Source organism: Amblyomma maculatum, chromosome 9 (assembly GCF_055883805.1).
Source record: "Amblyomma maculatum isolate TAMU_Amacu chromosome 9, ASM5588380v1, whole genome shotgun sequence".
NCBI classification, from domain to species: Eukaryota; Metazoa; Arthropoda; class Arachnida; order Ixodida; family Ixodidae; genus Amblyomma; species Amblyomma maculatum.
Genome location: NC_139352.1, coordinates 5,574,809 through 5,838,371, shown reverse-complemented (window position 1 = coordinate 5,838,371; position 263,563 = coordinate 5,574,809). Strand labels below are relative to the sequence as shown.

General features: G+C 46.5%; 5 protein-coding genes, 1 non-coding gene and 1 pseudogene across 11 annotated transcripts; 5 read left to right on the top strand and 2 right to left on the bottom strand.

The window, feature by feature from the left end:
- The first annotated feature begins 7,249 nt into the window (after positions 1–7,249).
- LOC146178160 (U4 spliceosomal RNA) lies at positions 7,250–7,391 on the top strand. Its single transcript, XR_014701004.1, has one exon. It is a non-coding gene; the product is annotated as a U4 spliceosomal RNA (small nuclear RNA).
- A 13,634-nt stretch (positions 7,392–21,025) lies between these two features.
- On the top strand, positions 21,026–25,155 carry LOC146178159 (NADH dehydrogenase [ubiquinone] iron-sulfur protein 5-like). Of its 3 annotated transcripts, none has more exons than XM_084577981.1 (3): positions 21,026–21,166; positions 21,283–21,500; positions 24,977–25,155. In XM_084577981.1, the coding sequence occupies exons 2-3, from the start codon at positions 21,318–21,320 to the stop codon at positions 25,097–25,099; spliced, it is 306 nt and encodes a 101-aa protein (XP_084434107.1). In that variant the 5' UTR covers positions 21,026–21,166; positions 21,283–21,317; the 3' UTR covers positions 25,100–25,155. The 3 variants fall into 3 exon arrangements, with proteins under 3 accessions (XP_084434107.1, XP_084434106.1, XP_084434108.1); XM_084577982.1 differs by having other exon boundaries at positions 21,118–21,185; XM_084577980.1 differs by having other exon boundaries at positions 21,112–21,500.
- Positions 25,156–32,983: 7,828 nt separating this feature from the next.
- LOC146178158 (tRNA selenocysteine 1-associated protein 1-like) lies at positions 32,984–60,656 on the bottom strand. Of its 2 annotated transcripts, none has more exons than XM_084577979.1 (7): positions 60,401–60,656; positions 59,866–59,963; positions 58,153–58,252; positions 46,059–46,174; positions 37,821–37,927; positions 37,608–37,755; positions 32,984–33,775 (listed from the first exon to the last, which is right to left on the bottom strand). In XM_084577979.1, the coding sequence occupies exons 1-7, from the start codon at positions 60,434–60,436 to the stop codon at positions 33,706–33,708; spliced, it is 675 nt and encodes a 224-aa protein (XP_084434105.1). In that variant the 5' UTR covers positions 60,437–60,656; the 3' UTR covers positions 32,984–33,705. The 2 variants fall into 2 exon arrangements, with proteins under 2 accessions (XP_084434105.1, XP_084434104.1); XM_084577978.1 differs by having other exon boundaries at positions 46,047–46,174; positions 60,401–60,655.
- Positions 60,657–62,153: 1,497 nt separating this feature from the next.
- On the top strand, positions 62,154–188,530 carry LOC146178157 (histone-lysine N-methyltransferase SUV39H2-like). Of its 2 annotated transcripts, XM_084577973.1 has the most exons (12): positions 62,154–62,270; positions 120,032–120,213; positions 120,414–120,545; positions 137,263–137,303; positions 139,970–140,094; positions 142,570–142,717; positions 153,548–153,790; positions 156,325–156,558; positions 159,517–159,618; positions 176,583–176,753; positions 180,266–180,401; positions 187,046–188,530. In XM_084577973.1, the coding sequence occupies exons 2-12, from the start codon at positions 120,042–120,044 to the stop codon at positions 187,141–187,143; spliced, it is 1,602 nt and encodes a 533-aa protein (XP_084434099.1). In that variant the 5' UTR covers positions 62,154–62,270; positions 120,032–120,041; the 3' UTR covers positions 187,144–188,530. The 2 variants fall into 2 exon arrangements, with proteins under 2 accessions (XP_084434099.1, XP_084434100.1); XM_084577974.1 differs by lacking the exons at positions 62,154–62,270; positions 120,414–120,545 and having other exon boundaries at positions 119,908–120,213.
- A 1,420-nt stretch (positions 188,531–189,950) lies between these two features.
- On the bottom strand, positions 189,951–208,056 carry LOC146178156 (uncharacterized). 2 transcript variants are annotated; one of them, XM_084577976.1, is made up of 11 exons: positions 207,641–208,056; positions 207,397–207,574; positions 204,107–204,214; positions 203,950–204,042; positions 203,527–203,654; positions 202,869–203,061; positions 202,082–202,270; positions 197,005–197,190; positions 193,270–193,367; positions 192,783–192,877; positions 189,951–190,209 (listed from the first exon to the last, which is right to left on the bottom strand). In XM_084577976.1, exons 2-11 carry the CDS (start codon positions 207,547–207,549, stop codon positions 190,142–190,144), a joined length of 1,311 nt encoding a protein of 436 aa, XP_084434102.1. In that variant the 5' UTR covers positions 207,550–207,574; positions 207,641–208,056; the 3' UTR covers positions 189,951–190,141. The 2 variants fall into 2 exon arrangements, with proteins under 2 accessions (XP_084434102.1, XP_084434101.1); XM_084577975.1 differs by having other exon boundaries at positions 207,397–207,551; positions 207,641–208,055.
- Positions 208,057–208,173: 117 nt separating this feature from the next.
- mRpL16 (mitochondrial ribosomal protein L16) lies at positions 208,174–224,351 on the top strand. The gene is made up of 6 exons (XM_084577977.1): positions 208,174–208,296; positions 208,826–208,891; positions 209,955–210,112; positions 212,642–212,773; positions 216,037–216,168; positions 224,058–224,351. Exons 1-6 carry the CDS (start codon positions 208,230–208,232, stop codon positions 224,250–224,252), a joined length of 750 nt encoding a protein of 249 aa, XP_084434103.1. The 5' UTR covers positions 208,174–208,229; the 3' UTR covers positions 224,253–224,351.
- Positions 224,352–257,941: 33,590 nt separating this feature from the next.
- On the top strand, positions 257,942–261,490 carry LOC146178154 (putative phosphorylase b kinase regulatory subunit alpha pseudogene; annotated as a pseudogene).
- The last annotated feature ends 2,073 nt before the right edge of the window (positions 261,491–263,563 follow it).

The window sequence follows — 263,563 nt, the reverse complement described above, 5'->3', positions numbered from 1 at the left end:
CAGTCGAGTGCAAGCTGCGAGGGTACTGAAAATTGGAAGGAGATAGAAATGGCTTCGAATATTATTTGTACCTACTTTTACCTTTAACAGAGACATTTCAAAAGGTAATTTTTACCAGGCTTTCAGAATTCATATGCAAAGCCATTGCCTCATCACCACTTTGATGAACTTGTCATATTAAGTCAGAGAGAGTTTGTTTTACTAGAGACAAAAAAGAAAGAAAAAACACTTATGCTTACGTTTATAGACTACAACACTGATTTTGATTTCTTGTCACAAGCTAGGCAGTATGAAAAATCGTAAGCTTACAGATATGAAGGCCATGCACAATGTAGCACGTATGCTGGTGAGGTCCCACCGGAGAGAATGTCATCAATGTGCCCACATTAATCACAATTCATCACTGACTAGGCGTAGAATCATGAGTACCATTACAGTGCTAGCTTCATTTTTTAAATGTACTACATATATTAAAGCAGTAATTAAGGCAACAGCTTGAAAATTTTATTACATAGAGAGACAAGACTAACTGTTCATTGGGTGCAACTGCGAAAGTCTAATAGCTACAGATAAAACTGTGAAACTTCATAAAGACATTCACAAGCTCAGTGACACAATGTGTATCTACTTTCAAAAGTGTTCATCCAATGAGTATAGCATGGTCCATAGCATTATATATGTTTCAGTGCAAAAGCACGAATCTAGGTGTCCTACCCCGAGCAAGAAAACTGGCAGTGATCTTGTGGTTCAGCCTAGTTTTGTAGTAACAGTTTTCCTGGCATGCACGGCCAGCACCTAATAAAAAATATACAAGCCTTCAGAATGCAGTGGATTCAAAACCTGAAATTCCTCGTGGGCAGCAAGTACAGAAAGTTGTAGCTATCATTGTATTTTTTTTTCTTTATTGTCAGCTTGGCGAGAACAGTATGTGTTAAAAAATGTTTCCACTCCTATTTAGTGGAGCATTGCGTAAAACCGTTTGAAATTTGCAAGGCCATCCATTATACAGATCCGCTCGGTGGGGGGGGGGGGGGGTCACTTTTTCTTCTGAGAACATCTCTGATATAAACAATACTCTCAATAAAGCATTGACTCGCAGGGTGAATATCCACATTCGCAAGGCAAACTGCCATTCACACCTTCCACAGATTGTGCATTGCCAATAGCATGACCATATCCAAGGGCACACGGGATTCTTATTCAAACAAGGTAAGAACGGAATGCTATGCGACGACAACACGAAACCTTTCTTTAAAGTTTGTTAGAGGATGTCTCCCAGCATTTAAGGTGTCTCCGATTTTTCCACAGAGAAGACAATTTACAGACCAAGGAACAAAAATGCCCTTTTCTTCCAGCCAGGGCTTAACCGGCAACGTGTTAGTGTGAAGCTGGAAGAAGATTTTTGCTGAAGACCAAAATGGCATTTTCTTAACCCTCTTTAAAACATCACCTCCTGAAATGCACAAGTACTATATGGAACGACTGAGCACTGATAACAGCACGTCATATACATCTTTGTAATGTTTTCTTGTAACTCTATACCGGTATTCCAGAGAAAATCTAGCTTTAAAACATTGGAAAGTTGACACAACCTTGCCACAAGAAACCGTGAATACTTTTAGTCCTTATATTGTACATTGACACAAAAAGGTCAGGTAAAACTTTGTGTAGCCTGACTTCTACTACAGCTTGCAAAAAAATACTAATCACCTTGGTTGCGTAAAAACAGTATCCTAGACACCACCTGCCAGAAAAACAAATGAACCAGCCCAAGACCCCCTTCTCTCACAGAGCGAAATAAATTGGTCTAAGTAGTTCGCTCCCACATAGATCCCTATACAAAGACTGTGAAAACTTTTGCACACAAATGTAAGTTGACGACGATAGCAACGTGCAATAAAACTATTGCACCATAACTATCACAGCAGCTGATTACCCCATGTGTTAAGGTACAACACACACTTGTACTGTGCATTGTATGTTGCCATCTTCATCAACTTCCATCTGCGTGCAAAAGCTTTCGCACAACCTACTCGGCTTTTTATTTATCTCCTTTTCGATGTGGATCACAGTAACCTGCTGTTGCATGGTCTGTTTGTTTTGCTATTACTTGCAGCACAATGAGTGGTTGACGGCCAGTCAAGCAAACCTGGTCAGCTGCTCTGCACAAATCTACCCACCTGTTTACATACCTTGAACCTGTAGCCTACAATGAACTGTTTGAAGCATTTGCATGCTCAGTGACACTTGTGCCCACAGCAGCAAGAAATGCAAGTTGTGTGCAGTGCTATCAGCCAACCTATATTTCAGTTAGTATAAGTAATTTGTGTCCAGTTGCGTACAGGACTGCCATGACCTCACCACATCCACATCCTTTAATCTGCTTAGACATCATATGCATCTTAAACAGCAAATAGAACGTCTCGGCATGTACTGTCCTTGCCAAAAGTGACCAGACCGTACAGTCGAGTGCTGACAGTATCCTATAAACACTGAAAAGTATCAAAAAAGTGAGGACAGCAGTTCTATCCTTACCAGGTTTTCACTACATTCCTAACAAACCCTGCTGCCTGTACCTGGTCTACGTATTTTAAATTGCTAAGAATGTATACACAGCATATAAACTTTATTTCTGTCTCCAACAAAAAGAAGATAAGATTCTCATCAATTCATACCCTACAGCTTACTTTCGCTTCCAGATCCATTAAATTATTAATGAGTGCTTAGTGCACATCACAAATGACTTGAATTAGGTACTTAGGCAGCCATTTGTATATCAAAAGTACTCTGAACTCGAAAAACACTAAAGAAGCTGCAGAGTGCCAAAGTAAATGCCCCCAGAAATCTATGGCATCAGGATCCTGGGTCACGAGTCCCTGGCGGGGACTAGAGACCCGGGCTGAGTAGGGTAGAAACAGTCACCTTCCGGCAACTGCGCACAAAGTATTTTACCGACACCACCATACTCAACAAAATGTACCCCATGGACTACGAACGCAACTGCGAGTACTGCAATGTGCCAGAAACCCTGTGCCATATGATGTGCAGGAGTGACCTGGCATCGAGGTGCTATAGACACAGAAATCATCCAAAGAGAAGCGAGGCCCTGATAACCAGCCCAGACTCGCGACTTGCTCATGCTGGTGGACAAGGTGCAGCAAAATGCATATGGCCTATGGCCTCCAGGACTCAAGATGCTGCCCATCTAGGGTGAATACTCTTGCCTGCTAATTTAAAAATAAACTTTATTACTGCAACTACTACAACATGATATTCCAACTTATCTGTGACTACCTTGCCAAGACTAATGACAGATGAATTTTGGTGAAAAATGAATAACTGGAAGGCAGTTAAATGACCAGATTTACTCCTAATAAGAATTAAAAGATACCTTTTATTCAGGGGGGAAAAAAAAAGAAAACTGTCGTTGCTGCATCACTTCTATTCGAAATCACACACTGCAGAATTAGGTAGGAGGTATAGAAGGGGAAGAGGAGTAAAAAAGGAGAAACGAATTTTTTGTTAAGACACTGTATAAGTTGATATCAGCAAGAGTGTAACAAGGCTTCAAAGTCGGGCAGGTGGGTCAGATGTTGCTTGTCGAGAAAAATGGTTTTGAGGCTGTGCTTTTGTCAACTGTTGGACTAAAATATAGACCTGCTATCTCTGATGCACCCTAAACTACCTTGAGCACCACTGATGGAGTTAATGTCATGATAATGGGATAAGTTCTTCGGAAAGTCAAAAGAATGAGACAGTCACATGGAACAACCCTACATAAAGATTTGTTCGAACTTCGAGTGCAAATGTGTCCTTTGATTTACAGTTGTCAGCCCAATGTATATAAACCAATAAAATGACAATGAACAACAAAGAGGATAGCTAAGCCGGCGAGTTGGTGATACATTTTCCAAAAAACAGCGCAAACAAACGGGGACGAAAGGGGGACGCCACTACCAAAATTGCATGACGCCCTTCTTCGGATGGGCCCGAAATTCTGTGTTGAGCCGCACCTGCGTAGGGAAGAAAAGGTGACCCTGGCGTAATCGATTTCTCACCTGGCACCGGATGAGTCTCGACCCAGGTGCGTAGAGGAGTGTACAGCGGGTTTAGCCAGGACTTCTACAGCGGTCAAGACAGGAAGGGATTCGGGTCACTGATCAACTTCCTTGTCTCGAATAACTTGCGACTGGTAACTGCGGATAAAGAGGGTTGTTTTGTAGTCTTACTTGAATCGTTGTTTTCGGATAAAGCGTTAGTAGCCATCGAGAGGAACTTTCAGCCGGTCTCGGCTAAGTTACAGAAGGTAAATAGCAGGGCTGTGCAACTGCTTGAACAATTGAATCTGGAGCGTCTTAAAGGCAATGTGATTAAGGCAAAAAGCAACTGTTTAAAGATTTTCTTCTCTGCCAAGACACATAAAACGGGATTACCATTTAGGGCCATTGTGACAGAGAAGAGTACCTGGCAACATGAAATTTCTGGCAGCTTTATCTATTAATGATCCTTTTAAGGTACCAAACACTGAGTGTGTCGTTAAGTTCCTACAGGAGCAAAACCCAGGTTCATGCTCAGCTTTCAGCATAGATGTGGTAGATTTGTTCTACTCTCTGCCGCACAAGGTAATGATGACCGCTGTTTTTTATTGCATCGCTCCGGACAATGATGAAGAACAATTCATAAGTGTTTGTGGTATTTCAGTGTCTGGGTTCCTTGAGCTATTGTCTTTTTATGTTAAATCTACCTTTGTTGAATGGGAAGGCACACCCTATACCCAGAAAGCGGGCATTTGTATTGGGTCTAGAGTAGCGCCTGCGCTTAGTGATATTTTTCTGTCATTCGTGGATCAAGGTATCCAGAAAGATTTGGTTAAGTTGCTGTCCTGAATTTTCAGATACGTCGATGATTTTTTGATTCTCATTGAAAAAACGGACTTTGCTAGGCACATGTCTAGTGTTAGAAGTATTCAAAGCTAATGCATGGGGCTTGCAGTTCACCACTGAGGTACCAGTTGATAACCAGATACAATTCTTAGATTTGTGTTTGACTGAAGGGAAGGGACACGTGTTGGAATTACGCACCGCGGGCCAATAAACCGCTGCTGAACTATAAGCTGCATCATTCTAAGGTAGTGAAATGTGGAATTGTTGTTTCATTCTTGTCATCTGCGTTGTCAAAAATCCTGTCACCATGCTATGAAACAAAGCTTTGATAATCAGACTAACAGACTTAGGGAAGCAGGTTATCCAGCTGAGCTTATCACTTTGGGTTGCAATAAAATAATTAAAACACTTAAATTGCCGGCATTGTTGCTGTCTTCACAGAAAGAACAGAAGCAAAAAAAATTCGCAGTCCTTCCCTATGTACATCGCCTTTCTCATGGTCTTAAAAATGTGGCCCGTAGGTATGAAGTTGATGTTTTTTTGGCCCCTAATAAGCTCAATAAAATTTGTTTAGTGGTAGAAAATAAGTCCCGCAATCCTAATAAATATGTAGCATCTTGTGGTGTTAAGCACGATAGATTTGTGCCGTGCTCCAAAGGGGTAGTTTATAAAATCCCCTTGTCCTGTGGTCAGATATACATTGGGCAAACATGTATTAACACACGACTCAGAGAACATCTCAACTTGTTAGAATCTAATCGCTCCATTAATTTAGTTGATCATTGCCAAGAGTGTCAATCCTGTTTTCCGTCCTTGCATTTTACTGACATTTTGTACAAACACCCCGACCAGTTGACCAGGGAAATCATCGAGGCGAATAATACGGCAAAGAAAGCAAGATAGTATGTCAGCAAACCATCCCTGCTTCTGCATGACTGTGAGGTTGCATATCTGGATATCATATAGTAGCACGTGCGTTTTGGTTTTGGTGTTTTATTGTTACCTCTTTCCTTATATAAGCGTGTTTCCTGTGATTAAACTTTAGTTGAGAGTCAGCGCTTGTTCCTGTTTTCTTCCTTTCGTCCCCGTTTGTTTGCGCTGTTTTTGTTTGGAAAACAACAAATAAACCAGCTCTTCTTGAATATGTAAAATTACAATGATGTAGAAAACTGTGTTCACTGTAGGCATACTATCGACTTATGATACAAATGCCATAGACTGTCAATGGCAAGAAAAAACAGCACAGTGTAGTGCATGAGAATAAGCAGTCCATTTCCAGCTGATGGTGTGGGGCTTTCTGTAATCTTTCAAAGGGCAAAAATATGGACCATACTGAAAGTGACACAGAGAATCAGTATCTAGCGTGATCTTTAAATTGAAGCATCTAAACACGGTTAATAGTTATACCACTGTTAATGGCTAGAAGTCATTACAAAGAACTATAAGCAAATAACAGTGTTCATCATAGCAAACCAAAAGGGTTTTTGAGTGCATTAACGTCGCACAGTGCACGGGAGCCTTGAGGTACGCCTCCATCGAAGCGCGGCCGCCGCGGCATAAAGCCAAATGTGCCTTGAGCAAACTGACATGCCCATTTGTTGTGGCCTGAAACGGTCTCATAATAAACCACGAATTTTAAGAGTTAACAACGACTTGATTCAACCCAATGAAATTTCAAACAAGCAAACGAAATGCAGCATTCGTGACGCGAGGCAAGCTGCAAAATGCAGGACTTCGAACTGACGTGAAGACCGATGCTACAGTGCTCTACCGATGCCGTATCTTTTTCGGTCTTGAATGAATAGTGGCCAGCATTTTCCTTCCTCCATGGTGGCCAGTGTAGTGGCTAGATGGTTGGAAACGCTCGTCTTCTGCTGTCCGTCTTGCCTTCTCCTTCTTCTTTTTCTCCCTCGTTATGTCAGCATTACAGTAGTCAGCACGTCTTTGAGTCGATTTTTCGGTCTTCAGCTAGCGGTATCAGCGGACACAGGCATTCACACAAGGCCGCACGACAGCTGCGACAGCTGAGCGCCCATTACCTCTCTATAGAGATGGCGCTGCATGTCGCCCAACTCGTCATACTAATGTAGCAACGACGGTGGTAGCATGACCTTGGTGGTAGCAACCTTTTGTAAGCGTCTCATGTCACGTATCGCACAATAAAGCTCAGTTCTGGTTCAGAAACGCAAGTTTTTTAAATTATAAACATACAGCTCAATGTGAAGTAACAAGTCGTGCATTCAAACAAAATATCATTTGCCTTGCTTGCAGCTGTGAAAAGTAAACTTTAAAAATCTGACTGCAGTAACTGGAACCAAATGGCGAGTCGGTGTAATAGGGGTCAGTTAGACAGCATCGATCAGGTTAGCTTTGCGCAGAGGCGGTGTCGTACCCAATGGAGTGAAAACTGAGGGGCGACTATTGCTAGTTGAAAACTTTTCCCAATACCCCGCCGAGACGACGTGAAATACCGTCGGCTATGGCAATTTTTGGCAGGCCCTACGGGGCTTCATTGCGAAATCAAAATTAAGAATTACTCATCCTGGCGGACAAGCGTGCTAGCATGCCTAGTAATAGGTTCGTTCTAGGATTCAGTTAGCCGGCACTTAAAAGAACGAAGTGTAGAAGGTACGGCGGACGTATCCATGATTCTCGAAAAGATACAGCGGACGTCGATGTGGACGTCGAACGCGTATATCTGCACCCCGCATTCCGCTTGCTACGCTATCAGTTAGCCGCGACTCTCGATGAGGTGCTACGCAGAGTTCATCCATTCTAACATAGATCACGGTCTTCACTCAGGATTGTGTACGGAAAGCATCGCTTGTCACGCACATAGCTGCAGGCGATGCGACGTACTCCACCAGCTGGCATCAAGATACGCACATTCACGAGCAGCTTTCGCTTCGCACAGAACTATCACCTCGATCTGCCCGTAATGCAAGCGAGCTATTCCTAGCATTTACGCTGTCTTAGGTACGTCCTTCATGGAGCGCCGGCACAACACACACACCTCGCCGTGCAGAACATTCGGCCGTCCAAAGTATGTATATACGCTGTATGTGAAATGGATATATGCTCGTTCCTCAAATGCAGACAGAGTAAACAGGACGTTTCTAGTTAAATTCTTCGTTTAAATCCTACCTCTCGTTCCTCAAATGCAGACAGAGTAAACAGGACGTTTCTAGTTAAATTCTTCGTTTAAATCCTACCTCAGATCCGTGGCAAAAGACATGCCGAATCTACTAGAGGCCTACGCTGCTACTGCGGCGAGCTGCACATCGACTCGTCGAGGCGAATCACAATACGTGAGTGCACAACCGGAAAGCCGGAAGCGCAAATGATCCGAATTCCCTACGAACATCAATGTTGTTTGGCATTTAGGGGAAGACTAGACAAGTGCTCAGCCTGCATCTTTTTCTCGTCGTTGAATTTTGCGTACATGTTGTTTAAACCCCAGCATGCTCAAGGTTAGCGTGACCCGATCGAACAGCCGCAGCTTTTAAACGAGCCGAAGATATGGATGCGTCGCCGGACTTAGATACACGGTACAAAATGTGCGCTACACATTTCGTTGCAGAAGCTGACTCTTAGAATTTTGCAGAGTGTGCCATGCAAGTGATCGTTGCTACAACCACGCATCCATGTTCCCACGGCTGGCCTACCACGAGGAGCATCAACCGTGGACGTATTAATGATCGAAGAGAAGAGGACGGATTTTCATAATATTGGGCGCGAAATCGATAGCTACCAGTGTTCAGTGTTAGAGAAATTCTGCCTTGACCACGCGCAATTCAGTGTTTCAGGTGTGGTCAGTAGCTATAAGTTTGAACAGTTCGCCTTCCAAGTCAGCGGCGCCAGCGATGAACCGGCGGAGCGATTTTTCACGCTACACCGCTGTCCTGCTAGAAAGCCTACCTAGGCGGCGTTTGACATTCAGCTGCCTTTTAAGCAACGCCTTCAGAAACGCGTTAAATGTTCAAAAATGTATTCTCTTTAACAGTTTCACTCCAGTCTGTCAAAGCAGGCGGAAGTTGATAAAACAGTTGAGCACTCCAGTCGAAACCAAACACCCGCGCGTCTTTAGAGATCTGTAGAATCGCCTTCAGTTTTTAAAATTATTGGAATAGGTCACTTTCCGATCGCTGGGTCATAGACCCTCATGACAACGCTGTCACATGAATAAGGACCACACCAGACCGAAAGCTTATCTCATATAACTTAGCTAACCAAGGTATACCTTACAGCGTTGTGTTGATTTTTATGGTGCATAAGCGACTAATGCTGCCATGCACCAAGAACAAGGTTTAATGTATTTATTTTTTGTGTAATGACTAAATGTTCTTTAGGATGTAGCTTGTTTAGGAACATTTTAGGAAACCAAAGATGCAGGGAATTTGCACGTCTCTCCTAGGATCATGCTGGGACGGAAAGGGATCTGTTGCAAAAGTGTACAAAATGTTTCCTCTTATTTTCTCGAGTCTGGCGCACGTGTAAGATATGGTTTATTATTAGTTCATCTCCACACTCTTTGCATATTGATTTCTCCTCTTTCATAAGTATGAAGCTGTGTGTCAGGTGTAGGTGTGTCTTTTGTGAAAATGACCTAAAATATCCTCCATGTTGTGTTTTTGATGACTGCATGATTTCCATTCTCGATGACAGGTTTGACAAAGTGTAGTTTGTTGTTTATTTCAATGTTTCTTTGTACAAGCTTCTTTGTATCTTCATGCAGCATATTCACCCTCTGTAATTTAGCGGCAAGCCCTGGTTATTTCTTTTCATCACCTTTCAAGACAGCAGTCCCGATTTTATAAAGTGCAGGGTTTCTGACGACAGGAACTCCTTGGAAGTCATAAAAATAGATGATATCCACAAGGTATGCATATACATTCCTGTCGCTCAGGAGAATGGTGTCAGCATGCTGTTAAAATCAGGTCTTGTGGTAACAACAACCATTGTCTGAGGTGGTCCTTTAATGGGCATTGAAGTGCCATTAACTGCAGGTACTGACAGAACTCTTGATCATGTTATGTGATGATGGCACCCTTGCACGCATATAGGTATACATTTCAGAATCTGCAGTGCGCCACTTGACCATTTGTTACCAGTTTGCGTGAAAATATATTTTTTATGCATGTTAACCAGTATGATTAACAGATGGACCCTGTGCACAAGCCAAAAGTGCCACGAGCCAAATGTCACGAGGCCACACGATATGGCAGGAGCTGTTAACTCAAGCTTACAAAATTATATTTGAAATATGTTTCGGGACGTTTCAGCTCCGAGTAAGAAAGGTTACTCCTAGGCCATGGAGGCATGTTTGTTCAGTTTGGTTAACGCGAGGCTTACAGAGGTTTATGCCAAGTTGTCTATCACATTAACAGAGCAGCCTACGACCGTATGCTAATGAGTATGTCTGAGATAACATAGACATGAATTAAGGAATTAGTATTAAGTTTGTAGCAAAGGGCATGCAAATTAACGGGAATCCACAATGGGATTTGCAGACAAGAGCCATATTAACGCTGGCGCATCATACCCTTACAGGTGTAGATTAGGAGTCTCCCTAATCTTTTGTCTGCTCAAGGCTTGTCATTTTCTTCGTTCTTCCAGGTGAGGAAGATGTGAAAATGATAGCACCGAGAATGCCAGAGACCACTGTTAACAAAGAACAGCGTATAAAGAAATTTCAGAAAAGTTGGAATGCTCAGTACCAGAAAAGATGGGATGCTACCTGCAATGTTGACGGCCTTGCCACCCCATCGCGACCCGTTGTCTGGGCCACGGCCACGTTATCCCGGACTCGAGCCAGCTCGCCGCTCTCGTTCGGCTTGTAGAGGCAGTCGACCAGAAGTTTCTGTGTGGCAGCATATGGCGACGAATACGAGTGCGAAGATACCCCAATAGCCGCCGTGGAGCACGCAATAAGGCAGGCTGACGATTAACATGCCCTGCAAGCGAGTAAATTGCGATAGAAAACGCACACGTTCTTAAAGTCGTCAGACATTTCCTCGCTGTTCGTCTCGTGGAGAGGAAACTGCCGCAAAAATGGCATGCCTCGGCTTCTGGGGAATGGGGAAGAAACCCCTCATCGTTAACGGTAGCTAGGTCATTGATTTCGGATGGCAGCGCCGCAGCAGTGAACTTCCCCTGGCCGGTGTCGGCAGGAACCGAAGGGTAAGGCGGCATGCTTTGTGCCTTTGTAGGGAACGCATCCTAAACGCGCCGAAAACAGGCCCCACAGCGCCGGCAGCACTGCCTAAAACGTTTGTCCCCAAAGAGCTGAATAGGCCCCTTTCAAGTGACCAGTCACAAAGGGAAAAGAAGGAGCACTCGAAGGCTGGACCCTTCATTCTGTGAAAATAGACAGAGGCATCAAGAGGTGCCGCCTCAAGTCCTTCAAGATACCTGTCGTTTGCCTCCCGCCTTCAAGCAGCGAATTCGCGTTCATTTTTTTTTATGTATGTCTGAGCCTGCCAACAAGCGCTCTTTGAAAACAATGTCCGGCGATCAATTAAGCATAATTTCTTGCTTTCAAAAGCACCGATAAAAAACATGCCTCCAGCCAGCCTCTATGTCAGCCGGGGCACAGAAAAAAGCAAAATTAAGAAATCCCACTGGCAAAGAGCGCCGGCTTTGTGCGCGAGAACGCGCCACCAACCCCCCTCGTCCTCACTCTCCTTCTCCCGCTCCGCGTGCACGCGCGGCTGAACGTAGCACGCGCTCCCGAGCGAGCGGGCTGCGCAGACTCCCCAGACAGCCACGCGCAGCGCGGGCGCGGATGCGCGTAGGTTTTGTAGTTCCTCTCCGCTCCGCTGGAAACCGAGCGCTGGCGTCGCGGAGCAAACTCCAGCTTTGGTTCCCTATCTCCGGTACCTGATCGAAACACTGGGCTCCTTTGCTTAAAAGGGCCTTTCCTGAACAGTTGCCCTGGAAAGAATTATTTTTTGCTTGTGCGGCCATATTTGATCGCGGGTACGGCGGCTGCTTTTCGATGGAGGCGAAAAGCAAGGCGCCCGTGTGCTGTGCGATGTCAGTGCACGTTAAAGAACCCCAGGTGATCGAAATTTCCGGAGCCCTCCATTACGACGTCTCTCATAGCCTGAGTCGTTTGGGGACGTTAAAGCGCATAACCTATACTAAACAAAAATATTCCATTGGTGAGATGGTCGTCAGCTGGCCTGAAACTTTTATTAAGACGTATGCTACGAGCAAGGAAAAATAGTATACCTCTTGAAAGGCTACGAAAGAGCACTGAACAAAGCTAGAATGGGGAAGCCTCGTTCAGTGCTCTTCCATGCCGTGTAGCCATCTTCTTTTCTCTCATTGTTCTCTGGATCCTCCTGAAAGGCTGTATGACAGACGGTTCTGCCACAAGTTTATACGAATCTCGTGAAGTGCTCAAAATTTTCATAACTGGATGTACTTATGTCGTCAGCTCTAATGCCTGTCGCAGATAAACGTCTAACTTTACTGACAGATGTATGCTACTCAAAATCAAAAGTGAAATTGTATAGCCCACCCGAAACGCTAAAGAACACAAGTAACTGACATGAAAATTCTCAAATCCGGCGCCACATTGGAGTCTGCCAGGATGACATCGATTGTTACACGACGCCTATTGTAACGCCCTCGTTGTGTGTTATCAAGTTTCTAAAAGTGCGCACACAGAAACAAATGCTGGCCAGTAAGTTTCCCCCTAAAAAATGGGACGTCAGTTCGTGTAAAATCTTCTGCAAACCCGAAAGCAAGGGGCATGAAAACAGGGATTGGAACTTTTGTTAACATTAGCATTTTTGCTTCTTGTTAATTGTAAAAATGCTTGATGCAATTTAATTTCTTTCACAGCATTGATATTTATATACCTGGAGCATTTTTCGTATATATTTTTTCCAGTTTCGAAAAGTGATCCTATTTTTGGAGCATTTTGACCGTATTGGAACAACGCTAGAAATTAATCTTTCTGCTGGTATCAGAATGGATCATGAGTGAATTACTATTGCTTCAAAGGTATAGTGTCCCTATGCTGGGGGAACTCCTTTAATGGCTTCATAATAATTAGAAATGACTTAAGCGCGTTTTTAATGGGTCAAAAATGTATAGTAAGCGGACAAAAATTGCGTTTTTAGCATATTTGTAGAAAGGCTCATAGTTTTACTCCTAGTGAATTCAGAACGCATTGATTCTGGTATTTAAGTATAAAGACAATTAAATAGCACAAAATCAATTTAAAATTAATACAATATGCTTGGAATGCATTTTTAGCACAGCCATCTTACTAATTCATAAGCCTTTGTGCACAATAATTGCTCCTCACCTGATAGTTCGACCTTTCAATGTCATTCCCCTCCTCAGTAAAGTGTAGCTGCTCTTCTAAGTTGTCTTCGCGACAACTCCCTGGCAGGTATGACCGAGATGTTTGTATGAAATTAGTTCGCCCATTGTCCGATTAGTCATGTCCACGGCTTGTCGAATCACACACAAATAAGCACACCAGAGTCTTGTTACGGGTGACTTTCGCTTTCATTTCAATGACCCGCGATGAAGGACGTTTGTTCCAGAGCGCATCTTGCAATCTGTCAGCGTTCCGATGTAAACCAAGAAGAGCAAAATTTGCTCTTATGGCTGTTTGACAAAATGTCGGGACGCCAGTGCTGCGATTCTTAAAGGCCCACTGTCCACCCTTCGGTCGAAAATATTTTTTTCCCCGGTGACTGTGAGACTTCGCCCCCAGAACGCAAGGCCGCAAAATGTTTTTGAAAAGAGTAGCTAATAACGCAGTTACAGCCACCCCAATCACCCGATTCTGTCGAGTTTCTCTCCTTCCGTTCCCTCGCAAAGATTTTCCACTCTCCTAGACAAATTCCCCTTCCTCCGCGTTTGGCGGGAGGTGGGGACTCCACCTGCGCAAAAAAAAAAAAAAAAAAAAAAAAGAAAACGGGCGAGGGAGCGCGCGCCTCTGGATTCAGTCGGGCCGTGGCGAGGGAAAAGCGCGCAGCGAGCGGTAGACACTCATCCTTCACCGTCAGACAGCGAGACGGACCAATGGACGTCGTTCGCGGGAACTACGTCATTACTGTGGCTCGACGGGCCGGCGCAGGAAACGGGGAAGCTGGCTTCCCGAAGGAGAGCATGAGAGAGCTTTGATTTGTATTTTCGTTGCTTTGCGCAAAGCAACGAAACTATAGTCAACCGCTTCTATTTTTAGTAATGTGTTTACTGTTTGGTATTTTCTGCTGTGTCACTTGATCTAATGAACCGCTTCTATTTTTAGTCACATGTTCTGTTTGGTATTGTAATTGCAAATAAAAAAAAACTTAGTATCAGTTTCCGGTGGCTCATGTTGGCTACATTTTGGCTACTAAATGTCTTGGCCTGGTTGCATGGTTGGCTATTTTTGGGCTACAATTTTTCTATACTCTGGCTATGTGACTCTGCGCCATCTTGCAACGCTGCCTCCGAGGTGAGGTGTGCGGATGTTACACTCACACCAAATCAGTCTAGGGGCGGGGCCTCCGCTTTTCACGTGATCAATGACGTCATGGCATTGGCAAAAAATACATACAATAAAAAAGCGCGCTCCGCGTGTTCTTTTCGGCCGTCGATCCGCGCGCGCGCTCCTAGATCTTCTCTCAATTCCAACGTTTCCTAGCGACCATGAGTGGCGCTCCTGAGCAGCTATATTATAGTGTGAAACTGAACGAGATTCGCGCGCTCTTTAGGCGAAGATTTGCAAAAACAAAGTGAATAAATAGTTGGAAAGACTGCTTATGCTAGCATACGGAATTTTAGGTTCCCGCTGCTGGCTTGCCGCAACGAGTGCAGGGTACACAAGCGGCCGTTATGGCTCAAAAGTTGAAGCAGGCGACTTACCTCGGCGACGCTTTCCACGCAGCCGCCGCGCCGGAGCAAAGCTCTTTTTTATGTGTCTTTTTTTTTTTGCCGACGCCATGACGTCATTGGTCACGTGAAAAGCAGAGGCCCCGCCCCTAGACCGATTTGGTGTGAATGTAGCATCACCCGAGCTACAGTGCTTTCCCGAGCTTCTGACGTTCAGGAGCGTCTCATGGTCGCTAGGAAACAGTGTATGTATTTTTTGCCAATGCCATGACGTTATTGATCACGTGAAAAGCGGAGGCCCCGCCCCTAGACTGATTTGGTGTGAATGTAGCATCACCCTTCCCATAGAGTTAATGACCCTTCCCAATGCATTGGAGAAAGTGTGGCGGAAGTGACGTCAAAATTTAGGGTTAGCCAAGTCGGGCCATTAGCAACGGCGACGCTGTTGCTATGAAAACTCGGGCCACTAGCAACAGCGTTGCTAAGGGCCCCAGGTTTGCCCTAGGTAGCCACTGTACCCTAGGTACTTGAGCGTCGCGGAGAAAGGGTAAAGGAGGAGAAGAGACGCTGCAGCGTCCGGTCGCGGCGTGGCCATGGCGCGGCCGCGCCGGTTGGTTGGTTGTTGGTTGTACAACTTTTAATTCCATCGGAAATGGGCTTCAAAAAAATGACGTCAGGGCCTCTCCTAAGCTTTCCTTCCTCCATGGGCCCAGCCTTCGCCACCATTCTACTTCCGCCGTGCGCGTTGTTTTCGTCTCGGTGATGATGATGATGATGTGGCTATCCCTTTACATCGGGGGGGGGGGGGGGCACACGATGTGCACCCTAGCTATTCCCTAGCCGTTTACATGCCACAAGTCATAGCGTACACACACACACAGCAGCACACAGACCACTTAAACACAGTCGGGGGGTGCCTTCGCTGGAGTCACCGAGTCCGCGGCTTCGGCTTGCGCTGCAGAGTCGACTCCCACCACTGGCGAAGTCTGCTTTTTGTTGCCGCCACCGCCGCGTGCGGAGTGTCACCGGAGGTGGCAAAGCCCAGCGCTTGCAGTAGGGTGGTGCCCTACCAGGGTGTCGCGGTGCCAGTTGCGGGCAGTGGAGGACCAGATGCACCATGTTCTCCTGCTCCTCACCGCACGTTTGGCAGCGTCCCGCCTGAACCACAATTCCTTTCTCTATGCCTGAACCACCGGAGATTTGTCGAACCTCTGCCGGTACAACCGTACAACAGGGTGCGCAGCGCGCCAGCACGCGCCTCGAGGAGAAGTGCGCTCCCACTGCCGTTGTCATACAGCTTCTCCGGGGCCGGGGCGGTCTTGTGTGTGCGGTAGAGAAGCAGTGTTGACTTCGCGCACATTGCTGCGCACCACTGCTCCGTCTCCTATTTTCGTACGCGCTCCTGTACTTCCCTGGACCACTTCCGCTCGCTTGTTTCCTGCACTGGCTGCCTCAGGATGCCAAACTTGCGGCTCAGCGTGTGTAGGCGCGCCGTCCAAGTTGTGCGGATATCTTTGAGATACAGGTAGCGGAATAGTCGGCGTGCTCACCTGCTGTCGGGCATAATCTTCAGGCGGCCCTCCTAGGCAAGCTTACTGCGCGTCTCGCGTGCCTCAAACGAAGACCAGCCGAATTCGCCCTGTATGGCCTCGACTGCAACCCGGCCATGGCAGGCCACTCTGCCCACTTCACGCTGGCCGCGTTCCAACCATGATCAGGTTTTGGCCGATATGCAGAGAACAGGATTTGCAAAAGTTAATGCGGGCACGTGAATTGTTTTCCATAGTTCTCGAACCAGCATATACCTGTTGCAGCCCCACAGGCAGCGTCGGCGCAACATGCTGCCAGCCCTGCGGCTGGACTGCCGAACGTACGTGATCTTCGTGGGCATCCAAAGGCACAGGCGCAGATCCGATGAGTGCACCTAGGTGCCGGTACTCGGTTGCCCGGGGTGTCGCCGTTGGGCAGGGTCACCTCAGCCCCACTGGGCGGGCTCGAGAATTGCAGCACTGCGGACTTTCTAGAGTTGAATTGCAGACCCAGTCGATGCACACAGGTGGCGGCCAGGGCGGCCAGCTGCTGGAGGGTGTCCACATTCTCTGCCAGCAGCACCAGGTTGTTGGCGTATGCATAGCGTAGGCAGAACCCACACTTCCGGCATTTCCTCATACACATGGGGAAGCGGGAAGCCCAGCCCTGACTCAAGTAGAGTTTGAGCGGTGAGAGTGGGCAGCCCTGTTTGAGGCCCCTCGTAACGGGCACGGGCTCCGAGCGGGCGCCACTAAAGCAGGCCACAACTGTGTTCTCGGAGTACAGCCGGCGCAGTAGGTTTATCCACACAGGTGGCATTTCCAGCTCCCACAGACGATGGAACAATAGAGAGATAAAATCAAATTTTGAGCTGTTCCTTGCTGCTTCGAGGCAAGGAACAGGTTTGCCACGGCAGTCTTGATATGATGCTGATGGAGGAATTAAATAATTTTATGAGTACGTGGCCCCTCATTGACTTCGCGTGTGGTTAAAAGACAGCAGGGTACACTGGGAGAAGTGGTGGGCCCTATTGCCGATACACTGAAGTTCTGGGGCAAGCATGCTGTGGTCTCATGCGCTGTGTAAAAGAGCTTGATTTCATTGAACGCAACAATCAAATAAAAAAATTACAAGGTGCACATAGGTCTTCAACGTGCGTAAATGAGAAAGCATATAACTGCCAATTCATTAACTATCGCTATCCTATCACTATATCTACTAATGCCAGAGACCTATCGTAACTGTCACTATCCGCAACGAACACTATCACTTCACTATCCGGGCCTATTACTATAATTTACTATTATTATCCGTAACAGTCACCATCATTACCTATCACTATTCATAACCATCACTATTTAATCTGATGCCGTCCCATGACCCATTGATATACTTCAATTTTCATTGACTTACGTTGTCAGTCATATCTCTTATCTCATAATATCTGACGAGACAACTATACATTGACTTTTAATTCTTATACTTTCTTGTTTTCTCATAAATGGAGGTGGGAAAAGAGCAAGCCACAGAAATAACTGACTACTATCAGCGCGAGGTTCATGTCTCTGTCGAGGAGGCTTCCTTTACTCCAGGACAGGTCGGTGAGAGAAAATTGATGGAGCTGCGTTTGGTCTGTTTTTTTTTTCGAGTTCGTGTAATATTGGCGGCTCAAACTGGTCTTCAGTGAAATGTAGCTAGAACATAGAGCGATGAGATAATTACTCAGGCTAGGCGAAAAAAAAAATCTTGCATACAATTAAAATGAGTAATATGTTGCAGTGTTAAGAATTGTTGCTCGCAAAATGTTCCCCTATTTTTACATAATAACTATAATCATCATTGATTGTTTAAGTTTCGTAAATACAGAAAACTGATGCAATGATTCCGGCTGATTTGACATCGATGGGATAACTTTTCTCGCAATAAATGAATACGCGGAATCGCGCTTTTAGAGCTCCAGCTTTCAAAGCGAAAATAACCTGCCAACGCCTAGTAGTCATGGTCAAAGTGAAGCGTGTGTGATCATATGAACACCTCCTGCACATTGGCCGTATCCCTGATAAAACGAACGCATATTTTTTAACCCACGCGTGCGTCGAAGCATGGCAAGACACATTCAAGAATTGAAAAAAAAAAATGCCATACGACCTAACTAGTGCAGATTACCCGCAATACCTCGGGTTTACTTGCCAAAGAGTTTTTCAGGGCCAGCATTCATTGCTCCCGAGTAACCGACGCACACTACAAGTAAAAGCTGGAAAGGCTAGCTCCTCTACAAGCACGAATTTTGATTTTTAATGAAGGAGGCCAGAGATCCTAGCATAATCGCGACAAATGCAATCGAGAGACTAATTTTCCAGTTATTTCTGACAGCAAAAAGCAGATTATAGCGCCCTGTTTCTGACTGTACAGAAGTCGAAGCGTGTTAAATGATGGAGCCTTGGAGCCTCGCAGAATATTCAGCATGCTGCAGAGGACAACCTTATTTTTATACAATGAACATGCTGCCGCCGCAAAAATATTGAGCAGCAAGCAGGAATAAAAAACGCAGCGTCAGGTGACGCGTTATTACGGGGAGTGAGAAAGGCACTCGACGTCGCAAACAACTCTGTTGTTTCTAGGAATAAACGTCTTTCGACTAATCTTGTGAATCCATTGACTCGTGCGCAAGCCGTCACGCTTGCCTTGAGATATCATGAATACCGCATAACCATCTTCAGGTCGCTTGCTGCAGTTGTACGCGCAACAGCATGGCATAGAGCTTGCACGCTGCAATAAAAGCACAGCGCGCAATATTCGCTCGCCAAGACTAGGAGAAAAATGGCGCGAAGGAAAAAGAAAACACAAGGAAAACGCCGGACGCGCGTCGGTTTCCAATGGCAACGGCAGGGAGACCAATCGTCGCTCAGGAAATCGGGCGGAGAGCCGGCCTTCGGCGAAGGGGCGCGCAAGGGGCGAGGAGGAGGCGAGGAGGTAGCGCGGCGGCGGCAAAGTTCTATCGTTGGCGTAACTTTCAAAGTATCATGTGGTTTTACCGACATCCAGTATGTGGCGCCATCTATTGGCGTCAAGGTGGGTCTGGGCATGCGCAGTGGAACGCGCGGTATCGGATCACGGTGGCGGATCGCGGATCACGGTGAGCTAAAACTCTCTAATGGCTCATGGGGGACGCTATCGTACGCCTTGGCGACGTCTAGGAAGCAGCCCACCAGACCCCGAGCTTCTTTTCGAGCAATCTCCATCGGCTGGCTATAAGCACAGAGGTTGTCCTCTAGGCGTCGTCCTGGGCGGAATCCATTCTGAAGTTCAGTGAGCACCCGCGTTCTCTGCCCATCCACTCATCCACCCTTTCATAATGTGGGCGAACAGCTGGTAAAGTACGCTCGTTACGATGAGCGGCCGATAGTCCCGCAAGAGCCCCGCATCGCCTCCTACGAGGCTAACCCTGCCACACTGCCAACCCGACGGGATCGGGTCGCCATCTATTATTCCGGTGAAGATAGATGCCAGAATATCCCGCGCAGCACCGCCGAGACTCTTCACCACACCTGCCGTGATGGCCGTCGAGTCCCTGCGCGGTGTGTGCTCCAATGCGCGGTCTAGCCGCTAGCGTGACCTTCCAGCCAGGATCGGATCCTCCTTTGGACTAGCTGCAGGTTGAGCATTCGTGGCGTGCCATAGGGTCCATAGGCAGGGGGGATTCGTATGTCTGCGACATGTGTCGTGTGAGGTGCTGTGACATGTCGTTGACAGGTTGGCCAGTATTTTCGTCCTTGATTGTCGGGGCAGTGTCTCTCTTGTTGAGTGATGCGCCACGTAAAACCAGAACTTCCTGGTACCACTGCGACCTGCGCTTGTGATGGCTCTGATCTGCTTGTGGCCATATTGGGCTATCTTGCGCTGGACCATCCTCTGCATGGCATGCTTGCACTGCAGGTACACACTCCATGTTCGTTGGCACTCTTCATCCGAGGCGCCTTTCACAGCATGACGGTGTAGTCGGTTTGCCTCGCGACGCGTCTTCAGCGCCGCCTGCGTACCTCACAGTCCCAGCCTTTGCGTCGCACGCCTCGCCGAGAATTTGTCCGAACTTCGTGCTTCTGCATCAGACGGCGCAGCTCCCCGACGAACTCCTCGTAACTATTGGTCTGACTGCACTGCAGGCTGCGCTCGAATTCCGCCGCGACGAACTCGATCGTACGCTTTCATAGGCAGGTATTGCCGAACCGGTTCCCGATTCTCTCTACGTGCACCTCGCCAGACGGAGTATGTGAGTGTGATCTTCAGGCGGTTGTGGTCGCTGCATGCCTGCACTGAAGATGCCTTCCTCGTCAATGTGGATTCGGTGTACGCGTCGGGACAGGTCGCCGGACGCGAGCGCATAATCGATGCAACTGCGGCTGCTCCTTGCACACCGTGTGAACTCCCCTTCACAGTCAGGGTGGAGGTTTAACACCTCAAGGGAGAGTGCATTGGCTGTTTGCAGCAGGAGCTCGCCGTTGAAATCTTAGTAGCCGTCTAGCAGCTGGATGTGTCCATTGAAGTCGCGCCAGCACTTCCTTTGAGCCCGCCCAGCGGTTCACCTCGGTCGCGACGCATTGCATGACACTGGCATTGCCTTCGTGGTAGCTGCCTGTCACTGTCAGATAGACGACGCCCACAACGAGTGGCACACCCATGAAGACTCCGCTGATCCAGAGATGCTCAGTACACGCACAGTGTATTTCATTCCATGATGTGCCTTGCCGTCATTGGAAGCCGATTCTGCCACCTTTGCTCGCGTTGCGGCACTAAGATGCGGCACGCGTTGTTAGCGCCCCGTCGCGGCAACCGCTTCGAGAGCCTCACGTGGAGTGCACCGCTTTTCCCACTGCAAAGCCTGCAGCTGGAGTGTTCGAAGTACTGCCAAGGTACTGCAAGGTCGAACTGGTGCAGGGTTTTGTTAACTCTTTGAGTGCCTTCGATTTTAGCCGTGGCTTGTAACGCGCTGGCTTGAGCGGCAGCGTCGGTCAATTCGACTGTGCAGGTTTTTGTTGAGCCGGGCTACAAGCAGCCGCCGCGATGTTCCGCACGCCATTCACGGACTTGGTGTCCCCCTCTTGTGAGACGGAGGGCTTCCGTAAATGCCACAAGTTGTCCATGCAACTAGCCCTCTGCAAAGAAGCCTACGGTTTGAACAGGGCTCCCGAAATGTGCAAGGCAGAGGACGAAGACTTCAGAGAGTGCATGTTCGGTTTCAAGCAGGTGAGTGCCATAGCAATTCGAAGCCCATCCATCTTCCGCAAGTGCTTGGCAGTGCGAAATAAGCTTCAGCTGGACTCGCAAACATTTTCTGGTCGCAAATCACGACTTCGTGCGTAGAGGTTGTCAGTCGAGTACTGTTGGTGCTAGCGTCTGCATATCTTCTTCTTCTTCTTCCTTGATATTTGGCACATACCCACGAAGGGGGATTGGCCAGGGTTCAGTGTGGACTGCCAAATGTCCTACACAAACTGAATTAGTGTAATAAAGTAATTGACAACTAAACAAAAACAAAATATTTAAGATCACAATAGTTATTGAATGAAAAAATATGAAGCAAAAATTTTGAGTTTTGTAAATTTGGAATGCAATTAGCAAGGGAATCTGTCCGTGGCTGTGATGTAGTTATGTAAGTACTGACAAATTTGAGGCAACGCAAATCCTTTCGCACTCGCACCGAAGGAGAGTAGAAGCGGGACCGATAACGTAATTGACAACTAAACAAAAACAAAATATTTAAGATCACAATAGTTATTGAATGAAAAAATATGAAGCAAAAATTTTGAGTTTTGTAAATTTGGAATGCAATTAGCAAGGGAATCTGTCCGTGGCTGTGATGTAGTTATGTAAGTACTGACAAATTTGAGGCAACGCAAATCCTTTCGCACTCGCACCGAAGGAGAGTAGAAGCGGGACCGATAACGTAAATTCCAAGAGTGCAATTGGAGTTTCTAAATGCACCCTCCTCTGATGTGAAAACCTTCGGCCAAGCGAGAAGGAAGTGATCAATATTTTCAATTTCACCGCAAGCCTCACAAAGGTTTGTGGGGCTGATCCCGCATCTACATAAATAAAGATTTAAGCGAGGAATCCTGCATCTCAGGAGAGTCATCGTAACCTCACACTGCCGTGATTTACATGCTCGAACTTTCCATGAGTATATGAGATGCTGGTATTCGGCTGTAGATAGCAAAGAATCATTGCATGTAGCGGCGAGAAAGCTGTGTGTAGGTTTTTTTTTTCTTCATTTCAGTTTTAGAAGGGTACTTAGTCCTGCTTGCAAATATTACAGAGAATTATTTGCCTGTCGCGTAAACTTGACTGCGAAGTAAAATACCTTGTACATTGTTTCTTTTCTCGTTTTCAGACAGCGAAGTGCAAACAGCTGATTTGAACAGAATAATACAGTCAACGTTTAAAAACGTTGTAATACAGTATCATGATGAACAACGGCTCATTGCCTATCAAGGCAAATGAGGCGAAAAGCAGATTGATTGCTTGACGCTTTCCAGTAGACATACTTATTAGGGCGACAGAGCTTTTAATGAGTGCCTTAGATATAAGGCAGTCGTCAAACGCTCTGCTGCGACTTATCACTACTGGTCGCGAGCTCCATGGAGCCTTGCATTTATGGGAGTGAATGCAGGTAACAGTTTTGTGGAGGCTGTTTGGTGTCCCCGCGCTACTTTTGGACATAAAGCAAACACATGCACATCAAAACGCATACTACAGCATAAACAAGCAACCATTTCAAACATGGCAGACATGGCGAGGGATGACGTTCAAAAATGGGTAAAGCATCTAGACATGCTTGACGCTGGAATCAGCTAGCAAACCCGATGTGGTGAACGTTTTGTGCTACCTTTCATCTTACATGGTGTGGCCTAGAACTCGTTCCGAGAGGCGTCTCCTGATCGAAGAAAGGAAGTTCATTCCTTACACAACTGGCGTTACTTACTAATCCACTCTTACAAGGGGAATTGTGGCAACCAGAATGGAAGCACATACTGTTGCAGGGGCTGGGAAATCTGGGTTATCATTTTAAACGATGCCAGCGCCATCACTAAAGAAATTAAATGCTCATTCTGACTTTCTGGAAAGGCCTTAATCCTAGAATTGTGCAGACTGAAATCTTGAAAACTTGGTGCACAGATGCAATTACACCATCTATTGTGCATAGTGCTATGCGTAAGCTGTAAACTTCTTGGCAGCACTTATACCTAACAAAGACGAGGACACAAGGAAGATGATGTTTCCACTTTACATAGCTTTACAAGTTAATTTCATTTTATATTAAGCCGACAGTGAGGACGAATTCAAGTTGTTTATCGGTTGACCTTGTAGCTATCCATCAATAGGTGTGACCATTCCCAGAGCTTCTGCAAGAAAACTGGCAGTAGAAACAGACAAGTTTTGTGTGCTCTGTTCATGTACTTTTTTTTTTTTTTGCAGTGTGTTCTGGAAGAACTGACTAGACTGCAACCTGTGTTGGACCAACTTTTTTTCTGTAATTTTTAGTTACATTGCACTGCAGGAGCATGAACATACAGTTGCGGGCAAAGCTTATGAGATAAGGATTCACAATAATTTGTTCCTTCATTGCCTCACTAAGTAGGCAGTTTGTATTTGTTCCAATGGGTGGAGCACGCACATTCACTCATAATTACTGTTCTGTGAACTTAGATTACTCACACTTATGCCCAGGGCTCCTAATAGAAAAGACTAAATATACAAACACATTTAATTTTCTTTTACTTTCAGCTCTGATTGGGGTATGCACACTGGTGCATGTACACATGTTCTGTGTTCGTGACACTGTGGGTGAAAAACGTTTATGCATCAGCTGGTTGATGCTGTGCACTGTACTGGAGAGCTATGCCTCATGTTGAAACTTTCATATATCTTTGAGTTGGTTCAGTGTTATGGAAACTTCCATAGATGAAGCGGGCTTGTAATAACAGATTAATTATTAACATCCACTCAGGTGTAGCCACATGGCAGCAGAGGAAAGGTATGCAGCTTCTGCAGAAACTTCTGTAGTTAAAAGAATTCGTTCTGGTCCAGAGTTCAAAACATGGATGACCAATTTTTCTTCAACTAAGAAGTTTCTGTAGAAGCTGTATAGCTTTTCATCTTAACAGTTTGGCCGTGCTTATGCTAATGAGCAATTTATTCATATTCGTGACCTTTCTGGGCTATTTTATGAGAACCAGGCTGAATAGGATTGAACTTAACGGAGCTTAAGTTGTGCCACATTAATATTCGTTACTTTGGTCCTAGTGCTTAAGTCTTCTTTTGCATTGTTTTGAAAAGAACTATGTCAGCTAGTAGCTCACATGGAGATGCTTTTACGCACTGCCTAAGATCAAGTCCCGGGTTGTCATTTTCTGCCTGCAGTGTTCTTCCTTTGTGCAATACCTTCTTTGGTTTGGGCTCTGTATGCTAGGGGCGTACCACTCAGCCAGCTTGAGCAATGTTACTTTTTTCGCAGCCAACATATTTTAGTGGCAACACTGCTTGCTCGATGCCTTTTAATGTCATGTTGGCCAAGCGACCGCTGCTTCAAATGCAGGTTGCCAAAGTAGGCAGTATTTGATAGCAATCCCAGATTGGGCTGTGGAAAGGCGCACTTTTTCACATGCTACTGTGTGCAAAACTTTGCCACACTACCTCACCTCACTGTTTGATGCATCTCGTAGCGGGTGCGAGTGCAACTGATGCAGAAGGAACGGGAAAAACAGTTCAAGAATGGCGAGCGTGAGCAGAAGTATGCCGAGCCTGCTACCATGGATGGCTTCAACATGCGGAACCCATTCAACTGAGTCCCTGGTGTGCACCATAGAAATAAATGAATGAAGACTGATTATCACTGCTAGAATCGGCTGTGCTGTTATTTTTTTGTTTTCTGTTTTGCAGCAGGTTTCTAGGGGGGTGTCCAGCAGAGGCATAAGCAAAACTGGTGAAAATTCACTGTCCTCATCTTTCACCGCTGGCCACACTAGGTGACCACTGAAAAATGTAATTGGGCTTTGAGGAAAGGCTCAGCCTCACCACGGTGGTGCAGTGGTAAGATGCTTGACTACTTTGCCCGAGTACCCGGGTTCGATCCTGACCGCCGGTGGCTGCGTTTTGATGGAGGCGTAACGAAGTGGCATCCGTGTGCTGTGCAATGTCGGTGCACAAAGATCCCCAGGTGATCGAAATTACTCCGGAGACCTCCACTATGGCACCCCTTTTTTCCCGCTTTTACTCCCACCTTTCTCCCTTCCGTTAGGGTGCTGTTCAAGTGTCCACAGAATAATTATGACAGATACTGCGCCTTTCCTTTCCTGTGAACCAATTATTATTAAGAAAGATGCAGTAACTGCCTCATTTCCCCGTGGACATTGCAATTATGCCATGGGGTAAGGGATGAAGGAAAAGAGGAAGAGCAGCAGATGGGTGCGGTTCGTAGCATAAACATGCGACACCGTCACACAGCATATGGGCACTGAATTTAGTCTGTGACATGGCCAGAATCTGGTTCTGCGTCCTCGGGTAGAACAGCCAAATGCTCAAATATTGATTAGAGTACAGACACCAAATTGGATATGTGTATCTCGGTAACGATGCACAAGGCACTACTGTACATGGACCACCACGTGGCATTTAGCTATAGCTGCTAAATACTTTATTGCAGCATCTTGTTGCCTTGCTTGTTTTGGTCTCAACAGCCAGCAGACAGCCATGACGCCAGTGTTCCATATATATAGGTCATGTGAGGCATGAAGAAAAAGTACATAATCGCTGCTTTCTCACTCATTGCAATTTCAGCCCTTTAGTGAGGCTGGCTTTAGTGTTGTAGTGAACGAAAACTAGAGTGATTATTATTTTTTTTTTTTTTTTCAATTTCTTACTTGACCTATACGGAACTTTGTTGTCATAGCCAATGCTGGGCTGCAGAGACCAAAACTGAAAGGAATTTCCTCCCCCTCATTTTCCTTGTGGTGATATCACTTTCAAAAATGATAGCGGCAGTGGTGGTCGGGAGGCCGAACTTCACCTTTTTGGTCAGTCACTTCATGCATTGAGGAATGCAGAGCTTTGTGCCACACATATGCACATGCAGTTTTCAGCTTGCTGTTCAGTCTCAATAGACAGAAAAGAAACAATAAACAGCGATTGAAACGCTAAACAGGGCCAAGATAAAGAAGTAAACGGGGTGACGTGCGGCTTCCGAAAGCGCCCCACCCTTTCCCAACAGCGGCAAAGAACGGTATTATCGGCGCTACTGTCCAACCATAGAGTGTGCTCGGCCACGCGCTCGGGCGGTGTAGCTCATACTGAGCGTGATAGTACTCACCGGTGCACAGATCGCATAATGTTGTGCAAACTCCTGCCTCCACCTTCTCGGAGCTGTTTTACAAATGCTTCTCTCACAGCTTCTACAATGCCATCACCCTTGTCATGTAAAAGCTGCTGATATTATTTTTAGCCATTTGCACACCACCTATACATGCCTGGGAAGTGCAGACAGCCGGATGCAAAAAGTTTACAATTTTCATCCATTTTCGTGGTTCCCAGTACCGAAGAGATTGCCTCGCATGCAAGAGGACCGGAGTTCAAATCCCGATGCCGCGCAATTCTCCACCGGATGAAAAAAAAAAAAAAAATCCGCGTGTCGATGGAATTGCATATACAGGTTTAGGGTGTGACCTCCGGCAACGCACTCCCTCACCAGAACAGGAGTTGGCCACCCTGGTGCAGTAATTGGCCACAACCTCCTATGATAAGCTCCATAAAACCCCGGCCCTCAGTCACCAGCGGCTGCGGAACAACTGACCACGGCGGCGGTCAGACCTGTGACGCAGCAGGGGGTGCTAAGAAAGCCTGGCTCCGCTGGACAGGCCGCCATTGGAAACTGACCCTGGCAACGTTTAATGCTAGAACCCTAGCTAGTGAAGCTAGTTTAGCAGTGCTGTTAGAGGAACTAGAGGGCATGAAATGGGATGTCATAGGGCTTAGTGAGGTTAGGAGGCCGAATGAGGCATATACTGTACTGAAGGATGGGCATGTACTGTGTTATCGAGGTTTACCAGAGAGGCGATAACTAGGAGTAGGTTTCCTTGTCGATAAGTATATAGCGGGTAATATAGATGAATTCTATAGTATTAATGAGAGGGTTGCAGGCATCGTAATTAGGCTTAATAAGCGGTATAAACTGAAGGTTGGACAGGCCTATGCACCTACATGTAGTTATGATGACCAGGCAGTTGAAAGCTTCTATGAAGATGTAGAATCGGCAATGCGAAAAGTAAAGACGCAGTATACTGTACTAATGGGCGACTTTAATGCCAAGGTAGGGAAAAAACAGGCAGGAGACAAGGCAGTAGGTGACTATGGCATTGGTTCTAGGAATAGCAGGGGGGAGTTACTAGCGGAGTTTGCAGAGCCAATAACTTACGAATCATGAATACCTTCTTCAGCAAACGGAAGAACCGAAAATGGACATGGAAAAGTCCTAACGGAGAGACTAAAAATGAAATCGACTTCATAATGTGTTCAACCCCCGCCATTGTGCAGGATGTAGAGGTAATCGGGAAAGTTCGATGTAGTGACCACAGGATGGTGAGGTCCCGAATTAGCCTAAATCTGAAGAAGGAACGCAATAGATTAGTAAGAAAGAAACCCATCAACGAATTAGCGGTGAGGGGGAGGGCAGAAGAGTTCAGGATCTCGCTACAGAATAGGTATTCAGCTCTAACTGAGGATGGCGACATTACCCTAGAGGCAAGGAACAATAATTTCATAGATATCATTACTGAGTGCGCGGTAGAAGTAGGCGGTAGGATAGTCGGAGGATACCGGCAAGCTGTCTAAGGAGACGAAAGATTTGATTAAGAAACGGCAGAGTATGAAAGCGTCCAATCCAACAGACCAGATCGAATTGGCCGAGATATCAAAGCTAATCAATAAGCGCAAGGTGGCCGATATAAGGAAGTATAATATGGAGAAAATTGAGCATGCTGTAAAGAACGGGGGAAGCCTTAAAGCGGTAAAGAAGAAATTGGACATAGGCAAAAACCAGATGTATGCGATAAGGGACAGGGCGGGCAACGTCATCACTAATATGGACAAGATAGTCAAAGTAGCCGAGGAGTTCTATACAGATCTCTACAGTAGCCAAAGTAGTCAGGACCGTAATGAGATTGGCTGTAGGGAAAAACAGTCAGACATTCCACCAGTGACGAAGGACGAGGTCAAGAAAGCACTAGAAACTATGAAAAGGGGGAAATCAGCTGGAGAGGATCAGATAACTACAGATTTGCTGAAGGACGGGGAGGGGGGATATCGTGCTAGAAAAACTGGCCACCCTGTATACGCAGTGCCTGGTGTCATCGACGGTACTGGAAGCATGGAAGAATGCAAACATTATCCTCATTCACAAGAAAGGAGACTCTTAGGACCTTAAAAATTACAGACCAATCAGCTTACTGTCTGTTACGTATAAGGTATTTACTAAGGTAATCGCTAATAGAATCAGTAGGATCAAAAGGACAACCTTAGACTGCAATCAAGCAAAGGATCAAGCAGGGTTTCGGAAACGGTACTCTACTATCGATCATATCCATACCATCAATCAGGTGATAGGTTTGGTTTGGTTTGGTTTGTGGGGTTTAACGTCCCAAAGCGACTCAGGCTATGAGAGACGCCGTAGTGGAGGACTCCGGAAATTTCGACCACCTGGGGTTCTTTAACGTGCACTGACATCGCACAGCACACGGGCGCCGTGCTTTTCGCCGCCATCGAAAAGCGGCCGCCGAGGCCGGGATTCGATCCCGCACCCTTGGGAACAGTAGTCGAGCGCCGTAACCACTGCGCCACCCCGGCGGGGTCAATCAGGTGATAGAAAAATGCTCGGAATATAACCAGCCCTTATACATAGCATTCATTGATTACGAAAAAGCATTTGACTCAATTGAAACCTCGGCGGTGATGCAGGCATTGCGAAATCAGGGGGTAGACGAGCCGTACGTGAAAGTGCTGGAAGATATATATAGTGGCTGCACAGCAACCATAGTTCTACATAAAGAAAGCAACAAAATTCCCATAAAGAAAGGTGTTAGGCAAGGAGACACAATCTCCCCAGTACTATTCACAGCTTGTTTAGAGGAAGTATTCAGAGACTTGGAATGGGAGCAGTTAGGGATAAGGGTAGATGGAGAATACCTCAGTAATCTGCGATTTGCTGATGACATTGCCTTGCTAAGCAACTTGGGAGATGAACTGCAAATAATGATTGATGACCTAGACAGGAAAAGTAGAAAGGTAGGCTTGAAAATCAATATGCAGAAGACTAAGGTAATGTTCAACAGCCTCGGGAAGGAACAGGAGTTTACATTAGGTAGCGAAATACTGGAAGTAGTAGGCGAATATATCTACTTAGGACAGGTAGTAACCGCAGATCCGGACCATGAAAAGGAAATAAGAAGAATAAGATTGGGATGGAGCGCATTTGGCAAGCACTCGCAGGTTATGACTAGCAGCTTACCGGTATCGCTCAAGAGGAAAGTATACAACAGTTGCATCTTGCCTGTACTCACCTATGGGGCTGAAACGTGGAGGCTAACCAAGAGAATTCTACTAAGTTGAGGACAACCCAGAGGGCTATGGAACGAAAAATGGTAGGGGTAACATTAAAAGATAGAAAGCGTGCAGAGTGGGTCAGAGAAATAACTCAAGTTAACGACATTCTAGTGGAAATTAAGAGGAAGAAATGGGCATGGGCAGGACATGTAGTGCGAAGAGAGGATAATCAATGGTCGCTGAGGGTAACAAACTGGATTCCAAGGGAAGGAAAGCGTAGCAGGGGGCGGCAGAAAGTTAGGTGGGCGGATGAGATTAAGAAGTTCGCAGGGGTCAAGTGGATGCAGCTAGCACAGAACCGGGTTAAGTGGAGAAATATGGGAGAGGCCTTCGCCCTGCAGTGGGTATAATCAGGCTGATGATGATGATGATTGTGGGCAGCTTTGCAGGATGAACAGTAGAGTCAAATACAAGGAAGAATTGGAACACATTTGAGTCCTTGCACTTCCTGCTGGGACATATTATGGACGGACACAATACAGATCATGATCACACATATTCAGTGGTCACTGCAGCACACTTTTCACGGTGTACACCTAGCAGTAGTACTGTGAGTAAACGATGCACAGCAGTAGTCCCAGCAATAAATTGCTAGATGTCCGGTATTAATTGCAAGGAGGTTATACAACTTGACTCCTTATATTCCAGATGCGCAGTGGAGAATAATGCTTTTGCTGGCTTATGCCTAGCCCAGTTTTGCACATTATTCAAAGTATGAACAAAGTGGAAAGCCAACTAGTCCACATATTTACCGATTTCACGAATACTGAAGCAATCACAAGTTGGTTAACTGAACAAAGCACTGTTTAGAAAGGATGGCCTGCAACTCGTTGGGGGGAATATAGTTGTGTAGGAGGATGGTTATTATATTCAGAGGGCATTGCCATCGGCGGGCCAAGATGTTTGCTCCACTTGTCGACGTGTTGATCCCAGCAGGCCTTGTGGTTACCAGAGAAAGCATTATATGTCACTTGGTATCTGGTTGCTTTGTTTTCATGTTTTTAACACCCCAACCAATAAATGTTGCTGCTTTATTTTATTTATTACAGCCTCAAAGGTTTCCAGGTGGGACATTACATGAGGTGGGCACTTGAACAGTGGTTAACAGTGACTGTTGTATGATAGTTACAAAGATGTAGATTCTTAGATGGCATAATAAATTATTTTTAGCACAACGGGGTACAACACAAGAAAGAGGATAACACGAAACTTCGATGGCAGTCTTGAAATGAGCAGGATCAAATATTGGCACAAGGATGCTGTCAAGGTCATTCCAGTCACAAGCTGTGCGCGCGCGCGCGCACACACACACACACACACACACACACACACACACACACACACACACACACACACACACACACACACACACACACACACACACACACACACACACACACACACACACACACACACACACACACACACAAAAAAGGATTTCTGGAATGCAGTAGTGCGAGCTCAATGGGGGATGACGCTGTTAGAATGGCCTGTGCAGGATGTTCGACATACTAGTTGGATGAGCTGGCTGTCACGGGGGTAAAATTTGGCGACAAAGTGTGAGGGAAGGAAGTTGAAGTTTTAAGGTGGATATGCTAGAGTATCACGAGTAGTTTGAAAGGACGAAGCGACTAGCACGTTTCTGTACAGATTTAAGAACTGTGATACGGTTAATTTGGGGCGGATCAAAGATTGCGCTAACCTAGCAAGTTTAGGTCGCACAAGTGTTTTGCAAGTTAATTTAAAGGAAGGAGCCATGCGCAGATTACGACCAAGGTAGGTAATTATTCGATAAGCTGAATTTATTACATGGCTAACGTGGTAGGTCCATGATAAATCGAGGTTAAAGGGCCACTGTCCACCTTCCTGTCAAAAATATTTTCTTCCCCGGTGACTGCGAGACTTCGCCCCAGAACTCAAGACCGCAAAATGTTTTTTGAAAAGAGTAATTAATACCGCAGTTACAGTCACCCGATTCGGTTGCGTTTCTCTCTTCCCGGTTGCGTTTCTCTCTTCCCGTTCCCTCGCAACGGTTTTTCACTCTCCTGCCCGGTCGTCTAGCCTCCTCAAGCCAAATTCCCCTTCCTCCTCCGCGTTTGGCGGCAGGTAAGGCGCAGCACTCTGCGTGCGCGAAAAAAAAAAAAAAAAAGTGAGGGACCGCGTGCCATTGCATTCAGTCGGCAGCTAGTGGTGGACACAATTAGTGGTGTATGCCCATCCTTCACCCGTCAGTCAGCAAGACGGACCAATAGATGTTTGCTACCCTGACATCAGCCTAAAAATGGGGAAGCTGGTTTCCCAAAGGGGAGGAGCTTTGATTTGTATTTTTGCTGCTTTGCAGCACACATATTGCTGTAGCATTTTGTACAGACCATTTCCAGTAGCCGATTGAAGCACTGGGCTCCTTTGCTTAAAAGGTCATACCCTGGACAGTGGCCCTTTAATACAAAGATATTTAAGAGTTAGTGGAAGTAATGGCAGTAGTTTTGTAAGTAGGCAGAGTACAATTTTGGCGGTGGTAGAAAGTAGTAATCTTTGTAGTAGACATCGTGTAGACATTAGCCACGTTGAGCACCACTGTTGTAAGAGGTAAGCCTGCCTTTGTGCGCCAGTACTTGCGCTGTCTAGGGCAACTATTAACGTGATGGTGGTGCCAGCACCATTTTTCAAACTTGCTGTAATTATCCAGTTCTTGGCGTTTGAAAGCAGATTACCTCCTGCTACATGAAATAAAATCAGCCATACCATAATGGAATGAAATACAAGGCCTCCTCTCTGGAGCTCGCCATGAACAAGAAATAATGGCAGAAATTCATTACCAGCACTTTTGTTCTGCTCGGCCATGACCCCATGCTGGCATAACTGTGCAGCTGCAAGCAGCAGCTCCCTTATTATCATGCAATTTACACATTAGGTACAGTTGCTGACTTATTTATCAAACTTCATATTGTTTCGCAAAGCCATATGTAGCACTACACCACCAATAGCACAGCTCCACTATCAGATTTTTTTTCCTCCTTTTTTTTCCTGGTAAAAAATCCAGTTGGCCCTTGTACGACTCAGAGCAAGACTGCTGAATACAAAGTGAGCTGAACAGGGTAGCTTTATTCAAGTGCCAAAAAAAAAAGCAACATTGTAAAGGAAGATACAAATGGTCAGAGAGTGTAGAGGTCAGTATGTCCATTCCAGCATTTAAAACAGAGTACACAATGGTAACACTTGCATCAACGATCGGAAAAAGAAGCAACAAACTATGCGGTAAGTTTTTGTACTATACAACTAAACCTAGTAGTAGACACATTTAAAAGACTCCATACATTATTAAATACAGGGCTTCCTTTCCATTAAAATCACCAGATACCCACAATCATAACCTAGCCAGCTCTCGCAAATGAGCTCCCACACAATGCATGCAATTAATTGAAGCAAACATTGTTTCTAGAAGTCTTGGACAACTTGGCCAGATACCATGTGCAGTGGATTCTTGTTCCTCCAACTCACTTAATTGATACTAACGCTCTGGTCTTGTAAACTTGAAAAATATTAAGAATTCTAACTGGAACAACTCTCTGGCTCCATTCAAATTTCAGTCTGCTGTATCTGTTAGCATAGAAATGTGAAAATATGCACATGATAAACTTTTTATGATCTAAATGTTCCTCTTGAAATGCTCATATGTACAGCTACAATATGGCTCCCAAAAACAATTATTAAAAGCACACATCCAATGCACTCAAGATTGTTGACACTTTTGTGCAGGGGGTCTGCAATCCTGACAGCCAGCAGAACGCTCCTCCACATCCTAGTAGTAGTTAGAAGACTGACTGCGATAATAGACTTGCTGGCCACCACCGCTGCCACCGGTAGTAGCCCTGAAGGGAGACAATAAGCGTCAAATGATGGCATGTCCACGGTTTTCACATATTTCAGGGGGTTACGAAACAGCTTTCGTTAAAGCTACAGTCAAATGTCGTCATAGCAAACACATACACTGAACTGTCAAAACAAACCAAGAGCGAGGGTCGTCTGGCTTATCTTCCATTTCAATTGAAGATTACTAAAGTGAAAAGCAGGATTTAACATATTGGTTATAGCAAAACGTTTTTGCATTCTTGTGTTTCAAAAGAAGTAAACGAGCAGGGGAAATCTGAATGAAATACAATATACCTTGTCATTTGAATTACTTGGCTTGTTGCACACTCTGGTGCCACCTAAAACTGCCATCTGACAAGCATATGAATGAACACAAAGGGGCAGATGAAATCCACACTTTTAGTTCTCATCAACTCAAAAGAACACACTTTCGTCAGAAGTGCACTGCACACGTACTACATCACCGCTCCTTAGGTTTGGTGCACTTTTTTGTACACTGCAAGCTACAGCCTCACAGGCTTATTAACAAGCTTCGGTATCAAGAATAGCACTTTACAATTTTGTGTTCTCTGTGTATGAGCGCCGGCTGCTCGGACCCTAACGCAGAGTTTACATGCATAAAGTAAGAAACAAATAAAATGAATGTGTTTCGCTCAATCACTGTATCAAGGTTCCACTTGCTTTCTGGGGTTAAATGTACTGATCATGTGCAACTCTGGCATATGCTGGTTTTCTCTGTGCACCGCACTTTCACTATCATAGCTGTTTGTGAATACCGTATTTGCATTATTCTAACACGCCCCCGATTGTAACGCTGAGTAATATTTAAGGCTCAGAAGCCACAAAATAACTTGGCGCTAATTCTACCACGCACACTGAATAACGCAGCCAGCAAGCGTCTGAAAGTTGTCTAAAACATTTAATCGAACTCAACACAAATCGGAACACACGAACACAACCACGAGATGGGAACATCATAGTCTAATCGCCGTCAGAGTCGGAAGGCAGCTCTTTTTCACTGTCCACCGACCACAAATGGCCGTAGCGAATGCATGTCTCCGGGACATCTAATGCACGGTACGCTGCCCGGTTCCCCTCTTTTTCTGCTAACAGAATTACTTTCTGCTTAAACGACGCCTCATAATGAAAGCGTCGTTGCCTTTCTATCTTGTCACTGTGCTGTGGGTGAATGCATGAATCCAATGCAGCTTCTGGGTACACCAGCGAAATGTAACGTTTGCAAAAAATGGCAATCAACACGCTGGATCCGCTCATAGATAGATCCGGCTCAAAACAGCTTGCTGATAACGATGGTAATGCGGCTGGATATCGTTCATTGAGCTGCCTCGTTGAATCCGATTGTAATGTACATGTATTTTTGAACGCTTATTTTCAGAAAAAAAGGTGTGCGTTAGAATCGTGCAAATACGGTAGTTCGAACAGTGAAAAAGCAGTTTGTGAACCTACTAATGTCACGAAATTGCGAATTTCTAGGCGATCTAACTGGCAGCCAATAATCACGACATTTCCAAACGGCAGTATCATGCGTCTATGACACGACTTAGCTCCCTCTTTTTTCAAAGAAACAACTGCTAGCACATGACAAATGCCCGCACGGTAATGCACTGACAGCCTTCCAGAGCCGCCACCACGTGACCACTACGAGCTGGCTGGTCGGAAAATGAAATGCAGCACCATGGGGCATGTCTAGCCACGACGCAGTGGATAGCTGGCTGTGAAAGAGCCTGACTGGTAGCTATTACAGTCGACGACAGATTTTTCAGACTCTCAACGGACCACGAAAATGCCTGAAAAAAACAAAAAGCTTCATTTATTGCCTATTCTTCACTTTCAGGCCGGAAAAAGTCATGACTGCTTTTCTGCATCATGCTCCGCTTCCGTGCTATCAGGTCCGCCTGAATTACGCTTGCATCAGCTCAGCTTGCGTCGGTTGCGCTGCTGCAGATGAGTCATCGTCGTCGTCGCTCTCAGACTCCACAAGCACTTAGCGAATAATTTCTGCATCTGTGAGCCCGGCGCACAGTTCCAACTCATGGTCCACGGTTGTGAACTCCAAAAACGAGTGCGAAGGTCGTGAATGAGCTGCTCAATGCTTGACAGCTGCTCGACGACGCTCTCCTCGTCCAAGGCAGCCGAATCGTCATTGAGCACAAATCCCGCGTGGCGGAAGCAATTGCGCAGCGTTGTGGGTGCCATCGACTTCCACGCATCAGCGAGCATACTAAGTGCTCCAAGTAAATCGACAGAGTAGGTTTTCCCACTGTCGAGGCACACCACCACCCCTACCTATCACTAGATCACAACACGACTCCGTTGAGCGCCTTCTCGCTGCCGCGTTGCAGGCAAAAAAGAAAACACTCCTTATAAAATCCGGAAACAGCTCCTTGAAGAACTGAAGCCGATTCAATTAAATGCGAGCCACAGTAGCGACAGAACGTAGTTCTCGCATCAGCACGACCGCGGCTAGGCCTACTCGCTACGCTCAGCAAACACACAGAGGAACAGGCAGTCAAAGCGATCACACTAAGAGAGAGAGAGAGAGAAAAAAAAGCACTCCAGGGCGAGCAGCGACGTCTCGGAAACGGAAGCTGCTAGGGAAATAATATAGCCTCGATCCAGCGTCAGTTTAGCTGAGGAGCGGCGTGCAAGACTGGCACCGGTTTCGAGAAAAAGTAAACAAACAAGATGGCTGCGACACCGCTCAAAATGTGTGGCAGTTGGCCCGGCTGACGCTTGGAATGTCCGAAAAATCGAATAGCCCTCTTTAGAGTGTCCGAAATTTTGAGCAGCGTTATAAGGTATGTCCTAGGGCCAGGAAAATGTCCGAATGATCAAGCATGTCCGAAAAATTGGGTGTCCGAAAAATCGGTCGTCGACTTATCTCGTTTAAAGCCCACATGTGCTGCTTCGATTGTTTCGTGGCAGCGGCCTTAATTGCTACGCTTTGGACGGAATTCTACATCTGACACTGTCTTCAGACATCGCAATGGAGCACGAATAGGATGGTTCCACTCATGCTGTTACTTGGGTTGCTGCTCTTGCCCGTTTATGGGTGGGTGGGAGGGGGGGCATGGGTCTTATTTATCTCTGTCACACGAACACTCTCGGTCCTCATTGAACTCTATCTGCATTGAGGTTTTCAAAAAGAATTGAAGCAGAAGCATCCGGTGCTACAAGGGCATTTTGAACGACTACTGAGAAGTTTCCTTCTTGTGCATTAGGTGGCGCCAAGCAGTGCCGGGATTATAAAAATACCTTCATATAAACAAGAAGAATGAATGTTCTAACAATGTTCTATTAGCCTTTTAATACATTTCTGTGTTAATATTTGAGGTTTTATTGGATTCATTTGCATTTATTTTTTAAACTCTGTGATGAAGAGGGTGTTGACGCTCACTGTCGAATGTGCTTGATAACTTAAGAGCATTTGATGAAGCGGCTTCGATTGCACTTCAAAGTTTTGCCGTGTGACGTCAATCCGCATTGAGCTGAATGCAGATCGAGTCCAATAGAAGCGAAAGTGTTTATGTGACAGAGCTATTGTATTGAATTAAAGCATTTTAATTAACGATGCCTTTTTATTCATGAAAGATGCTCTATGACTGATTGTCCCCATTGCAAAGCATTCCGAGTTGCATTCGAGGCCACTGAAAGACCACACAACTTTACACTTGAAAACGGCAGTGCATTGGTCCTGAAGTCGTAGCAACAGCAAGAGGTAGCGTACATTGCTCAACGGTGACTTCAGAGCAAGAACAGAAAGCGTATATCGTTTGTGGTTCACGTGAGTGAATACCTGCACAAACTTACCTGCGGGGGTTGGCGACGCCTACACGGATGGGCTTGGATCCCACCAACATGGACTGCTGCATGTCCACCAGGGCCTCCTGGTACTCGGCCTCGTCCGAGAAGCGGACAAAGCCAAAGCCCTTGCTCAGGCCTGTGGGGTCCAGCACCACTGCACAATCACACCCAAGGGATGTCAACAACTAACCCCATTCCCACACTCGAAGCAGCACGTACCTTTGGCAGCTCTGACTGATGGGTAGCGCTGTGAGAACACCTGGTAGAGCAGCGTGTCATCGACGTCTGACGAGAGGTCACCCACAAACATGGACAACTCATTCGACCTGCAGGCAAAAAGGGCGTGACAAGGCAGCCACAAATCCAGCACCATCCATGACCGGCAGCTAAACACACGCATGATTTATTCTAGTGTAAGTGTAACTTTTCCCTTGATCCTAGCATACAACAGTAGCCTCCAAAAAATGAACAACATCCGCAACAATGCATAGCAAAATGCATCATGCAATTTTATAAAAGACATTTGAAATTATTTCTAAAATTCTTAACACTAGGCTGATGCACCTCCCTAGACAATTCCTATTCTTGAAAAGCTCAACTCGTCAGTGAGCATGCATCATTCAGGCTGTGCACCGGTAAGAATGCTTAAAAATGCTTTCATCACATAAGCGTGCCTCAGCTAAGTGTTGGCCATTAGTGGTCACGGCATTTGCGATATGCAGGTAGTGTGCTGCTGCAGAATATTCAGAAGGGTGTACTGCCAGTGCCTCCCTTGTAGCATATTCTTGGTGCCCAGCAAGGCCACCTTTCTGGTGGCCTTTAGGCAACAGAACGAGAACCACACATAAAAATTAGCATGTGCAAATACAGTCGAAACCTTGGTATAACAAACACAGATACAGCAATTTATCAAATAATATGAAGCAAAGGCAAAGTTAAGTTGGTCTAAGCTTCGCTTTTATGGGAGGCCTATGAGTAAAAAAATTTTTACAAGTTGATGCTCAAGTTTTTTTATTTTTTTTATTTATATTCTAAAGATGAGTAAAGACGCCAAAGGGAACTTAAAAATTTTTATCACTCGAAGTGACCACTGCAAAACTTTGTTTAAACCTGCCCACGTTTCCATGACATGCCATCTAAGGGCAGCAACAAAAACTAGCATCAACAACCAACAGGCATGTGATCGAACCCTTTTTGCAGCAAGCTTACCCACGTTTTCACACCCATAAGTGAAATCCATGTCTTCGAGAGTAATGTGCAAACACTCCAATGGGAAGCGATTTATTTTTTCAATGGTTTTGCTTTTGCCGACTGACTGCTTGGGAAACTTCTCTGTGTAAGTTAGCTCAAAACAAGTTCCATTCTGGTGCCCTATCACCATCAGCAGACTTTCGAGCATTTTCTCACACACAGATGAGTGGAACTCAGAGTTTTGTTCACAGTAATGAATATTCTTTCGCATTCAGCACTGCTGTGGGGAATAGACAGGATGCCCAGCATAACCATTGAAATCATGTGGAACCTGAGCGATTCGTCGACACTTCGAACATTTCTTAATTTTGACCACTGCACGTCACACCTCGACTCATTCAATGTGTCCGCTGGGATATGGTAAGCTTGCAAGTTGGCGAACTCAACTTCCAGTGTGTCAATTCCATCTTCGCTTGATTCCCGCTCTGCTGGGGTAGAATAGTAGGGAACGCCATAATAAAATGACGTACGCAGCTGAATGAAGCAGTCTCGAGACCTTGCACTTGAGCAACTTCAGCAATCTTGAAGTTGACGTCCTCCAGTGGGGGTTTGTGGTGAATGTAATCGCACGCTAGAGTAGGTTGTAATGCCAATACAACCATAGTCCAATACTAGGCCATAGGCCAATACCATAGTCCATAGTCAACTTCCAGCAATGAATGACATCCCTTGATAACACTTGGGCGCACAAATCTAGTAAGAAAATCCTCGACAAGGTGGTTCAAGAGGCCCCTCAGGACATGAATCTGAGGAGCCTGTGACTGAAGAAGAGAGTTTGCCTTTCCAAAAATCGGTACAACATTCTGGAGAAAAAGGCAGCATGCCCTGCTTAGCTCAGATGACAAAAAATAAAATAGGCGCTATTCACGGGTCACGTGGCTGGCTTCTCTGGATTCCTCGGGATGAAGTTTTTCCGCTTGAGGTCTAAAATGGGCTCCTTTTCTCTTTAGCGAGTGTTATCACCGTCTGTTCTTTTCTTTCCGAGGTCTGCAGCAGTCTTGAAAAGGTGAGTAGCAGGCTTTGGGGTTGGTCCAGGGTTCTTAGGTGTTTGTGAGAACGTTCTTGGAATCTCCTACGACTCCAAAAACAAGCTCCTCTTGTTGCACTGCTTTTTTCTGATAAAAAAGCTAAGTAGCGATTTCCACTGGTCTAGCAGCCTCTTAAAACACTTCCCCAACGACAGCCAAAGTGTTGGCGAATATTTCAACATCCTTCTGACCTCAACGCCATGCATCGTTTGAAGCTCTAAGTCTATCTTTTCACTTCGAGCTTTTTTCTAGGTAGAAAAAGATGTCAATCAATGCATCATCAACCTTTACAGGAAGACATGAAGCTCCTTTTTGGGCGACCAAGTTGATCAGATGGCACAGGCAACCAACCCTTATCAAACCTTGTTGAGCCTCTATCAATACAGTAGAACACTTTTTCTTGCCGATCATGACATTGGCATTGTCCGAACAGATAGCCAGCAGGTTCCCAAGAGGCAAATCAGGGAACTCATATCGTCCAAAACCAGACTTCCAATCTTGTGACCTGTCGCTTCCCCCTGGATTGTTCATAGGCAAAGATGGCGGCTTTCGACTCTATTCATCTCTTCAATGAAATATGTCACAACAATAGGGTAGAGCTGCGTATCTATTATTACTGCCATTCACAGCAATCGAAAATATTTGCTGTTTTAGGGCATCCAGCAAAGGAGTCTCCACATCGGCGGTCATTTTCCAAACAATCCGCCTTCTGCGCAAGTTTTCTGCGAATGCGCGAAGTCGTAGCAGCGACCAATGGAAACACGTTGGACGGCGTCGACGGCGTTTCTCGGCGCCGCCAGTGCACGGGGGTTGGCGGCACCAGGCGGCACAGTGACCATCACAAGCTCTGCCGCGTACGGTTGCCACTCTCTAGGCATGCCGGGATGCAAGACGCGGTTTTTCAGGTTTCGTTCGGTGAGCCGCGACCAACAACGACGTGAAGCTTGAATTAGGGCCACCAAGCGTCAAGATGTGAATCGCCGACCTTAGCAACCGACTGCTTACTCTCGACTGTGCGAAAAACACTTCGTTATAGGTATGTATGCATCTAAGGAAATGTGCATGATGAAAGTATCTACTGGAGTTTGCACCAAGCCTGTAACTCATCAGTGATAGCCGCAATGAGCATTTGTTTGGCACGTGTTTGCTTTATGTGCGATGGAGCCGGGTAGCGCAGATATCACAGGTGGATGTGTGCGCTAGACCGTAATATTTACCATGTTTTATCGCGACTGCCGCCTGACTAAAAAGAAAAAAAATTGGACGTTTGTTGTGATGCACCGCAGTTCGCAAGCCGAGTGGTTGAGCTGGTCATGAGGCTCGCGAACAGCAGTGCATCACAACAAACGCTGTATTTGTTTTCTTGTTAGTCAAGTGGCAGTTACGATAAAACATCCTAAATATTACGACCTAGCACACACAGCTGCTGTGACATTTAAGCTACCCAGCCCGTTCGCACATAAAGAAAAGAAACGACAAAATACATCGCCATCAGGCCTCGGCGCAACTAAAGCAAACACACACTTTAGAAATCCTCATTGCAGCTATCACCGGTGTGTTAAAGACTGGGTGCAAACTCCAGTAGGTACTTTTCATCATGCATATTTCCTTTAGATGCATACATACCTGTAGTATCTGTGTTTTTGCCACTCGGAGCATACGACGCACTTGACACTTTTGCACGACGCACAGTATTTTTTTTTACCCCTCAGGCTCGCCTTCGTGCTCGCCAATGCATTCGGATTTTGTTCCCTCAGTGTACGCAATCAGATGCACTTCGTTAGGGAGCCAGGTAATCGTCGTCTTCGTCCAACCGTTTGCAACGGCAAGGAAACTGCCTGGCACGAATGAGTCTCCTGGAGGGTTCATGCTCGTTCACTTGCAGAGTGGATCGCTCTGGACGTAGAACAGCGTTGGTTCCAGACCGAGATGCGCATCCAACATGTAGGAGATGTGCATGTGTCACCAAGTCGTTGATTCCGCAGAAATCGCGGCGGAGGCAGAAAGATTGTGGATCCTTTCACAACAGAATGACCATTCTCTGTTCACAGAGAACCTTTTCACCACTGCGACCACATGCGCTTTGAGGGCAGAAACCGGCTACAGTGCTGAATCATCTGTTGCCAGAAAAATGCTGCGCGTTTCCTGGAGGATTCTGGCCGGGATAATGCTCTGTTCAGGGGGTGTGGACAAGTGCCTCTCTGCCGAGCTTCGTAGATGAAATTCTATAGCTGCACGCTTGTAGATGACGTGAGGAGGAAGCGACGCCCATTGCATCGTGCCGGCGCCGCAGTGACCGCATTGTGCTCGGTAACTCAAGACACCCCGTGCATATGCGCCGCTTGTAAGTCACAGGAGACGATTCCACCTAGCTCTGCAGCATCAACAAACCCCTGGCTACTTTGTCCTTTGAGATCCCTCTCTCTCTGCCTCCGTGCTCTCCTGTCTGTCGTGAACCTACACGCTGTCACGTTGAACACGGCCCACGAAGACAGGATATGCATGCGTTATGAGTGTATTGTGAAAACGCTGTAACATTCCCCCATACTGCGTGAATATGATATACTGCAATCACTGTCACTATTTTCCGCCCTGCGGCCAAAAAAGGGGGGGAGCTTTCACTTTGTACCTGCATTGGCCTGGACATTTCGTATGGTGCGCTTTCGCGTCGTCTGCTACACTGCCGTCCAATGTGTTTCTCGCCCGCTCCCGCATGATGGCGCCACATCCTCCCACAAAAGGCGGATTGAAGTCGTCCTTGTTTGTCCACAGGCGTAGCATTTCGGCATGATCGCTGACACTCAGTGGGATGTTGTGCTCAACTAAAAATGCCGTGAATAGGCATTCTGCACGAATCACACCGAGATCGTTATCGCTGCATACAGAACTTTCTAGGCTTGACTGGCTGTCCGCGGTTCGCGAGTATCGTACCCCTGATTCATTTTAGAATTGATGTGGACCTTGATGTCATAATTGCCACCATGCGAAATGTTCACGTCACATGCGCACGAGGTGCAAAATCCAAACTTCTCCCCTTTCTTTGACGGCATAAAGCATGGAAATTGTGCCGTATAAGATTTCAAAAATACTTGGAAATACCGGGGCTTCGAGCCCGCCATTGCACTGCGAAGCCGCTACAGTTAAAACATCAAGTCGCACATAGCAGCTAGTCGCACAAAGGCAACAGGTATGGCAACAGGTTTGCAGAGGTGATATCAAGCTTTGGATATGGAGCTGTGGCCCCCCTAGTAGACGACAGAAATCACCACAACCTTGCCGCTGCTGATACTATGAATACAAGCTATCCTCTCATGGCAGCGCAAGATACCAGGGTGTAGATTTAACAGATTTTCAAGTTTTTTTTTCCCACAAATACAATATTTTCTGTAAATTTTCAAGCAAGATTCGTAAAATCTTAAAACTGGTCAAAATCCGTACATTTTACGGAAAATTTTGGAAAATTGGCAAATATGAAATACAGTTGAATCCCGCTATAACGAAATTCACGGTGCACGAAAAAAAATTCGTTCTCGCGGAACTTCGTTATCGCAAAAATTTGACGTGAAACGCAGAAAGAATTGCCCAAGCAGCAGCAAAGGCGTTTAATGCCAAAAATCTGTAAGCTTGGTTTGCTTACGCTTCACGGCGAGCAACGCCGTCACGCGATTTTCGCACTCGGTCAGCAAACCCATTGCAACATCGTCGTCTCGGACAGCAAAGAAATTCCTGATGACATCAAAAGCGTCCATCACCTGTACGGCGGTTGCCGCAGCCGGCGCTTCCTGTACGTCGTCGTCTTCTTCATCGGAAGAGTCCTTATCATTCCGGGCAGCTTTTATGATCTGCTCATCACTCACATCTTCGTGAACAACAACACAAGCGTCAGCGCCGATGTATTCGTCGAGCTCGAGATTAGGCGGCACGGTTCCTATTTCTCCCAGCGTTTGCCAGGCGGCCGCGATCCCCGGAGCCGGTGACGCCTCTTCGTCGTCGTCTGTAACGCCTGGTGTTAGGCCAGCAGAGTGTACGGGTCGACCTTCGGCAAATCCGGCGTGCCTGAAACAGTTCACAATTACTGAGCGCCCCAGTGTGCTCCAGGCAGCAGACATAATCTGCAGTGCCACGTACAAGTCCACCTTTGTGTCTCGGCCGGTTTCAGTGTTAAAAAGCAGCCGCTGAATTAACCTCCAGCGGTAAGCGCGCTTCAGGCTAAGAATCACGCCCTGATCGAGAGGCTGTAAGACAGACGTGCAATTGGGAGGGAAAAACCTCAGCTCCGTGTTAGTGAGCTTGACTTCGTCGGAGTGATGAGCTGAACAATTGTCCAAAAGCAAGCAAACTTTACGGCCCTGCCGCTTCATGTCGCGGTCGAATGCCATCATCCACTCGGTGAAAATAGCGCGGGTCATCCATGACTTGTTGTTCGCCTTGTACTGCACAGGTAGGCTACGAGTTCCCTTAAAACAGCGCGGCTTGGCACTTTTGCCTATGACTAACGGCGGACGCTTGTCCGAGCCATCCATGTTTGTGCAAAGCAGCACTGTGATGCGTTTTTTGCTGTGTTTGCCGCCGTGACAGCGCTGCCCCTTGAAGTCGAGCGTCCTAGCCGGCAACATCTCGTAGAATAGCCCGGTCTCGTCGGCGTTGTAAATGTCTGCAGGCGCGAAGTTGCTTAAAATTCCGGCCATGTTACTCGCCTTCCAAGCAGCTGCTCCGTCCACGTCTGCTGACATTGACTCGCCGCACAACACTTTTCCAACGATGTTATGGCGGGCCTTGAAACGGTTTAGCCAGCCAATGCTGGCTTTAAAATCATCAATGCCAAGTAGGCATGCATAGTTCAAGGCTTTCTGCTGGACGATGCTTCCGGACAGGGGGACGTTGCTGGCTCGTGCTTCCACAAACCACGCATGCACTGCTTTGTCCAACTCTTCATGGAGGGGCCGCGTCACCTTTTTGTGCTTCGAGGATGTGCCTGAAGCAAGTGCCATTCTCACGCTGTCCTTATTGCCTAGAATCGTTGACAGCGAACTTGCAGGAATTCCGAAGTCTTCAGCAATTGCCGCTTTCTTCCTTCCGCTTTCTGCTTGGGCGATTATTTGAGCTTTTTGCTCAAGGGAAAGAGTTTTGCGTTTTTTCACTTGCGTTGCCATCGTGTCCTGCGGATGAAAACTCGTCGTTGTCGAAGAGAAAGGCAGCGAGTGAACAACGCGACCACGACACAAAGCCAAAATGGCAGAACTGCAATCACGTGATTTCATGCTTAATGTGGCTTTGGATTTGACTTGGACTTCTCGCCAATAAAACTAGTTTCGGTTTCGATTTTGAACGCGAAAATTTCGTTGAAGCGGAAACGCTCTGCAAAAATGGTTCGTTGTGCAGAGAAATTTAGGCCATTAATTCTTATAGGATACTCGCGGGGAATAAAAAATTATTCGTTGTCGCGGAAATTTCGTTGTGGCGGTATTCGTTGTGGCGGGATTCAACTGTACAAATAAGTACTGCCGGCACGGTACAAGACAATCTCCATGAAAGGCTACGACTTCGTAGGGGCGCTATGGATTACGCTGGTGACGCGGAAACTTTTCTTTTCCTTTTTTTCCTGAAGTGTCTATCCTTTCACCCATCAGTCAACAGAAGCACACAAATGTGTGAATAAAAGGTTAAGGGAGCACTTGCATAAAACACTAAAGTACACTGTACTTTGATGGAACCACCGTCTTAGCATGTTCAAAAGAGAGAAAGGAAAGAGAAATAACAGAAGCTTTTGAGATATCAGAGGCTGGAAAAGACAAACACATCAGCACTGCATCTGTATGCACTGCACAGAAGTGCCAGTGCATACAGATGCGACACTAGTTTGCACGGCGACCTTGAACACAGTCAGTGCATGGGCTGTTTTTAAATGTGCCCCTTGTGTGAAAGAACCAGTTGCCAATGTGCGCTTGTCCTATGTATACATTGGTTGCCCAGTTTTTCCTCGTTTGTCTAGTCTTTCCTACTGCAGTGCACAATTTCCATCAAAATGTTTAACTAACTAGCCCCCATCAGTGCTTTGATGTGGTCTTCAAGAATAAAAATGCTGACAGCCCCTGTGCGCTTTCAGCTTAGGCTGTAATACGAACTTTAATAATGATATAAAAGCCGACAGGCTCAGTGCCCTTACGAAGATCCGTACTGTGAATGGCCGCCGCTGGAGTAGCCACCACCACCAGAGTAACCCTGCTGGTAGCCTCCGCCTCCACCACCATTTCCAGAGTTGCTGTTGGCATGGTTCAGCCGGAACATCTTTGGCTATGAAAAAAAAAAAAAGGACAACGACCCATCACTCAGCTGTGCATTTCCTTTGCATGACTCTTTTGATGCCAAGAATATCTTCACTGCCTCTTACCCACCCTTGGTCTCAAGCACTGCAAAGTCAGTAAAGTAAGACCTTGTCATACCACTGGTCATATTGTATGGCACATAACCATCTACCAAGCCCTAATTGTATCCCAGTAAATTATTCGCTGAAGGAACTATGGCCATTCCTGGTGATAGCTTAACAAGCTCAAATGCGAGGCTCAACTATTTCTTGCCCTTGCAGTGACAGTGTCCCAAGTACTTTCATGCCTCCGACTGTGCATACAACAGAGGAGTGCAGGCAACGACTTTTTGTCTCATAAAAGAAATGTCACTTGCCCTGCTAGTCAAAGCTTTACACTGTCACCCTGAGGCAGATATTTTAATTAGCCCCAGCAGCATTCAAGTCTCAAGGTCAATCTTTATTTCATAACATAGTGGTGTTAAGGGGCAAACTCAGAAAGCCAAGGCACTGAGGTTATAGCTGTGGGAAGCAATAAAAAAAGGCAAGAAAGTGTGCATTCCACAATTGGGGGAATAAAATAAAAATGATGTAAGCACTTTTCAAGTACAGTGAAACCTCATTATAACGAACAGTTAAAAAATCGGGAAATAGTTCACTGTATGCATAATTCGTAGCATAAAATTTCGTAGAAAATACATGCAAGAGCAGCAAAATTCAATCAGAGAAGGCACAGCAACTCAGAGGGTGCTTACTTCGGTGATGTCCATTTATTTATGCGCAAAGAACTGCATTATTACGGCCTGCTATTTTTGTGTTGATCGCGTTCCGTATCACGCCCTGTTCTACAGTTTGCAAACACTCAACAAGGGCAAACCCACTGCCCTCAATAGCACTAAAGTGGCGGTGCAGTAAATCCAATGCAGCAAGTGCTTCTTGTGAAGTTGGAATGTTATCATCTGCAGGGTCAGCCTGAGCTTCATCTGCGGGATGTTCAAAACCTTCCGCAGTGATTTCAGCATCCGTCAGTACAGCCGTGGTGGCTGCGATGTCGCCGCCGCCTACAAAGTCTTCTACAGTTATTGTTGCGGGCATGTCACCAACAAGACGCGAAAAATCGTTCCAGGCCTCATTGAGCTCGCGGAGCTCTGTTTCTGCTTCGTCGGGATCGTCCCCATCGTCACCTGATGCACGGGCCTCTGCTGGAACAAAACCTGCGTGCCGAAAGCAGTTGACAATCGTTTTGCCCTTCACACTGTCCCATGCCGCTTTAATGCTCCCAGCAGGTTGATCTTCAAGTCCGGCTTCATACGAAGCTTCACGAGAAGAGTGTGAGTCTCCTGTTGTAAACTGCCTTGAAGGCCCTGATTTTATCTCCAGCTTGGTCTTTAATGTCAGTGCTGCTCTTTTTCACGTTCACCGCCATCACAGCACTACGCACACCTGCGCACCACACTCGACACGACCACCGCCGCAGCCTCCACCGAACGCACGCTATGACGGCCACGCCGTGACGCCACTGCTAACACTAAAATGCAAATAGGCAAAAGCAACATCCGATTGTGCCGCTGCCGCTGCTACTGAAGTGGTATTGTCAGCGCCTGCGAGCTAGTCCTGAACGTTTGCTGCGCCGCACAACACACTTGTATTGCAATCAAGCCTACCTCCTGCTATTATAATGAGGTAGTGCTTGGTGTCGCGAAGTTCGATATATCCGTTTTATGCCGAACCATGTTCGCTATGGGAAGTTAAAAATACATGTGTTTGACAAAAATATGGTTGGTTGGTTTGTGGGGTTTAATGTCCCAATGCAACTCAGGCTATGAGAGACGCCGTAGTGGAGAACTCCGGAAATTTCGATCACCTGGGGTTCTTTTCGGAAGAGTTCGATATATTCAATAATTCGTTATATGCGTGTTCGTTATATCGAGGTTTGACTGTACAAAGCTGTAAAGAAAGTATATATGTGCACAGATCAATGGGCAGAATAAAAGAAAAAAAATTGAATGACAATGTTATTTTTTCAAATTCTAGTCCTTTCAGAGGAGACACAGCTCTTTGAGATGAAAAAAAAAAAAAAAAATCGCAATGAAGTAATTTTTCTTAAACAATTTTTTCCAAATCTACAGGTAATATTTCTTTAGTTCGGCAAGTTTCCCATTTCAGGAATCTATTTTGGCTGAGGGATCAATTCATAACATCAATCTGCGCTGAATTCCGTGCAAAAACGCTTTTTTTTTTCATGCCACGTAGCTAATTTTTTACACTCGCGATTATGGCCACCTTGATCTTGGTGGAAAGAGTGGCTTTTTTAATTTCCCGCCACAAATGCCTCCGCTGACGCACTGCTGACATTGGAATTCATGCAAAAAAAAGTTCTTGCGCGCAGCCCTGCTAGTGCGCGTGACTAAAAAGCATGCTGCGACTGGCTGTGCGAGGCTCCCATCATCTGCTCAACTCCGCAGGGCAATGCGACAACGCATCTCATTGTTCTCAGTCCGGTCAATATGGAAGCTCGTCCCGAGGCACAAGTTTGGCAAAAGGTTAACTGTCTAAAGCATCCAGAAACATTCCATTCCTTCAGACTGCATCGGGAATAGTCCGCAGCCAGCGGCAAATGGTACTGAAGCCGCAGATCATAGTCACGGCATGCCAAAGTAGGCCTAAAGATGCCTCCGATGAGTGTTTCTGACTATGGCTGCGTTCGACGTGACACTGCAGTCTCGCAGCATGCGGATTTGGGGCAGAGGAAGAACGTTCCAAAAAAACACTACAAATTCCTTCAATACGAAAGCTAGATGTTCTTCCTCGTGCTGACGACGCTGCAGCTGCGCCCTTCGACATTGAGACGCTTCGCTTTTACTGACTCCATGAATGTACTGATGTGCGTCAAGTGCACTGTGTGCGATGGTACAGTCACTATAGATGAAGGCAAATGTGAATGTGGCCTTGCCATGAACCACGTAACATTGTTATCACATGTGCGTGCCGCAGTGATGCTCTGTGAATGTGGTGCTCAACGCGTGTGAACTGTAGCCAGAGAAGCCCATCCCATTGTTGTGAATGGTGCTCAATGCAAGCCACTGGAAATCGACAAATGGCTCTAAACAATGTTTTTTATCGCGATGAACATTTCCTACTTCGTACCAAAACGTGGAAGAGGTATGTGAAGACGAAGTTCACACTCGCAGCGGCTCTTGCTGCCGAAAAGCAGATGACTCTGCATGCAATCAGTCCAGTTCACAAACTCAAGCTTGGGAATCTCAAAAGCAGTGCCGCCTCATATGACAGTCTTGACATTAGATTGAAAACGTTCCTTAGTCACTTGGGCTTTAACATGTTGGTAATTTTCTTCTGCATTCTATGATTAAAACCAACTTTATTATCTTTTCTTTTTATAATTTTTTCAAAATGCCATTTCTTGTATTCTTGCTAACTTGCTGAAGTGTCTCTGCCTCCAAGGCAGGTGGAAACAATTTTTGCTGTGGCGTGTTGCTAAGAGTGTAAAGCACACAATGTTAGCAAAAGATTTTGGAATTTATACTTCAAAATTTTTCAGTTTTGCTCTAGATTGGACGACAGTATATCTACATTTGGAACAGTGCAATTGGAATTGCTCCAGCTTTGCTAATCGGTACGTAAAAAAAGTGCTAACATTGTGCTCCTCATGCTCTTCAGTACTTGAATTTCTGCACAGCATGAATTTCTGTCCGAGATTATTTTTTCACTGGTTACGCAAATTATGAACACTTTCATTTATCTTGGGAACTAACTGGCCCACTAGAAAACAAATGACATAATTGAACTCTGTGCAAGAAGCCAAATTAGAATACCATAAATTTCATAAAATTTGGTCAAAACTAAGAAATAGCATTAAAAGCCTTGGCCCCAAAACATTAAGGTTGTGCATACTGTTAAGCATTGGGAAACCTGAACTGGAAGCATTCCAAGATGATGGTTAGTGCGAGAACGCCTAACACCACAAACTTGCACAGTCCGCATAACATTTAACTTGCCAAGCCTTCTTGCTGGGAACAGCACTAACACAGGACGGAGAGAAAACACAACACAGTGCCTGTGTTGTGTTCATGCTTTGTCCTGTGTTAGCGCTGTTCCCAACATGATCGTTAACCAACAAGCCCAACTCTCCATTCTTTTGATTGCCAAGCCTATGGCTGGCTCAACATTAATTGCATGACTGAGCAAAGGCCTGCAGGTGGCATTAATATAACGACTAATAGCTTGGCACCACTTATTACAATGAGTGACTAGACGACAAATGTTGGCACAAGCAAAAAGCAACGAAGAAAGAACATTGCACACGCACATCACACAGTAACGTTGATCACAACAAAGAGACACGTATGCCGATGCGGCTGCTGAAAACATTTTTTATACCACATAATACATTCATACTTATTTGAAGGAGTCTCAAAACTTATTTCCGTTTTAAAAGCGCAAAGTTTGCGGCTGAAAGCAGTTTCATGTCTTTCCTTCAACAGACAGAAAGATACAGTAAGCCGTTCTGTCTGTTGAAGGAAAGACATGAAACTGCTTTCAGCCGCAAACTTTGTGCTTTTAAAACGAAAATAAGTTTTGAGACGCCTTCGAATAGTATGAATGTATTATGTGGTATAAAAATACAGCAAGTCTTCTAACAACAGAGATTTTTAAACTTATTGAAATGCAAATTTAACGCCTAAATAGAATCATTTAGGCTTAAATATAATAATAAAAGTTATATTTGTGACAATGTTTTTGTTGTTTTTTTTTTAGCCCGCTCGGTGGCGCTCAGGTTTGGGCTGCTCCTTTGCGCAGCTGAAGGCCGCCGCCGACCGCCTTTCCCGCTGCGGGCCTTTATCGCAAAGGGCTCGCGACTTTGCGATGTAGCTGAGCGTCAACTGCCCTTAAAGCAAAGAACCTTCATTCTCAAGGCCTTGCAAGTGCCCGTGTGACAGGGGCATTATTAAAGCTGCCTATGTGCCATGAAGCACAACACGGACACGTTTCTTGTGGTATTTGCATGACCTACACTTTAATTTTGTAATCAGTTGGAAAAGTTTGGTAATGATTAAGCATGGCTGGAGCCAGCCATGTGTAACCATGGAAAGGAAAAAAAAACTTTTGTTACTAAACACCCGCTTCAAACCCTCAGAATCTTTCTTTAGTATGAGTTGGTTACTTTTCTTCACATAAACAAAGGCAGTCTTGTTCCATTATCACTTAAGCCGAAAGATGTCGCCCTCTTCAATTTTGATACCTATTACTAGCGCCACTTCAAGCACAGCGGTTGATAGCCGTTGTGATTGCCATTAGACAGATGGCGCTCACGGGGAATACCCGAATTATCATCTATCTCCTTTGCATTTGCCGTGTAGCTGCGCTGCTTCTTTTTTAGTTTCGCTCCTTTAATGTAATAAACCTTTTTGCAGTAAAGATGTGCCGTGTGACTGGGGTATACGGCTATCAAAATACAAGCATGGGGTTAAAAAAGGCTATTTCGCTGTATATGATGGACTAAGTTTTCAAATCTACGATTTGCTTAAGATATTTCCATATTTAAAAAATTTTAAAATGCAGGAGAAAGCTATCCAACAGAGGATTCTCATGATGGACAAGGGGCTGCGTTCACTGTAAAACAGTGCAAAATGTTTCATTATAGTGTTTGAATTTTTACACGAGTATAAGACACGGGGTGAGGCCATCTCCACATGCATCACATAGCAGTTGGTTTTGTCAGCATGAAGTTACATGTAAGGAGAGTAGTCCTATGTGAAAACGGCACAAAATTGCTTCCTTAAAATGTTTCTGGTGAGTGCACGACTTCTATTCTCCTGACACAAGCTTTACCACATTGTTCATTTACTTCGTTATTCCATACAGTTCACCAATGATCCCTTAGTTAACAATGTACTAACTTTGTGCAGTGTTCAATTCAAAGGGCATATTCACTTTCGTGATTTGCTTGCCCTGAGCTTGAGCAGCGTACACACCCGCCCATCACTGCTTTTTATTACAATATGACTCGGGACCTTGAACATGACCTTGAGCAGTGATTGTGGCTACACCGTGTATGATGTCCCCAAGCATTGATGCATTACTGGGCTTTGAAGGGTTGTGACTACACTAAGGGAATCCGTGAAAGCAATTCTCTTTGAAAAGTTCTCGTTTACTATTCTTTCTCCAGCAACAGAGTCTGTTGCAACGTTCAGCAGTGAAGATGGATGGGGACTGTGTAAGTCGTGAGACTTCCTTCTCATTCCCTCAGACCACTGGACTTCCAACTAAGGAGGAGCCATTCTCGAACCATCAGCATAAAAGTCTGTGAAGGTACTGTACCTTTCCTCAAGTGCAACGAATTCTTGAATGATGTGCTGCTATGGAGTTTGTGCTTTATGGAACCGTGTGAGTGAGGCCTCAGGCTGCAGGAAAATTATACCATGGAAGTAGTGGGTTATGTCTTTGAGCAATGCAAGGTATATCATCCAGTATTCCAAGAGTTTGGCATATCAGTTCTTGAGGTTTTGTTGAATACTGTTCTGAAAGTGGAATTTTTAAAGCGTGGATAAAATATGTATTTTGGCAGAGACTGGACTTTAAAATATAGATGTTCAGTAAACTACACATGAATAGCGTAGGTCTCAGTTACGTACTGGGTCTAGTTTAACCATTTTGCTGTCACAAACATACCAGTACACCCCCCCCCCTCCCCACACACACACAGTGTCAGCAACGTATCGGTACATTCTGTATTGTGCGTTCATAACTTCACGCCTGAGCGCGAAGCTAGTGCACCTGGACTGGCTGTACCATCTGTCAAGTCTTTCTACGAGTTCGTATTTTTGCCCCACGCTGTGTTGGTAAATATATATTGAAGAGTATGGAGCAACCCTGCCCTCCCCGCACCACCTTCATTACTGGGGGACGCGGTCACTCTGCATGAGCTGCTCTTTCGCGCTAAGCGATCATGCGGCACGAGCGTGGTTACGGTAGTTACGGGTTCAAGGGTTGTTCTGCCATCTGCTGCAGGTTTGCAGGTTTTTATTTTTATTCTGTTGGTGTGTCTGCTATGATGCATTAAGTTAAGGGCCACGCGCCGTTGCCTCTCCAATAGGCCAACACGACTCAATTGCTGCTTTCGCTGTCTTGCCGCGCCATTCCTTGCAGCTAGTAGCAGCAAATGTTTTAGCCTCTTTACATATCCCTCTGTCATCTTGATTTCACACATGCCATTTCTCTCCTTTGTGCAGGCGCCCGAAAGTGCGCCCGTCATGACACGGTTACTTTTGCATGGCTGACCGCGCGGGTACCTTCAACTGCGGACTGGAGCGATGGCTCTTTTGATTATGAATACTGTATTTACTCGCATAATGCTCGCACTTTTTTCGTAGGAAACTGATGCCAAGTTGGGGGGGGGGGGGGGTGCAATAATTATGCGGGGAAAATTTTCGAGCAAATGTTTTGGAGCACTAAAAACAAATATAAATAGGTGAGAATAGAGATTCTTATGCCAGCTATTGTAAATATAACTAAAACATTACTTTCAAGCAGAACTTGTTGTTATAAAAGCACAGGGTCGCAAAAAGTACAAATAGCTAAAGCACTTTATTTGCCCCAAGCAGCCTCATCACTCCATGCGTTTCTTGATATAATGCTCACAGCAGTCCATACAGTTCTACTCTTGATCAGAGACTTGACCAGAGTCGTGTTGACACTGCTGTCGCCATCTCCAAAGCGTACTACGCCGCTGACGCCGAAGTGCCTGCTGGCAGCGCAGTTGCCATGCTGTAGCGTGCACTTGAAAGCTTTCAGCTTAAAAACAGCTGTATAACTTGCGTACCGCCTCATCGCGATGTGGCACCAAGAACACGGTAGACAGCGGAACAAAGCAAGGAACACTGACGGAACGAAGGAATAATGACGAGACACAGACACACCTCGCAAAATGGCGACGACCACGAGCATCATGGGGAAAAAAAAAAAGAGAGAGAGAAGAAGAAAAAGACGAGCATAACCTATGATGAAGATAATCTACCCAAGCACGCTATCGCCGCCTGGTAACGCGTGCACACAACGAGGCTAGCTAGGTTCAGTAGCGCTCCAAAAATGGCGCTTGTTACTACTAGCAGACGACTCTCGCGGTGGCAATACCGTATTTACTCGCATAATCCTCGCACTTTTTTTCGCAGAAAATCGGTGCGAAGTTAGGGGGTGCGATAATTACGCGGGGAAAATTTTTGAACAATGCTTTGGAGTGCTGAAAGCAAATGCAAATAGGCTGTGAACCGGGGTTCTCAAGCCAGCTATTGTAAATTTAACCAAAACTTCAATTGCAAGCAGGACTTACGTTTGTAATAAAACACAGAGACGACAAACACTACCTGCAGAAACACTTTATTTGCGAAGGCTGGCCGCCCGCAACATCACCATCACTCAGAGTCCGCGGAGTCCACGTCGACATTGCCATCGCTATCGCTGGTCGCTGCTTCGTCGGCTTCCTCAGCTTCACCCTCTTCATCTTCGTCCCACACCAAGTGGTCTTCTGTCGCGTCCAGGGCGTTGGAAATGCCAGTTTTCTTGAAACTCTTCACGACCACGTCAGCACCAATCATGCTCAATGCATCTGCTACCCAGCTGCACAGCAGCTCCACAGATGGCCTCTTTATCTTGCCACCCGGCGTAAGAGCGTGTTGGCCTTCGGCCATCCATTCTGCATACAGCCTCCGAACGTTATCTTTGAACGGCTTGTTCAAAGACACGTCCAGAGGCTGCAGCATCGATGTGAGGCCACCTGGTATTACTGCGATGTCCGTATGCAATTCCGTCAACTTCGCGCGAACAGAGTCCATGAGGTGACAGCGGAAGCTATCAAGAACGAGAAGCGACGGACAAAGAAGTGCTCCCGGTCGCCGTGCCCACACCGTCTTCAACCAGTTTCTGCCGTCATCCAACCTTTCTCTTGCACCCGCACGTGTATTCCGGAGGGCAGCTTTCCTTTTGGCAGGGTTTTCCGCTTAAAAATCGCATATGGTGGCAGCTTCCGCCCGTCCGCAGTCACGCCTAGCATGACCGTGCATCATTGTTTTTCGGCACCAGTCGTCCTTATGTGCACAGACCGCACACCTGTCTGCTCCACTGTAGTGCTGCTCGGCATATCAAAATTGAGGGGCGTTTGGTCCGCGTTTCCGATCTGGGAGAGCAAGAAGTTTATTTCCTGCCGAATTCGTATCACGAAGCGATAGAAGTCCACAATCTTGTCTTCATAGGCTGCAGGTAGCCGCTGGCAAAGCGTCGTCTGCCTCCTGAGCGAAAGTCCATTGCGCCGCATGAACCGCGTGGCCCACCCGTTACTTGCCCGGAAATCTTGCGCCGAGATGCCTTCTTTCCTTGCAATTATGCGCGCCTGGTTCCGCATCAGCTCTATTGACACGGCGCAACCATCCGCCCGTAGAGCCTTAATGTAGTCCAGGAGTGCAGTTTCAACCCCAGGAAATTTTCCCGTCTTCGGACCACGGAAGGCACGCCAAGTCCTTGCTGGTTGCCTTGAGCTTGTCGTGCTGCCGTCTCCAGTAGCGGACACAAAACTCGTTGACTCCGAAGTGTCTGCTGGCAGCGCGGTTGCCGTGCTCCAAAGCGTACTCGACAGCTTTTAGCTTAAAGGCAGCGGTGTAGCTTGCATATCGTCCCATGGCGAAGCGGCACCGAGAGCACGGGTGACAAAAGTAGCACGCACTGAGCGAGGCCTACGAAAGTCTTCGCAAAAATGGCAGAACTATGCGCGGAACTCGGGAGAACGTGCGGCTGGTACCAGCGGAACAAAACTGACGAAACACCTCGACGTTTCCTTCTCGAGGCGCTCGGAGTGGTCGGAGCTGGTGATGATGATCGTCGGTTGGGTCGGGTAGCGCCTCCTGGTAGCGCACGCACCTAACGGGGCCAGCTAGTTTCAGTAGCACTAGAAAGATGGCGCTCGCTACGCGTAGTCGACTGCCGCAGTGCAACATGTCGACTCTCGCGGCAGTGATGTTGGGGATGCGATGATTATGCGAGGAAAAAAAAAAATTCCAATTTTCGATAGGCAATGTGGGGGGTGCGAGCATTATGCGAGTAAATACGTATTGGTGGTGCAATGATTATGCACGGGGAAAAAAATTCAAAATTTTGACGCCCCATGTTAAGGGTGCGAGCATTATGCGAGTAAATATGGTACGAGCAGAATTCGGGCTCTCAAGAAGTATTGAGCAACATTTTTCCCCCCTCATATTATCCTCATTTATCTCAGTTATAGCAGCTGATGATGATTATGTTAGTTAACATGTGCAGGACACTGAAATGTGCATATTACTTTGACTATGTTATTTGTATAGCAATCATAATAAAAAATAAATCGCTATAATAAATCTGATAGGCTCGCTCCCTGAAAGCAAGCCGACACTGGGGGTGCGTCACGGCCAAAAACACCTGACAGCGAAAGGGTTAAGGTAAGACTGTCTCATGGAATAGTCACCACACTCAATCACATAATTAACTTGCTTCAAGACCTCTTCAGCCAATTATGAGAGTGCATTAAGCACGTTTTTCCACACCACATCATCTACATGTTGTCTGCTCCGGGTGTATGCAGATGTTTGCAAAGAAGTATAAATAGACACTGTCTACGTACCACACACTCAAAAAACATTTGGAAGGCTTAACATTTTGTGCTTGTCAGATCTACATATTTAGTTCAGCGCGTGCAAACAAGGCCACAACTACAATTTCAGCGTAGTGGTGCAATCTAGTCATTCGAACTGAAACCATTTTTTTTTTTCAAAGGAAAGGCAAAATCATCATTTGAAATAAAAATTAAAAGATGTTTTGCACTAATGGATATTACTGTTGGCGAGATGAGGCCAAATGAAACCTCAAGCGCTGTTCCAAGACTTACCTAATTGGGTCATGCCACGGTCATCCAATATATTAGTCTTTTAGTTTAGCAGACACTACTGGACCTTATTATTCTATTTCTGAAATTTGAGTGCCCTAGACACATTCCTTATTTCGAAGTAAGTGTTTGAATTTGATGCTGTGAAGCTCCTCTCATCCCAGAGCGCAGTCATACTTCGCAATCGCGGGCGGAGCCATTGCTGTAAGCTTGCGGCATCCGGTGCTGTAAGCCTCGTCAGCTTACCATCTACTTTCATAATGCGGCTAGGGCCAGACTTGGGCCTGAAAACGAGCAGATTAAACAATGTTTGCTATGACGGGACGGCCGGGGTATCGGGCGCCTCGATGTAATGTGCCGTGCCCTATACATATGCTGCTGCGCCGTCTGGCTGTGCACCGAAGATTGTACAAAGGCACCGCCGGACAGCACTATATACATTGCGCATATTATGCGTTGCTTTTGAGTACGCTGTTTGAGCGGGTCAGCTCGTGCGCCTTTCGTACTCTGGCGCCAACGTGCACCTGAATCCCGCCCACAGATGCCGCTATTCCCTGGGTCAAAAGTGGTAACAGAGGTCTACGAAAAGCTCAGTTTGCGGTAATTTCGGTAAGCGGCATGACTGCTGTTTGGTCTACAGTCGCGGCTTCGTGTAACCGTGGTTGACACTGCTTGTGCACAGAACATGCAGCAGACGACGCGGCGTCTCAGATACAGACTAAGATACAGAAATGAGGAAGTGCAACAGCCACAGTAAAGGCTGCAGGTGAAGTTTCACTACAAAGTTCATTTCAGTTTCCAAAATTTTGCTACTTGAAGATGGTGCAGCACCCATTCCAAACATTTAACGTTTAAAACGACAGTACGACGACATTTATACCTATGTGTACAAGCTCAAAATGATATCTAGGCAGTACGGGACACTAGCACAATGCAGTCCACTACTGAACAGCACTTGCTCGGTGCAAACAAAAACAACAAGGCTGTCAAAATTCTTATTCAGCCCGACTAGCCCATTTCCTTGAAAAAGCCAGCTGTACGCACCTGCATTGCGTTGGGAATGGGCTTCCCATTGCAGCGTAGCAGCGCCCTCTCTGCAGCTGCTTCATCACCAAAGTCCAGGAATCCATAGCCTCGAGGCAACCTGCTCAACAGTGAGACAGCAGCGCGATTACATGTGCCCTCTGTTGCAAGGAAGGAAGGAAGGTGTCTTTTGAATATGGGAGGCACACCTTTAAGGCAAAAGACCAACCGCCCCACAAGCTGCCATAGGGCTGTTCTTTCCTCATCCTCTATCTGTGCCCCCTTATTTTAATGCAATGACTCACAAGGAAAAAAAACTTGCCCAGCTTGTCACTCTAACGCCAACCTGACACAAAGCAGTAACCAGAAGAGTATGTATACAGTTAGCATATTATAAACACACACGGAAGGTAATTCATGGATATGTAATTCATGCTGCAATTTGTGTGCACTACACTCAATTTAATGGCATTAGCATGACCAGCAGTGCAAGTGTCAATGTGGCCATAAGAATAAGACCACTTTAACCGCAGCATTAGCACGTTCGAATGGACAAATAATCTAACTTATTTTCAAAAAAACTTCCCAAGAAAATAACTGACATTTATTAAAGTGTGGGATTACACAAACTAAATGTTGCTAAACACAGCGAAAAACTTCACTGCAGTATATTCAAGCTAGTCTAGGCTCAGCTTGGCTCACAGAGTGCTAATCAAGACTGCAGCAATGTCAACATTAGTTGTTCTTTGACTACATAATTTTTCAGGAAGCTGTGTTTTGTTTTTGTTCGCAAGCAGCTTAAGTACCACTGCACGAATCTGTCTGTGAATAACACCAGCCAAAACGAACCTTTGCCGATACTTTACACTGCAATTTAACAAAAAAAACCTTGCATGCAACACGGCTTACATACACTGACATTCACCACTCAAACCATAATTTTTAACCAGGCAACAGCACAAGTAACGCTGCATTCTTACCTGAGGCGCCCTGCGGGGCTGAACCGTCGAAACTAAGTGCCTGTTTGGCACTCCCACAAATTTTGGTTTGGTTCAACCCTTTAGCGCCTAACTGGCTCGAAATTTACCCCATCCTGCAAGGGAAAAACCGGTAACACTAAACTTAGTGATGCCTTGCCCTGACAGCAGATGTGTAGGCAGTGTTTTACGCACATCCTAGGAAAAAGCTCAGACTGCTCTGCAACTCTAACGAAATATATTAAAGTATACCAATGCAACATTTTTTTTTTAAACGCTTCCCCTTAAGGGCTGAATGACCCAAGTGGCTGACCTGTACTTGAGGGTCATGAATGGAAGGATAGCAAGAAAGCACTAAGGCAGTGTTCAGAAGCCATGCATATGTGTAGTACATTAAACATTGTGAAGCTGCAGCAGCAAGCAAACATCTTACAGCTGGAGACAGCGCGTTCACTGTTCCCTTGCCCTACGATACCTAGTCAAAATGGCTGTCAGCATGTGAACGGTTGTAGAACACCACCGGCATTTGGTTTCGCGGGTTGCGAGCTCGAAAGTTGCTAAGCCTACTACCACCACCGCGACGGCACATAATTCGGCGCCACAACAAATAGTCAAAATAAACTTTAAACAGCGCGCATGAACGTATATCTTTAAAAGTGGTTAAATATTGGCCACAGGACGAAAAAAAAGAAAGAGCTAGGCACTGCCACTCTCCGCGTTGACAGCGTCTGTGTTGCAGCCACGAAACAGGGCTCACCCTGTAAGCCGGTTCCGAATGATCTTGACGTGAACCGGGTTTTCGCCCATCATGCTAAATGCTTGCTGCAGAAAGTACTCGTCCATGGTGGGCTCCAACTGCGAGTTCGACATAAAACATGAACAATGCATCAAAACTCTCCAAGAGCTGGCTAAGGAACTGCTCAAAAGTATCAACTTAAATATACTTAGACCGCCCGTAACTGCAAAGTGCCCGAACACAGTACAAGACCGCGAACAACGCAGTAAGACACCGCAAGCGACACAAACCTCAAAGGTCAGATACAGAATGTGAGCATTTGGCGGGCTTGGCAAGCTCGAACATATCACTACTGTCCTCGCTCGCGTTACCGAAAGGTATGCGAACTTGTTCCAGTTATGTAAAACACCCGTTTTTATTCCCCTTACTGTTCACATGCATACAAAAAAAAAAAAAAGAAAAAAAGACAGCTCTGCATGACCTCGGAAGTTGTCCGAGCTTCGCAAACCGTCGACGAACAGCATTTCGTGTTACCATTGCGTGGTATGATACTCACGTCCCCCATCCAAAGCGTCGACGTTGCGCCGGCCATTACGATTTTTGGGTTGAACACACGGAGGGCAGCCGCGCAGTAGGTTGTGGCTCGTGACAGTCTACGGAGAAGGATGGCGTAATACGGATAATGCTAGGGATTGATCACGTTACAGAAGCACAAAATAGGGTGATATGGCCCCGAGAACAACACGACGACGAGACGACGTTCACGATGTCTCACCACAAAGCGCCAAAGTAGAAAATAAAACCTACCGCTATCCGAACATGCACGTCACCGGAGTACTAGTATAGTATACACGAATGATACTGATGATACTCCGGCAATGTTTTCGGACCAAAACCCGAGGATAAGGCGATCGTAGCGATTTTTGTAGTAAAAAAAAAAAAAAAAAAAAAACCTTCGCTAAAATTACTATTTCAAAATAAATCCCACTGATACAGGCTTTGAGCACTAACCATGCACTCTAGTCTAGGCAGTCTAGGCAGGCCGCGGAAACTCAGGGGCACTTCCGTCCCGTCTAATTCTCCCAAGCGGGGGCGAAAGGAGGAAAGAAAAAGCTGGGAGGAGGACTTCTCCCTCGCGCCTAAATTTTCCCCTCGCACTGACGGCGCCGCCGACTGCGCTGCGTGGCTTCGTCCTCGCGTGAACCGCTGCAACCGTTACGACTCCGCTCGTTTTGAATTGGAACCGTTGTCTGCGTAGCCTGGCGCTGTGAATTCTCTGTGTGTTGGCTTATCGGCCAAAGTCGCGATTTTTCGTCGCGGTTCTTTTACTCTGTGCATCTCATTCTTGCTGGCTCTTCGCCCCTTCGTGAGACGAGAGACTTATCTGCGTGCACCTCCCGTTGCGTGGACCCATCTCGTCTGCTGATTGTGCTGGCCATTACAGCCGGCGATATCTGCTGTGTTTCGTGTTGTTGAACTTGTTACCTTCATTTACTGTGGAGAGACGTGCGTTTCGAAGAAGACGGTTCTTCCAGGAAGGGTAGTGTAAATTTTTAATCATGCATTTTGGTTATGTATAGCACAGTGACATGTGATTACTTGCATCAAATACCAACCACTATAGTAACTAGAACGCAGCTATTTGCTCATGTTTCTACATTGCTTTGATGGTATGGAATGCGTAGAATGAATATGTTGCATCATTTATTTAATTTCATATCAACTGTACACATGCTGACAGAAGCATTGCCGGCAAACCCGGTTCTTTTGTAGTGATAAAGCAAGCATGCAAGATTACAATGTTAGCGCAGAACACATAACACTACTGTAAACTGTTAGCTATGTAAAGTGCGTGTGTGTGAGGGATACCTTGTCGCATCTTTTCATTTTCTGTTTCACGTGCAGTTAATAAAAAAGAGAAACAATATCTGCTGTTCTATGTGCTATTTCTTGCTGTGGTCGGGTACGCTGGCTCGCGAGCGCCTGTGCCCTCGAGAGCGCTATGCTTGTGGTTTTTCTTTCCATCACACTGTTCCTGCCGCGAGCCGGTCGCGCCGCGGCAGAACGATGATGCGGTAGAAAATCCACGGGCAGAGCGTTTTCCCGGGCGCGGGCGCACGCGAGCGCGCGATCCGCGCTGCTTGAAGCAACCTACCGACACCCCCTTCAGCGCACCGTTTTTTTGGACCAGTCCGCTATACGGCCTCCCCCGTCATGTCCATTTTTTACGCGCCCCCGCCCGCTATAATCCTATAATGGGGAGTTTGGCGCTAGCGTCTGTAATTCGTGGCCGCTGGGAGGTATAGGGAGTAGGGTCTAGGGCTTCAAGTTTTTGGCGCCATCGAGACACTGTTCGAGTCTTCAAGCTGTCCTCTTTCAAGCATGGAAAATGCATTTGTACGCGGATGATTAATAGCCGAGAACAGGTAAGATTTACAGGGATTGTGGGACAGATAAGGCGGTAACTTGGTAACACTACTTGGTAGGTCTCACATTTTTACTTTCATGTAGCATTCACCACGGTGGTCCCACCTTGTTCAACACTATAACCAAAAGGGTCAGTTGGTGATACATAATGAAATTAAAATAGCGCGAAAGACAAAGACAGGAGCAGAAGAACCGCAGGACAGCGCTTGTCTCGTGGTTTCGTTGTATCGTAAAACAAGACAGCAACGCAGCCGTTTTGTATTCTTTCACTCCGTTCTCTCTTTCGCGTGCGCGCGTGCATAGTTCCGGCGCATACTTAAAAAAAAAAAAAAAAAAAAAAAAAAAAACAATGCTGGCGTATGTTGTTTTTTCACGTGTGCTTCTGCTGTTCAGAAGTGCCGAGTGACAAGGCAAGCGACGACTGTCCGCAACATGGGAAGCCCAAAGGAAGTATGTGTGCCTCGATGTGCGCGCCATCTCGCACGGTGGAGTCACTTTTTGAAGGGGACAGTGCTGCCAACGACCGGCGGCCGTCATTGCGCTGCCCACGCTTCATCGCGGGTCGTTGAGAGAGACACGGTCACGGCGTTTTCTGGGGCAAAATTTCACTTTTCACTTCATTCACTTCACTTTAATACCTTAGAGACCCTCATTACAGAGTATTACATAAGGGGTGGGGCACACAGAAATGAAAAGCAATAGGTAACAGGTAGATAAGTAGTAGTAAGTTATACAAATATAATATTTTCACTAAGCAAGTAAACGCACGATTCTTTCATAAAACAAAGATGGGCATGTGATAGCAGCAAGTTTTCGGGAAAGACCGTTCCAGTCGTTGGCAGTCCGGGGGAGAATTGTAGAAAATTCCCGGGTATTAATTGCGTGCCCCAGTGCACAAACCAGTCACGATATGACTGAAAGATATTCAGATTTTCGAAAAAACCGCGAAGGCCACTTCTCAGGCTGGTGAAAATCAAGCTCAACAAATAGCAACCCACGAACCGTTAGTGTGTGTGCACATCATATGCGATTCTGCATTCGTAAAGTTAGTCATTCATATGCGTGCTTTTTCCAGGAGTGCTTGTCCGTGTTGTATCCTTGATATCTGGCACGTATGCTTGCGTGCTTAACTCGTTTATTTCTGGATAACACAAAATGCTTAGTTCTTTAAAAAGATGTGCGTGCATGTTGCGCGCTTTCTGCTACCAGCACCTTGTGCAATTTGTTTTTGTGGGCTGTGGAATGAGTACGTGCAAGGCACAAAAAAACGTAAGGTAAGCTCTAAGCCTGCCACAACTGAGAGTTTCCCGGCATTTTATTCTTGTGCCGATGTTCAGCTTGGACGGTGTGCGTGTGCTTGTAAACGAGATGAGGTGTATGACCAAGCATGACGCATGTGTGGCTATGACAAGCATGTAATGTCAGGACTCATCATGACTGATATAGTGATGGTAAATTGGTAGTTACTGCTATGTATAAAAGCCATATAATTAGGTACTGGATATGAGCCATGTGATCACACATTGTCTATGTGTTCACTTTTCTTTCCTCACTCGAACATCTAACAAAAGACGAGTGACGAGGTTTTCATGGCTATATGGCCATTCAAAAACAGAAAATTCTTAATGTTGATGACAGGATTAGATGAGGAAGAAAGGTGTTAAGAATCAAATAATCCTATATGTATTAAAAAAAACTTGTTTACCCCCATCTGCATATTTACAGTACGGTAAAAAAAGCAAAACAAAATCCAAATTAGCTATAGAAACAGTTTGCTTAGCAGAAAGCGTCCATAAAATACAATAATGGGCAACGTAAAATGAAAATGCTATATAATCAAGCTAAGCAAAAATATGCTAGAGGTAGTTAATATCGTAGGATTAGTATATAAACACTGCAGAAAAAAAGATATGTTACATTTGCAACTACATTAAAATACAAGAAGTCACCCGGGTGTTTGACTCAGTAATAATGGCGCTTCACCGCCGAGGTGAAAAACAAGGTGTCGTGTGCCAGTTCGATGTCGGTGCAGGTTGATAAAACTTCAGGTTGTTTAAATTCCTGATACCCTAAATCACGGCTTCATCACAGCCGATGTCGCAAAATTGCAAAGGGCCGTAACTGTGACATTGGTTAAAATAGTGATGGTAAAGATTCAAATCTGAGCAGTGCAGACTAAGTACCAAGTAGAGCTAAAAGAGAAAGCAAGAAAAGTAAGGTGTGTTTGCAACCTGCCTCATGCCTGAAGTTCACTAATAAGCTATTCAAAATCAGTTTTTGCATTTAAAAATCAGCATAATATGCAAGTAACGCAGCCTCGAATGAAAAAGTTGGTATATTAATTGCAGTTTCTGTGACCCCAGGAACAACCATTCAATACTCCTAGAACGGCACTTACACACGGCCCACTAAATCTTATCAAAAAGTTATTATTTTACTATCACAGCCATAGCTTTCTAGTCAGAGTTGCAGCAGTCAGTAAATGGGCTAGTTGATGACTGATTCGAAAACAATATTTGAAGGTAAGGTGTGGGATGACAGTTTTTTTTTGTCTCGTGGCGGCACGCGGTTAAATGAAATTCATGGCAGAAACAGCGCTAACACAGAACGGAGCGAGACCACGCAGCGCCTGTGTTTTGTTCTCGCTCCATCCTGTGTTAGCACTGTTTCTACAGTGATCGTAAGCCAACAAGTTCAACTCTCCACTCTTCTGAATGAAATCCGTCTTTCAGCCGGAAGCCAGACGGTCTTTACACACTTTTGATTAAACGCGGGGAAACACAGGCACAACAAAAGAGGATGGGGCTCGTGTCTCCATGTTTTGCAAATTTAACCAAGCCCAATAAAACTTTCTTTTAATGCATTTATGCTGCTAGCTTGCACGATAGTTTTCTTCTGCAGGAAGTCTAGTCGAAATTGTGCTTTAAAAACGAAGATTACAGAATAATAATCTGGTGCCTTCGCACTGCCAATCTGAAAATTTTGTATTCTCACCATATTAACATGCATTTTATTGTTATGATCTCTGCATGTCACTGCCCAATATCTATCGGTATTGGTAGGGTGCCTCAATGCGTGTATTGATGCACGTACAACCCTCTGCTGCCTACGGAGCAGGCATCATAATGGCAGATGTCGTAATGGACGATGCGGTTGTCTTCACCCTGCAATGGCGGCAGGGGAAGCGCGCTCATCGAGGCACCCTATCCAGGAAGTGAGGTTAGCGTCACCTAGTAACGAGGAATGAAACACAGGAGGCGACCACTACTGGCCGTGCAGTTCAAGAACTTCTCGGCACCTTCGCTCATGAGGGTTACCCTCAAGGGATTGTGTCGGATCACAGACTACAATTTTCATCCTCGTATCTGCAAATTTTTCTTCACGAATGCGGTATATGCCACTGCTACTCCTCTGTTTATCACGCTCAAGCTAATGAACTTGTAGAACGAATTAATAGGATTTTCAATGCATATGTTCAGCTGGCTCAGGCTCAGCGCTGTGACCTGCACACAGCTACTACTCACTACCTAGGTGTCTACCACTGTACGCCACAAGCCATGGCAGGAATCGCCCCAGCCATCCGTCTTAATGGCCAGATGCTTCGCTCAAGACTTAATGTCGTGGGTCTGCTCCTGCCGGGGGCAGGAAGAGGAGCAGAAGTTGCTGCTGTTGCAGCACACGTGGATTGAGGATAGTCTGTCGGTTCTGTGTTGGGCGAAGCTGGACACGAGGGAGTGTCCTGGCTAACTAGCGGTACTGGTGTTATGCGAGGTTGGACTCTGTGAGGTTGTAGAGGTTGGACTCTGGTCATGTTTCTGGGATGTGAGCTGGTCAACACTCAGGTGCAGTCAGTGGGTGGCAAAATGTCCGCCGCTGCAGCTGAGGATGGAAGTTGGTGCTGAATGACTGCTTGGCTAACAGCTGAAAATTTGGATAAGTGCCACAAACGCCCATCAATCATCTAGCAGGTATAAGGCTGGGCCACGTCGCTACACAACTCTTCGAGGCTCCGAAAACCAAGCAGCCAGCTTGCCTCATACAGTTGGCTTACGAACTCACACCTAGTCGCCAATCTGAAAGTCATGGTGCTTGGCTCCACTCCACTGGTCTGTATAAAGCTCATACATGGATTGCTTCTGCTCTAGCCACTGACGTAAGAGCTTAAGTATTTTTGTAGGATCTCTTGAAAAGCACTGATCCGGCAGGTCCACGACATTCAGTCTTGTGCGAGGCATCCGGCCATGAAGCAGGATGGCTGGGGCGATTTCTGCCGTGGAATGTGGCATACAGTGATAGACATCGAAGTACTCAGTGATAGCTGTACATAGACCATGTCGCTTGCACAGAGCCAGCTGAACATACGCCTTGAAAACCCTATTTAATCGTTCTACAAGTCCATTGGCTTGAGGGTGGTAAATCGAAGAGTAGCAGTGGTGTATTTTTCGTTCGTGAAGGAAAGTTTGCAGATCTCAGGATGAGAATTGTGATCCGTGATCCGACACAGTCTTTTGAGCGTAACCCTCACGAGCAAAGGTGCCAAGAAGAAATTCTTGAGCTATTGCAGTTGAGATGGAATTTGTGAAAGAAACCTCCCGCAACCTAATGTATTAGTCAGTGAGTGTTATCTCAAAGCGACAGCCACTAGGAGCTTGATCAAAAGGCCCTACTATGTCAGTCGCAAGTTTATCCCAAGGCTTAGCCGGAAAGGCAACAGGCTGCTGAGGAGCTGCAACCGGACGAGCTGACTTGTCACATAACTGACAGACAGAGCGTGACCATACCAACTGTTCAATGTGCTCATTCATTTGTGGCCACCGGTAAAGCTCTCGCAATCAGATTTTCAGGCGACTAATTCCGGGATGTGAATCATGTGCAATGTCCAGGAGGTAACGTCGCAAACTTTCAGGCACGATCACTTTATCACCTTGGTACAGGACATCCTGCAGGATGGACAAGTCCGCGCGTAGAGTATGGCTTGAGGTTTTTCCTCAGGGATTTCTTGTCAGGCCTTGTCGAAGAAGTATATTGCATGGCTTGTGCAATAGTTGAGTTGTCGTTGATTACCTCTTGCAGTTCTTGTACAGTGACGGCTGGGGATAGCGAGCAGACAAAATCGTCATCAGCAGTGTTGAGCTCACATGACCCACTGCATGATTGTGTTGGTAAAAGCAGGTGAGACAGAGTGTTTGTAACAGCATTTTAACGCGGTAGCGTTAAGGAGCTCGTGTCGCAGAAAAGCCGGTGTCGTCATCGGCGTTGGCCGTGAGCGATAAATCCTGGCATGCACTTCATAAATAAAAAGCAACTTCCAAGATGGGCTGGGTGGGCATCTAACCAGGGTCTCCGGAGTGTGAGACGGAGACACTACCACTCAGCCACAAGATTTTTATTTTTTTTTTCTTTATTGCCTGTTTTGAGTTCACATCAATTCAAAAAAGATCCACAATAATGGTAAAACTCGCAACAACCAGACTTCGGCTGTCACGAAAGGTTTAAAATTTCTTGAGGACAGCCAGTTCATCGAGCACACTGATCTAGTCAGGTGGATCAGAAAGCACCCGGTACGTTTCTCTAAGGAGCAGCACACTCTGGATATAGTTCTCGCGTACAGAACGCGTGTTGACATCTGCATGTTGCACTTGCATCCTTGTTTTCCACAGGCTGTGGAGGCCCAAGACCATGACTAAATCCAAAGGAATACCCTCACTCTCAACTGGAAGGAACCGTATGCCATACGGATCTATCGGAAGGTCTTTCTTTAGTGTTCTCTGGAGAACATCCCAGTGAAAGACTGGGTCCCAGCAATCCAGAAAGACGTGCTCGATTGTCTCTGTTTTTTTGCAAAGGAGACAGTCTGTTGTCCAGGGAACGAATAAGCCTCCTTCATGTAACCAGGTTTTATGTGTTGGAATGTAGCTTAAAGAAAAACGTTTTAACTGAAGGCCTAACTGGCATCTTTTTCACACGCTTTAAGACATCCTGTCCGGGGCCTCCACAGTGTGGTGCACGGTAAATCGGCAACGGTATCGTCACATCCAGAAGATCTTTGTACAGCTTCTCCTTACACACTTTGCTCAAGCATTCCATTGAAAAACGCGCATGCAACATTCTGAAAGACAAGACAACTTCGCGCATGTACCCTTTTAAAGCGCCACTCATATTCTCACCAGAACAGACAACGTACTCTGGAAGCATTTTACACAGTCGTACTTGCATGACCGTCCTCAAGAATTTGTCGTTTTGATCACGAAGGAAAAAAAAAACGCGAGACAACCTGTCGCAAAAAGAGATGCACAAGGCCCAAGCCCCCCGCCTTAACAGGAAGAAAGAGGTTGGTTCTGCTGCACTTTTCCCATGTTGATGCCCACATGAAAACGGCAAAGACACGATGAATTTTTTTAATGCTAACACGCGTCGCCGAAAGCACATTCATTACGTACCATATCTTTGCCACAAGGAAAACATTGCACACATAAGCGCGTGAGAACATTGACAACGGCTTGCCCTGCCATGAATCAGCTTTCTCTCTCGCCCTCTCTGCTTGGCCAGCCCAGAAAGGGGTGGGATCTTGGTACGATTCAAGCAGCACGCCTAAATACTGGGTCGGCAATTTTGACCATTGCAAACGAGAAAAGTATTCAGGCGTAAAATCCCAGTCTCCATGCCAGAAACCGGCACTTTTTTCCCAATTTACTTCACAGCCTGTCTGTCGGCAGAATTTTTCAGCAAGGACAGTAACTTCTTGAATGCTTTCTCTGCTTGAACAGAATACAGCGATGTCTCTGCATATGCCAGCATTTTGACCTGTACTGACTGTAGCATAAAACCAGTTATACGTTCATTGTTTATGATAGACCGGCAGAGAGGCTCGAGGTAGGCCGCAAACAGCAGGGATGACAGGGGGCAGCCTTGCCTCACTGACGACAGCACACGAATGCTGTTAGTGAGCAGTGAGCGGGAGGTGGTCAGTTCGAAACCCGCCGCCGGACACCCACCGTTAAAATTGGGTACAAGCGTCCCCCGGCCCGGCGCCCGGCTCTTTTAGGGGTGTGCGTTTGGAAGAGGCTCTGCTAACCCTGCTGTGCCCCCTCGGGGGCTTAGTTTCGAACAACCATGGCCTGCAAAGGCCGTGCTGAAAAAAAAAAAATCCGTGCACAATTATCCGTGCCGTGCAGTTCGCATACACCATTTGAACACCTTCCTCAATCACTCGCCCTATGTTTGAGTGTACCAATACTTCGAACAAGGCATCATGCGAAACGTGATCGAATGCTTTGGCGAGATCCAGCTGTATCATTGCCACTCGAGATCCAACCGCGTCAAAACACTCCAAAACAGTTCGTACCACGTGCACATTAGTTGCGATGCTTCGACCTTTAATGCCACATGTCTGGTGTGGCCCAACCAGACTCGGTATTACACTTTGAAGCCTTTTCGCCAGCACTTTCATGTATATTTTGTAATCCACGTTGGTGAGGCTTATCGGCCGATAAGAACCCACCAACAGGCGTTTTCCTGGCTCATCATACTTCGGAATCAAAACAATGTGCGAGGTAGAAAACGAAGGTGGAACCTACTTACGCTCGTATGACTCGTCTAGCACTTTAAGCAAAATCTGGGCTGTGTAATCTTTAAATGCTTTGTAGAAAGCAGCGCCAAGCCCGTCAGGTCCTGGCAACTTTACCATTGGAAGCTCGTCTATCGCACTTTCTATTTCTGTCAAACTTATGGGTCGTTCTAGACGCGTTTTAACATCATCATCGAGTTTTGGCATTTGGCGCAAAAATTCTGCCTGAAAGCCATTTTTGACTTCGCGTTTACGGCCAAGCAATTCATTGTAGTGTTCTATAAAGGTATTTTTGATAGTAGCAGGGTCACTAGTTACAGCACCTCGGTTGTCAATTTGCCGTATTTCCTTTTGATACGCGTGCCGTTTCTCATCTGACAGCGCTCGCTTAGTTGGCGTCTCCCCCGCCCAAAATTTTTCAGACCTTGCTCTTATCACTGCTGCCTTATACTTTTCAGTGTCAATGTTTTCAAGTTGTCGTTTCAAGGCTTTTATTTCTTGTGCATATCATCCCGGCTGGATGCCATCCATGCTAAGCAAAAACTCAAGCTCCTCGCGCATTTCTTTCTCTTTTCTTTTTTCGTCATATCGAATTGCGCTTGCAGTTTTGATAGCTAAAAGCTTTACTCTCTGCTTTAGCTCCTCCCACTCAACTATATAGCTTTTGGCCTGCGTCGAAAGTAATTTATCGAGTTCTTTCGTTGTCTCTCTTACAAAACTGTCGTCCTCTAAAAGCTGCATGTTAAATTTCCACAGGTGCCAGTTAAATTGTGACCTCCGCTGTTTCCTGCCAAATGTTCCAATTACTAAGCAATGGTCACTGAAGCTTACGGGCTTAACGTCATACTCTGTGCACAATGAAGCCAGTTCAACAGAGACATAAATTCGATCTAATCTGGCATGGCTATCCCTTTGAAAATGCGTGTATTTAGGGTGTGCGTCGTAAGAGAACAAATAGCCAACGTCTTCGAGATTACATTCATTAATTAAAGAGTGAAGCAGCTGAGCACTCTTATCCCTCACTGGCAAATTTTTTGCGCGGTCCTGAGCGAAACAAACACAGTTGAAGTCTCCTATCAATATTACTACCTTGTCGCACCTAAGATACATTTCGAGACTTTCGAAAAATGTTTTGCGCTCGCTCACCGCGTTCGGAGCATAAACACAGACAACACGATAACTGTAATTCGAAAACGAAAAGTCAACAACAAGAAGGCGACCGCATTGCAGGGGTGGAAGTGCTGCTCCATTTGCTCCATTCTGCTCCAAACTGCTTTTCCTGCTCCATCCTGCTCCAAATTGCAATATTGCTCCAAAACTGCTCCAAACTGGCTGTCTCGAGGTTCTGCCATTAAATTTAGCAGAACACTAGAGCAAATTAAATTTTTGTAATGGAGGGAAGCATGGAGCATATAATAAATATTTGTTCTCAAGTAAATTTAGTATTCGAGAAAAAATGCACTGTGCTTGTGGTGTAGCAGCACCTCCCCACCTTTTGAACCGCTAGTGGAGAGAGAAACGACATCAGCAAGCAAAGCAGATAGTGCAAACTACTGTGAGCCTTTAGGAAACTTGTCAGACTGCAAAAACTGCACGAGTTATTCTAATGGTTCTGCTGTGAAAACAAGACTTCCTCATTAAGCCTCTTTATCAATGGCAATCTTGTCAGGCCTACGGCAGACAAAATACTTGAAGCATTCTGCATTGGTATGCCAAATATGTCAATCACTAGGAAGGTTCTCGGGAGTGTTGGAAAACCATACAGGGCCTATGCCAAGATGTTAAAAATGAGCCCCAGCATTGCTGAAGCAAAGAATGATGAACTATTGGCAGGAGACAGTGAAGTAATAAAGCTGAAGGATGAAAAGGCTACCCTTCAGTGCCATCTATCGTTCCTGAAGGCACCGCTGACCGGTAGTCAGGAATTTATCAGCACGGGCATAGGATCGAAAAGGATATGCATAAGATATAGAGAACGCAAATGTTGTGCCCATTAATCTGACCCTAAATTAGTGGCACTACTTGAGAGCATAAAAGTGGTAGTCTCGACATACCATGTGAAAATAGGCAAATGCTTCAGGTCAGAGTGAGTGAGTGTTCAGTTAGGAAGCGCACCAGCAAGTGTTCTGTTTGCTGCTAGTCTGTTCCAAGTTGTTGCTAAGGTCAGCCTGTGTTATATATATATTTACATTCTTTGGCTGCTTGTGTTGTCAGAGAAGAGTGCAAAGTTGGTAAGGCATTGAACTGGCATAAAAAGAAATCGGATTTGATATTTTGTATTTCAAAAAGAGAAATCTGCATTAATCAAAGGCGCTTGACCTTAGAAACTTGCTCCAAATCAAAATTCAAATGCTCCAAAATTCTCATTTCGTTGCTCCAAAGCTGCTCCAAAATGGCTTTATTACTGCTCCCAAAGCTGCTCCAAAATGCTCGAGCCTGCTTCCACCCCTGGCATTGGGAAGCCACAGCGGAAGCAACGTTGATGCCTAAACTTTTACGAATAAATAAAACGCAGCCACCCGACGCGCCGACGGAATGGCAGACGCATACGTCATACAAATAAGAAACGGACGACGCCATACGATCAGTTAGCTCTTCGCTTTCAATCTTAGTTTCTTGGATAGCGATTAGGTCAAGGTCGTTTTCAAGAATTAGGCGTCGCAGCTGGCTTTGTCGTCTTCTTGCTTCCAAACCCCGGACATTTAAAGATGCTAGACGAAGTGTTACATTGAGATTAACCGTCATGTTTAGTAACAAAAGCCCCGCTAATAAGAGTTCGTAGCGGGTAACAAAACACTAAACTCACAGTGCATAAAGCCTCCATGCAGCGTTCCCCAATCCAGTCTTTCGCAGGCGCCGTACAGATCACAGCCAGCACCGTCTTTACTGAGTCCACCTGGCCACACAGGCCAAAGGATTATGGAGGCGGTTTCACCGCCCGCCTTGGCTCGGACCGGACGTTCGGGTTCGGCCGCGGTTTGACAGGCGGCCGTCTCCTCCCGGTTGTTTTTGGTGGCGGCTCCCCGCTGCCACTGCCGTCCAGTTGCTCACTCTTGGTATCTTTCTGGTCACGCGGCCGCTTTCCGGGAAGTATACCGGCACCGACGCCAGCTGCTCCCTGAGTAACGTCCATTGCGGTTGCTTCGGGGCTTTCGATGTTCGATTCGTCGTCGTTCGTCGCGTTATCCAACGCAGATTCCTCTTGGTCGGTAACTATTGGTTTGCTCGGTGGGCTAGCGTGAACACTAGGCTTCTGCGGCACAAGGACTTGAAGATTAGGTTGCAATACTTCCTTGACCGCTGGTCCTTTTCCTGCTTTCGAAGTCTCCTCAGCGTCCGCCTCATCCATGTACAGCTCGGACGCTTTTGCCGGGACCGGTGACGCTTGCGTATGTGCGAGTGCACTGACTCTCTTCGTGTCCGAACCGACGGCAAGAGCTGCATCGCGGAATGCGGCACTCACGCCGTTTGTGACCTGTACCTTGGCAGCGCAGGCAAAGCGGGGCCCTGCCAGGCACTACCACTAGAGCCAATTCGCCACTGACGCTCACCTGATGCGGAAGGTCGTCGAGCTTGACGCCTGGATTCAACTTGAGTGTCACAAGTCTTGTTGTTGAACCCTTATCCGACACGCCTTGTGCTCTCCACTTCTCCTTTGCAACATCTGTCACCTTCCCGAAAGCAGCAAAGGCGAGCCGCACGTCTTCGTCTGGTACACTGTGCAGCAACCAGTGTACCTTCATTTGGACGTCTCGGTTAGCAGGATCGATGACGAGACACCGAGCACCTTTAACCTGCAGGTCTGCAAAGCGAAGTATCCTCTTCATCTTGTCAGCGTCCTTGAAGGTCACGGCCCAGACGTGGTTCATGCGGTACGCCCCCAGGGCGATAACATCCGGCATGAGCGAAAGCGGAGCAAGCGCATCATGAAAGTCTTCCACCCGGTATGGGCGGGCCCTGATGTCACCGTGCAAAAAAACAGTATTTTCAACAAATCGCCCTGTAGGCAAACTTGGCAGTACAACCTGATAATCACTGTCCGAAACAAAAAGCCTGTTTCCGCGGCCAGACATGACCGCTGTACCCGCTCCAACGGAGCCCAACATAACACGTCCGTTCGCTACGGCGGCCGGAAGTCACTCCACTCAGCCACGAGTTCGATGCTTGAAAGCAGTACAAAAGCGCTTCTAGTGAATGCGGTGTTGCCTTAGAAACGTGCCGTAGAACGTTATACTGCGGTGTATATCGGTAATTATGAGCATGTTACTTACAGAAGTCGCAGTTACACGAGTAGCGAAGTACGTTTCCGCTACATTTCTTCTGCGCTCTGCGCACATGCAGAGCCATCTTGCGGCAAACACAGAAAAACCCCTCCTCGCAATGTGCAGCGCTGCCCCGACACGTGGCGCGCCACTCGCCCCTGACGTTTCGCCGTGCACCCTCACGGGTTGTAGAATCAAGCGTCTTTCCTTTCTTTAGATCACTATCTTCGCTCATGTAGATTGTGAGAAGCACTTGTTTGAACAAATAATTAGAAAAAAGTTGTACAGTGCACTTAGAAGTGTTGAGTATGAAAATTATGTCTTTGTGTGACTCAAGAGCATACCGAGCGAATGAGTGGGCGGTGCGAACGAGGTGCAATAACGCTATCGCGTTCCACTCTTGAAGGTGAAGCTTAAGCGTCCTCCAAATTTTTCATTGCCTTTGTGATATTAGACAGTGTAGTTATAACACAACAGGCGAGCCGACCAATGTGAAATTTGCAACAGACAGTGTCCCGCTCCTTTCGTCGACATCAAAGTGACAAGAGCACTGTGATCAGTTCGCAGAACAAAAGGCCGGCCCCAAAAATACATGTGCCAGCGTTCACATGCCCAAAAGCAAGCTAAGGCCTCATGTTCGCCAACATAGTACTTCCGTTTTTGTGGAGTTAAGGTACGGGAGGCAAATGCAACAGTTTTCAGGGAATGGCCATTGTCATGCTGTAGTACCGCTCCTAGGCAATATCCGGAATCATCAGTTGTGACGACAACAGTGAGAGCAGGATCAAATAAATGCAGCATGTCGCACAATGTCAGCATGGATTTCAGTCACTTGAAGCTTGAGTTTGCAGCAGTGTTCAAGTAAAGGCTGAATCGTTTCCATGAAGCAGAGTGCACATAGGCTCAATGACATTGGTGTAATGCGGAATAAACTTCGAGTAGAAACCCGCGAGTCCAAGAAGGGAGCAAAGCTCAGTGATGTTAGAGGGAGCCAGAGCTTTCATAATTGCCTCGATGGCAGAAGAAAGTGGAAACAGTCCTTCACCGCTAATAACGTGTGCTAAGAAAGTGAGCTGTTGAACATCAAAGACACATTTGTGATTAAGGTTGAGTCCGGCTTGGGACAGACGCTCGAGAATGGCACGAAGGTTGATCAGGTGTTCTTCCGGTGTGGGGCCATGAACAATGACGTCATCTATGTAGAAGATGACCCTCTTGCATCCCTTCAGTATCAAGTGCATATTCTTAAAAACTGAAGGTGCCGAAGCAAGGCCAAAGCAGACACGCTTGAAGTAATAATTGTGATTATTAAACGTCAGTGCCCGACTGTCAGGGTTGAGCGGTACTTAGTGGTAGGCTGAAACGAGGTCCAACTTCGAAAAATGCTGCGACCCAGCCAAGCTATGCAGAAGCTCTTCTGTTTGCGGCAAGAGGAAACTAGCAACCCTAATAGCCTTGTTCGGCTCACGTAAATTTACACACATGTGGATGGAGCCACCATTTTTCCGAGCGATGACTAGGAGAGATCCACTTGAAGCAGTAGCCTGAGCTTCAAGCTTCTGGAGTTTCTCAGAACTTGCTCGTGTATGGCAAATGGCAACTGTTGGAGCTTACATGCGACAGGAAGAATGGAGTCCTGCCCTCGGACTTTGTACATGTAGCCGTGGGCAACTCAAGAGTTCCTTGGTAAACAGATGTTCGAACGTCGATATAGCTCATGTGGCAATGGTGGTATCAAGTGTCATAGAAAGGCATTCTAGTGATGCACCTTTTTTCTTCATTTGTAGGGTCACGATGGCATCCAGACCCAGTATTGATGTCTCTCCCGAGATGACATATAGCAGGATAGAGGCAGAATGGTCATTGAATGTTGCTGACGCAACAAAACAGCCTTGTATGGTAATCCAATACTTAGAGTAGTCCAGAAGTTGAACCATGGTTGATTTTAGTGGGCAGGTATTGGCAAAGTATAGGTGGCAAATGTCTTCCGCAAGTATGACACTAAAGAGCCAATGTCAGTCAGGAAGAAGGATGGACTTGCTTTCAATGAGGACAGAGGCAAAGGTTCCATTTTTACGACCATTAACCTGTAGTATAGCCACCCCACTACAGTAATCCGGCATAGACAGTGTGTCTCTACTTGCTGCACTCGACCAGAGCGATCGGACGACTTGCAGATAGATTCCAAATGGTGTTGGTCAAATATTTAGGAGAATTCCCCCAGGTGGAGTAGCTTTCCTTTGTAGCCGTGTGGCTGCGCTTGGGTGGATGACAATGAGTAGTTACTCCCTTATTAGAAATCTACTCCACCTGGGGGGATTCCCCTAAATATTTGACCAACGCCATACCCACTTCGAGTTATAGATCAATCCGCCTTTTGCGCGAGTTTTCTGCACATGCGCGAAGTCCCAGCGGCAACTGCTGGAAACACATTGAACAGCATCGACGGCGTTTCTAGTCTTTGCCAGTGAACGGGTGCTGGCGGCAAGGTGACCGTCATAGGCTTGGCAAAGCGATGCCAACCACATCTGCCGCATACGGTTGCCACTCTCGAGGCTAGATGGGATGCAAGACGCCGTTTTTCAGGTTCCCTTCGGCGAGCCGCGACCAACAACAATGTGAAGCTTGAATTAGGGCTACCAAGCATCAAGATGTGAATGGGTGACCTTAGCAACCGACTGCATACTCCCGACTGTGCGAAAAACACTATGTTACAGCTATGTATGCCTTTAAAGGAAATGTGCATGATGAAAAGTACCTACTGGAGTTTTCACAAAGCAAGGCGGCTATAACTCACCAGTTATAGCCGCAATGAGGATTTGTTTGGTGCGTGTTTGGTTTATGTGCGACGGGGCCTGATCATGATATATTTTGTCGTTTGTTTTCTTTACGTGTGAAGGGACCGAATAGCGCAGGTATCACAGGCGGCTATGCGTGCTAGACCGTAATATTTAGCACGTTTTATCGTGACTACCGCCTGACTAACAAGAAAAAAAATGTGAAAATACGGCGTTTGTTGTGATGCACCGCTGTTCGCGAGCCTCATGACCAGCTCAACCACTCGGCTCACGAACGGCGGTGCATCACAACAAACGTCGTATTTTTTCTTTTCTTGTTCAGGCGGCAGTCGCGATAAAACAAGCTAAAATATTACAGTCTAGCGCACAAGCCACCTGTCATATCTGCGCTACTCGGCCCTCTCACGCATAAAGAAAACAAACGACAAAATACATCACCATCAGGCCCCGTCGCACACAAAGCAAGCACGCACTGAACAGATCCTCATTGCAACTATCACTGGTGCATTACAGGCTTGGTGCAAACTCCAGTAGGTATACTTTTCATTGTGTATATCCTTTATATGCATACACATCTGTTGTATCTATGTTTTTGCTGCTCAAAGCATACGAAGCGTTCTCTTGCGCTCTTGCATGACGCACAGTGTTTTTTTTTTTTTTTTTTTTACGGTACAGGTTCACCTTCGTTCTCGTCAAAGCATTCGGATTTTGTTCCTTTGGTGTACAAAATTAGCAGCACTTCGTTAGGGAGCCTGAAAGTCGTCGTCTTCGTCCAACCATCTGCAACGGCAAGGGAACCACCGAGCACAAAATGAGTCTCCTGGAGGGTTCATGCCCGTTCACTTGCACAGTGGAGAGCTCTGGACGTAGAACAGCATTGATTCCTGACCGACATGCGCATTTGATATGTAGGAGATGCACATGTGTCACCAGATCATTGATTCCGCAGAAATCGCTGTGCAGGCAGAACAGTTGTGGATCCTTTCACAACAGTATCACCATTCTCTGTGCATCGAGAACCTTTTCACCACTGCGACCACATCCATTCTTCTGGGGGCAGAAACCGGATACAGCGCTGAATCATAAATTGCCAGAAAAATGCCCCGCGTTTCCTGCAGGCTTCTGTTGTGCATTCCAGCCGGGACAATGCCCTGTTCAGGGGGTGTGTATAAGTGCCTCTCTGCCATGCTTCGTATAGATGAAATTCTATAGCTGCATGCTTGTAGACGACGCGAGGAGGAAGCGATGCTCATTGCATCATGCCGGCGGCGCGGTGACCACGTTGTGCTTGGTAATTAAAGACGCCCCACGCATACATGCTGCTTGTAAGTCACAGGAGACGATTCCACCTAGCTCTGCAGCATCAACAAACCCCTGGCTGCTTCGCCCTTTGAGATCCCTCTCTTTTTCTGCCTCCGTGCTCTCCTTTCGATTTTTTTTTTAAATAAATTTAAGTCTGTCGTGAATCGGCACGCTGAGAGTGTCTCAATCTGTCACGTCGAACACAGCCTGCGCAATGGCCCGCGCTACACGCTCTTACAATACGAAGACCGTATATGCATGCGTTATTGGTGAATTATGAAATTGCTGAAACATTCCCCCATACAGCGTGAACACGTTACTGCAATCACTGTCACTACTTTCCGTCCCGAAGACAAAAAATGGGGGAGCTTTCGCTTTCTGCCTGTGTTTGCGTGGTCATTTCGCATGGTGCGCTTTCGTGTCGTCTGCTACACTGCCGTCCAATGTGTTTCTCGCCACTCCCGCATGATGGTACCACATCCTCCCGCAAAAGGCGGATTCGCTCTCGCCCTACCATCTGATCTGCTGGCCGTCCTGGTTAGCTCAGTTGGTAGAGGGAACCTGCGCTGGAGTTTTCCGCGTACCGCCAGCGCCGCCTAGTGGCCGTCACGCCACTACCTTGGTAGGACGGCTAAGATTGCCGCGGCTGGAGGTGCTGAAGAGCGTCTAAATTATAGCGAAACCAAAGGCATGCTGCTGCATTTAGAAGTGCTCTGTACTCTATTTCACCGCAGCTGTACAAAACACAGCGGCGGTAGTACTCAGCTCAATTCAGGAGACTGGATGAGTATGGGGGATTGTTGATCTTCTCGTTTGAGCGCTGCTCATTGCACTTCATAACATGGCTTCTGTCGTGCCGTACTGTACCCCTGCGGACAAAAGTAAACAGAGCGCGCTTTTTCTTCTATTATTTTTCATGCGCTCGATAACTGAAATTTGCAGTCGTGGTATGTGCGATCCGGTACAAGCTTTTCACTAGGACAAATATTGTTTCCTTATCTCCAGTGTAGAAGGCGTGATTTTAATTTGAACGGAAAAGTGTGTTCCGTTTACTTATGTCCGCACCTGTACATATAAAGTTCTGTTTATTCGCGTTTATCAATTGCGCAACCTAATGAGAACGTTTTGCGAAGGGCGCCTTTTAGAACTGGGTGTGAGTGGGGCCATTGCAAGACGGATGGCAACTTAAAGTCAACAAATTGCGAACGTAAGTGGCATCCCGATATGCATATTGCAATTATCTAGATGACAAACCAAGAGAGCTTGCAACCTATCCAAACACGCAGTATTTTGTCGGAATTGCAGAGTCGCATACTACCTTAACTGGCATGCTTTCAGTCCTGCATTAAACTATCGCAACTCACCTAGGGACTGTTCAACAATTTTTCAATAGGTCAGTAAGTGAGCTGTGATTGAAAAAAGCTCCACAATTAAAGAATTCATTCGTTCGTTGTTTGCTTCAAATAAAAGACGTATTGCTTCGGAGAAAGTGCTTTTTGTTTTTAAGTTGGATGATTTAGTTCGTTGGCTGAAGTACAGCTGAAAATATTCGTGCAATATTTGTTTTACGACACCTATGAATTAATCTGTAAATATTCTTCATATTCAACCGAGAACTTGCCTATTATAAATATTGCGCTGTACGATCTAGTTGCCTCACCATGAATGATTGTTATAAGGCACGCATGCTGATAACTGACCATGATTGCTCGAGTCGTTTATTTGGGCATGAAATAGTATAGATAAGCCGATCTCCAGTAGCAGTCGGCGCACGGGGTGGGGGGAAAGGGAAGGGAGATACGACAGTGTATAACCACACACATCCCCCCGTTAGATGGTGCATCCCCCCGTTAGATGGTGCCTGCGGCAATTTTCATTCTGTGCAAGGAACAAAGCATAGCAACTTTGTTGTTTAAATTTCGTACTGATTTTTGTTTTCATTAACCGTCACCAATAATAACCCCATCCTTCGATGTATTTCATTCTTGACTTTTAAGATAGAGAGCGCGGGTTTAGAATACGCAGATTTAAAGTATGACAACTCTCTCCCACGCTCTCACATTGTACGGAACCAATAATATCCGCCTAATTTTTATGAACAGGACAATTGCAGCCACTTAACTTTTTACATTGCTAGCAGTGCGAGCCTTTTAGATGCATGCTTCGCAGCGGATCTCGGTGTTATGCGCTTAGAAGAATAAACAAAGGACAAATAAACCTATCAGTTGCTTGTCGTTCTTTTACGTAAATAGGCAAGTGCCGAAACGCGACTGCAGGCCTTTGTTTCTCTACAGATGCGTTCAACGGCATTGCCCTAACAACGGTGCATTATATTTCGTGACACACGAGGCACCAATGTAATCGACAATTTTTCTCATCACGAAGCTAGTTGAATCATTAGTGTTCCTCAAATTGGCAGTAGGTGAGTACTGCATGCATTCAATGCTCTTAACACGCGCAGTATTGCCAAATCCTACTGAATGTTATTATAGCAGTGAGGTCGTTTCATTTTGCTGTGATATATTTACCCTCCACTAGCGATGCTTCATAGCAGGAGAATATTATTTGCCAGAAAGTGTGCCCGTAATTCACCATGCAGAGACGCTGTACTTTGCAAGCGCCCAATAGCAAGAAAAACAAAAAAGACTGAACTCATAACCGTTTCAAACCTACGCGTAATGACTTTATAGCTTCCATGATGCAGCAGCGGCACGGCTCGTAGCCAAGATGGCATGCAGCTGAGGAGGTCAGGTGGCGTCATCAAGCAATTAAAAAGGAAACTCCAAGTTCTTCACAACACTAAATCTGCGATAAAAGCATTACGCACAAAATAGAAAGCTCAAAATCAGCCGATGGGCGCAGCCACCGTACGACGAGCGGTGTGCTCCATCCTACTATACGCTTGCTCATTTTGAAACCAGGTGGCGCTGGGCGTCTGACTTTAAGCGCGCCCCCTGGGCAGCGCAGGTTCCCTAGAGCGACTGCCCCGGAAAGGCGGTGGTGCCGGGTTCGATCCCCGGATCAGGACGAGTTTTTCTTTAACTACGAAGTTTCTGAAAGCTGTTAGCTTTCCTTTGTAGCCGTATGGCTGCGCTTGGGTGGATGACAATGAGTGATTACTCACTTATTAGAAATCTACTCCACCTGGGGGGATTCCCCTAAATATTTGACCAACACCATTCCCACTTCGAGTTATGGATCAATTTCCTCTCGCCCTACCATCTGATCTTCTGGCCGTCCTGGTTAGCTCAGTCGGTAGAGCGACTGCCCCGGAAAGGCGGTGGTGCCGGGTTCGATCCCCGGATCAGGACAAATTTTTCTTTAACTAAGAAGTTTCTGAGAAAGCTGTATAGCTTTCCTTTGTAGCAGTATGGCTGCGCTTGGGTGGATGACAATGAGTAATTACTCCCTTATTAGACTCCAAATGGCCCCCTTTGCTGCACCGATGGCATTTCCATTTGTGGGCTGGGCGTGCGAAGTTGTTCGCCAGGTGAATAGCAGAACCGCAGCGATAGCACAAGTGCTCCGGAAGTGCACAGGAAGATTTCGATACATGGCAACTGCATGTGCTGCAAGGGGTCTGAGGTGGCTGTTCTGATGTTTGCTTGCATCCTACGCGCTGTACTGGAGCGACCTTTTTGGATAGCTCTTTTGCTTCAAGGGAAGCTTGCTCGCACTGCCTAGCAAGGGCCACGACACACGACAGAGTCAAGGAGGAGCCTTCCATGAAAAGGCGCTCACGCAAATGGTGACTATTGGTCTTCTCCAGCAGACGGTCTCTGATCATGTCGTTCGTGATGCTCGTTCGTGACTCACAGTCGCCGACAAGGCTAGGGCAGCGATGTACTCATCAGTGGTCTCTCTGGGAGCTTGTACTCAGTGGCAAAAATAGTGGCATGCAGTGATCACAATTACGGAAGACTTGTATTGAGTCAACAGTATGCAAATCACCTATTCGAATTCGTCACGGCGAACTGCTTCGTCACCGGAGTGTGAAGCAGCAGCAGTAGGCGCTGAGGGGGACGGCGGCAATGTATAGAGAATACACTGATCTTCAAGTTCTAAGCAGTTAGCAGGATGGCGTTTCGCCAGTCCGCAGGAAGTGTGGAGGCACCAGACGCCAGCATGCAATTGCGGAACGCCCGCTCCCATTTCTGCTTTGGAAGGGCAGGATGACTGGGAGTTGGCAGGAAGGGCAGCGGCGGCTGAAGACCCGAGAAGCTCATGATGGATGGTGAGGAGTTCATGTTGAGGTCCTGATTTAAGCTGACATCTTTATCGTCAAAATATGTTGTATCGTAAAACAAGACTGCAATGCAGCAAGTCAACTGTTCTTCAGCTGTTCTGTATTCTTTCACTTCATTCTCTTCTTCACGAGCGTGCAACCACACTTTGTCTTGCTGCGTTACTGTCTTGTTTTATGATAGAACAGTTCTGCTCCTGTCTTTGTCTTTCGCACTCTTTGGCCTTCATTATGAATGAGGATGCCTTGAGAAACAAGCCAGCATGCCTTTAACATCGTGCGCGAATGACGAAATTTGAGTCCAATGAGGATAGAGGTATGGTACGTCACGAGTTTACTTATTTTGGCAGCTAAAATTCCTGTCCAGTTAAATCAGCGGTAAATTTTTATTCCAACTTACCTCAAGGCACCTGTGGTGCTTGCCGAAAGGCAATTAGGCCAACGACAATGAAGAGAGAACTGAACTGCTCGCCAAGTTGGCAAAAAATTGACAATATACCACCTATTCTCAATATATGCACAGCGCCACATCGGCAGCAGCGCTGCTAGAACTGAGGTTAAGAAAGGTCAAAGGGGGCTGTGGGCTGACTTGAAGCCCAGATATTGGTCAGTGGCAGTAGCGCTTTCGTGAAGTTTGAGAGTCGCAATTTGGAAGCCTTATTGTTACCGCACTAGGGAAAGGTATTTTTTCTGCACAAAATTAAGGTTGCTGTCTACTTGCAATTAATCGTCGCTCTTTAAAGGCACCAACTGGGCTAAGTGCAGGGTGGTGCATGGTTCATTTTTGCACCGTGAGTGTTGTGTGTCGCCGATGCTTGGCAGTCCACGCCGGTTCATCCCTGTCGTGTCAGTCTTTCATGTTAGCCTCTGTAAACACAGTGCATGTACAGTGCAGTGACCGAGTTAAACTGGCAGGTTACCGAGCTAGGTGGCAAGCTTGCATTGTCGCCCTGGCGTAAGCACAGATTTCAAGCAGTGTACAAACAGCGTACACACAAATGGAAACAAAGCGCATGTCCCAAGGGCTCATTTCAAGGTCAAAAACAGGACGAGGTCACATATTTCATACGTGCAGCTTTTGGGAAAGTGTAATTGGTGCCCCTCGTGTGCAATTTCTGGATGCACCTCATTCAAAACGTTCGCATGCAACCCCAAGGTTGAACTCTGAAGCGCTTTGTCTAGGTCACATATGCTTAAGAAATAAAAATATATAGTTCTGCACAGATATGTTGTTCAGAACAATGCAAGAGCACCGCAGACCTGCCGCAGCCATTTGGTCTCGTCTTCTTAATTCCTGTTTAGTGCGCTTGAACCACTAGCAGCTTTCCGGGTTGGTGGAAGGGCTGTTGTCACTGTTGCCCGAGCTTTCGATCCGGAACAGAGAGAAACTGAATCCACGAACAATGTTCGTCGCTGCGTCCTTCTTTGGCTCAAGCAGCGCTAATATGTGTTCGCCCGAAGTGGCGCCTGCTTATGACACACTTTCATGCAGCTATCATGTGCAACAATTACAGGCCCTATTTTCGATGCATGTGGATTTAAGCGACAGCATGAACAGGCGAGCCATCATAACATAATGAAAGTGCACTCTCGAAGCAGGGCTGGTGGGAGTTCGTCTGTTACGTGCACCGCCAGAATGGCGACCGGTGGCGTAGTTGGGCATGAAAATAGTTTTGACTGCCAAATCCACTCGTGGCGGCATCGAACAAAGTCAGTTCTTCGCTGAGTTGTCCAAACTGCATACGTTCTGCCTCCTTATTTATGTCGCCTTAGAGTGTCATAAATACAACCAAAATTACATTAAAATTTTCCCATTTGCTTATAAGAATCTCGGCTGCGGTGGCCACTTTTCGATGGAGGCGAACAAAAAGGCACCCATGTGCTGTTCTATGTCTGCATGTGCACGTTAGAGAACATCAGGTGATGGTGAACAAAATTTCTGGGGCCCTCCACTGCATATGGCTTCTATTCGTGGCTATACTGTGGAACGAATTTTTAGGCAGTCAGTCCTTTATAGTGCCCTTCTACTACAAACACTATATTAGTGATATGTTCTTAATTTGGCCCCATGGTGAATCTGGGTTCGCGACATTTATAGCTGATTTTAATATTGTGCATCCTTCTATAAAAAAAAGAACCCCAGATAATCGAAATTTCTGGAGCCCTCCACTACGGCATCTCTCATAGCCTGAGCCGCTTTGGGACGTTAAACCCCATAAACCAAACCATTTTCCCATTTGTACTTTGAAAGCGCAATCAATTTTCTTCACAGTAATCACTTTCGCTTCACGAGGATGGCTTAACAACAGCTAGTATACCAAAAGCCGACTGATCACCAGCAGCATCTGCACTTTGATAGTAGCCTGTAAAACATGTAAAAACTAGCATACCCTACAACAAAGCACTTCGTTTCAAACAGATTTGCTCAGAACAATCAGACTTCAAAAAAATAATTAACTGTGTTACACTATAGCACATTTAATTACTAAGCAAAAGTACTCACCTCAGCTAATTGATGATGCAGTTATATATGGCTAAAATGCTCTGGCAATCTAGACTGATGTTTGATTACTACTAGCCACAGACAAACAGAAAACCACCATACTTGTTCTTAGTGATTCCGCATCTGCACTGAAAATAGCCCTAAAGAAAGACCACAATATTTTTAAAGCGAACACCTAAAGAAGATATTCTCAGAGCCCTCTATAGCCATTTAGAGAAGGTCCCATAACTAATCCAATAGCCAGCCATTCTTGCAACAAGAGTTGCTGTAAAGTACATCTGCAAATGATCAAATCTTTGTGTGTTAGTAGCTAGCACTAGCTCAAACGTATCTGCTACACTGCAAACATTTGTTTACTGCAGTGTATCGTACGTAACCAGCCGCATATACGTAGGCGAAACTGGACCCCACAAGCAGCACGGCATCAATAGGCCGCCACTGACCCAATTTTAAATCAATATATTAGATTGGGTTTCCTAGCAAGACAAGTATTGGCATACTAGCTTATTTATTGGCATTCATTACCACTCAGTGGCTACCCAGTATCTTCCACCCAAGCTCACTGGCCATCCAATATCTTGCATCCAAGCTTATTTACTGGATTTTCACAACTGGCATCCAGCCAGACTTCTATTTCCCACCCAAGCTTGGCCACTGGCTTTTGCATTGTTGGCATTCAGCCATGTAATTGGCAGTCCTGCACATTATAGTGCTGAATGTTTCAATAATTAGTATCACAGCTAATTGCTTACTTGTGTTATGGTGGATAGGCAACTACAAAGCCATCATGCGTCTATAACACAGGGTGGAGTTTGCTTTGCAGCGGATGTTGTGCATGCAGCTTTTCATTTAAATACAGCATGCTGAGAATATCCATGCACAGAAAAAAATAAAGCTCAGAGGTTCATTGTATGACGATTTATTAGGAGTGCATGTGGTGGAGGGTGTGGAAAAAACTTAGGCACAACTTCAGTGCTCCTCCTGCGTTCGTGTCCCTCGGCAAGGTGTTCTCAGGTCCCAGGTTGGAGGAAAGTGCTGCGCTCATGGCAGCTTCAGGTGCCCTTCAAGCCAGTATCTCTAGCAAATGTCGGTTGCAGAGGCAGAAGCCTCCAGCAACCCTTTCAGATATGGGCTTGGGCAGCATTATAACACCACCTTTGCTTTTGAAGATGGCACCTGAAAAATAAAAGCAATAATAATCACATTCAGGCAGAAAACGTTTGAGAAGTGGAAGGACAGCTAGACCATGCAGTAAAAATTAAAAATAAAGCACCACCTTTTGGCATTCAGCCAACTTTCTTGCCTTCTGTGCTCAGGTTTAAATAAGCTGCTTGACCAGGCCGGCCATATTACCTTCATTATATTGGTTCCGACGTCTGGCAGTGTATAGTGTTCCATGTGGACGAGTTGTTGGCGTTGAAAACATAAAACAATTCACAGTGAATGGCATTTTGAAATCAAAGATAGGAAGCACTCTCTGTAAAAGATATTTACCGTTATCTGCTCCTTAAACGGTAGTCAAAGCTTGCTCCCTTCTACTTGTAGCGTGTTTGTGACTGAGTGTCTGGATAAGTAAGACTTCATCATGACTGCATGCTTCAAATCAATAGCTTTCCTCTAAATAGTTTTCGTTCGACCACAGTAACTGAAGTGAAACCGCAAAGGAAAAAAATTAAGCAAGGTCAAAAGTGGGAGTCGCACTCTGACTGCCTTTAAGACCATGGCTGCTAAAATCGGCGTATGCTGTATCATTATTGCAATCAGAACGCTTTAAAAGTTGCCAAAGCTGCAGCCACAATAACGTCCGGCACAGATGCCTTGGCATTTGAATTGAAATACATTCAACTTGAAAACAAAAGAAATTCGAAGCTAACATGCACGTTAGTCGTGGGGACAAGTTTGGTGTGGTAATGTAAGAACTACAGCAGAACTCTAAATACGGAATTCTCTTCTCAGCACTTTTATTCATAGATTGAATGGCAGACGCTCTTGCATGTAAAAGATAAGTGGGATGTTTCAGGGAAGTTCATTTTTTCTGCGCGATATAACAATCCGTACTTGTGGATAAGTACATTTTTCAACGAGAAATTATTTATTTTTGCAGATAATCAGACTTCATAAAAATAAGTGTGTTGGCAGATCTTCTTTCAATACATTTTTAGTTTTCTACAACTGATTGTAAAACAGCACCCGTTGGCTATTTTATGGCGCTCCTACTACTCAAGATTAGTGCAGGACAAAGTTCAAACACGATAATAAGCTCCACGTCGTTTAGAACATTCCCATTAACGCATCCATAACAGCAAATTATAATATTATGTACTCGCCTTGCAACTAAATGTGATGTCCAAAAAAACTAAACTTAGCGCAGAATTTTTAATATATGTAAAGGAAACTGATCACTTCAGATACATGACACACACGAGATGAAGTTGTTACCTGAAAACCACATAAAACATGCATCATGTCTTCCAGGGCCACATCTTTTTTTTTTTTTTTTAATAGAAATGGGGCGACTGTGCACCATAAATTTTGTGATTGCGACCATATTTTATGCATCCAAAATAGCACGCTGAAAATACAGTTCAAAACGGGAATATTTTCAGACTGGCACGGTGCGTTCGAAAGCGATTTTCTCTTTTGCGACTGGTACGAACAGCAGTCAACTACATTCTTGCCAGCATATCAGGTGATTGACAAGGTGATCAAGTGACTGATTAAATATCGCACCGAATGAGAAAAAAAAAAAAGGATACCTTACCGTTTGGCCAGAGCAGCTTTGCAGACCTTAGTTGCAACAATTCAAAATGAATATTGTCCTGCAAAATACATCCCAGTGATCTGCTTCTTTTCTTTACACTTGGCAAGGAAGAGTAGTGACCTGACAGGCAGACAAAGCAAGAAATGCATCTCAGAAAGCTGCTCAGCTACAAACAAACATAGCATAAAAGGCCGTTGGCACCCAAAGATATCCTTTTTCAGGCATGGACACTAAAATGGACTGGAACTTTCACAAGTAATAAGGCTTGACTTCTCAGTTCTGCTGTCCATAACTGCGCGAGCTCAAGCAGCTTGAGTAAGTGATTGTGTGGCTGGATCACGCTGAAACAGCCGGTTGTGTCGAGTTTCCAGGCACGATTGGAAGAGGCAGGAGGATTGTTATGTTTATTCTTTTTTGCTTGAGATCTGTCAAAAGAACAGGCATAAAGCTAGAACGAAGATGAGAGAAATGAAAGAAAGAGTTGCTGTACAACCCGTACAAGCCCAGAAGCCTGCTTGCCAGGGATGCTGGTGGGAAGGAAGGGAAGAGTGGGGTGCATTGTGAGTAATGCATGCCTACCTGGGAGGAAAGAAGGAATTAGGCCTTGAGCGGTGGAGGTCGCTGCCCTTCCACAAAGGCAGCTTTACCAGAAGAACAGGTTGCAAGACAAGAAGTTGAAAGTGGCTTGGTAAATTACTTTAGTCAAGGCATGGGGCGGAGAGTCCGAAAAAAAGAGAATGCAAATCATATGTTCTTCATGCAAAGCTTGTGAAGAGGAATGATGCGGAGCTTTGCCCTTCATCTCGCTAAAATAACGAGCAGTGCATTTGGATCTCTTTGGAAACTTCGACTGCTGGCCCCGATAACGTTTTTAGTGACGTGAAAATTTCGCTACATTTTTATTCCTGATACAAAATGCGTTCTATCTCAGCGTTTCAGGTAGTAACATATGTAATCATATGTAAAACAATCTGCAGTTGTCACAGAATCGTTCTTGGTTGGAACGAGTCGACAATTTTTACTAAGAATGGTAGAAAGGTCACTCTCTGCCAAGGTAATTTGGCTCACTTGTTGATGACAGTTCTCTTGAAATGTCATCACGTCCAACTGAGCGATGCAGCAGCTCGTATACTTGCTGCATTCTTGATTAAGGAAAAGAAAAGCAGAAAAGCAAAAACAAGCATGACTACCATTACTATGAGGTTGTAAACTTCCATGCTATCTTTCTTTTTGAAATCAGGGCGACGTTTAAAGCAAGAAAAAAAGAAAACTAAGCATGGGCACATAAAAGAGCTTAAAATACAAAATACGCGACGAGCTAAGATCTAAAGAACAAAACGTGACAGTAAAGAAAAATAAAAAGGAAACAAGGGTCAATATTGGAACATAAGTACGAGCTTGGGACAAGGTATAGTCCCGAGAAAGAAGCATGGTAATCATCTTTTAGTCTGCGGAAGCTGCTTGTGAAAGCGACAGAATATTTCACAAAAAAAAACCTAATTCTCAATCACGTTTAAATTCTTAGAGTCTGGTCTTCTCTAAAGGTGAGCAAAAACTGCTAAAGTAAATACTCTTGCTTGCAGGTAGTTAATGTATGAACCGCCGTTAGCTGCTTGACTGTCATGATAGGATAGAGTCAGTGTAGTTCTCTATAGTGAAACACCTTAAGTGCGGTGATAATATGGTTTGATAATAACGCCATGAAAGCCTGAAGATTATTTTCTGAACAGTGCCTAGGAGAACGCTTTCAAATGCTAGATGTTAAACCAGGTATATGCCAAATTTAGTCAAAGGCCGCTCCACGAGTTATATATTGCAGCTTTTGAACAAAAATAACTTCTGTAAAGAGCGTCATTACTTTACAATTTTAATTTTTCAACATATTTTGGTGCCAAATGAGCACGCATTTATTGCACTGTGGGTTGTTTTAAATTTTAGTTAACCTGTTTTTCTTGCCTCATGTGAAGGGCGTTAGCATGGGATCTGTGACAGAGGGTGCAGGCGGGTGTAGGATAAAGTGGATGACAGTAAGAAAGAGACTGAGGGGATGGGAAGGTGTCTGTTTGGAGACGTCTCCAGACACACACCTTCCTATCCCCTCAATCCCTTTCTTACTAATTGTCCCTTCTATCCTGCACCTACCTGGTCTCCAAAGAGTGGCATGTCTGTTGTCTAGGGATGAGTGAGGTGGAGGGTATATTGTTACGGCGCGCGCCGAGGATCGCTGCGCCAGAAAAAGAAGAGGCGCGGGACGAGCGCGCAGTGCCAGCGCGAGGGTTAGAGAACAAAAGAAGAGCGCCGGGGCAAGTGGTGTTTGCCTGGTGTCCTCCGTTCTTCTGTGTCTATCTCTAGGCGGGCACAGCGTCCCACAACATTTTGGTGTCAGAAGTGGGATCATGCCGCTCACCCGCTCCCAAAGTCAAGGACCCGACGTGCCAGACGACAGGACTCTGCCACCAGGCGATGGCGCCGACGATGCAGCGGCTGGCGCAGCTAGACCTAGACTGCCTAGACGCTCGGAGGGGCTCGGTCCTTCGCAGCAGCTAGATGGCGGTATTGAGCGCCTCCTAAATATAGTTACTCAGCGGATGGACGCATGGGAGGTCCGTTTGACTGCCCAGGCTGTGGAGATGGAAGCTCTCCGGCGCGACTTCCGTCGCCTTGTGCCAGCCGAGCCGAACACAGGTCACGAGTCTTTAGGCGTAACCGCCACCGCTGCATCCAGCCCTGCCGTCGCTGGGCCTGCTGTCGTAGCCGCCAATAACGTGGTCGGCGCGGGTACATCATTGGACGTAGTGGAATTACCCACGTTTGACGGCACTATCTCGTGGGTTGCTTACCGCATCCAACTGGAAGGTATTGCGACGGCGAGAGGCTGGGACGAGCAAATGAAGGCATGGATGCTCGTCTCCAAACTGAGAGGCCGCGCAACTGAGCTGCTGCAGAACGTGCCGCCCGACCAGCTGGGCTCTTGCACCGTCCTGGTGGGCCTCCTGTCCGACCACTACAGTGCTTCAGGTCAACCCCGTGCGCAGTGCCACCGCCTGCGAGCCCGCCTCAAGAGCCCGGGGAGACATACCAGGACCTCGCCGCCGCCATTGAGCGCCTGGTTCTGCAGTCGCTGCCGGGGGCACCTCAGAACGTCGTGGCCCTGGTCGGCACCGAGGCGTTTGTCGACGCCATCCGACTCCCTGAGGTGCAGCGCTTGGTTCGTTCTGGGCATCCTGAGTCCGTCCGCGCCGCCATGGCGCTCGCCATCGAGGTGGAATTGACTTTGTTGGCCACGCGGGGGTCGCTACCGTCTGCCGCGCGCACCGTCTCGGTGCAGACTCCGATTGGCAGTCCCTACAGTGGCCTCTAAACGACGCGGGCGTAACGACACCCACACGACCTGCTTCCGCTGCGGCCTGAGGGGGCAGTACGCGAGAGACTGTACTAGCCTTCCGACGTCGGAAAACGATTTGGCGGAACTCAGGGGGCACCGTTCCCCCACACTCCTTCGTTCTCCTTGTCCCCTCCTTTCGTCGGCTTCGATAACAACTGAAGCTCCCCTAGTACGTACTCGTCGACGTCGCTCTGCTTGGCCGGCACGTAGAGGCCTTGGTCAACACCGGGGCGGCTGTCAATGTCCTGGAAAAATCGTTTATTGTTAACGAGCCCCACCGGCTTCTTCCAGCCGCCAAAACCCGGCTCTTAGCTTTTAACGGCGCCCCGGTGGAGCAAGTCGGACGTGTCATCATCAACCTGACAGCGCTCGGAAAGACCCTCTCCACCGAGTTTGTTGTAGCAGACAGCCCTATTTGGCCAGTGGTCCTCGGGTGCGGGTGGTGCCAGCAAGTCGGTGTCGTCCTTAATTTTACCACAACAGAACCACGGGCGAGCCGAACTCGCGTGGGCCGGATTGGCTTAGCCGGACTTCCAATCTCGGTGTCGCTCTGTGGCAGTCCCTGGTGTCGGCGACCAAGCGTGCCTCAGAATCTGTGCGTTACCTCGCAACGAAGTGGCCACGTCGTTTCAAGCCGATCGACGTCACTACCGTGACTGTAGCGTCCGCCGTGACTCTGCCACCGGGTGCGACAATGTGGGTGTATGCCGAGCTTGACAGTCCGATCACAGCGGACGTGCTTTTCGAACCCATCCGGTGTTCAGCTCCAGCCCCTGAGATGACCTCCCCTCGAAGCCTTCTGCCTGTGCTCAAAGGAGAGGCCCACGTATTTATGCTTAACATCAGCCGCGCACTTCTCGTGCTGACTCCTGGCACTCAATTGGGTACAGCCTCAATCCTGAACTCCCGATCACCGGTTTCGTCTCTGCAACCTGAAGAACCGCCTCAGCACCCTCCAGCGCCGGCGGTCCTACCATGGGAAACATTTGACTTTGGCCCCACCCTCACCAACGCGGAGCTTGCCTCTCTCAAGGCCTTGCTGCTCGAACATCGCAATTGCTTTGCTCTAAGCGCCGGTGAACTCGGGTGCACTTCCTGGGCCCAACACCGGATCAGCACCGAAAACCGCGGGCCCATTCATCACCCACCTCGCCGTGTAGCGCCAGCCGAACGGAGAGTCATCCAGCAGCACTATGCGACATGCTTGACCAGGGAATCATTGGTAGCCTTTGGTTCTCCCCTGCAGACCTTGTGCGCAAGAAGGATGGAACACTCCGCTTCTGCGTTGATTATCGCAAGTTAAATGCTATTATTCACCTCGACGTGTACCCTCTTCTCCGCCTCAACTATGCACTTGATCGCCTGAAGGGGGCCCGTTATTTTTCCACCCTAGATCTGCTCTCGGGCTACTGGCAGGTGTCTGTTCACCCCGATGATGCGGAAAAGATTGCTTTCATGACTCCGGGCCGACGGCCTTTACCAGTTCAACCGTATGCCCTTCGGTCTCTCGAATACTCCAGCTACCTGTCAGCGCCTCATGGACCGCGTCTTAGGCAATATGAAGTGGACTATGGCGTTGGTCTACCTGGACAACGTGATTGTCTACGCGGTTACGTTTGAAGAACACCAAACGCGACTCAAACTCGTCCTCGAAGCCCTTACCTCTGCTGGGCTTCGCTTAAAACCAAATAAATGTTTCGTTGTGAGCCGGCATGGCATCCGTCCCGACCCTGAAAAACTAAAAGCGCTTACGGCTTACGAAGCTCCCACCACCGCCAAGGAGCTCAAAAGTTTCCTTGGATTTGCTTCGTATTTCCGTCGTTTCATTCCGGACTTTGTCAAGCGAAGCGCTCCGTTGACCGCCCTGCTGAAGAAGAATGCAGCGTGGAGTTGGACGCCGGTCCAACAGCTCGCGTTCCTTGACGTCAAGCACGCCCTCCTCAAGCCTCCCACATTGGCCCACTACAACGAATCGACCCCAATCTTCCTCCACACGGATGCCAGCCAAGATGGGCTCGGCGCTGTCCTTCTGCAGGGAGACGAGTCTGGTGACCACAAAAGTTAAATATCAGGTTCTTTCTTCTTCTTCTTTTCTTCAAATTTACATTCCTCTCCCGATTAACCTGGACCGGAATTCACTTTAATTTCAGAATACATAATTTATTTACACTATATACACCATTGCAGCACAACTTCACTTCAGTCAGGGTGCGGCCTCTCGTCACGGCACCCGAAACAAGTCTCCCGTTCGCCGCGTCGCTCGGATTCCTTCTCCCCATCTCCGGGTTCTGCTTTTCCCCCGTCGTCCGGCGTCAGCGTAGCAACCGTTGCAAGCTCTCCTCCGAATTCCTGGAAACAACTCGCTGGCACGGCTGGGGGGTGGTTGAGGGAGGATCGGGTGTCCTCTCAGGAGCGGCGCTTTTCTTCGGCCGACATCGCCGGCCGGCCGTGCGACGCCAGCCCGCAGACTCCCTCCCAAGTTCGGGTCTTTCACAGGGAGGCGTCATCCACGGCCGCTTCTCTTGCACACACGCACGCACATACACACAAACGCCAATACACATGCGTCGCAGTCTTTCTATTCGTTCGTTCTTTCTGCCCACGATCAGGGCGCGCGCACTTGACACCTCCACCGCCACTGTGATGCGTGACTTACTGGAACGCGTCACAACTCACACAACACCAGAGCGCGGCTGATGTCCGTAATCCCCCTCTGGCGCACCATGACAACAAAAGCTAAACTTAAAACTTTAAACAAAAGGGCCCGCTCCCTCTGAGAAATGGAGCTGGTGCACACGCGTCGGCAGCGCGTCAGGCCCGGCGCGGGATGACTCCGACCCCCTGCGGCGGAGGGCGGTCCGTCGGTTCCGTGTCGCCCATACGGATCGTCTCCAAGGTTGTGTCCTTTACAATTTGGTGGTTTCGTGCCCTGCTGTTTGCCCACGCACCGGACTTCTTTCGTCGCTCGCAAAAGCTCTGATCGAAGCGCTTTTTGCGCATGTTTCTTTCTGTCGAGCGGGATGCGCGTTTCTTCCTTTGATGAAAATCTCTGCCAGCCTTGTGACCGGCCCGCACGCAGTCAATCGAGGCCCGCCCCATCTTTGCCCGGCGCGACTTCCGTGCTGCCCGCGGATCGCACGATTGACTTGCGATTTTATCTCCCTGGTCAAGCAAAACTTCTGCAGCAGCCTCATCGTGAACGGGCGCACTCCAGCTGTCCTCTGTTTCGTTCGACGTACCGCTGCCAGTTAGCTTACGCATGAATCCGTTGATTTCTGCAGCCCCGTCATGCGCACAGTGCCCGTTTTCTGCACTGTCGATACTGTCTGCCTCTGCTGCGATGACCGTAACATCCGTTACATCCACATCTGCCTCAGAACATATCTCACCATCGTCGCAATCCTCCTTCCGCGCCGTCACCTCTGCGCGCACTACAGGTGTCGCTTCTAACCGCTGCGAATTTGTGACGTCTTCCAATATCGCATCTTCCTCAAATGCTAGCATGCTCTTCGGAGCACCGAGAAGCGCAGTGTCAACTGCGTCTACGCCTGTTTCCGTTGCGTCGTCAGAACGCACTTCAGACGCATTAACAATTGCCTCCTCCTTCTCAACCTCGGCCTCATCGCCGCCTCCCGAATCTGCCAGTCCGCGGTCCAAACTTTCCGCTCTGTGACCTCCTTCCAGACTCTCCGCGATGCCCGCCCCTTTGTCTGGACTCGCCGCTTGTTTCTTGCCGGCCGCCGCTGCCCCGATAGATTCCCCGTACTGCAATTTCGCTGCTGCCAATTTCATTTCTGCAATTTTTAGTTTCAATTTTAACCGCGCCATCTCGTCCGCAAATGACAACCCCGAGCCTCCGCTGACGCCCCCTACCTTTGCGCCCGCCACCAGCTCCATCTGCCCATCTCCAGCACCCCGGCCCCATCCTTCCCCGCTACGGTCCCGCAAACTATGCCCCACAGTTGTCATAGTGCGCCGCGGAAGAGGGACCTACAAGACACCAACCTGTGTCGTGCTCCGAAGATGGCTTGGCCCGCTGGTCAGCGCCCGAGGTTCATGGCTCAGCCCTGGCTCCTTTGTTGTCTTGCCTCCGTCGATCCGATGGCCGGTCCGCTTCAAATCGGAAGATCCTTGCCGACTGCGCCAGTTAAATATCAGGTTCTTTCTTCTTCTTTTCTTCAAATTTACATTCCTCTCCCGATTAACCTGGACCGGAATTCACTCTAATTTCAGAATACATAATTTATTTACACTATATACACCATTGCAGCACAACTTCACTTCAGTCAGGGTGCGGCCTCTCGTCACGGCAGCCGAAACAAGTCTCCCGTTCGCCGCGTCGCTCGGATTCCTTCTCCCCATCTCCGGGTTCTGCTTTTCCCCCGTCGTCCGGCGTCAGCGTAGCAACCGTTGCAAGCTCTCCTCCGAATTCCTGGAAACAACTCGCTGGCACGGCTGGGGGGTGGTTGAGGGAGGATCGGGTGTCCTCTCGGGAGCGGCGCTTTTCTTCGGCCGACATCGCCGGCCGGCCGTGCGGCGCCAGCCCGTAGACTCCCTCCCAAGTTCGGGTCTTTCACAGGGAGGCGTCATCCACGGCCGCTTCTCTTGCACACACGCACGCCCATACACACAAACGCCAATACACATGCGTCGCAGTCTTTCTATTCGTTCGTTCTTTCTGCCCACGATCAGGGCGCGCGCACTTGACAACAAAGTTCTAGCTTATGCCAGCCGCCAGCTTTCCGACGTAGAGCGCCGCCGCCACTCTTCGGAACTCGAGTGCCTCGCCGTTGTCTGGGCCGTCGAGAAGTTCCGTCCCTACCTGTACGGCCGTCATTTACCATAGTCACGGACAATAGCGCTCTCACTTGGCTGCAGTCTGCCAAACACTTAAATGCCAAGATTGCACGCTGGTCGCTGCAACTTCAAGAGTACAATTTCACCATAGTGCATCGGCGCGGTTCTGCCCATCACGATGCCGATTTCCTTTCTCGCCACCCTTGTCTCGTGACGGCTTTGACGTATTTCAGGACTGCACGAACGCAAGATGCCGACATTGCGGCCATAGTCCAATCCCTTGGCACCGCCGTCGGCGCAGGTCTCCGTAAACTGCGCCGGGTCTATCGGATTAAAGATAATCTCTTGTGTCATGTGAGGCGGCTCCGTGGTCGGCCACCCGTGTGATTGCCAGTGGTGCCAGCAACACTGCGGTCGCAAGTCTTGCGCGGCCTACACGACGTTCCCACAGCTGGTCACCTTGGTCGCGGCAAGACCAACGCACGAGTGTCGGAGCACTTTTGGTGGCCTAATATGTCCAGAGACGTCAAGGAACATGTTGCGTCCTGCCAGACGTGCCAATACCGGAAATCGTCCACACGAATAACCAAGCCACCCCCGCAGGCTTTTTCGCCGCCGAGTTCACCTTTCGAACTGGTTGGACTGGACCATTTGGGCCCATTCCCGAAGACGCCCGCCGGAAACAGGTATATTCTGGTTGCGATCGACTACTTTTCCAAGTGGGTCGAAGCACTGCCCGTTCCAGACACCTCTTCCGCTCATGCCGTTTTGTTTGTGGAACAGCATCTCGTTCTTCGGCATGGTGTGCCCCTACGCCTCATCACGGACCGTGGGAGCTGCTTTATGTCCCATGAATTCCACTACATCCGTCAATCATCCTCAGTGCAATGGCTTCGTGGAGCGTGTTAACCACACCCTCACGGATATACTCGCTTCCTACGTGGCTCCGTCCCACAGAAACTGGGATCGTTTTGTTTCTGCGGCAGCTTTTGCACTCAACACTGCGAGGCAAGAAACAACGCATGTCACGCTGTTCTCAGTCATCTATGGCAGAACACCCTCCATCCCTCTCGACGCGCAGTTGGGCCTTCGCCATCCGACTGCGTCACCAACTGACTCCGCCCAACGACTTCGTTACGCCCGCCTCGATGCTCAGCGCAACCTTCTCACGGCTCATGCGCGTGTGCAAGTGGCCAATGCGGCAGCACCACCACTTCCCTCCTTCCGGTCCGGTGACTTTGTCCTCGTTCGCCGCACCATCCGCGCGACTGGCCGTGCCACGAAGCTCATGCCCCGATACCGCGGCCCTTACCATGTCGTTGAACGGCTCGGCCCCGTGACATACCGCCTCGAAGACCTCCCCGAGCATCGACCATGCGGTGTGCACCACATTTTCCCGGAGCATGTGTCAAACATGAAGCGATATGTCAACGGCGCCAGCATTCACTCAGACTTAGATACCGGGTCATCACCACTACTGTCGTCGCCTGCTACCTCATTGCCTTCCCCACGAAATGCCGCCCCATAAGTGTGTGGTTGTGCATCGAGCGACGCCTACGCCAAGAACAAGGAACGTTGGGACAAAGTGTTAAAAAGTGCTTCACTACATGATCAGCTTCGGGCTCTCCAGGAGGCCCGCGCGGCGGCGGAGAGCTTCGACGAAGGAGCTGCCCTCTACACCTGGCGCCTAGCCGAGTGTCCTCCAGGACCCCTACTGTGGGATATAGTTTTACCAAACCAAACCAAGTGGAGCGCCTGCAGCAGCTCACCGACACTTTCTCCCCCCCCCTCCCCTTCTTCCCCCGGTGGGAAGATGTTACGGCGCGCGCCAGAAAAAGAAGAGGCGCGGGACGAGCGCGAGGGTTAGACAACAAAAGAACAGCGCCGGGGCAAGTGGTGTTTGCCTGGTGTCCTCCGTTCTTCTGTGTCTATCTCTAGGCGGGCACAGCGTCCCACAACAATATATAGCTGCCGAGTAGCTCTATAGGCCTCGGTCAGCTTGCTGAAAATGTGAATCTGCGGGGGTTTAAGGGGGGAACGGTCTTCCGCCCCGCTCCTACTCCGCAGGTGCAACGTTCTCGCTAGCGACCCGCGGAGGGAACAAAGGGGACAAACGACGTGGAAGACACATAGTTAATACTCGAATGCTATTTATTGCACTTGCAAATAATACAGAGCATGCCGGCTAGCTATACATCAAGGTTTCCCTTGGAAGGGCAAGGCTACGTAACAAGGGCTTTTGACTCACCGGCTGGGGAATGGGGGTGCAATTTCGGCGGCGGACATTTGAACGCGCCGTGAATATGGCGGCCGGGATCTCCCGTGCGCGCCGCATTCTTCGGACGAAGCCATACCACGGCGTTTGCCGCGGGAGGCGGCGAGAGCGTGCGGTATTTACCGGTCGCTTCGCCGTTGGGAACCAGAAGATTGGCGGTCGTGCACGACGAGTCCTCCCGTGTGCGCAGCGTACTCCGTGCCCGCTATCCCCCGGCATTTGCCGGGAGAGGCGGCGGGAGATGACCGCTCTCGTTGCCGGCTGGATCCAGAAGCTCCCTCTCGTCTTCTCGCGGGAACCCGCGTAGACGTCTTGGTGGCGCACCCATCGCTGGTCTCCTTCCCTCAAGGGGAGGTATTTACCTCCTCTCCCAGCCGGCGCTGCCATGAAGCTCGTTGGGGTGGTGGTGGTCGGTCGCGGCGAAGGGGGAGGAAACTGGTTTTTCACATCCCTCCCTCCTTAAATGTTCACCTAAGGTTGTCGAGAGCTGCTCCTTGGACGCCATCCGCGAGGTAAACACCAGGCTTCAGGGCGATCCAAACGGTGTCATCCGACGAGCAGCAAGGTGAAGGGGCCCCCCGCTGTCCATTGGCAGGTCCCAGAAACCAGCGTGACGGGAGGGTGTTGTTCCCGCTGACGCACCTTTGTTGGCAGGTAGGGGTTGGCCTCCTCTCCCGTCAAGCCGGGCTGGTTCCGTGAGACTCCGAGCTTCGGTGATTCACGGCCGCAGGGCAACAGGCAGGAACGTAAACAATGGCAGCAGGTCCAGCCGGCTTCACTTGATATCTGCACAACCCTCCGGATCTCCAAAAAGGTTGAATAAATTGAGCAAAATGACCATTTGGCGCATGATGGCCTCAGTCGCCTATGCGCCATTAAACCCAACACAAAATGACCATTTGGTAAAATGCGAGCCAATGCGAGTGCCAAACAATTTTATCCGGCACCGCACTGCGTTCCGTTAATCCGAACGAAGCACGGGCATCCGCGGTTCGTTTGCCGGTATAATAATCTGGTTCCACGAAATTTCCGATTCGCCTTCTCAGCCCAAAAATACCAAGTTCATTTGAACGAAGTTAGCTTTCTCTAATTCAGCGAGATGTTCGGCTACAGCGAGGTCAATATAAAACAAGCAAAACGCATTTGCGCATGCTGTATGCCACGGTTAGACTGTCCTCCGACGTGCGACAGGCAGCTCCCAAAAAGAGCCTTAAGCCTATTCGCTCTAGCGCTAAGGACAATAGCTAGAACGCAGCGCCGCGAGGATGTGCATCTCAGCCAAGGAACCCAGGGTGACCCTACTCGCTCGCTGCCATCCAAAGGCAACTTCTGAGCGAACGGCGCCCACCGCGTCCAGCGGTGTCGGAGCGCCCCGGTGCTTTCCGGCAATCACGGCTGCAATACCAGTCAACCGATTGCGGCACCTGGCTCCCAGAGCCAAAGAGACAGAAGAGGAAATAGTTACAACTATATACAAGAAAAGTAGGTCCACCGTCCCGGCTGAGGCACTCACTCGCTTCCGGCGTGCTGTTCTTCGTGGACGGCTCGGTCTCGTGCTCCATGTACGGACCTCGTGGCTGTACCTCTCAAAGGTCTCGGGAGTCGGCACACACATAAACAGACACACACAAATAAAAATGCTCCACACACATGCACGACCATTTGTTCTCGCTGCAACTCCTCTCACCTCGCCGTCAAGAAAGCATATTAGCCTTGCTAGCATAGGGATGTCGGGTCAGGCCTAATGTTAAAAGTCCGGGCAGGCACTCCACGCCGCGAACTGACTATCGTCCTTAGTTCCTAGGGAGGGGTAAGTAGCTCAAGTGCTTCTGCACGAGAGAACCACGTTGAGGCGCCATTGTGGGAGTATGAGGGGGGAACGGTCTTCCGCCCCGCTCCTACTCCGCAGGTGCAACGTCCTCGCTGGCGACCCGCGGAGGGGACAAAGGACGGGGGCGACACAGTGTTACTTCAATGCTATTTATTGCACTTGCAAATAATACAGAGCATGCCGGCTAGCTATACATCAAGGTTTTCCTTGGAAGGGCAAGGCTACGTAAGAAGGGCTTTTGACTCACCGGCTGGGGAATGGGGGTGCGATTTCGGCGGCGGACATTTGAACGCGCCGTGAATATGGCGGCCGGGATCTCCCGTGCGCGCCGCATTCTTTGGACGAAGCCATACCACGGCGTTTGCCGCGGGAGGCGGCGAGAGCGTGCGGTATTTACCGGTCGCTTCGCCGTTGGGAACCAGAAGATTGGCGGTCGTGCACGACGAGTCCTCCCGTGTGCGCAGCGTACTCCGTGCCCGCTATCCCCCGGCATTTGCCGGGAGAGGCGGCGGGAGATGATCGCTCTTGTTGCCGGCTGGATCCAGAAGCTCCCTCTCGTCTTCTCGCGGGAACCCGCGTAGACGTCTTGGTGGCGCACCCATCGCTGGTCTCCTTCCCCCAAGGGGAGGTATTTACCTCCTCTCCCAGCCGGCGCTGCCATGAAGCTCGTTGGGGTGGGGGTGGTCGGTCGCGGCGAAGGGGGGAGGAAACTGGTTTTCCACAAATCCCAGGTCGGAGGCTTCCTAAGCCCAGTGTATGGTACCTCGGGCTAAAAAGTTGGCAGCCTTGTTGTTGGTATTCTCAGAGTGCTCCGGCACCCAAATCAGCTTCACTTGTCAGGACAGGTTTTACGCAGCAGAGAAGCTTAGAATTTCAAAGGCTGGGCTATGGACTCTGCCTCGCACAAAATTTGGATGGCAGTTTTGGAGTTGGCGAGAACGTAATTTGCTTTTGTATACGTTATGGTGGCAGCTATCGCAGCTTCATAGGAGGTGAGGTTTGGGAGAAATGGGAGCTTGTAAAGTGGGGAGAGGGAGGAGTTTACTGCGGCATCCATGGCACTTATGCCCATCCACCCATGCGGCTTCGGAGTCAGAGCCGTGCTTTCGGTGGAGTGCCTTAGCACGGGCTATACGGCACTGTTCATGGAGATGGGGATGTATGTTACGGGGAAGGGGTTTAATAATAAGCTCCTTATGGATGTGTTTGGGGGCTGGGCCATCGGCGAGTATTCCGATTCCAAGATGAGAGAGAATGTGGCGACCCGTTGATATGCGTGCAAGTCGTATGTATGCTGTTTGTGGGATTGAATGAGCTTCTCAATGCTATTGTGAATGCCTAGGGCTGCAAAACAGTCGTTGGGCATGTTGCAGGATAGTTAGTCTTGCAGGCTTTGCGAATGAGTATATTTAGAGCATTGATGTTGTGTAGAGCACTCGACTAAGGAAAAAACGTGAACAAGGCAACATAAGTCGCATACTTTTATTCCCCTTCGCATTACTGTTATTTTTATAATAAGGTGCAATATGGTGCCAGCAATGTGTTGGAGTTTCTTGCGTGTGGTGGTGTTCTTTCCATTGGATTGGATGGGGAGGCCTAGTATCCTAAGGTTGGGAACCTCAGAGACAGGCCGGTCTCCAATTGTGACAGAAATTGAGACGCACGGAAAGTTTCTTGGACGGGTGATGTGGAGCGCTGATTTCTCTGCGGAACATGAAATCCCTATGCTGTTTGTGTAAGTTTGAGTGATGGTAGCTGCTCTTTGCAGGGCTTCTCTATTTCTCTGTTGTTGCCATGTGTGGTCCATATGGTTGTCGTCGGCGTATCGAGTGTGGCATAGGTGTGGGATGGTGTTTAATTTGCTAGCAAGGGGTATGAGTTTGATGTTGAAGAGTTTAGGGGGCCAAAATTGATTTCGGCTGTTCTATCTGATAAGCAGGCCTCAACGTATGCGTACGTGCATTCGATCACATCGAGGGAGGAAGGTGCAATAAAGATCGCTAGGTGCTGGATGCAATATAAAGCTTTGGAGAGATTCAAAGTGAGGACTGCTTTGGTGTGTCCTGATGTGAGGGGGTTGTAAATGTCTTGCATTAACTGCAGCATGGCATCCTGAGCCAACAGGTGCATACGAAAACCGACCCTGCTGTGCGGATACAACACGCTCGAAGAGCTTTCAGAGGCATGAGGCGAGGGAAATGGAGTGAATATTCTGTAGCGTGAGTGGTTTGTTTGGTTTGGGAATGGTGATTTTGGCCTGCCGCCATGATTGGGATAGGGTGCCTTATTCTAGCATTTGTTGAAGTAATTCGTAATTGGCACAACAGAATTATCGTCCAAGTTACGGAGAAGGGAATTCGTGATTTGATTTGCTCATGGAGGAGAATTTGTTCATAGGGCAAGAAGTGCCACTCGGACTTCTGCTTCCATGATTTCTTTGTGTAATGTTGGGCTCGGGCATCCGTTATAAGGTGAGATAGCGGTAGAAGTGTCTGGAGACGTGTATGTGGTTTTGAGGGTGTCGGGGAGGGTATCTGTGTCATCTTCGTTTTTATGAATGAGGCGAGTGACAAGGTGTTGCGTGGCAGACTTTGTGTTGGATCTATGAGGTGGCGAAGGAGTTGCCAGGCTCTTAGAGGATAGTTTGCCAGACATGCTGTCACAGATCTGGTTCCAAGTGAAGCGGCAGAGGTCCTCAGAGTGTTGTTGGATTTGTGCTTGAAGTGTTGAGAGATTGGAGGCGAAACGAAGAGGCGTCGTGTGCTGTGCGATGTCAGCGCACGTTAAAGATCCCCAGGTGGTCGAAATTACTCCGTAGCCCTCCACTACGGCTCCTCTCTCTCTTTCCACTTTCATTCCCACCTTCCTCCCTTCCCTTACGGCGCGGTTCGGGTGTCCACAGAGCAAGTGTGACAGTTACTGCGCCTTTCCCTTCCTGTGAACCAATTTAAAAAAAAGTGTTGAGAGATGCTTCTTTAGCTTCCTATAAAGTTTTTGGCTTTTCCATCGCTCTAACAGGCTGTGGCGAGCTTCCCAGAGGTGGGCGAGGCAGCTGTTGAGGGTAGGAATCTCCTCACTTGTCTCAATGCATCAGATGTGGAGGTCCTGTGTGAGCGAGTTTATCCAGACCTCTAAGTCGGTGATGGGCTCGGACTCATGTGATTGCCAGGTAGCCTTGAAATGGTACCAGTTGATGAGTTTGTATGTCGTGTAGGCTTTACACTTTTGCTGAAATGGAATGGAGGTGAGGATGATGTAGTGGTTGCTGTCCCATGTCACCTTTGTTAAGCAGCGGCTGAAAATGAGGTCAGGGCTGGTGTCGATGCACACGCTATTGCAGATTCACGTGGGTGTGCTGAAGTTGTGGACCGAAAAATTAAGATGTGGGGCTATTATAGCCCCAGTCTGTGTGGGGACTATTAATAAACCCCCTCTATGAGTAGAGAGATGAGTATACTGGAAGTAGTAGGCGAATATGTCTACTTAGGACAGGTAGTAACCGCAGACCCGGACCACGAAAAGGAAATAACAAGAAGAATACGATTGGGATGGAGCGCATTTGGCAAGCACTCGCAGATTATGACTAGCAGCTTACCGGTATCGCTCAAGAGGAAAGTATACAACAGTTGCATCTTGCCTGTACTCACCTATGGGGCTGAAACGTGGAGGCTAACCAAGAGAGTTCTACTTAAGTTGAGGACAACCCAGAGGGCTATGGAACGAAAAATGGTAGGGGTAACATTAAGAGATAGAAAGCGTGCAGAGTGGGTCAGAGAAATAACTCAAGTTACCGACATTCTAGTAGAAATTAAGAAGAAGAAATGGACATGGGTAGGACATGTAGTGCGAAGAGAGGATAACCGATGGTCGCTGAGGGTAACAAACTGGATTCCAAGGGAAGGAAAGCGTAGCAGGAGGCGGCAGAAAGTTAGGTGGGCGGATGAGATTAAGAAGTTCGCAGGGGTCAAGTGGATGCAGCTAGCACAGAACCGGGTTAAGTGGAGAAATATGGGAGAGGCCTTCGCCCTGCAGTGGGTATAATCAGGCTGATGATGATGATGATGAGTAGAGGGTGCTTACCCGCAAATTTATATATACTCTTTAGGACAGATTCTAGTGAGGCACTGGGTAGCGAGTGTGAATGGTATACGTTCGCGATGTAAACGGATGGAAGAGAGTGGGTGTGGTGTATGATTTCTGTAACTATGCATACGACATCTGTAGCAGTCTGGTGTGCGATGTAGGTTAGACTGGTGTATAAGTGTGGCAGCATGCGGTGCACCTGGGGAGTCAAAATATATGGGGGTGTAGCCGGGGATGTTGGATTTCATTCTGGCTTCTTGTAAGAGGAGAATTTTAGGGGTGGGGAGAAGCAGAAATGGTGCTCGCTTGCTGAGGAAGCCACGGCAGTTCCATGTCAGAATGTTCAGGGAATCAACTCTGACCCGCCCCACTATACTGAAGCGTTGGGGTTTTTACAGCCAAACAGCAGCGGCATCTGCTGGCTGTGCAGCCTCCCCTATCTGAGATTGTGGTAAGGGAACCGCATGACTACCAGTTTCTCAAACATAGCCTTCATATGGGCATCCATGCACCATTCTAAGGCAGCGGCATATTCGGCAAACTTTGTTGACAGAGTTTGATATTGACCCTCAAATTGAGAGGTAAGGGTTTGAAGCATTTTCTGTCGAAATGTTTGACTATATCCTGAATTTGTTTGTCGAGTTGTTTGGCAGGGGTGGAGTCGCTTTGAGTTTTTGGGTTGGGAGTAATACGTTGCTTTTTTGCTGAGGGGGTGAGCTGGTTTCTTTGGGGTTATCTTGCATAGGCCTTGATTCGTCTCTACTGGGGCATCAGGCGGGGTCGGTACCGAGGGAGGAGTTAGGTTTTGTGAAGTGGGTTTTGTGGGTGGGGCTGTTATGGAGTAGAGCGATTAGTCAACTTACCTCTGCCCTCAGTGCCAGGAGCTCCTCTTGTCCAGATTCGCGGGCCTGTGGATGAAATGTGGGTGGTGTTTGTTTGGCTTGGTCTCTACGTTAGTCCTTTCTGTCCTTCAGCGTTTCTGTCACTGAGTGGCGAATGGGAGTTCATCCTGGAGTGGCTGGAGTTCCGTGTTGACTGGCGGGAACGGTTTTGAGACCTGGGCTGGCAGCCTTGCACTGACTGGGCCGGGGGTCCTTGCAGTCGCACGTATCGGTGCGGGTAATGATTTTCACCACACACAATACACTTGGGTGGGCATGTAGGGGGTTCTGATGGAGGAGGAGGAGGAGGAAAAACATTTATTTTGTAAACTTCCTTTTCTTCCTGAGTGGAGCCCTCAGTCCAGGGCTCCATGTGCCGCCTCAATCCTGCAGGCCCGCCAGAACAGCTGTCGCTAGTCTTGCGGGTTGGTGCTGATGAAGCGGTCTCAGAAAGAAATAAATACACGTCAGTCCATAAGCCCATGGGCCACGGCAATCCTCTCGGCCCGCTCGATTAGCCGGCGTTGTTCGGCCAGCTCCATGCGGGACAAGGCACCTTCCCAAGATGAGAGGGTGGGGTGAGGTACAGGTGGAATGCCGCCGGGTGGCTTTGGGCAGGCCCGAACAGAATGGTATAGTGTAGGTCGGTGTTGTTGGCAGGTGGGGCATTTATCTGGGTAGCGGGTGGGGAAGAACAAATGTTTGTGGTACATATTTGTATACGTGTGAGTCTGCAGTTGTCGCCATGCCACAGCTTCGGCCTTGGTGAGTGTTGGGTGCGGCGGTGGCAGAGTTCTTCTTTGTGTGCGGTAATATAGTGTAACGTGGGTGTAAGACTGTGGAACTGTGCTGGCGTCCTCTGTGTCTACTTCCCCCTCCGCTTCCGTCGACAGCGCCCGGAAGGTTGCTGCTCGGGTGAGCGCGTGCGCACTCTCGTTGCCAGGAAGGGAGGAGTGACCAAGAGTCCAAACAATTTTAACAATGGGAAAGGTATGATAGTTTATAGGTGAGAGCACGCGTGAAGCCTCGAAAGATAATGTATTCTTCGCGAAGGCGCGACGCGCAGCTTGTGAATCTGTGATTATTGTGTATGTCGGACTGGTGGGATGTTTGTAACATATGTGCATGTGGTGTATGAAGGTGAGTGCTACCGCTATGGCAGTCTCCTCAGCCGTCGTGCTCGAGTTCCTGCCACGAACGGAGCCCGTAATCTTAATTGAGCCGTTGGCGTCCGTAACAGCTAGCGCCATAGCGTCTGTGCCCGATGGATATCTCGCCGCGTCGACATATAAAACAGTTTGGACACCTCTGTACTGGCGCAGGAGTGCCTTGACTCTAGCGGTCCTACGACCAGTGTGGAGTGTGGGGTCCATATTCTTTGGAACTGGCGCGACCCTGATCTTAGCTGCCAGTTTGGGCGAGATGGCATGGTACCTCTGTTGCAGCGGTGTTGTCGGCTCCGGGTAGCCTAGTCTACAGAGAACAGTCCGGCCCACTCTAGTGTCTCGAAGGCGCGTGAGTTGGCCATTCCTTTGGGCTTCTATCAGCTCTTCTGCGGTATTGTGGAGGCCAAGCTGAAGCAGGCGATGCGTCGAGGTGTACGGGGGAAGTCCGAGGGCTGTCCTTACTGCCGATCGTAGAAAAATGTTCAGATGATTGAGTTCAGTTCGATTGAACTTGTGATAAGGGGCGTGAAACGTCATACGGCTGATTAATAGCGCCTGCATGATTCGCATAGTATCCCTTTCCTTGAGCCCCCCACGTCTGTTGGAAATACGGCGGATCAAGTGCGCCACCCGCGCGAATTGCTTCTTCAGCAGCTGTATAGTGTAGGTCGCTCTGCAGATACAGGCCAGTACCCTTAGTCGATCCACTCTAGGGATGGGAATTCCTTCGAGATGCAAGTCGATTTCCCGGTTGACTACTTGGGTCCTCGCTCGTGCACGAATCACAAGCAGTTCTGCTGTCTCAGCCGCGCATGTAAGCCCGCGCTCAGTTGCGTACTGCTGTGTCATCTCAATTGCTTCTTGAAGGCTGTCTTGGATGTGGCCGTCAGAGCCTTTGGTGATCCATAACGTGATGTCGTCAGCATAGAGCGCATGATGCAGATCAGGAATTCTTGACAGCAGCAGAGGAAGTCCTGCCATCGCCACGTTGAACAATGTGGGCGACAACACCGAACCCTGTGGGGTGCCTCGACCAGTGAGACGTATCGGTTCAGAGCGTACGTCTCCGATACCCAGGGTGGCAGTTCCATCCATGAGGAAAGTCCTAACGTAATCATAAGTTCGTTGACCACAATGTGAACTCGCTAGTCCCTCCAAGATGGCATCGTGCGACACGTTGTCAAAGGCCCCCTTCAGGTCTAAGGCCAGGACAGCACGGTCCTGGGTCCTGCCGGGATGATCGATCACTTCCTCTTTAAGCTGAAGATGAACATCCTGAGTAGAGAGATGCGGCCGGAACCCGAACATGGTGTCAGGGAAGAAGATGTTGGTTTCCAAGTGTGGGTGCAGCCGCCGGAGCACTACATGCTCCATCAGTTTCCCAACACACGACGTCAAGGATATGGGTCGAAGATTCTGAAGGGCGAGCTGCTTGCCTGGTTTCGGAATTAAATTTATGTCAGCATGACGCCATTCTTGCGGGAGTGTACCGGTCTTCCATACGTCATTATAATAACTGGTCAAGGCAGTTATTGATTCGTCGTCAAGGTTCTGGAGCATCTTATATGTAATACCGTCCGCCCCAGGGGCAGTGCTCCTTCTCAGGCTCGCGAGTACTGCTCGAACCTCTGATTCCGTGATGTCCTCGTCCAGGGGTGAATACTCATTTTTGATGAGGGTAGTCTCTATATTGCGGTCTAGGACCCGTCAGTATATAGCGCGCCTCCAGGGCATGCAGCAGTGCAGTGCTATCTTTCGCTTCCTTATGGAGGAGCTTGGCAACCGCTTTAGAGGTTTCCTCTCTGGTTTTGGATGGGTCGAGAAGGCCTCGGAGGAGTGACCACGTTTTGGCCGTTCCGAGTGTTCCATGCAGCCTTGTGCAGAGCCTGTGCCAGTTGGAACTCGTGAGCTCTTCCGCATAGCGCTCTGCCGCAATTGTATTTTCCGCTATACGTTTCCGTAGCTTGCGATTGTGTCGCTGCTTCCGCCATCTTCGGACAAGTCCTCTTCGAGCTTCCCACAGATGGAGGAGGTGCGGGTCGATCTCAGGTGCCTTTTCTGTGGCCTTCACTACGGAGGTGGCGTTCTTTAAATCCATCTGAAGCTGTCTCACCCATTCAGCCAAAGGGAGTCGCTCGCCTTCTTTCAAAGCAATTCTTTGTTTTCGGAAGGCGTCCCAGTCCGTGAGGCGCAGCTGACAACCAGACACGCGGCCCACTCGCACTTGCATCGCCGTCTCAAGGATAAAATGGTCACTGCCCAGAGACTCTTCTAGGTTGGTCCACGTGCACGGATGTTGCGTGCGAACTAGTGTCAGGTCCGGGCTAGTGTCCCGGTTCACGCTGTTGCCCATACGGGTGGGATGGTCGGTTTCAGTCAAAAGAGTTAGTTGGACGTGCGGGCAATAGCTAGGGCCAACTTACGGCCCTTGGGAGTTTCGGTTTTGTAGCCCCACGAAGGATGGGACGCGTTGAAATCACCCATAATTAGTAAAGAATTCTCACATGGCTTCACAATCTTGAGGGCGTCATGAAAGAGCTCTTCAAATACGTCCCTCTTGCCCTTTTTGGGAGGACTGTACACATTCAACACAAATACACTGCCATGGCCTCTTTCTCTAGGCAGGAGCTCGAGCAAAACGTGTGCAATGTGTGAGTGTTGTGTCATTGAGCAATCAATCGCGGTCATATCATTGTTAACCAAAATGGCTACGCGTGGTGTTTCTTAGGGATCCAATATTTGTTGCGTGAATGTTGAATATCCTGTGAGTGTTGGTTTGCAGTTCGTTTCTTGGAGTGCGATAATATCTGGTTTGCGTCCGCGAGACTCTACGAGTTGCTGCAGACCTGCCTTTTTCTGACGAAAGCCTCTGGAATTCCACTGCCATGCAACCATGGTAGAAGCCGGCGGTGCACTTTTTGACTGTCGTTTGTGCTTAAGATGTCCCGCCATAATTGGTTCGGGCGCGAACACGGACTACCTTGTCCTTTAAAACTGAGCACGTTCCGTGGCCAGCAGGATGGTTCGAAATTTGCCCGGCTTCACGGCATGCGGCGCAACAAACAGCGGAGTCCCGCACACGTACACTGCAAGATGTGACGCGGTGAGGTCCAGCACAGCGGGTGCAGACAGCTTTTGAGAGGTCGTCCGCATGCGGGCAGCAGCTCAGCCCATGACCATACTCTGAGCAGTGCGTGCAAAGGGGAACGTGCAAATCCTCAAAGACTGCGATTGACGTCCAGCCACTTCTGGCTGCCATCAGGCGGCGAAACGCAGCCGGGTCCACTTCAAATATATGTGCAGAAGTTCCGCCTCTTTCTTTATACGAAACACGCACCTTACAAGTGGCAGGGTCCAGCTGCAGCGATTGGTTCCGGCGGTTTAGGGCAGCAATCAGGTCGTCCGTGCTAACGCCCGCGTCCACTCCGGCAAGTTTCGCATGAGGATTTCTCTGCTGCGGCACTCGAACAGCTATCGAAGTGCGGGTCACCTCAGTACGGTTGATCGCCTCCTTAATGCGTTCGAGGTCTGAGCGATCTTTGGAAACGACTGTGACCCCGCGCCGAGTGCGTCGCAAAGTGACGGCTCCGATGCCTTCAGCCTCAGGATCGATGTTAGCCTTGAGCACGGTGTCCCCATCACGGTCTGCAGAGTCGGAGGGCTGGATGGGTGACAAAAACATGACGTGATCAGGACTGGGGATCACAGAGGACAAGGTGCCAAAAGAGTCAATAGGACCAGCAGACGGAGTTACAGGGACGCAGCTGGCGGCATCCGAAGTATATCCTGAGTAGGCTGCTCGCGCACCACGGACGCAAAGGATCGAGGAGCCGCTGTTCTACTTCGGAGGGCCCGCAAATCTTCCACAGCCTCCGTGAGCCGCACTCGTTGCTCCGCAACCAATGATTTGAGGGCCTCAACTTCGCGGTCTCTTTCGCGTAAAGTGGCGAAAAGGACATCTGAACGTCCACGCTCGCCAACTGCAACAGCGAAGAACCTTGATGATTCTCGGTATAGCTCGCTGACGGCCGTGATAAGCTCTGCACGAACAGTAGCCTGTACTTTGTGCAGTGGGTTCAGGATCGTTGCTATTATACCCTCGTGGAGGGCCATGGCCTTCGCAGAACTGCCGAGTTGAATACGGTCCGGGAGAACAGACGCCGAGTCCGGAGAAGACTGATGTGTGTTACCGGCAAGTGCATCATCCGATAGAGCCCGCAGCTCAGAGTTCAGGGAAGAATGAGCGTCATGATGATGCGCCTGCAGTTGTCCAGGTGGTAGAGGTCCGTCCCGAGAGCCAGAGCTCCCCGCCAGGGCTAGGCCACCAGAGGCGTCTGCAGGGCTTGGTGACCGGCCGTGGATTTCGTTCTAGGCGGCCATGCTAGGCCTCGCTGGCAAGAGGCCCTGTGGCCTGCGGCCACCGGGGACGAGCTGCCCTTCAACGAAGCTAGGGCTGTGCCAGGGTGAGCTCTACAAAAGGTCCTTGTACAGCGACAAAAGCCGCTCAAGGCGAATAATAAGTTAAACACAGCGAATAAATCCAGTCACTGCAGGAACAGACAGCGGGCTACCTGCTTCTTCTTCCTGCTACCTGCTGCTTCTTATTGGTGTGTTGTTCGTCACAAATGTGTCATCGCCCGCTATTAGGTAGGAGACATATGTTGCATTGGTGGCCGGCTTCACGGCAGTTGTAGCAAGCCTCTATTTTCAGTTTGTGCTGACAGCAGACATGTATGCCTCCTAAATAGCAGATGCAACTGGGAATTGGTCCTTTGGCGCAAGTGATTAAAACTGATCTTTTTCGTCCGGAGGGGCGTGCATCAACAATTGGTGCACGAGGGTTGAAGGGGATAAGTCCTTCAAGTTCCAAGCGTGGTTCCCCCATCATAGGCCATATGGATAACTAACACCCTTACCACTTCATCAGGAAGTGCAATGTGCACAGTGACATTTGGAGACTCATGGGCAGTTGACACAATAAAGAGAGGCATGCAAAAGTTGCAAAAATACATGGTTCTACAATACCAGTTGTTGGTGTGCACGGTGATCCATAACAACAGCACGGCAGACGGGACATAGAAGAACGGACGACAACACAGAGCGCTGACTCACAACTGGAACATTTATTCGCCACCAGTCAGTATAAATACTGCCCTGGTGGCCAGAAAAGAAAGGCACGCTTGACTTGCGTGAGATTCAGAATCGCCAGTACGTTAGGCATGTGTCAACAGGCAAGTGTCATACTTGGGAAAAACTCTGTCAGCACCACAGCAGGCACACGTTAATATTCACAATCTAAATAACGATTTTCTTCATCTACATTTTTTAAGGCTGTTTGGCTCAACATGAGCCCGCTTGAGGAACTTTACAGGTTTTATCTACATGCTAGGATTGAATGTCAAAAATCTTCAAGTAAAATCCATTTCGAATGGCCTGCCCCCCATCTACCATTTCTCTTTCCAGGAAGTTCGTGCGGAGATTTTTTATCAAGTGGTTTGTGTCGAATGCCAAAAAAAGGGAGTCACTTCCCCTAAAAGGAAGAGGCACCGCCGCATGTACAAGTGCCCCTTCCTCTGCAAAAGCTCTTTAACAGGGCAACGTTGGCTTGGTGGCTGTCCGCAGCAATTCTTGTGATGTGAAAGCCAACTTCTTCAAGTGGCTGCATGACTTCTGTGGTCATTGAATGAAGCTTGTTCTTGAGACAACGGGTGAAAAAATAACCCAATGGTATGATGTAAGATGTTGACAGCTCTCTCAAAACAAAACAAAACATGGTTTGTCACCTGAGGGATTGTTGTTGAGAGCTCTGCAGAGCCCATGTCTACAAGAATGAAAACTTTGTCAACTTGCCGGTCATATATGACTTTTTTAGCTATAGCCATTTCATCAATGATTAATGAACAACACACTTAAGTTTTCATGCTCCACACAAAGACGTTATTTGATGAGATATGTCACTCCAACTTCTACTGTTGACTGACCAACATATTTCTGCAGGGTGGTATGGCACGGCAACTTAAAAAGACCTCTTGATCGGACGTGCTCGTAGTCTTTTCTCGAGCACGGTTTCCAAAGTATGCACTCTCTCAGAACAGGCTCGCTGTACACAGCTTTTTGCTTGCAACAGTTAACAACCTGATTTCTGATGAAGATAGCGGTTTTGTCACCTGCTTCGGCTGAATTTAGTAACTTCATGAAGTCCTGAACCGCCTTGTTTTCCTCATAACCTTGCAAGCACTCTACCATTTTGTTGTGCTCGGCTTGCAGTTTTTGCAGCGCTTTTCCTTGACGAGCGACTTTCGATTTCAACTTGTTCTCGATCTTCTTTGCATCGTCCATCACGCTCACGAGATGAAACGCAGTCTGAAAAGTCTCATCAACCAAAAAAACATTTTTGCTACAGATTTCCAACGCAGACTTGCATGCATCCTCCATCTACACGGTACTTTCGTCACATTTTGATCCTCTCTGGAGCCGTCGCACTCAGCTGGACCCCGCAGGGGCACCTTGTGTATTGAGGTGTTGGTGCTTGGTGCCACCACGGAGCCCCCATACCGAAGCTGTAATTTGTACCGTGGCAATAGGTTGAAAGGCGGAGGGAAGAAACCGTGAACGGTGGCGGTCTAGGCCATGGTCAAGCCTCGGCCATTGTCAAGCCTCGGCCGACGGGCTCCCTGCCTCTCTACCAGGTGAGGGGCTCCGGGACCGTCCTCTGCATATAAGGGTGAAACAGAGGCGACAAAATATTAGGAACCTTTAGACCGCCCATAATGCATGGAAAAACAATCATAAAAAAAAAAAACCTAATCGACCTCCAAAAAGGAGTCGCACCGAAGTCACACAAATCATGGCACCAACTGAGAACTTCCAAAAGCTTCTTGTCCTGCACTCATTACCAGAGTCTAAACCTGTAAATGAGCTATCAGTTTTTCTAATAGCCAGCTCGCTGGGGCAAACTATAAAGCCAAAAAACTAGGATCTGGTGACCTACTAATAGAGGTATCAGACAAAAGCCAGTGAAACAAACTCCTCATAAAAAAAACATTTGCTCACCCTGACGTTCAAGTATCACCGCACCGCAGTCTTAACAGCTGCCAGGGAGTGATTTCTGAACGAGACCTCCTAAACGAAACAGAATCAGATCTCTTTGAGGGCCTCCAGAACCAAAGTGTAACTGCAGTTCGAAGGATAAAAATCAGGCGAAGGAATGAGGAAATAAGAACGAAACATATTGTTCTCACTTTCAACTGGAGCACACTTCCTGAGTTCATCAATGTGGAATTCATCCGATGCAAAGTAAGCCCCTACATACCAAACCCCCGCAGGTGCTTTAAGTGCCAGCGGTATGGGCATGGTAGCCAAACAAGGACACCTTACATGTGCAAAGTACAGCGCTCACGACCATGCAACCAATAACTGCAGTGCAAATGACTTCAAATGTGTGAACCGTGAGGGCACACACCCTGCGTACTCACGGTCCTGTGTGGCCTTGCAGGCAGAAAAGGAAGTGATAAATTTGAAGGTCACTGACAATATATCATACATAGAGGCGCGAAAGAAACATAGAATTCTTTCTTCCGCTCCCTATGCTGACGCAGCCCGCAGAGGGGCCAGGCCGCGTCTAGTAACGGTGGGCACACAGTGCAATGCTGCTGACATGCTCCCACCACGGCTCCTCACTAAGCAGCCACCGGCTGCACCAATCTTTGCAATGCCGGAAGTCACTTCCTCCCAGACATCCGGGACACCAAAGACATCTGAGAGGGACTTGGCTGCTCTTGAAAGATCTCCTGCCTCCATGCCTTCACCAGAGGCGATGGAGGTGAGCGTGGACTCAGCAGCGCCAGTGGCGCCTAGGGAGTTCGCCAATGAGAGGCAGGGCCTGTTGGACCGCTTCAAATAAAAAAAACATACACCAGTTAAGCCACCTGATAAAGGCAGCGAGTCTTAAACCCACCGTCTCTTCCCCATTCCGCACTTACAAAAATGGCTACTGATAGCATTGTTTATTGGAACTGTTGAGGATAGCTAAATAATCTGGACGATGTATATGAAATCCTCGCCGAGCACCAACCAAGCATACTTTGTCTGCAAGAAACCCACTTAAAACCAGCAGACACAAGTTTCCTGAAGCAGTATCTTGAGTTCAGGAAAGATAGGCAAGGCAGAGCTCACCCCTCTGGCGGCGTTGCCATCTCAAAAATCAATCCCATGTCGAAACATCTCGCTTAATACAAACTTAGAGGCAGTGGCAATATGAACTCTCCCTACAGTGTGCTCTCTGTATATTCCTCCAGATTATAGGCTATGTGGCGAAAGTTTTGAAAAGCTGATTGACCAACTTCCAGAACCATGGGGCTGCTAGTCAGACTTTAATGCTCACCACTCACTATGGGGATGTACAAGAATGAACTCCCGAGATGTGCTAATTGAAAAATGTGCTAATTGAAAAATTCATATTGTCCTCTGGATCATGCTTACTTAACACAAAAGAGCCCACATACTACAACATAGTACATAACACATACACAGCCATAGATTTAGCTATTGGCTCCCCAATGCTCTTGGCAGCTACAGAGTGGGTTGTTATTAACGATCTATATGGAAGTGACCATTTCCCGATCTCTGTGAAGTATGCAGGCAATAAAAATTAAAAAGTATTTTACCCTAGAAAGTTTAAAGAACATGCAGCCAAGTGGGAGATGTTCAGGGAACACTCATCATTGCCATTGTTCATCAATTGCTAACTTAGGCGTTGATGAAACTCAGCACTTGATCACGCTGCACATTATAGAGGCAGCAGAAAAATACATTCCACAAACGTCAGGCAAGCCATGAAATAAACGAAGACCCTGGTGGAACGCGGAATGTAAGACTGCTCGTGAAACTCATAACAGGGCTTGGTCGAAGCTATGCCGATACCCCCACAGCCGAAAACCTAATATATTTTAAGCGTGCAAAGGCAAATAGCAAGCATATTCGACGCATCTCTAAGCGAGAAAGCTGGGCATCGTTCCTTTCCTCTGTGAACTCTTATTCCGACGCACACAAAGTCTACAACAGAATAAAAGCACTCAAAGGATATAGCACTCTCCCAACGCCCTTTGTCAGCACCAATGGTGACTCCCTTGAACATCAAGCAGGCACTCTAGGGAAGCACTTTGAATACATATTCAGCTCGGCACACTATACAGATTCCTTTTTGCGGCACAAGGCAACTGAGGAGAGGAAGCCTATGCACGATAAAAGATCACGCACAGGAGGGTACAATAGCCCATTCACCTTGTAGGAACCGAAGATTGCTCTAGGCACATGTAAGAACTCAGCAGCAGGTCCTGACAGAATCACATACGGAATGCTGCATGTGGATATGCTTCAAACCCTACTCTGCCTGTATAATAAAATATGGGCCACAGGACGCTTTCCTAAAGCATGGAAGGACGCAATCATTATTCCAATATTAAAACCCGGAAAAGAGCCCACACTTGCTGCCAGTTATCGGCCTATTGCTTTAACCAGCTGCCTATGCAAGCTTTTTGAAAAAATGGTAAATTGCCGCCTTCTTCATTTCCTTGAATATAATGGTCTTCTTGACGGAAACCAAGCTGGTTTTAGGGCTGCGAGGTCAACAGCGGATCAGCTCATTGCATTTGAGTCTTATGCAAGGGATGTTTTTGTACACAAACAACATTGTTTACCTGTCTTTTTCTACCTTGAAAAAGCATATGATACCACTTGGCGCTATGGTATCATCCGTGACCTCTTCTCTCTCGGCATCACAGGGAACATGTTGAATATGATACGAAGTTACTTGTCTGAACGGGTCTTCAAAGTTCGTATTGGCAATACATACTCAAAGCTGTATATACAGGAAAATGGTGTCCCTCAAGGTGGTGTCCTCAGCTGCACACTTTTTATAGTCAAAATGAACTATCTAAAAAGCGTGCTGCCAAGAACCATTTCTTGCTCTGTATATGGTGATGACGTCCAGATAAGCTTCAAATCTTGCAACTTGGCCATCTGTGAACATCAGAGTCAGCTAGGTGTTAACATACTGTCTAAATGGGCTGATGACGGGTTTAAATTTAACACTGGAAAGAGTGTTTGCATGCTTTTCACCAAGCAGCGTGGCATCAGACCTGACCCCAACATAACACTGAATGGTCAGAGCCTTGTCGTTCAAAAAGAACATAAATTTCTTGGCGTAGTTGTCGACGAAAAGCTTTCCTTCATTGCACACATAAAACAGCTGCGACTGAAATGTCTTAAGGCAATGAATCTACTAAAAAATCTGTCTCACCAGTCATGGGGCACAGACCGTGACTGCATCCTGAGCCTTCTCAATAACATAATTCTATCGCGCATTGACTATGGCTCGATGGTCTATGGGTCAGCATCATCCTCCGCTCTAAAATTGCTCGACCCAGTGTACCACCTTGGCTTTCGCCTCGCCCCGGTGTTTTCAGAACTAGCCCAATAGCTAGCCTCTATGTCAAGGCGAACAGGTGGTCTCTGCAAAGATGAAGACAATTTACTGGTGTAACTTATGGTACAAAGATACTATGCCAAGTGGATCATCCATGTCGACGGCTTCTGCTTAACACACCTAGTACAGAACTTTTCTCAGGAAAACCATTAATAACACCACCCTACCCAATCAGACTAGCCGCTGATATTGAACATCTGGACATTACGCTCGCCAGTCTTTATACGACTTCCATAAGACTTAATTGCTCCTTGGGAAATGCACACCGTTAATTGTGACCTATCGTTTCTTGAAGTAGGGAAACACGCATCCCCTACTGTCATACAGCAGCACTTCATGTCACTTCAGGCGAAGTACACTTGTGATGAATATTACACTGATGCTTCAAAGTCTGCTCAAGTGTCCTGTGCAGCATATGGACCGCAATTTTCACTTTCAAAAACACTGAACAGACATACAAGTATATTTACCGCTGAATGCCATGGAATCCTGCTAGCTGTGAGACACATTATTGAAAACAAAATATGTACAGCGGTAATCTACACAGACTCCCTCAGCGTTTTAACCTCTATATCTTCTTCGAAATGGTATAAGAACCCAGTCCTAAATTCTCTCTTTTACAACCTCATGTCTGCCCATAAATTAGAACTTGACATTACGCTATGTTGGGTACCAGGCCACCGTTGTATACCAGGCAGTGAGGTTGCTGATAGGCTTGCTGCGTCAGCTGCCCTTCGAAATGACACAGACATTGACAAGATAACTTATCATGACCTCAAGCCACACATAAAAAACATGATTCGGCAACAATGGCAAAAGGAATGGGACACAGCAACAGAAAATAAACTACACACATTAAAGCCAAGGATGGGCAGGTACACCACAGAAAAATGAGAAAAATTTGAAGTAGCTCTGTGCAGGCTGAGAATTGGTCACACATACACAACACATACCACATCTTTTAACAAACTCTCCTGCACCACACTGTCCGAGATGTGGTGATCGGCTTACTGTCATTCATGTTTTAATTATATGTGCACAACTCGGACCAGAAAGGAGGCGTCATTTTCCCTCATTGTACACAAACCAAATACCTGCCCACCCATCCATTTTTCTTGGTGACAACCTAATATTTCCTTTTAAACATGTGCTCAAATTCCTGGCGAAAGTAGGCTTTTTACATGAAATTTCCTATCGATGTGGGTCTAAGCCCATTCCCCTTGAGAAGACGGATGAGATCTTAAAGCATGCACATATCCTTTTTTAATTTTTGCACAGTTCATTATACATTGCAAATGAATTTATTTTAGGCCCTATACACAACTGTTTTAGTGATTTTACAGAGCGAATGAATTTTTAGGCCCTATACACCACTGTTCTTTATCCCTTCATGAAAACCCACAATCAGCGCATTACATCAACTTTAGTACACCGCTCACCTTGTGTCTGGCGCTCTTTGGCCGGAAACACCCTTGCGCCATTAAAATTCATCATCATCATCAGCACTCGGCTGGAGTTCTCCGAACTGTGCCACCAGCAGAGCGGTCTTCGTCATTTGCGAACTTGCGTGTAAAGTGGGTAGTTCGCGGGAATACGGAGGGGACGGCTGATGGCAGCAGGATCTTCAGTTTTGTGTTCTTCCTGGAGTCGTCATCTGTGAAGTACAGTGAGCATACCAGTGACTTGCCACTCGGCTCCCACCGTCTTCCTTTTCCGGCCGAGCCCTCCTGAGTTGCCAATCGCTCGGGAACTCATAGCAACCGATCTTCGGATCTTTTCTTGCGTTCGTGGTGTGTGGCACACAGCAGTTACGTGGCATAGCACCGCGTGTGCTTAGGACGCTGCTGACACATGCACCGATGACACGCACGCAGAACTAGCAGAACCACGCTGTCATGCTAAGTCACAACGGAAACACGCGTCAGAACCCCAAAACCACCAAAACAGCCAGCGCACTCGTTTCCGCGTTGTCTAACGGGCCGCAAGGCCGTGCCCAGGAGGCAGGAGCTACGAGCTGCCGTTCATCGAGGAAGGATTTCCTTGACGAGTTAAAGTTAAGTTAAATTGGTTCACAGGAAGGGAAAGGCGCAGTAACTGTCACACTTGCTCTGTGGACACCCGAACCGCGCCGTAAGGGAAGGGAGGAAGGTGGGAATGAAAGTGGAAAGAGAGAAAGAGGAGCCGTAGTGGAGGGCTACGGAGTAATTTCGACCACCTGGGGATCTTTAACGTGCGCTGACATCGCACAGCACACGACGCCACTTCGTTTCGCCTCCATCGAAACGCAGCCGCCGCGGTCGGGTTCGAACCCGGGAACTCCGGCACAGTAGTCGGGCGTCTTACCACTGCACCACCCCGGCGGGGCGACTTTCGATTTCAACCTGTTCTCGGTCTTCTTTGCATCGTCCATCACGCTCGCGAGATGAAACGCAGTCTGAAGCTTCATCAAAAAAAAAAAAAAGTTTGCTACAAATTTCCAATGTAGACTTGCATGCATCCTCCATCAACACGGTACTTTCGAGGCTCATTTGCGTGCTTACTTTAGCAGCAACATGTCATGGTAGCAATCAGAAAGGCAAAATCCACTCGCATTTGGATCCTCCCTGCAGCCGTCGCACTCAGCTGAAGTTCTCCGAACTGTGCCATCAGCAGAGCGTCTTCGTTGTTTGCGAACTTGTAGGTTGCATAGTTGCATGTAAAGTGGGTAGTTCGGGAATACGGAGAGGACGGATGATGGGAAAACTTTGAAGCAGATGGGATAAACGATGGGATGGGGGGTATCCCCGTACGCCCGTACCACGTCCCATACTAATCTATTGGATAATAAAGTTATTTCAATCAATCAAGCCTTAAAACTTTCTGGGTAGTTTGTGTATCACCCCGCATGTTTTGCAAAAGATGGTAAACATTTTTTTAGACAAGTTCAAAGTAGCGTACAGTGACACATTAGGGCCATTTTTTTACCCTACACAGGTGTAGCAAATCTCCAATATCTCACCGTGCCTCCAATGGTGTTTTGCTACACGTAGCTGGTGTAGGTTAAAAAAAAGATGACCGTATTAAACGTTTGGCATGGAATTAAACAAAAAAATACCTTCCTTTAAAAAAAACAAAAACCTTTTCCTTCATGATGGCGAAGGCCGGCTTCACGTTTAACGCCATTTTAACGCACCACCTTCAGTTTCACTCCAAAGTTCTACCTGGTAGAAAGAGTCAACGTTACTAGAACGAGTTTGTTCTAGTAACGCTGGAAAGAGTATCTTCCGGCCGGTGCTGCCACATACTTCCACCGTGCTTCGAACTGTCCGCTTGGTCGACTTGTGCAGTACCTCTAGGAGGCCGTTCATCGCCTTCGGCGCGCATTTGCACGTTCGCTTTTGCGCCTGTTGTACGCCGACTTTTTGAAATCTCTAATTACAGACTTTTGGCGATGATCTCGCCATCAAAGTCAGGAGCTCCTTGGTGCGTCACTCCCTCTGCATTTTACGCGACCACTCTGAATGGCTGCGTAAAGCGACCCCGCTCGCCGACACTGAGTCCGCTGAAACGGTCACCACCACATCCCGAGACAGCCGCCACCGGCAGCGTCACTGACGAACCAGGTAAGATTGTCTCCTGTTATTTGGATCAGTGCTACGCTTGCTGCCGTCTTGGGCGATTTTGTGAGAGGCCGCGCGCGAGGCGCGGTCAGTAACTTCGTTTCTCCGTTTGTTTACATCAATTGTTCCCAAGCCGCAAGCGCGCGCCGAGCAGGGTGCTGATTAACGATTGCGTGAACTTTGTGCTCCCCGCGATTTCATAGGTACCCCAGGTGCCGGAAGTGTAACTTTCGACAAGTCCCCACGCGTGTTACTGCAGCGGCTTACCAAGGAAGAGATTTTTACCGCAACACGTTACTACGACTCGCAGTGTAACAGGCCAGCCTCCATGCAAGGTAAGATAAACCGAGGCCCTGTCGCGGCGTTATTTTCCAACATGCCTATTGGCATCTCGCAGCTGGTAGGATCATAGTGCCTGAACCACCGGTTCGAACCGCCAAGTTTTCAGGTCAAATATTCAACAGGTGTCGAGCTGAAACCCGGCTGGGGGATCCGATACCTTCCAATAGTATTCACGGAACCACATTACTTCATCCTGTCTTACAGTCTGTGTGCGCCTTCTCCCGAGGAAGGCAGAAAAACGGCGAGAGGAGAAAGATGCGCCTAGTGTCGAGTCTTTTAAATGGGTCGCCTTTAACCTATCGAAATCTCACCAAGTGTCTCCTCTTTTTCAATTACTGCCTAAAACTTTGCAGTGCTGAGAAAGTTGCAGCTAATGTACAGAAGGGACTCTCCATTCAGAATCTACGCAAAAAGGAAAGATTATTTTATCTGCCTTTGGCTGTTCTGTGACTTGAGAATGGATATAAAAAGATTGGAGTGCAGTCTACTGATGTGTTAAACATTTGAACAAGTAGGCGAACAATAATAGGATGGTTGGAGGGCCAGAAGGGCCTCATTTTATGTCAACTACTTAGTCAGTAGCTGAAGAAATGTGAAATGGCGCTACCGTAATGTAGAACAGGATTGGGGCCATCTACGAGTAGTCATTCTAGGCAAAAAAAGGATGCTTGTAACCAGAGCTGCAATACACAGGCGGAAGAAAAATACAAGAGGGTGACAAAAGGTACAAGAAAAATAAAAGCTGGGAATTAGGCAAGGGAAATGATCGAAATGTGTGTTACAACTCTTTGAAATAGGCGACGTCTTAATCAGTGACAGATGGGGCCAGTTTTGTGGCCCATGTAGGCACTATGTTAATTAAAAGTGCTTTCATGACTTCTCATGAAATTTCAATGAATTTAGGGTTTTCAAAGAATACAAGGAGATTTGCAGCATGTAGCCATGTTGCCATCATATCCACTTTTTACCAGCACCATCTAGCTTAAACTAAAGTTTTGGTATGTCAGCGAACTGTGCTGAATCGTGTCAGTTCCCCGCTCATTGTTTGAGTGAATGCCAGTACATTGCAAAATGTTAAGAAGGCACAGATTGTGGGTGAAATTTGTATGCTGGCTAAACTGAATGCCATTGCATGTTATGTATGGTCTGCAGGTCTAGGTGGCGACGCATGCTGTAGGCAGATTTATCCACACTTACCTCAGTGATTGAAGTGTTGCACGTTCCTAGTTGCAGTGTTGTGCCAGTTCCTTTGTGTCTGTCCCTCGCTTGAATTGGAAGCTCTGTGAGCCTTTGGCTGCTCGATCCCCCACAAAACAAGGAGTTGCTTCATCTTCTGTTTCTTTATTTGTCCTCCCTTCCAATGCCAGTAGTTTACTCACAGGAAAAAGGAAAACAAAATTAACTGTACACATTTCTTTGCTCTGTGCTGCCTTCTAAGTTACACATACATATTAAGATGCCTACATGTTATGAGCGTATTTTATGCATCTAGGGTCGCATGCATGACCAGTGTTTGTGTTGGTTCACTTGAAAGGGCAGACCCATGTAGGGAGCAGTGTTTCACATTTTCTAAGTATTTGAAAGCAAATAATGATTCTATCTAACTACAGTGAAACTTCTCTTGAACAAACTTCAAGGGACCTTCAGAAAACGTTTGTTGAAGTAAAAGTTCGCTTAACTGAAGTAATTGCGTGGAAGCTTCCACTAGTTTACAGAAACATTGTGTTCAAAGCATATCTCAACCCATTTCTTTGTCTTTGCGCTCATTTGCAAGCGAAGAATGCAGCAACGTTTTGCAGCACTTTTGAACTTAGGACTGCAGTGGTCTTGGACCCAGTCACTGTGTGCAAGCTTCCGTGAACCTTCTCCGGCAAAACGGTCCACTGGGCAGTAAAGGCCTTCATTCTTTTTTTCCAAGCAGATAACTGCTTCTAGAGATCATGGTTAACCAAAGCTTATGCTTACGCCTTTCTCAGAGCTAAAAGGCCTAGTAGAGCTGAGGCTGTGGCTATGGATGGCTATGACTGTCGAGCCAATAAGCGTGAAAAGCCAGCTATGGATTCGACTGGCTACAAGCTTGTTTAGTTAGCCAATTCTGTTTAAAGATAAATGACAACCACTTTTTGTCACGCGGCAATGAAATGAGATTCTCAACGTAAAAATATGTGATAAAACGTGCGGGTTGTGCTTGTTGAAGTGCTCAGTATGACGTTGGAGATACAGGATGATGTGTCGGAAAATGTTCATAGAAGTGAAATGGATAATAACTGAATTTCGTTAAAATGAAGGGTGTTTGCATAGCATTCAATGGAGCTTCGGTGGGAGGATTTAATAAGTTCGTACAAATGAATACTTCGTTTAAATGACGTTCGTCTAAGTGGTATTCTACTGCATAAATTTCTTTGGTTGAGAGAGTAACGGTGCATGATAAACCCATTGTGGATTAAGCTGGCAACAGTGACTTAACGTTGCTTCTCTTCTAGAGTGTCAGTTTCCCTGCAGTGTCAGGTATTGACATTGTTAGTCCACTGTGGTTGGCAGAAAAGACATTTCAAATTTCATATTCTTCTTCGTGGGCTGTTAATAGCCTGTGTAGGTTGTGCACTGTAAATGGCTTGAATTCTGTGTAAAATTTCAACGCACTGTCGTATTGCGGGTCATTTTGGAACAGCCATCTTCTAGAATAACTTTCCTAATGCACTCCATTCGAATGAAGTAGTGGCAATGAATACGGTGAAGGTTCAGGTGAATAAATATTCTTTTATTTATTTATTTATTTGAACACACTGCAGTCCAATTAGGCTATTGCAGGAGTGAGTTTGGAGGGAATAGTGTTGAGAACAAAGAACAGAACATTGAAAAGGAATGAAGGCAGTATGAATAATACAAACTATATAAAATAGAATACAAAAAAAGCTCTAACTATTCAGTAGTCGTTGTAGATATTAAAAGAAAGCCAGGTCGTGACGGCAAGGCAAGGTATGCCGTGTCTAGCGTTTAATCCGATTGCGAACCCAGGTGCGTGCTAGAGCCGGCGCCACGGGACGATGACGATGGTATGTACAAATGAAAGAAGATCCATGGAAGGCTTACACAATTTGCCCGGGGGGTTGGAAGCGGCCAGCCTGGCCGCTCCTAATCAACCGATGCACCGCGGCGCACAAACAGCTTCAAACGAGAAACGTGAACAATTTCAGTTCCACGGTGGCGTCGATCGGCTGGGGGATCAACAGGCGCGACTTTGTAGTTCACTGGGGAAGTGTGGTCGATGACCTTGTAGAGACCAAGGTAGCGGTGATGAAATTTGTCACTAAGGCCTGGGGTGCGCAGTGGGGTATAAAGTATTGGCATTGGCTAAGTGGGGTATAAAGCAGTACTTCATCACCAGGAGGAAAAGAGACCGCACGATGCGTAGAATCGTAGCGACTCTTGCGGTTTTCTTGGCACGCTTCCATGTTGAGGCGGGCAAGATGACGGCATTTGGCCACACGGGATAAGAACTGGGCTGGTACTGATGAAGAGTAGTCAGGTGTAGAGAAGAGGGAAGTGTCGAGAATTGTAGTGGGGGGACGGCCAAAAACGAGGAAAAATGGAGGGTAACCGTTAGTCCGCTGTACTGCTGTAATATAGGCGAATGTGGCGAATGGTAGAATAGTGTCCCAATTTCGATGATCCGGTGTGATGTACATGGATATCATATCTGATAGGGTGCGATGGAATCACTCAGTCAGACCGTTAGTCTGGGGATGGTAGCTTGAGGTTGTCTTATGGAGGGTGGATGACACACGAAGAACTTCGGCAATGACTGTCGATAAGAAAGCCGTGCCGCGGTCATTTAGGAGCACCCGAGGAGTGCCATGACTCAATACAATTGATCGCAAAAAGAAATTAGCTACCTCCTGAGCGGAACCAGTTGGTACAGGGGCCGTCTCAGCATAGCATGTAAGGTGGTCGACAGCTGTTATAATCCAATGGTTACCCATATTGGAGAGAGGTAGGGGACCATATAAGTCGGTGCCGACTACGTTGAATGGCATGGCGGGACAGGGAAGGTTGTAGGAGGCCAGCGGGTGAAGAAGTCGGCCGTTTGCGACGTTGGCGCAGAGGGCAGGAAGTGACATATTTTTCTACGCTGGAAGATAGGCCAGTCCAAAAGATTAGTCTTTTCACGCGGTCGTAGGTTTTGTCAAAACCAAGGTGACCTGCAGTGGAGTCATCATGGAAAGCTGGCAGTATTCGTGGCCGAAGCACACGCGACACGACTGGGATCCAGTGAGTTCTGTCAGGGCAGTACACATAGCGGCATAGAATTCCATCTTCGAGCTTGAAATTGCGAAGCTGTCGGCGAAGCATAGCATTGGGCGGGTTTGAAGTGCCGATAAGGCGGCCGATGATGGGACGCCAGTAGGCATTGGCTAATTGCTGCGAGCAGAGAATGTTTTTGTTTTCAGAGTCGTCAAAAGAAAATGTTGTGATATGCGTCGGGAGAAGAGATGGTCGGCTGTGGTCAAAGGTGGAAATGCATTGCGAAGAAAAACTGCAGGCTGATTCCGAAAGTAGACAGCGAAAAACAGTGTCAGCGTCTTGGTGTTGGCGACCTGACTTATAAATGACATCGAAATGGTATTCTTGCAGGCGTAGAATCTAACTGCCAAGGCGGCCTTTCAAATTTTTCAGCGAAGACAACCAGCAAAGAGATAGTGATCGGTCACAACGGTGAAGTGCTGACTGCATAGGTAAGGGTGAAATTTTTTGACAGCCCAGACGACGGCAAGACACCCCTGCTCGGTAATGGTGTAGTTTTTCTCAGCTGGAGTCATGGCCCGACTGGTGACGGCAATCACTTTCTCACGCGAAGTTGCATCACGCTGCAGAAGTACAGCGCCAAGACCGTGACCACTGGCATCAGTGTGCAGGATGGTTGGAGCGCTGTCGCTGAAGTGTCGAAAAACAGGATCTGATGTGAGGGTGTGTGTTAGGTCGTTAAAGGCAGTGTCGCACTGTTCAGTCTACACGAAAGGGCTGCGCGTTTTAAGTAATTCATGAATTGGAGCAGCAATAGTTGCAAAATGCCTTATAAAATGCTGGAAATAGGACGCCAGACCAAAGAGACTGCGCAAATCTGCAGTTCGTTGTGGACGAGCAAAGTTTGAGACTGTGATGATTTTTTCAGGGTCTGGACGAATGCCGTCATGGCTAACCAGATGTCCGAATATTTTAATTTCCTTCTGTGCAAAATGGCACTTCTTTGTGTTGAGCTCAAGGCCCGCTAAAGCGAGACACGTGAGGACTTCATTCAGGCGCATGAGATGGTCGTTAAAAGTTGACGAAAAGATAACAATGTTGTCCAAGTAACATAAGCTGGTCCTCCATTTTAGGCCCCGAAATACAGTACCGATCATTCTTTCAAATGTTGCTGGTGTGTTACAAAGGCCAAAGGGCATAACATTAAATTCGTAAAGTCCATCGGAAGTTGCGAAAGCGTTTTTTTTCTTTGTCGTCCTCGTGCATATGTACTTGCCAGTAACCTGAGCGGAAGTCCAAGGTCGAAAAATATTCGTACCGATCATTCTTTCAAATGTTGCTGGTGTGTTACAAAGGCCAAAGGGCATAACATTAAATTCGTAAAGTCCATCGGAAGTTGCGAAAGCGTTTTTTTTCTTTGTCGTTCTCGTGCATATGTACTTGCCAATAACCTGAGCGGAAGTCCAAGGTCGAAAAATATTCGGCACCTTGGAGAGAGTCAAGGGCGTCATCGATTCGCGGCATCGGGTAGACATCTTTGCGTGTAATTTTGTTGAGTGCGCGGTAATCAACACAAAATCGTACCGATCCATCCTTGTTTTTAAACTAATACTATTGGGGAGGACCATGGGCTTGTTGATGGACGAATAATATCGCGATAGAGCATGTCATTGGCATTTTCTTGAATTACTTTTTGTTCCGAGAAAGAAACCCGATAAGGTCTTCGGCATACGATCGAGTTACCTTCAGTAATGATGCGGTGGTTTGCAACACTAGTCAGTACCAGTGGTGGGGAAGTGGCATCAAAAATGGTTTGGTGGGCTTGAAGCAATTCCAGCAATTCTTGGCGTTGGTGCAGCATGGGGTTCGAATTCATTGTCTTTGACAGAACGGGAAGAGAGTCATGCGATGAATCACGTTGCTGAGGCAGGGGGGCGATGAGCACCATCATAGACGTGGGGTTAGCATCCACTATGCATGGCAGGGAAGTTCCTTTAGTCAGCACGAGAGATTCACGGGAAGTGTTCGTGGCCACTACTATCGCTGAGCTGCTGCGGAATCGTACAAGACTTGATGGGAAGGCGGTTCCACTTGCACAATGACGATGAGATGGTGCAATCCCCGTAATCCCCGTCAGTGATGTGCTCAGAAACAAGGGTAGGAAGTTTTTCGCACTGTGGAGGTTTCAGCTGCAGCAATGAGGAAATGATGTCGTTCAGAAAAGTCAGATGAAAAATCACTGTCTGTCATATGGATAACACGGTTGCCACAAGAAATAACGCTGAAGCGGCTGACAAAAAATCCCATCCAAAAATCATCAGATGTGCGCAAGGTAAAAGCAGAGCAAACTGCACATGGCAGCGGATGCCGTCTGTAACAACTCGAACTGTACACTTTGCTGAAGGGTGCAGAGGGACGTCATTTGCTCCATGAAGTTCAGGCCGATCATATGGTGTCGTCACTTTCCGCAAATGGCGGCACAAATCAGCGGGAATAACAGAAATTGCAGCCCTTGTGTCAATCAAAGCTTCGACCGGTAATCCTTCAGCTAAAACGGAAATCATATTGTACGGTTGATGAGGAGGACCTTTGGCAAGTTCGCAAAGTGCAGTTTCACCTCCGAAAACTGCATCGCTTAGTTTTCCGAGTGACGGACAGGGAGTGTTGTTGCTGGTCAAAGTGGAGAAACAGAGCGCTGGTATGGGGAAGGGGACTGGCGTCGGTATGCATGGGCCCCACTTGGTTCAGACGAGGATATCGGTGGTGGATAAGACTGGTGAGGTGGGCTGGGAATAAGCCGGCGCTGATAATATGAAGGTATGTCGCTTTTGAAGGCGCCGTAACCACGGCGCTCATTCTGAAGGCGTCGACGAAAGAAGCAAGATATATGTCCTCGAATTCCACAGTAGTAGCACACTGGTTGAGATGGGCGCCGAGGTGCGTAATAGGGTGGCATAGGTTGAGCTGTCACCATGGCATTGATGTGATTGTGCTTGTCGGGGTGGGATAACAAAAGGAGGAGGGGATGCAGCGATGTGAGCATAAGTCGGCGCAGGGCGAGGTGCAGGAGGGTCAGGTGCGACAGGGTGGGTGATAGTTGCCAACTCTACTTTAATGATGTTGTGGAGGCCGGCGTCATTAGAAGGCGGAGAAGAATGATCGCACCCGTGGCGGCAGAGAGAACTGAGGGCTTGGAGCTCCTCGCAGATGATCGCTTGAATCGGGGCTTGTAGGTCGAGGTCAGCAGAGGTCGGGCCAGTAGAGAAGCCGGGCTCGTAGCCAGGGATGAAAGCGCTGCAGAAGGTGAAAAATCCCTATCAAATCTCCGGCATATGAAGCGAATCGCTTTCTTTTGAATGGCCTCGACTTGATTTATGTCATATTGTTTGTAGGGATTCTAGACAGGAGAAGCATATTCTAGTAGCGGCCGGATAGGTAATTTAGTAGTCTGGCATCTCTTGGAGCTGAAGTTAATGTGCGGCGAAGGTAGCCTAACTTTTCCGGTGCCTTTGATGTTATTAAATCTATATGTTTGGACCAAGACATACTGGGAGTGAAAACGAGATTAAGATATTTATATTAATTAATGCTCTCAATGGGAGTATTGTGTACTTTGTAGGTAAAAATGGAAGGCGACGTCCTGGCAGTGAAAGTCATAACGACGGTTTTACGGGTAGTAATTGTCATTTGCCAGGTATTGCACCAAGAGCTAAAGTCAGAAGATGATTTTTGAGGGCGTAAATGACCGTCAAAACAGGAAACTTTACAATATAATAATCAGTTATCAGCATGCAAACGTAAATTGGAAGTTATGTTACGAGGCAAACCATCTATAAAAGTTAAAAAAACTAACAGGGGTAACCTTGTGGTCCTCCGGAGGTTACTTCTACCACTCTAGAGTTAGTCCTGTTAAAGGACACGGATTGAGCTCGATCTGAAATAAAACAAGATATCCAGCTCGGAAGGCGGGGATGATTAAGGATGGCGTCAAGTTTGTATATCAATTTGTAGTGAATCACTGACACGTCGAGGTTAGTACAAATGTCGTGTAAATTCACTTAGTTGTGTCAAGGTGCTGAACCTGCATCTGTGCTGAACATTATTTAGCAATTGATGCGATATTCCGTAATATGTTTGTAAAAAATGTTTTCTAAAATTCTACAGGATTGAGAGGTTACAGAAATGGGCCTATAGTTAGACATATTGGGTTTGTCACCGGCATTGAATAAAGGACCAACTTGAACCATTTTCCAGGATGAGGGAACTGTTGAGGTTGCGAGGGATTTGAGAAATATGACAGTAATGTAATCACAGGTCCGTAATGAGTGCTGTACTAGAAACAAGTTTGGGATGCTGTCCGGCCTAGCAGACTTGCTTAATGTCGAGTTTCAATATTAAGTTTAAAACGCCTTCCTCGGTAATGTTAATGTTATTGATGGACACATCGCTACGACTGATGGTAACTGGCTGGATGGTATTGTTGTCACAAGTAAAAACGGAGTGGAAATACTCATTAAATGCATTCAATTAAGGAATGGATCATTAGTAGAATCATTGTTAATCACATTGAAGTAGCTGTTATGTCACTTGGTAAAACTGACAACCAAAATTTACGTGGGTCAGTTTTCAGCAGGTCTTGCAGCTGCACACAGAAGAAGAAATACTTAGTGGAGTTAATTTTGAATCTAAGCTTCTCTGGCTTTAAAGGGATAGAACACTGGCCAAAATATGTCATGGTATTATGGTGGAGATGAAAAGATCTTGCCTCATATAGTACAAATCAAGCACTACAATATCAAAGAAAAGAGGCTTTACAATTTTAATTTGCCATTGAAAATCGCATAAAAACAACTTAGGCCCTATATAGCAGAGAAACCCTATTACCTTCACTGTAGTACCCCACGGGACTACATTTCAGCAAAATATCACTGATTGTTGTAACTGCACACTGTTCTGCTTTCTTTTAGGAGTGCTTGTTATAATTTACTATATTTCGCACTCTCTCCAGTGCGTCCTTTAAATAAAAACCACCCCTCCTTTCGCACTACGAGAGGCATGTGTTTGACCAGATCCCTAGAAAATTGAAGCTGTCAAAAGTTTTACGGTGCGCCAATCAGTAAAAGAGCTGCAAAGCTTTTTAGGGCTATGCTCGTACTTCCAATGCTTTATACCGAGGTTTGCAGACATCGCTTACCCACTCACGTGTCTACTGTATAAAAATGCGCCATTCAATAGGACCAGTGAATGTGACACAGCTTTCTGTCATGTGAAATTTCTTTTGACCTCGGGCCCCATCCTGCGCCACTTCTGCCCATCAGCATCAATTGAAGTATACACTGGCGCAAGTGGTATCGGTATCGGCGCTGTACAATACAACGCCATGGCCGCAATCAGCACGTGATAGCATTAGCCAGCCACTCGTTAAGCGAGTGCGAAATAAATTACATGGGTACTAAGTAAGAATGTCTCGCTATTGTTTTCACTGTACGTAGCTTCCGCTCCTATCTGTACGAGAATGCTTTCACCGTCGTGATCGACTGCCATTCGCTTTGCTGGCTGGTGTGGACGGCTCGCTCGATGGGCTTTGCGCCTACAAGAGTTTAATTTTACTGTGGTGCATAGAAGCCGCCATAAACACTGAGATGCTGATTGGCTTTCGTGTTTGCCGCTTCAAACGACCGATGGCGATGCAGACAACTTCGATGAATACTTAGCTTCACTTTTACAAGCCTTCCCTGAGCTTCGAGTTTTCCGAACTGAGCATCGCAATGACCAAACATTAACCTCTTTGTTTGATGGGGCCAAAGATTCTACAAAGAACACTTTTTGCATTCGCAAGGGATTGCTTTACAAGAAGAATTTCGCCTCTGGTGGAGCACGCATGCTTCTTGTCGTGCCGGAAAGCTTACGCATCGCAGTTCTTGAAATGATGCACGACGCCGCCACATCTGGGCACTTGGGAGTGGCCCAAACACAACCGCACACAACGATTTTACTGGCTGAAGATGCGTTCAACTATCCAAGCGCTATATAGCCAGCTGTGTGCAATGCCAGCGTTTTAAGCTGCCGACTTCAAGCTCACTGAGGAAACTGCGCCCAGTGACACCTCCAACAGCCCCATTCGAGCAAGTTGGCATTGACCTTCTTGTACCTTCCCATTGACCTCTAAAGAAAACCGATGGATTCTTGTGTGCGTAGATTATTTAACCCGCTATTGTAAGACAGTCGCGACACTATCCGCTACTGCGTCTGAAGTATCTCATTTCCTACTTCGATACATCATTCTTCGGCACGGCCCTCCTGCAGTTCTTAATAGTGACTGTGGACGCCAATTCACAGCGGACGATGTCGAGAACTTTTCCGCCTCAGCGCCTGCAGTTTTCACTACTTCACACCATATTATCCCCAAACGAATGCTGTGGTAGAACGTGCTAATCGGACGCTCACCACTGTGCTGGGTATATACGTCGCTGCAGATCGTAAGGACTGGGTTGGCGTCCTCCCGTTCATTACCTACTCATGCATAGAACACAGCGCAACATGAGATGACTGGCTGTAGCTCCTGCCTGCTCTGCTCGCTCGCCTCGCTGCGGCCTCAATACCATACTGTCATTTTCATTTATGATGAACCTCTTGCTACCACACCCTGCAGAGCTGAAAAAGCTCGTCAGCTTGCCCGAGTTCGAATTTTGTCTTCGCAAGACCGTTTAAGAACTGCTACGGCTCCAGACACTAACAAGTTTTTTATGTTCCTGGTAACATTGTGTGGTTGTAGACACCTTTACATAAGCATGGTCTTAGAAGCTGTTGTGACACTGCACTGAACAGTTTGTTGTGCATAAACAACCTGAATTATGTTATAGCACACCTAAGTGCTAGTGTTCGATGGTCACACCAGTCTCAGGTGGTGCGTGTAGCCCGCCTCAATTGATTTCATCCTAGAAGTTCCATTTAACTCGCCCGACGGGCTTCGTCTGTGAGGAGGGAAATGTCACGCGCCTTCACAGAAAATCGACGGAAGAAGAAGGTGAACAGTCGGACATATCGGGAGAGGAAAAAGAAGAGCAAGGACAGAAGGACGTTTGTATGCTTTGCCACGATCCTGCTCGACCGATCCCTGTAAATAAACCCCCCTTGCATACTAAGCACGTAATAGTATATTCAGTTCAGTTGGATGTCATGGCTGCGTCTAAGGCATACGCTGTTCGTTAGCACCCTTCAACTTCTACAATCAATATAATTTTTGTTTTGTATACCTGCGTTTGTTTGTGTTACCACTGACACCACAAAACGAGTTGTCTACAGGTTTTATCTATTTTTCAATGGCCATACCTGGTTTTATCTTTGCTCCTCAATTTGGAGACACCGTTGCCTTGTGAATATGCTACCCTATTGCGGGGCTTTCTTTGGGCATGGGCTGGGTGCCAGGACACCCAGGCATGATGGTGCATAGTTCATCGTCCGTGTTGGAACTGAGCTTCATTTGAACTAAGGGGCTTTTACGCTACAGTGTGTGCAGCTTATTTGGTTGAAAAGCCATTGTCGTATTCTAGTTTCGGATTGGGTGAGGTCGAAAGTTGACAAAAGGGGCAAGAAAATTGTTGGCTCTCAGCATGGAGGCCCGTTGTTTAGCAGGAAGCAAACAAATAAAAAGTCTTGCCCACCTTCATAATAGAACTCTGTTCCTCCAGTTCGCGAGGTGAGCATGCAGCTACTCAGCCAAAAGACTGCCTGCGATCTTGCTGCTGGCATGCATATATGGTGTGAGGAATATAACATATGTACTAATCGTAAGGCAAAAAGCCTTTAATGCCTTATCATTGTTGACAGAAGGTTGTCAGCAGAGGTGTCATGTTTTCGAGAGCGAGAGTTAAAAATGAATTAATAAGCCTTGTCTCCACCGGGAATCGAACCTCCATCTCTTGGATCCCCAGCCCAGCACTTTTCCAACTGCGCCACGCCCCGGATCGTGAAACGCTCTTCATAATTGCCCTTGTCTACCGTGAGGATGATAGCGGGATTTCGCGAGTGACAGATACTGCGCCTTTCCTTTTCTGTAAACAAATTATAGAACACCGGTGAACTTTGATGCGTTCACTGAAATGCTGGTTGTGTTCGACAAGGGGTGCACGAAGTACCGTCACGACAGGTCATGATGTCACTAGGCAATTCATGCATATACAAAGCTGACCTTGCCGGGCGTCCGATCCAGGCGTCCCTGTGACGCCTTTCGTTTGCCACTTCACAGATGTCTAGGAGGCGTTAATACAGCAAGCACCAGCGGCGTTTGAAATTGATTTACAGGATAGAAAAGGCGCAGTATCTGTCACAATTCTCCGCGGACACATGTACCATGCTGTAAAGGAAGGGAGGAAGATGGGAGTGAAAGAAGAGAGGGAGATCAGGTGCCGTAGTGGAGGGCTACAATCCACCGCACTATAATGGCTTTGGCTTCATTGCACTTTAGTGGTCCAAAATGCCCTCTGGAATATTTTTTTTTCATGAGGCCGTGACATTTTGTGTCTCCCGTGCTGTAAAAGGCTTGGGTTGGCATATAGGGTTTGACGTCTCAAAGCAACTCGGGCTATGAGAGATGCCGTAGTGGAGGGCTCCGCAAATTTCAACCACCTGGGGTTCTTTACCGTCCACTGACATTGCACAGCACATGGGCGCCTTGCTTTTCAAAGCTCCATCGAAAAGTGGCCGCAGCACCTTTACAGCATGGCCTCGCCACGATGGTGCAGTGTTTAGGACGCTCGATTGCTGCACCCAAGGATGCGGGATCTAATCCAGGTCGTGGCGGCCTGGATTAGATCCCGCATCTTTGGGTGCAGCAGTCGATCGCCCTAAATATTGCTCCATCGTGGCGGGGCCACACTGCAAAGGAGCTGGCCACCACTTCATCATCATCATCATAATTGAAGAAACGAATAGACATGCTTCTGGAATGTGTATGCGATGGATGCAATGCTAACTACCAGTATCGGGTGCTAGGATGACTTGTTTTCTGCCGGTTGAGCGGTGCATCTACATCTGCTCCTGCTGCGGCCGGGTTGCCTACGTAAGACTGAAGCCGAGAAGGTAGAGATGAAAGCTAGGCGTGAATACGTTGAGATATGGGCCAGAGAGGCTGACACAATGCGCCAAAATGGGCCAAGGACCTGAGATCATGCGAGGCAATATGGCATAAGCGGACCGAAGACGCTGAGTTCTGACAGAGGCAGGCGGAAGCAATGTAGAGTATTATGCCATGAGAACTGCATCGTTGCGAGGCTCAAGAGCATTAGAAGTGAATGAGAAGGCGATGCGAACAAGGCTCGATAGCTCTATTGCATTCAGCTCTTGTAAGTAAATCTTAAGTGTCTTCCAAATTTTATACACAGGATTTCTATGGAGCTTGGACGGGCCGAGCAGTGCAGTTAAAATCATCCTCAAAAATTGAATTATTGAGGCACTTATTAATGGGCCTTCATTGTTTAGTGTGGGTTTCAGACTGGCTGGCTACTGAAGAAATGAAGTGACATGAATTTCTCCTTGCCACAAAGGTTTTGAGATTAAAGAAAGAAATAAAGGACCCATAGGGGGTGTTGAAGATTCGCTCATGAATCTGCAAGCGGAACGAGGTGGAAGAAGAAGAGGTTTGGGACAGGGGTGCACAGAACGAACTGAATGTCATGTTGGCATATTGACAGCCGGGGTGACAGCCTGGGTGACAGCCTGGGATTAAAGACAATTAGAGGCAGCCTTCTGCCTTCCTCCTTCTATATTTATAGTGCCGAAACCCAGGAGGCTATCTTGAGCTCAGCCATCACTCCTTTCTGGAGGTTACCAGGAACAATGCGATTGACCTTCCAGGAAGATACCAGGAGCTCTGCCAGCAAACCCCACCAAAGACGAAGAGGGATTCATTGAAGCATCAATGACCGCATAAAAAGGGAGCGCATCATCCAGCGCACTTTTCAGACCCAGCTGTGCCATGAGGCAAGTGAACGCTTGAAATGAAACAACGGAAATATTCTTGAGTTGAAGCTTTTTCACGTGAGACTTAGAACATGTAATGATGGCTTATGAGATCTCAGTGAGAAGATGCAGGTTTTTCAAGACAACGTTTTGTCTGAGGACATCACATCTGTTCTGGAGTATGAAGAAACTGCCACACGAACTTTGACGCTCCTCCGGCATCACATCGAGGCCCTTCAGGCTCCTGCTGCCAGCAGTCGTTTTATGAGGGCAGTAGTTGAGCCACCTGCTGAAGCTGCATCCCCCTCAACAGAGGCAGCCTTACCGAGAGAAGCTTTGACTGCTTTAGGAAACCAGAACATGACTGAGAGCAAAGCCCTTTCCAAAGATTTTCTGAGGTCAGCAGCCGTCAACAAAGGCCTGTTTTCCACTGGATCCCAGTGTACCATGACAGAAAAGTGCGCCTCATGCTGGGAAAGCAACACTCTTATTCAGCAGACAACGTCAACTGCTAAGAATATTTTTGATGCTGTTGACAGAACCCCTTCGAAGCTTCAACCTCTGTTCAGTGAATCACCGCTCGACCTAATGCGGAGCATGCCATCGAGCTTAAGTCAGCTTCCAAGGCATCATCACAGGAAGAAATGACAGTTTTTCAAAAAACAAAGAAAAGCTGTGCCAAATACTACGTGATATATTCCAAAGGGGAAGAAAGACCAGCCTGAATCCTATTGCCATTCTTGTTGTCCAGATGCTTATCAGATGCCTTAGGCTCAAAGTACAAAGTGAGAAAAATAGCCAATGGAAACCTATTCCTCAAACTAAGTGATGAAGAAGTGCATGCAAAACTTATTGTGTGCGTGAGCTTGTGTTCTTTGAGCATGCCTGCTACGGATGCGCCGCCTGAGGATGATCACACGGACATCCCCAAGAGACTTTGGACTTTGGAGATCACTTGTTCTACCTGGCATTTGCTGCTACCGAGCCTCAAGGGAGAAGCAGATCAGATATTGTTGAGGCAAGCTGGTGAACGCACACGCAGACGCGTACTAGAAGACATAAAGGAGATAGACTTGCGTATAAAACCAGTTCAAATCTTTACTTTAATCTTCGTGTAATCCTTCAGACATCTAGTACAACCTAGCATTGCAGACAATTAGTCTCTTGGGGATGTCCGTGTGATCATTACCGAACATCACTCTTTAAACGCTGTCTGAAGTATAATTACTGACTGACCTTCTCCCCATTATTGAAAAAGAATGCTGGTGGCCTTGTTCAAAATATTGGGAACATCCATAGAATTGTAATCCGAAACGACGACAGAGAACAATGCACCTGATCCTAACGTTCAATTCCAGCACACAGCCACAATCAACAGAACTAGCTACCTAAAGATTGAAGTTTATCCATATATACCCAATCCCCACAGATGCTTCAACTGTCAAAGATACGGCCATAGGCCACAAAGTTGCTGCGGCCACAAAATTTTTGCAAAATATGTTAAGCCTATTCACATCACAGACAAAATCACTGATTCCATTTGTGGACGGAGTACCACATTACCCAATGGCACTTCCTCCACCTCATCTGCGGGAGGCAGATGAGGTGCCAGATGAGTGGATGACGGCTTGGGTGGAAATTGCCGGAGACTGGTGCCATACCCCACAATTCTACCTCTGCAAAGGAAACTGGCCAATCCCGCCATATTGTTGACATTACTAAAGCGCCCCAACTCTTGTTGAAACTATTACGAGGAACACTTAATCTACGCTTAACGCTCCGCGATAGTGTAGGCTACCATCTGACATATAAAGCGCCTTTTTAACTAATCCGTATGAATGTTCTTGCATGACCTAGGAGTAGCATGCCTGACTTTGCATCCAAGAGGGCTGCAAGGTTGATTGTTATTCCAGCTTCTTGAGCAACCCTAGTTTGCAACTCCGTCTAACTTTCTGATATCATGTGGCCTCATTAAGTCCTACAAACCACTTAAGGATCGGTGCTTCTCAGCTGCCAGCTACCACATGCCAGCACCATGCCTGTGATTTTTCGCTCACAACGGCTATGCTAAATTTTTGACGTGATGTCCCCTTTAACGCTGTGCATTAAAAATGCACAGGCACTGAACAGCCACTGTTGCTCCACTTAAAATATGTAGTTCTGTAAAGAAGTTGACCACCCCTACATTTTGAAAGTGGAAACTACTGCTGCAGTTGACCCAGCTGAATAAGTTATTTGTGGATCACATGCTAGCCCATTGTGTCATGTGCTGGGCATTTGGCAGCAAATGAGATGAAGTCGCGGTGTTGTCAATGGAAAATACTTCCCCTGGACATGCATCATATCAAAGTCAGGGTAATTGTCTGTAGGGGTTTGGACAGGACTGCTCACTTTGGTCTCAAATTTTCAGTTATGTAATGCTGTATTTTGTATGCTAACAGGAAAAGAAATCTTGATAGCTGTTTGTGCTTTTGTGATGGTATGCTGATTAACTCTTTGTTGCAGAGTATGAGGTGGAAGAAGTCGTGGCGATAAGGAACTATAAGGTGCGTGAAACTTGCATGTTTTAGTGAATGCTGTTAATCATACTGTGAAGAATGTTTTCACATGAAAATGTTCTGTAGACTGAGCTGCTGTGTCTGCCGCTTTCGTGAGATGTAGCGCCCCCTCTGCTACATCTTGTGTGAACCGAAGGAAAAGAAGTGTGTATGGGTGTTGCTGTGCCCACCCTATGTGGTGTATCCACTGTGTATGTGAAGTGTCTGTGTAGCTGTTATTTGCACACAGTTCCAGTCTCGGGGCATATTACCTAAACTGCGTCATTGCTGTCATTTAGTTTCACAGTTGGCTGTCGACTGCATCGTGGAACAACACAGTGACATGACGCTGCATTTTGTTTACCAAGCTGCAAGTGTGCAGCGGTTGTGCCACGTTAACGCATTGAATTTCTCGCAAGGCCTAGTCGGATTTCTAAATGTTCAGGACGTTGAAATGTTTCAAATGCTAAAAAAGTAATGCAAATCGAATAAAATAGCAAATTCTGCTTCAAATCTTTCAAACATTTGCAGACCCCTTATTAAAGGGCTGTCATGGAAATGGGGTTGTGATGTGCTAACCTGGATTTGCTCGTTGAATTGCGGTGTGACGTGCAGGGTGTGTAAACTGCTTGCCAGTGGCCTTTTTTTACCTGATGGTGTGCCGAAGAGAACCTGGCGTCGTTGGTGGCAGCATGAGGGAAAAATCCCTCTGTGTGACGTCGCATAGTGGCGCCACCATGCAGTGGCCACCTGATGAAACCTCTGCGATCTGGCTTATGCTGCCACTCCAATAGACGTCATGTGGACAGTATAAAGTGTGGAACCTGCAAAATCCGATTGCTGTGTTGAGAAAATTTCTGTTACTGCGAACAGAGAACAGTGTCCATGTCTGTGTGTAAATTAAAGTGCCAGGTGGACACGTTTAAAGGCGAAGTTTAAGCCACTCCCAAATTTTTTTTTACTTCTGCTTTCTCTCTTTTTTCAAGTTTTCACAGATCAAGTCTTTGAGACATCCAAATTTTGTCACAAAAGCCTTTTGAGGCGAAAAAAATTAGAGCCCGTTGAAGTTTTTTGAAAAACATCTCAACTGATTTTATGTTTTTTGATGAGTTCAAGTCAGCTAGGATACACTGTAACAGCAGCATCAAGACATACATTGGGTAGCAATTCGAAGAGTCTGGAACTACAAATTTCCAACTTGGGTCATGTCTGTCCCGAGTGGTGTGCACTAAGTCTTTACCAGAATCAGTCATCACTCAGCAACATGGGACGAGTTCTATGACAAGCCTTACAGAGGGCAGTAGCAGCTGCTGACTGCAAACTCTTCCTGCTTTAGTGTGACATTATTCTGAGACTGCTAGGAAAATAAAAATTATGAACTCCTGTCTTAATATGGCGTCCATTTTGGGTCCAGTAGGGTTCTGCCCACTTTCTGTCTCTTGAATATATCAGTATTAACACGTAGAAGCCATACCTACGGTGGGTTTGGTATCATTGTCTACTATTGTAATGAGACTGGGGAACTCTTGAACAGCCAGAGAAAACCCGGAAAATTTGAGGATCTGAAGCTCTCATTCTGATAAACACTCTGCTGATGCCAAACACTGTCTTATTTTCAGAGACTCATCTTGGGTACTACTTTACCCATGCTAAAGTGTTCATCCGGGTCTGTCTTCCGAGTTCATGTCATTTTCAGAAGAACTATTTTTGCCCTCACCTGATTGGTGGAATTGCCGGAAGCAGATGTCAGCTCAGTTGTGACTGCAAGCAGTGACATTCGATTCTGGCATTTCCACCAGTTATGTGAGGGGGTTGTACAAACTCTGAATACAGGCCCAGGAATTTTGCATGCATGCTTAATCCTTTGACTGTCGAATATTCTGAAAAAAATTCACCCCCAGTGTAAAATTTTTTAAATGCTATGCGTTCAGCGCAGTATCCGTAGGGCAAGAACGCTGCGGGACAGAAGTGGCCTCAGTACCCGTAAGGCGAAAACAGTCAAAGGTTTAAAGGAGTACAGGCACCTAATTTTTTGTTGCATGTTTTTTTTTTTTATATATATATTGATGTGCAAGACGTTGATGTACATGGATCACAATGTGCTAGTTGCCTACGACCACGGAAGAGTCTATAACCGGATTTCATTCCTAACCTATTTTGGTTTCAGTATCTGAGCGATTGCTGTAATGTCTCAATAAAGTCTAGGTCATATGAAAGGTGCAAAAACTGCGCTGTAATTGCTCCTCCATCATTTAAATTCACTGCAATGTTAACACAGCCTGCCTCAAGAACAGGAATTTTGTGTGAAGAACCAAAGGTTATATGGTGCTTTTTTTTTTTTTTTTTAATGTATCACGTGGCCTAGATCTCACTTTGATGTCTTAGCGATTGCTCGGATGCTGATACCGAAAATGAGACATCTGAGAAAGAAAAATTCAGTTATAAGTGATTCAGCTGCAGTAGGCAAAACCATGTGGTGATCCATGTACAGTAATGAATTGTGTATTGTTAACAAGAAAAATGGATCTAAAATATGGTGTCTGTACTTCTCAGACTAGTAATATCTTCAACTAACTTTCCTCACAAAACTTGTTTCACCACGATAAATAAAATGCCTTTCTTGCTCGTGAATCTGCATGGTTTTAAAAACCTGATTGGAGTTTTTCATTTTTCAGGACAGTTCAACATTTCTCATAAAATGGAAGAACTGGAGCAGCAACTTCAACTCTTGGGAGAATGAGGAAAGCGTGCAAAATTGCATGTCTCTAGTTCTGGACTGTTGCATTCGGACAAACTCAAGGTTCGTAGTTACCTCTTCTGTAACACCTTTCGCACAATTCATTCCTTTTTAATGCGGTATCATTGCAAGGGCCATGGAAGCAAAAAACTGGCCGGTGTTGGACGGTTCTGTGTGAAGCCCTCACTTGTCACTGTGGCAGGTGGCAAAAACTTGATTTCTGCGGGAAGCCTCTTTCTGAAAGTCGTCTAAGGTGCGCAGATGATAACCGATTACAAACAGAGTTGGAACGAGAGTGGAGAATAGATGGAACTACAAGAGTCAGATTAGATGACACATTTCGCAGGCACTCCTTGTATATGAAAGCTCGGTAGTCGTGATGGGGCCATAATCAATATATGTCGGGTATTAGGTTCAGTGCCACAGCACGGTTCATTTGAGTTTGCAGCATTTGTAGTACTCATACATGGCCTCCAAAACTGGGCAGTGTAACAGGGCTCAGCCAGGTTGTCATACCCTGCTCTGCTCTCGACAGCACGTGGTTCTCAGGAAGGAACTTTTGGTCAGTGGTCCATACTAGCATGACTTTGGATAAGGTGGTGTTGTGAGGTCTGAGGATGCTCACTGAGTTTTGACATGCTGCCTGTGAGTCTGTGATGGCTTATGTAGTGTTAGCCGAGGGGCTGGAGATGATTGCCAGTTATGACTGCTTCCTTTGCTTCAAAGGTAGTGGCAGTTGTGACGGGTCATGCAGTCGCGGCTGTATCTAGTGCTTGGTCAATTGTGGTGGTAGCTTTCGAGTCAGGTTAGTGAGCTGTGTCAGTGTCGCAGACTTTAGTAATTTGCTGTCCGTGCTATCCAGTGCCTTGACTCACACTTTCCTTCATTCAGTGTGGTAGGCGGGAAATGGGGTGCATTTTGTAGACGGCCATTCATGACTGGTAAGAGTGCTGTCTGGCGTTTGTGTTGGCCTGTGGTTGGGGGCTATTTAAGCTGTTGCAGCAAGCGACGTCAGGTAGTGCCAAGAGTTGCACTCAATTGGCTTGCAAGGTAGTCTTGTATTAGTTATCCAGTTACATTTCGAAGTCCTAGGGCAAGGAGCTTCTTGGTGCACAGGATAACATTAGACCAAGTCCTTGGACCAAGGAAGCTGAATATTTTTGGGCTCTTAGTTGTAGAGATAGAGGCGCATAACATTTTTGTGGGCACTGAAAAAGTAACATTGCCGCTATATTTCAAGGCAACTTGCTTTTGACATTCTGTGAGGTTTTGGCTATGCATGGCATTATGGCAGCTCCTGCTTCCTGACACGATGCATCTTTGTTGTGAGGCATGTGCTGCAAATTAAGCTTGCTTGATAGTAATGTTCAGGGTAACCTACTCACTGCAAACCTGTTAACGGAAACTGTTTTGTAGAATATGTGGGCAGCCTCTTCGCAAGGCATTACCGAGGCAAATATTGGCCACACTCCTTGTCACCAGTTAATATATTACGAGGTACAAGGCATTGGGTCTTTCTTAGTGCGAGGAGCATATCTCCAGCAAACGTGACTATTGTCGTAAAAGATGAGAAATAAGTCTAAAAACCTGATATTGTCCAAGTGGTATCTCAAGAGTGAGGCTGAAGTCTGTGGAAGTTTCATTAAAGCATCTGAGTAGACTCTGTCATGTTTAATCATCCACATGCATAAAAATCTTGACAGCCCATGTGTTAGCACACATTTTGCCTAACTCAGCAGCCTCCTGGTGCTAATCATCTCGGAAACGTCGATGCGACTGGCAGTTCGTACGCGCAGTAAGTGAAGTTTGCTCTGAGGCAAGTGCATCTGCTTTCAGCAGACAACTTGCCAGAGGACTGCAATAATTTCACAGGTGTTTCATGAGAGGTGTTCTGCAAAGCACGTGTGGCAAGGAGCTGTGTGCAAGCTGGAACTGGATGACCATGAAATCATATAATCTGGTGATAGCGGGAGATCGTTCTGTTAACAGCATTCACGTCTGTTCTTGTACAAAAGTCGGGTCACTTGAGCAGCAGCAGTCTTTTTTCATTTTTTGAACGGCAGTGATCTATTTCTTGGCAGTAGTATGGAAGCTCTCGGTCATGTCAATAAGAGAGACTACTCTTAGCACCTGCTTGCCGCAACCTTCAGCTGATATGGGAGGGACTACTCTTGGCACCTGCTTGCCGCCACTTTGAGCTGATAGTGTTAATATTTCACTGAAGCCAAGGCTTTTTTGCACTTACTGGTACAGCATATTGCATATGCATGGGGCAACTCTTGAGACAATTACGTTTTTTGTGTGTGTGTGTGTGTAAATATCACGTACTGCCGAGACAATCCTGGCAGCATTTGAAGGCCTCTGCTGGAGTTCAGTGAAAAAGCGAGAATTTCTATCCTTCGTTGTGTCTTGAAGGTGCACCCAGAGCCCTGTTCACTGTTTTTCAACTGCCTTGTTATATAGTGACTTGCGTTAAAGAACTGATGAAATTGTTTCTTTTTTTTCTTGGTTCCCCTGTTTCACTTTTTGGTGGCGCAGTTACAGAAGCAAAATCGTCGAGAGGGCTCTTCGTATTGTCTGCAAGGCCGATGACCCAGACGTTGCAGTACTGAGCAGACTGTGTGGTTTCAAAGTGCCAGACAACGGCTTCATCAGGAAACAAGAAATTGCCGAGATGAGAAAAGAGGTGCTTTGCATGCTTTTTGCTTGCTTGCTTTCTATGAGCATCCAAATATCATCATGGTGTGCTGTAAAACAGACTAGCTCCAACCGGCGCTATCCACTCTTACACTTCATCACTCTGGTCCTTCCCTTGCGCAAGTCTACCTTTTCTTGTACTTCCCTTCACAGTCTCAACCAGCTTTGTGCGTGCTGCTCGTGCTTTGTCATGATGCAGACAATCAGAGTTGGTGCAGATTTCGGTATGCCGAAATTTTCTTGTCAAAATGCATTGTGAGTCATGGACTGCATTTGAGGTGTTGCAAACGCTCAACCATGCCACTGGAGACGACATGAACATGGAAGCTACAACAGCCAGTAGTGATGTGTTGAGGAGGTTTGGTTTGGTTTGTGGGGTTCAAAAACAACTCAGGCTATGAGAGACGCCTCTCTGAGACATGTTTAGGAGGCCACAGCAGATCAATGGCACACCTGAGATGTACAAGGTTTGTAAGATGGATGGGGTGTGACTGCAACTGTGCAGTTTGCCTGCACAGCCACTGGAGGGCTGCCCGCATGTGGCCCACACCCCTGTCGCTAGTCGTGTAGCGCAAAGACACTAAGGGGTGAAAGCGTTCTCTTTGTGGCACTTCAGCAGATTGTGCGCACTCAAGACTCTGCTTTACAGGTGTTGAGAATGTTCATTGAAATGCATCTGTCCAGCATTGCAGCTTGCCGGAAACTGCTTCAGCTGCAAGTAAATTTGCGTGCTTGCAAAGCTGTGCTTCAGCGTAGAGGTTTTGTTTGTGTTTTAGGAAATGAATTTCAGATGGTACGATCGGCGTCAAATGAAACGACGTTGTTGCCATCAAAACTATGCTGCACACGCCACGCTCTCTGGAAAGAACGAACGTGGCGCTCCAGTGGGAAAAGAAGAAAATGAATGCAAAACGAAAGCAAAACTATCGCAAACCAAATGAGCATGCCTATCTCTGACGACGACAGGCAGACTGGCTAAGCTGGACCTTTTTCCACGCGCTCCACTGTTTGCATTTCATTTGACGCCCCTAGTAATGTTTTCCAGGGCCATGGGAAATTGTTTTTATTGAAGTTTTACTGGCCCTGCATGCCACCACACAAAGTAATTTGAATACGCTGTTAACTGATGCATGCTTTCTTCTGTCATTTCTCCTGGTGTGGTGTCCAGCTTCTTTGGGTTGGAATGCCTGGGAAACGTCTTGACAATAAATACTTTGTCCTATAGTGTTCTCCAGCTGAAGGTGCCCTTGCACCATAAAAAAGGTACCTGACAATCATCACTGCAATAAGTTTTTTTTTCTGCATGAAATGGCAAGCAAAAGGCCTGTGTTTTCTTTGGCACCATTCTCAATGGGGTGACACTCCCATAGAAGCAATGGGGTTAAAAAATGGCTGGCGACACCTGCGGCCCCTATTTTTTCGGTGGTAAACACTGGGATTGCGAAAATGCATTCGTATCCACCTGAGTAGAACAAGATATGTAATGCATTAAATTGCTATATTTTGTCATTATTAGCACTGAAAAAGTTATTATCAATGTGTATGAGCGGTAAAAACCTCAGATTTTACCAGCAATTGAAATGCATTGATGTCTGCTTCGAAATTCCGCAAGCCACTCTTGCCGCAACAAGTTAATCCAATCCCTTATTGCAGCGGGTACGTTGGGAGCGCCTACCACATTTGTACTGCTGCTGCTCATTTTTGATACTTTTTGTCTTGTGTGGCTCTCACCCAGCGCTTCTGCATATTTTGTTGAACACGCACATCTCATGCGTATCGGTTCTAATCTCGTAGCACCTCAGGCATGTTAGTAAAACTAGCAAAATGCGCCTTGGCGTGCAGCGCACCCTGGAAAGCGGTCGCATGCTAGCCAGGCAGCAACACACATTATTCGGCATGAACTGCATACTTTATTCTATTCAAACAAAACATGTCTTGAGATGGCATGTACAAAAATGATGCGTTAGCGCATGAGTATCATGCCAGCGGTGGCTAAACCTATGTGCAAAGAGACCTGACGAAACTGCAGCACGACCGCATTTTTATTCTAATCGTGTTACAATTTCATTAAAGAAGCATACAAAAGAACTCGCCTAACGAAAGCACAATAAAGCACTCTTGAATGTTCCGTCGCAACGGCTTCAAGTAGCAACTGTCAACGGTCTAAGATAGCTAACAGTGTCGCTATCGGTTGTAACGGTTTCGATAACTATTTAGATGCAGTGTGATAAATATCTCTGGTAAGCAGGAACTGCAGAACTCACACAATCCTTAGTAGCCGGCTCTGTTGCACAGGTTCTTTACACAATGCTAGCCCATCAAGTTGCTTCTCTTTCACTTCTCACTTTCAAACAACTTCCTAACGGTACGCGGCAGCTTGTGGTGGCCGCCCGCGCCTGCCGCCGCGCTCTCCGCCGACGATTCAAATGGATTAGAGGAGGGGTTGTAGCGAGTCGCGTGGCACGCGTTCGGCACGTGCCGAAGAGAAGGAAGCAGCGCCGGTACGAGAGCTTAGGAACGCTCGCGACCTTCGCCTCGGCTGGACGCTGCCGTCGTCACCTCTTCAGCTTCGATGGCATATTGGCAAGGCCCGGTTTTCGACCCGCCGCTTCCGATGTTCTGGCCTGCAGGCGTCGGCGGGTGGTTCGCTCAACTGGAGGCTGCGAAGTACCAGAACTGCATCACCATTCAGCAGTTCAAGCACGCAGTCCTCTCCGAAATCTTACCACCTGACATCCTCTGCCGGCTTGCCTGCCCTGCCTCGAGTTGCTGGCCATACGATGAGCTGCGTGCTGCTGTCCTGGCGTACTTCAGCGAAAGCTACTGCCCGCTGCCGTTCTACGACGCGGTAGACCCGCTTTCGCCGCCGCCAGCATCCGCAACCTCACCAGCATCACTCTTGTCTACGGCTTCATCCTTTGGGAACAGCACGCCGCAGCTGTCTCTGGTCAGCTCCCTGCCACTCCTGCCTAGTGCATCCAGCCCGGCTACTCTCCCACACATATCTATCGTCTACGACACAGTAAGCGCAGCCTCAGCTGTTCTATCCTCCTGTGCCGTCACTTATACTCCCATTATACAAGTGGCAAGCTTTGCCGTCATTCAAGTGCTGGCATGCGAGTCGTGTGAGGCAGCAGCACCGGACTTCAGCACGTGCCTCGATTTCTCGCACCAAGCGTCCTGCTCATTGTTTCCAATCGCCCTCCATCGCGATTGCGCATCAGTGGGCTCCGCAGCCACCTCGCTCGAACACCACGCGCTATGCGACGCAACATCTCTGGTTCGTGTCACAGAGCCTATGGCCACTCATTTTGCATTTGTTGTGCACCTCCCGCTTTTCCAAGCCCCTATCAGGCAGCAACAACATGACAGCTTATGCCTACCGCAAGTGACCCGTGCGTACGTACATCGCAGCCCACAGCCACTGTCTTCATCACGGTTAATTTTGCCCTCTCGTGCTGCAAGCGTAGGACGGTACATAGCTCTTCGTCACGTTCCCTCCCCAAAACTGGCTCGCCGCTGTGCTTTGCAGCATCCATTCGGCCAGTTTGTTGTGAGCACACAGCCTGCCTTCAGCGCCGTCACATGCACCACCGACACCCTGGTGAAGTTACCACAACAAGCCCGCCCCGTTCAAAATCAGTCTTTGTCAGCCGACCTTCGCAGCAGGCAGAAGCGACTCAGCGTACCAAACTTCCATGAGAGACACAGCCTGCTCAATTGCATCAGATCTTGGATACACGCGCAGCGTCTTAACTTTTCCAGTCACAACAACAGTTCTGACAAGCGGAGGATTCAAGGTGCTGCCGCATGCTCCTCAACAGTCCTGCTTCCTCTACCGCTACGTTTTACTCAGCCGCGACCTCCTGAACAGCCATTGATGAAACCTGCTTGCCCCTTGGACTACGACTTGGACACGAACTTAACATGTACTTATGTGTATAGCCTTCTTGATAGTTTTTTTTAGAGCAGTGCCTTTTACTTAGACTGCGAGTTTCTTTTCTTTTTTTTTTTTTCGACCAATCGTCTAGGGGAGGAGCCCTGTAGCGACTCACGTGGCATGCATCCGGCACGTGCCGAAGAGAAGGAAGCAGCGCTGGCACGAGAGCTTAGGAACGCTCGCGACCTTCGCCTCGGCCGGACGCTGCCGTCGTCACCTCTTCAGCTTCTCCTCAAATAAATGTGGCCGCGGTCGCCCCTGCCTGGCAATCTCTACAGGGTATATATCACGTGGGCAGATAATTTTTTTGCAACTAAGTGCTTTTAACTGTGTGGGGCTTGTTTCAAAATTAACCTGCAAGCATAACTGTATTGTGCGCTATGCTCCTGTAGGTTAGGAAAATATATTTTTTTTAGGCCCAGTGCAACCTGCGTTTTGCCTCTGCCTCTGGTACGCTGGCATCGTTACGACGGTGGCGGCTCCTATAGTGTGGACGCGCAACATGCCACCCCACTGCCATTGTCACAGTTGCTGCTTCACACTGAATCCATCCAGAAATCCTCAATGCTGTGAAAAATGGGCATTTCTTTTTTTTTTTTTTTTTGCTTTTCATTCTTTGTGCTTCATTTGATTTGTTCACAGCAACTTCAGCGTATAAGCTGGCTTATAGTTGACTTAGTTCAGCCCTCCAAGTCGCAGCCCTCATTGTAGAAAATGAAGTTGGCACTAAATATAGGTTGATGCATATGCCTAAGTACTGCCACATCTGTGCAGTTTACTGTGGCTCATTATGCACACACAGTACTTGATCATGCTTAACCAGTTGCAATGCTAGCAGTCGTAGGCAGATGGTAGCACCTTCTATACTCAATGTGTGGCCTCGCCGACTAGCGGCGAGCCGCACCTGCCAACAATCCTGTAGTTCCGAGTTCAAGTACCACACAGGCTCTCATTCCACCTTCTGCTTATCAGGGATAAATATGCTGAATTGTTTGCTGTGTTTAGAGATGGTTCGCCGTACCTGCCTGCTCCCAGTTTGCTCGGGAGACTCCTGGTTTTTGACTGCACTTTCCGATTGTGCGAGCACTGTTGCATATCTTCAGAAAATTGCTGCTGCTTCATGAGAAAATAGTTTAAACTAAGCGCAGAACCTGCAGCTCATTACAATCGCCAGCGTTAACATCAGTGACCGCACCGTGTAGAAAGAAAATAATTTATGAGAGGCCGTTGCATCACATTTGATAAAGCTGGGTGTGAGGGTTCCCCCTCGCCCATTTGTCAGGTATCGCAGCACATTTGCGCATGCAAAGTAGTAATATTTAGGGATTATTTTATTGTCTAGAAATGCTCATTTCGAGTCTATGGTGGTAGCCAGGTGAGAGGTATCTTAAAACATGCTCCAGTTTTGCATTTTGTGTACGAAGTTCTATATTGAGCCATTGCTGTAGCTCATTGTTGAGAAAAACTATTGAAAAAAATACTTGATTTCATATCGAAATTGTCATGTAGCCGTTCCTTGTTTCGCTTTTCATCAAGCATCCATCTGCTAGTCAGGTTGGAGGCTACTATGCGATTGGGATTCAAACCGATGGCATATGTACCTGCAATATCATGCCATTCATTGTTAATTGTAAGTGTCCACTGTGAAGTGAAACAGATACTGTGCCTTCCTTTCCCTCAGAGACCAACCGAACCAAGAGTTAATGACGTTTAACACTTCACCAAACTCTGTGCGTCGGTCTCACAATTTTGAAAATTTATGGAAGGAAAAAGTGTTCTTTATGACATACAGATACTGAATCAAAGAGAATTACAGAAATCCAAGCAAATAATAAATTGCCCTCAACTTAATTTTCCTGGTCTTTTGCTTTCCCATTTCACTCGCCCAATGATGACGTGCTGCAGGACCAATCGAAGCAGCCTAAACTGTGTCACCAAAGATGGCTTCTCTGGTTTCCTGTTCACTGTAACACATTTTTGTTAAAGTTGACGACCTCTCTTCCATGGCTAAGATTATGGGTGCCTCGCAGAAGTAAAATGAGGAACAAAGAGACTGGGAGCAGGCAGGGACTCTCTCTCGTGAGCCTGATCCTTGACCACCCCTTTCTTTCTATCCACAGGCATCCTGCAATAGCGAGGAGTGACCTGCCTAACTTTGGCTGCTTAGCCACAGGTAGCTCTGATTCAGAGTACATAGTAACCATCACCTCTGTTGGTGCTTTTTGCGTCTTTGTAGTGTCTTTGTGTAAGGCAAACATGCTTAATATATTTCATTGGCTTAATAAAGATGTAAACTTGTTAATTTTTCTCAATGACGTTAGATGTAGTCGGATTGCAAACTGTGGGCTGAAGGATGTTTAGGCGAAACATGCGTTTTCGGTCATCAATCTTTCATCTTTGGCTTTCTTCTACTGTTCTCTTACGGGAGTGTAAGCATGATGGCAGCAGTATGCGAATTGGTATTTACATCTGTTAAGTATCTGCCCTAGTTGCATCAAAATAAATATGATTTCCTTACATCCCATGACACCGGCCTAAACAGATACGTGGTGCTTTAGATGCACAGAAAGTTTCTAAATAAAATATACTCGTCTTCTGGCTGCACAAGCTGTGAGAGCTGGCTTCTTTGCTAAAATTTACTCAAATTTAAAGAATGAGCAAAGCTGTATTGTGCCGACAGCCTTAGGCCAGTTGTTGGAGCACTCGGCTGCTGAGCCTAAGGAGGCGGGTTCAATCCTGGCCACGATGGGCACTTTTTGATGGGGACAAAACAAAAGGCGCTTGTGGTAGAAAATTTCGAAATCGGTGGTCGAAATGTCTGGAGCACCATAGTTTGATGCATAACCAGTGTCTCTTTGGGAACCTGAACCTCGTGTACCTTATGAAAGCAGACTTGTTATGTTCCTGTTTATATATATATATATATATATATTGGTGTGTGCAGTAATGTATGTGCAGAATTCGAACAGATCGATGCATGATGTGGTGTCATGCAGGCGCAGCAGTTTTATAGGTGCTACATATTACAAGCATAAAAAGACAGTTCTAATGCAGCGGTGTGCATAGATAAAACAACAAAGCTTACCTAAGTTAGCTCTGCAACTTAGTTGAGCACACAGCGAGAATTTCTTGGTGTGATGAAACATGCAGCTGAATAGACGACAAAACATAGAAGAGGCACACACATACGAGTAATGATTATGATTGTTCGAAAATGTTTCTAGTCTGTAGGGTACCAAGATGGCAGCATTAGCATAACTGCCTGCTGAGTGCCAACAAACTTAATGTGAATGTCAAATTGAATCTCATAATTAATTCATCAATTTTAACTCTGTGACCATGCAAATGAAATTGCTGTTACACAATCGTGAGGTAAAAAAGTATTTAGTGATACTTTTCAGCGCCGAAATGCTAGCAAATCACAGCTAGTTTAAAGGCGCGGCTGCAGCGATACCGCAGCCCCGCAGTCCCCAAGAAAATGGCCGTGCGGCAGCATGTTAGTCGGCAGGAAATGGCTGCATGCAAATGGGTCAAAAATAGCTGCTGAAATAACTGCACTTTACCTAACAAATTATCCGCATTTCTTCACCAAAAGCATTAATCGAGCTTAGGTGGCAGGCGTCAAAGCACCTTGAATTGAGTAGGTGCTAATTCAATAGGCAGGGAACTTGTGGAATTTTTCTAAGAGCGGAAGCTTTGCTTTTTTGGGCTGCAACCCCCGAGTTTGCCATTTGTCGGCGAAGTACCTTCAGCTTTTCTTGCGGCCCCATCTAGTCTTCTCCTCATGGCTTTGAGTGGGCACACGTGCCGGATATCGGCAAATGGTTTTAAAGGCCTCGCAAGGTCAAGCTGTGACTTAATCGATTCGGTGGTGATTTAGCTAGTCCGCATGTGGGGCTTTCACGCTGAAAAAAAAGGCCATCGGCATGGAGCGGATTCGAACCGGTCGGGTTCGAACCCGGGCATTCTGGTTCAGTGGCCGAGCGTCTTGACAACTGAGCCACTGTGGCGGGCTCTTTCGCTCGTTATAACCAGGTTTAAATAAAGTTTAACCTCCACTATTATTTCTAGTCATCATTTCTGCAGTGCAGTAAGATTAAATAAAATTTTTCTGTGATATCTTGTGCGTACATGGCAGTGATGTCGTTTTTATAATTATTACATATTAAAAACACCAAAATCGTACCTTGTCAGTAAAGAGGAAATAACATGCGCATTGAGTTCAATAAAGCGTATGTAAGCTAAAACTGCAGCACAAAATTTAGCTTAAAAGTTTACTTCTATTGATTGGAACAGCGTAAGGACACGATCACAGGAAAGAAGATGGATGGAGAAGAGGCACTCTTTCTATCAGTCTTCTTTCCTGTGATCGTGTTCTTGCACCATTCCAACGCATATCATGAACCAACTAGCCCTACAGCAAGTACTTGTACAACGGTTTACTTTTGAAAGCTTGTGAATAATAAATGGTTGTTGGTACATGCTGTAAATGACTTTTCTCACGGGTCTTGATCTTCAGTGCACAATAATGGACGCGCAAACAATTTGCTGTGCATGCCATACTGATTGCCTGTTACTTTGTGGTGCCATTTCATGCAAAAAAATTACTTTGCAAGTTGGAGTTTGGCTGACAGATACTGCAAAGATACTGCAAAGATGATCTTCGGTCATCAGAACGTACTGGCGCTGAATAATGAGGCCAAAAACGCAAGATAACATTGAAATTTTCGAAATTCCAGCTGTTCTAGTGCCGATGGAAAGTTGCAGGGCGCCATCTTTTGGCATCCGCTTGAAAATGGCTTGCCTGCGCCTCACCACTCGCACCACTAGAGAGTATTCTAATACACTATAATCACGGTTTCGTGTGTAACATTGCGTCTAACGAGGAGAGCGATAAATATTCATTTGCATAACACACAATCTCATCACTGTCTCCGTGACAGTATCATAAAGCTAAGCACACAGCTAAATAATTCAAAGCCATGCTTGTGCACAATAAAACCTGTTTACCCATCGTTGAAACCCTGTCGAACTTGTTCGTTGTTTCGTGCATTGTTCTTTTCCCCCAAAGCCTACTTTTTGCATTTGCACACAGTTAATTTATGTATACTTTCTTTTCCAACACTGGTCCGGTGGCATTAAAGTCTTCTGAACCATTTTTGATGTTCATCGCGGACACTTCCTGATGTGTGCACGGTTGTATCGTCCCAGAGTGCGTATGGAGGGACCACTAGTGTGTATTTTGTGTGCAGTGGCGGCAGTTTTAACGGGGGTGGGGGGTGAGGGCGGGGTTGGCAGTACTATTGCGCTGAACAGGTGGCCAGCAGAAAAGGCGTGAAGTTGGCTCCAGAAAAGCACCGCGCTTGGAGGGATCCCTGATCCTCCTCTAACCATCCTCAGAGAGGCCAGCGGCCTGTGCAACAGCTGCGGCTTTCTGAGCAGCTGGCTACAGGGAGCGATAGCGATGAAAGCACGGCTGGGAAAGGTGGGCCTGGAGTTGAGGAATCAACAAGGCTCCGGAGGAGATGATTGAGATGCAACAAGAGAAAAGAATGCGACCAAGGAAAGGAGGTTCTCGAGGGGAACAAAAAGCTCCGAAGGATACGGCAGGCAGAGAAGACGAGATATTGAACTCGAGTGTTGAGTGGAGAGGCTGCATCCTGACCGAGAGCGAGTTCTGTGTTGAAGTTGTATAGATATATGTAAATAAACTCTGTGTTCTGTAATTTATATGGTCTGGCTGAATCAACAGAGGAGAGATTTTTTTTTGATGAGAAGAACCTGATGTTTAACTCCATGACAACAAAGACAATACTACATTGTGCCCACACCCTTAGACTAGATGAACTCCGAGTGTCCTTTGGTTGCATGGGAGTACCAATTGTGTCACTAAAAAAAAGGAAGAAACCTGGGTTTGGAAGTAAACGCTGGAAAAAAAGCCTACCAAACTAGAAAGAATAAGTTTACAGGAGTGCACCTAAGTCTCCTGTGTCAGGAAATGCAAAAGCATTGCGAGCTGCTTGTCTAGTTTCATTACAAGCTCATTCGGTGTTTCATTAATTTACTCGCGTCTCTAACTTTATTTTTACTTTCAATGATTTTGCATTGAAATTCGCAGCCTACAATGTCGACAATTTGATGCTAATTCAAGACTGGAGACTCATTTGCAGCTCCTTGGTGAGAACTGCAAGAGTCCGCAGTGCTGCGGTGTTTAGTGTTAACCTCGCTAGGTGGCGCCACACGTGTAACGGAAGATTCAGTCTTGTTTTCAACCTACACTAACCCACACTCGAGGACAGCTTTATAAAATTTTTGTTCATTTTTATTTTATTTTCTTGCTGTCACTATTATCTTTTCCTTTAGCGCCCTCCGGTGTGCTTGCACTGGAGAGGGGGAAGTACAGAATAGTTCTCGGGAAGTCTGCGCAGTTGCGGTTTGCACGCTTGCCTGGGCAATGAAAAATTGGTTTGAATCCTGGCAGCTGCATCTTTTTTCTTCTGGTCAATGATGGACAGTTCATGTGGACACGCTCTGCTAACACATACCGGTGACGTGCTGTGTCCACATTACTCATGAGGCAAGAAATGCTTTTGCATTAAGACCGAAATGTCCTAACCTTGCACCACCAAATTGGACATGTCCAGAACATGTCCAGAAAAAGCCCTGTGCTGATAAGGACCTCAGTCAGAATTAATTACAGTCTGGCATTGGTAAGGAAATACTTCTCTGCGATCGGCAACATGTCAGAGACAGATGTGAAGATTTTCTCAATAAAGGAAATGTATCATTATTTTTTATGATGTTTTGGAGGTAAATTGTGTGTCTTCCCTTTTGACTTTGCACAGGAGCAACACAAGTTTCTCTGGTTCCACATTGCAGGTCCTGAAACTGTCGCCGAATCGGTCTGCGCAGATGGTGCGTGTGTTGAAGGCTTTTGGGTCATGGGAGTCATTTTGTCGGTTTGTCGAGGCGAGGCAGGAGTTGGCAACGACGATCCGCACTTGGGAGTTCTACATCCAGGTGGCCTCCGGCACATACAACAATGACCGAACCAAGCAACTGCTGCGTGTAGAAAACCACGTAGATCAAGAAGCACCGCCGCCTGGTTTCGTCTACATCAAGGTATAATTTGGTTTCCGCAGCTTCGTCACCAACATGGTGTACTTCAAAAGCAGCAGTAAGCGCACTGGTCGTGCATTTCTCTGCTCTGTACTCTGCTGTCCGAGTTTTTACCTTTTATGACTGTACGTGAGACCAGATTGGTGCGAGTGTATCAAAAAGTGGCATGAGATGGAGAACATTGGAGAATTTCATTCTGGTGTGACATGTTCTATTCATTAATGAAAAGGGCACAGGCAACAAACTTGTTAAAACACTCTGCTCAGCGATATTTTTAGTTATTTCAAGAGCAGCAAGTTAGAGCATCCTGCTGTTTAACATTTGCAGCTGCCAAATTTTACCTAGGTTACAGTTGCTGTTGTCAGTATCTATTTTACAGATTCCCATCATCACAAAAAAGCATCCTTAGCCACCCGGATGCCATAATACTGCAATGTCATGGCCGGCTCGACAAACAGAAATGTCTTGTTTAGACACAGGGGCATGAAGGCATGGAAGGGAACTAATGCGCACACGACGCTACACGATCTGTCTTCCCTAGGGACTCTACTCTTCCATCCCCCACGACAACATTTCATTTCATTTCATTTATTTTTTTTTTTCCCCTTAAAGGCCCGAGGGCATTACATACGCGTAGAGAATACAGACTCTCTCAAAAAATATCCACCCGCTGCCAAGGGGCTCAACCAAATGTAGGAGGTTAGATGGAGGCACCTATAAACAGAGACATACTCATTTAAACCTAATACACCCCTGGGTCCTGTGACCTTGAATGCAAACTCTGCAGAGAGAAGGCAGGCTTTCCCCCCATTCTGGACCTGTCCAAACAATGCACCTGATGACCCAAACGCAGTGCCAGCTATTGAAGGGCAGGAGGCTGTCCTTTCCAGGTCTGGATTCGAGGCCCAAAGAATCCTTGTAACACAAGTGCATGCTGCAGCAGCAGCCGCTGGCGTCCTGGACTGGGGTCCCGCTTACACATCCCCTTCCCTAATCTCCCAGTAAAGTTTTTCAGGCAGTCTGCTTCTATATTTGGCGGAAACAGCACTTCTGGGGGGGGCATATGTTTGGATTAAATGAAGCCATGACAGCGCGAAGCTTGGAGGGAAACTAGTTGTCTGTATTTTTCAACTTTCAGGCTGATTTATAGTGAACGCAAAGCGGAGGATGGCATTGTAGACCGCAAGAAGCAGCTGTTTCACTCAAAGAACCTTGTTACTTGTGTCCTGTTTTCTCTGAATACTTCATTCTTCAGGGAAAATTACTGAAAACTTGAGTCATACAATTACTTTGCATAAGTCAAATGCGGCTTCTCTGTGCCTGGGAACTTAATCGGGTGGACTGCCAAGTTAACTTGCTCTATTCTGCTTGACAGCAGCTGAGGTATCACTCTACTGGTAATGCATACATGCGGGCCCACAGGGATAAGAATACTCTCTTTTTGTTGTCTTGCCTTTAGGAAGTACATAGATGTCCTTTTCATTCTTCAAGCAAAGACTGCATTCACTTTGCTGAGCTAGGTGTTTGTCTTGCTCTTTCCGCAAAAATTTGTGTTTGCCTAAGTGTGTATCTCATTCTGCTTGCTCATGGTGGCTTTTAAGGTGATATTTTGTGTGCTTGTCATGTTCTGAGCAACCTGCAGGAAGAAAATTAAGGTAATTTGTGAATTAACCTTGGTGACTTCGCCAAGATCTCAGTGATGTTTATTAACTTTCTAATACCAGTATTGAAACTCTAGTTGAAGCTTCTAAATGTGGAAATAGATGAAAATTATACATTAGTATTGTATTGCTTGCCATTTGTGGCGCTGCCTTCCAGACGCTGCACTCAATGGCCCACCACGAGTGCTGAAGGTTACTTGCAGCTGTTTTTTTATCTTTCCGGGTGCTAAGAGCGTGTCACAATGTGGATGAACTGCTGTTGATTCTTGCATTGTTCTTTGTGTGATTGGAGAGCAACTAAGCATTTTAAAAGGTGCAAACAAACTGATGAATCTTCCGTGCAGAAATGTAATTTTAGCCAGGAAGCCAATCTATCGCCAAAGGGATGTACTCGACCTAATCTAAGGCAGCTGCTCATTGTTTTTGCCTTTATCTGACCACAAGGACCTTGTGCAAACAGATACCACCTCCCCATCTGGTGTCCTGCGGCACAACCAACTGCACCACGCCCGATGCGGATGGCTCCATTTTTTGCCTACACAAAGAAAGTGACTGCTGACTCCTGCACCGGGACGTCTCTGTGACAACGTCACGCCTTGAGGCCTCTTCATATGGTCTAGTGCTTTGGCTCAGCTGTGACATTAGACGACCAGGGGGCTCAAGGTCTGCTCTCAGCCAGCACTGCGGCATTCTTCTTGCCGCAAGGCATGACCGTCACCATGTTCAAATGCTGTGTGGTTGGAAAGTTGCCATAATGCTGACATTACATGAACTGTCTTAAGAAGTCTTACAATTGCGTTATGGCTAGTTGATACGTTTAGCCATCTCATTTATACAGCAAAGCAGGCCACAAATGGTACGCAATTCTTGATGTAGGACTTTTTGCCGGGACCAGGCGTGGAGTTCCCTGATGACCCCAAGATGGGTTGCAGCTGCGACGACTGTTACCTGGGTCGCAAAGGCTGCTGCCCTGCATTCAATGAGATCAAGTTTTCATACACTGCCAATGGCACCCTCTGTGTCCCTTTCGGAAGCCCCATCTTTGAGTGCAACCGTCTTTGCAAGTGCGACGTCAGCTGCCCCAATCGTGTCGTCCAGCGGGGCTGCAAGGTAAGACTTCTCTTGCTTGATGGAGTGCAAAGTGCCTTTTATTTACAGCCTTCTCCTAAATTTACGTGGGGCTGCCTTTTTGATAAACTCTCTCCACCCTGTCATTAATCCACTCACTCTGGATCTTCTTCACCTGATACCTCTTCCGCTGTATCTTCTTGCCACCTCTTCGCGGGCTGTTCTCGTCCTTCTTGGAGAATGTAGTGCTCTTTTTTCGTTCAGTAGTACTTGCGTGCGGGCGAGTTGGTTAGTTACTCCCAAACACAACACATACACAAGAGATTATGGCAAGATACTTTCTGAATTTTTTTTTTATCATCTGCGATGGATATTGTTATATTTTTCATTCAAACTGTGCAAAAGAGTCGGAAAGAATGAATTAATGACGAATTTAAACGGCCATGCCGGATGTTTTTCTAGTTTCTCACATTTTAATGAACTCTTTAACAATGGCTGTTTTTATTGTTATGCCAAAATTCAGAGCTGGTTTGTATTTTGTCTTTCTCATTATGTGACGTCAGGTGTGACAATTCCTGCAGGCAGCCCTGTGTCTGTGATGTCACTGATATTCACTCTGCCTATTGCTTGTAGCAGCGCCCTTTATGGATGATGAGAGTGGTGGAAAGAGGAGAGACCGGAGCCACGTGCCTGCAATGGCCTGGCTACTAGTTAGCACTTGGAGGTAAAAAAAGATCCGCTGAAGGTGAAAAATGTCGAGAAGAGCTTTTCATTCAGCATTGCAAACTGTCATTGGGTCAGCCATTTAATGCTTGCTTGTGGGTTTCCTCTATAGGGCACAGAAAATCTGCATTTCAAACAGTAGAGGTCACATTCTTTTTTTTCTTTCTTTGAGCGAGTGCTGCATTGCCCATTTTGGAACATTGTCATTGCGGTGTGTTTGTGCTTCTTTCACAATGGTTTATTGCATAGTGCAAGACGCTTTGCTGCCTATTTAAAAGATAGGAAGCAGTGGTAAGTACGACTAGTCAAGCCAACAATGGGAAAAGGAGCGAGTGCTCACTGTCACATGCACAGCAAGCATTCTAGGGAGCGAGTTGGCTGTCAACAGAGCAGCACAGACAGGTTTTGCGCAAGTTGTTGAGGCCCTTGAAACTCTATAAATTTTAATGCTCTCCTTAAATTCCTTGTACTCGGATTGAGCCTATGCAATATGCTACACAGCAACCATAGGGATAACCTAGGGAGAAGACAGGTAAAAATTGAAGCAATGTGGCACAGAGCTGGATAAATCTTTTAAGATGCACTTTCTGACTGTTCTTACCCGAATTTGCACTTTTTTTTTGCATGTTTTCATTTCCCTAGCCTTGCTCCCGTCTTATGCAAGCAAACTTTTTGACTAAGTAGTCTAGAGTGCCTGCTCATGATTGGGAGAATGGGGCAGAAAGTCTGACATGAGTGGACAGCAAAGTAAAGCTAAGTAAGAGTAAAAGGTTTCTTAATGTTTATGATAAGACTCCTTATTGTTATGTTGTTGTATCCTTAAAATTTTAGAACTCTTGAATTTTAGGCCAAAGATGGGGCAGGCGGAGCGAGATAACGAGAGAAGACAGTGGCTGCCCTGCAAAGCACTTCTGAAGCACCTAGAGCAAGATGGACAGCAGGTTGTCTGCAGTTAACATTGGGAAGGGGGAAGCAGTAAAATGAAAAACACCTCTCAGTGTCCTAAATAGTTCTTACTGCAGTCCTGCGAGATTTATTGGGCTTTAAATCGCACCATCACATGTCCCACAGGGTGAATGCAGAGCTGCTAGTTATGTTTGATACTTCTGGTAGCTTGATTTGGGGAACCTCACGTGGGCTTGTTGTAACAGACCTTCCAATAGAATATTCAGTCTTCCGGTTTGTTTATACAATACATTCATAGTTATTCCAGCTTTCAAGGTGTATTTTAATAAACTTAATTTCTAACTAAACTTAGCTAGTTCTAGCAAAACTCCAAGCTAGGCTTGTTGGTTCATAGTTATTAAAAGGATTTGCAGCGTTAAAAGATGACACACAGAAAAGAAGCACAGTACGGTGCTACACTTTCAACAATACTTTATTTCATGCAAACACACAGAATATATGCTGCAGGTGATGGGCAGTTATCTTGACATGAGCTATAATCTTCCAAATCTATCAAGAAAGGTGTATTCATTCTTGTGCAGCATTAATGTGACCGAACTCACGTAGCTAGACCCAGTTTTTTCCATGTGACAGGATTCAATGAGCTGTCAGGCGATCACGTCATTGCATCTCTTCAAGACGGTCGTACCATACAAAAGTGCTTGACACGTGCCATCACTGCATTTTCTGCAGTGTAAGGGAAGGTTGAAGCCGATGCCAGTCCTTAAAAAGTTCTTGTGCCCCCATAGCCTATCATTAATACATCGGCCTGTTTGGCCGATGTATACCTTCCTGAAAATGAGAGTTATGCTGTAGACTACTCCCTCTGTGCATGCAACATAAGGCTTTCTATGCTTCTTGTTGCACCCAGGAAATGCTTTCTTCTCTTTGAACGTTTTCTGACTCAAGCTACCAAGCTTGCGTGGAGTGGAGAATACCACAGGAACCTTGAGTTTTGTGGCTACCTTCTTCAAGTTATGGGCTACACGGTGTGTGTATGGGACCACTACAGGTTTAATTGGTTTTGCAGACATCCCTTTGTACACTCTTCCTGCTTTCACTCTTTGCACAAGTGTTTCAGAGACAGCAGATAGTAATTTATTGGGAAACCAAGCAGATTTCAGTTTTGTGATCTATCAAAGCTAGTTTCTTGCATATGGCAAAATGACTTATTGAGACTGGATTGCAAGCTGGATTGCGTTCGCTTCGGCACATTCTAAAACAGTTAAATGAGCAATAGCATTGCTCAGCCTACAGGTCACAAAACTGAAATCTGCTGGGTTTCCCATTAGTTTACTCAGGCTGAACACCGGACTCATTTTCCTCTTGTAGATACCACTGACCATATTCAGGACAACAAATGGACGTGGCTGGGGAGTCAGGACAGATCAGCGCATGAACAAAGGTGCATTCGTCATGGAGTACCTGGGCCAAGTAAGTCTCAATAGGCTCATGGTCTCATTTTTTATCCTTAGTTCTTTTTTATTGCGAAAGCAATACTACTCTATGTTTCGAGCCTTCAGCATAGCGCGACGGTAGCCACGTACGTCTTACTCACGTGACGCTGTGACGTCACACCCCATGTGGACCCCTATAGGCTACTTAGGCACATTCATACGGCTTGGTAAAGCCGGGCTTTATATGTGGGCTGAGGAAGAGGAAAAAGAGAACGCTCGGTCACCCGCAGCTAATGCTTTCGCTCAATATTTGGTTCAGCAGCGTTGAACCCTTGTAATCTTTTTTATTTAATGCTTATCCTTTATGAAAACAATTCTCAGCACTTTAATATCTTTTATGACCTCCTTGGTGTAGAATGCTATCCAGGTAGGCCAAGAAGAAAACAAAGAATGTGACCTCAGCAAATGCACAGGCTTCTGTGCGAGCCAGTCACAGCCACCAGCATTGGACATTCTTATTGTACTATATGAGGATAGCTGTGGGCTGTGTCTGGACATTTGAAACATCTCCTGAATGTGTGACGGTTATGCCAATGTGACTTCTTAAAATTTTACTGGATGTCCAGAATGGACATTCATTTGTGGCTTTTCGTAATATGGATGACATGCCTTCACTACTACTGGAAGGGGGACACAGAATGACCACTACTATTAGTATAATATGCAAGTGATAACCCTGCCGATATGACATCTCAAATATGGTATGTTAAAGCCTTTGTTTTAGACGTTTTGTACCTCCACAGAACAACAAAAATAACCACTAGCCAAGACGTAGTGCTATATAGTCTCATTAATGAACGTCTTCATTACTGAAAATATCGTTCCGAAAACAAGAAAAAAAAAGACCATATTTTTTTTTTTAAGCCAACCTATGTTCTCTACTACAGCACAATCCTTCCGAATCACTTTGGAATATTACTTTATAAAGCAAACTAAACCGAGATATTTGTAGCCCATAATTTTTCTAAACTTGCTTGCACTACAACACCCTCAGTAAATGATGCTTGGAGATCACTGCAGGTGGCCAACCTCAAAGAGCCTGAGAGACTGTAAAATACAGGCCGCCCATTGCATAGACCAAAGAAATATTTCATGGTTTGGGAACGATTGAAGAAAAAACATTTGCAGAGTTGGGCTTACCAGCTTAGTGCATGAGTCAGCGAAAGCCATTCTAGCTTTGGGTTAGTCATGTAGTTCTTCATTCTGGTGTGAAACTACCCTCATGTGGTGCACTCGTTGACCCCTCGTCCTAACCGCCCCCTTCCACAGTAGCCACCTGCCGGTTGAGCATTCCTCTGCTCTTGCCATACCCCTATCTTTCAGCAATTTCCCTCTCTCTCTAAGGAGTGATCTCCCCCTCTCTTTCATCAGGTCAGGGAGATTTAGCAAGCAACCACACTTACATGGCAAAGGCAGTGGGTGTTCTGGGTGTTTGACCTTCGTCATGCCGAAAGTTTTAACAACATACGCAGCAAATGGCATAAGTCATTAAATGACAGTAGAATTGGCTTCACAAAAATTTTAATAAGCCATTGTCCGTTTGAATGGAAGTCACAGTCAAATGCTTTTAGGGATTTGGCTTTCGAATGCAAACTACTCCACATATGCAAAGCAGGCGTTCGGTGTACTTTGTGACACCATGGACACCAAGCAGCCATACCTAACCATGCATGGCAAAGCCGAGGGGTGGAAGTGCTGTTTCATTTGCTCCAAAGCTGCACCAAACCGGCTGCCTCGATGTTCTGCCATCGAATTTAGTGCAACACGATTTGCCACACAATGGGCTTACAAAAAAAAATGCGGTTTGTGCAGTTTGATTAAATAACTGTGATAACTGCAGCAGGGTGATGACATGTTGCGTGTTGCATGCACACAATATAGAGACCGTCATAGTCAAAACGATGGTAGCACACCAGTAGCATAGGTATATAACTCATCTTGTGCTGGAGCCTAGGATATGTAAAATTTTCATAAACTAGAAAGTCGTGGAGTATAATGAATGTTTGTCCACATGTAAATTTAAAATGAGCCACCAGCAATTAGCGGGAATTAAATGCAAAAGAATGCTCTATGTACGTGACATTAGGTGTCAGTTAGGTGTCAGTTAGGTGTCAGTCACTAAAAGTGTTCCCAAAGGTGTTAGAAAGCTATACAGGGCCTATTGTGTTGAAATTAAGGACGCCCCATTGTAGCTCGAGCGATAATGTGAGCAGCCACTGGCAGAAGGCCATGAAGAACAGAATCTGAAGGAGGAAACGGATACCCTTCAGTGCTGTCTGAAAGTACTATTGACCTTAGGGGAGGATAGATAGGATTGCCCAGAAATTTATCAGCATAAATGTGCTGTTCATCGATGTTAACTCCAAACTAGCGGCAGTGCTGGAGTGCATTAAAGTGGTAGACTCATCTTTGAATCTATCAAGTCAAAATAGTGAAAAGCTTTTATTTAAAGTTAACATTCAGTTATGAAGTGTAGAAGCAAACATTCCATTTGCTGCTAGTCTGTTCCAAATTGTTGGTCAGGTCAGCTGTGTTATTATAAAGATTCATAAATGTTTTGGATGTTTGTCATGCCTTATCAGAGATATGTACGTATTCAGCAAAGCATTGAACATAGAATAAAAAGTACTCAAATTGCATCTTTTTATATGCCAGGAAGCAAAAATTGTCATTAATAAAAGCATTGCAGCCTTAGAAACATGCTCCAAAACATAATTAAAGTGCTCCAAAACTCTGGTTTTATTGCTCTAAAGCTTCTCCAAAATAGTGTTATTACTGCTCCAAAATGCTCGAGCTTGCTTCCACCCCTGAAAGCCTGAGAATCTGATGAACGTAAGACTGATGTCTGGAGATGAGTGTTCAAAGGTCCGTAGGACATCCTGAAATCATCGGGGCTTATTGTGGATGTCAGTGGGATGGCCCCATGCAAAGGAATTTGTGTTCTACAGGACATAGATCGGCATCTGGACCGGACATTTGGGACGCTGGAAAGTCAGATTCGAACATGCCCAGTACAGATGCCAATGAGATGTTTCGGTACGGGTGTTCGTGGGACACATATGTTTAGCCCAAATCTGTACTAAATGTGTCGATCATGGGGCTCATCATGCAGCCATAAAAAATTCAGGACGCCCTTTGACGATCTAAAGTGCACAGAGGTGAAAGCCCATTGTGCAATTGTGACGTCATTGCACTTGTGCAGTTATCATGGCTACTAGGTGCCGATTTGTGCACGAGGACACTGCGCATGCGCAATGCGTGCCTTTCAGATGTCTCAGAGCTCACTAATTTATTGTCATTGACTAATTAGTAGTTATCATTGACTAAATAACTAATTTTGCTTGATAATTAACTGATTATAATTGATTGATTAATTGTCGTTGACTAATGCTCATACACCTATACTACATTGTTGATTAACTATCAGTACTGAAACCATCCTAATCCTTTTGAAGATGATTGACAGCTGCTGTGGATAACGCACGGACATGCCAGCGATTTATGGGCCATAAAAGGCTTTCGCCTTAAAACCACTAGAACTATGAAAGTCCATTTTTGTGCAGACATAAGTACATACTATTTATATTTGCGCACGGAGAGAAAATTGTAATTCAGTTTAGTCTCTACATCGTCTTTGCTGATCGCTAGCCAGAAAACTGACCTTCTTGCTGAGAAAAAGTGTGTCAGCAGGGACTTCGGTTGGAGCCTCAGGTGCCTGATCTTCATGCATGACTTGACTGCCACGCAAGCGCTGGATTATAGTTTAACACTTTCCTGTCCACGGGAAAAGGGGTGGTTTTTGGGTGGTGTCATTAATATTTTTTTTTCTTTACGAAAACTTGCTTGGTACAGGAGTGTCTGGTATCAAATTGTAGGGGGGAATTCCTCTTCACAATGGTATTTGTGACAATTCATATATTTATTTTAGAACTGACGAAAAAAAGAACGATCAGAAAAAATTGTGGTTAAAAAACACACAAAAGCATCAATTTTTTTTTTATACAAATAAAACAAAAAATTTTCGAAATATTTGTATTTTAATACAGGGACAAATGCAACATTGCAGCAAATTCTAGCTTTCTATATACAGTATTCGCTGAGTTTCCAGTAGTCGAGGTCAACTACGTACGCTGAGGTCGACCCCTGGCTGTCCTCTAGCGGAAAACACGACTCCCTGCGCTGCCGGCGGCAAGTAATACTTCCCAAAAGATGTTGTCATCCTGCAGATAACAGTTCTGACCTTCAGAACAGTGATCTCTTCCGATCAGCGCGCAGCAAAAGTGGAAATTTTGGGGGGAGCGAACACGAAACTTGTTGAGGCATGGTTGTCCACGTTCCGGGTCGGTTGGACGCAGTTTCGCTGTCAGTTCTAAAAATTGAAGAGCTGAATTTGTCTTCGAAATCATCTCTGCTGCTGCTTGCATCTAAAAACGAGCTCTTCGATGCGTCAACTTTTGCGGAAACAACCGTTTCCGCGTAGCGGGAGCGCGCGACGTCGACGCCATGATGTAAACAAGGAGCGTTGATCACCTGACTCCGGAGACCATCTAAACAGGCGCGGCGCGGCGGAAAAATTAAATCAAAAGTAAAAGTGAAAAAAGGGTTCTTCTATTTTCCAGTGGATGATGCCACTTGTCAAGGAGCAGTTTGTAAGCGGGAAAATTCGAATCGTGAAACCATCGATAGCGGGCTATCGATGGGAATAGGCGCGGACAGGAAAGTGTTAATAAGCATCTGGTGTGAAGTGTCGACCGCAAACTCGGAGACTTTGGCAGGTGTCCGATGCCTGCGTCGTGCTTGGTCGTAAGTCATTATTGGCAGTTGTATCTGTCCTGATACATATTGTATGCGTACCACACATTTCCACCTTGGAATTGTACTGACCCCATGTAGGCCTCACAAGCTCGTTGGAACACGATCGTCAAAAATTACACCAGTTGGTATTTGCCGTTCAGTTGGGCAAGTAGCAACATATCGAACAAATGGGCATGCCCGCTAGTCTTAGCCAGCCCTCCGTGGTCTAGGCTCAGTATCTGGCAAAGGCAGACATCTGGAGGAAGCAGCTAATGTGGTGTGACATGAAAACTATATATGTTGCAGGTTATTCCATTAGCAAGCCACTTAAATGCAACGTTTGCCCACGGAATGAATGTCTTCCTATGAATGAATGTCTTCTGTGAATGTCTTCTAGTGTGCAATCTGGTTCTCTGCGGGGACATTGAAACAAACCCGGCTTCCACGCAGAAAGAAATGTTTCAAGAGTTACTTGGGGGTCAAACTGTTATCCGTAACGATATTTCAGAAATGATATCACGACTATCTAATATCGAAGCTCTAATTAATAACCTGCAACAGACTGAGTCTTCTCTGACGGGAGGGGATCAGGTTCAAACTACTCTAAAGTCCATAGAAAACGTTATTGGCTTCCAGTCAAGGAAACTGACTGATCTCGAAGACAGAAATCGGCAGTCAAACGTAATCATTCATGGCATTTCTGAATGCGATGATAAAACGGAACCAGTTCTTAAGGAAAAAGTTCTCACCGAAGTAATGAGGGACAAATTGCTAGTACAATGCAAATCAATTGGTCGCATTCACAGGCTTGGCCACGAAGGCCTCAAACGGCCCATCATCATCTATCTATAGGATTCTAACGAAAAGAAACATATTTAAAAACTGCAGCAAACTTAAAGGTTCAGGCATGTCTGTTCAAAACGATTACTCGCAAGCAACGCTGAAGAAACGCAAGCTTCTGTGGGAAAGCGTGAAAGATGAAAGACTGCAGGGTAAAAAAATGCACCTAATTCATGATAAACTTGAAATGGATAAAGATCTGTTCTTTTGGGATGAGAAAAAAAATATGCGTGTCAAGATAATAGGGAACCAAAGCTGGAGTTCGCTCCGCGACGCCAGCGCTCAGTTTTAGCGGAGCGGAGAGGAACTACAAAACCTACGCGCATCCGCGCCCGCGCTGCTCGCGGCTGTCTGCGGAGCCTGCGCAGCCCGCTAGCTCGGGAGCGCGTGCAACAGGCAGTCGCACGTGCATGCGGAGCAGGAGAAGGAGAGCGAGGACGAAGGGGGATGGACGCGCATCTGCGCGCGCAAGGCCAGCGCTCTTTGCCAGTGGGGTTTCTTATTTTTGCTTTTTTCTGTGCCCCGGCTGACATAGTGGCTGGCTGGAAGCATGTTTTTATCGGTGCCTTCGAAAGCGAGAAATTATGATTATTTGATCGTCGTGGACATTGTTTTCAAAGAGCGCTTGTTGGCAGGATCAGACATTCAAAAAAAAATATATATATATGAACGCGAATTCCCTGCTCGAAGGCAGAGGCAAGCGAGAGGTATTTTGAAGGACTTGAGGCGGCACCTCTTGATGTCTCTGTTCATGTTGTTCACAGAATGAAGGGTCCAGCCATCTCATTGAGAATTAAAACACGTATACACAGTGACGAGTGCTCCGGGCGCTGGTTGGGGAGCTTCCTTTCCATTTGTGACTGCTCACTTGAAAGGGGCCTATTCAACTCTTTGGGGACACGCTTTAGGCGATGCTACCGGCGCCGTGGGGCCTGCTTTCGGCGCGTTTAGGACGCGTTCCCTACAAAAACACAAAGCATGCCGCCTTACCCTTTAGTTCCTGCTGACAGCGGTCAGGGGGCGTTCGCTGCTGCGGCACTGACATCCGAAATCAATGACCTATCTACCTTTAACGATGAGGGGTTTCTTAACGACCTAGGTCACTGACGAGAAGCCGAGGCATGCCATTTTTGCGGTAGTTTCCTCCATGAGACGAAGAGTGAGGAAATGCCTGATGACTTTTCATGCAGGCGGGGACATCTCTCCACGGAAACCTTTGTATTCTTAATTCCACAGCTACGCTGTGCAATTCCTAGTTCAGTTATCTCCTCTAGCGAATGCGCAGTTTTGAGCTCCCGAAGCAGGATCGCGTATGAGGATAGATTGAACGATTGACGTATGTGTTTTTCCTTTATAAGCGCCAAGTGATGGCACTAATGACGTATATCTGTTTTTTGAGACTGACTTGGTTCCGCGATGGCTGCTGCAGCACCGCCAGTTACAAACAGGTGCGAGATACGAGCGGTACGAGATACCTAAAAAAAAAAAAAAAGCCGACAACCATTTCGTTATTGTTTCCACACAAGTTTTGCGAAAAAGCACGCCGTCACTTTTTCATTCTTTTTTTTTTTTCCCCATTTGTTGGAACGCGACGGCGGTTAAAAGCAAGCGGAAGATGAGAGAAACAACCGAGCGCGCACGCGCAAACACGTGCTAAAAAGCAGCGCGGAGCAGACGACAGCATGCTTTTCGATGCGGCGGGGAGCAGACGACGCGGCCGTGTTGTGCGGAGGTTTTGACAGGGTCTCCATGGAGGGTGCTGACGCACAGAGCGGCGCAGCGCCCCGTGGCCCAGGTTTTCTCCCCTATAAACCAACGCTTTAGCCCGCTGCCATGAGCCCCGAGCCCGGATCCTGAACCTGAGACCCGGGCCCGATCCTCGAGCTTGAAACGGCCCGAACCTTGACGCCATTCTAAAGAATCTCACAAATACCCACGTATAATCAACCTAAATGCTCGGAGCGTAGTAAATAAAACGGAACCCCTTGAGATTTCTTTACTAGAACATGACCCACACATTGCCGTGATAGCTGAAACATGGCTGAGGACTGATAATCAACTTAAATGCTCGTAGCGTAGTAAATAAAACGGAACCCCTTGAGATTTTTTTACTAGAACATGACCCACACATTGCCGTGATAGCCGAAACATGGCTGAGAACTGAAATAGGTGATGAGGATGTTTTCCCAATTTGCTACCAAGTTTTTTGTAAGGATCGCCAATTCAGGGGAGGTGGTGTTGCAGTCCTGATTAAAGACTACATACAGGCTGCTTCCTTGGAGGAAATTCCAGGCCTCGAATGCTTATGTATAAAGATCTTATGCTGGGGCCATAGCTTCATTTTGCTTGCCATTTACAGACCTCCTGATGCTTCAGTTGATTATTTATTCAAACTAGAAGAGCACATGTCTCGGTTCCAAAGAAGCAAACTGCTACTGATTGGCGACCTAAACTTGGCTGGCGTTAATTGGGAGCATTTTCAATCCCTTCTTCAAAACAGCAATAATTTAAACAGTATACTTAACATGATGTTAACACATAATCTAATTCAAATAGTGCAGGAACCAACACGTGTGCAAGGATCTAGCAAGTCTGTCCTTGATTTGGTATTTGTGCCTAGAGAATTGCCTGAATACACTGTTGAAGTTGTGGAAGGCTGACCATCTGCCTGTGAATGTTCGCTTACGCATTGGCGCTTGTACTCAATCAGATAACCGTGTGAAGTTTCGATCTGTCGAAGACTACTCACGTGCTGATGATGCATCCATTATAGAACACTTAGAAACATGCTTTATTGATTTTAATGATGATGATTTAAACACACTTTGGGACCGTTTTAAAGATATGTGCAACTTCTGCATAGATAAGTTTGTGCCGAGCAAACGTAAACTTATTCGTCGACAAACGCCGTGGATGACACGTGAAATAATCCACTTAAAACGAAAGATAAAAAGGTTAAAAAGCGGTGCTTGCACTTAGGTAATCTAAACGATTTAAAGGAAAGCCTTGCGTGTGCAGTGCACACGTCGAAAGAAAACTGTTTTAATATTGTGCTGCCAAATTTTATTGTGGAGGAGCCAAAAAAGTTTTTTAATTATATAAGCGAAAAAAAGAAACCAATGTCGCAAGTTTTGGTTGATGGATCAGTAGTTACTGATCATAGGGATACTGCGCACCACTTCGACTACTTTCACAGTGTGTTTTCGAATTCCGGTGCTTGTCCATCCAGTGGTACAGTGTTTCACCCCCTTGATGTTAGTTTTGTTTCATATCCTGGCGTAGATTCCATGCTTATAAATTTAATAACTAAATCCTCATGTGGTCCTGACAACCTTCTTAACGTGTTTCTGAAGTGATATGCTGAATCTGTTGCAAACTTCTTAGTTATTCTCTTCCGTATTTCATTACTTCATTATTTCATTACGATGATTTAATAAATTTCTTAACGCTTACTGATCATACATTTTCTCTTATATGTCTTTCTGAAACCTGGCTCTTGCCTGCTACTGATAAACTCTTTCATATTCAAAATTACCGAGAAGAATACGCCTATCGCCACGATAGCCGTTATGGCGGGTCTGCCATTTTCATTTCTAGTTATCTAACATATCATCGCCGGCATGACGTTGTATTTTCCACTGACAGTTGTGAATCGGTTTGGATAGAAGTTTACAAACCATTCCTTTCCAACAGGAACACAATAATCGGAACAGTATATCGCTCTCCTTCCTCATCCTATTCTGATTTCTGCTCTGAGCTTGACCGAATACTTACCATGCTAAATCACGAAAACAAAAACATTATCATTATGGGAGACATCAACATAAACATTATTAACGAAAATGACGTCTACAGCGTGAATTATAACAACTGTTTCCTTGGTCATGGTCTACAATCACTTATCAGTTCACCTACGCGCATTATTCCAGGCGGCTCAACCACACTTATCGACCACATTCTAACAAACATAATTTCATCTCATATTGCTGGAGTGGTTGATACTCATTTAACTGATCATTTTCCTATTTTTCTTATACTGGATGGTGTTCGGAACATTAAAGAAACATTCCTTACGAGACAGTCACTTGATAACATCAAATTTGCTCGGAATATAACTCTCGCAGACTGGAGCCACGTCCTGAATGAAAGTTGTCCTAATGCAGCGTTTGACAAGTTTATCAGTTTAATAACAGAATGCCTTAGCTCTTCTACAACGACTTTTAACCAGGAGAAGAAATTCTCCGTGCCTCGAAATCCATGGATTACGGGAGGGCTATTGCGTTCCATTCGCAAAAAAGATAATCTTAGGAAAAAACTTAAAAAGCAGCCATTTAACCTCGCACTTCGTAACCGCTTCAAAAAGTATTGTCACACTCTAACAGCTGTGCTTAAGACTGCCAAGCGTACTTATTACCAAAACAAAATTAAAGCTAATGGAAACAACACGCGTAAAAACTGGGAACTAATTAAAGAGTGCTTAAATCTGGCTGCCCGTGAACCTACTATGACTAACCTTAGCGATGGAATCGACACTTTCTCAAATGCTATAGATATCGCCAATGCTTTTAATCGTATCTTCAGTTCTGACACAGCTGTCGTTAACTCACAGTCACCAGTGTGTACTCGCACCCCCCATTCTTTCTTTTTATACCCAACTTCTGCTAACGAAGTACTTTTAACCATTAGGCAATTAAAAAATACAGGCCCCGGGATAGATGGGATCGTCCCAGCTAAAATGAAGCTTATTGCCGAGGACATTTCACCTGTTTTGGCTCACTTAATTAACTCAATGTTTATAACTGGTAGTTTTCCTAATCAGCTGAAACGAGGAAAAGTGGTACCAGTTTTCAAAAAAGGCGACCGCAGTATAATAACCAACTACCGTCCCATTACTATACTACCGTTTTTCAGTAAACTGATTGAAAAACTAATTGTCATTCGGCTAACAAATTATCTTCTTAAATTCGATCTCTTAACTCCATACCAATTTGGATTTCGTCTGAACTACTCCACCGAACTTGCATTAATAGAATTCACTGACAAAATTAAACATTCCCTTGATCGTGGTTACTTTGTTGGTGCCCTTTTTATAGATTTCACAAAAGCATTCGACACAATTACCCATAACATTCTCTTTCAAAAATTAGAATGCCTTGGCGTTTCTGGTCCTGCGCTTAAACTAATACGTAGCTATCTCACTGACAGACTTCAAGTTGTGGAATTCAGTGGCACATTTTCTGACCCTAAACTAATTAACCGCGGTGTTCCACAGGGATCCATTTTAGGCCCTCTTCTCTTCCTTATCTATATTAATGACTTGCCAAAATGCCTCAACTACTCTAGTTCAATTCTTTACGCTGACGATACTACCATTTTTTCTCACGCTAGCGATGTTTCTGTTGTAACCGCCAATTTGAACGCTGACCTTATGAGTATTCACCTTTGGTGCCAAAATAACCATCTCCTAATTAATCCAAAAAAGACCACCTTTATGATTTTTCACTCGCGCAATAAAGAGGCAGTTCCTGCTCTTCAGGTACATTTAGGCACGGACACAATTTACCCGTCAGAATCTACTACATTTCTTGGTGTCGTCCTAGATAATCAACTAAAGTTTCATCAGCATACCAAATTCATTAAATCTAAAGCAGCCTTCGGTATTCACGTAATAATTAAAGCCCGACATTACTTTGACCTACCTACACTTCGCATGTTGTATTTCTCCTTCATACATAGCCACCTTTCGTATTGCATATCATCATGGGGTAACACATACAACACTCACCTTTCATGTGTTCGCCACCTTCAAAATCAAGCACTCCGCATACTTACCTTCAGCCCTTACCGTGCATCCGTTTTCAATTATTATCGCACACTTAACATACTGCCATTGTCGCTGCAGCTTAATTTTAGGTTGGCATCAATCATCTTCAAAACGCGAAATAAACATGTCGTCCTTAGTGGTTTTGAGTCATCCAAGCTTTTTAACAAAAGTAACACCAGATTTGCTGAACAGCATAATCTACTACTACCGAAAATCAGGACCAATTATGGGAAACAAACTGCATACTTCTCAGGCATATCTGTTTGGAATTCACTGCCTCCTGAAATTAAAGCACAGCGTACTATTCATTCATTTCATCGTTCATTAAAGACATATTTATTTTCTACCTTGATTTGTTCCACCGACTAAAGATGTTTTGTCTGGATCATAGTTTCCATGTTTACACTTTATTTATTCTTGTACCAATAATGCGCTAATTTCTGAAATTTGTGCATTTTTTGTTTGAAGTTCCTGTTTATTTAGAATATATTTGCACTGTTTCTCGTTAGTATTCTATTATAGTTTTTCTCTGCACGCCTGTATATTCTTTTTTTCACTGCCTAGTATGTTACCTGCTAATCTTATCCATTCTGTCATAGGAGGTCCCCCGGACAGTTTATACTTCGGGACCTCCTTCTGTAATACTAATAATCCATGTACATGTACCTCACAGTGAAAAATAAAGATGATGATGATGATGATGGACATTTGCCGAGTGACTGGAAGGTAGCCAGGGTTGTGCCAGTATACAAGAAAGGTGACCGCACGTTTTTGCAAAATTACCGTCCGATATAACTTACATCATCATGTCCTAAACTAATCGAACATGTTATTGCCAACCAGATTAATGAATTTTTAGATGCGCGTAATGTCCTCTCAAAATTCCAACACGGGCTTAGAAAAGGGTACTCAACAATAACGTAACTAGCGACAGTAATACATTCACTTGCGTCAAGTCTTGATAAGAACGGTCAGATTGATGCAATATTTCTAGATTTCAGCAAAGCTTTCGATAGAGTCCCACATGACAAACTAATATTAAAACTCCGAAGCATTGGCCTACCTGAAATTTTGATCATATGGATAACTAACTATTTAACCAATCGGTACAAATTTGTAGAAGTTAATGAGGAACAATCAGGTTGCCTTCCGGTCGGCTCTGGGGTGCCCCAAGGCAGCGTGCTGGGGCCATTATTGTTTTTATTATATATTAAAGATATTACAACTGACCTTGATCACAACGTGCATATCAGGCTGTTTGCAGATGATTGTTTGCTTTTTCAAGAAATAACTTTGATTAACAACCAAATCCATTTTAACTCCTCTCTGGCTAAGATTTATGAATGGTGTAAAATGTGGGATATGAAAGTTAACACTGATAAGACCGTTGTTCTTCGCTTCGCTCGCAGAAAAGCTCCACTGTCTTTTATCTACAGGCTAGGTTCTTCACCTTTGTTGGAAGAGGCCAAGTACAAGTATTTGGGTGTCACACTTGCTAAGACTTTGTCATGGAATTTACATATAGATAACATCTGGTCTTCCGCATTACGTAAACTATACTTTTTAAGACATAAACTTAAAAATTCTCCCTCGAGCATAAAACTGCTTGCTTACAATTCACTAATTAGGCCGAAACTTGAATATGCATGCGTTGTTTGGGACCCGTTTACTAAACACAATATCACCCGTTTAGAAAAGGTACAAAGAAAAGCTGTGAGGTTTATTTACTCTAAATTTTCTTCGTATGACTCACCCTCTGAATTAATGCAGGTTAATAGTATTGAATGTCTTGAAAAACGAAGAAAGAATTTACGCTTGCAATTTCTTACTGCGCTTCGGAATCGAGACCTAGCTATTAACCCTTCACCATATCTGTTGCTTTTATCATCGAGGCATTCACGCCACCATCATCCAAACTCGCTGACACCATATTTCACACGAACTGATTTATTCAAGTTTTCATTTTTTCCTCGCACAGTAACCGACTGGAATTATTCATTATTGCCTTTCTCCACACTTTGATGTTTATTACCTACGTTATTATTGTTCTGCTGCCATGTTGCTGCCCTGCTTGGACCTGTATAAGGTTCGCAGTATTGAATAAAGAAAGAAAGAAAGATCTAATATGAGAACAGTTCAATAGAAAAAGTGCATCCTTGACTTGTTCATAAATTTGCCTATAATGGCAATTGATTCCACTCACCAGTCAACAAGAATTGATCATTTCCCATTATTTGTGCCCCGTCAAACTTTGCCAAGCAAAAATCTGCGCGTGCGCTTGCAAAAACTCGCAGACCAAAACGTCACTTAGCAAAAAGTGAAAGCACGCTGTGACGCTCGTTTGAACACTTGATAAAAGGTAACCCTAGTTATTTTTCTATACGCCATTGTGGTACAGCCGTGCATAGGCTCGCCATCGCACACAGCTGAAATGCTTGTTAACAGCGGGCTGTTAACAAGATAAATATTAAATATTCTCTCTGTATGGTAATTAGGGCCACCTTCAGTAAAACAGAAGGCGGTGTAATAAGGCTGATGGGAAAACAAGCGCATGCATAGTAGAGAGCTTTCAACTAGTCATTTTTTCCCTGCGCGTTTTTCTTTTCATGCGCGTGGGATGAGTGCGTTGTAAAGCAGGAATGCTTATTATATACAGAATACACGCTTTTGCGTCACAGTTGCTGCAAGGTAGCTAGTTGGTTAGGTAGAAGGTGGTTTACTTCAAATATAGAAAAACAAAAAGCCCACTTGAACAAAAGATGTCAATACATTTTACTGACTTTCTCAAGCATACTTTATTTCACAAGTCTGCCAAATGTTTAAATAAATGCTGGTGCTTTGTCCTTAAATTTTCCTTTGTCTTGGTACGGACTATGAATACAATCCTTCTATTTGCAACTAACCCGAGTGTAGTAGAGGTGAGACCGAGTTGTACAGTGTCAGAGTCATGCGCTCATTGCATGAAACTGCACCAAATAAAATGTGACAGCAGTGGTGCCTAACGTGTATCGCGATCACATGTTGTTCATAGAGTGGGTCGGCCTTACAAGCAGGACGCACTGAATAAGTACAATTCATGTTTCGTAGCATTTATTCTGCAGGTGGATAAAAATAGTGCTGCGAGTAATAGGCACACTTCAATGGCAAAGTTTGTATCAGGGCGCCTTCAGTAAGGGGGATAGTGGCTTTGTTTAACATGCCCTGATGGCGCATGTTGCCACACAAATTTACTGTAATTCAAGTGGTTCTTGTTAGTTTTCAAAGAGCCATTTGGTAAATGGAACTTTTTCCTCGTTCCCTGAAGTTTGTATTAATGAGCTTTTCCTGTATATATGAAATGTGTTGGCTGTCAGCTGTCAAGTTGACGTTAACAACTCGCCCAACTCTCTGTACTGTTGGGGTTCTAAATCATTACCTTTGTTTCTTTCATTAATCAGCAAAAATTGCAAAATTTGCTGGTAAGCCTTCAAGTAGCCCAACTTTAAATAAAACGGAGAGTTGAGCTAGTTGGTACATATTTGAAGGGAATAACAGCACAAAGACGAGGGACAAGGAAGGAAGACAACACCCGCTCAGTTGCGAGTGTTGTCTTCCTGCCTTGTCTATCATGTCTGCGCTGTTAACGCATTCAAATAGCCCAACTCTGTACTGTTTCGACGTTAAATTATTATCATGTTTCTTTCATGAAGCTCTGAAAAGGGGAATGTTTGCTGAACAGCCTACAACTCGCCGAGATTTTTGTACCGTTGAAACATTAAATCATTACTGCTGAAGTTAAATCACCGACTCTGCCTTGCGCTTATGTCCGCCAGCACCGCACGTAAAGACGAGGAGGGAAATGGAGGGCTGGCCTTGTGGTGTCTTGGTAGCTGCTATGCTTTCGTGCGCATTCCTTGCCATTGCTCCGAGGTAGACCAGGATGGAAAGAGCAATGGCGGCCGATAGAGAAGGCCAGCGAAAAGACATTTGTGCAATGTGTCATGCACATAGCTAATGGCATTAGCCTTGATTCTGTGCTAAGTTTGCAACAACTCATCTCAAATGCGATTGTTCGCTGATGATTGCGTACTGTGCGTGTTCTCCAACAAGACGTAGACAGAATCAGCAAATGGTATGTAAAATGGCATATGAGACTAAATTTAAGTGGAACTCTCTGTATGATATTTACCAGAAACGGAAATTCTCACGTGAGCAATTATAATCTGAATGGTATGACATTAAACCAAGTTTCTGAATATAAATACTTAGGTGTTTACTTTAAAGCAGGCAGAAGCAGGTTGATTGTATTGCGTCCGGAGATGCGAAAGCTTTGGGCAGGTCTTTTCCGCTGCCTACTAAAGAATTATATTGTACAAGACCAATGCTAGGTCAATCCTTCACTATGCCTGGACAATTTGGGGCCCTCTAGTGGTGCGAGACAAAGCCAGATCAGAAAGGGTTCAGAATTTATAGCTGCTCAGTTTGTGTGGGGGATTTACTGAAAAAATATTTCAGCCGAGTCTTTTAAGGTGAAAGCCTTTAATTGTTCATGCTGTCGTGGACAAAGTGTGTCCCGCTTTTGCGGCGTTCTGATTGGCCGAGGCAGGATGCGTCCCTGCCATCTGCAATGCCACACTTGAACGCGCGCCAAGGAACGCCATGCGGCAGAAGCGATGGTGTACCGTCCAAACTCACACTTGCCGGAGAAAGTGACAGACGCTGCGCCTTTCCTTTCCTTAAACCAGTTATAATTTATATGTAGCACTGCAATGAATGCCGACAAGAGGCTAACGATGGGAGGCAAATTATAGGATAGGAAGGGTAGGCTTTCGCCATTCTCCTCTTAGGAGATATCTAAGAGACTCTCTAATTTTTTTCGATGTAAGTTGCGACACAAGTTTTTCATGCGAATTATCATTGTTGTGTTTGTATGGAAAGGGAGAAATATATACTGGCACCTCATTATATCTCTGACCGCGTAGATCACAGCTTCAAGGTACGGGAGATTGCCTGAAAAACTGATGTATTTCGATTCTTTTTTTTTTTTTTTTCCCAAAACAGTATGCGATTGGAACAAATATGTCCGATGTTTTCTTTTCTGCGCTATAATAACCATTTCAGTGTGGTGCTGTGAGATTTTTTGTTTTGTTTTGTCTTTGCTTTTTGATGCAATTTTGACTTGTTTCTGGGGCACACACTGCTTATGTTAGGATTTTTTTTATGTATACCCTCCCCCACTGTAATGCCGCTTGGCACTGTGGGTAAATAAATAAATAAATAAAATGTCTTTTGTGGCCAATTAGTGAAGTTGAAGAAGTGTGGAATACTAGGACGTCTGTGGTGCTGAAGAAGGCAATTTAGAGCATCACCAATCAGCCAGTTCCTAAGAAAAGCAGTTCTCATGTTTTGTGTCAGTGGAAACTGCACCACATGCTGCTGGCTCAGAAAGAGGTTCATGAAGCGTGCTAACAGGCCTCATCACTCTCTCCCACACGTTCGTGCAGGTGATCACAGATGACGAAGCTGAGAAGCGTGGCGCCTGGTACGACACCAAAGGCACAACGTACCTGTTTGACCTGGACTACCACCTTGCAGAAGAATCTGTTGATCAGGGGTCAATGTACACCGTGGATGCTGGAACATATGGAAACATTGCCCATTTTGTGAACCACTCGGTGAGGACATCAGCCGACTATGAACATATGCTGCTGTTGTCGCGAGCATCTGTGCCTGTAATTCGCTTCAAAACTACAGTAGTACTAAGCTGGACTTTATTCTTTTTCAAACTTTGTATCAAAGCCTTCTCAAGATGCTAGGCATTCTTTTAGACAGTATTGGTGCAATGTTTTGTATGGTCCCCCTTGGAGAAATGGCCACTTTGTTCTGTTCACTATTGCCAATCCCTCCTCTCGCCCTTGTCCACGGGAGCTTGGAGCTTAAATCATTAATAAAGAGAGCTAGTTTATGGATCATAGGGAAATCCTTCTAAAAACCTATATTTGTTAGGGTGGAAAAAATTATCTAAGATAAGGAGTTGATAGGAGAGTAAACAACATGTTTCGTTACTTTCAATCAGATGCTTTGAGAAAAATGGAGCTGCAATTACCTTTTTTAGCGACTGGGATGATTCGTGGCACAAAATGATGCTACCAATGTTCTTAGTATTTCTAGCACTTTTGAATTTATGACATTAGCACCAGATGAAGATTTAAGCTTTGATGACTCTATTATTTTTACGATGCTGTTAGCATCTAAAATAATGTCTGGCACGACTGGGTGGTTGAAAGCTAGAAGGTTCGGCAATTCGCCTGGTTCTTTAATGGATTTAGCGGTAAAAATTGTTGGTGTGATACATTCATGTTGTGGAATGAGGTTGTTTTTGTCATCATGGCTTGCAGAGAGAGATAAAACACCCATTGCTTGGCCCTTGTCTGGGTTATCATCTCCAATCAATGAGTGGAGGCCCCTATCATCCAAAATGTGGGTAACGGGCATAGGTCATAGTATTGAATAGAGTGCACCAGAGGAAGTGGCCCAGTTATCTCAAGAAATACAGTTGAAAACCTCTATGTAATGAATTCCTGAATTTAACGAAGTTTTTAAATTCCCCAGTGCCACAACCATTGAAGCCAATATATTTTTTACCTCTATGTAACGAAGGCGTTGCGGCGGTCAACTTTGATGTAACGAACTCTCGAAGCTGATCAGTCATTATTTTTTGAGCTTTTACTAAAAATTTGGCCGAAGAAATGCATTAATTTAGTGAATATTAGAACCCTTAATAAGCCAGCAGCTACATGAACGCCTGTAATCGCAGAATTCAAGCAAATGTCGATGATGATGATAGTATTACCTTCTAGCGCTGCTCCGTGGCTAACGCAGCAGCCTCCTTAGGCGTTGGTAGTGTAGGTGGCATTAGTGGCTGCAGTTGATTTCTTCGTAGGTACTGTACGTGCGTGTAGCACATGCAATTTTCGCGCACATTGTGCATTCCCAATCTTGTCTGTTGTTCTGCGTCTCGTGCATGTCTCGTGTGTCTGCGGATTTGCGGTGTTGGTTCGTCCGACGTGTTTCGGAAGTGCTAGGCCAGCCTTTCTGCCTGTATTCGTGGGGCTCTGCTTGTATCTGCGGCCTCAGTTCTTCGTGACGAGTTCAACGGCCAGAAAACCAAAAGGTTTTTCATTTCAAGACAAACTTGCCATTTTAAATGTGGTCTTCGCTGGCGAGAAGAAGAAGGACGTCGTCGCCCGTTTCAACATCCCAGCGAGCATCCTGTCAACAATTTTGAGTGTGGAAAAAATTAGAAGTGTAGTGGAGTCGGGAACAAAGGCTAAGGAAAGATTGAAACTGTCAACATATGATTATGTGGACAAGGCAGTGTTCACGTGGTTTTTGGACACTTGAGCCAAGAATATGCCCATAAGCGGAGTGATATTACAGCAGAAGGCGAAAGATTTTGCGTGCATCTTGGGCTATGATGACTTCAAAGTAAGCAACGGGTGGCTACAAGGTTTCAAGAGCCGACACAATGTCATCAGGAAAGTCATCAGCGGCGAATCTGCCTCTGCAGACAGTGATGCTGCTGCTTCGTGGGTGGCTGACACGCTTCCTGGAATACTGAGTCGTTTCGAAGCGGCTGAAATCTATAATGCCGACAAGACGGCTCTCTTTTATCAGATGCTTCCGGGCTGCATGCTAGCACTTAAAGGAGATGACTGCCGCGGCGAAAAACAGAGCAAACTCCGCGTAACAGTTCTACTGTGCACCAACCTTGACGGCACTAACAAGCGAGTCCCACTAGTTGTGGGAAAAAGTGCCCGTCCCAGGTGCTTTAAGGGGACGAAGTGTATGCCTGTGAAATACACGGTGAACACTAAAGCGCGGATGACTTGGGCAATATTTTCTGAAGGGCTGAAAGACTTCAACCAGGATGTCAAGCGGCAAGGCCGTCAAGTTTGCCTACTTCTGGACAATTGCGCTGCGATGACGAGGAAGAAGAGACTTCAGCTTCATCCGATGTGGCCGAAGCGTGGGATGAGCTATGCAGCAAAGGTGGTGCCCTCGACGACGTCAACCTGAGCGACTTTTTGTTTGCCGACAACGCTGCCGTAGCTCCGAAAGAAATGAATGATGAGGCACTTGCCGAAAGCGTGCAAAATCCTGGTCTGTGATGATGGTTCCTGTGAGCCAGATCCGTGTGACGTGCCCACCGCGAAGGAGATGATGACCGCAACCAACGTATTACACCGTTATACAAAACCTGCATGTAACGAAAAATTGCGAACTTTTGTCCACTTCGTTATATCCAGGTTCAACTATAGTAGATTGCATAAGTTTATGCATAGCACTGAAAGTAAAACCGACTTGAAAAATGAACACCTTGTTTCCCTGCTGATGATAAAAATGCTTTTTCTGCAGAATAATACCTTTCGCATGCATATGTATTGTTCTCATGTTTTACAGATCCAGAGAGCCTTTTATTTTTGTTGTTCGGGTGCTTTAGCTCCTTGTTAAGCCATGGTGGCAATAAGTGTTTGATTAGGGTGATACTAGGAAAGCTTTAATCTATTTAATCTATTCTTTGGTATAGCTTGTTCTTGAAAAGAGTTCTTACCTTTCCTGGGCATGAAAATTGCAAGAGTATGTGTCTTGAACTATGGAATGATTACTAAGGCATTGTCAGGGTGAGAAGTTAAAACGAGGTCGAGTGTGTTGAAAGAATGGTTGCTTTGTTTTGCGGTGTGTAATGTGAGCGGGGGGGGGGGGGGGGGGGGGCACAAAGCGAATGTTAGGGATCTGATAACAGAGTCGCTTTCGATGCTATATTTAGAAGTTCTGAAGGAGAGGTCAGGCTGAGTTAGTTGCTGAAAAGAAAGATGGGAGTGTGATGATATGAAGTGTTTACGATGTAAAATGCTTTGTTGCAACTAACAAATCATTTAGGTTGGGTGGTCGATAGCAAAAGCCAGTGATTGTGGAAACGAACCTCTTTGCCTGTTTGTTCTGTTATGTTGGAAAATACTGTACTAGTTAAAAAACGAAAAGTATCATTGAGTGACCTGCAGATGAGTTTCGCCAGGGTGTACGATTAGGTATGTTAGTTTTCTATGCGTGCAAGGCTCTCAATGGTGCTGGGGGTCAGGTTGCTGTTTTTGAACCTCCTTGGCGTCTTTTCTTGTAATTTCAGTGTGATCCAAACATGGCTGTCTGCATGGTGTGGATTAACAACCTGGATGTCCGGATGCCACGTTTGGCTTTCTTCACAAAACGAGACATCTGCGCCCATGAAGAGCTAACTGTTGACTACAAGATGTCGAGTGCAGGTCAGCACCCCGTTACGGTCATATGTTATATGACCGTCATATGGAGGGCACTGAAATTTGACATGGTGCTTGTCCGTATCTGCTATGAAATCTTTAGTGCTCCTTAAATGGGGGTTTAATATTGATGCTAATCAGTTGCAGTCGCTTGGTGGTTAGGATGCTTGTTTACCGAACCCAAGGATGCAGTATCAAATCCCGGCTGCGGTGGCCGCTTTTCGATGGAGGCGAAATGCAATGCGCTCGTGCTGTGCAGTGTCAGTGCACGTTAAAGAAAACCAGGTGGTCTAAATTTTCAGAGTCCTCCACTATGGCTAGAGCCCTTCACAGCCTTAGTCGCCTTGGGGCATTAAATCATATAAACTAAACTAAGCTAATCAGAAGGAAAAATCAGTAATGTAATTATTTTTGCACGTCAAATGTAAATTAACAGAAAGTAGAAGAAAAGATGAACCCATGCTGCTGGTGGGATCTGGACCCGTAACCTCTCTATTGTCTTGCGGTTGCCATATTAACCAAACAGCACCATACTAAACAACTGGCAGAGGTCATGGTTTTGGATCCAACTGGTTTCTTGTGTTTTTTTTTTTATTATACTTTTTGTTAATCTACTTTTCGACTGGAAAATAATTATGTTACTAATATTTTACTCTGATCAACACCCTTAATAAAAAAGTTTCCCTTTGCATTAAGTGAGGAGTGACAAGGAGATGTGCATTGCTCTTCATACTGTGGACCTTGCCTGTTATTTAGTACTTAAGAAAATCTTGTAAATCTCTTCAGCTTGTCAGAAGTCGAGCTTAACAAAAGAGTATGAAACATCAGGTTCTGTGAAGGCATTTGTGTGCTATAGTAGTGAACTAAGACGTCAGTTAGGATAGGTGATAACAAATATGAAAATTGGTGCCCACCCGCAACCACCTATAGCAGCACTATGGCCTTAAGATATAGTGGAAAGAGATGAAGATTATGAGCGAGGTGAATGTAGCAAGCAAATGTAGGGCCCTGAACTTCGCATTCTGGAAACTGAGAGACAACAACAATAATAATAATAATAATAATAATAATAATAATAATAATAATAATAATAATAATAATAATAATAATAATAATAATAATAATAATAGGTTCACAGGAAGAGAAAGGCACAGTATCTGTCACACTTGTTTCTGGGATGAACAGCCAGCAGGCTGTTCATCCCAGGCCCTTGAACAGTGTTCTCTAGACGTATTCGGTGACGCGTCTGTGACTCGGAAACGATGATAGCGAGCGGTGGAAGAGCGGCCAAACGCTCAAGTTCAGCTATAGGAGTGTGCTTAGGTAGACTGGATAGCGAGCGGTGGAAGAGCGGCCAAACGCTCAAGTTCAGCTATAGGAGTGTGCTTAGGTAGACTGGTAATAATGCGTAGTGTTGCGCGATGAAGGCGTTCGACCTTAGCGAAGTCAGTCTTTGACAATTGGAGGACGGGTGTGTTATAGAGGATATTTTTGACCGCCGCTACTCGGGCCATTGCACTGTAGGCATGTTGCCGCGCACCTCCGTGCCAGTTGGACAGACGACGAATAGTGTGTAACAGTGCTGGCCAAAGGCGTTGTAGCTGATGAACCCATTTCTGGGGACTGTTGCAGCTTGAGATGGGCAGGCCGAGAATGCGGATTTGCCCATTTGAGGAGGTGATGGTGTTGCCTCCGATGTGAAGATGGATCTGCATACTGGGTTTGGTTGTATGTTTTCCGTCGATACTAATCAATTCTGTTTTATGCGGAGCGAGTTCGAGGCCAATTTTGGTTAGTGTATCTTCAAGACAAAGAAGGGCCGCCTGAAGTTCAGTCTGCATAGAATATTTGTCTATGTAATCCGCTGCCTCAGTCCAGACAGTAATATCATCGGCATATATAGCGAATCTTGCGCTTGTGCCAAGTTCCAGATTCTCCGCAACGCGTGTCACGGCCAAGTTGAACAATATGGGTCCAAGAATGGAGCCCTGAGGTACACCCCTATCCAAGTAATAGGTTTTGGGCACCCAACTCGGAGCTTTGTCATGTAGCTGAATGGGTCTAGATGTCAAAAAATTGCGGATCCTGATTTGGGCACGAGTACTAGGAATGCGTTCGGCGAGTTCCTCCAGGATAACCTCATGGCGAACATTGTCAAAGGCTTTGTGTATATCGACAACCAGGAGGTAGGTAGCGCTGTACGATGAGCTCTATTCAGAACTCTTCGCAAAAGCCAAAGGCAGTCATGAGTTCCGAGGTTAGGGTAGAGGCCGGCTTGAGCTGGATGAAATCTAGGACTGACGTATTCAATGTAGTGACTAATTCGGGTATGCAGCAGGTGCTCAATGAGTTTAGAGAGATGTGAATTCGGGGCGATTGGACGCAAATTACTAGGAAGTCGAGGGTTTTTGCCAGGTTTAGGGATAGGAAGAATAAGAGAAAGCTTGAGATCATCCGGTACCATTCCATTCTCCCAGTAAGAATTAATGATGTTCACAAGAAATGAAAGCTGCAGTATCTGTCTTTTTGAAATGAAAGGTGCAGTATCTGTCTTTGACCTTCAAGGTGGTTCAAGGTGACATCACACAACCTAGAGTTCCCTCTCCATTTAATAATAATTGGTTCGCAGGAAAGGAAAGGCACAGTATCTGTCAGGCTTGCTCTGTGGACACCTGAACTGCACTGTGTGTGTGTGGGGGGGGGGGGGGGGGGGGGGGGGCAAACCTCTTCTGAAAACTCCTCAGGTGAAGGGTGGCTGTTCCTGGCCCTATGGGGCTGGGACTGGTAGGTCTGCACTCTCTCCCTCTTCTTTTTCTTTCTTCTCTCTTTTTTGTGTGTCAGCACAAGGAGGTGGCTCAGCTACAGAGCCAGTAGCAGGCCCCTGCATTTTCTTTTCCTACAGCCACAACAACAACATTTAATAATAATTGGTTCGCAGGAAAGGAAAGGCGCAGTATCTGTCACATTTGCTCTGTGGACACCTGTACTGCACTGTAAGGGAGGGAGGAAGGTGGAAGTGAAAGTAGAAAGACAGAAAGAGGAGCCGTAGTGGAGGGCTGCGCTGACGTCGCACAGCACAGGGATGCCTTTTTGTTTCGACTCCATTGAAACGCAGCCGCTGGCGGTCGGGATTGAACTCTGGTACTCCGGGAGAGACGTCGCATTTGCGGTTTCCAGGAAATTGATGCCATGCTGCAGTAACATGGCGATCCAGTCTACAAATTATTGGTATGCACTCTACCACGTCGTCTGCTTGGTTGTGCAAGTGTTTTATTGGTACATTCACATTTTTGTCGTAATTTTGCTGTAGAATATATCTTAAAGGGACACTGATGACAGCTCTATCACAATGTTTGTATTCGAGAAAAATTATAGCGTGGCATTTCGTGACTTTGTCTTCGTTTGTCCGGTAGTAAAACAAGCATTTATTGCTGAGATATATCGATTTCAAGGTGATTCAAACTCTGCTTTTTCCTGCGAGGGCATAGGGGAAAACAGATCAAAACCATGGCGTAAACATGGTCTCCATTATTGCTGGCACGCGGTGCACTCTAGCAGCAGTTGAAATGAATTCAGTATAAACACCAAGGACCGCCTATGCGTATGTAGACAACGGCTGTTCGTGCAATGCGCTGCTAAACGCCCGATTCCTACACTTCATGCTTCAACCACCACGTGACTGGTAGCATGCGGCCCTCTCTACTGTCTCTGCTTTTCTGGTGGCACCCTCCCTATTCCTCCTCCTCTGACTAGGTTTGACTAGGTTACATAGGGTAATGAGTAGATTAAGGCATACAATTGGAAGTGCACTGTTCAAATCCTGTTTGCAAACTAGACTAGCAGATGCGTGTTGGTTGGGAAGTGAAATGTTATAATTGCACCTGGATCGCTGCACGAAGAATGGTTGTGCCACAGTTTTGATGCAAAAGATGGGAAATCTGGTGCCACATGGAGGTCCGTTAGTAATGCTGGCCCCACAATGAATGCCGGCCTGCACTTGAGGAAGGAGGAGGTGGTGAAGTGTGGCTGTTCCTGGCCCTACAGGGCTGGGACTGGTAGGTCAACGTCGCTTGCAGCGGGGGCTAGCCTGCCACCGAATTTTATCTGTTGTAGGCCGTCATTGCACCCGCCACCGCTTAGGTGGTGGACGATGCGCCTCTTTCTCTCCCTCTTCTTTTTCTTTCTTCTGTCCGCACGAGGCAGCGGAGGTGGCTCAGCTACAGAGCCAGTAGCAGGACCGTGCATTTTCTTTTCCTTCTTCCTACAGCCACAACAACAACCGGCTTGTACTTCAGTACCTCAGCCCCACAGAGCCTGCGATGCTTTATTAAAAGCTCAAGCAGCTCGACTAGCAAGGTATCAAAAATATCAAGAAGGGGTGAATTGTGTGTTTGGCAGAAAATTAAAAAAAAAAGAAAAAGGCAACGCAGGATCGCATTTTCACAATTTCTTTCGTTTCCTTCGACTGCTGCTCTTCATTGTATTTCTTAATATAGAGCAGTCGAGCTGCTCTTCATTCACTGCATCCTTGGGCTCAAACAACATAAGAATTGCTAGGTCTCGCTTGCCCACAGTACTAAATGTGAAGAACCACACTTCTAGTTTGGCCATTTGCCTGTTGTACTAGTCATTCATTGCCGGTGTCATTCATTTTGCAGTTTTCATCCAACCTTGAATTTCTCTTTCAGCTTTTCTTGAAGCGTGCTGTATTTTGGCTTTTGCCTTTCGGTCCACACATTGCGCCTTTCTTTTTACCTGTGTGCATCCGGTACGAATTGTATCTCATTTTCACAGTATGGTGGTTGGGTGGCTGTACGCACTGCCTTCTCCTCACATTGCAATTACCTGCCACTGCGACTGTTCCTAGCCACTGCCTCCCGCATTTTTTGTATCGTGAGCTACATTGGCCACTGTTTCGCTATTTCTCCGTGCCTGTCCGTGAAAAGAAGAAAACTTTAGCTGTGGTTTAGCGTGTGGTTAAACCTGGAGTTACGCGAGAACAATCTGTATGTCTACTCTTCGGTTCAGCTTGAAAGTAAAGACATGGCTCCAGCTTTATTTATGCCACTTCACGCATGAGCACTCCTTGCGTCTCGTCATTGACCATTCTCATTCGGGTGTAGTAGACTTCTAGTTGTATGACAATATCTCTGTGTCGAACTCCTGGGCACACCGCCGTCACAACATTTGAATTAACCTTCTGTCCTAGCAACTCGCTGTTGTTCTCCTCTACCAACTACCAAGCTATCTTTCTTCTTTTCCTGCTTAATCTTTTTCTTCTTCTTCTTTCTTTACTCTACGAACATGCACCGGACAGGCACGGCGAAATGGCGACTGTGGCCAATATAGCTCTCGCTACAAAAGAAGAAGGGTAGTTGGTAGAGGTGAACGACAATGGCGAGCTGCTAGGACAGAAGGTTCGTCACAGCGGTGTGCTCCGGAGTTCGGCATAGAGACAATGTCATACCACTAGAAGTCTTCCACACCCGAATGCGAATGGTCAATGACGAGAGGCAAAGGGTGCTCATACGTGAAGTGATTTCCCTATGGCATAAATAAAGCTGAAACCATAAACTACTATGCGCAAAAACCATGTCTTTACTTTCAAGCCGAACCTAAGCGTAGCCATGCAGATTGCTCTAGTGTAACTCCAGGTTTAACCACAGGCTAAACCACAGATTATATATTTTTTTTCTGTACCGTTTTGGCTGCTCACCTACACTTTCGGCGGTCTCTAACATGTCCTACATACCACCAAAACATTATGCCCTTGTCTTGCTTTCACGAAATTGAGATGTTCGGGCCTTTCTCCCTTCTTCTGTGTGCTGCTTAATTTCTATTCTAGTTGGTGGATTTGCTTGTATGCATCGGAAATGCGGTGGGTTGCAGAAGCACAACACAATTGCTCACAAAGATTGCAAACTTTATCTGTCAGAACATACAAAGCTGAAAAATTTTAGTCCAGTACTGGTGATACATGTGGCTTAATTTCTCTTTAGCGTTACATTTGGTTTCTTGTTTTTTACATAGATTATGTAATTGGGGTACTTGGGTATTGCTAGTCGAGAAGCGTTTTTTACATTAGGTGAAGCTTGCTTACTGTATTTTCACGATTCTAAATTTCACGAGAAAGTTTTGGAAAAAATTGTTTGCATGCAAATCTAAGCAGCCCCTTTTTTGCGAGAGAAAACACGTAGACAAGGACACATAGACAAAAACGTAGGACGTAGACAAGGCTGCCAGCACACTTGTGTACTCATTCATCTAGCTGGGGCCCCAAGAGTCTAGGTGGTTCTGCGTCCATGGTGTTATCTCGAGCTTCTTGTGTTGTTCATTCCGACACTGCACAACAGCTGGCTGCACACAACGCCAAAAGCCAACAGAAAGCGACCCCGATAACAATATCAGCGTGTTGTCACATGGGCCTGGAACAGGCGGTCATTCAGCGGAGCTCGGCAGGTTTTGCAGACATCATGGGTTTGTGTTTCTCTTTTTGATGCCAGCAGTTTGACGACCGTAACAAAAGCCGGAATGAGTTTGAAGTGAGCCGCCACAATTTGATTTACGTTTGCAAGTTTGTTCATTAATGCATTGTACAGCTACCTATTGCAACACCTGTGGTGCTTATGCTCATTGACTTTACCTTTCAGCAACCGAAGTGCCTGACCCGAAGAAAAGCTATCCCGCCGACCGCATCCGCATTGAGTGCAAGTGCGGGTCGGAAAACTGCCGCAAGTTTCTCAATTGATGATGGCAGTACATCCTCTATCTAGACTCGTTAAAGGTGGCGGACACTTCATCACCACTGGTGCCACCTGCAGTGTTCGCCAGTTGTTGTGGCTTGTTGTTGCTGCTCCCCTCTTCACCATCAGTGCAGCAGCAGCCACTAACTACTCAACTGGGTCCTACTCCTCTTAGTTTTGGAAATGCCAACAAGTCTGTGCCGCCTTTGTCGCTGTGAATGCCGAGCTGTGCTTTGTTTAGAGGAAGCTCTTTGTTTCCGAGGTGGTCGTTTTTTTGTTGTACTTTGAGCATGTTGGTCAGTTTGGAGCTACTCGGGTTTCATTTGTCTAAATCTTCTGTGTAGTGAGCGAGACAGTTTGCTCGGACGAAAGAGGAGAATTGGTGGAAATTAATCCATAGCATTCATAGCAGGCCTTGTTGAGACTTTTTATTCTCACAGATGTGAGCTGTTACTTTTACGTACGTCAGTGCGAGTTCGGCCTTATATACAATTTGTTTCGGGGCAACCACATAATTTTTCTTTGTGCTGCAAACGGCCAGCATTGTTGCTTTTACATTGTTTTCTTCTTATGTAACATGAAGGCAGTTTACTGGCTAAAACAGCTGAGTTCATTTGAACCAAAGGCAAGTAGAACTTGAATGAGAGGAAGTCAGTTGCCTTCCATGTTCAAGTAACAGGATTGCGTATCCACCAGACGAGGAGGGAGTGGTTGCCACATTATGAATGTGCTCTAAGCAAGCTGACCAGGCAAGTTCTTTTTCATATTCACCCAACGGTTCAGCACATATGGGTCGTCGAGTTTGTCACTAGCGGGCTCAGCTCCCAAGTGTGCGACTGTGTAGAGGTCAAATGCATCCTCGCGGTGGTCTGTTCAAACATACCTCATCAAAGCCATCGCTTCAGTGTCCAAGCGAGAGCATGGTTACTGCCTTAATCATCTGCTGCAGGCTACTTCACTATTGTTCATGTTGCCACATCACCACTTGTCAGTGTGACAGTAAGCACCCCTCTGCCCTGTGTGCAGACAATTTTTCATGCTCCTCCCCGAGTTGCTGTTGAGGTGTAGAATGTCGCTGAATTTGTATTGTTTTTTAAGTGTTATTAATATACTTCAAATCATTGTATCGTGTGCAGTGACCCCCCTCCCTCCCCCTTTTTTTACTGCTCCTGTGTGCCCCCTTTGTACAGAAAACGTTTTGCACGTCCCGGTGCAGCGTGCATTTCAATTTTGGTGTTGAGTAATTGTCGCAGAAGAGCAGTTCAAGAACACTTTTTTGTATGTTCACTCTCCCTCATTCACGTTTGTCAAGGAAATTGCAGGCCAGGACTGGTTACAATTTTCTGTAAACTCACATTAATAAAGGTTTGTTGCTTACTTTGTCTGTAACAAGTGCTGGCGAGCAGTACTCTGAATTCATTTTATTTCTGCCTCGATTCGAATGTGTCAAAATGACTACATTGCCAAACTCTTGCATAGAGAATTGCTTATCCTGAATTAAGCACATGCAGTAGTGCTCTTTAAGCTTGAATTGCAAAACTACAGTAAAAGTGGATAGTAAATGTAAAACTGTCATAATTTTGAAGGTGTTGTTGCTGCTGCATAGCTCAGCTATTTGTGGGAAATAATGATTGATTCTGAAATTTTTTGGTGACTTAACGCTGCTTTAGCAAAAAAGGGGCAGGAGAGAGGCCTGAATACATCAATTAGTAAAACTGAACTTTTCCTTTTGATGGCAAAAATTTTAATTATCTAAACCCAAGCTGCTGCAGCAGCTTGTTAATAAAGGGAGCAGCTCTGTATTCCTTGAAATAGAGCTTTGTATTTAAAAAAAAGCATCTCAAAAGCATACAAAGCAGCATTTTTCATTCTTGGTTGGTTGGGAACCTTGATATTTGACATACATGAATCTCCACCTGGCAAATATGAAACCAGCCTTCTTGGATTTCCCCAACCGTATCTTGTGCTGGGCAACAATACTAGCCTGCACAGTAGAAGGAAGGTCAGATTAAGCTAAACCATTCTCAAAAGGCTGGTTAATGTTCAGCCAGTGCCTGTCTCATTTTCGGCACATCAGCTTTGTGTGGATTGTTATGAGGCCTTATTCTGTTAAAGCTGCTCCGAGATCGCTGGTGGGTTTTGTGAGGCTGATGCCAAGGCAGTAAACATTTAAAGCAGCCAATAGAAACAAAACGGCGTTCATGAAGGTATTGAATCCCAAGGAGCCTTTCTGAGGCACCATGTATTTGACTGCCTACTCTCAGAATGGATGTAGGTGTGGATGCGCTGACAAGTGAATGATGTTCATGTGTGCGAGTTGGTGTGGAAGATGAAACTCTCTGCTCTGCAAAAGTGCAGAACCGATTACTGTTGGGTACAACGGTTTTAGTGTGTCTGTGCTCATTTATTCTTGTTCTGTCGACATTGGCTGAAAGCTCAGCTGCGTCAGTACCATTGCTGGCACCAAATATGTCATTAAAGTCATGTCGAAACCGAGAGGTTTCTTGCTGTTTCATTTCTTTCCTCACAATGTTGTCACACTAAGTGCCCAGCAGTGCTGCATGCAACTGGTAACATCAACCATTTATTAAGCATCACTGGTAGTGCTTGCGAACATTGCAAAAAGAAAGCATTTAGTACTCTGCTTTCTGTGAGTAAATGTTATGCAAGAGAATTGGGTGTATGTACAAATTAAGGAAATTAAATGCCTCACTGCCCCAAAATACAGCCGGTTTTCTTCCTGGCTACCATATGCCACGAGGGATGACGTCCGGTGAAGCAGTTGGGCACAGTAAAGAACACTGGCAAGTGATTCCACCCCTGGAGTCTCCAATACATTTATTGGAAACACTTGTACAGGCAATGAGCAAAAATTGTGCAACAGCAATGGTCTGTGTGTGTGCAAAGTTATTTTACAGGAAAGAGTTGTGTGTAGCTTCACAGAGGCTTTCTCTAATGACTATGGATTCAGTCTATATTCAAGGTGTCGCTGATAGTGTTCCATCACAATCCATAGCTGTTTGCCAGCAGTGGGTCCACCTTTGATGCTATAGCGAGTAATCGTGCCAGTCCTGCACATGGAGAAAAAAAACGCTTCAGAGACTATTCGAAGACTGGCTGCTCCAAAAAAAGGACATTGTTAATATGCAAGATATGAAACCCTGGTAAAGTAATGCTTAGATGACTGAATCAATGGTGCAAAAGCTGACAGATTCAAGAATATTGAGCATGAAATTATTGCTTGTACAGAATATATGAAGGGGCCTTCATTTTAGCAGGCTTGTGAAAATATTCGACAAGATCCGAATGTTTAGTATTTGAAATGTCGAAGTATTCATCTTGAGTGTTGCTTGACTACTTGCTTCATGCAATCTCGCCTCAGGTCCTTCAAGGTGGTACTGTGGTGTGTAACAACGAGAGCCCCAGCTCCGTGGGCACCTAAGCGTAAGCATGTGCTTTGAAGGGACACTAAAGAGAAAAATGAAGTGGCCTTGCATCGATAGAATGCCAATTCCTCATTACAAAAAATCCACTCTTACTAAAAACAGAGCTGTTATGAGGTAGTAAAGAGGAAGAACAGAAATACAGGTATCGCCGCCACAGCCGAAACGGGCGAGACTCGCAACTACAAATCCCGTGACGCGCTAGGGATCCCGGAGGCTGACAAATGCGAATTACATTGCCCGTTTGAATGCGGTAGTAGGTTTTGTCTCAAATATGATAACGTGCTTTTATCACACGTAAACGACTGCGAAAAGACAACGCAAATACAGGCACCCACTTCAGTTTCGGTTATGTTCTGGTTCAGGCACTTCATGCATGCTCGGATAGTTTCATTTTGGACCTGCAGTGCCTGAAATACGAGCTTGGAGCAGCAGATGCGCCCGGCTAGTTCACATTTGAGCATTCGGAGGCGCGAGCGAAATCCACTGCCGCCGACACGCACCTTCGTTCAACACTTCCGAGCCAACATATAGCCGCCTTCGCCGCTTCGACTGCTAGCTCCCGTTAACCCTGACCTGACCGCTCGACTGCAGCTACGTATGCCACGAAAAGCATACATATGCTAAGTGCCAAAGGAAAAACGCATTATCCTTCAATTGTTCACTAAATTATGGCACATCTGACCCACATACTGTGGCAACAAAAGCTTAAACGTGCTATTTGCAGGCATCGTAAACAAAAGGGGCATACTTGCCACTCATACCAAGGAAAGCGTCGATCTTATTCCAAATGTCATTGTTCCCCTATTGCATCCTTGCTTATTGCGCTGGTCGCCCGGCGAAAAAAGAGCCTCGGATAAAAAGTAAAAACTAACAAATAACGAAGCACCACAAATACATTAAAAAAGGTTAAAAATAATTGTAGAAAAAAAAAAAAAAGCGACACCACCAGCGAGATTCGAACTCACCACTACAGCTTGCTCTGTAATGTTCCGCGCTAACCACTCGGCCACGCCGAGGCATAGGAAGCCGGGAAATATTTCTGCATATTATGTCACGGCCGCATTTATAATGGAACTTCATGTTTCGAGGTGTACAGGCCATTGCTGCCGGTCTAAAAATTACAACTTCTTGACCATCGGAGCATGCTGCCTGCTCTCACGACTTGCAACTAATGTTCTGGATGCCTATGCGCACTATAGTGTGCACTGCAACCATCTTAACATGCGAAATTCCTTAGCGCTGGCAAATTTAGGGGTGCCGGCTCTTCGGTCATGCTCTGCTACCGTGGACGTAATTTTCGCTGAACACGGAGCTGTAGCACAAGCCTTGAAGGAAAAAAGTGCGACGAAGCTTCAAAACTGGCAAGCGCAGCAGCGAGAACACTATTTTGTTTGTAACTAAATCTTATTTGTATGTAAACATTTCGGGAAACGTTCCAATGACCGAGGGCTCGGTTTGTTTATACGCAGTGCAAGAAGGAGCGCAAAAGCTTGAGAAACAATGTATTACGCATTACAAGCACTCTTTTCTTCCTTTATGGGCCCATCGCTCGGTAAATTACTCTCTTCGTTTTATTTATTTCGGCTGTGGCCGTCATTTATTGTGAGCCGATGGGTCGATTGCGAGTGCGCTGTTGCCATGTTGGCCCCTGAGGGATACTAACCGGTCGACGCCGTGGGCCATGCCGGCTCACAAGCAATCACGGAGTCTCCTCTTGCGTCATAGTGTGCGTCATTCTGCCCTACTACATAGTAGGAGAAAACAGTTTGAATTCGACCGGCGGGAACAAAAAAAAGCTCAACTTCTTATCACAATACCTCAGCAGTAATTCGATGTTTTGCTGCCGGATATGCGGCAACAATGTCATGAAATGCCGTTTATTAGATTTTGATAGCATATTTGGGTGTCTTTAGTGTCCTTTTAAGATCTCTGAAGTGATATTGCGAGGAGTGCGACTTGTAGGGGCATTTTTTGAGGAAAGCAGTCAGCAGCACATGGGATTTTCATGGTTATTCTTTCACAGTTCGATACGTCCAGAATTGACTGTAATGTTAACCGTTAACGCACACCACTGCTAACTAATGACAGCTGGTTTCATATATACAGCCCCCACTGTTTTGTTGACATTTTGAGCGGAACAATGTGCATACAAAAATTATTTGCCTCTGCACAAATGTTGAGGTAACTCAAAAGCGTACTTCTTTTGTCTTCGCTTCCAAGAAACATAATCAAGGTTGCGAAGCGGCCCACTTTTGGCAGGTTGTTCATGATGGGGTAGATATCAACACCGTCTCTGAAACAAGGAATAGAAACCAATGGCACTTCAGACAAAATGCCGCTACCAACATGGCTTTCTGTAACTCTTACACGAGGGCATAAATGAACTTGCAAGACTGCAAAAAATTTTAGAAGCAAGTGGAAAATATTAATCAAGGTCATAAAACCAGTGCTAGTGTTCTGTAATGCTTCCCCAGTTATCTTCACTTTTTCTTCAGACAGCCATCCTTTTGAAACGGCAGGAAATCCATCACCACCAATTTCCGTAATCCATAATTTCCATACATGTATTGACAAAAGCATCGGAAGGAACTATGTTTAATTGCGCATGCAATACAGGAGTCCACAAATAAAGAAGTCCAGTCCAACCTTCGCCCATATGTGAGGAATTAGAACAGTCATACGCACCTTACAAATTGGTTTTCCAGGATGATAAGAATTTCACAAAAGAGCTCACTCTCCATGGACTCTTGAAAGTATGTCCCTATCTTGCTTGGGTTCATTTGCTGTCAGTGAGAGAAGCAGCACGTTACAGTGAAAAAATAAATCGACGACGTGCATCCTGTCGCCGAGATGCAGCTCGATGCAATAATGCAAACTGAATAATTTGTTTTGGCAAGTTAGCATAACCCATCTCCACTTGGCAGTGCTCAGGCATGGTCCAACTGCACACCACATTTTGATGACTGACAGAATGGCTCTTTACATCTGAAAACAATGCCAGGCTTTATGGTGCACACTAATGTCGTGCCAGTCACAATACCATTATCGATATGGCGCCGGAAGATGAGCCCCCCAGGTTGGAAGGCGTCCCACATGTTACTGGGGATGAACAAAGGGCGATTCCTAGTAGCTCCAGGACGAATGAAGCGGCTGGGCTAAAGCCAAAAGGACGCTCAGTTGTGGATGTGTCGGGAAGCGACCGGAAAGTCCGATGTTGCAAGGAGATATATCACATAGCAACATGGAATGTAAGATCTATGACGCAAGGTAAACTGGATATCGTCAAGCGAGAAATGGACAGATTGAACATTGATATTTTGGGTATCAGCGAGCTCAAGTGGACCGGAATGGGAGAATTTAACTCCGGCGACCATTATGTCTTTTATTGTGGGCACGAATCCAAGAGAAGGAATGGGGTCGCTCTCATAGTAGACAGAAGAATGGGCAAAGCAGTGCTAGGGTACAACCCCAAAAACGACCGAATGATTTCACTTCGGATCCAAGGTCACCCTTTCAACATAACAGTTATCCAAGTCTATGCACCGACCACTGCTGCTGAAGAAGCTGACGTTGAGAGATTTTATGCGGACCTACAATGCCTTTTAGACAGCACCCCATCATCAGACGTTTTTCTCATAGGAGACTGGAATGCTAAGGTCGGGAGCGAAGAAATATCCGGAATTACAGGCAAGTTCGGTCTCGGTGAGCCAAATGAAGCTGGGCAGAGGCTAGTAGAGTTCTGTCAAGAAAACAACCTGACCATAGCGAATACTCATTTTCAACAGCACAAGAGGCGCCTGTACAGATGGATTTCACCGGACGGTCTGTACAGGAATCAGATCGATTATATTATTTGCCGGCAGAGATGGAGAAGCGCTATACAAGCAGTAAAAACAAGGCCTGGGGCCGATTGTGGCACCGATCATCAGCTTCTTGTTGCCAAAATTAAGCTTCGATTGAGGAAAACGCAGAAAACTAGAAGGCCTTTCAGGTATGATCTGGACCAGATTCCATTAGAATATGCTGTGGAAGTGAGGAATCGATTTCAAGAATTAGATCTAGAAGACAAAGAGCCCGAAGAGATGTGGACTGATGTTCGTGATATAATACAAAAAGTTGCTACTAAGGTAGTTCCAAAGCAAAAGAAATGCAAAAAAGCAAACTGGCTATCTGAAGAGGCTTTGCAAATAGCTGAGGAAAGGAGGATGGCAAAAGGTATGGGGGAAAGAGAAAGATACAAGGTTCTCAATGCGGATTTTCAGAAAATAGCAAGGAGAGATAAGAATGCCTTCCTGAACATACAGTGTCAAGCAGTTGAGGACAACAGCCAATTAAGGAACACAAGAGCTCTGTATAAGACAATCAAAGATATCAAAGGAAGCTTCTGTGCTAAGCTGGGCGTGATAAAGGACAAACGAGGCAAGGACCTCACTGAAGCCTCAGAGATAAAGAAGAGGTGGCAGGAATACACAGAAGAACTGTATAAGAAGGACCCGGATGTGCAAACCCAACATAGGGCGGTTGTGATTACTGATCTCGAGCCGGGCATCCTGAAGAGTGAAGTTGAATGGGCCTTAGCCAGCCTTGCTAAGAACAAAGCTAGCGGAATTGATGGTATTCCAGCTGAGTTGCTTCAAAACCTCAACCACGACGCTGTTAACACACTGCATACATTATGTCAAAAGATTTGGACAACCCTGCAGTGGCCACAGGATTGGAGGAGGTCAGTTTATATCCCCATTCCAAAGAAAGGCAGTGCCAAAGATTGTTCCAACTACCGCACGATCGCGCTTATTTCGCATGCTAGCAAGGTGATGTTAAAAATCCTGCAAGGTAGGCTGCAGCAGTATGTGGATCGGGAGCTTCCGGACGTGCAAGTTGGGTTTCGCAAGGGCAGAGGAACTAGAGACCAAATTGCCAACCTTCGCTGGATCATGGAAAAAGCAAGAGAGTTCCAGAAACCCATTTACTTCTGCTTTATTGATTATGCGAAAGCGTTTGACTGCGTAGATCACAGCAGATTGTGGCAAGCTCTCCAAGAGATGGGAGTTCCAATTCACCTCATCTGCCTCCTAAGGAACCTTTATGAAGGGCAAGAGGCCACAGTCAGAACTGGGCATGGTCTTACTGATTGGTTTCCGATTGAGAAAGGGGTGAGGCAAGGCTGCATACTGTCGCCCTGCCTATTTAACCTATATGCAGAGTGCATCATGAGGAAGGCCGGTCTGGACGAGTCTTCAGCTGGGGTGAAGATTGCTGGAAAACGTATCAACAACCTTAGATATGCGGATGATACCACTTTAATGGCAGAAAGTGAAGTGGAACTCAAGAGACTTCTGATGCGCGTACAAGAAGAGAGTGAGAAGTTTGGGCTTAAACTGAACATTAAAAAGACGAAGATCATGGCGTCTTGCCCTATCAAGTCCTGGAGCATCAATGGACAAGAAGTGGAAGCTGTGACAGATTTTCTGTTCTTGGGCGCCAAGATTACCTCGGAAGGAGACTGCAGCCATGAAATTAGGAGACGCCTGCTTCTGGGAAAGAGAGCAATGGTTAGCCTTGACCGAGTAGTAAAGAGCAGAGACATTAGTCTGCCAACCAAGATCCGTATAACCCGTGCTATGGTCTTTCCAGTTGTGATGTATGGATGCGAGAGTTGGACTGTGAAAAAGGCTGACCGCCGAAGAATTGACGCGTTTGAATTGTGGTGCTGGCGAAGACTCTTAAGAGTTCCTTGGACTGCCAGAAGATCAAATCAGTCGATATTGTCGACCATAAACCCTGACTGCTCATTGGAGGGTCAAATTCTAAAGTTAAAGCTCGGCTACTTTGGTCATCTGATGAGAAGAGAGGAGTCGCTGGAGAAAGATTTGATGTTGGGAAAGGTTGAGGGTCGCCGGAGAAGGGGTAGGCAGCGAACGCGATGATTAGATGGCATTCTCGAGGCATTGCAGATGAAGCTATGTGATGTTAAGAAGATAGTGAGAGACCGGAAAGCGTGGCGTGACATGGTCCATAGGGTCACGAAGAGTCGGACACGACTGAACGCCTGAACTGAACTGAATGTCGTAGTATGTATTGCTGTTTAGAGCCCACTTACAGGTGTGCACGCATAATGTCATAGAAGGTTAGATTTTTATTCTCTGCTATATTCTTTTATACCTTGTAATTTAGGTTCTACAATTGAAACTTATTTTACACATCCACCTTGACAAAACGATGCATGCGATATCAGTCAATTAGCACCGCACAATATTTTTCCCACAAGGTCCTTGGAAGTTCACTTTTCATCTTGGTAACAATGCTAAAACGTGACACAGTTGGTCTTTGCACATGTGGTTGTGCATATTTTTATTTCAGTTTGTCAAACTAAAGACTGTGCACAATTACCTGATCACCAGATGAACAGGGAGAACTGACCTTAAGGTATTTGTAACGTAGCTCGGGAAACGGGGCCAACTGCCTCCAGTCAATCTGAAACTGGTAAGCACTGACAGCAGGCGGCGGAAGGGGAAGCTCATTTCGTGTCTTCGAAGCTGCCACCCACTCCTCCTTTAAAGGTGCACCACCTGGGACGTCCCTGATGGTCACCCTTTTCAGCGGCTTCTGCAAAGAAACAGTTACACCTCAGCTCCTTCTTGTCTGCAGCCAGAGCCAAACAGGTGTAAACTTTCTTGGGGAACACTGTCACCGGACAATGAAAGGAAAACACTGCCTAAACTAGGTTCTGGCAAAACATTCGGCAAGAGCCATCATATCCCCCTTCTGCCTAGGCTTGCATTTCCTTGGCTTGTGGATTTCTATGACAAGAACTACAACATACTTCGCTTACACAACCACTTGGAATGGGGTCACAGTAAAGACACAGCCATGCACTACCAACTGTATCGAGAGTTGAACTTCTATCACTACCAACGTGTGCTCTAGTAGGCTAGTGCTGCTGTAGTTAACCATGACTGCAAGTAGTCCACTGTTAAGGCCTTTCTGCTTGCCGAAATAAAAAAGCCAACCATCAGACCAAATTATGCGCTCGAGAATTTCGGTGCCCCTGGGTTGTTTGGTACACTCAAAGAGCAAATTGCGATTGTGCTTACCATTCAGCAGAGTGATGCACAAGCCGTGTACCATGGCTCACAGTTAGCAACCACCGTTTTTTTTTAAGTTGTATCTTACTATAGCAGAATGTAGGTCAGAGGAAAAAGAAGATACCTAGGTTCTGCAGTGCTGGAGAGGAGCAGCTCATAAATGAAATCGCAACAGACACCACTGAAATCTGCGTCCATTTAAAACTGCATGTAGCTTTACTTCCAGCTGCGGGATTCAAGCTACTGGCCTTGGCCAGGCGTTCAAATCATAAGCTAAAATTTTCATTTGAAAGCTGCCAAAACATTTACTTTCAAACCCAAATCGGGTAAACATAGAGGCAGTTAAAGCATCGGCACTTCATGTACGACACCCATCAATCAGCCAGCCATGATTAATAGCTTTCCCTGCTCAATATTTGTTCAGTTGCTATCGGAGATGAGGTGGACACTTAAGCTCACTCAGCCTTGTGTTAATGGCTCCAACCTGCGTCTCTAGGTCATCTGCACACATGCACTTTGCTACAACTACTTTTTCTAAACCACCACATAGGCCATAGCACAAAAATTCATTACATTTTTTTGCGTGCTGTGAGGCTCAAATTTCTGCATACTGGAACACGTATTGTCATCTAGAAGTCTCGCTTGATGTCTTGACATTCAGTTTTGGCCTAATTTGCTTTTTAGCAGCAGGTGGCAACGCATGGAAGAATATGAACTGAAGCACAATGGCAGCTGAGTTAGCAAAATAGGCCGTGAAATTGGGTTAAGTCACACAGAGAAACTGACAGCAATCGTGCTCCGGATTTTTCCAGTAGTGAAGTATAGGAAGGTGACACTGGAAGGTGCACATGACCGCTAAATGTTCACGCTATCTTATCTCTTCGTGGTAGGGTTTCCGCAGGCTACGGTAAAGATATCCTGCTGCCAGCGCAGGAACTTGTCAGGGTTTTACTGCCCATTGATGTAGCTGCACTCAAATTATATATATAACAAGATCATCCAAAAAAATAATTTACTGAAAATATCTTCTACCACCTCCCAGAATTGCCTGTTTGCCTGTAGTCTCAAATCATTTGTAATGTCAAGAAAAGAAACGTACAGAGAGCAATCCCAAATTTCTATCATTAAAAAAAGTGAATATTTAGCATATTTTTTATATTCTGCAGATATTTTATTGTGGTTTCTTACTTTAATATTCAAGCCTTTCCAACGTTTCAAAGATTCTTCAGAAAATTCTAAGATCGAAGATATCTAACAAAAATTTGTAGACTGTTAAGATGTTTACACTTATCTTATGTTTGCATGCGAAAGCCCACTTATTCAGATGCATTTTAATATACACCCAGCACCTCCAAAAAACTGTCACAAAGAGAGGGATTTACATGAAAGGTAAGAGTGGCAGAGACACAGAGTCAAGGGCTGTTCTACTGAAAGTCCCAACTAGAAGATGAAGTACACGAGAGTCTCTAACTTCTTCGTTTATCAGACGCCACCTCAAACCACCAAGTGGCAATATTGTGAGAAGATAGTACAAAAACTACTTTCATTAAAACATAATGTCTAACGCCTATCAGAATAGCGTTTTTAATGTGAAAGCCTTTTATTGCTCATGACTCGCCAGCATGTCCATCCCTGGGTCCACGAGAAGTGTTCCACTTCGTGAGATTTCGCAGGATACCGGGGGATTCCACTTGTCAATCATCCTGATGATGTAATCAGAAAAATAAAAATCCGGTCTCCACTGGGAATCGAACCACCATCCTTCAGAGTCCCAGCCGAGCGTTTAATCAACTGCGCCATGCCTGGGATCGTGAAACACACATCATAATTCTCCTTGTCCACCGTGAGGATGATAGTAGAGCGATTCCACGAGTGGCAAATACTGCACCTTTCTTTTTCTGTCTTTTCTATTATTCGGACCATTTTTCATGTCTTGCCGAGTCCTAAACAATGGTTGGTGACTGTATTTGACACTGTTCAATACAATTACTCACTAACATCCGCCTGATCACAGCTATGTGGCTTCATAAGCTCGGCAGCTAAAAAAAAAGATCACTGCCTCAACTATAACCAAGAGTTGACGTAAGAACAAAACGGGTCTACTAGTTGTGTAGTGCACTCTAACTGTGCTTTTCTGTTACACCGCCGAGTAGTGACAGGGCCACCCACCAGATTAATGCTCATTATCGTTATGGAGCATGCCACACGAACTATAGTGCATAGTTTGGCCCGCGCACACATTTGGCGCACACATTCTCACATTAAATTTGACCACATGGTATTTGAGAATTCCTGAATATATATAGGTACTCAGAAAACTTTTTAATATTCAATGGTGATCAAATACTGTGGCAACTTTCTTAAGTCTAAATGTAGCAAAACCTAAATAACTGAGCTAATTATGCAATATTGAATTTAAAGTGTCAGAAAAACTATAAATGCATCCTCTTTGCTTTCCTTTCCATCTATAGAGTAGATTGGTGACATACAGATGCTGATAAGCTCCTTGCGAGAAAACCTTGTGAGAAATTCCACGAGCAGGCTTTCCCAGAGAATGGAAGTAATAAGAACAAGACAGCCGATCACCTGCTGGTTATTTCACTGGTTAATTTTTGTTTCCTCTTTTAGAAGCAGCTTTGACGTTCCAATGCCGATGTGCGCCCCTAGCCTACATCCGCATTACTATTCTCTCAGCATGTTTGAGCACTCTGCATGAGGCTTAAGCGCAGTTGGTGCGCTTAAGCCTTCTGACAACGCTGCACCACATTTTTGAATTTTTGACACCCTTCTCCTTTTGTGGGTGGGGGATAATTGTGGCATTTCTTTTGATCCTTTGAAGTACCCATGTATGAGGTTTTATCACTCACCTCATTATTTTTAAAAAGTCACAGCAGTGGCATTCATGGATTTCGTTATTCATTCTACATATTATTATGCTGTCTAATGAAGTGTTGCACATTACAGTGCATCTTCTTTTTCTTTATATATATATAAGGACAATTACATTTACCCATACAGTTGCTGACCAATTTTTCGGAGCCTCAAGGGGCTGGAAAAGCATAGGAAAATTGGGCAGTCCACAAAAAAGAATTCAGAATAAAAACATCACTTTATTACCAAGTGGCTTTAAAAACTGGCCAATCTGTTTCTCTGTCAATTCTTCATTCTCACAGCCGGTCTCCTCTTTGCCACGGCAGTTGATGGTGGGAAAAACCGCGCAATGGTTGGAGCAATGCGATGCTCACATAGAAAGAAGTGTGGGACACCAGCAAACGTTTGGGCGGAGCTTTGATGCTCCCATGTGACTGTACGTCAGAGCCTATTTCTTTTTCTCCCCTCCGTGGAAAAAAAAAAAAAAAAAAAAAAGAAGAAGAAAAAGAAAGAACTGGGAGTGGTGGTTGTCTTCGCAGGAGTGATGGAAGTTGTGTGCTGTGTCCGTTGGTTTAAAAAAAAAGAAAGCGACGCTGTCGCGTGAGCTCTCTCAGAGGCCGTGTTTTGTTGGGAGATAGTGTATTACAAAATGAAGTCAAGCCAGTGTCTGTTGTCAGTTGGCAGTGGACGCTTTTCGGAGCACTATAGACAGATGTGCATTTTTTTTTTTCCCCTCATATTCGCACATTGCTGTGTGCAAGCAGGCTCGCAGCAATCATGTGGACGCACAAGTAGCTCGCGCTGCTGGCTTTCTCGTTCGCAGCTACACGCAAGTCATGACCTACGATCACATGATAGAAGCACGCTCGTGCTTACTGGCCCGTTCTTTATCGGGCGGAGCTCCGTCACCGCAGCTCGACGGAACCATGGGCCAGGTGGCTCATGGCCACCACATCTCAGGCCGCCCGATTTCGGGGGGAGTAACAGGTCCACCAACTCGCCACAGCTAGCGGTGCCTGCTAGCCTGCCATCAAGAGTATAGGGGTATGCGAGATGCATGTAACGTGGGCTCAAGGTTGCAGGAAAACAAAATGGCAGCAATGTTGTGGCAATTTTTCATAGTTTTTTACCTGTGACCTAGACGAAAAGTCCAGGAAATCGAACGAGAGTACTCTGAAATGTCCGAAATTTTGGTAGGTGCTTATACACCAACTCTATGGAGCGCATGACAATGCCATGGCAGAGTCAAATAATCAGGCAGGTTCGTAAAATCGAGCGTCCGAAAAATTGGTCAGCGACTATACCTTTTTCCCAAACTTTCTTTCACACTGAATACTGTTACATTTGTATCAGGAAATCTGAATTTTCACACAGCCCTACTGACGAGTAATTAATGTCAAGCTGAAATCTGCTCCACCTTGGAGGTTTCCCCTAAAAGCGTTAACACTTGATCGATCGTCTTGGGTACAAGAGGTGAGAGCCAGCTGCTGAGTAGTCATTACAGGACAAACTCTCATCTAGAATTACAAAGGCCCACTTGCCTCTGATGCCTTCTTGTGCGTGGGAGCGCTCAGGGGCTCTACTTTAGCCGCTGACACCGCTCTGACTGGCGGCGGGATATCAGTGGTGGCATTCCTGGTTTCACGTTGTTCAATTGGCACTTCCGTGTTCTGTGGATGGCAGGCTGAGGACTGCTCCGTGGAAGCACCAGCACCGCTGGGTTTCAAGTCCTGGACGGAGGATAAGAAAATGAGAAAGGGAGAGTGAGGGAGTGGCAGCGTCCACCCCAAATTTTGTATTTCATGCATTCCTTTCACAGCAGGGACTTTGTGGTATAAGCCAGCACCACAGCAGCTGCTTTGGGAACCTCACTTTTGCTATGGCAAAGCCTTCTGGAACGCTTACAAGTAAACAAGCAGCAATCACTTTGGCTTTTATGGGCCACTGTTGATGGTCATGCTGGTGATAGCAATGTGCCTGCAGGTTTTGGAGGGAGCTTTTTTGCAAGAACTATTTTCGCACATGCGGAGACTTTCTAGGAGATATGGAGCAGTGCTCATACAATCAAAAAGTGCAGTCAAACTCTGGGAGGCTCCCGAACGGATCGGGAAAGTTGGCGCTCAGGTTACGGTGAATCGGAGATATGTCAACTGAAAATAACCAATAACACTAAAACAGTTAATATGTAACCTGTGAATTAAATTCATCCTGAAGTAGTATGTGAAACGCAAAAATGCCTGCACACTGCAACTTATGTTAGAGAACACCAGGCAGTCCCTTAGCTGCCTTGTAGCATTTTTTCTTTCACTGGTCAAACAATGGCCGTGCCTTTTCTAGCTGGTTCAGGTGTTGCCTGGCCTCCCTGTTGTTTGGCTCCAGCGAAAGGACCTTGCGGAAATCTTGGACAGCCAACGCTCGTTTAGAGAGGCCCTCCCGGGCGAGTCCGCGGCGGTGATAGGCCTTGACGTAGCTAGGATCCCATTCCAATGCCCTGGTACAGTCTTCCTCTGCCGCACCAAGCCTGCCCAGCAGAAGTCAATCAAATCTGTTTGAACATCTACGAACATAATTTGAGACACCGTCAAACTTCCAAATCGTCCATTGACAGTCACTGACTTGGAGGCCTTGGAATGAACATATTCAAAGCGGAAGGGTCTCGGCAAATGACAGCATGAGCAAAATAATGAACCCTCTTAATGAATATGTGAGAACGGGGTGCTTGGAGAATTGTCATCTGCTTAAACATCCCCTAAACATCTTTGCAATAACACAAAAGTTACCTTTTGCGAAAATTCCCCAAGTTTAGCATTGCTGATCAAAATTTGTGTTATTACTTCAGGTGTAGCAGAAAAAAAATGCTATTATACATATTTTTTAAAAGGAGTGATATTTCCAGGTACTTCTATGTCCTAAAAACGATTCTTCAATTTACATTTATTTAAAACACGTGTGAATTTCAACATCAGCAGAGTGATCAGCAACTTACATGTTTTTGCGTAGAAAAGCCATAGCCCTGTTGGCATACAGCACTGGGTTCTGGGGGTCACACTCGATGCCAATGCCATAACTCTCAATCGCTTCGTCGTAGCGGCCATCCTTGAAGAACCTGTTTCCCTGTGTAAATTTGAGAGGACCAACCAAACTTGAACGACAAAAAAAGCAGCAGGTTTCATGGCGGAAAGCAAATCCTTGGCTGTTAAAGTTGATGCAGTAAAGCATGCCATTTCGGCGTGCAACTGCTGAAGAATAACGCAATGATGGCAGAGAGGTTCTTACTGGGAGTGCAATCTGATCACAACCTACAATCGTAAATGCACAAGTCTGTCAACATGCTTGCATGATAATATACCATGGGTTGATGGACAGCGTAAGCAGTGGGCGTATCTGCCCGGAGGACGAGGTTGCGCACCTTTTCCTTCTCAATAAGTGACCGCTGGCGCTTCCATTCTGCCTGGAACCGCTCATCTTCGCTGTCACTGGTGCCCGATGAGCTTTCCTCCTCCTAATTGATCAAGAGAGATTGCTGGCAGTCACAGTGAAAGGGGCTACACACCTGGGATACGCACGTTTACCAACGTCTCCAACGGAATCGTGGTCCCCAGCTCTCCTATCGGTGCACTATCAGGACATGGGTCAGTTTCTGAAGATGCAGGTCGCTTCACAGGCATGGGCTCCTGAGCAAATGAAATGACACATATCCAGTAAAATCACACATACTGAGCAATTTGGACAAATGTTCATGAAGTCAAAAAACAAAGATGCCCGTCCTGGAAGAAGGCAGACATTTGCATTGTACTTCTTGGCAAAGATGTGAACAAAACTCGAAGTATAAAAATTTAAAGTGAAGCCAGTAATACTCTCAAAAATGCAGTAAAAATGCCACTCCTACTAGGGCAGAAGCATTGGCCTGCAGTATGGTTAAATAAATGAATGAATGAAATGACATTTTAACACGATGACTTTAGGGACCCTGTCGTGCAGAAAATCCAGCGCTGACATCAGCAGCATAGGTGTTGTGAGCGAAAAATGATGACCATCTCTCTGGCAGGTGATTAAGCCAGGAACTAATTGATCGGTGGGCAGCGTGATGTTTCAAGGCCACCTGACATGGCTGAGATGGCAGGAGCGGCCAACTCTAGTATTCTTAAGAATTGAACCTGGGATACCTGGGTCAGATATGCTAGCCCTAGGCCATGTAGGCATGTTCTTAAGGCTTGGTTAAAGTGGGGCTCTACATTCAAGCTGGGTGGTCTATTATATAATGTGGTAGCTCACGAATGTATCATAATGGGTATGTGCGAGCTATTAGAGGCACAAATTAAGGGGTTCGCTATTAACTGAGTAGCGAAGGGCATGTACACAAAGATCGTTATGGAGGGCCGGTAGATGGGTGCTATTAATGGTGCCCTGATGCTCATTTCTGGAGGACCTGTTTCCTGTGTGCCAGGTTTTCTTCTTCTGATCTAAATGTGCATTCTGGGCTAGGAGTGCAACGGCAAGATTTACAGGAAAGAGTTGACAGTCTAGGACGTGTTTATGACCATAGCATGGGCTTAAACTCATTTGCTGTTCGATATAAAGCAGTGTCCTCCGTCTTTTTTTTTCTTCAGAGCATTTTTGGCTGGCTGGGGACTTTCACAACTTTTGAAATCGCTGCACCAACCACATTCTTGTTTCACTGCAATCAAGGTCCCAGTTCATTAACAATTTCTGAATTTCCGCATCATTCAGGCATAACTTGGGTATCCCAGGGGCATTCACCATGTCGGGATGACGACGATTCAAAAGTCAACTGTTGCAAACCACTGCAGCAAGAAGAATGATGTGTGCCCGTTATCTATAGCCCTGTACAGCTGGACTCGACAGCACCGGGTCAAGTCAGCATCGGGCTATGCAAGTTCATCCCGACGCATCCCAATTGGTGCCTGCACAAGCTTGCTTTTAGCGAGTAAGAATGCAAGTATTGTAACGATGCCTAGTATTGAGATAGACACTTGTTGTGCAAGCTACTTGTTCATGTTTCCGACCAAAGCTTTCCCGTGCATTCTAAATGGCTGTCACAAGCTGTTTTAATTAATTATTATACTTCCTCATCACCTATGGCAGTTTTAGTGTCATGGAAAAGTGTCCATAATGCACTTTTTTCCGCCAAAGCTTGGTGAAACCAGGGCTTTGTATCTAGTTGGGTAGTCCTTCATATAATATAACATGTAGCTAATGACTGTATGCTGAAGTGTATGTGTGACGTAACAGAGTAGTAAAGTACACGCATTGGAATCTCCAAGTGGAACTACGCATGGGAGCCATTAATGCTGCCGCGTAATACCAAAAAGGTGGAGCTTAAGTGTCCCCCTTTCTCCCAATTTTTGCATTGATTGCTCTGAACAAAACTCTCTGCACCCGGCGTCACATAGAAACAGCTTTCAACTGTCCGAGTGCTGCTATGCAGCAGTGGTTGCTGGGACGCAGACAGTGTTAGTAGCCACTCATACGCGAGAAACATCAAGCATATTATAGACCCCTAGACTCACCAAGTTGCATCATGTCATTTCAAACATAATGGTGACTGGTCAATTTCAACTTCACTGGCTACTACTATGCACAAAAATTGTGCTTAATTACCTAGCGGCTTTTTAAAATTCATTACCACAGATGACTCACTTCATAGTCAGTTCTGCCAGGGAGCCCAAGTGCCGTATTAATGAGGCACGACTTTGAAAGAAGAAATCAGGAATGGGGCTTGCTTGTCACCCGTATAGTGGGTACCTTATGATACTCCTAGAGACCTGAAAGGCTTAAAAAGACAAGGACAACAGGTCTCCTTATTTTACACGGGTTGAGAGCTTCTGTGGTGCCATAAGTACCCCGCTAGGCAGATAAGATATTGCCTCGTTGGTTCTGGCAAAGACAGTATGTGTACATTAATAAAGGCTGCAATTTGGGCAAGTTCCTATCAACTCACGGTTTACGACAAAATAACACAATGCTGAGGTTGCGTGTTCACTTTGTTGCATCTTCCCATAGTACATATACAACCTAAGCTATGTATCTATTCTGAATGCTGCAGATCATGGCTAGAATATTAACGCAATGCAACAACCACTCCTGTTAGCTTGTAACAAGCCATTCCAGCAATGTTACTCTTTCAGAGATAAAGAGGTGGGTTTACGGTGTAGAAAGACCATGCGATCACACGTTTTTCACACTAAATTGCTTTCTTGCATGCATCTGTTTTGTAAATCTAAGTGTCAGTTTGGTATTCCTGCTAGCAGCCTTGATCCAAGCAATAAAGGATGGGGCTAGCTGCTACATGAACAACATTCTAAAAGCACTTGAAACGAGTCCTCGTCTGTGTCAGTCCTCATTGTGTCGTTTTTAATGACTACAGAGCAGGAAGATGCTAGTTTGTTTTTTCTTTTTTTTTTTTCGAAGAGTTTGCCACAAGGCATAAGTTGAGAAAGGGGGAATGGGATGCAGGAGATAGAAAGTTAAAAGAAGGAGTGAAGTCCAGTTGTGCTTATGTATTCGAGAAGGTTGGCAGTATAGCGATTGTCCATTGTCCAGAACTAGGAAGATGCTAGTTCTGCAACACAATAGAGCATTCGCCGCTGTAGCGAAAAGTCGAGAAACAGGCACACTGTGGACAATCTAAACATTAAGGCTCGCCTCCTGGAGCACCGACCAGACAACGAAATACAGCTGAAGTGCACCACGTCAAAACGGTGTCGCAGCACCATCACTTGCACACAGGCGCCCCGAATCAGGGCTTGCAGCCAGCTTCGGACATCCTCACGCCGGTTAAAGCAAAACCGTAGTAGATATGTGCACTGAACAACGAAACAATGAACTTCTCTACCGTGGTCGGCAGAAGCTTAGATTTCAGGGAGCGCAGCTGAGCGTCTTTCATCTTGACGCTGGCCTCCCAGTTTCGCAGGTTGCGTAGATACCCTTCGTAGGCGGCGGTGCGGGCTTTCGCCGTGCTTTCCGGACAACGCGGCTCAGATGGCATTCCTGCGACCGATGACACGTGTGAACTGAATAACGTGACTAAATCAGCGAGCTCGAATAACTCGCAAAAATCACGTGCGTACAATACCCACCGCAAAGCTGGCCTCCGCAGACTTCGCCTTTAAAAAGCGCTCCGAGCACTCCGCTAGCGCCCAGCAGTCAAGCCACAGCACAAGCGCGCGACCACATGCGAGTTTGTATGGGGCTGTCGGGCTGCTTTTTGTTTTTACCAATTTCTTCTCAGTTGTAGCGCATCATCAGGCGACAGAAAGCTTGCGATTCCTTGCGATGCATGCGCGAAAAATTAAACTAAGCCGCAGACCAACGGATTAACCGGATCAACCTTGTAGTAGACGATCGCGTTGCACTTCAGTGCACTGGTTTAAGCTATCAGAAAATTTGTGAAATAGTGAAACGAAAAACTGTCCGGCTCGACAACAAAATCAACGAAAACTACCAAACACAACCAAATAACATCCATCTCGTTGGAGCCGATGATAGTGATAATGTAGCAACGAATTGTAAATGTATTACTAAGCAAGTCACTAGCTAGTGAAACTCAGTTGATTCTTGCCTGTAAATTATAATTATGGCTGCAATCTTTCGGAAAATGTTATCTGTGTTTCACTACCTTTTACTGCTTTTTTATCGGCCTTGCATCGGCCTGAAGCCGAGAGAAACATGGCGGCATCCATGTCTGTTATGCACGCTGCTGCAGCGAAGTCCTTGCAGCTTTTAAGCTGCAGACGTAAGCTATTTCTGTGCTATTTTGCTATTTTGTGATCATGAGAAAAGGAAGCTTACTGTGGAGTTACATTGTGCTGGTAGCCTTGCTCGTTAACTACGCTCCATAGCTCTTGTGGATAATGTTGCCTTCAAGAAGCCTTCATTCTAGGCACTATAGCCTTCAGATCCCGCTGGAATGTGGAGACCATTTTTGCAAGTGCGAAGTGTGTTGTGCTTCGGAGCCTCTACTTTCCGGAAAACAAAACAAGAAACCGTTCTCCCGCTGAACAGGCGTCCGAGTTTGTAACATGGCTTTGCGCGAAAGGAGAGTGCGGAATGAAGAGCACCTATTGAAGTGCTGTAAGAGCACCAGCACACAGCTCTGTGTTTTTATTTTCCTCGTCTTTTCGCGTAGTTTTTCAAATTTACAGACATGTGCACCGGATAGTCCCACCAGGAGATACTTTTATGTGCACTATTGCGTTCAGAACACCTCGCGGTTGTACTTGTGTTCATGTGGTAACTTTTTTTTCTATGTTCGTTTTGCGAAGCACGGATCCCGCAAGTTGCCTGTTACGCCGGCTTGAAGCTATGGAAGGCACCCCCTGACTACGATGGTAACACTCAGCAAATCATACTTATTGTTTTTTCAGCTTTAACGTTATTATTACCACGATAGCGTTAGAGGTCCCTTTCTGCCGACAATCCGGCGTCGGACTTGTCGGCGTTGTAAACGAAAGATTACGAGGATGCCGCAGGTAGGTGGTAGTTGGCAGGTGACATAGCCGGGCATCTATTAGTCTGCGGGTGGTGTGATGTCACGAGATCATATGACATGCCCGAGCTGAGAAAAGTTGCTGGCAGCTCCTATGAGACAGAAATAACGCCCATTCTCAGATCCTGAGCCAGCCACATTACCTCTAGGCCATGCTGGCATGTTTGTATTGTTTGTCTAAATGGGGCTTTGTATCTGTGCTGGGTGGGCTTTCACATGACATGGTAGCTTAGGAATGCTACTATATGATAATGAGTGTGTGTGAGATAATAGGGGCACAAATAGGTGATTATGATGACAAGTGAGAAGCAAAGTGCATGTACATGTTGCAGCACACAGTTGTTTTATGTTTGCTTTTTCACTTTTATGTGATACTACATCTTTGCCCGTAGTTGCATTACTGTTAGACATGTATGAATTCTTCTTCAACATGTACCACTGCCTTTATTGTGCTCAAATTTTGCACACATTCGCAGCATTTTATTTGTGTGCAGAAATGTCTGGTTGCTTGTCTTGTTCGATCTACAATAACCCTTTGCTCACTGCTATGTGATACAGAAAATGTGGAATTTATAGTAAATTTTCAGTCATTGTTAGTTAGGTGAAAACATCTGGTCCCTTTATTTTACTTGCGGAAGGATGGTGCCATGATCCTTTGTGTAAAATTGTGTAAAATCAACTGGAACTAACCTGCAGCTGACAATGTTATTGTGGTTTAGAAGAACTAGAGATAAGCTGCCATTTATGTAACTAGCCAGCTGAAATTTAGGTGCGAAGTTCGAATGCAGTCTTTAGAAGCCTTTATTTGGTAATAATACTGGGTTAGAATTCAGTTGTTGAAAGACTGTTGTGCCAGATCAGTGTAAATTTAGTTGCCAATTTTAGCCCTCATTTTTTTCTGCTAGGCGTCGAGTTTCCGGAAGAGCGGAAACTTCGCAACCTCGAGAAAGTGCCGACATACCCATTTGGTGTTCGGCCTCCCAAGATGTTCAAGGGTCTGCACACCATTCGTGGTCCTGAGCTGGTGCACAACCGGCTGTTGTACAACCAGTATGGCATAATGGTGGGTTTTAGATACCAAATATCCTGACTGTATGGGCATAGCCTTATTTCATTCAAGAATTGTCCCTGATGTTGTTAGAAATATTTTTTGTAGAAGAAAAAACACACTGCATGCAATAGGCGAGCCAGAGTCGTTAGTATGAGCTTCTTGTCTAGCAACCTAGCAAAAAGCAGGGCACCTGTGTACTGCGCAACGTCAGTGCATGTTAAAGAATCTCAGGTAGCTTAAATTTCCGGAGCGTTCCACTATGGCGTCCCTCATAGCCTGAGTCTGTTTGGGGCGTTAAACTTCATAAGCCAGACTAAACTAAACCAAATACAAGGCAACCTAAGCTAGTACAGCTTCTGAAACATTTTTTAACACAAAACATTCAGGCCTTTTGGTACCGTAGTTGCATGGGTGTGCATATTTTTGAAATTTGGAATATGAATGTAATAAGTTTGTTTTTTAGTTATATTACATTCAAGGAATGAATATTTGCTAATTTTTGACAGTGACTGAATACCGCTGACTTCAACCTTTTGTATGGTGCAAACTATATGGATGTCTCACATGTATAGAAATTAAAAGGGCACTGAAAGAGATCCACTGAGGGCATGAAAAGCCCATGATGCTGATGGATATTGAATTGCCTATCATCTTCCCGTAAAGATTTGCATAGTTATGAAACTCCAATTTCACTACTCGCTTATCATATTTAAGAGTTGGACCTCTCGTATTTATTGAAATTTCTGTAGGCTTTCGTGTTTATTTCAGAATGCAGTTTCTATCTTTTTTAAGGGCAAGGGGGGGGGGGGGGGTTAGAGATATTATGTAGCATTCTTGTGTGGTAATGCCGCTTTTGGTAACACCAGCAGCAGATCTACCCATAATGCACATATCCAGTTGTTCTTATCGAAGAAATTATGCAAGATAAGGTTCATTTTTATAATTGTGGTTGTCATATCATTGGGCTGCTGTTATGGACCATCCATGCTCTGGGTTCAACATAATGTGGGACATCATATGGTCTGCATGGCTGACCACAGAGCTGCTGAACCGTTGGACAAAGTATGACACTTTTTGTGATGCTTGCTTATACACGACATTTACACATGCTGCGAAGAAGCTTATGTGGATAAGTCCTAAGTGGGCCACTAAGCTACATCAAGCTTGCCACTTGTGGTGCTGTTGGTTGTTAGAATAATGAAAAATAAACACAAAAAACTTTTGATTTCACTGGGCATCCTGCCAAATGGCTTCGGACCAGCTAGATAAGGAGCAGTTCCAGAAGCAGGGCTTTGCAGCACCTCTGAAACTAAGGAATGACACCGAAAGAAGGGAAACTTTACTACTAAAATTTCAGCTTTTGGGGAAGATTCTAAATATGCAAGAAAATATGTGTATTGACCTCATGCGTTTTAACTGCTGTAGCAGCAATTGTGGTAACATAAGACTGAGTTTTTCTCAAAATGACGAATTCTTTTAAACGTTGATGTACAGGTGCGGGAAAAAGTAAATGGAGCATGCAGTGGGGCTTTAGCATTTTTCACGTGTTGCCTAATTGAGGTTGTCTGAAGTAGTGTGCAGTGGACGCTAGTAAGCTTTCTCGTGGACAGTGTTGCTTCATGTCTGATAGGAAAAGCGTGATTTTGCACTTGGCACAGAGTACCATGCTCCATTTACTAGTTACGCCCGCACCTGAACCTTTTCCAAGAACCTCTTCTTTTGATTCAGTCGAAATTTTTCTCAGAGTATTTAAATATTGTTGCAGTAATCTGAACTGAAAATTCCTGCAGTATGTGTCAATTTTTTAGAAATACTAATGAGCTGAAACCTCTCTGTTGTGGTCAATGACAAACGAGAATACTGTTTCTTTTTCTGCATGGCGGAAATAAAAAAATGAATTTTTTTACGCTCAGTTTAAAACCACTATTTGGAATTTGCATGCAAACTTTAATGGGCATACCATCTTTATTTGTGACTAAAGGTGCATTTTAATTTATAATCCTTCTAAACATCTATCAATTACTAAATGGGTAGAAAACGGTGCAATGAAAATTACATCCGTTAATTTCATGTACATTACTAATCACCATACAAATTCGCACAGTAATATATGCAGTAAGTGTTGAGAATTGAAGCTTAAAACACAGAAAACTCAATTACTCTACTGTGCCTCCTTAGATGTTGCCATAATTTTTCTACCAGAAAATGCCACGTAGCGATGAAAGCATTGGAGCTTTGAAATTCTATTCAGTGCTGCTTTGCAGTAGCCTATGTTAACTAGTATGCATAAACCACATTTTTGATTATAACATATACAGAAAACTGAAAAATGCTTCTTAACTGTTCATCTTACTACAGAATTACTCTCAACAGAGTTTGTCCTTAGGAGAATCACCTCCACGCCATGTCACATGGGAAAGGGCTGATTCTTTAACTGTTTGGAACTTGATAGTGGTTCAACGTTTGTTCCAAGCCACTTGATTGTGTACTTTGCTACCATGTAGGATCTAAGAATGGCGCCTTTGACCTTGTGGTTTCCAGGCACTGTCCGGTGCTTTTCTGCGGCCGGGTCACATTGATATGATCCGTGTCACGATAAACAAGAAGCTTGACATTTCCAGGATGTTTGCAGTCTGGAGGATTGACCCGCCATGGAAGTCTATCACAAAGAAGGTATAATTTACTTCCTGCTGGGACTAACTTTTCCTCACATGGGTCGTTACACATAGTATAATCAGCAGAATATGTCATTGTGGAGCTGAGCTATGGCTGTCTATCATGAGAATATATGAATAGAAGTGTGAAAAAAAAAAATGTACTCACGAACTTCTTTACACTATGTCCACTGTTTGTAGGCTGCGTACACTTATTGACATGGCAGGCCAGCGCAGCATACCGACTGGAGATATTCTCAAGTGTTTGCACGTCCACTCCCATTTCTGACCTCTATGTTAGCGACAGTGGTGTAGTAAAGCCACGAGGTGTAACCTTTGCGCCTTTTGTTGTTTAGGTGACAAATTGTTCAGCATGCATTCTTGCTAAACTAAAATAGGCTGTGTAATTGCAGGAATAAGCATCTTGGTGCAGAATTGTTTCTGGCCCTCCTACAGCACAAGGTGATTAATTGTGCAGTTTTAGTGCGACAGCACTTAACTACGTATCTTCTCTGTTCTACACTGATGGTGGCATTGATGTAGCTGAATGGAGTGTCAGAGAAAGAGAGGAGGAAAGCTGAGCAATGTTGTTCGGGCGAGCTGGCTGGGAGTGAAGTCCAGATCTGTGGCATGCTAAGTGCGAACAGTTCAGGGCCTTTATTCAGAGTTTGCGTCGTTTTCAGAAGTGTTGTTATCTCCCCGATCTTGAGTTGTCTGATCAGCATTTTGATCAGCATTTTGTTTAGTACCAACTGACACTCCTTGGATTTTTGGCACGCTTTGTACATAGTGGCGTGCCAAATGTCAGGGTGAAATGCGAAAATTGAGGAGATCCCGTTTCGGTTCCATGATAGCCGAGGCACCACCGACAGGATCTTCGAACTACCTTTGCGGAGTGTCACGTTACACAGGCCTTTTTCATTTTGAGCCAAGAGGAGTTACGCTGTCAAAAATGAACAATTCACTAATGCTTCAGTGATGATGTTATTCTCACTGTTTAAAAGTGAAAAAAAAAAAAGTATAATCAGTATTTCCACCGCAGGCTATTTCTGAATTTAAATGTCAGTGGTGTCAAAACTGATTTTTGGTTGCACAGAGAACAAAGCATTTATTTAGCATCCTCTAACGCACTTTTATTGTGCAGAAAGACCGAGAACTTTTCTATTTAACCTTTTGAGGGTCAAATTTAAAAAAACGAAAACTTTCCCAGATGGTCAAATTACTTTATTGCAAATTTTGAAAGTACAAAATGATGAAAGTCAGGGAAAAGTAGTAAAAAAAAATATTAGGAACCGTATTTTGGAGTCAACATTGCTCGACACAGCAAACTCGGGAACCTTGGGAAGCTCAGTAAACAAGGAGAGCGGGAACACCTAGTGAGCATCGCTTTCGTGTCCCCTGCTCGTGAGTGGCCATAAATATAAAAATTGCCTCCATTGCGATCACGATCACATGGGGAACGGGGGGAACCCGAAACCATGCAAAACCAATGCCGCAGACCGGGCTACACGCTGCAGCTAGGAATCAGTTCTGTCTATACGAAAGCACCCATAACGATAGAAATCAAATTTCGTGCGCCTCCGTTGTGATCACGTGGTGAAACCGAAATCAGGAAAGGGTGTTGCTGCAGAATGGCCGACACGCTGCAGCTAGGAATCAGTTTTGTTTATCTTCGCAAGAAGGCAGTGCAATAAATTTCAAATGCTTCTTGTAAGCCCTAGGAGGAGGCAGCACCTCCCAGTGAGCATGCGTCGTCATTAGGGCGCGAAATTTCAGACGGAAGATTGAAACCATTCCCGTACAGCAAAGACCTTGGGGGATGGAAAACCGCCGCCGTGTATTTACAGCAAAAACCCTCAAAGGGTAATGCTGTAGTTCCTAAATAGGGTTTTCACAGTGTTGGCCTACAGACAACAAAATACGGTTAGGCATGGCGAAGGTTGCAAATGATTAATAAACACAAAATGCATCAGCAACCTTCGAATGAGATGAAATCAAACAATATTTCAAGAAACGCGGCACGCCGCACTAGCTATGCACTATGCAGTGGGATGGGAGGGAGCACTCGCGCTATATTGCAACGGCATGAAAGGGGCAAAAACGTGCCATGTGCATGCAAGCACACTGCAATGTTGCTGAGAACAGACGACGCATTTGCATGACATGGACAGTCGAACTCGGATATATCGAACTCGAAGGGGATAGCGAAATAGTTCGATATACAGAAATCTGCTTGAGACTTCACCTGTGATCGTGAAAAATGATCCTGTATTTGTCGCGTAATCAACCCACTTGCATAATAAACCCACCCCCCACTTTTGACCCCGAGATTCTGAAAAAAAAATTTTTAAAAAGCGTTCGGTGGCGTGTCCCTCCATTTCGACCGTCTCATCCATAGCTAATTTATTGGCAGCGCGCCAAGATGCTACGCAGTGATAACGTCATAGCGTGTTTATCTTTTGCCTATACTTTTGCTAGATCCTGCGGTGGCAGGGAGCGAACTTGGCAGAGTGCCCGTGGTGGTTTGATTGCACCAGCCTGGCTCGATTTATTACGCCGCGCTTGAGGCGGACATAGTCCACTGCCACAAAATCATTGGAAAGCATGATAGCTGCAAGTGCCGTTTGAAGCGAACAATGCTAAAAGTCGGTGTCATGATCACAGGTGACCACGTGCTTTCGTTGATTCACATATGTAAGAATGGATGACTCTCGCAAAAAAAAAAAAAAAAAAAAAAACTGCCGCTTCTTGACGTCTACAGCCGTCATAGCTTACGCTGCGCCGCATGTTCAGCATAAGGAAGGACGACTCTCACAAAAGAAAAAAACATTCCTGCTTCTTAACGTCCGCAGCCGCCATAGCATACGCTATGCCGCATGTTCAGCACAACGGCAAGGATGAACGATTCCTGCAAAAAAAAAAAAAATCTGCCGTTTAGCGTCCGCAGTCGCCGTAGCTTGCGTGCGTTCGGCACGACGACACGAGATCGACTTTGGGGAAGGCGCACCGTCCAATACGGTATGCGTAGTTTGATATATCGAATGACTGGTGAAATTGAGTTCGATATACGACACAGCTTTCCTGTGCTTTTACATTGGATTTTCAAGGGGATATTCCGTGAGTTTGATATAACCAAAATTCGAATTATCCGGGTTCGACTGTATAAGTCTTCCAGGTTTTTGCGTACAGGGCGCTGGGCAGACGGGTGGTGCAGCGCTCTCTGACTAAGGTTATCCCCCTATAATCATATAAGTTTTCTCTTACGCTTGCTCATGCATCCAGGGCCAAGGTAAAAGAATGGGAAAAGGCAAGGGCTCCATTGACCACTATGTCACTCCTATCAAGGCTGGTCGGGTCATCATCGAAGTCGGCGGCTACGTGGAGTTTGAAGAAGTCAGGCCACTTCTGCAGGATGTCAGTACATTTTCTATCTATTTGTTGTTTTTTTCTTGCTTTTAACCCATGAAAGCCATTTCAAGAGTAACTTGAACTTTCACAAAAATGCGAGTGAACCAAACAGAATACCATAGAGCGTCAGCGTTATAAACACTGGAAAAGTGTATAATGTTAACAAAACACCAAATAGAGTAGAACTTGAACTATGTCGTCATGGCTTGATTGAATGGTCTAACGGATGTCTTTGTGTACAGGCCTGCTAAAATATTGTAAAGCATGCTTAAACAATCAGACTTTTCTCACGTCTTGCCCACTAAAAATTACGAGGCAATTTTAAGGGGAGATGCGCGTCGAAAGCGAGTTTTCAGAGTAATTTTTCAGTTTTGAGTTTTTGCCTAAAATTATCTTTGAACGTTTAGCTACAACTTTCTAAAAGATCAAGGCAAAATTCAGTTGTGAAGATAGTAAAAGGTCTATTTTGTTCAACCACGGTGGATTGAGAAAGTGCTATTTTCCGCGCAAATCGTCAACTTTCATATGCCTACATCTCGAGAACGCCGCGTCGCTCGCCATTGCCATTTGTTGGGAGAGGCTGAGTGAGCCTTTCTCTTGTAGATAGCATCTCTCGCAGTTTATTATCTCGACTGAAAATAATAAAGGAACGTTTTTCGCGCACGTTTCGAGTGTCCCTACTGGACCTTTTAAATCGCATGGTGCTATAGAGAGGCCGCCATTGGTCCGGACTAATATGACGCTGTGGCGAAGCCTACCTCCTGCTTTCGTTTTGTACAGCGTCTCGATCATGCTACATCATGCTCTGCTAGTTCTTTTCAGCGGCCTTTTAGCATTTGTTGAGTTCGCGATGAACGACACGCAAAAGCGCGACTTCCGAGCTCGAAAGTCTCGGTCGAAGAACCTGTACCCTGGACGCCGTCGCAGATCTCAATGGAAAACTGCAGTGGAAAGCAGTCACCTGACGCAAGCTAGCCCTAACCAGGCCAACGGGCACTCGGACAAGATCGATGCCGCGGTGAACTGTGTGAACGCCTCGGAGGTGAAGATTGGACTCTTCAAAGAAGATAGAGCAGCATGCGGTCATCGGATGTTTTACGAGGGCTGCAATATGCGAGATTAGCGCGCTTACGGTGCTGGTGAGCGGTGCAAGGGTACAGGTGCGGCCCTACGTGCCGCACCTGCACCCTTGCGGTATGCGAACCGGTGGAAAAGCGAAAGGGGCTTTCGGCTTTTCTTGAGCTGCACTGTGAAAATAGTGAGTGCCCAGCATCGGTGCTTTCTGCTGTGCACACCTCGAGCTACGTTGTGCCGGGTGAACTTGCGGATAGTGCCAGCGGAAATCTGGACTATCGGAGTGGAAGCTCTCGCAACAGCTTCGCCGTCAACGTGAAGGTGGTGGTGGCTGAGCGCTCGATTGGCATCGGGCACGAACAACTGTTGCGATTTTGTGCTATTCTTGGCAAGGTATAATAGAGGACACACAAGCTTTGAACAAGTGCTTGAGGAGCTTGGTGTGCTGCCACCAAAAGAGCTTGATGTCCTGGGTGATTCCCGGGACCAGAGAAGAGTGAAAAAAATGTCAGTCCGCCAGACTGCTGAAGCCCGAGCGCATCGCCGTAATATGGTGAAGAGAGCTCGACTGACAGACTCTGTTCGAGAAAATCTCGAGGGGTCAACCTATGGACCAGGGCAGTTCTACAGAACTTTGCAGTGTTTGCTACTTATTTCTTTATTGTGGCAAGAAGTTTCATGTGCTTTTGTTGTGTTTATGAAAAAATACACATGTTTGAAACTTTCAAATGCAATTTTCTTCGTTCGTAGTTTTCAGCATTTTTTACATTTTGTGCAACAAATTTCAAGTACTTTCAGTAGTCAGATTTGGATGAAATTTTGCACACAGCCTCTTCAAACTGTGTAGAATGTTGTTATCTATCTGATTATAAAACAACTGTTCAACTTTCTTAAAAAAAAATTCAGAATGTTGACACATGGTGCCCAAAATATACACATCGGTGTTCCTGAATTTTTTTTACAGTTATAGGATAAAATGAATAAATTTGAGGTAGCTTTCAACATCAGTTCAGTTCAGTCGTTCAGTCGTGTCCCAACTCTTCGTGACCCTATGGACCATATCACACCACGTTGTACGGTCTGTCACTATCTTCCTAACATCACATAACTTCATCTGCAGCGCCTCGAGGATGCCATCTAACCATCGCGTTCGCTGCCTACCCCTTCTCCGGTAACCCTCAACCTCTCCCAACATCAAATCTTTCTCCAGCGACTCCTCTCTTCTCATCAGATGACCAAAGTAGCTGAGCTTTAACTTTAGAATTTGACCTTTCAATGAGCAGTCAGGGTTTATGGTCGACAATATCGACTGATTTGATCTTCTGGCAGCCCAAGGAACTCTCAAGAATCTCCGCCAGCACCACAATTCAAACGCATCAATTCTTCGGCGGTCAGCCTTTTTCACAGTCCAACTCTTGCATCCATACATCACAACTGGAAAGACCGTAGCACGGCTACTATATTACATACAGTTGAACCCCGTTATAAGAGGCACGGATGTAAGAGACAATCGGTTATAAGACACACTCTTCACCCACTTGATTGGTTGCCCTGTCTCTCCCATTAATTGACCTCTTTTGTAACAGACATCGAACATAGAAGACAGTCGGTTATAAAGGACAAGTTATCCTTGCATTCTGGTCAACAATCTCGCTTGTAGCATACATTTTAACTTTCGATGCAGTGCCATCGGTCGCTAATCGCAGTCGCGCCCATTGTGAAGCAAAGTGGGACGATAGAAGTGCGCAGTCACTATTTATTATAACTTCAGCAAATCCAGAGTGGGTCGGTCAGCTATAAAATACCGACGAGAAGCCCCTGCAATGGGATTGCAACATAGGACAGCACTTCAAACGTACCGCCAAGGGTACGAGTGCGACTGCGCATGCGGGCGTCTGCCCGAGGCAGCAATACCGGGAGCGCGAGGTGGGCACTCTCGTTCGCACAATTCCCAATCAAGAATCACAGGTGTCGCTTCCGCAAGCCTGGCAAAGCGCACAGCGGGTGCTATCTCTCGCGCTGCATTTCGTTAATGACCAATATACCTGCCAAACGCGAGCGAGGCAATCAGCTAGCGTATGGTGGCTGTAGCCACCATAGCTAGCGTCTTAGTTGGCGTGAACAAGCCATGAAAACGAGGCAATAAGCAGCGCGAAAGCGGCCGCACAAATGCTTTTTTAGACAGCAGCATCGCAGTTAGCATCAATGAAACATTCCTGCTATTGCTCTTAATCCTAACTTCGGCCCGACACTGCTTTAGGAACGTCGTGAACTGGGCTTATCTGCCATTGTTACCGTTGTGCAACGTTCACCATCGCCACCTGGCTGCTTCGCTGTTACCACATCCCCGGGCGCCTAGTCAGCATGGCGGACTGCTCAGTCAAGCGCCGTACTAGCCTTACGGTCGCGAAAAAGTTGGACATCCTAGCGGACCTCAACTGCGGGATGAAGCAAGCAGACGTCGCCAAGAAGTTTGGGTTGTCACGCAAGACGATCAGCGGAATCTGGACTCGGCGAGAAAAGATCGTCAAAGAAGCACCCACTGGGGCAAGCAGGTCCAAGGTGTGTAAGTCGTCCCATCCCGTACTAGAAGAAGCGCTTCTTCTCTGGATTCAAGACGCACGGAGCAAAAACATTCCACTCAGCGGGCCTTTAATTCAAGCCAGAGTCAGGCAGCTTGCATTCGGTCTTCGCATTGAGTTTGAAGCCAGTCAAGCATGGTTTGACAGATTCAAGCGTTGTCATAGTATCAGGTACAAAGCTATTTGTGGTGAGAGCAATGCTGCTGACGAAAACACCGTAAGGCAATGGAAGAATGAGACGTTGCCGTCTTTATTAAGCGGATGGAAGGCTTGTGATGTGTACAGTCTTGACGAGTCGGGAATATTTTTCAAAATGCTCCCCGGCAAAACATTTGCCTTCGCAAACCAAAACTGCAGCGGAGGCAAAAAATCCAAAGAGCGCCTTACAGCTATGTTCTGCACTAACATGGACGGAACTGAGAAAGAAAGAATTTTGGTTATTGGCAAAGCTAAAAACCCAAGATGCTTAAAAAACTACTCCATCAATGTGGAGTACACAGCTAATAAGGCTGCATGGATGACGGCAGACATTTTCAATAAATGGCTGACAAGCTTTGATGAGAAGATGGCGAGAAAAAACAGGAAAATCTTGATGTTTTTGGACAGCTGTTCGGCACATATGAAAACCCTGCCGTTGAAAGCTGTTCAGCTCAGCTATTTCCCTCCAGACTGCACCTCTCTGCTACAGCCTCTGGACCAGGGGGGTCATAAGAGCTGTTAAAGCGAAGTACAGAGGGTGGCTCATTGAACGACTGCTCTTTAACATGCTGTAGAAGCGGGAAACAACCATCAACGTGAGGACAGCAATTGAAATGCTGACTGGCTCTTGGAGTGACATCAAAACGAGCACAGTGAGAGGGTGCTTCCGAAAAGCGGGTTTTAATCTGCAGCAGAAAGGGGACACTGAAGATGAAGGCATGGAATGGGGAGATGAGGAGCCAGAAACTTGGCCAATCATTCAAAGTAAATTTGAAGAGTGCGGCACATTCCAAAGCTTTGTTGAAGCCGATGACAATATTCTTGTTGCAGAAGACTTCACAGATGAGAACAAGTCAGAATGGTGCAGGAAGAGGACCAAGAGGATAGTGCAACGGATGAGTCCGACAATGAAACTGATTCTGCACCACCGCTGACTTCTGGTGAGGTCATGTCAGTACTCGGGCAAGTGCGCCATCACATACAGCTTTGGCCCAGTGGGCATGAAGCTCTCGGCCTTGTCACGAAGCTGGAAGAAGCTGTGCTAAAAAACACTGTAAATGCAGCCATGAAACAGAGCAAGATTGAGAACTATTTCACCCGCAAAGTAGTGTGAGAAAGTTGTGGTGGAAGGAATGTGGATTGTATTCAGTGTGTGGCTGTCGACCTAGCAGGTCATAATATGAATCCAAATGATAATAAACTTTTTACAACAGGCTATACCAGTCTTTTGTGCTTCTTTTAGTCGTAAGGTACCTACTTTGAAATAAGGGCTGATCAGAAAATAAAAAAATGGTACCCTGCTTATACGAGACCTCTCATATAAGAGACAAAAACTGCTCTCCCGTACATGTCTCTTATAAAGGGGTTCAACTGTATTACCAAAGCAACAGAATGAGCTATTGCAAGCTGGTCTAAGCATGTATTTCATTATCAAAAAAGTGTGCACAAAGGGCCCTCTATTGTGCTTTTGCGGGCACTTTTACATAAAAACTAATAAAGGTATGTAGAAAGTAAAAACATAGTTGGAATCAGCATTAAAAACTCTATAAATGGCCAAAGTTTCATAACTTTAAAGCTCGAGGAGCATCTCCCCTTAAAATACATTACCACATGGTGCTGATGCACTGTGGTATGAACCCACTAATCTTTCATATATTCTCTACAGAATGTGTAGAGTAGGGGTTCTCAAACATTTTACTACCATTTAGTTCACTTTTGCAATATTGGCTCGACTTTTCGCAGTAGTGGAAGTGCTTTGGCAATTTGCACTATATAGTTTATCGTCGCAAGTATACAATGCCAAATTTAGCCGAGTATTACCGTCATTATGTTGAAACAGTGCTAGAAACGTTGTTTTAACATAATGTCCAACCAACTCACCCAACAAGTCACTTTGCTTATTACCGTCAGTTGTGCAACACTCTGCACTCGCTGCAAAAGGACGCAGTCACATCCAAGACAGTTTGGTTCGCTCATGATGTTTGTATTTAAGCTGTTGTTGCCGAGGCTTTCACGAAAAGCTGGTGGCACAGCCTTTCTGAATAGAAATTAACAGTAGCCAATCGATTCCAGTGCTATTTGTAGTAGCTGTCATTTGTCTATTTTTCTTCGTGAATTCAAGCAAAAATTTTTAGAACCTTTGCACTCCTAAATGATTCTGGCTAGTGGGATATAGAATCAATGTTCATGTTGTTTTTGGACTAAAGTTATTTGCAACTCACATAATTTGAACTAGGAGCGTGGTCCCAGCCGATGCCCATGTATTTCTATGGCATTAGACGATCGTTAATTTGGACATGGGTGGGCTCGCTCTGGTTATTTCGAATGGGAGATCACATTGAGGTACGACACGTGCCGCCAGCGATCACCGGTATAGGCTTCCCAAAACCTTGCACGGAACATTTGTGTCCATGCACATTGTGCTCACTGTGGCAGGTATAAGGACAATCGGAAGTCCGCCGTTTCCGAAATAAATCTCAATTGCAAAGGTTTGGATTCGCTTTTACTTCATGTCATCCTGTGGCTGCGATTGTGTGTGCGAATTGGATGCTGTTTGGGGCATTACTGTTATTTTGTTTTGGGTTTGGGATGGCATTATGCTGCTCTTAACGCACACGCATGTGTCCCTCGGACGCATCCACATTCTGCTTCGAGCTGGTGACGCGGTTTCACCGCACTGTGTGCTTTGCCACAATGCTTCACCGTGTCGCTGTGAGGTGAAGCATCCTCAAAATACGACCAGGCCGTTTTGTGCAGAGGCATCAATACTACTCGCACTGTGAAAAGGATAGGGGGACTTCTATGATTTTGATACCATCCTTCGACCTTCCCCACGGCGTGTACAAAGCAAAACGCTGGACGCTACCGGGAAATGCTGTTGTTTTCGCTTGGGTTCCATCTCAAATGCATACAGCTGTCATGCAGGCGTTCATCAGATATAATTACTGTAATGAAAACTACTTTCGGCCACTTTCTTGAACCCATTTGATAATTTGAACATTATGTTAACATCAACACTTCTTCTCTATTGGAGGCCAAATTAAGTAGAACTTACTGTAGCTGTGGGCAGAAAAATGTGCTCAGTGGCATTTAATGCTGCCAGCCTGCTTCGAAATAGCCCATAACTTGTTTGAGACACATTCCGAAATTGGACTTTTACTGCTACCGTGCCTGCTCTAATAAGCTAGAGCCTGCTTCCAATCCTTGTTTTGGAAATCGTTTTTCTTCATTAAAATCTCTACACTCATGCTCAGACCTTTAATTCTTAGTCGAGAATGCGGAAAGCGACAACCACAAGGCCAATGTTCCATCTCATTTCCATGCTCAACCAGCTAGACTGCGCAGAGGATAACATGGTGGTTCGTCTAGCTTTCGTTGGCTAATCTGATGCTCCCCTGGCAGCAGAGATGTTTCGTATTGGCAAACAGTGGGGACATTCAGAATAAAGTGACTAACAGTTAGGGGGATAAGGGAATAGTATGGTGTACGTGCATGCATGCAGAATGCTTTGTGGTAGGGCAATGTGTATGGCAAGGAGTGGTTGGCGTTTTGCTACTGCTTCAGTCGTATTACAAATTTTTTTGCTGGCTTTATGGTGCAGATAAGCTTTGCCATTGGCAAAACTTTGCCTTGGCTCTGCCTAGTGCCATCGAAATGCCCAATGAGCCATGCAGGCACTTTTATCTGGACTCTCTGGACCACACCTCACCTCAAGAAACGGACAGGAAAAGAAGTGCTAGACAGAAAGGGCGTTCTTGTGTGGAGGACTATACAAGCCCAGACGAAGCCAATCTGAACCTATAAAAGCAGCCCGTGGAACCTAATTTGAGAACCTCTGGTGTAGAAAATATATGACACCATTTTAAAAGTTTCACATAACAGATCCTCATCCAGTGGCTGAATGCATAAACGAAATATATAGCTAGCATTGCTAACCCAGATTTGTTGCATCATGTTGCATGATTGCCTGTCTATTCTTTTTTTTTTCTCTGTTAAAAAAAGTCCTAAGATTTCTTGTGTTGTACATACTTTTATTTCCAGGTGTGTTACAAGCTTCCTGTGGATGCTATACCAGTGAGCAAAGAGGTGCTCGATGAAATAAAACGTGAAGAGGATGAGTTGGCAAGCAAGAATATTAATCCATTCACTATTGAAAGGATCATCGATTATAAAATGCAGGACTCTGCCCGATGGATCAGCAAATATGATAGGAAATACTACACAAAGTATGCCTGATGTTATAGTGACGTAAAAGCTTCTGCGACTACAAGCTGGCTTGTTTTATTTTGTACATAGAATAAAGCTCAATAAAAATTTTATATTATGTAGTCTTCAGCCAGTGCATTAGTTTTGCTAACGTAGCCTTTGTCTATGAATTTTTGCTGCTCATTTGCCCTCAGGTGTGCAGTCGCTCATTGAATTTTACTTTGAGGAACCAAATGGCATATTGTGGTTGCAAACGTTTTAATTCCTCTCATGCAAAGCTGCAAAAGGAAAATACTCGGGCAAATATAACCTGCTGATACTTGCCTGGATGGCACGACTTTTTAATAATCTAGATGTGGTGTCACACAGCTGCCAGACATCACGCCTTTGTAATGCCCCAGGAAGACAAACAAAAAAAAGAAATAAGGCACAGTTGCTTCGAGAAGGAGGCCGCTGTCATAGGCAGACCTGCCTGAGTTTTGGGCACCCGGCTTTTGTTACTGCTTCCGCCACTCCACCTCTGTGTCAAGTTGTGAAGTTGAGGGAGGTGCGGAATAAACTTCATGAAGTGCATCCCGGCATGTAATTCAAGAGATCTAGGGGCATTTAGAACCTACGTAACCTTGGCTTTCCAGTTGCAACAACCTGTCAATGTGATTGCAGTGCAGATCATTGCATGCCTGTAACCCCAAGGGCTATCACCTCGTTTCATGGTGATGGCCTTGACGCGTTGATTGGGTACAGCATCATGGACAGGTTGCTTGTCACAATGGGTGGATAGTCGATAAATGCTCACAGAAATTTTATTGCTCTTTGGAGGCACAGCAATACTGGTTTGAGAACCACGAGGCTTCACTGACATTGTGACAGACATATGAGAGGGAACTGGTACCAGCACCAGATACTGCAAGCTGAAAAGCTGCTCCATACTCTTATTCAAGGCTCAGCCAAAAGTACCAGAATCACCGTAGACTATGTGCTGCAGCTGAAGGCTACTGATGCAGAACTGCATACCTCGATGCGTGGCATCTGAATTGAAGTTTTTGGAGGCCTTTTATGAAATCCACCGAATACCGTAACTGGTCTGGTAACTGGTCCATTTAACCTTGGCTCGTTGGCTGGGCAGCCAAGCTTAAATGGAGCAGTGCAGTTGAGACTATATGAAGCGCGGATGTTCACTTCACAGCGCGAGAGTATATTGCAGTTGGAACTTGATGAAGACGACAGTGTTTGCTGCACAGGGTGTGAGAGTTGCAGTTTAACACGAGGCATAATCGGCTGTGGCAAAGCATAAGTGGCCTCGAGAATGGAATCGAAACTCAGCTGCGGCTATCGTTTTGTGCGGCGTAGCTGGGGCGACTGGTGAGGTGTAGATTAATGACCTTGGAGCCGCACAGCGTGAGTTCTGGGTCAGATTTTCGGAGCCAGATGACCTTAAGGTTTGGCATAAGAGAAGCAAGGCTTCCTGTCTAAAATACAATAACAGGGAAGAAAACGGAAGCAAACGCGTAAACAGACCTATATTCTTTTTTGCCACAATGAGTGGTTCACCCATTACAAAACATGAGGGGGGTGGTTAAGAATGGCTTTAATCTACTGATAAAATGAAAGCTGTGAGCATTGCAGTGATAACCCTGTAACACCGCCTTTTCAACCCGCGATTTTTTTTTTTTTTTCATAATTAAGTTTTAGTATTGTGGAAGGAAGGCGCCTTGTACTTTTAAAGGGGCACAGTGACGTTCACTACGCTGCTAATTCCAGCCAACCTCTAGATTCTTTTCACTTTGCCGATGTCAGTTCAGAAAGAGTTATAAATATAGGCGCTCGGAAACGAGAGTTATTCGGTTTATAAAATTCTAAATAGAAGAAAAAAACAACCGCGAGATGGAGCCCTTCCATTTCGCTCGCCCAGCGCTCGGCTTGGGCGGAACCAATGAGTAACGCAGCTTTCTCCCCATAGTTGCCTGTCCAACTCAACCTGTAGCCGCGATTTTTGGCAGCGTCGTTGCCGTGGTAACGATAACGACGCTGCGAAACTACCATGACCGGCCTCTCTCTGCCCAAAACTAGCCTAGCCCACCAGACGCTGCTCCATCTTTGTGGGGGTGTCGACGAGGTGGACCGGATAGTCAGCAAACATGCGGTGCCGTTTTGGTGTTCCGCCGGTGTCCATCGTGGATCACTCGAGCGTTACTTGTGCGAAAGTTCGAGAACGAGTGCGAAAGGCGGAGACAAAGGAGTGGCGTACAGGGGCTAACACGAAGCCTATACTCTGGACCTGTACAGGGTTAGCATGGAGGTCATCTGCCGCGAACGACGATATGAACTCCCTAGACAGTGGCCTGCCAGCGGAAGCCTGCTGATTGGGCCTAGTTGATTATTCATAGTGGTTCAACACTCCACGAGCGATCTCGGCACAACTTGTGCCATCTGTGAAACGTCGGCAGAAACGATCAGCCACGTGATTTTGGGCTCTCCAGGGCATGGTCCAGGGATTTTGCCGACCTCGGAGATCAGAACGGTTTCAGTTGCATTGGCTTTGCCTCCGATATTTTATCGGCGCGGCGACAGGGGACGAGGAACAAGAAGAGACAAGACAAGCTTTGCCTTAGGATTTGAGGTGCCTGTGGGAGTGGGGACAACAAAACGGTGTTATAGTGCCTAGAATATACTGAGCACTATAACGGTGTCTCGAATTATGGTGGCAACGGGGAGCCCTGCGACCTCAGCGGCGGTTGGCGACGGCTGTGTGACCTTTGTGCTTGTGACCGCAGAGCTTGGACAATGAATTGGCGGACCTTTTTTCTGTTTGTGTTTTTATTTTTGGGTGCGCCGCGTCGCAAGGTAGCGGTGACCCGCTACAAAGGGCAGCCATCATCATCATCATCATCATAGACCCTCCTCCCTATGCCTCCTCCACACTTGTTGACAACACCTAATTTACTTGAGTTTACAGTCCCTACTTGATTGAGAAACTGTGACTGTGCTCCTCGCCGCCTTACCTTTCCTATCATTCTCTTCTATCTTTCTCCTTTAAACTCCTCATTCCCCTTCCCCAGTGCAGGGTAGCAAACCGAAAGCTTTCCTGGTTAACCTCTCTGCCTTCTCTCTCTCTCTACAGTCCCTATTTTTACAAGCACTCCAAGAACCCACGCGGAACTATAGCATCTTTTGTTTTCTGCATAGTAACATGATTATTCGATTGTAAAATCTAAAGTGGGTGATCGACCAATCAGCGAAGCAGCGCCAAAGCGAGAAGGAAACGTTATATCCGTTAACGAATTTCGCCATCGTGTGTCGCTCACATCGGCGCCAAAACTGAATATTGAAACGGAATAAAATATTAGGCGCTACGATTTCGCCGTTATGATTGGGCTTCGGGGCATCGGGAAGGTATAAAGAACCTAGAGGCCGGCTGGACATGCTGTCATGGACAAAATGTGTTCTGCTTTTGCGGCGGCTCTGATTGGCCGAGGCGTGATGACGTCATAGAGGTATCGACCACTCAGAGAGCACCACCACAGTATGTGCGAATGCGTGCCTTATAGGGTCAATGGTCAATTACTAATAAATGACAGTAGTAATTGATGAATAATATAGGTACTAACTGACTAATTGAGCAATTAACTCATCAATAATTAATCATTTACTTGATTACCTACTTAATGAGTAATTAATTAATGATTAATTGGTTGATTACTGATTAGTGCCAGTTACGTAGCAGAATGTGGCACTCAGGCTTTCGCCTTTCACTACATAAGTCGCTAAACTCCCTCGTAATTTTTTTGGTAGACATCGCGGAATGGTGGACACCTAATCTGGTCGAGGCCATAGTTTCTGTATTTCTTTTTGTAAACTAAATTGATTATAAAGAGAGTATTAGCTGCGGGCGACTGATCGTTGCATCGAACACAACCAGCGTTCCGTTGAGCGCATTAAAGTTAACCGGCGTTCTAGGCAGAATCCACATCATGCCCTGTGTATGCGACACCGGCAGATGCTTTCCTGCTCCACTCGGTCAGCTCCGCGGCTGTGCGTGTGGGGTGGTGCAGTGGTAAGACGCCCGACTACTGTACCGGAGTACCCGGGTTCGAACCCGACCTCGGCGGCTGCGTTTCGATGGAGGCGAAACGAAGAGGCGTCCGTGTGCTGTGCGGTGTCAGCGCACGTTAAAGATCCCCAGGTGGTCGAAATTACTCCGTAGCCCTCCACTATGGCTCCTCTTTCTCTCTTTCCACTCTAACTCCCACCTTCCTCCCTTCCCTTACGGCGTGGTTGCGGTGTCCACAGAAAACGAGTGAGACAGTTACCGCGCCTTTCCCTTCCTACAAATAAATCAGTGCATGCGCAGTGCAGGAACTACCCTTCTCCGCGCCGGCGCGCTGATCTGCCGAGATGCCGCTACCCTCGTCCTCCTCTCTAGCGAGCGTAGCGGCCAGTTGCTATGATTACGGCGCATGTGCAGTAGCGGCTTGTGCCAAGCACGACAACCTTTGCTTTACTGACCAAGGAGGATATCTAGTGAACCTTTCGCTTCAGAAACGTTCGTTCGTTTTAATTTTTATAATGACGGCTCGGCGATGTCAGCGGACACACCCATAGCTTCGCATGCTGCTGACACGACCGGCTCGTCAGCGTTCGGGCATTCTTGCTATCCTGCTAGTTGGGCCGCCTCAGCCAAAGAAAATGTTGGGCCGAGGTCGCTGAAGTGGAGGTCTACGTTCGCCTCGCGAACTTCGTTGTCGAACTCGGGTACGGCTGGTGCAAACGAAGCGATAGCTTCAGCTCGTTCGGTCGAAAAGCTGCCGGCATCCTATTAGTCGGCACAGCGGGTTGGAAATAATGCGGGCTGCTTAAAAAATCGTATCATGGGAATTTGTGGTTCTGATTGATTTGTGTGCGATAGGCGATGACGAGTTGATGGAATAATAGTAAATCATTGATTAATCGGTGAATTAAGGAAAACGGTAAAAGGGAGTTCTAAGGTGCCAAAATACTCAAAATGAAAAGCCAAGCTTGATGATGCTAATTAAGAACACATTATAGAAGAAGGAGGGCAGACGCCTCTGAATACTTTTAATCTTCTGCTGTTCCCTAGAATTCTGGTTGGTTTTGGTTTGTGGGGTTTAACGTCCCAAAGTGACTCATGCTATGAGAGACGCCGCAGTGGAGGACTCCGGAAATTTCGACTACCTGGGGTTCTTTAATGTGCACTGACGTCGCACAGCACACAGGCGCCTTGCTTTTCGCTTTCATCGAAAAGCAGCCGCCGATGCCGGGATTCGATCCCGCGTTCTTGGGAACCGTAGTCGAGCGCCTTAACCACTGCGCCACCCCGGCTGCCAACATGGCACTCCAACTCGACCGCGCACGCCCCTCAGTCCCAAACCTCGTCTTCATCCTCTTCGTTCTATTTGCAGATTCAAAAGTTGAGAAACACTTATCACCAACCAAATTATTTTTAGAACCCGACGTTTCGGGACCAACTCGGTCCCTACCTCAGGGGCGACTAAAGTTCGAGGCCCGCAGTAGCAGGCAGCGGCCTATGCTTCCCCTTTCTACACGTGGCGAAGTCCAATTGTGTACGCGGAGGGTAGCGTCCGGCGGCTTCCTGTTCACTGTTGCAGCTGTCAGCCGGATGAACCACGACTCGACGTGACGTCTTTTGAAAGTGTTGGTCTCCACATCAAGTACGCTCACCTCCTCAAAGGCGATTTTGTGGTCGGCTCGTTCGCAGTGCTCGGCGAGGGGGTTGCTTTCCGAGTTCAATGGCCGGACATCATTTTTGTGCTGTAAAATCCGCCGATAGAGATTTTTCGTTTCGCCGATGTACGAAACGAAAACCGTATCCCCAGAGAAAAACAACCAGGCGTTATCTATAAAATCCTGTGCTCCGAGTGCCCGGCCTCGTACATCGGCGAAACGAAAAACCTCTGTCGGCGGATTTTACAGCGCAAAAATGACGTTCGGCAATTGAACTCGGAAAGCAACCCCCTCGCCGAGCGCTGCGAACGCGCCGACCACAAAATCGCCTTTCAGGAGGTGAGCGTACTTGCTGTGGAGACCAACACTTTCAAAAGACGTCACGTCGAATCGTGGTTCATCTGGCTGACAGCTGTAACAGTGAACAGGAATCCGGGGATGCTACCCTCCGCGTACACAATTGAACTTCGCCACGTGTTGAGAAAGGGAATGCATAGGCCGCTGCTTGCTACTGCGGGCCTCGGTACCGAGTTGGTCCCGAAACGTCGGGTTCTAATAAATAATTTGGTTGGTGATACGTGTTTTTCAACTTTTGTTTCAAGTGCCCAACCAGGCGGAGTTCAGCCGAAGATGTTCTCGTTCAAATATTTGCAGATTCCTGCATGAATCTGCACACACACAGTGTGCAATTGATAAATTAATTGTAGATTTAAGAATAAAAATTGGAACAAATAAGGGGGTTCGAAGGTGTCAAAATGCCCAAAAACCCAATTAATTTGATGCCCGAAAAGCCAATGTTTGATGCTAATAATGGCCCCGCCGGGGTGGTGCAGTGGTAAGACGCCCGACTACTGTCCGGAATATCCGGATTCGAAACCGGCCTCGGCGGCTGCGTTTCGATGAATTCGAAACGAAGAAGCGTCCGTGTGCTGTGCGATGTCAGCGCACGTTAAAGATCCCCAGGTGGTCAAAATTACTCCGTAGCCCTCCACTACGGCTCCCCTTTCTCTCTTTCCACTTTAACTCCCACCTTCCTCCCTTCCCTTACGGCACGGAGTGTCCACAGACACAAGTGTGACATATACCGCGCCTTTCCCTTCCTGTGAACCAATTATTATTATTGATGCTAATTAAGAAAATTGCATTGATAACAAATAAATGAAATATTAGAAAAAGGGGATCAAAGGTGCTGAATATTCTAGGAGGCAGTTAAGAATGCTGAAGTGGACTAAGGCGATAGCCTTTATTTTCTTTTTCGTTTAGTATTGCAGCACTACTACCCGCATTCTCCCCAAAACCCGATGTCTGAAGCCCAGTACGGACGGGTGAGAGGAGGAGGAACACAGCCACGGAGAGCCTGCATGTGTTCATGGTCTGGTGAGCAAAACATACTGCGTAGTGCAGGGAGAGGAAAAACTGTGGCCCGTACTAAGAGAGAAGAAAAGTGGTGGAGGAGCGCTCGACATGCGCGAAACCTGTTCAGATGCGAAGCGAAAAGGCTGCTGCTCCAAAGCTGCGGCGCTGGGGCAAAGGGGAGCTCGCCACGCTTTGCATTCACTGCTAGGCTACTACTTGACTACTTTCTGTCGTAGGTCCTGCTTCTTTGGTTAGTATGGAGGGTAGTCGGGGGCTGTCTGGTTGTCTGACGAAGAGTATCGTCATGTGCGATATGGCGGGAACAACAGCGGGCAAGACTACAGCGGCAGTAGGAATCAACGGAGGTCGGTGTCATTGCTAAAAAAAAAAAAAAAAAAAAAAAAAAAAAACATGTGACGTGCAGAGGCAGTGTGTTCAGAAAAAAGGTCGACAAAAAACCGATAAGAATGGCAATAAAATAGTAGATATCTTGTATTTCAAAATGATGTTCTTGTGGAGGACGTTATGACAAGACCATGTCATACTGCTTCACTGACCACGAAATGGTGTTTACCAAATAATGTTGCAATAGGGTGATTCATATCTAACAGCATCGCCAATAAAAGCATTACGTTAAGAAGACTGTCGCTCTGAAGCACATTGTCGGCGCACGCAACTCCATCAGCTAGGGTGCCTCGATGCGCGTCCTTTCTCAGCAGAGAGCGGGCGCGCATCGAGGCATTCTACATCAGCTCCGGACGCTAACGCCAGCTAGGGGAAAGCGCGCGAGACTCCGACGAGGGTTGGAAGAACGCTGCTCCGAGCATCATTATGTAGCCTTTGTTATGTAATCCAGTTTTTGTTTATTAAATTGTTAAACTACGGGTAGTTGTCATCGTTGAAGGCAACCCGCGACCGACATTTGACGAGGATTATTGAAAGAACCTCAGGCGGACCGACAGCAACCTAAGACGGAAACGTGAGCACGTGAACGGAACGCTGCAAGTGCGACCAGCCATTGTAGATGGCATGGAGAACGATGAAGGGAGCAACTCCATGCTGACTGCGGATGAAGCTGACCCCGGCACAGACGGTTTGCAAACGCCACGACCACGAAATAGCTTCGGATTGCAGACCTGCCCCTAAACAAGGCGCCCCGATCACTAGAAAACATGGACCTCACGCAACAACTGAACAACATGATGTTAGCGTTGCAACAGATAGCAAACAGACAAAACATCACAGACGAAAAAATAGAGGAACTCTATCGACGACACAACAAAAAGGGAGCTGAACCCGATAGCGTTTGCGGAGAAGCGAAGATCTTCGCAGGGCAGGCGTAAGTAGTAGTAGAAATAACTTTATTAAAACAGAGGAGTTTGGGGCACGCATGCCCCTGGGAGCATTTGATCGAGTTGATCACACCGCGATCATGACAGCCCTCTCCTGTCTTGATGTGGGTATGCGTACAACCGCACGGCTGAGGTCCACTTTGGCCCACACACATCACCTCCTTACTCCCTTAAAGGGGTCGGTACTCCCCAGGGCTCTGTCCTCTCCCCTTTCCTGTTCAACGCGACAATGATCTCACTCGCCCGCAAATTTACCACGATACCACACCTCCGGCACACCGTCTATGCCGACGACATAACGTTGTGGACCACCCACGGCAGCGATGGCGACATAGAAGGCACACTACAAAGCGCCGCCACATTAACACAAGAACACGCACGAAGCATCGGACTCTCATGCTCCCCAGAGAAGTCCGAGCTCCTCATCCTCCGCCCCACCACCCGTAACCCTCCCAGCGCCCCCATAACCGTTGCTTTGGATGATCGCCCCATTACGGAGGTGGACACCCTCCGGGTCCTGGGGATTCATATCCAAAGCAACGGTAGAAACAGCCTCACAATAAAGGAACTCAAGCGGGTGACAGGTGCGATCTCGCACCTCATCCGCAGAGTTTCGGGCCAACATAGGGGCATGAGGGAAGCACGATCTATGTCGTCTCATTCATGCCTTTATTCTCAGCCGATTCTTATACACGCTCCCTTACCTCAAACTTAGAGGTGAAGAGATCTCCACCTTGGACGCGATGCTTCGTACCGCGTTCAAAACCGCCCTCCACCTACCCCTCAACACTTCAACAGAAAAATTACTTCAGCTGGGTCTCCACAATACTGTTGGGGAGCTTGCGGAGGCCCACAGACAGACCCAGTATATCCGATTGACACAGACTGGCACCGGACGTCACATCCTCAGAACTCTCGATGTTCACATCCCAGCTAACGACCCCACACTCCTCTCCATCCCACGCCCTATCCACACTAACCTTCTTGTCAAACCCCTTCCCCGAAACTCCCATCCACAACACCACGAGCCCCGCCGCCGAGCCCGGGCAAAGGCGCTCCACAAATATTACGGCTCCGAGACTGATGCCGTATATGGGTGGACGCCGCATGCTCGGGCGATGAGGCGGCGGAGGCCGCGGTGAACAATACCCTTCAGTCCATTGCAACTCTCCCCCTCCCCTCGGTTACCTCCTCAGAAGTGGCCGAGGAGGCAGCAATCGCCCTTGCAGTTGCCCACACGGAAGCTAAATATATACTCACAGACTCAAAAACTGCACTGCTAAATTTCGCACGTGGGCGAGTTAATGTTTCTGCTTTTTGCATACTGACCTCGCCCACTGTCAACTCGCCCCGCCACGTGGAGCTTATCTGGGTGCCTGCGCACTCGGGGAACTCTGGCAACGAGGCCGCCAGCAGCTTAGCCCGAGGTCTACAGCCCCAGGCAAAGATCAGATTCCCAACTTTATAATTAGAAACCTAAATGACAAGCAAATCCAAATACTAACAGATTTTATCAACAAACACTGGGACCAAGGTACAGTTCCCTAGGAATGGAGACACGCGGTGATCATAACGATCCCAAAACCAGGCAAACCACCTAGCCTGGATAATCTCCGACCCATTTCGCTGATATCTTGCGTGGGGAAGCTTTATGAAAAAGTTAAGACAAGATTGAGTAGCTGTCTGGAAGACAATGACCTGTTTCCGGACACGATGTTCGGCTTCAGGTCCAGGCTGTCTACGCAGGACGTCCTACTGCAGCTAAAGGAGACTGTCATAAACAGAATAACGGCAAGAAATGATAAAATCATACTGGCCATATATTTGAAAGGCGCATTTGATAACATTAGCTACGAAACGATACTCAGGGAACTCTCAGCAACAAATTGCGGAAAAAAGACCGAGTATGTCAAGGCGTTCCTAACGGACAGAACAGCCACCATTGCGATTAATAACATACGGTCAGAAACGAGAAAAACCCCCCAACAAGGGCGCGCTGTTTAACATTGCCATGATAGGGATAGCGAAAAGATTCAGGAACGTACAACATATAGAACGTGCAATCTACGCAGACGATGTAACATTATGGACCCAGAAGAGGTCAACCGGGGAAAAAGAACGGTTACAACTCACTGCGCAAGAACTTGAGGATTTCGCTCGTTCTAGCGGAATGCAGTGCTCACCGGAGAAATCACAATACATAAGATTACACTCTACCAGGTACAAACCAGTGGGCATTGACATAATCATGAACGGACACTCGATTCGTCAGACGGACAAAATGAGAGTGCTATGTCTATGGTTACAAGAAGGAGGCAAGCATGATCACACGATCAAAACTCTTACCACTGTGACCAACCAAATCTCTATAATGATAAGCGGGATAACAAACAAAAGAAGGGGGATCAAGGAACAAGACGCAATACGGATAATGACCGCCATCGCCAGCCTTCGCCTCACCTGCAGTCTCCCATATCTTAAAACAACCAAGACGGAAAGGAACAAGATAAACGTGCTAATCAGGAAGGCATACTAACTGGCTCTGGGATTGCCATCATACGTCTCTAACAGCAAGTTTGACGATCTGGGCATATGCACTGTATCTTCAAAGAACATAGAACATAGCTCGACTCCCGGATCAGAAGACTTAGACCAAGACGGGCCGTGCTCTCCTTACGAAACTCGGATATACCCTTAAAGACGACAATAGCGTAGAAACCACAAATATCGCCCAGAAATCAGGGACACTTTCACGGCCAGACCATGCACTGTCCAGAAAAATGGACCCTGTCAATCAACGGCAGAAGGATTGCCAGAGCCGAAACACTTGAAAAACATCAGAACACAGAACGTTTTGTGACGTACGTCGACGCAGCGACGTACAAAGGCAGAGAGGCGACCGCAGCCGCGGTCACTGATTCACGAGACAAGCTCATATACGGAACAAGTATACGAACTAAATACATCCGCGCAGCGGAAGAGGTGGCAATAGCCTTAGCAATCGCGGAAGCAAACCGAAGACAACACAGTTACTGGGTAGTCTCGCACTCGCAAGCCGTCTGTCGAGCCTTCCAAAACAACAAGATTCGTCGCATAGCAAACAAGTTTCTTACCGGCCGGCCAGAAGGAACAGACCCAAGTAGGCAATACACGATTTTTTGGGTCCCCGACGTTGGGGTGGCGGGTAACATTAGAGTAGATGACGTCGTCCGAGGTTTCATTAGCCGAGCGGCGGAGCCATCAGTAGAGGCTTTCACAACACCAGAAACATACAGGGAAATAATACGAGTGAAATGTGGATTTAATGGTTGGCTGGAACGTCTAGCACTGGCAGTACTTCGGGCACAGCAGGGTCGAATTACCAGCCACAGGGCACAGCTTCAGCGCGAGCGAGATGGGCGCCGGAGACAAACGATGGTGATGGCGATGCCGCAGCGTTTTTCTGTTCTTTGTCTTCTTTACATTTCCCCCGCGTGAAGAAGTCGCCATCCTGGCGACTCAGGGAGAAGAGACGACCAGAGGGTTGTAATATGGCTTGAGGCGGCTAACGTGGACAACCTCGCGGCCGCGACGGCGGTGGTCGGAAGAAGGGGTGACTGGCTCGATGACGTAGTTCACAGGGGATGTGCGTTCCAAGACGCGATAAGGTCCGTGGTATTTGGTGTCTAGTTTGTTGGTGGCAGGAGCGCATAGCCAAACGAAGCTGTCGGCCAGGAACGTGGGAGCAGGGGTATCGGTATCATGCTGATCTTTGCGATAGCCTTGAGTGTTGGAGGTAAACGTGCGAGCAAGCTGACGGCATTCCTCGGCCTTCTGTACAATATCTGACAAAGCACTGTACCCAGAGGCATCTGGATGGTATGGCAAAATTTTGTCCAGAGTACAAGATGGTTCACGGCCATATAAGAGAAAGAAGGGCGAAAACCCAGTTGTTGCTTGGGTGGCAGTGTTGTACGCGAACGTTACGAATGGCAGTACCTGGTCCCAGTTGGAGCTTCCCGATTCAGATTTAACATACATTGCGAGCATGTCCCCAAGCGTACGGTTGAAGCGCTCCGTGAGGCCGTTTGTTTGCGGGTGATACGCGGTTGTAGCCCGATGTATCGATTTGCAAGACGACAGGAGCTCTTGAACTACTTCGGAAAGAAAGACACGACCTCTGTCACTCAGTAGCTCGCGAGGGGCGCCGTGTCGAAGAATGAAGTGGTGTAGAAGAAAATGGGCTACCTCTCGGGCTGTCGCCGCGGAAAGTGCAGCAGTCTCGGCGTAACGGGTCAGGTGATCGACTGCGACGATGACCCATCGATTACCAGCGGCAGTGCATGGTAGCGGACCATAAAGGTCGATTCCCACGCGATCAAACGGGCGAGCTGGACAAGGTAAAGGCTGGAGAGGGCCAGCAGGGTGGCGAGGAATCTTGCGTTGTTGACAGGCGGTACAAGAGGGAATGTAGCGCCGTACGAAATTGTACATTCCCCGCCAGTAGTACCTCTGACGAATTCGATCATAGGTTTTGAGGACGCCGGCATGAGCGCTTTGAGGGTCAATGTGATGGTGGGCACAGACCTCGGAGCGGAGGTGGCGCGGAATGACAAGAAGCCACGTTCTGCCGTCTGAGTTGTAGTTCCTGCGGTAGAGAAGGCCGTCCCGAATGGCGAAATGGGAGGCCTGTCGGCGGAGTGCCCGAGGATGCGTAGCCGCGGAAGTAGTGCCAAGGATATCCAGCAGGTTAGAAACCCAAGGATCTTGTCGTTGCTCGAAAGGCATATCCTCAATGGTGAGTGCTGACAAGAATGCTTGAGGAGGGGACGATGAGTTAGGCGAGCGCACCGGTGACCGAGAAAGAGCGTCGGCATCAGAGTGCTTGCGGCCAGAGCGGTACACTACACGGATGTCGTATTCCTGAAGCCTGAGAGCCCAGCGCCCTAGACGGCCAGACGGATCCTTGAGAGACGCGAGCCAGCAGAGAGCGTGATGATCTGTAACTACCTCGAAGGAGTGGCCGTATAAGTAAGGGCGGAACTTCGTTACAGCCCACACGATTGCTAAGCACTCCTTTTCGGTAACGGAGTAGTTGGACTCGGCTTTGGTGAGAGCACGGCTTGCGTAGGCGACAACGTATTCGGAGAAGCCAGGCTTGCGCTGGGCGAGGACGGCGCCGAGGCCGACACCACTGGCATCGGTGTGAAGTTCTATAGGTGCAGTAGGGTCGTAATGGCGAAGGATTGGTGGTGACGTCAGAACATTGCGCAGTGTCGCGAATGCATCATCGCAGGCTGGCGACCAAGAGGAGAGGTTAGGGGTGCCTTTCAAGAGCTGTGTAAGGGGGGCTATGATGGTTGCGAAATTCCGAACAAAACGACGAAAGTACGAGCAGAGGCCCACGAAGCTTCGCAGTTGTTTCAAAGTGGTCGGTTTCGGAAAGTCAGCGACGGCGCGCAGCTTCTCAGGATCAGGCAGAACGCCATCTTTACACACAACATGTCCGAGTATTGTGAGCTGGCGGGCACCAAAGCGGCACTTTTTGAGGTTCAGTTGAAGACCGGCGCGGGTTAGGCAGGTGAAGACCTGGCGAAGTCGAGTCAGGTGGGTCGGGAAGTCGGTTGAAAAGACGATATCATCGAGGTAGCATAAACAGATGTTCCATTTCAGGCCGCGCAGTACAGTGTCCATCATTCTTTCAAATGTGGCTGGGGCGTTACAGAGTCCGAATGGCATAACATTAAATTCGTATAGTCCGTCTGGAGTAATAAAGGCGGTCTTAGGACGATCCGCCTCTGCCATGGGCACCTGCCAATACCCGGAGCGTAAATCGAGTGAGGAAAAGAATTCTGCGCCTTGCAAACAGTCTAGGGCATCGTCGATTCGTGGGAGGGGGTACACGTCACGACGAGTGATTTTGTTGAGGCGGCGATAATCAACACAAAATCGTATGGAGCCATCCTTCTTTTTAACTAGGACCACAGGAGACGACCATGGGCTACAGGATTCTCTAATTACTCCGCGTTGCAGCATGTCATCGACTTGTTGGGCAATAACACGGCGCTCAGTCGGGGACACCCGATACGGCCGCTGATGGAGAGGTGGATGAGCGCCAGTGTCGATGAGGTGGGAAACGGTCGTCGTGCGGCCCAAGGAAGATTGCGGAATGTCGAAGGAGGCGCGGAATTGGTGTAGAAGGTCAAGAAGTTGCTCGCGGTGGCGCGGTTCTAGAGCGCTGTCCACGGAATGGTCAAAAAGGTCCCGCTGTAGCGGATCTGAAGCCACACGAGTTGGAGTCAAGGCGTCAACTTGGCAAACAGGGAATGACACATCATCAAATGTGAATAGAAGGTCCACGGGCTCGATGCGGCCGAGGCACTCCCCTTCGATCAACATAGCGGGAGACGAAAGAGGATTGGCTACCAGAAGTGTGCTAGCGCCGTTTTTCATGTCAAGGACGGCAAACGGCAGCGGTAAGTGGCGGCGGCGGCAGACAACGTTAGAGGGCACAAAGAGGACTGTCGCGGCGGTGGTAAAAGAGGCAGTGAGGGGAACCAGAACAGCGCTAACGGGTGGGATGGTTGTGTCATGTGCTACGAGGAGTTTGGTCGCAAAACGAGGACACGGCTCGTGGAGCAGGGCATCAGACGGTGCATCACTCGATTCAAAGAGCTCTACTTGAGGACTGGCGCAGTCAATGATAGCATGATGCTGGGACAGGAAATCCCAGCCGAGAATGACGTCATGAGAACATGTGGGGAGAACGACGAATTCGATGATGTACAAGGCTGCAGCAATGACGACGCGAGCAGTGCAGATAGCTGTAGGCTGTATACTGTGAGCGGATGCGGTACGAAGCGATAGTCCCTCGAGAGGCGTAGTCACCTTTCGGATGGAGCGGCAGAGTTTTTGGCTGATAACTGATACAGCGGCACCGGTGTCGACGAGCGCGAGAGTATGAACACCTTCAACGATGACAGGAATAACATTCGCGGGATTAAGACGAGGACTTTGAAATTCGGTCGGATACGCAGTTCGTGCCTCGCGAACTGCGGCGGTTAGTTTTCCGGCTGGGTAGCGGGTCGTCGGCGCATTGGCGAAATGGAGCGGCGACGTGGTGATGGCGAACGACGAGGGCGGAAGTCCGGAGGTTCAGGGGGTGCTGTTGGAGGACCCGATGGGACTGGGAACTGGGGGGCCAAATAAGGTGGCGCAGGCCGTGCAGCAAAGGCCATATTTATTCGGCGCCTGCAGTAGCGTGTAGTGTGCCCAGGGATGCCGCAGTGGTAGCAAATAGGCCTGTTGTCTGATGTGCGCCATGGAGATCGTGTCGGAAGCAAGGGGGGAGCAAAAGCTGTTGGTGCCGACCGCATGGGGGGCGAAGCATAGGCATATGCTGGCTCAGGCGGTGGACTTGAAGTGACTTCGGCATACGTGCGGCGCAATACTTGAGGAGGAGCCGGCGCGAATGCTGGAGCGTAGCTCAGTGGCGCAACGCCGGACGATGAAACTGTGGGCGTGAGTAACGGCATTGAAGGTGCGACCGGAGCTGGTTGAGGAACAGGATTAGGGAGGACTTCAGATACATGCTGTTGGATTGCATGGCGAAGCTCCGGAACAAAGCCAGTTGTTGACGACTCCTTAACATAGGGCTGCAGGGACAGTTGTCGCGCGACTTCCTGGCGTACAAAAGCCTTGATGTCTTCAGAGAGGCTAGATGACTCCCTCTCCGCGGCTAGTCCAGCAAGTGATGTATGAGGCTGGCGAATCAAAGCACGCTCCCTCCGGAGCTCGTCGTAGCTTTGACAGAGGTCATAGATTTCCTTGACCGTAGTGGGGCCTTTCGCGATGAGCATGTGAAAGGCGCCGTCATCAATTCCTGTGAGGACATGACGTATTTTAGCGGCCTCGGTCATGGTCGGGTCAACGCGACGACACATAGCAACAATGTCCTCAATGTAACTGGTGAACGTTTCACCGGGCAGCTGCAGTCGCGACCGAAGACGCTGTTCCGCGCGGAGTTTTCGGACGGCGGGGCGGCCAAAGACATCAGAAAATTTCGTCTTGATATTCGCCCAGGTGCCAAAGTCCGACTCGTGGTTTCGAAACCACAGATTAGCGACGTCGCTCAAGTAAAAGATGACATTGTTGAGCTTACGGTTGTCGTCCCAGTTATTGTGACGGCTGACCCGTTCGTAAGTGGTCAGCCAATCGTCGACGTCGTCATCGCTGCTTCCACTGAAGGTAGCCGGGTCCCGTTGACGAACGGCACCTGTGCAGGTGACTGGCGGAGGTAGGTGCAATGAAGTCGGCTCCGTCATTGGGGTAGTCAATGTTCTGCTGCGAAGTTCCAGGGCGAGATTGGTACAGGGAACCTCAGATTGACCTCCACCAAGTGAAATGTAAATTTAATGGTTGGCTGGAACGTCTAGCACTGGCAGTACTTCGGGCACAGCAGGGTCGAATTACCAGCCACAGGGCACAGCTTCAGCGCGAGCGAGATGGGCGCCGGAGACAAGCGATGGTGATGGCGATGCCGCAGCGTTTTTCTGTTCTTTGTCTTCTTTACACGAGTATGAAGGCGTAGAAAGGACGCACTTCCACTAAGCCGAGAACAATTCCACTACACTTAGGCGCCTATACAAACACATTCCAAACAGAGCCATGTACCGCACAAGGTATGGCCAATACAATACAAAAGCGAATGTGTCTGGTGCAGAGACACTGCTACACTACATTCATTTATTTTTATTTTATACATTATGGGGGGGGGGGGGGGGGGGCTTTTCCTACACCCACACAACATGGGGGGTATGAAAAGCCCCATAATGTCTAAAATAGATAGCCCTAGTACTGAGCAATGGGCGGACCTTCTAGCGGACTCGGACGCGCAGCATCAGCTCATGCTGGTGCAGCGAACCAGAGCCGCTGCTGAGGCCAACGGACTCCTGAACAGAGGACTGCCAACCACTGCTCTTTCTTAACCCACTACCCCTAACCATTTACGTTAGTTTCGTGCCAGTTGCTTGAACAAATAATCTATTCTAGCCTAATCTCGCATCTTGAATCAAACTGTTTCTTCACACCCAATCAGCACGGTTTTCGTAAACACCGTTCTTGCGAAACGCAACTTCTCGCTTTTACCAATGATTGGTTTTCCGTTTTGGATTCATCATCATTTGTGGATTGCATTTTGATCGATTTTGTGAAGGCATTTGATACTGTTTCACATCAACTTATACTTCAAGCATAGAAAACTTAATTTTTATACTTTAATTGGTGAATTAAGGAAATGAAGAAAACGAAAATTTGGAAAAATGAAAGGAGGTTCAAGGGTGCCAAAGTGCTCAGAATTTAAAGCCAATGCTTTACGGGGCTAATTAACAGAATTTAGAGCGCGTAATTGATCAATTGCTCAATTGAAATAGCTGTAAAAGAATGAAAAACTGGAAAAAGAGGGTTCGAACAATTAAAACAGTGGAGCTGGAACGTCTCAAATTTTTCAGAATGAAAAGCCATTGTTTGATGCTAATAAAGAAAAGTCAGAGCGCGTAATTTGACAATTGAAATGATTGAAAATGAAAATTGGAAAAAGGGGGTTGAAAGGTGCCGAAATGCTCAAGATCAAAAGCCAATGTTTGATGCTAAGAAACATTAGTGTATGTAATTGACCAATAAATAACTGGAATAATTGAACAAAAATTGGAAAAAGGCAGGTTCAAAGGTTTCAAAATGCTTGCAATGAAGATGAAGTGATCGATGATGCTACTTAAGAGCATTTAGTGCGTGTAATTGATCAAATAGTTATTTGGAATAGAAAAAAAATTAGTTCCAATCCAATGTTTACTGATGCTGAGTATATCGTGCTTGAAAAAAAAATGTGAAAAAAAAAAGAAAGGTTTAGAAACTGAAAAGAGAAAAACAATTTTTGCCGACGATTACGTTACTTCTTAATGCGAAATTTGAGCGCAGCTCGTCAGCTGTTTCACTTTAATAATTTGTTCACCGGAAAGGGAAGGCGCAGTACTTGTCACGCTTGTTTCTGTCGACACCTGAACCGCGCCGCACGGGAAGGGAGGAAGGTGGGAATAAAAGAGAGAAAGAGGAGCCGTAGTGGAGGGCTACGGAGTAATTTCGATCACCTGGGGATCTTTAACGTGCGCTGACATCTGGCCCTACGGGGCTGGGACGGTAGGTCAACGCCGCTTGCAGCTCGCCCAAAGACAAAGGCACCGAGATCCCAGGTCTCCTTCAGAAGGTCGTTAGAGCAGCAGGGAGAGCTCGACTTCTAATCGTCGGTGACTTTAACGCCCAACATACCGCATGGGGATACAGAAAATTCAGTACCAAAGGAACCAAAATTTGGATTGCAGCACAAAACCTTGGCATCTCTTTTCTCAATGACGCGCAAATTGCCACAATAATAGGTAATAGCGTCAGTATCGATACATCTCCAGATCTCACGCTGTCTAAAAACATTGGCGATATTCGGTGGTGCAACACGGGTGTCCCACTTGGCAGTGATCATTATATTATCTCAACCACTTTCCAAATTCAAGCCAACAAGCCCCCCAAAACGACCATCAAAATTACGGATTGGGACAAATTTCACAAAATTCGGGAGCAAACCGCTCCAACCGATATCTCTAACCTGGAGAAATGGATCTCTGATCTTACCTCAGATGTAGAACATGCCACTTCATTGGCACCTGCGTCTGCAGAGCAACATACCACGGACAATAAATTACTCCACATGTGGGAAGCGGATGCCAGCCTTCTTAGACGCTGGAAAACACAGCGCAACAACAGGACACTACGTGTAAAAATTGCTCACTTAGAAAGGGAGATTGAGCAATACTCTCTTGAATTGGAAAAGCAACAGTGGGGCCAAATATGCGACAGCATGAATGGACAGCTAGGCACCAAAAAGACGTGGCTCCTGCTTAGGCATCTTCTAGACCCCATGCAGTAACCCTAAATCGGCTCAAAAAGACCAATTGGTTCGACTTGTACACCAGTATCCGGGTACACAGAACGCACTCATTAATGAACTCCAACAACGATATGTAAACACCACAGACAATGGACCGCGCTGCCAGACTACATTGGGTTGGATAATGCTTACCTCGACAGGGACATCGAGGATGGATGCAGAAGTCTGGCAAGCGCTGGGTCAACTGCGCACATGCACAGCACCTGGAACGGACGGAATAACCAATAAAGTTCTCCGAAATCTGGACCCTAAGTCGATCCTCGCCCTAACGGAATTCCTTAACCATTATTGGCAATCAGGAACCCTCCCACAAAGCTGGAAACATGCCAAAATTACTTTCATACCTAAACATGGCAAAAAGCTAGCGCTAGAACATTTGAGGCCCATCTCCCTGACCTCTTGCCTGGGAAAACTATTTGAGCACATTATCCTTACTAGGCTCCAGAACTACGTTGAGGACAACGGTCTCCTCCCGGACATAATGATTGGTTTCAGGGCAAACTTATCTACCCAGGATGTTATGATTCGTATCAAAAGGGATATAATCGACAGGGATAGAAACAAACATACCAGAGCCGTCCTGGGCCTTGACTTAAACAAGGCCTTTAACAACGTCTCACACAGAATCATCCTTGAAAATCTAACTAGTATTAATCCAGGCATCAGGACATACAATTATATCAAATCATTTTTGTTTAAACGTACAGCCGTCATAACACTAGGAAACATAACATCCGCCCCAATAACGCTACCCAGTCGGAAAAAACTACAGAAAATGTTCTGATGTTACGACAGAATTTCTGTGCGGTTTTTGACGGGAAACCTGTTGTCATAACAGAACATTCTGTCGTAAGATCAGAACGCTTTGTAGTTACAACAGAAAAGTGCTACAGAACTACAGACGACAGAAATATACTACACAAAAACTACAGAAGTACAGAAAAGTACTACAGACCTACAGAAAAATCTGATAGGTACGACAGAACTACAGAATATTTTGTCGTACTTTTGACACAGTTCTGTAGTTTTTTTTCGACTGGGTAGGAACACAAGGTACACCGCAAGGCTCGGTCCTTTCCCCATTTCACCAATTTGGCACTCATCCGCCTCCCGGGTATGCTAGCCGAAATTCCATATTTGCACCACACCTTCTATGCTGATGATATCACCCTCTGGACCAATAAAGGTAACGAGGGCGAAATCGCGGAAACTCTGCAATAGGCAGTTGACCAGGTAGAAAATTACGCCGCACAAGCAGGACTCACTTGCCCACAGCCTAAATCTGAACTCCTCGTCATTCGAGGTAAGGGGAGAGGTAGGCGAGCACATCAAGATTCTATTCCCATTACTGTTAAGGATAACGGACAACCCATACCAAAAGTCTAGACACTGAGGGTGTTGCATGGACCTCTTCATCCAGAGTAATGGCAAGAATGCGGAGACGATTAACAGGCTTTCTGCCACTACCCGTCAAACAATCCGTCTGATTAAACGAATTGCCAACAGGAGAAGGGGCATGAGAGAAAAAGACCTGTGCAGATTAGTGCAGGCATTTGTTCTCAGTCGCTTCACCTACTCAGTGCCCTACCTACAGCTCTATATGCCGCAGAGAAGACCAAGCTGGAGTGCATCATCAGACAAGCATTCAAAGCGGCACTAGAGCTTCCTCATTACACATCTACAGAAAAATTTCTTCAACTCGGCATTCACAACACACTCGAGGAGCTTTGCGCGGCCCACATCACCACACAGATGGCGCGGCTGACAAAAACTAAAACAGGCAGAAGCATCCTCGGCGCACTGGACGCAAATTCAGATCCAGAAATAGATGAACAGAGAGATCTACCCACACCAATCAGGAAGCGGCTCACCATTAAGCCTCTGCCCAAAAACATGCATCCTATACACCACGAGGGTAGGAGGATGACCAGGGCCCTGGCTCTTCATAAGACTCATAAGCACCAACCGGGTGTTATCTACGTTGATGCGGCTGAGTATGCAGTTCCAAAAAGAGCATTTGCAGTGGCAGGGGTTACGAGAACACACGCCACAGCCTTCTCGGCCTCCCTCCGTGTACGCACATCCGCAATGGCTGAGGAGGCAGCCATCGCTTTAGCCATTACAAATTCAGAGGCAGATATTATCATCAGCGACTCCAAGACTGCTATACACAATTTCGCCCGAGGTAGAATTGCACAATCTACTCTAAATATTCTTAATAAGATTCCCTTACCAGATAGGGACATTGAATTGATTTGGGTACCGGCACATTCTGGCAACCCTGGAAACGAGGCGGCTCACCAGACTGCCCGAGGTTTAGTCGGCCGGGCGGTGACCACCTCCGCTCTCGGGACAGCCAAGGATAATCTTATATCATTTCATGATTTAACCCACCACTTCCACCTTGAACGAAGGAAGTTTCCGCCCCCGCACAAACGTCTAAGCAAAGAACACGAAATTACCTGGAGGAGACTCCAAACAAACTCCTTTCCAAACCCGGTAGTTCTCTCACATATTTTCCCCAGCCAATTTTCTCCTGACTGCACACTGTGCGATGAAAGAGCTACCCTCAACCATATACTCTGGGGATGCAAGGAGGACCCCCCACCTCCAGAATTAGGAGAAATCCTGCATCCATATGACTGGGAGACCCTGCTGCGCAGTTCGGACCCGTGCGTACAAGACCGGATCCTCAAGCGCGCCTACGAGGTCGCTAACAGGCTTGACCTGCTGGCCATCTAGTAGGGCAATATAACTCGGCCCTATATAACTATCCGGCTAAATAAAGGTTTATTCTCTCTCTCTCTTGCGGCGGGGTCTAGCCAGCCACTGATTTTTATCTGTTGTAGGCCGTCATTGCACTCGCCACCGCTTCGGTGGTGGTAGACGATGGCTGTTGTTGCGGCGCGCGTCTTTCTCTCCGGCTTCTTTATTGTCTATTTTCTCTTCTGTCTGCACGAGGCAGCGGAGGTGGCTCAGCTACAGAGCCAGTAGCAGGCCCGTGCATTTTCTTTTCTTTCTTCCTACAGCAACAACAACAACAACGCTGACATCGCACAGCACACGGACGCCTCTTCGTTTCGCCTCCACCGAAACGCATCCGCCTCGGTCGGGATTCACCTTTTTCGATAGATTGAGGCAAAGATTTCGAGCAAGACATGTATGTACTATTACAGACAGCTATTTTATTTTTAACACATATTCCTTTAAGAAACACTCCACTAACAGTTCTTGAATGTCGTGAAGGAAGCTTTGTGGTCAGAGAAATGAAGAGAGCAATTAAGTTATCGAGAGGTTGCGGGAGGCAGCGCATAGGTTCATAGAAACGTTGGCGGCGAAGAGACTAATGCCACAAGCTGCAGACGAGAAGAAAGAACCTTCGCAAATATCTTAAACTGACTTGAAAACGCTGGAGCCAAAGTTAGCAAGTGTCTCTTCGAATTTCTAGCAATATATGTTTTAAAGGAAAATGAGGGCGGGCTAGATCCGGGTCAAGCCTTCCTCGAAAGCCAGGGGATGATCGGCTAGAGATCCGGACTATCAAACTAACTGTATATACGTAAACTACATCAAAATATGATGCTTTTCTCTGTGAGTGTGAATTCTCAGTTACTGCACATGTTAACCTGCATGCAGTTCGGTGCGGGCGCTTGCATTATTCATGAATTATTATCTTAGCAGTGTGTACCATGTGTGGTCACGTCTTCCACTTGAGCTCTGAAGCGTGCCTTTCATAATTGGTTCACAGGAATGGAAAAGCGCAGTATCTGCCACACTTTTTCTTTGGACACCTGAATCGCGCCGGAAGAGAAGGAAGGAAGATGGGAGTGAAAGTGGAGCTGGCTACGAGGAACAACGCCGACGCCGCGAAACCCAGGAACGGGAGCCAAAGAGCTGCGCTCTAAAACATCACCCATGTGTTGGAAACGCGATCGCGGTGCACCGATAACCCCAGCGTCGCATCGAATGCAAGCATCGTGTTCTGCTGAACGCGCACTTTGACGCATGAACTTGATGTTCTTGAATAGGGGGAATTAAGGAATGTGGAGAATTGGGGGGCACAGCCCTATATAACTGTCTCCTAGTTGAAATTAGGGGCCACCGCAACGGGACTGTGCAGGGGAGAGGAGTGAAGAAAAGTGATGAATAGTGGGGGAGGAGGCATGAAGTTCAAGAGCGGCATCTCCCGGCAGGCCATAGGAAAAAAAGGGAAAAAAAAAAAACCGCCAGTGCGTGTGAAATGCTATCCCTTCTCCTTGTTGATCCAACGTCAGGATAATCTCATCCAACGTCAGGAGGTCCCCCGGACAGTTTATACTTCGGGACCTCCTTCTGTAATACTGATAATCCATGCACATGTACCTCACAGTGAAAATAAAGATGAAATGACATGATAATGAAATAAACGCAACCGAAATGCCGTGTACTAATTTTGGTGTGTAACGTTGTCTGCTGATGAATAAAATATTTAACATTAGTAACATACATTTTTTTCCTTTTATAGTCAACGTTACGGACCCACATGTGATGCTATTCAGGGAATGCGTAAGCAACGTTCTGTGTTGTAGTATCCGATTGCAATAGAAGGTGGAATTAAGCGCGAATCTCGCTGTTCTGAAAAATAGCATGAGACGATTTGCTACAGCGGAAACCGGAACTGTAAATGTGATTACCGGAAGCACGTTGTGCCTTGTCTCCTGCAGCTCTAAGGCGCATTATAGCACAAAACTCAAATGTTTCTTGTCCCTGTTCATCTGTAATGTTTAGTCAGGAAAAAGAAAACGCTAGCATAATCAGTAAACGCTAAGACTATAATGCCTATATCTAATATGCGCGCCCATTTTAAGACAATTTCTGGCAAAGCTCTTTAATATACGACAGTATAGCGTGAATAGAACTTGCCTTTGAAACGTGAAATCGACCAGCCCGGACTGTAAAAACAACGGAAGGAACAAAAGGCGTCGTGTGGAAGGACAGCTGCTTTTGTCAGCTAGGGCCCGCATATTGCCGTACCCGTACCTTGCAGATGCGCGGAGCTTTATGTTTGTCACCTTAGCTTTTTGCGCGTCCCTATATGCGATGGGCGCAGCGGTTGAAGTACAGAATAAAAAATCCATTCCCCGAGGACCGACGCATGCGGGTCGCGCATCCTATACGGCGCTCCATTTTCTCCGCCTCTTCTCTGGCGAGCTCGGCCAACGCTGTTACCCCTTTTGTCGCTGGGCTCACGTTACACCTAGCTCTAATCCTTATAGGGTTGAAGTGATCGCCGCACGTTCATGATAGCTGCTAATAGCTGAGACGAAATGCAGAGAGGTGGCATTTCTTAAAGCGCGAAAGTCTCACAGGCGACACCTGCCAGGGTTGTGCGGAAACTGTATATAGATATTTTTTTCGAAAAGTTTGCCACAAGGCATAAGTTGAGAAAGGGGGAATGGGATGCAAGAGATATGAAGTTAAAAGAAAGAGTGAAGTCCAGTTGCGCTTAGGTATTCGCAGAGGTTGACGGTGTAGCGATTGTCCATTGTCCACTTCTCGTAATCACAATCGCTGTTCTACCGTATAGGCCCACCTTCATGAGTAGCCGTTGTCTATTTGGAGTCGCTGCTGGACACGTCCACAACAAGTGACGCACATCACATATCTCAGGTGCAGTGCCACAGTGAGGGCACCTGTCAGTCACTGGCAGATCTTTATCACGCCAACGATGTCGTACAGATGGATGGGGTCAGAGCCGCCCCTGCCCGAATCCGGCGCACTGATACCTCCTCCTGCCGAGTAAGATTACTGGGGAGAGAGTGCGAACACGGAGGAATGAGAGAGTGTGTTCGCTGGCGCAGAACTTGAGAATCGGAAACGTGGGACAGGAACGGATCTGGGGGAAGAGGGGAAGGTGGTGGATCGCCTGATGTGTTTATGTGCGTCATAGCCTCCGCTTGAATATTATGTGGATCGCGAGCATGGCCGCGAATCCATTGTATGCGCACAGGGCATGGGTACTTTGAACAGAGCAAATGAATGGACTGTGTTATTTGGAATGTGCGTCGAACGGCCTTAAGCTGTTTAAGGGAAGTGGGAGAGCCTATGTAAAGATGAACTGCATTGAATGCAGGAACTGGCGGAAGGGAATAAATGGCATTGTAAATGGCTTGAAGTTCCAGTGCTAGAGGGGTGCACGTATCCGCGGTATATGCCACGTGAGTGTTCAGATGCGGATGAGAGGGACTATAGACAGAAGTAACTCCTCGCTCTGCAGTATGAGATGCATCGGTATATAATATGCACCCTTCAGGCAGATGTGCGGATGATACCGACGGCGAAGCAGTGGGGCGATTGTCCGTGAGCTGGCAGTACGACCATGGAGGTAGTGTCTTTAAACGATGGAGTTGTAAGACTGTTTGCGAGCTCTGTTTGCCATCCGCTGATCAATGAGTTCACTGAGCGTATTTAGCTGGGCGTACTCCTGAAATACTGGTAAGGCTGTTAGACGGGGGAGACATGTTATTGCACGCATAGCCTCACGATTGATGGCCTCAAGGGAGTCCCATTGTCTACGGGTGAGACGTTGAAACTGTGCCTGGTAGATTATACGCGGCTGGAGGAGAGCGAACAAGCTGGCGGGCCGTGTGAGCACGCTCGCCGCCAGATCGAGCGTATAGCTATGCGACGAATCAGACCTAGAGTAGCGTGAGCGGACTTACGGATGGCTGTCAGCCACGGGGCGCCAGTCCCAGAGGAATGAAGAAGAAGACCAAGAATTCGAACGGTTTGCGTCTGAGGAGTCAGGGTATTATCTATCAAAATTTATAGTGGGAGCTTTCCGTAAGCCAGCTTTATTTCCAATGCGAATGAAACAGGATTTTGTATGCGAAAGAGTTAGACCCAAAGGAGGGAGGCGAAATGTTAATACATCCAGCGCATTCCTGATGGACAGATGTATCTGGGTGACAGCACCATAAAGTTATATCATCGGCATATGCAAGCACGCGTATAGAAGGGCTGGTCTCTAGGGCTCGAACAAGTGTAATGAAGGCCACATTAAATAATGCAGGAGCGAGAACGGAGCCCTGGGGCACTCCTCTGTTTGAGGGGAAGTGACCAAAGGGCTTTCCATGGACACGCACACTGAACGTTCTATTTGTTAGAAAGGCATGAATGGAGAGGATAAACCTGTGAGGGAGACTAAGAGTTTTTAGGGAGGCAAGAATGGCTGAGTGAAGGATGTTATCATATGCCTTTGTTATATCTGTAGCGATAACGGTTCTAATAAGATGACTGTGCGGAGAGTGGTGAAGCACGTCAGCAGCCAAAGTAGCAAGACCGTCCTTCGTTCCTATTTGCGGGCGGAAGCCGATTTTGGATTCTGGATAACAATCACGGGATTCCAACCACCACGATAAGCGAGTGGCGAGAATATTTTCGTAAAGCTTGCAGATTGTTGGCGTCAGGGAAATTGGACGAAGGGCCGAGAAAGATACTGGAGGATGACCTGACTTCGGTATTGGAACAACAATATAATGCTTCCACTCGTCCGGCATGACACCAGAATGCCACACGTCATTGAATGCATCAAGCAGGGCCTGCAAAGCAGTCCCTTCCAAGTTGCAGAATAAGGAGTTAGGTATGCCGTCGTGCCCGGGGGCAGAGTTAGATTTGAGGCGTTCAATGAAGGCCAGCAGCTCTGCCATGGTTAGGTCAGAAGTAATCTCATCGAGGGGTTTGGTAACCGGTAAGCAAGATGGAGAAGTCGAGGTGGAATCGTAGTGTAGAAAAAACTGTCTGGCCGCCTGTTTTGCGAATGTGTCCATCCTCATCCACATTCATCGCAAGGCGAATGCTCTCCCTGTAATCAGAAACTTGAGAAGAGCGCTCCATGGCGTGAAACACTCGCCAAAGTTGTCGATTACCCTGCTTGGAGGACAGGCGCTCACACCAAGCAGCCCAACGTTGCCTTCCTAGACGCTTTTCATATCGCCTCGCACGTGCGGTAGCCCGGTGAAGAGCGGGGATAGCCGATGGGTCATCGGGGTAACGAGCAGCATAATGATCCGCCTGGCGACGCAGAGCCCAAAGATTCAGGAGGTGGATGTCCGGGTTTGGCTCGTCTTCATTTACAGTGGTGGTAATCGTGTGGGACGCAAGAACAGCAGCGAGAGTAGACAATGCTGATGATGGGGTGAATTCAGATAAGCGATTGTCTGCGCGTACACGTCCCATGATGCGTCCCATGATGTTATTCGTACGCTATGGCGTATTTTACGTATGCGCGAAGGAGTGAGATAGATAAAGATAGGACTGTGATCACTACCCCAGGTATCTGGTTCAACAGCCCAACGAGAGCTACCGGAGCCTACCGACCAAGTCAAATCAGGTGAATAAGGCCCACCTCGTGGACGGGTAGATGTATGCGGGTGGATTAAAGGATGAAAAGAATTATCTGAAAAGCTGCCCTCGATGTGTGCACCCCTGGGAGAATCCAATGGGTAACCCCACGAGGTGTATGCGCCGTTGAAGTCTCCACCGACTAGAATAGGTACACGCGAGTAGGTAGAACGCAGAAAACGAACCCATCCAAGATTAGGAGATGCGGAACCAGGACGGCCATAAAAGGAAACTAGAATAAGTGGCGTGCGTACAGGCTTAATTAGGAGCGCTACAACCTCTTGGCGTGTGTTACACCACCGTGAAAGGTGGATCGGTGTTTGGGGACCTGAACTGTGAATATAAATTTCAGATTTACCTTGGCTGAGGGAAGAGGTGATACAACGGCGATCAGGAATGGAAGGTGAATGGTAAGCGCAGAATCCTGAAAGGCGAGGAAGTGAGTTATGCTCTTGAAGTAGGAAGGCCCACGCCTTTAGCTTTTTGTCGCGAAGACGGATGTTCACTTCAGAGGCCTTATTCGCAAAGCCTCGACAATTCCACTGCACCACCAGAGATAGTGCATTATCCATTGCGAGGCCGAAGAGATTCTACGATGAAGGAGGTCCGTAAGGGCTAATATTTTATCCACTATCGGGTTAGTCACGGTTAACGGGTTGTCTGCAAGTGATTGGAGTTTGATGCTTATTGGAGGTGATTCATCTGAAATCTTATCACGAGGTATTAGACTTTTTCGAGAGGGGTGAGAGCGACGCTGTTCTCGGAGCTGGGTGAGTTCTTCTAGATGTTGGCGAGCCTCTGCAATGGCATTGTCTAAAACAGCGTCTTCATCTGCGGCATCCACATGCGATTGGTGCACTGGCCGTTTTGGTGTACCATTTGATCCATGAGGGTGAGTCGTTTGTGCGTATGAACGATGCTGAGAAGACGTATGGTGAGCAGGTGGGCCAGTAAAGGAAGTGCAGGGAAGTCAGTTTCGTCACATCTAAGAGCAGCTAAGCGATTACTTGTAGGAATATCTGTTTTTCCAGGTGGCTTGCGCGACGGACTCGTTCGCTTCTTCTTTGGATAAGCGGGGGAGCGCATGTCATGATCCACCGATTTGCATAAAGCGCTGTTAGTTCATTCATGTCGGCCACAACTGCCGGATTAGGGCAGGTATTTTGTATGGGCCCTTCTTTATGGCAGTGATAACAAAATATACGACGAGGTCGGAAGGGCTGTGGTTTGATAATCGCACCATAATAGGTCAGGTACTCAGGTAGAGTCAACGAGTCTTGTAGGGTGAGTAGGTATGAACCCCGGTGCCCCAGAGGCCTTGCTTGCAACACTGCGTGAGTTGAACAATGAATGTTTGCTCGCACCTCCTCAGAAGGACTGCTGTCGACATGGTAAACCACGCAGCGGAGGGTGTCAGGGCCAGAGGCAAAATATATTTGCACAGGGACATGCTTATTCGCATCCAGGGGAATTTGAGTAACTGCACACATTTTCAGGGCGTCCACCAAGGATGGCAAGTTCACCGTAATGGTGTTCGATGGGCGGTGGACGACAAATCCACAGTAGTTAGCAGAACCTAGAACTTGGTCAATTGTGGCTTGCACACACCGGGGAGGGATAGTCGTTATATCAAAGCGCAATGTAGGCTTGATGGTGATGCGGAACGAGTTAGCAGCAGGTGGAAGCGAGACTCGACTCACCGGCGGCATCTGTGGTGGTGTCAGGGGCTGACACGCTGTAGTTGGCCTTGGAAGGGAAGACTGAATTGGTGCGACGGGCACAGTTCCTTGAGGGAGGGTTACAGGCACAGAGGCTGAGGAACAATCCATGGGACAAGCCGAAGTCGTTACACCCGAAGACGAAGCGGACTGGGGACATGTAGGCGTCGAAGATTGCGTGGACGTGGATGCTGCGTCAGGTTGTAACACAGCGGAAATCCGCACCGCTGTCGTCGGTGGAGCAGAATCCATGCAGGCGCGTAGCCCATGCAGCCTCGCTCGGCAACGCTCACCTTTCAGGCAATTACTTTTGATATGAGGCCGCCAGTCTAATTGGTAGTGGTAAAATACACCCTTTAAGGATTCAACCTGTGGGATTTGTGAACCGCAATACGCAAGGGAGATGTAAAGAGGGTGTGCCGGTGGGAAAACGAGTACTGAGGATTTCTTCACGTTAAGAATTAATTTTACTTTACCGAGCCAAACTTCAAGGGCATTCAAGTAGGCTTGTAATAGCTGGTATAAAGAATGAACTTCTCGTGCAGAAGAGAAAAAGGCAATATCATCGTGTACCGTCCGGAACTCGCACTTGCCGGAGAAAGTGTGACAGATACTGCGCCTTTCATTTCCTGTAAACCAATTATAATTATATGTAGCACTGCAACGAAGGCCGACAAGAGGCTAACGATGGGAGGCAAATGACAGGAGATGAAGGGTAAGCTTTCGCCATTTAAGAGACATCTGAGTAATACAGCGGCATTAAGGTATACGTAATATATGCCTTAAGTAATATAACTGATCGAGACTGCCGTCAGCCGCATGGACCAACACCTATCTCACTTCTCGGTGGACCCCTCCACCGTGCCGTGAAGGAAGGGACAAAGGTAGGAGTGAAGAAGAAGAGAAAAAGTTGCAGTGGTGAGAGAGGGGAAGTTTTATTTACACAATGAGGCCTCCTCAGTTCAGGACCTCATTCGGAGCTATAGCCTATGCGCAATCCGCGATCCTTTAATGTGATTAGTCACCGCGCGTTCCACTGCGCATGCTCGGATTGTCTTGCGCGGCAGCGTCAGATGGGGCCACATGTCACACAGTAGCACGCATGCTGCAGCGTCGGGATCAATTACTGAGGGTAGCGGACCACGGTGACAGATCGTGTTACGTTCTACAGTGACATCACGCGCGGTACGGGCGCGTCGTTTGAGATGGTGCTTACATTGCCTTTTTAGTTACAGAAAGTACGGAATATGCCTACGGTAGGCGACAGAAGCATATTCTCACTTCAATAATGGCAATCGTTGCAGTTAGCAAGATTTTACCCACTTTCGCTGTCTTCATTTTCTAATTGTTCACTACACGACTTTTGTTGATGTGATTAACAGACTCCTTCCATTGATAGTTACATAAAATAAATATGATTTGCCGTGGGCAATATGCCTCAATCTCTTGAATCGCATTCCGTGTATTATGTACCGAAAATCTAACCCAGGACTTGGGAAGAATAATCTGCCTTTATCAGGCAGCGCTAGAGGACATGTTACAGTCTTTTAAATTCTCTCAAGGGTGTTTAGGGTATATAGCCACAGCTTGACGCTTTCTATCAGATTTCGCGGGAAGTGCATCACACTTGAAGTGTGTAATCTAATGTTCATCGGTATTCTAATGTTTCGTGTGTACTTCCTAACTAAAGCAGGAAATCGAAAACAAAAACCAATCTTTCCCGGCGGTGTGCAGTTCGAGAGTATACATTTGGACGGATTCAATTCAGGACGAGCTCGGACGACAATAGGCCGCCAAGCACTTCCACTCTCGGAATTCAAAGCTCGAAAAATGAATGCGCCGGGAACGTTTACAATGCGCGATTCATCCGAGCTTGTGTATACATGTATAAAACTGCGGTCGCACCGCTCAGCGCACGTTCGCGAATACCTGTCCGCCTCCCTTTGTGTATACGCCGAAGCGTGGGGCGATCAAGGTATAGGCTTGGTACATATACTCCCAGTCGCCACCGTTCCCGATGAGACCCCCGAGTCGTTGTACGTCGGCGCAATGTGCTTTGGTGATACGTAATCCTCGAAATTAAACGAGTTCGCAATCCAGCCGTGGGTCGGCGCCATATGGCGTCGTCGACCGTCGACCGCCCAGTTGCCGGAGCGTATATGCAGTTTGCTTCTTCCGAGTGGCTGGACGCCCGGTCGAACCCTGGCAAGCTTCACAGAGCAGTGACTCAGAATGTGTATACTACAGCGATTAATCGAAATGAGCCCCCCTCCCCCCCCCCCCCCCCCTTTTTTTTTTTTTTTTTTGTAAACAGTGTTAAACTACAATACGATCATGATGAACGTCAGTGCTCTATTTAGTTTCTGACATCGGAGGGAAAAACTTGAAAGCAGCATTTCCAGGGATAGTGGCTTGGAGGATTGACGCGGAGTAATATAGCGCTAATTCGCCTCTCGTCAACCGCGGCTGGTCAACGTAAAGAAACGTGAGAAAGCGCTCAGAAGCTTAGCATTCGGTCAGTATACATGCAGAGTTTCTTCGTCGTCACTTTTGTTAGCAGTGGGATATCCTTTAGATGGGACTATTCGACGTATTTTGTGAATCGTTTAGAGGTGAACACCGGAGCTATCTCAAAGTCTTAGAAACGCCCGTTTTATTGCACTCTTTTGTTGGCAGAATTAGAAAATATGGTTAGGGTGAAAGGCAAAAACAGTTCCGGTAACTTCTGTTCTGTACCGAGCAATCGCATGAGCAGCTAAGCCAAATCTAAGCCAAATCTTATCTGTGGTGCATTCCAGAATGCATGAGCCTGCTCATGTATAAAGTAGAAAAGAGGATAGCGGCCACTATAATCAGCTCCTCCGTATCAATAAATTCTTTAGTACTAGTTAATCACCGGCGGCCTGATACCGTATTCTCATTTGATGACACCATTCCAGGGAATGCTAAGAATTTGTCTGCCAATGTATTAAATGACCTTATATAGATGTACCTAGGCAATTTTCTCAACTATATTGCCATTTTTACGGATACCTCGCAGCAGAATGAAAAAGCAGCTATTGCCATACTCCCGTGCTCTTGACTGGAGTTATTCATTTTGGATCTCTGACTATACGCCTATTTTTTTTTTTAGCTGAGTTTCTGGCCGTTGAGTTGGCCCTAATAAAAATTCCTAATACTTCTAAGGTAATTTTACTTTCTGACAGTCTTTTCGTCTTGACAGCGCTCGAAAATTCGATGATAATCTGCTCTGCCGTTCCCTTTATGTTTTTTATTCCACCTCATATTGTAGAAGTACGCTTTTACTGGGTCCATGGCCACTGTAGTATTAAATCTAATAAGAGGGCTGATTTTTTAGAAAATTAAGTACGCCCTTTGGGGCCCTATTTTCCCGTACATCCCAAATACTGCCTACTTAACTATAGCACGCTCTCAACGCCACCTGAGCCGTGAGCCTCTCCTTGCTACAGCGGATAATCGACATCTGAAATGGCCGGTGTGCGGATGTGTACTTCAAGGCAAAGTGAGGTATCCATGACTCTCGTGTGCTGCAGAATACCGCAATTAAATCGTTATGTCGTTCGCGTTTACCTCTTACTAACCTTTGTGAGTTTTGTAGCGAAACTGAGTCCGTATAGACCATTTTTTTCTCTTCCAGCGGTTCGCTTCTACTCTATCCGTACAATTTACTTAGAGACCCCCCTTGCCAGGTAAGAGCTTCCTCTCATTCTTCCCATTGTCCTCTCCTTCGGGGCAAGCGTCAAGTAATATGCCTTGAAACCAGTGCGCTTCTGTTCACGATTATATAAACTTACCAGGTAGATTCCACTGCTAAAATGAGAATTCATTGCTTTTTCTTTTCCTTTTGATTTTTTTGCTTGAATTCTAGTCTAACACTCATAATTATCTGAATGCTTCACTGCTTGTCTACATATCTTTAGTATCTGCAATACACCCTGGCCAATTCCGCTGTGGATGTGGGCCAAATTATGACTGAGAACATCATCATAATCATCGCCAGCTCTTCGATGCCTGCAGGGTCTTCCATTCTCGTGGCCTTGGACGAGAGGAGAAGAAAACGTCAGAACCTTGCCGCGTGCTGAGAAGACTGTTCGTGCAAGCGCGAGCAGCCGCCATTGCTTTTGGTCCGACGCCTTAGTTTCCTAAATAGCAGGTCAGCCTAAAGCCCTTGGAAAGGATCTCCTGCTCAGCTGGAGGGGAAACTCTTCGACCATGCACCGTCGGCAGAATTCCAAGAGCGGCCGGCTTGACTATTTCTACAACACGCTGTACCGCACCGTGATCGAGCACCAGGACCCCGTGACCGGTCTGATACCGGGCCAAAAGTTTAGCGGCCACCATGCCTGGGTCCGCGACAATGTGTACTGCGTACTCGCGATGTGGGCCCTTTCCCTGGCATACAAGAAGAACGCCGATGTCGACGAGGACAAAGCCACGGCCTACGAGCTCGAGCACCGCTCCGTGAAGCTCATGCGGGGGCTCCTCGTGTCCATGATGAACCAGAAGGACAAGCTCGAGCGGTTCAAGGAAACGCAGAGCGCAACCGACTGCCTGCACGCCAAGTTCGACGCGGCCACTGGCGAGGCGTGCGTGGGCGACCAGGACTGGGGCCACCTGCAGATCGACGCAACGTCACTGTACTTGCTTGTCCTTGCCCAGCTTACTGCATCGGGAGTGCAGGTTATCTTCAACTTGGACGAAGTTGCCTTCATACAGAATTTGGTGTTCTACATCGAGAACGCGTACTGTATCCCGGATTTCGGCATGTGGGAACGCGGCGACAAAACCAACCAGGGAATTCGCGAGCTCAACGCAAGCTCTGTGGGTGCAGCCAAGGCAGCGCTGGAAGCCATGAGTGAATTGGACCTGTTCGGGTGCCGGGGTGGGCCAGCCTCTGTCATCCACGTTCTGTCAGACGAGACGCAGAAGTGCGACGCAGTGCTTCGCTCCATGCTGCCCAGGGAGTCAAATTCCAAGGAGGTGGACGCGGCTCTCCTGTCGGTGGTAGGATTTCCTGCGTTCGCCGTCGATGAACCCAGTATCATTTCCCAGACTCGCACGGCTATAGTGCAGAAGCTGCAAGGAAAATACGGCTGTAAGCGATTTCTTCGCGACGGATACAAGACCGCTCGTGAGGACTCGAGAAGACTACACTACGAACCATGGGAGCTGCAAGTGTTCGAAGGTATTGAATGCGAATGGCCCCTCTTCTTCTGTTACCTTGTCATCGACGCCTGCTTCCGCGAAGATAGGAACGAGGTGGACAAGTACTCTGAACTTCTTGACCGATTACTGATCAAAACTGACGATGACCTTAAGCTAGTGCCCGAAATGTATACTGTTCCCGCAGATGCTGCGAACCGGGAATGCGAACATCCCCACACTCAGGTACGGGTGCCTATCGGAGAGATCCCTTTCATGTGGGCTCAGTCGCTGTATATACTGGGTAAACTTCTCGAGGAAGAATTCTTGGCTCCTGGCGAACTGGACCCGCTTAACAGGCGTTTGAGATCCTTGCCGAGACCCGAATTGATAGTCCAAGTGGTCCTGTTGGCTGAGGATGAGAAAGTGAAAGAAAAAATATCCATAATCCACCCGGAAATTCAGACGGTGGCAGAAGTTTACCCCTTCGAAGTTCATCCAGCCCACATGCTTGGCGAGCTGTACTCACACCTTGGAAAGCACAACAAGATGGCGCTATCCGGGCGCCTGTCTAAGGACGTCGGACTGGTTGCTACCAGCAAGATATACCAGGTGAAGAACAGGACATGCGTCTTCACGCCGCAGAACCTTGACAGCCAAGAGTTTCACTTGTTGAATGATGTAGACCTCTTCGCTAGCACGCTTCGATCAGACGTAGCCATGATTCGTGCCCACTGGAACGTGCCCGGACGGCCCACTATGGTCGTGACCATTAGCTCGAGGCATCTGATTCATGACAAAGTTCCCAACAGTCTCCGCAAGACTTTGAAGAAGCTCGTCAGTGGCTACGTGCATGGCACGCGTGTCTCCCTGAAACGCATTGAAGAGTTCATCAGAACGTCGTCCGTGGCTAGCCTAGATTTCCTCAGAAATTATGAGTTTGGCGAGCCCGATAATCTGCCTGCCATTGTGCAAGACTACCTTGACAGCGAGATGGCTGCGTGCCCTCCTAGCCGCAGCCCGGGGAGTATATCACTGGTACCGCAGAGGAGCTCATCGCAGCCGCGTGTCAGCATTGCGGGTTCCCCTGTAACTCTCGGTCGAGTTAAATCGGTTGCCTCGGGTCTCATCCGTCGGTCTCGATCACTTACAGGACAGGAGAGTCCTGACGACCCATTCACAACGCTCGTCAGTCCCGGAACATCAGCACAGGCCTCCCTGATGCCTTCCCGGCTGGTCTCGCGCAGGTCTTCTTACGAAGAGGATCAGCTTGTGCCATTCCGGTTTGTCTCCGAGTTCCAATTTGACCAAGTCACAGATTTGGAGCTGCTCACGACCCTACGCGAGACGGAATCGATGGAGGAGCAGGGCGACATACTGCAGTACTTATCCATCCACAAGGGCTTCAACTGGGACACCGGTTTGGGGCGTCCTCAAACAGTGGTCACCGTGTGGAACCTTTTCCACGATTTTTATGACCGCGCTTGCCAAGAGCATAAATGGGGTCTCGTGCGCCACTTTGCTGGGTCTCTCGGCAAGAGAGTCGAGGATCTTGCCAAATCTGTGACTGACCTGCTTGTGCGGCAGAAGCAGGTCACGGTGGGCATGCCTCCACACAACGAGCAAGTCATCACGCGCCCGCTTTCCAACAAGGAACTCCGTAACATCATAAGCGAAGTGCACAGGGGAGACCAAAGCATGGCCATGCTTACGCAGGAGCTGCTGGCCTACTTGGCCGTTTTCATCCAAACGGACTCGCACCTATTCGAGGGGATGCTTCGCCTGCGTGTCGGGCTCATCATACATGTGATGGCATCGGAACTGGCACGCACTGCTCGAATTAAGGACCAAGACACTGCCGAACTGCTGCTCAGCCTGAGCCCGTACGAGATGCAGTCGCTACTGCTAACCATTCTGAGCGGTCGTGAACTCATCGGCCTGCAGACTATCTCGGCGGCGGAATCCATGCACACCAGCTTCGTTTCATACAAGCGTAGCTTGGCGCGAACGTTTGTGCACGACGCAGAGACGAGCGAAGGCTTATTGGTGGCCCCAGCAGATAACCAGCATGGGCTGTGGCAGCGAAGGAGGCGCCTGGACGGCGCCCTCAATCGCGTGCCCGTGGGCTTTTACTCGTGCGTCTGGTTCGTCCTCGAGCGCTGTCCGGGAGTCTGGATTCGCGGCCAATGCCTGCCATGGGGCCTCACCAGGGAAATGACAGCCGGGGAATTCAAGTTCGCGCTCAAAGTCGAGGAGATGCTGAACAGGATCCCCGAGCCCGAGTACCGGCAGCTCCTGGTGGAGACGCTTATGGTCCTCAGCATGGCCGTGGATTCGGGAACCATGAAAAAGTTCCAGGAGCCGGTGGACGTCGAGCGCATTGTGCAACGTGCCCACAACCTCTTCCTCGAAGACCAGCGCCTGTGTGAGGGTGACTCGACGCTCTGCTGCTGCGTGTCGCCGCCAATCATCCCTTGTGAGGCGAAGGTGGGGATCTGCGAGCGCTTCTACGACTCAGCACCCAGTGGTGCCTTTGGCACAATGACCTACCTGGTGCGCGCTTTGGCGTACAGCTTCCACCAGCTGACCAATGTACTGGCGGATTGTCCCGTGTCTTGATTACGGGCTATATTTTTAGGGAAAGTTTATCTGCATCATTACCTACGAGTGTTTCGACAGTTTCATAGTTTAGGCATACACGTGGAACAGAACTGAAGTCGACGCACAACCACGAGTGAAATTAGGAACCCGCTTTGCAAAACGATATCTGATAGCAAGCTTTGTCTGTACGATATAGCTTCGATAAACCATGCGAGGAAGCGGGAACCAACTCTTTACTATATGCAACGCTGACCAAATCTAACCATACATACATGCTAAGAGTGCTATGTTAGACGCAGTTATTGCGGCGCGTTTCCAACGTGGAAGCATGCTTGTCACCCGTTTGGCTGGACTATATTGCTGTGAATCGACATTACCTTGAGATGGTGCTTGATGGTATTTTTTTTAATCTGCACCGCTCTACGCATTGAATATGTGCGTTATCCCGTAGCGAAAGTGAAATTTTTTAGCGCTTTTGTGTGTACGCTATAAATACCAGTGTATAAACCCCCAGCGATTGTGGTGTTCTGGCAATGCCAAGTGAGCTTAGAAGCAAAGGGATGTGCTCACAATAGCTGCAGACGGGACATCCAACAAGTCGTCGATGTAAGTTGCTGCCCACCGATGCACGTTGACTGTACATATGATTTGACAATGCATAAGTGCGATGAATCACATGGGTCTTACCTTGATGGAATGTATACTGAGGTGTTTTAATGCGTACAGCATACGTCTGCAATTTCAATGGTCTATTACCTCCACATAGGGAAAGTGATTCCAACAAAGAGCACAGTATATGGCGCGGTAGACTGACTTGGCGAATAAATATCGTATAGGCGGCATGCGGTCTTCTCGCAATATATTATGCTTTAATTAAGACTGAGAATGTTGAAATACAAGACTCTTTATGCTCCCTAAATGCACGGCCAGTTGCTCTATTACCAGTGGCGGAAACAGGGATTACAGTAGCGTAAAGTAATCAGGTCATCTTGATTGACCGGCAGTGTGCACAGGTTTTCCTGGCGACCAGCTCTGAGTTTAAGGCGATGAATGTTGCCCTTGTGACACGGGTGAGATGAATCTTATAACATGAGTAAAATGGCATCAAATTGAGTGCACCAGAATTAAAGCGACCATGGGGTCCCTGTATACGAACAGCATCGCAATATAATGATGTCCTCAGTCAAAATGGCACATACCCACGGCGGGGGATTGGCCAGGTTACATTGCAGATACTAAATATATACGGTCAATGAGTGGAGTATTTAGATAAATATATATAGGTGTTTAACTAGAATTTGGAAAAAAAAAATAAAAAGCAATGAAGTCTCATCTAGCATAGGAATCTGTCTGATGAAGTTATGTAATCATGAACAGAATTGCACACTGCTTTCAAGGCATATCTCATGACGCTTGCCCCGAAGGAGAGGAGAACTGGAATGGTTAGAGGAACTGTTCTAATCTAGAAAGGGGAGTCACTAAGTAAATTTTACGGAGAGATGCGAACCGCCGGCAGAAGAGGAAAAAAAAAAATGTACTATGGATTCAGTTTCTCCGCAAGACTCACAGAGGTTAGTAACGGATAGACCCGAACGACAGATACAGATTTAGTTGCGGTATTCTGTAGCGCAAGAGAGTCATAGACACCTCACACTGCCTTAAACTACACATGCGCCAACGCCAAGGCCATTTCAGGTGTTGGTAATCCGCTGCTGAAAGGAAAGGACCGTGACTGAGGTAATGGAGACGTTGGAAATTTTGAAATCGTGCTAAAGTTAAGTAGACGGTATTAGGTATGTACGGAACAAGAGGTTCACCAAGGGAGGATTGCGCTAAAAAATACGCCCTCTCATTAGATGTAATGCCACAGTAGCCAGGGATTCAGTGAAAACGCATTTCTGTAATATGAGGGGGAATAAAAAAAAACAAAGAACAAAAAAACAAAACGGAACGGTAAAGCAGACTATTCCTCGAATTTTCGAGCGCTGCCAACACGGATAGCCTGTCACAAAGCAGAATATTTATCTTAGAGATATCACTAGAAATCTTTATTAAGGCCAACTTAATAGCCAGAAGCTCAGAAACAAATAT

Coding starts and splice junctions, on each gene's coding strand:
- LOC146178159 (XM_084577981.1), top strand. CDS start 21,318: ATGTTCCGCACGCCATTCACGGACTTGGTGTCCCCCTCTTGTGAGACG. Junction 21,501..24,976: donor GCATGTTCGGTTTCAAGCAG/GTGAGTGCCATA, acceptor TGCATCTCGTAG/CGGGTGCGAGTGCAACTGAT.
- LOC146178158 (XM_084577978.1), bottom strand. CDS start 60,436: ATGGCCGGCGCAACGTCGACGCTTTGGATGGGGGAC. Junction 59,964..60,400: donor CGACGCTTTGGATGGGGGAC/GTGAGTATCATA, acceptor TCGAACTCGCAG/TTGGAGCCCACCATGGACGA. Junction 58,253..59,865: donor ATTCGGAACCGGCTTACAGG/GTGAGCCCTGTT, acceptor ACTGTTGAGCAG/GTTGCCTCGAGGCTATGGAT.
- LOC146178157 (XM_084577973.1), top strand. CDS start 120,042: ATGATCTCGCCATCAAAGTCAGGAGCTCCTTGGTGCGTCACTCCCTCT. Junction 120,214..120,413: donor CAGCGTCACTGACGAACCAG/GTAAGATTGTCT, acceptor GCGATTTCATAG/GTACCCCAGGTGCCGGAAGT. Junction 137,304..139,969: donor TGGCGATAAGGAACTATAAG/GTGCGTGAAACT, acceptor TTCATTTTTCAG/GACAGTTCAACATTTCTCAT.
- LOC146178156 (XM_084577976.1), bottom strand. CDS start 207,549: ATGCCATCTGAGCCGCGTTGTCCGGAAAGCACGGCGAAAGCCCGCACC. Junction 204,043..204,106: donor CGTTGGAGACGTTGGTAAAC/GTGCGTATCCCA, acceptor TTGATCAATTAG/GAGGAGGAAAGCTCATCGGG. Junction 192,878..193,269: donor CTGGAAAACCAATTTGTAAG/GTGCGTATGACT, acceptor TCCTTGTTTCAG/AGACGGTGTTGATATCTACC.
- mRpL16 (XM_084577977.1), top strand. CDS start 208,230: ATGGCGGCATCCATGTCTGTTATGCACGCTGCTGCAGCGAAGTCCTTG. Junction 208,892..209,954: donor GGCACCCCCTGACTACGATG/GTAACACTCAGC, acceptor TTTTTCTGCTAG/GCGTCGAGTTTCCGGAAGAG. Junction 212,774..216,036: donor GGAAGTCTATCACAAAGAAG/GTATAATTTACT, acceptor TCATGCATCCAG/GGCCAAGGTAAAAGAATGGG.